Here is a 288,358-nt window from a genome sequence, read left to right on the forward strand (position 1 = left end):
TAAACACTTGTGGTTTTCAGCAATGCAGTTAACAATATTTAGATGTCCATTTTCACTAGTCTGCCTAAATGTCCAAAATTACGAAACTATTGGTAGCTAACACATGTGATTTTCAGTACTGCAATGAGAAAGATTTGTTTGCATATTCTGACTATAGTTTCAAAGAGTTTCGCCAATGTTGCATCGTTCAAGCCGTCTCAAATGTAGACTGCACTTCGAAAGTACAGCTGACATCGCCACCTTTACTAATCTGCTCAAATGCCCATAATTCAGAAACTATTACATGTAAACACTCGCGGTTTTCAGCAGCGCAATTAGCAATATTTTGATGTCCATTTTGACTATAGTATTAATGATTTTCGCCAATAATGCAACGTTTTGAAAGTACGACCGGTATCACCATCTTCACCACTCATAAACACCTTTGATATTCAATGCAATCAGCCAGATTTAGATGTCCATTTTGACTATAATATTACTGATTTTCGCCAGTTTTTGAACGTTCAAGGTATCTCAAAAGTGGGCTGCATTTTGAAAGTTCGGCAGGTATCGTCATCTTCCCTAGTCCGCTTGAATGTCCATAATCTCGATACTATTAGTCGTAAACACTTTCGGTTTTCAGCATTTCAATCATCAAGATTTTGTTGTCCATTTTTACTGCAGTATGAATGATTATCGCCAATTTTGCACCATTCAAGCTGTCTCACAAGTAGGCTGCATATTGAAAGTTCGGGTGGCATCGCCACCTTCACTAATCCGCTCAAATGTAGATAATTCCGAAACTATTAGAAGTAAGCATTTGCAGATTTCTGCAATTCAATCAGCAAAGTTTCGTTGTTCGTTTTACTATACTATTAATGATTTCCACAAGTTTTGCTTCGGTCAAGGTGTCCCACAAATGGGCTGGCTTTTGAAAGTTCGGCCACTATCGTAATCATCACGAGCCCGCTCGCATGTCCTTAATTATGAAACAAGTAGACGTAAATACCGGCGGCTTTCAGCATTGCAGTCATCGAGATTTTGTTGTATATTTTCAATATAGTATCAATGATTTTCACCAGTTTTGCAACGTCCAAGGTGTATCATAACTGAAATGCATTTTCAAAGTTCGCCCTGTATCGTCCACTAGGCCGTTCAAATTGCCATACTTCTGAAAGTATAAAACGTAAACACTTGTTGTTTTAGGCGTTGCACTCAGCAAGATCTTGTTGGCCATTTTGTACGTAGTATTAATGATTTTCACCAGTTTCGCGACGTTTAAGGTCTTTCGCAATTTGCCTGATCTTTGACAGTTGCTATTGCCATCTTCACTAATTCACACAAATGTAATTAATTCTGAAACTATTACAGAAAAACACTTGCGGTTTCCAGCATTGCAGTCAGCAAGATTCTATTGTCCATTTTGACTAGTAGCGTTGTATCCACGGACCCAACCAATCAACCAACCATCTCACCAACTCACCAACTGGCGCACGCGCGCGCTGACCGTGACATCGCTGGCCACAGTTCCTGTCGCGGCCGTCGGCGTCTCAGGGCGTTACCGCCGACGGAAGAGGTCGCGCCACGGACAGTCTATGGTCGATTGTCTATTGCTAGCCTTTCGTGGAGTTCATAGCGGAGCCATTGCAGTGTGAGATTTGCTATTGTATTCGACTAGGCTCAGTACACGGATTACTTTCGGATATTACTTAGACTTGTATTGCTGGTGCCCGTTTCGTCAGAAATAAAGATAAGTTATCTCTTCATTCTAGCTGGCGCAATTCTTGTCATTAATTATTTTTCGGCCAACAGACATAGCTACATCCTGGTCACTACCCACAATTTATAAAATTTGTGGTGGCTGCCCCAAAAGTACCGCCGAGGACCTTGGGTTTTGGAGCCGTCACAAAAGAGGCGACGAGGATTTTGGAGAAGCGATCGTACCTTGCCTTCCGACGCCGCTGTCAACCCCACTCGTCTCATCGTTAGCTTTTTCGCTTGTGCACCATTTGTAAATTGTTTCTTGCTTGCGCCTGACCACACTAACACAATTGCTTGTGGACATTTTTTGATTACAGTGTCGAGCGCTTCGCACCTTCGCTTCATTTATTGGTACATCGTTCTCAACAGTTGCATTGTACTAACATGGCTACTCCCGCGCCTCCACCCATTGCTTCTACCAATCCGGCGCAAGCGTCTGGTGCATCCACAGTCACATTTGAACAGATTTTGCTCTTGCAAACGCAGCAGATGCCACAAATCCTGTCTGGCGTGCAACAACTCATAGCAGAGCAGCACCAATCGACTTTCCCTGCTGCCGTCGGCCCAACGGACCGACCAGCCTCCACGCCACCATACAGATCCTTCAGTCAAGAGGAAGAAACTTGGCAAGAGTATATGGCCTTACTGGAATCGCACATGGCAGCACACCGACACTCATGTCAGCTAAAACTTTCTTTTCTCTTGGCCTCCGCCCGTCTTAAAGTGTACAGTTTATTGGAGAAACTTTTCCCGGCCTCCCGACCTGAACTTTGGAATATGAACACTGCATCGAGGCCTTATCGCAGTACTTTGAATCGCAAACTCTAGTTGCTGCGGCCAGATTCAGATTTTTTTTTCGTTATCGCAAACAGCAGGGTCAAACTTACAAACAGTGAATCACTGACCTTGAGGGCTTAACTCGTGACTGTCGTTTTGGGTGTGACTGTGGAAAACGTTTTGCAGATAATATGATTCGTGACGCAATAACTCAGAATGTGCAAGACATTCACGTAAGGGAACAGATTTTGCGGATCCCCGACCCCTCTCTAGACCAAGTCGTAGCTATCTTGGAGAGTGGAGATGCATGTGAAAGTGCTCAACATAGTTTTGACCTGACTACCGTTTGTCGCGTGTCGGACGGACATTGTGTACAACAGACCGACCGTCGTCGGGCTCCCAATCGGCAAGGCGGAAGTAGCTCGCGCCCCCGCCAACAGCTTTTCCGTCAAGACAGGCAGTTTGCTTGTTCGCGGGCACCTTTGAAATCGTGCGCAAAGTGTCATGTGCGTCACAAACGCGAAAACTGCCCATCGTGTATTTATTCTTGCTGCAATTGTGGACGGGTTGGAGATGTACAATCCGTGTGCGAACAGCGTAAACGGAACTCAATTGCTTCTGGTGCTTCCGGACACGCACATTCTGTTCATGGTATTAGTTCTGAAGACAATGTAGTTAATAGTGCTTTGCCGCCCTCTGTGCAACGCCGGGAGAACAAATTGTACACTGAGTTGCACATTGCTTCACATTGTGTGAAATTTCAGTTGGATACAGGCTCTTCCGTTACACTGATAAATAGCCGGGTGTATGTATTGCTAGGAACACCTAAACTTTCTCAACTTTCTGCTCCGAATACGGCATATAGTGGCGAACGTATTGTAGTACTGCGTACATGTATCATGCCAGCACAATTCCATAATGAGACCAGGACAGTTTAGTTGCATGTTGTTTTCGCACGAACGTGCGGCGACATTTTTGGACTGGACTGTTTCGATTTGTTTGGTCTCAGCATCCAAGACCATGTGTTAGCTGTTAGTGAATGTCCTACTCCTGATGCTGTTGTGCAGGTAGGAGACCCCCCAAGGGGATCATTGCCGACAAAATTTTATTAAATAAAATTTTCCATGCATAATGTTCGGCCGTAGCCGGCTTCGGCGTACTGTGGTGGAAGGTGCTGGCCGGAAGACCACGGTCGGCACATTCCTGCCACGTGCTCCTCTGTCAGACTCAAGTCCCACGGGTCGGTTGCGCTGACGGGGGTACGCTACTAGCAAGGCGCGTTGGCAGAATCAATCCTCCAATCAGAGACTAATCGTGTGATCACGAGGGGACGCGGCCGGGAGCGGCGATGGCGGCTCGGAAGCAGCTCCGCGCTCTCTTAGCTTCAGACCTCGGCCCCGAGTAGTCGCCCCTCTAGCCTCAGCCTCTCTGGTGACCAGACGGCAACCCCCCTCTTGGGGCTGCTCAGCCCTATGTAGGCACCAATGTATCAACGTTACAGGAATAAACTGGGTCCATTCCACTTCATTACTTTTCATTTTACAACGCCCTCCGCTCCTGACCTCTATCCTGACGAACAAGTGGTGTCAGAAGTGGGATGCGACCCACCTTACGGTTGTAAAATCAACTCATCAGTTGAGTATGAGTACTACGAAGGGGCCTAGGCTGAGCAAGTGAAGGAAACTAGACCGAACGTGCCAGCCGGTCGCCTGCGTTGCAGAATGTGCGTGGCCGCGCACTGGCGCGCCACAAGCGTGAAGCAGTTCGCCGCCGGACGCGAGCCGAGGAGGGTCCGCGATGCAGTCACGGCCGCCGTCCCCGCCGCCGCTGTCCGTAGCTGCCACGGGTCACCGCCTGCGCCAGGGTCCGGGGTGCGGCCCCCGCGCCGCCCCGCCGTCGCAGCTGTCCGTGCTGTCGCCCGCCGCCTGCTGCGCCCGCGCGTGATCAACGCGCCTGCCGCCGCTCGTCGACACCGCCGCCGTCCGTCGTCTGCACGCCACCGAATAATGTAAGTCGCCAGCGACGCTACGGTGGTGTAGACGCCCACACTATTGTAACATGCCGACCACCAGGCAGCAATCGGAGGCAGGAGCAGCCGGAGCGGATGAAGATCCCCTCTTGGTGCTGCAGTCCCAGTTAAATCAATTAAATTTTAAGTAACGCGGAGCTTAAGCAACAGATAGATGATCTTAAAATGGCTTCTCCGCAATCCAATGTTGCTAAGCAAGTGCTAGTGGAGGAACAGCCGAAGCAGGTGAATCCACCAGTCACTAGTGCAGAATCACCTGTGGCAGTAGCCACCTCTACTTTGGTGCAGAGCTTCCCAGCAGTAGCGTTTATTCCGCCGTTCGCTGGAAAACCGCACGAGGATATTCAAACGCTTGTCCAGAATATCCAGGACATCGGCAAGCTTTGCGGTTGGCCAGATGAATTTCTCTTAAACGTGCGAAGCGCGGAACTATGTGCAGTCGGTCGAGAGCTTGAAAAATGCCCCTACCTTCCAGTCCCTAGCAACAGGGTTGATTGAAAGGTACACAGACAAACGTGGTACTAGTTACTATCGCGACTTGCTTTCCACCCTCAAGCAAAAAACGGGTGAAGATTTAGAAGCATTCGCGGACAGGATTAGAAGCGTCGCCTGCCACACGTACGCACTAAGTGCCAGTTCTGCTCGTAACGAAGTTCTGTTGGAAGAATCAGAATGTCGTGCGATAGACGTGTTTATTCGTGGCATAAACCCTCGAATAGGGGGCGAAATCGAATTAGCTTCCCCCCGCACCTTACATGAAGCCGTGCGATTAGCACTCTTGAGAGAGGAGGCGAACCGATTTGTGGCCGTCTCCGCGCGGCAAAGTGAGCCCCGACGTGTCTTTTCGAACGATACTAAGTGTGGGCGCTGTAGTAGACAAGGACATGTGGCAGAGCAATGCCGCGTGCCACATTGTCATCAGTGCAGGAACATGGGTCACCAAAGCGTGCATTGTCCAAATAGTAGGCCACAACCGCCTGCAAATTCCAGGCGAAATGCAAACCAATCACAGAATTCGGGAAACGGCCGCGGGGCAGGAAGTGCCACCCCTCCCGGCCCCCGTTAAAAATAGTGACCCCCTAGCTTATAAGGGAATCACGCAGGTGGCAAGCGTGGTTGTCGATGGTGTTAGAGGCCGCAAACCAATACGCGTGCTAATTGACACAGGCGCACAGATCAGCTTGGCGTTTTTATCGAAGAGAGATAAAAGAACATTGCAACCGCCGCGGTACCATATCAGTGGTATTGGTCCCGGCATAGTGAAACCTGATGGCAGCTGTTGCGTTGAGTTCATGTTGGACTACACAGAATATGCTTTTACGATGGAGGTTGTACGGAACAGGCGCACGGATTACGACATCATCCTGGGAAGTGACTTTCTGCGTCATTTCCAGGGGGTTATTGACTATAGGTTAAATACCGTCCAATTCGGCGGCAACGTACACCGTTTTGGACGTGACCGGACGTTGTGGGAGAGCGGAGCTGGGAAAAAAGGATCCGTTTCCCAAGTTTCGGAGTCTCCCGTAACGATGCTAAAAGCCGATAATCCCGCGGAGGTACCAGAAGGCACAGGAAAGATCCTTTGGGTGCCTGTCGGGATACGTGAATCTGAAGAGGTTCATTTCTTGGTAGATCCACTCTGCCAGAATGAAACTCTTGACCAGATGCAGGTCCACGTAAAACGTAGCCTGTGCAAAGCGCAGCGAGTACAGAAAGAAAATTGCGTACCCGTGTGTTTCGACAATTTTAGTCATAAACAAGCTTTAATACCGCGTGCTACAGTATTAGCTAGCTTACAGCTTATCACAGAAGATGAGTTGCCAATGAGAACCCCTTCTCTGAAAAAGAAAAAGACTGCTGCCGCCTCTCAACACCTTTTGACAATCACGACACATCCAAGCTTAGTCACCTCCCATTGCATGAACAAAAGCTAATAAATGAAGTATTGAATGAGTATTCATGGTTGTGTGAAGACAGGAAATATTTACCAGATACAGATCTATTCCAACATGAGATTCCAACTGGAAATGCTAGGCCAATAGCTCAAAAAGGGTACCGAATTCCCTACCATCTTCAGTCAGTGGTAGAGGAAACTATACAACAGCAACTAGAAGCAGGAATAATACAACCCTCTTCTAGTGCGTGGTCTAGCCCAATTGTAGTCGTTCCAAAGAAATCTATAGACGGAGAAAATTCCTATCGCCTCTGTGTAAACATGCGAGCAGTAAACAAGGTTACTACTCCAGATCATTATCCATTACCCCGGATCGATGAAACACTCGATCGTCTGGGCAATTGCCGGTATTTCACAACATTAGACATGCGCAGTGGGTATCATCAAATTCCAATTGCTCCTCAAGATCGAGCTAAGACAGCTTTTGTAGTTCCTGGTGGCTTATATGAATTCTTAAGGATGCCTTTCGGGCTTCGCAATGCGCCAGCAACCTTTCAGCGATTTGCAGATCTGCTATTACGTGGGTTGAAACCTACTATGTGCCTTGTGTATCTTGATGATATAATTATATTTTCAAAATCCATTGCTGAACATGCTGAACATCTATGCAGTGTACTGTTGCGCTTGCAAAATGCTAATTTAAGCTTAAAATTAGAAAAATGTTCTTTTCCTCAATCACAAGTGCAGTATTTAGGTCATGTCATCAGTTCCAGCGGAGTCAAGCCAGATCCACGATTAACTGAAGCTGTAGACACTTTTCCTATTCCAACAAATTTAAAGGAATTACAATACTTCCTTGGCCTTTCAAATTATTACCGCCGTTTTGTTAAAGATTATGCTACTATTACCAAACCACTTACTAAATTGCTGAAAAAGGATACTCCTTTTGTTTGGACGGATGAATGTTCGACCGCCTTTCAAACAGTGAAAACTATTTTAACTAGTTCACCTCTACTTGTTTACCCAGACTTCGCTGAACCTTTTATTTTATCTTGTGAAGCATCTGATTTTGCTGTAGGATGTGTCCTAAGCCAAGTGCAAGATGGTGAGGAAAAACCTGTTGGGTATGCCTCTCGTCAACTGAATAAAGCAGAAACTAATTACAGTACTACAGAAAAGAAATTACTTGCCCTTCTTTTTGGAATTAATTATTTTAGATGTTACCTTTATGGTCGCAAGTTTACAGTTCTTACCGATCACTCTGCTCTGCAGTGGTTATTGAATCTTAAAGACCCTAGCAGCAAACTTATGCGCTGGGCCATGAAACTGTTAGAATATGATTTTGAATCTGATTTGATCCATTATAAATGGTTTTTGAAAGCCTGCGACTGTAGATACAATAGGTTTGTTTATAAATAAATAAATCTTCTGCTACCAGTCACGATTTTCTTTATTTTACTATTCGCACGACGCGTTTCGAGAATTAATTCCCATTTTCTAGTGCGTTTTTTTATTTTTTTTATTTTTTTATTTTTTTCTATTTGTGTGTGTGTGTGTGTGTGTGTGTGTGTGTGTGTGTGTGTGTGTGTGTCAAGCCTTCTTTTGATGTTGTCAATGTGTGTGAGTCTGCTTCATTTTGTTGACTTTTAGTGTAATACATAAGAAACGCGATTTTTAGTTGGGTATCGATTCTCCATTGAGGTTAGTGGCTAAAGTTTGAGAACAATTTGTACTTACAGTTTTCTAATGGCCCATTTGTGTAGAGAGTCACACACACTTAACATCACACACAACTTGTACATTTTACACATCGAAAATATCTTATATAAACAAAACAGTTACAAAGTTCTTCTTATAGGTAGTTCACAGATATAACATTATAGGTCTTCCACAGATTATTATATGCTTCTGTAAAGAGGTTAATTTATCTTTACAATTTGGATCTTGAATTACTTATACTGATTTTACAATTGTGCTTATTTCTATGTTTTACTATTTTTATTTAAGTATATTAACGAAACATCTGATGAAATTCACTGATTCACTTTCAAGGTTTTCATTTAATATTTTATCTTCATATTTTCTGTAATGTGAATATATCTCCAGTTCTTCAAGCTAATCCATTTTATGTCCTTTATTTAGTCAGTGGAGTACTTTGACATTTTGCTCTATTTTTCCAAATGGGTGTCCTGTATTATATGTGTGTGTTGCTATTGCTGATGTAGTGTGTTTGTTGTGTGTGTATGCTCTAATGTGCTCTGTGTACCTGGTGTTGATATTTCGGCCTGTTTGTCCTACGTAGAACTTGGAGCATTCCTGGCATGTTACCTTGTATATTCCAGAGTCTGAATATGGATCACGATTACACTTTATATTATGTATTAGTTTTTGGTGTAGTTTATTTAATGTAGAAAACCCAATTTTTACTCTGTGATTTTTGAAAATATTTGAAATCTTCTGTGATACATTGCCTACGTATGGAATGCTAGATATATATTTGTTTTTCTCTTTTTTTCTGTGGTGCAGTTTGTACCTGGGTTTCTCTTCACTTTGTGTAAGATTGTGTCAACCATGGAAGCATTGTAACCATTGGCAACTGCAATCTTCTTCACTGTGTTTATTTCTTGTTGCATATTTTCTTGGTTCAATGGTATTTTTATTGCCCTATGCAGCATTGACCTGTAAGCTGCCTGTTTATGAATATTTGGGTGACATGAGGTTGCAGGGATTGTGGTGTCAGTCATTGTGTTTTTCCTATAAATTTTGAATGTGCATGTGTTGTTGTGTTTTGTAATATTTAGGTCCAGAAAGTTGATACTTTTATTTTGCTCATGTTCCACTGTGAATTTGATTTTCTCATTTAGATTATTGAAATGATTAAGAATGTCTGTGATGTCTTTGGTATCTCCTTTCACTAACAGTAGTGTGTCATCTACATATCTCCTATAAAATTCTATTTTCCTTAGGCAAGGTTCTTGGCTGTCAAATAATTTTTGTTCTAAGTGATTTATGTGCATGTCAGCTATGGAACCGGAGATACATGATCCCATTGCTACGCCATCTGGTTGCTTATGAATGTTGTCATTAAAGGTAAAGTAGTTATAACTTAGCGTTAGCTGAAGGAGTTCCATAAATTCGACAATCTCTGTGTATGAAAGTTTCTTGTGTTGCATAAGGTTCTTGTGTATTACTGTTAGAGCTTCTTGTATGGGTATTTTTGAATAAAGGTTGGTGATGTCAAGTGATATAAACTGTGCATCTTGGGGGAGCTTTCTGGTTCTTAGTTCTTTGTGTGGTGTCACCGCCAGACACCACACTTGCTAGGTGGTAGCTTTAAATCGGCCGCGGTCCATTAGTACATGTCGGACCCGCGTGTCGCCACTTTCAGTGATAGCAGACCGAGCGCCACCACACGGCAGGTCTAGAGAGACGTACTAGCACTCGCCCCAGTTGTACGGACGACGTAGCTAGCGATGCACACTGACGAAGCCTCGCTCATTTGCAGAGCAGATAGTTAGAATAGCCTTCAGCTAAGTCAATGGCTACGACCTACCAAGGCGCCATTAGCCTTACATAGCTTGTATCTAAAGAGTCTCACTTGTATCGCCACAATCTCCAGATGTACCAAGGATGGATTAAAGTTAAGTATTCCAGAAGCTACGTACTTTTCTTTATAGCATTCATTACGTATCCTGTTTCAGACGTCACGCCATCCTTCGTGAGCTTATAGCGTGCATTGCGGTCCCCTCAAACCACACTGTGTCGGCACTTCTGTCGACACATCATATGGCGACGAGTCAAAAAAGGGTCTTGTTCTTTCTAATTGCTTACATTTACTTGTGTCATGGCTTCGCCAGATGTACTGCGCGAATTTTATCACTTGCAGAATCAGCAGACGCAGGCGTTATTGGATGACCTTGGACAGCTCGTCTAGGGTCAACGTGCAATGCAAACCGATACGGCAGCCGCCGCTTCACCGCCACCGCAGCCACAACACGCAGTTGCACCCCCATTTCGTCTGTATGATGCGGCGATGGAAACCTGGACGGAGTGGTCACGCCAATTTGGATTTCATCTCGCCGCCTACAGAATTCAAGGTAACGAGCGGCAGCCTCATTTATTGGCGTGTGTAGGGGTGCAAACGTACCGTGTGATAGTGAAATTATTTCCCCGGTGCGACGTAGCAACTCTGTCCTACGAAGAAATTTTGTCTGCTTTAGATGCCCATTTCAAAGAAACAGTCAATGTCGTTGCAAAAAGGTATATGTTCTTTCGTACAAAACGTACGGCCGGTCAGACTAATAGGGAGTGGGTTGCAACATTGCAAGGCCTTACTAGGGATTGTGCATTTGAGTGTGAATGTGGACTTCCTTATTCAGATACAATGGTACGTGATGCAATTGCACAGAACGTTTCTAAAGTTCGTATACGGGAACAGATTTTGAAACTAGTTAATCCCTCCCTTTAACAAGTGATGGACATATTAGATAGGCAAGACACACTTGACTTTGCACAGGAATCATTTGAACCTTCGCCAGCCGTGTGTCACATTAACCGGCCCGCCGGGCGAGCTGCACGGAACGATAAACAGCCCTCGCGCTCGTCCGCGCAGCTGCCGCCTAGCTCTCCACGTGTGCCGCCGGAAATCTCGTCAGGTCGCAAGTGCTTCTGTACCAGTATCAGTTCAAATTGCACAAGAAAGTCGCTCTTGTCGTCAGCAGGACAAACTTTTTGTAGACTTGGACTTTTAAGGCAAAGTGATCCCATTCCAGCTCAATACCGGAGCTGCAGTTTCATTGATCAATCACGACACGTACCAACAACTGGGCAAACCTCCGTTGCATGCCGCAAATGTTCAGCTCACTAGTTATACAGGACAGCCTATCCCTGTGTTAGGACAGTGCAGCCTTCTTGCCACATCCAAGGGACAAACAAAACTGGTGTCATTTTACGTTCTTCGTTCTTCTACTGCGGTAAACTTGTTTGGTTTAGATTTATTTCAATTGTTTAACTTGTCAATAGTCAGTCAGGTCCTATCAGTGAACCAGACTGTGCCTTCCGCCAGTGTTTCTCATCTATGTGAAGAATTTGCAGACATTTTTGCACCGGGCCTTGGTTGCGCTAAGAACTATAAAGCACATTTGGAACTGAAAGTCAACGCGCAACCGAAAATTTTCAGAGCACGCAATGTTCCCCACGCATTGCGTGATGAGGTAGCAAGAACATTACACGATTTGGGATCACAAGGTGTGATTGAATGTGCGCAATGCCTCTTCTCTTTCAGCTCCGCTTCATCGCTTACGCCGTAAAGGTGTTCCGTTCGTCTGGACGACGGAATGCGAACGCGCCTTTCGCCAGTTGAAATCGGCGTTGCTTTCAAATACTTGCCTTACGCCATTCGATCCCCAGAAACCCCTTTTGTTGATGGTAGATGCATCGGATTTCGGGATCGGTGCTGTGCTTGCGCACAAAGATGGATCGCATGATCGCCCAATTGCCTTTGCATCAAAATTGCTCTGGTCGGCGCAAAGAAATTATTCAGAGATCGAGAAAGAAGCTGTGGCTCTCGTATTTGGTGTTACTAAGTTCCATGATTTCTGGTATGGTCGTCACTTTACCATCATCACCGACCACAAACCTTTGACATTGCTTTTTCATCCGAACAAGCCTGTACCTCCAAGTACAGCGCAGAAATTCATTCACTGGTCTCTTTTCCTCTCACAGTACCACTACGATATCTTGTATCGGTCCACTGCTAAGCACGGAAACGCTGATGCGTTGTCCCGTTTGCCTCTTGCTGAGGATAGAGCATTCGATTCTTCCGAACTTGCTTGCATGTTCATTGATTCGGAAACCGATGACGTGGTCGAATCGTTTCGGATTGATTTTCGTCGTGTAGCTGCACCCACAGCTGCTGACCCTGTCCTTGCTACCGTTTTGCGTTTTGTTGCTACGCAATCGCCACTGTCAAAGTCGCGGATCGAGGATCCGCCGGTTCGCCGATTTTTTGCTCACAAGGAGAGACTTTTTGTACGACGTGGTGTTTTGTTGTTGCGTTCTGATAATGATCAGTCCAGGGTCGTGGTCCCACGTTCGTTACAGTCCTCTGTCTTACAGCTTCTCCACCAAGGACATTGGGGTATAGTGCGAACGAAACAACTTGCTCGTCAGCACAGTACTTGGTTCGGAATCAATGCTGGGATTACGAATATGTGCTCTTCTTGCATGGCGTGTGCCGAACAACAATCCACACAGCCGCGGAAATTCTTTGCATGGCCGAAAGCCACTTCCCCTTGGCATCGCTTGCACATCGATTTTGCTGGTCCATTCTGGAATACTCGATGGTTGGTTCTGGTCGATTCATTCAGTAATTTTCCTTTTCCTTTTGTTGTCAAGATGTCTTCCACGATGTCATCTGCCACCATCCAAGCATTATCCGCTATCTTTTGTATTGAAGGCCTTCCACAGACTATTGTTTCCGACAATGGCCCACAATTCATGTCGGCAGAATTTCAGTCATTCTGCAAGGCCAATGGTATTTAACATCTGACATCCGCGCCGTTTTCGCCTCAGTCAAAGGGTGCCGCTGAACGATTGGTCCGGACTTTCAAGTCACAGATGTTGAAGTTGAAAGAGTCGCATTCTCGGGAGGATGCGTTGTTGCTCTTTTTGTCTTCGTATCGCTCTCAGCCCCGAGATGGTCGCTCGCCGGCTGAGTTGCTCCACGGTCGTCCTCATCGAACCTTGATGTCTTTGCTGCATCCTCCGCATCAGGTTCCTGTGCAGCGGCAGCCACCTGCTTTTGCTCCAGGCGACGTTGTCCATTATCGCAACTATCGCGGTTTACAGCGTTGGCTCGCAGGGCGCATTCTTCGCTGCCTCGGCCGCGCTATGTATCTGGTTTTGGGGGCCCCTGGTGAGGTGCGTCGGCATCTCAATCAGCTGCGCCTCTGTCGTCGCCCGGGTTCTGCCGCTCCCCGTCTGCTATCAGCGACGGTGCCGTCCGGTCAGCGCCCTGGGGACCCATCTACTGGCTCGCCTCATCCCCAGTTGTTACCGACGCTGCCTTCCATTTTGCCTCATGGCGACGCGCCGCCGCCGCTGCCTGTTCTCCCGCCGGCGACGCCCGCAGTGGACGCGTCGCTGCAACCGCCTGGCGCCTACCTGGGTCACGCGCCGCCGATCGCTTCCCGTGACCAGCTGTCCTCCGCCATGAAACTTTTGCCCGCTCCGGACCAGATGTCGTCTTCGCCTGTCGGGTGCCCCGACGCAATGGAGGTCGACCCTTTGGCCCCTCCTGTCTCTCTACGGGCGCATACATCGCATGTTGACGTGCACCCTGGACTAGGTTTTCAGGCGTTTCCTAGCTCCCCTCGGACCGAATGGCCGGGTGCGGGTGGCACAGCCTCGCCTGTTGTTAGGCTCCCCACCTCATCGCATACGTCAACATGGGGTCCTCCCCACGGCGGGCGGAAGCCTTGTAACACGACCGTTCGCCGATTTGTGGGGGAGGAATGTGGTGGCACCGCCAGACACCACACTTGCTAGGTGTTAGCTTTAAATCGGCCGCGATCCATTAGCACATGTCGGACCCGCGTGTCGCCATTTTCAGTGATAGCAGACCGAGCGCCACCACACGGCAGGTCTAGAGAGACGTACTAGCACTCGCCCCAGTTGTACGGACGACGTAGCTAGCGATGCACACTGACGAAGCCTCGCTCATTTGCAGAGCAGATAGTTAGAATAGCCTTCAGCTAAGTCAATGGCTACGACCTACCAAGGCGCCATTAGCCTTACATAGCTTGTATCTAAAGAGTCTCACTTGTATCGCCACAATCTCCAGATGTACCAAGGATGGATTAAAGTTAAGTATTCCAGAAGCTACCTACTTTTCTCTATAGCATTCATTACGTATCCTGTTTCAGACCTCACGCCATCCTTCGTGTGTTTATCGCGTGCATTGCGGTCCCCTCAAACCACACTGTGTCGGCACTTCTGTCGACACATCACTTTGGCTAGAATCATGCTGTTTATTATGGAATACGTTGTTTCATATGTATAATTTTTCACCAGTATGTTATTCAGTTTTTGAGACAGTTTGTATGCACGCCAGCAACCTTTCAGTGATTTGCAGATCTGCTATTACGTGGGTTGAAACCTACTATGTGCCTTGTATGCGTGTCATTCAATCAGATGAGGTATCAATTGAAGAGTTAACAGAAGCACAGCAGGTGGACGTTCAATGTCAAAGATACGCCACCTTGCCAGAATTTGAAGCAATAGACGACCTTTTGTATCGAAGAACTCCCCATGGAAATCGTTTGGTAATACCGGAATGCTTGCAGCAACGTATAATACGGCAATGCCATGATACAATCCGAGCATGTCACAGCGGAAAACGCGCTACGAACGCTCGAATTGCGACACGTTATTGGTGGCAATACCGACAACGTGACGTGGACAGGTATGTAAGATCTTGCCTGCCGTGTGCACAACGAGCACAAAATAGGCAGCCGCGAGTGCCGCTGCAGACACTTCCTCAGGCATCTTCACCCTTCGAAATTCTTGCTTTATATTTCCAAGGTCCTTTTCCACAATCGCAACAAGGTAACAAATACATTTGGTCTGTTATTGATCACTTTTCACGTTATCTAATTTTGGTTCCCCTCCCCGACATGACAGCTGAAGCTGTGGCGAGAGAGTTTGTAAATCGTGTGCTACTACCTTTTGGAAGTCCTGATGCCATTTTAACGGATCAAGGACCCAATTTCATGTCTGCTTTATTTGTACAAGTTTGTAAATTGCTAAGAATCAAAAAATGGCGTACAAGTCCCTTCCATCCTAAAGCCAACAGTCGCGTTGAAAGCGTACACCGTACAATTTGTAAAATGTTATCCTATTATGTTGCAAAAACCCACGCTGATTGGGACAGATATGTACCGTATATTTCTTCTGCATACAACACCCGAATACATGAATCCACGGGGTATGCCCCTTACGAAGCTGTGTTTGGACGGCCGATGAATTCGCCGTTCGAAATAGACAAACTACCTCGAGGTGTAGAAATAAAGGAAGTAAAAGGTTTAGCCCGTCTGCTGAAAGCGATCTGGTATAAGGTAAAGAGGAATAATATCAAAGCTACTAATAAACAGTTGCACAGGCAGAAGAAAAATGCTGTTTTACCGACTTAACAAACAGGTGATTTAGTGTTACTACGAAACCTGGCAATCAAAAAGGGACGAACTAAAAAGTTCTCTCCCCTCTTTGAAGGCCCGTATCGGATTGTACGGTTGCCCTCACCAGTCAATGCAGAACTGTAATTAACCGATCGTACGGTGATAGTGCACTTTGACCGCCTGCAACTTACCACGGAAGGGCTGTGTCACCACAACAGGTCCCAGCCCCGGATCCGCCTGTGTGACCTCCACCTCAAGTGGAACAAAGGCGAAAGAAACAACGGAGGAGATTACCTCCACAGGGTTGTCCTAGATACCCTTTGCGGAGTCGACACCCTTATGGGTTGAGGTCGCGTGATTAATCACGCCTAATTAGAGTTTTACGCTATGTTTTATTGCAGCTTAGTTTAAGTCATTTTCTCCAGGGACTTGGAAGCAAGACGTGCCTGGCCACCACGGAGTTCCCAGCCATTCTCAATTGTCAATTTCCAGTCCTGTCATGTATTTTTGCTCATTTTCATATGTATGATTATGTTTTATGTTTTGCAAGCAATGCCACGCATTAGACGTCACGCAACTGACTTGCTTCAGATGCAACCATTACACTTGGTGTTGGCAGTACCGCGGCTGCTAACTCCGAATAATATTCTTCAATGTCCTCTATTGCCATCTATTTGGCAAACCAGTACATGTGGAGTATTTTTACTCCGAGCTTTTCTGAATACTTGTTACGTTGACGTCTAGTGTATTGTACTATATGTCGTAGTTCTGTATTTGCTGCAGCTAATCGTAAGTAATCGAAACAGATAAAGCCAGGACTTGAAATGCATACATACGCCTCGCACGCTTTGTTTACGGGACCAGCTGTTGGCGGGGCAACACATCAGCTGTCGCCTCCCCTCCCCTCTTCAGCGCTGTCCCATCTCCTCGCCAAGAACTGGCCAGCGGCCATCATTTTTTCTCAGCCAGTAACAGCGCTCCGCGCGATGACGTATCTTACCACCAAGTGCGCTGCCGCCTCCAGCGTCTCAACACGCGGCGCGTCCGAGTAGTTACAAAAACAAACCGCAAATTACTGACCTATCCTCCGTGTATGACAAGACTACAATGCACTTACCATCATTTTATATAACTAACAGGCTTTTAAAAAAACCCTTATTCTAGATAATTAGCCATTTCTAATTGGTCGTTATTTCTGGTACACGCTAAGCGCGTGATACTCGTCGCTGCAGCAGCGGCCGGTCTCCCGCGGCTACACGCCTTCTCACATAACCGCTGACGTGCCGCTGCCTACTCCGCACCTACGCGTGCGCTGCGCGCTCGCTAACAGCTCCAAGCTGGTTTCTTTCATGCAGCCGGAAGACACGGCAAACAAAATTCATTCAAGCATCCCAATAAATCTTAACATAAATATTAAGTAGGTGTGATTCATTGTTTAATTTCTTTTCCTTGTTTTGTTTCACATTAGCTGGATAAATCACACGAAGTTCTTAACGATTTACATTATTCTGCATACCTTAGTCTGCCAATCCTATAAGTGAAGTTTCACTACTGCTTTGATTCATTGTATAAGCTGAAAACTACAGCCTTGACCCTCTTACACATCGAACTATGAGGACATTTAACGTTATCTTCCTTGGACAAGGCCAGATATGGGCAAACCAATGCAATGCCACGGGTTTTTCACGCCACTGACGAGGCACAAACGACCAATCGTCCGGGCTGCCGTGTATCGGTGGGCGATTGTTCCTTGGTTGCTACGCAGTTATTTTTGCCCTCCCCATTTATTTTACTCTACCGCCGTGGTCATTGTTCTATCCTGCTTTCCTTCTTCTCTCGATGAGGAGGCCCCTACAACATGTTAGGTACCCTCTTCCGACAGTACCGGTCTTTTAATCTGACCACCCATTTACACCGAGATATTGCTCTCCCTTGTTGCAGTCTTGCCCCAAAATATCGGCCGATGGTCCATTGTGAGATACGTACTTTGCCTCTAATTAGCCGGTGATGTAAGCGCTACGGGAACTGTGCCCAGTTGTCCTTTCAGTTCAGTTTGTTATCGTCAGTTTTAAAACTAACACACACACAGCCTAGCAGCCAGCCCCAGGTGGTCAGTGTTACATGTTAACGTTGAGCGTTCCGACTACTTGCAGCGTTATTATTATACATCATTGTGTTTTTATTTTCCTGTCAATATATGTCATTGTGTTTAATTATGTCATTATGCTAGCGCTAGTGATTTATAGTTCATGATTTTCATTTTATGTAGTGTTGTGTACTGCGCGCACAAACAGTGACGCTATTTATGCATGTATGCTATTCTAACTTCAGAGCTATTTTGATTGCTTGAACAGTCGACATTTTCCTAGTACAGCAGGTCGCTAATAACTCCGCTGATACTTTTATTCCACGTATCGCAGGAGATCCGTGTGCCTACACTAATTCTTATCAAGTCAGACGGGCGCCCTTAGGCCCGCTGAACCACGGTATCGCAGATTCCTCCAATGCACTGCCCACCCCTCAATTATTAGACAGGTTGCCTTAGCACTGTCCACAGGTGGCTCCATTGCCCTGCAAATTATGTAGTCATCAAACCACGTCTGCAGATTGCACTAATGCACTGCTGAACTTAATAGTCCAGTCACTCGCAGGTAGCTCATTCGCACCGCGAACTTGTACTTAGACACGTCACCGAATCCTAGGCTCCTCGGTTGGCCACAAAACAATTCATACATCAATCACCGTGAGGCAATCTGCGCTCACACTACGCCTTTGGCACTCAACCACAAATGAACTGAGCCCCAGACGCTCTTTTATTACATTTTATACAACGCCACTTTCTTCTAGATGGCAATTCAATTGAAAATTCATCGGAATCAGCCAAAGATTCAGATACCGTTCCCCAAATGGCAGCCTTTTCCGTTGTTCCGTTGCTGAACGGATTCGTTGCTTTTCACCATCTGACAGTGCAAACTGCACTTTTAAGAACAATGTTGCTATATACACACACTGTCGGATTCTACTGACGTAGTCCCTTATGCACTTCGTCAACCGACTAAAAAACAACATCCCCTGACGGATTTCGTATCCGATTCGGAAGTTTATGTTCGGGAAATATTCCCTTTATTTTATTTCTTGTCAATTATTATTACTTCAAAGTCATGCTTTATTGTTATCAATTTATAGTTATGATTAATGTTAGTACACTTTATGGTTATACGTTATTTTTGTGTCACATTCGGTATTCCCTTTTAATTTTCATTGTTTCTCGACTGGAAGTGTCTCTGATAGCACCTATTGGCCTTCAATTCGTATCCGCCATCAGCTACCATTAGTCACACATTTACACAACACTTCATACGCCCAATAACAACTTACAACACACTCACACTGTTCATATCCACACCACCTTGGTGTAACTTGTTGATGTTACCAGACCTCTATTGTCATATACAGGGTGTTTCAAAAATGACCGGTATATTTGAAACGGCAATAAAAACTAAACGAGCAGCGATAGAAATACACCGTTTGTTGCAATATGCTTGGGACAACAGTACATTTTCAGGCGGACAAACTTTCGAAATTACAGTAGTTGCAATTTTCAACAACAGATGGCGCTGCAAGTGATGTGAAAAATATAGAAGACAACGCAGTCTGTGGGTGCGCCATTCTGTACGTCGTCTTTCTGCTGTAAGCTTGTGCTGTTCACAACGTGCAAGTGCGCTGTAGACAACATGGTTTATTCCTTAGAACAGAGGATTTTTCTGGTGTTGGAATTCCACCGCCTAGAACACAGTGTTGTTGCAACAAGACGAAGTTTTCAACGGAGGTTTAATGTAACCAAAGGACCGAAAAGCGATATAATAAAGGATCTGTTTGAAACATTTCAACGGACTGGGAACGTGACGGATGAACGTGCTGGAAAGGTAGGGCGACCGCGTACGGCAACGCGCAGCTAGTGCAGCAGGTGATCCAACAGCGGCCTCGGGTTTCCGTTCGCCGTGTTGCAGCTGCGGTCCAAATGACGCCAACGTCCACGTATCGTCTCATGCGCCAGAGTTTACACCTCTATCCATATAAAATTCAAACGTGGCAACCCCTCAGCGCCACTACCATTGCTGCACGAGAGACATTCGCTAACGATATAGTGCACAGGATTGATGACGGCGACATGCATGTGGGCAGCATTTGGTTTACTGACGAAGCTTATTTTTACCTGGACGGCTTCGTCAATAAACAGAACTGGCGCATATGGGGAACCGAAAAGCCCCATGTTGCAGTCCCATCGTCCCTGCATCCTCAAAAAGTACTGGTCTGAGCCGCCATTTCTTCCAAAGGAATCATTGGCCCATTTTTCAGATCCGAAACGATTACTGCATCACGCTATCTGGACATTCGTCGTGAATTTGTGGCGGTACAAACTGCCTTAGACGACACTGCGAACACCTCGTGGTTTAAGCAAGATGGTGCCCGGCCACATCGCACGGCCGACGTCTTTAATTTCCTGAATGAATATTTCGATGGTCGTGTGATTGCTTTGGGCTATCCGAAACATACAGGAGGCGGCGTGGATTGGCCTCCCTATTCGCCAGACATGAACCCCTGTGACTTCTTTCTGTGGGGACACTTGAAAGACCAGGTGTACCGCCAGAATCCAGAAACAATTGAACAGCTGAAGCAGTACATCTCATCTGCATGTGAAGCCATTCCGCCAGACACGTTTTCAAAGGTTTCGGGTAATTTCATTCAGAGACTACGCCATATTATTGCTACGCATGGTGGATATGTGGAAAATATCGTACTATAGAGTTTCCCAGACCGCAGCGCCATCTGTTGTTGAAAATTGTAACTACTGTAATTTCGAAAGTTTGTCTGCCTGAAAATGTACTGTTGTCCCAAGCATTTTGCAACAAACAGTGTATTTCTATCGCTGCTCGTTTAGTTTTTATTGCCGTTTCAAATATACCGGTCATTTTTGAAACACCCTGTACTAAGTACGTGAACACGGCTTTTATCGTTTATGCCCTCCGCTCTTCGGAAGGGGAAAGGGAAGTACGTACGTATGTACGTTATGTTCAGTAGCTGTTTCTTTTAATCAACAACGTAATCAATTTACCTGTTGAACACTTAAGTTGTTCTGTTAAAATGTAATCAAACATCTTTGTGACATCAGCTATTCGTTTATTATTGCTTTGCAATAAACTGCTACTTTTAAGTTTCACTTGCAATGTCTTGGTCTCGGACGCAGAGCCACTAGCGCTCTCTGACGCTGTTATCCGAGCTCAGCACTCTGCCGGCTCAGCGCTGATAAAGCTGCGCTGCGCCGCCTCCACTGCTTCACGCCCAGCCTCTGTATTCACGAGCAACAGACTCGCTCTCGCTAACATTCATTTCCGACTTCAGTACAGTTAATCTCTCTATTGACCACTTCTGTACGTAAAGATCCTATGATTATTGAGTTAACTTGAGGTGTCCTACCCTCATTCGGGTTTTCTACAGCTGAAAAACCACTCAATATTATTTCTGAAATTTATGAAGTACTTCACCTCTCTCGCCGTGTCCAGTCTTAGCGGGGTGGGTGCCCCTGCGTAGTGGCCAATGCGTGGGAGGTGCCTAGGCTGTGCGGGTTTACACCGCGATCACAGGATTCCTTCTCATTTTATTCATTAAAAAAAACACTTCCTTCGTACAAAATCTCAAATTAATTAACGACACTTGGCCTTCGTCCCATAGCCGGTTGAAAAACTTTTCCAGCGAGTTACGCTTAGTCTGCGCTGCGTAGTACTGCCTCCGCGTTCAGCGTGTTTTTTGCTGACGCATGATTGATCAGCGGATACTCTGTGTTGAATTACACCGTTGTCTTGCCGCCACGGCTGCCAAACTGTTGCCTGCCTGCCGTGATTCCACTTCGTGGCCTTCTTCATCAGTAAGCGTGATTAAACTGGTCCATCGTGGCTACTTGCCAGGCAATTGTTGCTACGACGTTGTACCCCCTCTGTCATCTCTGAGTTACTCATCAAGTAAGCCAGGAAATTTTTACTTGTAGGGTCACTAACAGTTTCTCTCGCAGTCGACCGTTATCAACATTGGAAGCTGAAAGCAACCTCCGTTCAAATGGCTGTCAATTTATCATCGGCAATGGGAAGCGTGTTAACCTCAATGGTTGTCGTCGTCGCCGTTAAGGCGCCTCCATTTCACGTCTACCCTCCCACGCCTGGCGTGCTTTTTGGCCGTCGTCATAATCTGGTGCACACTCCACGTTATGCTATTGTGTTAGCTGATGTCAACTTAACATTATTAGAAGAGGAAGACCGTGCTTTATGTGATACAGCTCAGCAATTGTCAAAATATGAAACCACCTTGACGCAGACGAAGGAACATGAGTGTCTCCGATCTTTGTGGGAAGTGACTAGAATTATTTCCACCCTTCGAAGTCAGTTGAACAGTATTAGGGAAGCAGTACCACGGCCTCGTTTCAAACGGGCCTGGTTGCCCGTTGCAGGTACATTATTAAAATTTGTCTTTGGGACTCCTGACGAAACAGACGCGAAACGCTGGGATTTGGACACACAGCAAGCGCTTTCGGAAACACAAGTTGATCACGAAGTGTTGGTACATCAACAGGTGCGTCTGACACACCTTGAGAATTACCTGTTAGCCACAACTAGACAAATACAAGTTGTAGCCTACAGATTAACACGACACTATGGTGCACTTGAACAATCCTTTAACCAAGAGTGGACTCATCTTCGCTCGGGATTACGTAATCTAACTATCACATTGGACATTATGAAGACCACGCAGATTCTTTTATTTAATATACACACAGCACAGTTACACGTGCACATGTTACACTCGGCCATACAACTCGGACTGCAAGGAAAGCTCAGTCCACATCTGTTACCCTCAGAGCCCTTCTTGCACATCCTACACAATGTGTCGTCGCAAATTCTGGCCCCTAAACAAATGCTTTATGCCGTGCGGGAAAGCAACCTCCCCTTTTACTATGCTGCGTTGGAGGTCCGAATTACCCGTAATTCGGACGGTATTCGGATGTGAATGAGGTCGCCAACCACGTGCGCAAATTGCGAACACGAGTGCTATCAGGTCCACACTTTTCCAGTCTCTTGGGCCACCCTGCACCACCATGTTGTTTGGCAGACTCAAGAATTTATAATAGTTAGTCGGGATCGACAAACCCACGCCACTCTCCCTCGCGCCGAGCTACCCAGTTGCACCCATACAACACATTACTTATGCTCCACACTAACACTGCTGAGTGCGAGGTGTCACTGTTTTTAGCTGAAACTACTACACCTCGATGTCCTCGTGTTCTAGTCTCACTTCGTCAACCAATAATTCAGCCCGTTGGCAACAGTTTTCTGTTCGCTGTTCCACAGACTGTCACCGCCACCCTGGTGTGCCACCGTTCAATGTCAGAGACCGACTCGTACCGGATAACACTGAATAATAGTGGCCTAGTGTATAATAGTTCAAGATGTGACGTATGCGATACTTCCGTGATGATATCAGCACAGTTGCACTCCACCTTTCATGTCACCATTCCCACATTTATCTTATACCTTCCTGAACTCTCTTTTAAACTCCGTCACCATGAGAAGCTACAGAATTTACCGAATACCAATGATTCAGATCTACTCCAATCGATCAATCATCTCCTTACCCAGGAACACAACCAAGTTGCTGTTGACCGAGTGGCCTCACATATTGCTGATTGGCACCAAACCAAGCCACTAACCACCGTTGTATTACCCTGCGCTGGTTCGGTAATCATCATTGTAATGATTCTGATTATAGTATCCTGGATACTCTGTAAAAGAGGGTTTTGCAAATGTTTCACTTCCTTCCGATAAGTAGTACCACCCCCACAACCTGAAGGTGAATATCACACCTGAAACTATCTGCCAACCTTGGTGCATGCGATCTGGCATGACCCCCCCCCCCCCCCCCCTTAGAATTAAGTTCCAGTCTATGTGTCAGGTCAATTACCTAATTTTGTAATGGATTTGTATTTCTATTGAAAGTCTATGGAATCACAATTTAACTGTCGAGTCTTAACCCTCATGTAAGTCATTTTGTTTTCTCTTTAAATTTTTGTCATTTTGTAATGTTCTCACTCACCCACTTGGGCAATTACCAGTATAATCCTAGATTTAAGAACTCTAGGTAATATTACGGGGAAAGACCCCTTGTGACTGTTAGGCCTGGGAGCATTCTCTCCCCCCCGCGAGGGTGGAGTGTTTCAGTGTGCTGTGCTCCGCTGCCCCTCCTCATCGCCACCACCACTCACACCGCCGACACACACTCACAGCACGGCGCCGCCCCACTGCCGTCGCACCAACTTCACAAGGTTGTTACTCCAGAGCCTTCCTTCAGGCCCTTCAGGCCACTTTGTAACTTCTGCACATATTGATATTTATACTATGTTATGGAGGTTAATTTCTGGGACCCTTCATAATGATCATATATTTTTTTAAATCAAATAATCAATTAGAATAAGGTCATTCATTTTCATCCAGAGAGCCTTCTTCGGAAGGGGAAAGGATGTGCAGGGAGGAGACCCCCCAAGAGGGATCATTGTCGACAAAATTTTATTAAATAAAATTTTCCATGCATAATGTTCGGGCATACTGTGGTGGAAGGTGCTGGCCGGAAGACCATGGTCGGCACATTCCTGCCACGTGCTCCTCGGTCAGACTCAAGTCCCACGGGTCGGTTGCGCTGGCGGGGGTACGCTACTAGCAAGGCGCGTTGGCGGAATCAATCCTCCAATCAGAGACTAGTCGTGTGATCACGTGGGGATGCGGCCGGGAGCGGCGAGGGCGGCTCGGAAACAGCTCCGCGCTCTCTTAGCTTCTGGCCTCGGCCCCGAGTAGTCGCCCCTCTAGCCTCAGCCTCTCTGGTGACCAGACGGCAACCCCCCTCTTGGGGCTGCTCAGCCCTATGTAGGCACCAATGTATCATCGTTACAGTAATAAACTGGGTCCATTCCACTTCATTACTTTTCATTTTAGAACGCCCTCCGCTCGTGACCTCTATCCTGACGAACAGTAAGAACTGATAAACGGCAAAATGTGTCAAAGGCTTTAGGACGAAGACTGTGCTGTACCTAATAACAATAAACTGCTGCCGACGAGTGTGACGTCACACCTGGTTGCATTAAGTTCAAGAAATGGCTGTGATCACTATGGGACATCTGAGGTCATCAGTCCCCTAGAGCTTAGAACTACTCCAACCTAACTAACGTAAGGATATCACACACATGCATGGTCGAGGTAGGATTCGAACCTGCGACAGTAGCAGTCGCGCGGTTCCGGACTGGAGCGCCTAGAACCGCTCGACCACAACGGCCGGCTAAATATTACACCGACGCATCCTTTTATGCGCAAAACAGCTTAGGTTCTGAAAAGATAAACTGTTTCATGCGGACCTTGTCTTCCTAGTACTTTCTGTTCACCAAATGTCCTATACTAAGTGCGTGGTTTGATGGAACCCGTTTTAAAAAAATCAAATACCTCACCAATGCAACTTTTCACACCTCATTCGCCTTCCCACCGTCTTCTCCACATGCATTAAATTTCCTACTTGGTAGTCAGATACTGCATGTGTGTAGCTTTTTATGCACAAAACAGCTAGGCCTGAGGCGGTGAGCTTGTAACGCTTAGTTTCATTAGACCAGTTTCCGCTGTCGGTTTGGTTGCGTGCTAGAGTGCATTCCAACCTCCTTGTTCACGTAGCTCGCAATACCTGTTGCAGAAATTTTTCATTTTCCCCTCAGATCAGAAAATAAGTTTTGTTTGAGGACCCCGCCTTGTGCGTTGTGCGCTTCTGATGCGTTCTTCTCGTCGTCATTTCGCTACACGGGACCAGCCGTAGTGCTTCTGGAATCTCGACACGCCGTTTTAGACCGCTGTGTAGTTTACCTCCCATCTTTTGCTGACATATTCTTGTGTAGCCGTGCGGCGGGGAGATTGTAAACGTTGTAATAACCATCTCCAGACTGTATCGAGCAGCAACTGGTCATTTTCAGAGTTCTTCTTCACTATCGCGAAATAGTGGGGGGAGTGTCACGGATACGATACCGCAGATGGGGTGGCAGAGATTAAAACAGTGGCGCTTTTCCGTGCGACAAGATGTTATCCGAAATTTCAGTCACCATCTTTCTGATCGCAATACGAAAATGTTTTGCTGCCGTGCAACACGTAGAGAAGAATCTTTTCAAAGCCTTAGTGAGTATTTCTGCAGGTTTTTTGCGACGTTGTACCAGTAAGTACAGATAGCGGAAGTGCTCTCTCCACGACAGACTTTGGTGACGTCACAACACGGACAGCCGTGAAGAATTTATCTCGAGCGATTCCGCAGCGTGACGTATACTTTAGTGAACTTGTCCTCCTGTTCTTCTCACCTATATAATGCATTTAGTACCCTGAAAGATTGACCCATTTATGACGAAACAAAGACTTTTCGGTTGTATTGTGTCTACCTTTTGTTATAATATAGTTGTGCTACACCTTGAAGAGACACAATTGACGCACATCTGTCAGACCGTTTCTTACGCTCCGGGTTAGAAGCGCCAAACGTGTACTTTTTTTCCCGCTCTGTTCCTGCCTCGACAAGCAGGCCACGTGACCTGTGCTGGCTGCAGGTCACCACTGCTGTAACGTCTTCCGTCTCCAAATTCTGCTGCAGTCTGCTCCATATTCAGGGCTTATATACAAACTATGACTTACAATGGAACAGTCCAGTAAGACATGTAAATCTACTCTGAATATTTTTTTACACGGGAAGACAACGAAAGAAATGGATTTCCAAACTTTCAGCTGCTAAGGAGCACTGCAAGTATTTTGTAAAAAAAGTTGGAGTTACGGTGCACACAGTTTTGCCCGCCGAGAGCGGCTTACGACGGCGGTTTGTGCAGCCCTGCCCGGCTAGCGCGCGACTCGCAGAATCAGACACGCAGCGCCACGCAGCGGGATTGTCCAGAGACAACAGACACCAATTCTAAGCACCTGAAGCCTGGCTTACGTTGTGTCTAGGAATCCTACATACTCGGTTCGCTAGACAAGCAGTCAAGCAACTCGTACGAATGAGTTCCATTGCGAAACACAATTAGAATTACTCATCTTTGATACGTGTCGCATGCAACGGGCGGCATTCAGAATAATCAGTCTACTTCATAAGAGACAAACTAGTCTGTAGTTCTGTGCTACGCAGAGGCCGCCGCCGCCGAAGCCGTGGTCCGTCTCCAGTCGGGGGCGGCGCCGACGCCGCCTCCACGCGGGGGCCGCTGGTGGCGCGTTGTCGTCCTGGAGGGAGGCCGTTCTCTGGTGTGCGGCTGGAACCGTCTGTACGGAGGAGAACTGCCTGTGAACGCTGTCTTACTGGTTTCTACTCTCTGGAGCTAATACTCGGCACACAGGATACAGCTCCGTCCTGCTACAGCCACAACGCGAAACTTTCCAATTCAGTGAGGATTATTTTGCGTGTCAAGGGCACTGTTCTTGACGGAGCATCCAAAATGGCGCAGGGAAGCAGGAATTTAAGTGTCTCAATTTGTACGGAAGCGTCACATGAGCGGAGATCGTGCACTTTGCAATGGAATTGCATCTCCATCTCTCGTTAGCACTGGTCCAAAATTTTCCTCGTATGTCGGCTGCCGTCTTTCCCTGGCTTCTCACTACCACTGTGGAGAAATTTATAAACGGGACGCCAATTACCGACATCGAGCATCATCTGAAGAGCGGGCGGCACAGCTAGCGTTTCCACTAGGTTTGTAACGTCTAACGGTCATATTCGTTTTTGTTCCTTCTTTTTCTCTAAAACATGAATGCTGTAGTGGCAAAGCGCCCGCTTCTTGATCCAGAGAGAGCGGGATCAAATCCCGTTCAGAGCACAACTGTTTTCATTGTGATTTTTAACCGAGCATTAACTTCCTCAGACGTTGGAGTGGCCACGAAAGACACGTAGTTGGGATTCCACGTTAAACTGCAGGTGTCCACTTTGCGATCGGGTGACAGGGGAGGGCCAGGGGAGGCGCCAGCAGCTGCAGTGCGGCCGCCAGAGAGACCTGCAAGAGGCCTGCCGGGCGGGTTCTCTGCCGCTCGTGCTCGTCAGCCCGTCTGCCGCTGTGGAAACCTGCCTTGAACTGTGCAGACAACTGTCTGAATAACTTCATACCGGCTGTTGCACTCTTGCACGTGTATCAGTGGCTAGCAGAGACAATAAAATCATGGCAGTCTCTGATGTGGCAGACGACTTCCATCAATGAGGACTTGGTGAACTGAAATATGTCTCGCAGTACCACATTTTACATTTCCTGTAGGCCATTGCTTGCAATGATGATCGATTGTTGTACATTTCACTATCAGTGAAACAGTTGTTTGTTTATTCTCTGTAGTAGTCACAAAAATGCAAAGTGTCTGTTGAGTGACAAAAACAAACTGGACAAAGGAAACATTGATGCAGCAACCACTAGTTTTATTTAGACAGAGCTCCGATGCAGTCAGAAGTGGTCCCGGGCATTGTTCTGCATATTGCGCTTCATTGCAGGCGTCACTGATGTAATTCGTAGAGTGTGGCCAAGACAACTGGCGATGGACAAATGACGGTAGCTTAAGAATACTCTTCCGCTGATAAACCTGAAACGAGAGAGAGGTATCGGAAATGATGTTGTCTGGCAATTTCCTGAAAAAAATGCTTTCCACTGTCGAAAACATCCTTTATCGAGAGATTGAATCGCACTAGTGATTCAAGGCGGAATCCACATTACATCCACAGATTTTTCGTCGCCCTTCACAAAAACAGAGGCATCGTTATGTCCAGAACATGAGTCCAACAGAAGCAATGAACTGGTTTTTGCAGCTGGTAGGAATATGTTTCGAACGACATGTTGAAAATTATTCCATCTCATTTTTACTGCTTTTTGATATATTGACCACAAGATCTTTGGCACTAGACAGTCCATTTTCTATTTTTGGTCCCTACTTTGTGTTGCGGTTCTCGCAGACAGATGTACAGCTGCAGAAACAGTAAACCGCCCGCACTTACCACCGGCATTATGGTACAAGAATGTGTCACTGCATTCACTGAGTGGGCAGCCGGCACACCTCCGCCGCTGACGGCGCACAGCCTCTCACGGCCAGTCCTCCATCTTCCCGACAGGTTTTCCACTCAGCTGGTTTGGGGCCTCCGTTTGGCTCGTATTCATTGCTTCCTGTAATTCATTTTTCCACTTCTACAGTTCACGCTCCGATTGTATGAAACGAAAACGCCTTCGCACACTGCGTAACTTCGAGCGTTTTCCCGTCCTTCGTCTAACCGATACTTCGCTGCCTTCTCTTTGTCGCTGAAAGCTGTTGCAGTACGTGTGTTGTTTCCAGACTTGGGAGGTATTCTCCTTCAAAACTGTTACTGGCACTGCAGACGCCGTCCCAACCAGAGTTCACGGAATCGTCAGTTATTTCGTACTTCTTATGACGTATCCACAGATTCAAACGAAATGTCGATATCATTCGAATGAATGTCAAGGAAGTCAACTGACAAATGACAAATATGTACGTCCTCAGCAGAAGTAGGTGACTTCGCCGGGAAGCCACGTTGTTCATGTTTCATCATTGCTGAATCGAGAACGTTAACTGGATTCCACGTTACTGTGAAACAGGAAGAAAAAAAGTCCTGTTAGTACGCATGACTTACGAAAGCGCACTAAATATTAACTCAGCTTCATCTGTATTGTCAGTAGCTCCCAATACTGCAAAATGGAACTGATAATTTGTAATACATGTTTGTTTGAGTGGCTAATTCGAGAGAATGGTAACTCTGTGCTATAGCGTCAGAGAAACTATCAAGCAACGATAACCTGAAACGTCCAATACAAATTAGAATCGGGTTGTGTCGTGTTTCCTATTCACAAATGCACCGCCGATGTCGGCTGTGTTGCGCATGCGCAGCCGCTACAGCACCAGTAGGGGTGTACATTTCTACCGCCGCCTGGCACGCAACGCATTTGCCAATTGTTCAACTATTTTTTTTAATATCTCCAGTGCCTCTTAACTGCTAATATTTTGACAGTCCATTTCTTTCCTTGCCTTCTTCCTGTGTAAAAACCTTGAGGGCTAGGTTTCGACTTGTCTTATTGGACCATCCTCTTGTCAGTTTTCTTGATCACTATGTGAAATGAATAAAAAGTTCTAATCTTTATCTCCTCTTGTAAACTGTACCACCCGCCTTATTTAAGTAGTGGACATCATAAAGTTACTCCATAAATCCGCGAGATTCTTATATCTATACCTTCTTCCAAAATCATTGCCCACTATGGGACAAGAGCATCTACTTTTCATCCAAAATTATTCGTTGTCTTGCGAAAGGCATTCCATACAGTTTCGCACGGCCGCCTGATCAACAAAATAACGAGCGTAAGGAATATGAGACCAGCTGTGTCACTGGACAGAAGAGCGCCCAGCAAACGGAACACAGCATGTCATCCTGAACGGAGAGAAGTCTTCGGACGTACGAGTAACTTAAGCGGGCATTACACGAGGATTCGCTGCGAATGGTACTGGTCAGAGAGCCTGTGTAGGGAGAGAGTGGCCAACGGGACGATACGGCGGCCCTTTTTCTGCCTAGTGGCGGGCGGGACTTTAGAATGGAAGGTAGTGGAGTAAACACTCACAGAATCAAAAGCACAAGACAATATTGCGAAATCATTCGTTAAATGCCTTTGTTTATAAGAACAATGTGTTATAATAATTTTCACACAGCCAATTTACAGGTCTGTTTTCAAATTTAACTGTGTATATTGCAAGTTGTTTTATATTTAATAAAAAGCAAAAACGACTGACTTCGCATAGATAAGAGTACTTGGTTGTTTTTCACAAGGCTCCTGTTTCATTTACGTCAGCCATGTTGACTGCGACTGCCCACTCCTTTGTATTTCTTCGTTGCGTGGAAATGCTGACATGCGAAATCCATCTTCGCCTCTATTGGAACAACCAAACGCAGCACAACCGGGCACCGTTTACGAACGTCTCCAGAACGAATTACAGATGTCAAAAACAATACTGTACAATTACTAACGTGTTTACTTCAAACATGTGGGCCTACCGACTTCATCACAAAACGCTTCACTATTTCAGCTCATATTTAAGATCGCAAACGCTAATTACGTACTAAAAACGATATACTACAAGATCCAACTTGCACGCACAACGCATAACAAGTTTCTCAATAATTCAAATACCTTTTAATCGTTTCCAAAAGTCCTCTCAACTTTAATTCAACTCAAAAGCACGGTGAACATAGGAATCGCGAGAGACGTTTGGCGCAATTTTTCTGCCAAAGTTAATCAACCAATCAGGGGCAACTTCACCTATGGCCACTCTCTCTGCATACAGGCTCTCTAGTAATGAAATGGAGCAAAGAGGCATTAAGCGTCTTAAATCAGGCATACAGCGTCGAAAGGTGATTTATGACCCACTGTATCATGCTACATCGGATGACCCACTGTATCATAATAAGCTACATCTGAGGGGTGCAATGAAGGAGCCTGCCCGAAGACTGCGACAGCAAGACACAAACGAGAACCACAATCGGGCCACGTCGATCTATCAGCGGCTAATCCGTCAACAACCGGAACGGACTTCTGAGAAAATGAAGACCAGTGAGACCCTACCCAAACGGTCTTTTCTAAGGCCACTTGTGAGGATGTCGATAAACATTGAAGGAATATCGAGAGACAAAGAAGTTTTATTATCTTACTTGCGTAAAGAATATCAATGTGACTTCCTCCTGATTCGAGAAACTCATCGGGGCAGTACAAGACCCACACCCAAAATAGATGGAATGAAGATGATCTTGGAGAGACCACATGAACGGTACGGTAGTGCCATCTTCGCCAGGCCAGGAACTAGAGCCACTTCCGCATCACTGACTGACAGGAAAGACATTGAGATATTAACCGTTCGAAGTCAGCAGTATAACTTTACCTCTGTGTACAAACTCCCAGAATCAGTTTTTGTCTTCACTGAGCCTGGCGATTTCAGTTACCAAGACTTTAATTTTGTATTGGGCGATTTCAACTGTCAGAGCACTACATGGGGCTCTAAAGAAACTAACAGCAGCGGAGTGGAACTAGAGACCTGGGCTGAGGTACACGATCTGCTGCTCATACATGACCCGGAACTGCCAAGCTCCTTTAATAGTGGTAGATGGAAGAAAGGGCACAATCCCGATGACATCTTTGTTACCAAGAAAGTCGCTCGCCAATGTCGAAAACTGATTGGGGAGCCAATTCCCCATACGCAGCATCGGCCAATAATTTGCACGGTCAACGTGAGATGTACGACTCTTTTGTGAAACTCGTTCAGAAGGTGTCTAGGAAAACAATACCGCAGAACACAGTATATTACGGGAATGTCTGAGGACGCAAAGCCACTACTGGAAAGATACCAGAAGCTCTTCGATAACGACCCATTTGATGACGAGACACTTCTAGCAGGCAATGAACTCGTGTCAGTCATAGCTGAGAACCGCAAAGCCAAATGGTGTGACCTCGTGGAGAACCTGGACATGAAAGCGAACAGTAGGCGGGCTTGGAAACTGGTAAAGAACCTTAACCGTGACGCCACAAAGCCAAATGATAAATTTACTAACTACACGGCAGGCCAAGTCGCCACTACACTCCTTATGAATGGCAAAACCCACGGCAGAAAGTAGCAGGAACCATCAGCACGTGATCCGGCAGAGGAAAGTCATCACCTCGAGGCACCATTTAATATGTCACAACTTACTGCAGCCATTTCCAGCTTGAACACTAACAGAGCTCCTGGTATCGATGAACTCAGAGTCGAGCAAATTAAAAACTTTGGTAGTAATACCGTACAGTGGCTGCTAGATTTGATAAACGCATGTGTAGAGAGGCTCCATATTCCAAAGATGTGGACGAAAGCCCGAGTGGTTGGACTTCTGAAACCAGGAAAGGACTCTGATGATCGAAAAAACTTGCGACCTGTGTCTCTTCTATGTCACTGTTTTAAGATCTTGGACAGCCTGACGCTAAGTCGCATAGAAAGCGTCATGGAACAACAGATCATTTCCACAGCAGGCAGGTTTCCAACCAGGCAAATCGTGCTGCGTTCAAGTCCTGAACCTGACCCAACGTATCGAGGATGGGTTTGAGAGGAAAGAGATCACGGGAGTGGCATTCATAGACCTTTCAGCTTAATACGATACTGTAAGCCATCGGAGGCTCCGTAGGAAAGTATATATTGTGACAAGAGATTACCATTTAACATCACTGATAGGTACTTTCCTGCATAATAGGAGGTTTTTGGTCTGTCTCCAGAGCAAGAAGAGCAGGTGGAGAAATCAGAGGAACGGCCTACCTCAGGGAGGCGACCTCGCCCCAGCTCTGTATAGTATATATACAAGTGACCAACCAGTGCCAAACATCACGCGCCAATTTATGTATGCCGGCGACACTGCAGTTGCAGCCCAAGGTAACAATTTCATGGATGTAGAGGAGAAATTAGCCAGTACCTTGGAAGCTCTCTCCCAGTGTTATGAGGCAAACCACCTAAGGCCGAACGCTTCCGAGATGTAGGTCTGTGCATTCCATTTAAAGAACAGGGAGACAAATCGTGAATTAAATGTAATACGGAGAGGTGATCGTCTCGAGCATTGTAAACGCCCAAACATCTTGGTGTCACGTTGGATCGCACACTGACCTATAAACATCGTTGTGATGCCACAAGGGAAAAAGTCTCAACTAGAAAGAACATCATCAGGAAACTAACCGGCGGATCTTGGAGTGCAAACCGAAAAGTCCTGAGAACTTCAGCCCTTGCGCTCAGTGTGTCAGCCGCGGAATACGCCGCTCCAGTATGGTGTGCATCAACACACGCGAGAAAAGTCGATGCCGCGGTGAATGAAATGGCACGGATTGTTGCCGGATGCTTGAGACCAACCCCAGTGCACAAGATGTGTTTAATCATGGGGATCGCACCGCCCAACATACGACGTGACATCGCTGCCGAAGCCGAAAGAACCAAGCAAGAAAAGGACATGCGTCACCAGCCTACTGACCGACGGATTTGTTCGAGGAAGAGTTTCCTGTCACATACCCGAGCCGTGGAAGGGTCGCCTGCAGAGAATCGCTTGAAAAGGCGGGAAATCGACCCGAGAAACCCCCATAAAGACGTAAAAGAAGAACTGGCGCCTGGTGGAGTCCTGCGACACACAGTCTGGAGAACCCTAAACCGTACGAGGGTAGAAGTGCCAAAGTGCAAGTCAAACCGGCAGCAATGGGGTTTCCTAAAAGAGAACGAGAACACTGTCTGTCTGTGTGCTTCTGTCCAGGATCCTCAACACCTGCTGATCTGTCCATATTCAGACCAGCCCTGCACAGTGAATGACTTATGGGAGGCAAATGACAAGGCCATATTGGCTGCTGATTTTTGCAAGTTTGAAGTCTAGTTCCGGACATGGAAAGTAAGTAAGTAAGCTACATGGGAAAACGTTTCTTTCTGAGTAATATGCATATAACGTTATACGGCGGTTTATGATTTGTATCGCAATTAAATAGTTTAGGAAAGTTCCAGTTTCATTTGATTGCATCTCTTGCTCGATTTCAGCATGCCAGAAAAGAGAAACTGGCAGTGAAAGGGAGAGAGTCGTTGCAGTTTGGCCCAGAGCGACAGACGAGGACTGTAAAACTCTTGACTAGCCCCCCCCCCCCTATATATATATATATATATATATATATATATATATATATATATAGTCCTATAGTCCAAACTTGGAAATATAACACAAGTACACCTTTAAGTAGTGGTCCTTTCAAGTACTGCAAATTGCAGTGCGTACACCCACACCTAGTTTTGAAATGGTGGGCTGTGGTATTATGTGGTTAACAGCCAGACTCTTGAAAGATTCCCCAGTCAGCAGGAAACGTAGTGTTTCATCCAGCCTGCATCGTAACAGAGCATTTACCGGTATTTTATTGGTGATGTAGGCTGGTATAATCACCAAATATATAAACATATGATTTTATTCTTAGTTTCAAGAATGTGAGATTGCCTTCGTCATGACTGTGTCACACTTGTTAATTCGATCTTCTGTCATAGACAGCAGCTTCTCGAAACAGGCCATGTCCATCCTCAGGAAGTTCCAAAATTGTTTAGGATCTTTGGCCCTCATTTCTTTCATAAGCAATACAATCGTCTGCCTTGGTTCCTGCTTCTCAGCCTGGGTCGAACTCAACAACGTCTGGCTTTTCATTTTCGTCGTCGAAGATTTGCGTCACTGTCAGGGCAATAGCTCCAAAAAAAAGTGGGTCCTCCATGTACAAAATGTAAATTTTGCTATAGATAGACCTGTGTAACCAAGTGTCGTAATGTAAAACTAGCTGTTGAGTCTGTAATTCAGAACAATAGTAACCTACATAAGAAATTAACAACTACTTGATAAATAATGATAAACAGTTTCTTATGAAAGAGGAACCTTGAGTGACATGAATAATTAGAATGGATGACGTTCCAATACGTCACACGGTCCCCCTCGTGTTTCGCGCGGAAGAATGAACGACTCGACGACAGATCAGACAGTTCTGTTTGCTTTCCGCGCGTTACCACTGTCTACTGCGCATGCGCGCCAGGTATGTCCCGCGTGGATGGCGTAACAGATCTACGTGAACCAGCCTGTAGTTACAGATCTGCACAGTTGGGTCGCTGGTGCACAGGTCTACGGTTTAGGGGCATAAGTGTAATATTGGCTTTTAGGGTGTGCCCCCAAGGGAGTACTACAGGACCGTTGCTTTTCGGTATATATGTATGACGTAGTAGATGACGTCATGAGTTACTTCATGCTTTTGCTGCTGTACACAGAGGAGTCGCGACGGTGGAAAACTGCAGCGGAGTACAGGAGGACCTGCAGGGCGAGCAGGCTTTGGTGCAGGGAGTCGCAGCGGACCCTCAACACGAACAGGCGTAACGTAGTGCGAGTACCTACGCAGGAAGATCATTCACTGTAAGATTACAAAGTAACAGAACAATCACTGGACAAATGGTTGCAGTAAGTATCAGCTCTTAACTTCTCGAATTTTCTCGCTGTGGCCATTTCGCGAGATGTGTGAGAGGGAGAGGTAGTGTGTAGTGCGACTCTTAGCGGAAAATGCTCTCTCGCAATGTCAGCAGCAGACCTCTCCCTGATGCACAACGCCTCACTTGCAGCGTCTGCCGCTCGACTTTGTTGGCCGTCTCTGTGACGCTCTCGCGCAGACCAAAAGGCCCCGTGACGAAACGCGCCGCTCTTCTTTGGATCTCCCCTGTCTCTTCCTCCAGTCCCACCTGGTGAGCGTCCCAGACTGACAAACAGCACTCTAGAATCGGTCGCACAACCGCCTTGTGAGCCACATGTCTCGTGGATGGTTTACGTTTCCTTAAGATTCTCCCTACGAATGTGTGTGGCACCGCTTTTGCTACTAATTGGTTTCGATGGTCATTCCACATAGGTTAGCTCTGGATAACTACTCACAGATTTACGATACGTAACTTCCTGCTTCCAGAAATTTGTCATCAGGTATGCAGTTTTAGAGCAGTGGATTTCTTTTGCTATGTTTACAATATGTTACATTTATTTACGTTCAGCGTCAACTGCGAGAGCCTGCAGCGTTCATTAATCCTCTGCAGGTGGTTCATCAAATCTGCACCGCCTTCTGGCGTCGCTGCTTCCTTACAGACGACCGCGTCATCCACCAACAGCGTCAGAGACCTTCCAGCTGTAACACTGTCACAGCAGGGGCTACAGAACCACTTGTTCAGAATGTAGTCTACCACTACTAGCCACACATCCACGGACAGGGATGCCAAGTCTAACTCTACGACAGCAGACAGGGGAATCGATGTTCGATATGTCGTCTGCCAGAATACGTACACGGGGATGCACAGAGATGTTACGTGTGATTTAGATATGCAAGTCCAGTGCGTCCTCTGCACAATTCTCGTCCTTTTTGATTACCTCCCACCTCACAGCTGTTGTCCCAATAAATTTCTTCCCCGTCGTTCGGGAGCTGTAACGCTTCTACTGTAAACACTGCTTAATAATGTGATGACTACGTACGTTTTAATGCTCAGCATAACAATAAACTTAAGATGGTAGGATGCCAACCATTTTTGTTTTATTTCACCAATGGCAAAATCAGTAAGACGATTTCTACAGCCAGTCTGTCGTTAATATTAGTAACAAAATTCCCAGTCACTATTCAGTAGTTCCCGAGCCCTCCTAACGTCTCAAAAATGCTTCACACGGTCTTGGAGTCAACTTGATACCGCACAAACACGTTTGCCGAGACAGCTGTAACAATTAACTCTGTCTTTAGGCGGAGCTGCACTTCACACACCAGGTCGGCTGTTGCCACTTTGGAAACCTATGGTAGACTAGTCGTGAGCTATCGTAACAGTCTGAGTTCGGCGCCTAAGCCTTGGTGCGTGCCTTCCATCAATGAGCACTGAAGGTAAGTGGAACTTCTACTTAGCATTCCCTGATGGACAGACAGATAGTGAAATTATTACTGACAAGTTCTCACTGCAAGTAGCGTCATCAGCACGGCCCGAGCTGTATGTTAGTGTTTCAACGGTGAATATAAAAGAGGAGAGACGCGCTCTGTGAGTCCCCACTGAGGCGGCCGTCTGCCATCTGGCGCGCCGCCCCATGAGTCCGCCCCGTGACCCTACCCGCTCGCCAGCCTGCCGCAGCAAAACCTTCCCACACTGCGCATCCAAACGTAGCAGCAAAAGGCAATGCGTAAGCGTGGGCGGGGTAGTGACGTAAACGCCACACGAAGCTTTCTACTGCATCATTTCCACACCTAGTAAACACCAACAGATTATGACAGTTCCTTGGAGTACTGCGGAAGTTGCCGTCCGCATCTGTCGGTTTTGTTGCGTTAAGAGCGGCGTGTCGAGTTCTGGCTGTAAGCGAGTCTGCTGCCTGTGCCGCACCTCGCCGCCCATGTCTCGCGGAGGAACAGGCCGGGCTGGGGTCCGTGTTCATTTTTGTAGAGCAAAGCTTCGTTCTGCGAGGACCTCGTAATGCGCAACCACAAAACGTGTCCCATAACTGTACAAGAGACCGACGTCAACGATATAGGCGCATAACTATGTGCCTCTGTCCTGCGGTCCTTCTCCAAAACGGAAACGACCCGCGCTTTTCTCCTGTCGCTAGGTACCCTCCCTTGCTCCGGCGATTCGCCGTGAACTGCTACGGAGGGGACGAGGCAGATGGCAGAGAGGTCCATTCTGAGAATCTTCGGAAAATGTAGTCCACCAACAGAGAAAGTGGCTTACAAAACACTCGTTCGACCACTACTTGAATACTGCTCGTCAGTATGGGATCCGTACCAGATAGGACTGATACAGGAAACAGAGGAGGTCCAGAGGAGAGCAGCGCGTTTCGTCACAGGTTCGTTTAGCGAGCGCCAAAGCGTCTCGCACCTCCTCAGCCGTCTCCTGCGGCAGGCGCTGCAAGAGGGGCGTTCCGCGTCACGCCGTGGTCCACTGCTCAAGTTCCGAGAGCCAACACCGCTACAGCAGTCGGCCGGTGCGTCGCTGCCCCTATGTGCGTATCGCGAAAAGTCCGCGAAGGTGAAATCAAAGAGGCTTCCCAGCAATGACTCTCCCCGCAAACCATACGCGACTGGAACAGGGAGAGGGGGGGGGGGGGGAGCGGCACCGGTTCACAAAACTACCCTCCGCCACACACCGTCACGTGGCTTACGGAGTACAGATGGAGACGCAGAGCCACAGGACTTGTGATTTTCTTTAAACTGTGGGTTGTCTCTCTTCACTTCTTATCAGCATTTCGCCGTTTTGTTTTACGAAGCGAACTGAAATGACGTGAAAGTGAGACAGTTTTATTTGAAACCGAGTGCGTTGTGCTGTTTTCTTTAGTGACTGTTGTGGGAAATGGCGGCATCTCACCTGTTGGCATTCTTCCTATCCTAGGTCGCCGGTCATGGTGTTTATCTTGTCTTGAAACTGTTGTTCATTGTTAATAACAAACTTGAGGAGGAGTTAAACGTAACGTCACGCTATTGTCAGCCTGTGCAACGCTTCGGGGAGCTGCCTCTCTTTACGCCAGATCTTGCAGAAAAGTGTGATCAACATCTGCACATCAACTATGCTATACTGTATCCCTATAGGGTTCTGTACGAATACAATAATTGGTTTCCTCAAAAACATTCAAAGATGTAAGTACTTTCATTTCCGTAAACAAAAAAATTTAAATTTTACCTCAGTTACCTCATACGGTATCTCTACCGTTTTACAATCGGACGGTACGTTACGAGACTCCCACCTAAAGTCACCTCCCGCGTCAGTCTCTGGCTACAGTCTCTGTGGATGCTGTCGCACATTTAAGCCAGAAAATTTCTACACTTTGCTCACCTACATATCTCTTGGAATGAGGAGTGTTTAAGCGACAAAAGGCAAAAGAAGTGACACACCTCAGCTCTGGAAACGACACGGGAGCTGGAGGCGCACGCGACTGGCCTGCTGGAAAGCCGCTTTCCTCCAGAATGCAATCCGCCCGTCCCACCAGCTGAGTGGCTCAGTTTCCACCCACGGGCTCACATTAGCGCCAGCGTCAGCTCTTGGTGCTCTACATCACAAAGAGCAATCCATAAAGGGGGTCCAAAACTGGACGGAAAATGCTATTACGATTGGAAACACAATTTCTTAATGTATTTTTAAAACATATAAATCGCGTACATCTAAGCGATCGCTTGAAACACGGCTGCTTACAAGCGTCGAACGTAGAAATTTCCATCGCTTGTTTCCTGCCTCTACAATTGAACTGTGAAACGTCTGCTGTCTAAATGTTTACGTTGTAGTTGCTTCTTCCTCCGCTAAGTAGCGCTGCGACATCTTGCGCACTCTGCAGAACCGTAGAAGCCTCGGAGGCGTCACAGGAGGGGCTCGCCATCAGAGTCCGCTCCTACCTGATGCGGCGTCCACTCTCCCACAAGTTAAAACACAGGCTGTCTCAGAAGCTGCGCTACGAGTTCACTGTCGTATAACTCGACATGAAATTACCTTACAGGGAAAAAGTAAAGTCTGCGTGAGGCAGCAACTCAAAAAGTTCATTCTAATTCTTCAATCAAGTTCTACCTGCGGTCTACTTCTGGCAAACACGCTTTCGGAATGTCGATGCATTGTCGCACGACCAATTCGCCGTTCTTTTCATGCCTTAAGAAGAGACTTATGTTGGGAATGATGGAAAAACCTGCAGAATTGTGTCTCCGTATTTTCGTCATTCCTCTTTCAGCTGCCTGTATGGTGCTTCAGATGGACGCTCGCTGTTTGCAACAAGTTCCCGGGCATTTTCTTATGGATAACCGAAGTGGGTGGGGGTTTTCCGTACCGCGTTCCAAAGTATGTCTCATGTCGGGTGTCAGTGTTTTAATAAATCAGTGTGCCCACCATTCTGCGACTCGTTTGTGCTTCGAACCACGCTGCACCAAGACAGAGAGGTTTTTTTTTTTTTTTATTTTTTTTTTTTTTTTTTTTGTCACCGGGAAAGGCAAAACATTTGTTCACTGCCTCACTTAGGATTGCATCAGACAAGCCTTAAGTTTCTTCTCTACGTTAATTACAGGTCGAGTTATATCATTACGACGTTGTACCACACCTTTTGGGACAGCCTCCAGACCATACTACCAGACTGTACCAGGAACTGGCAGGAAAGGTATGTACTCATCCCAGCGTACACATCTGGCACGACAGAATTACTGTGTACTCTCCCGTCAGCACACTAAACTTTAACAAGAAATCGTTTCTAGTACTCCGACCACATCTATGAATGACGAATACTCAAGAACGACTCTTTTGTTTCGTCCAGACAGGTGCTTCGACATGAAAATCTGAATTTGCACCGATGATTAAAGTTTTCTACTTCATACACGCACAGTTCTGGAGACAATATTTAGCGGCTTCAAGATTACTCACTATTGGTACCTAATGGAGTTACTTTATGTTCTGGTCATTACAAAATCGTATGACCTAAGTGTTGGACAGATTTTGTTCACACACTTCCTTCACACACACCATCACGTGACACACACTATTTTATCTCGTCCAGCAGGTGTATATCGAGACTGTGAAGGAAAGTGCGCCTTATAGCACAGTATTTGTGTACGACACTCGGATCTCGCTGCATGCACTGGCTGATTCAGGAGCTAAGACTGCATCTCCAGTCAGCGACGGCAGCAGACTTGTAATGACGGCTGAAACGCGGCCTGCCTGCCAGAGAGGCTGTCGAATGGGTCCGCCATTACTGACGACGCGAGAGAGCTGTCTGACCACCTCGTTCAAACGGTGTACTTGTAACGCGTTACGAATAGACTTGGAGTGCACAGTGGTTCACTTAGAGATTGGCTGACCCGTTGTTACCTGTGCATGCAGTTTCATTTCGCTGCACTGAAAGCTGTGACGGGCTGCGTATGGGACAGCCTTCAGTTACAGCTCGCATTTACCGAGTAGAGCACCTGGGCTGATAAAGTGAGCGTGTGGGTTCTACTCCGTCGTTCTGTGCAACTTATTAATCTGAGATGTACCCTTTACCCTGTGGCTCCTGCAAGATGCAATTTCCACCCCCACACTGCTACAGAAGTAAGACAGACGCTCCTATCGTTATAAAGAGAAATGCCTGAAAAACTTTCAGCAATAAATATCTTCTTGAGTCGTCCGCTGTAAGAAAATGACACAAAAATTCACAAAATTTCTTACGTAACTAGTGGGATACTTGGGTACTGGAGTAGTGCTAAATATTGTAAGAAAAACATGAAACTAACGAAAGTTATTATTTATTTTGCTAAAATTCTAAGAAATCACACTGGCACCTTTAGTTATGATCTGAACAAGTTATTTCGAGGTTCTTTTCGGAATGTGAAGTTACCTCTGAAGGGTAGAATTCGTTAATGAAATTTCTATACAAAGTTTAAGATTGTTATTGAATTGGCAGAATGGCTCAGAGCCGCGCCTACTGAACTTGAATAATTATCCGTTAGAATGTTGCTAGCTAAGGTCGAGGCTGTCGCGTGTGAAATCCAGTGAAGTGTACTGTTGGGGAGGAAATATCGGCCCCGCAGGAGCTGTAGCGGACAATACCGTAAGCTGCGATGACTGCTGTCTGCGCCGCTCGCTGCTGAAAAATAAGATAACTCTCGTTCCATCCGCATTGACCTTCGCCAGTCAAACTCTACCTGCGCCTTGATGAAGTCGAGGACTCCTATTCTCCACTAGTCGAACTATTGGCGTGGTACACCGGTCAGATAACCAGTCCACCGCGATGCCACTCAAAAGTCCACTCACACGCATTTAACTGTAACTCTGTCCGTTCACACCGCACAATAAGTGTGGCGGCCAACACAGTTAACAACGCTTAATCACAAGGACTCAATATAGAGTCACACTCCGATTCGCTCTCGACTTTCCAGTACCGATTAATGTGACTGTACGAAATATAAGCCGACAGACTATGTAAAGAACACTCCGGAATATCTTCAATCGGATCTAAGAAGAAAACTGTTTATCGCAGAGTGATGCAGTTTGCAGCAATCGACAGAGCATAAAATTGCACCTCATTTTATATATAATAAGTAGATGTTTGCGAAAGATCTTTTTTATTGCAAAAAAACCTCAAACTGGGGGGTATCGACATTTTTTCAAATATCGACTTTTCTTAGATCTACGTTTTTATGCATGCATCGTATGGATCTCATCATTTAGATATGCACCAATGTGATAATCGTTACATTTCTTTAATTTAAATAATATTTTTAGGATTTTAAAGTCAACAAGAATTGAATTTTTGCGTATTCGATTGCGTGTAGCAAATGAACCAATCGTCACAGAGGGCTGCGGTTTGCAGCAATCGACAGAGTATAACCTAACGTTTCGTTTGAGGTATAATAAGCGGGGGTTAGCGAAAAAACGTTTTTCCGAAAATTTGCAAATTTCAATAATGCTTAATTGCTTTTCATACATGCGTACTGTAAACACTAATGCATCTAGGAAGTCAGGATGGTTACTAAACTGTAGTATGATTATTTACTAATCGGGAAATGTCTATTTTGACCCTATGGTAGCGATTAGTTAAAATGGAACATAACTTCGAACACTACATTTTCCGTCCTAGAATTTACGGATGATTGAACTTGAGGTCACGTACTGTACAAACTATGGTACCTAAAAGCTCACGATTCTCTCTAACTTATAGAAGGATTATTTAAGAATCGAAAAATGTCTAATTTGACTTTCTAGTACCTAATAATGCGACTGTACGAACTATAAGCCGACAGCCTATGTAAAGAACACTCCGGAACATCTTCAATCGGATCTAACAAGAAAAGTGTTTATCGCAGAGTGATTTGGCTTGCAGCAATCGAAAGAGCATAAAATCGCGCTTAATTTGATCTATAATTAGTAGATAATTGCGAAAAAAAATTTTGTTTCAAAAAATCTCGAACGCAGGGGGGGGATTGACATTTTCTCAAAAATTGGCTTTTCTTAGATCTTCATTTTTATGCATTCATCTTATAGATCTCATCATATGGATATGCACCAATGTGAAAATCGTTACATTTCTTTAATTTAAATATAATTTTTAGGATTTTAAAGCCAATAAGTATTGAATTTTTGCGTATACTGTTGCGTGTAGCAAAGGAACCGATTGTCACAGAGGGCTGTGGTTTGCAGCAATCGACAGAGTATAACCTATCGTTTCGTTTGAGGTATAATAAGTGCGGGTTACGGAAAAAACGTTTGTCCCGAAAATTTGCAAATTACAATTATAATTAGTGGCTTTTCATACATGCATACTGTAAACATTATGGCATCTAGGAAGTCACAATGCTTACTAAACCGTAGTATGATTATTTACTAATCGGAAAATGTCTATTTTGACCCTCTGGTAGCGATTAGTTTGATAAAATGGAACATAATTTCGAACACTACATTTTGCGTCTTGGAAATCACGGCTGATTGTACTTTGAGCTCGCGTACTGTACAAAATATGGTACCTAAAAGCTCACGATGGACTCTATCTCATAGAAGAATTATTTAAGAATCGAAAAATGTCTCTTTTGACTTTCTAGTACATATTAATGTGACTGTACGAAATCCAAGCCGGTAGACTATGTAAAGAACACTCCGGAACATCTTCAATCGCATCGAACAAGAAAACTGTTTATCGCAGAGTGATGCGGTTTGCAGCAATCGAAATAGCAAAAAATTGCGCTTTATTTGATTTATAATAAGTAGATGTTTTCGAAAGTTCTTTGCCAAAGAACCTCGACGGGGTATTGACATTTTCTCAAATTTCGACTTTTCCTAGATCTTCGTTTTTATGCATGCATCTTTTATATAGATTTCATCATTCAAATATGCACCAATGTGAAAATAGTTACATTTTTTTAATTTAAATATTATTTTTAGGATTTTAAAGTCAATGAGTACTGAATTTTTGCGTATTCGATTGCGTGTAGCAAATGAACCAATCGTCACAGAGGGCTGCAGTTTGCAGCAATCGACAGAGTATAACCTAACGTTTCGTTTGAGGCATTATAAGGAGGGGTTACGGAAAAAACGTTTTTCCCGAAAATTTGCAAATTACAATTATAATTAATTGCTTTTCATACATGCTTACTGTAAACATTATGGCATCTAGGAAGTCAAGTTGGTTACTATACTGTAGTATGATTATTTACTAATCGGAAAATGTCTATTTTGACCCTCTGGTAGCTATTAGTTTTATAAAATGGAACATAATTTTGAACACTACATTTTGCGTCTTGGAAATTACGGATGATTGTATTTTGAGGTCGCATACTGTACAAACTATGGTACCTATATGCTCACGATGGACTCTAACTTGTAGAAGGATTATTTAAGAATCGAGATATGTAAATTTTTACTTTCCAATACCTATTATTGTGACTGTACGAAATATAAACCAACAGACTATGTAAAGAACACTCTGGAACATCTTCAATCGGATCTAAGAAGAAAACTGTTTATCGCAGAGTGACGCGGTTTGCAGCAATCGACAGAGAACAAAATTGCGCTTCATTTGATTTATAATAAGTAGATGTTGAAGTAAGCTTTTTTTTTGCCAAAACAACTGATACGGAGGTTTCGAAATTTTTTCAAAAATCGACTTTTCTCAGGTCTTTGTTTTTATGCATGCATCTTATAGATCTCATCATTTAGATATGCATTAATGTGATAATCGTTACATTTCTGTAATTTAAATATTATTTTTAGGATTTTAAAGTCAATAAGTATTGAATCTTTCCGCATTCGATTGCGTGTAGCAAAGGAACCAATTGTCACAGAGGGCTGCGGTTTGCAGCAATCGACAGAGTATAACCTAATGTTTCGTTTGAGGCGTAATAAGTGGGGGTTAGAGAAAAAACTCTAGTATGATTGTTACTAATCGGAAAATGTCTATTTTGACCCTCTGGTAGCGATTAGTTGATGTGGAACATAATATCGATCACTACATTTTCCGTCTTAGAAATTACGGATGATTGAATTTTAAGGTCACGTACTGTATAAACTATGGTACCTAAAAGCTTACGATGGTCTGTAACTTATAGAAGGATTACTCCGGAACATCTTCAATCTGATCTGACAAGTAAACATTTTATCGCAGAGTGATGTGGTTTGCAGCAATCGACAGAGCATAAAATTGCGCTTCATTTGATATATAATAAGTAGATGTTTGCGAAAGTTGTTTCTTTTTGCCAAAAAACCTCGAAGGGATTTCCTCAAAAATCAACTTTTCTTAGATTTTCGTTTTTATGAATGCATCTTATAGATCTCATCATTTAGATATGCACCAATGTGAAATCGTTACATTTCTTTAATTTAAATATTATTTTTAGGATTTTAAAGCCAATAAGTATTGAATTTTTGCGTATTCGATTACGTGTAGCAAAGGAACCAATTGTCACAGAGGGCTGCGGTTTGCAGCAATCGACAGAGTATAACCTAACGTTTCGGTTGAGGTATAATAAGTGGGGGTTAACGAAAAAACGTTTTTCCGAAAATTTCCAAATTTCTATCATACTTAATTGCTTTTCATACACGCGTACTGTAATCACTAATGCATCTAGGAAGTCACGATGGTTACTAAACTGTAGTATGACTATTTACTAATCGGGAAATGTTCTTTTTTGACCCTCTGGTAGCGATTAGTTAAAATGGGACATAATTTCGAACACTACATTTTCCGTTTTAGAAATTACCGATGATTGAACTTTGAGGTCGCGTTCTGTACAAACTATGGTACCTAAAAGCTCACGATGGACTCTAACTTATAGAAGGATTATTTAAGAATCGAGAAATGTCTATTTTGTCTTTCGAGTACCTATTAATGTCACTGTACGAAATATAAGCCGGTAGACTATGTAAAGAACACTCCACAACATATTCCATCGGATCTAACAAGTAAACTGTTTATCGCAGGGTGATGCGGTTTACAGAAATCGACAGAGCATAAAATTGTGCTTCATTTGATATATAACAAGTAGATGTTTGCGAAAGTTATTTCTTTTGGACAAAAAACCTAAAAAATCGACTTTTCTTAGATCGACGTTTATATGCGTGCCTCTTATATATAGATCTCATCATTTAGATATGTACCAATGTGGAAATCGTTACATTTCTTTGACTGAAATATAATTTTTAGGATTTTAAAGTCAATAAGTATTGAATATTTGCGTATACGATTGCGTGTAGAAAAGGAACCAATTGTCAAACAGGGCTGGTGTTTGCAACAATCGACAGAGTATAACGTAACGTTTCGATTGAGGTATAAAAAGTGGGGGTTAGCGAAAAAACGTTCTTCACGATAATTTGCAAATTTCAATTATACTCAATTCTTTTTCATACACAGGTAATTGAAACACTAATGCATCTAGGAAGTCACGATGGTTACTAAACTGTAGTATGATTATTTAGTAATCGGGAAATGTCTATTTCGACCTCTGGTAGCGAAGAGTTTTATAAAATGGAACATAATTTCGAACACTACATTTTGCGTCTTGGAAATTACGGAACATTGTACTTTGAGGTCGCGTACTGTACAGACTATGCTACCTGAAAGCTCACGATGGACTCTAACTTATAGAAGCATTATTTAAGAATCAAAAAATGTCTATTTTGACTTGCCAGTACCTATTAATGTGACTGTACTAAATATAAGCCGGTAGACTATGTAAAGAACACTCCGGAAAATCATCAATCGGATCTAACAAGAATACTGTTTATTGCAGAGTGATGCTGTTTGCAGCAATTGACAGAGCATAAAATTGTGCTTCATTTGATATATAATAAGTAGATGTTTGCGAAATTTGTTTTTTTTTTTTGCCTGGTGGTGGCGATGCGATGCTCGTTCAAGGTCACCCACCTTGCTCAACATATAACGAGTAACTGAAGACAGCCATGCAGAAACACCCACCCAATTCCCACAGAGTCGGAACTCCCATGCCCATTAGAAGATACAGATGCTTCAGTAGTTAATTACTGTTATAATACAGTTAAGCAGAGAGCATAACAGAGTGATCAATGGTTGAGATCAGAGAGAATAATCGCAAAGTAGAGAGCACAGAGAACATCCCGAAGTAACCCAGGGTGGGGACCCAAGAGAGTATCCCAGAGTGCCAAAGAGAACTACAAAACTCAGAAGAATCGCTTCTCGGCTTTTAGCAAGATAATTTGTCGACATTAAGACTTACACAGTTATTTCTGCCAGGTGCTCACCGAGTTTGCATATGTATTTCGCCTGATGGCGAGCATTTGACAACCTTAAGAGAGTAATAGTTACTCCTGCAATTTGCTCCCAGTTTGAACACAGTCTAATCTTCAAGCTTTCTCGGGCCAGTTAACCACAAGCGATACGCCTTTATTGGTCGACCTTAAGCCGTTCACAGTTATTTCTGCCAGTTGCTCCTCGAGCTTGCCGAATTATTATGCCTGGTGACGAGGCATTTGGCTACTTTATGAGAGTCATAGTAACTCCTACCAGTTGCTCCCCGTTTTACCATAGTCGCATCTTCAAGTTTTATCTGGCCCATTCACCAGAAGTGATACGCCAGTGTTTGTTGACTTTCACAGTTATTTCTGCCAGGTGCTCGTCGAGTTTGCTGATGTATTTCGCCTGGTAACGAGCATTTGGCTACTTTAAGAGAGTCATATTTGCTCCTGCAAGTTGCTCCCCGTTTTATCACAGTCACATCTTCAACCTTTCTCTGGCCAGTTCACCAGAAGTGATACACTATAATTTGTAGACGTTAAGACTTTCACAGTTCCTCGTGCCAGGTGCTCCTCGAGTTTGCCGATTTATTCCGTTGGTGACGAGGCATTTGGCTACCGTAAGAGAGTCATAGTTACTCATACCAATTGCTCCTCATTTTACCATTGTCACATATCTAAGCTTTCTCTGGTCAGTTCACCAGAAGTGATACGACATTATTCGTCGAACTTAAGACTTTCGCAGTTATTTCTGCCAGGTGCTCCTCTAGTTTTCAGATGTCTTTTGCCGGGCGACAAGCATTGGCAACCTTAAGAGAGTCATAGTTACTCCTGCCACTTGGTCCCCGTTTTTCACAGTGACATCTTCAAGCTTTCTCTGGCCAGTTCACTAGAAGTGATTCATAATTATTTAGTTGTCGACCTTAAAACTTTCACAGTTATTTCTGCCAGGTGCTCCTCGAGATTTCCGATGTTTTTTGCTGGGCGACGAGCATTGGCAACCTTAAGAGAGTCACAGTTACTCCTGCAAGTTGCTCCCCGTTTTAATACAGTAAAATCTTCAGTTCAGCACAAGCAATACGCCTTTTTTTGTCGACCTTAAGACTTTCACAGTTATTTCTGCTAGGTGCTCCTCGAGTTTGCCGATTTATTCAGCCTGGTGACGAGGCATTTGGCTACCTTAAGAGAGTCATAGTTACTCCTACCAATTGCTCCCCGTTTTACCATAGTCACATATTCAAGCTTTCTCTGGCCAGTTCACCAGAAGTGATACGCTATTATTTGTCGAACTTAAGACTTTCACAGTTATTTCTGCCAGGTGGTCCTCGAATTTGCCCATGCATTTCGCCTGGTGACGAGTATTTGGCTACCTTAAGAGTGTCATAGTTACTCCTTCCTGTTGCTCCCTGTTTTATCACAGTCACGTCTTCAAGCTTTCTTTGGCCTGTTCACCAGGAGTTATATCCATTATTAGTCGACCTTAAGACTTTCACAGTTACTCCTGCCAGGTGCCCCTCGAGTTTGCCGATTTATTCCGTTGGTGACGAGCCATTTGGCTACCATACGAGAGTCATAGTTACACGTACCAGTTGCTCCCCGTTTTTCCGTAGTCACACCATCAAGTTTTATCTGGCCAGTTCACCAGAAGTGGTACACCATTATTTGTCGATCTTAAGACTTTCACAGTTACTCCTGCCAGGTGCTCCTCGACTTTGCCGATTTATTCAATTGGTGATGAGGAATTTGGCTACCTTAAGAGAGTCATAGTTACTCATACTAGTTGCTCCGGGTTTAACCATAGTCACATATTCAAGCTTTCTCTGGTCAGTTCATCAGAAGCGATACGCCATTATTTGTCGACCTTAAGACTTTCACAGTTATTTCTGCCAGGTGCTCCTCGAGTTAGCCGAATTATCCCGCCTGGTGACGAGGCATTTATCTACTTTAAGAGAGTCATAGTTACTCCTACCAGTTGTTCCCTCGTTTTACCATAGTCGCATCGTGAAATTTTATCTGGCTCATTCACCAGAAGTGATACGCAATCATTTGTCGACCTTAAGACTTTCACAGTTATTTCTGCCAAGTGCTCCTCGAGTTTGCCGATGATTTTTGCCTGCTGACGAGCATTTGGTAACCTCAAGACAGTCATAGTTTCTCCTACCAGTTGCACCCCGTTTTACCATTGTCACATCTTCAACGTAGATCTGGCCAGTTCGCCATGAGCGATACGCCATTATTTGTCGACCTTAGGACTTTCACAGTTATTTCTGCCATGTGCTCCTCGAATTTGTCGATGTATTTCGCCTGGTGACGGGCATTTGGTTACCTTAAAGACTCATAGCTACTCCTGCCTGTTGGTCCCCGTTTTATCACAGTCACTTCTTCAAGCTTTCTCTGGCCAGTTCACCAGAAGTGATACACCATTATTTGTCGACATTAAGACTTCCACAGTTATTTCTGCACAGGTGCTCGTCGACTTGGCATATGTATTGCGCCTGGTGCCGAGCATTTGGCAACCTTGAGAGGGTCATAGTTAGTCCTGCAATGTGCTCTCTGTTTGAACACAGTCTAATCTTCAAGCTTTCTCGGGCCAGTTCACCACAACCGATACGCCTTATAAGTCGACCTTAAGTCTTTCACAGTTATTGTTGCCAGTTGCTCCTCGAATTTGCCGAATTATTCCGCCTGGTGACGAGGCATTTGGGTACTTTAAGAGAGTCATAGTAACTCCTACCAGTTGCTCCCCGTTTTACCATAGTCGCATCTTCAAGTTTTATCTGGCCCATTCACCAGAAGTGATACGCCAGTGTTTGTCGACTTTCACAGTTATTTCTGCCAGGTGCTCGTCGAGTTTGCTGATGTATTTCGCCTGGTAACGAGCATTTGCCTACTTTAAGAGAGTCATATTTGCTCCTGCAAGTTGCTCCCCGTTTTATCACAGTCACATCTTCAACCTTTCTCTGGCCAGTTCACCAGAAGTGATACACTATAATTTGTAGACGTTAAGACTTTCACAGTTCCTCGTGCCAGGTGCTCCTCGAGTTTGCCGATTTATTCCGTTGGTGACGAGGCATTTGGCTACCGTAAGAGAGTCATAGTTACTCATACCAGTTGCTCCTCATTTTACCATTATCACATATCTAAGCTTTCTCTGGTCAGTTCAGCAGAAGAGATACGACATTATTCGTCGAACTTAAGACTTTCGCAGTTATTTCTGCCAGGTGCTCCTCTAGTTTTCAGATGTCTTTTGCCGGGCGACAAGCATTGGCAACCTTAAGAGAGTCATAGTTACTCCTGCCACTTGGTCCCCGTTTTTCACAGTGACATCTTCAAGCTTTCTCTGGCAGTTCACTAGAAGTGATTCATAATTATTTGTCGACATTAAGACTTTCACAGTTATTTCTGCACAGGTGCTCCTCGAGTTTGCGTATGTATTTCGCCTGGTAGCGAGCATTTGGCAACCTTAAGAGAGTCATAGTTACTCCTGCAATTTGCTCCCCCTTTTAACACAGTCTAATCATCAAACGATACGCCTTTATTTGTCGACCTTGAGGGTATCACAGTCATTTCTGCCAGTTGCTCCTCGAGTTTGCCGAACAATTCCGCCTGGTGACGCGGTATTTGGTTAATTTAAGAGAGTCATAGTTACAGTTACAGTAGCTCCCCGTTTTACCATAGTCGCATCTTCATGTTTTATCTGGCCAGTTCACCAGAAGTGATGCGCTATTATTTGTCGAACTTAGACTTTCATAGTTATTTCTGCCAGGTTCTCCTCGAATTTGCCCATGTATTTCGCCTGGTGACGAGTATTTGGCTACCTTAAGAGTGTCATTGTTACTCCTTCCTGTTGCTCACTGTTTTATCACAGTCACGTCTTCAAGCTTTCTTTGGCCTGTTCACCAGGAGTTATATCCATTATTAGTCGACCTTAAGACTTTCACAGTTACTCCTGCCAGGTGCCCCTCGAGTTTGCCGATTTATTCCGTTGAGATACGACATTAGTTGTCGACTTTAAAACTTTCACAGTTATTTCTGCCAGGTGCTCCTCGAGATTTCCGATGTTTTTTGCTGGGCGACGAGCATTGGCAACCTTAAGAGAGTCACAGTTACTCCTGCAAGTTGCTCCCCGTTTTAATACAGTAAAATCTTCAAGCTTTCTCGGGCCAGTTCAGCACAAGCGATACGCCTTTTTTTGTCGACCTTAAGACTTTCACAGTTATTTCTGCTAGGTGCTCCTCGAGTTTGCCGATTTATTCAGTCTGGTGACGAGGCATTTGGCTACCTTAAGAGAGTCATAGTTACTCCTACCAATTGCTCCCCGTTTTACCATAGTCACATATTCAAGCTTTCTCTCGCCAGTTCACCAGAAGTGATGCGCTATTATTTGTCGAACTTAGACTTTCATAGTTATTTCTGCCAGGTTCTCCTCGAATTTGCCCATGTATTTCGCCTGGTGACGAGTATTTGGCTACCTTAAGAGTGTCATTGTTACTCCTTCCTGTTGCTCACTGTTTTATCACAGTCACGTCTTCAAGCTTTCTTTGGCCTGTTCACCAGGAGTTATATCCATTATTAGTCGACCTTAAGACTTTCACAGTTACTCCTGCCAGGTGCCCCTCGAGTTTGCCGATTTATTCCGTTGGTGACGAGCCATTTGGCTACCATACGAGAGTCATAGTTACACGTACCAGTTGCTCCCCGTTTTTCCGTAGTCACACCATCAAGTTTTATCTGGCCAGTTCACCAGAAGTGGTACACCATTATTTGTCGATCTTAAGACTTTCACAGTTACTCCTGCCAGGTGCTCCTCGACTTTGCCGATTTATTCAATTGGTGATGAGGAATTTGGCTACCTTAAGAGAGTCATAGTTACTCATACTAGTTGCTCCGGGTTTAACCATAGTCACATATTCAAGCATTCTCTGGTCAGTTCATCAGAAGCCATACGCCATTATTTGTCGACCTTAAGACTTTCACAGTTATTTCTGCAAGGTGCTCCTCGAGTTAGCCGAATTATCCCGCCTGGTGACGAGGCATTTGTCTACTTTAAGAGAGTCATAGTTACTCCTAGCAGTTGCTCCCTCGTTTTACCATAGTCGCATCTTGACGTTTTATCTGGCTCATTCACCAGAAGTGATACGCAATCATTTGTCGACCTTAAGACTTTCACAGTTATTTCTGCCAAGTGCTCCTCGAGTTTGCCGATGGTTTTTGCCTGCTGACGAGCATTTGGTAACCTCAAGAGAGTCATAGTTACTCCTACCAGTTGCACCCCGTTTTACCATTGTCACATCTTCAACGTAGATCTGGCCAGTTCGCCATGAGCGATACGCCATTATTTGTCGACCTTAAGACTTTCACAGTTATTTCTGCCATTTGCTCCTCGAATTTGTCGATGTATTTCGCCTGGTGACGGGCATTTGGTAACCTTAAAGACTCATAGCTACTCCTGCCTGTTGGTCCCCGTTTTATCACAGTCACTTCTTCAAGCTTTCTCTGGCCAGTTCACCAGAAGTGATACACCATTATTTGTCGACATTAAGACTTCCACAGTTATTTCTGCACAGGTGCTCGTCGACTTGGCATATGTATTGCGCCTGGTGCCGAGCATTTGGCAACCTTGAGAGGGTCATAGTTAGTCCTGCAATGTGCTCCCTGTTTGAACACAGTCTAAGCTTCAAGCTTTCTCGGGCCAGTTCACCACAACCGATACGCCTTATAAGTCGACCTTAAGTCTTTCACAGTTATTGTTGCCAGTTGCTCCTCGAATTTGCCGAATTATTCCGCCTGGTGACGAGGCATTTGGGTACTTTAAGAGAGTCATAGTTACTCCTATCAGTTGCTCCCCGTTTTTCCATAGTCGCATCTTCAAGTTTTATGTTTCCCATTCACCAGAAGTGATACGCTATTGTTTCTCGACCTTAAAACTTTCACAGTTATTTCTGCCAGTTGCTCCTCGAGTTTGCCGAATTATTCCGCCTGGAGACGAGGCATTTGGCTACTTTCAGGGAGTCATAGTTACTAATACCAGTTGATCCACGTTTTACCATACTTGCATCTTCAAGTTTTATCCGGCCAGTTCACCAGAAGTGATACGCCATTATTTTTCAACCTTAAACCCTTCACAGTTATTTCTGCCTGGAGCTCCTCGATTTTTCCGATGATTTTTGCTGGATCTGGTCAGTTCGCCATGAGCGATACACCATTATTTGTCGCTCTTAAGACTTTCACAGTTACTCCTGCCAGGTGCTCCTCGACTTTGCCGATTTATTCAATTGGTGACGAGGCATTTGGCTACCTTAAAAGAGTCATAGTTACTCCTACCAATTGCTCCCCATTTTACCATAGTCACATATTCAAGCTTTCTCTGGCCAGTTCACCAGAAGTGATACGCTATTATTTGTCGAACTTAAGACTTTCACAGTTATTTCTGCCAGGTGCTCCTCTAATTTGCCCATGTATTTCGATTGGTGACGAGTATTTGGCTACCTTAAGAGTGTCATAGTTACTCCTTCCAGTTGCTCCCTGTTTTATCACAGTCACGTCTTCAAGCTTTCTCTGGCCTGTTCACCAGGAGTTATATCCATTATTAGTCGACCTTAAGACTTTCACAGTTACTCCTGCCAGGTGCCCCTCGAGTTTGCCGATTTATTCCGTTGGTGAAGAGGCATTTGGCTACCTTAAGAGAGTCATAGTTACTCCTACCAATTGCTCCCCGTTTTACCATAGTCACATATTCAAGCTTTCTCTGGCCAGTTCACCAGAAGTGATACGCTATTATTTGTCGAACTTAAGACTTTCACAGTTATTTCTGCCAGGTGCTCCTCGAATTTGCCCATGTATTTCGCCTGGTGACGAGTATTTGGCTACCTTAAGAGTGTCATAGTTACTCCTTCCTGTTGCTCCCTGTTTTAACACAGTCACGTCTTCAAGCTTCCTCTGGCTAGATAACCAGAAGTGATACGCCATTATTTGTCGACATAAGATTTTCACGTTACACCTACCAGGTGCTCCTCGAGTTTGCCTATTTATCCGCCTGGCCACGAGGCATTTGGCTACCATAAGAGGGTCATAGTTACTCGTACCAGTTGCTCCTCGTTTTTCCATAGTCACGTCTTGAAGTTCACAAGAAGCGATACGCCATTATTTGTCGACCCTTTCACAGTTTCTTCTGCCACGTGCTCCTCGAGTTTGCATATGTATTTCGCCTGGTGGCGAGCGTCTGTCAACACTAAGAGAGTCATATTACTCCTGCCAGTTGGTCCCCGTCCTATCACAGTTACATCTTTAAGCATTCTCTCGCCAGTTCATCATAAGTGATACCCCATTGTTTCTCGACCTTACCACTTTCACAGCTATTTCTGCCAGTTGCTCCTCGAGTTTGCCGATGTAATTCTCCTAGTGACAAGCATTTGACTACATTAAGAGAGTCATAGTTACTCATACCAGTTGCTCCCCATTTTACCATAGTCACATATTTAAGCTTTCTCTGGTCAGTTCATCAGAAGCGATACGCCATTATTTGTCGACCTTAAGACTTTCACAGTTATTTCTGCCAGGTGCTCCTCGAGTTAGCCGAATTATCCCGCCTGGTGACGAGGCATTTATCTACTTTAAGAGAGTCATAGTTACTCCTACCAGTTGTTCCCTCGTTTTACCATAGTCGCATCGTGAAATTTTATCTGGCTCATTCACCAGAAGTGATACGCAATCATTTGTCGACCTTAAGACTTTCACAGTTATTTCTGCCAAGTGCTCCTCGAGTTTGCCGATGATTTTTGCCTGCTGACGAGCATTTGGTAACCTCAAGACAGTCATAGTTTCTCCTACCAGTTGCACCCCGTTTTACCATTGTCACATCTTCAACGTAGATCTGGCCAGTTCGCCATGAGCGATACGCCATTATTTGTCGACCTTAGTACTTTCACAGTTATTTCTGCCATGTGCTCCTCGAATTTGTCGATGTATTTCGCCTGGTGACGGGCATTTGGTTACCTTAAAGACTCATAGCTACTCCTGCCTGTTGGTCCCCGTTTTATCACAGTCACTTCTTCAAGCTTTCTCTGGCCATTTCACCAGAAGTGATACACCATTATTTGTCGACATTAAGACTTCCACAGTTATTTCTGCACAGGTGCTCGTCGACTTGGCATATGTATTGCGCCTGGTACCGAGCATTTGGCAACCTTGAGAGGGTCATAGTTAGTCCTGCAATGTGCTCCCTGTTTGAACACAGTCTAATCTTCAAGCTTTCTCGGGCCAGTTCACCACAACCGATACGCCTTATAAGTCGACCTTAAGTCTTTCACAGTTATTGTTGCCAGTTGCTCCTCGAATTTGCCGAATTATTCCGCCTGGTGACGAGGCATTTGGGTACTTTAAGAGAGTCATAGTAACTCCTACCAGTTGCTCCCCGTTTTACCATAGTCGCATCTTCAAGTTTAACTGGCCCATTCACCAGAAGTGATACGCCAGTGTTTGTCGACTTTCACAGTTATTTCTGCCAGGTGCTCGTCGAGTTTGCTGATGTATTTCGCCTGGTAACGAGCATTTGGCTACTTTAAGAGAGTCATATTTGCTCCTTCAAGTTGCTCCCCGTTTTATCATAGTCACATCTTCAACCTTTCTCTGGCCAGTTCGCCAGAAGTGATACACTATAATTTGTAGACGTTAAGACTTTCACAGTTCCTCGTTCCAGGTGCTCCTCGAGTTTGCCGATTTATTCCGTTGGTGACGAGGCATTTGGCTACCGTAAGAGAGTCATAGTTACTCATACCAGTTGCTCCTCATTTTACCATTGTCACATATCTAAGCTTTCTCTGGTCAGTTCAGCAGAAGAGATACGACATTATTCGTCGAACTTAAGACTTTCGCAGTTATTTCTGCCAGGTGCTCCTCTAGTTTTCAGATGTCTTTTGCCGGGCGACAAGCATTGGCAACCTTAAGAGAGTCATAGTTACTCCTGCCACTTGGTCCCCGTTTTTCACAGTGACATCTTCAAGCTTTCTCTGGCAGTTCACTAGAAGTGATTCATAATTATTTGTCGACATTAAGACTTTCACAGTTATTTCTGCACAGGTGCTCCTCGAGTTTGCGTATGTATTTCGCCTGGTAGCGAGCATTTGGCAACCTTAAGAGAGTCATAGTTACTCCTGCAATTTGCTCCCCCTTTTAACACAGTCTAATCATCAAACGATACGCCTTTATTTGTCGACCTTGAGGGTATCACAGTCATTTCTGCCAGTTGCTCCTCGAGTTTGCCGAATAATTCCGCCTGGTGACGCGGTATTTGGTTAATTTAAGAGAGTCATAGTTACAGTTACAGTAGCTCCCCGTTTTACCATAGTCGCATCTTCATGTTTTATCTGGCCAGTTCACCAGAAGTGATACGCCATTAGTTGTCGACCTTAAAACTTTCACAGTTATTTCTGCCAGGTGCTCCTCGAGATTTCCGATGTTTTTTGCTGGGCGACGAGCATTGGCAACCTTAAGAGAGTCACAGTTACTCCTGCAAGTTGCTCCCCGTTTTAATACAGTAAAATCTTCAAGCTTTCTCGGGCCAGTTCAGCACAAGCGATACGCCTTTTTTTGTCGACCTTAAGACTTTCACAGTTATTTCTGCTAGGTGCTCCTCGAGTTTGCCGATTTATTCAGTCTGGTGACGAGGCATTTGGCTACCTTAAGAGAGTCATAGTTACTCCTACCAATTGCTCCCCGTTTTACCATAGTCACATATTCAAGCTTTCTCTCGCCAGTTCACCAGAAGTGATGCGCTATTATTTGTCGAACTTAGACTTTCATAGTTATTTCTGCCAGGTTCTCCTCGAATTTGCCCATGTATTTCGCCTGGTGACGAGTATTTGGCTACCTTAAGAGTGTCATTGTTACTCCTTCCTGTTGCTCACTGTTTTATCACAGTCACGTCTTCAAGCTTTCTTTGGCCTGTTCACCAGGAGTTATATCCATTATTAGTCGACCTTAAGACTTTCACAGTTACTCCTGCCAGGTGCCCCTCGAGTTTGCCGATTTATTCCGTTGGTGACGAGCCATTTGGCTACCATACGAGAGTCATAGTTACACGTACCAGTTGCTCCCCGTTTTTCCGTAGTCACACCATCAAGTTTTATCTGGCCAGTTCACCAGAAGTGGTACACCATTATTTGTCGATCTTAAGACTTTCACAGTTACTCCTGCCAGGTGCTCCTCGACTTTGCCGATTTATTCAATTGGTGATGAGGAATTTGGCTACCTTAAGAGAGTCATAGTTACTCATACTAGTTGCTCCGGGTTTAACCATAGTCACATATTCAAGCTTTCTCTGGTCAGTTCATCAGAAGCCATACGCCATTATTTGTCGACCTTAAGACTTTCACAGTTATTTCTGCCAGGTGCTCCTCGAGTTAGCCGAATTATCCCGCCTGGTGACGAGGCATTTGTCTACTTTAAGAGAGTCATAGTTACTCCTAGCAGTTGCTCCCTCGTTTTACCATAGTCGCATCTTGACGTTTTATCTGGCTCATTCACCAGAAGTGATACGCAATCATTTGTCGACCTTAAGACTTTCACAGTTATTTCTGCCAAGTGCTCCTCGAGTTTGCCGATGATTTTTGCCTGCTGACGAGCATTTGGTAACCTCAAGAGAGTCATAGTTACTCCTACCAGTTGCACCCCGTTTTACCATTGTCACATCTTCAACGTAGATCTGGCCAGTTCGCCATGAGCGATACGCCATTATTTGTCGACCTTAAGACTTTCACAGTTATTTCTGCCATTTGCTCCTCGAATTTGTCGATGTATTTCGCCTGGTGACGGGCATTTGGTAACCTTAAAGACTCATAGCTACTCCTGCCTGTTGGTCCCCGTTTTATCACAGTCACTTCTTCAAGCTTTCTCTGGCCAGTTCACCAGAAGTGATACACCATTATTTGTCGACATTAAGACTTCCACAGTTATTTCTGCACAGGTGCTCGTCGACTTGGCATATGTATTGCGCCTGGTGCCGAGCATTTGGCAACCTTGAGAGGGTCATAGTTAGTCCTGCAATGTGCTCCCTGTTTGAACACAGTTTAAGCTTCAAGCTTTCTCGGGCCAGTTCACCACAACCGATACGCCTTATAAGTCGACCTTAAGTCTTTCACAGTTATTGTTGCCAGTTGCTCCTCGAATTTGCCGAATTATTCCGCCTGGTGACGAGGCATTTGGGTACTTTAAGAGAGTCATAGTTACTCCTATCAGTTGCTCCCCGTTTTTCCATAGTCGCATCTTCAAGTTTTATGTTTCCCATTCACCAGAAGTGATACGCCATTATTTTTCAACCTTAAACCCTTCACAGTTATTTCTGCCTGGTGCTCCTCGAGTTTTCCGATGATTTTTGCTGGATCTGGTCAGTTCGCCATGAGCGATACACCATTATTTGTCGCTCTTAAGACTTTCACAGTTACTCCTGCCAGGTGCTCCTCGACTTTGCCGATTTATTCAATTGGTGACGAGGCATTTGGCTACCTTAAAAGAGTCATAGTTACTCCTACCAATTGCTCCCCATTTTACCATAGTCACATATTCAAGCTTTCTCTGGCCAGTTCACCAGAAGTGATACGCTATTATTTGTCGAACTTAAGACTTTCACAGTTATTTCTGCCAGGTGCTCCTCTAATTTGCCCATGTATTTCGATTGGTGACGAGTATTTGGCTACCTTAAGAGTGTCATAGTTACTCCTTCCAGTTGCTCCCTGTTTTATCACAGTCACGTCTTCAAGCTTTCTCTGGCCTGTTCACCAGGAGTTATATCCATTATTAGTCGACCTTAAGACTTTCACAGTTACTCCTGCCAGGTGCTCCTCGAGTTAGCCGAATTATTCCGCCTGGTGACGAGGCATTTGTCTACTTTAAGAGAGTCATAGTTACTCCTACCAGTTGCTCCCTCGTTTTACCATAGTCGCATCTTGAAGTTTTATCTGGCTCATTCACCAGAAGTGATACGCAATCATTTGTCGACCTTAAGACTTTCACAGTTATTTCTGCCAAGTGCTCCTCGAGTTTGCCGATGATTTTTGCCTGCTGACGAGCATTTGGTAACCTCAAGAGAGTCATAGTTACTCCTACCAGTTGCTCCCCGTTTTACCATTGTCACATCTTCAAGCTTACTCTGGCCAGTTCACCAGAAGTGATACACCATTATTTGTCGACATTAGGACTTCCACAGTTATTTCTGCACAGGTGCTCGTCGACTTGGCATATGTATTGCGCCTGGTGCCGAGCATTTGGCAACCTTGAGACGGTCATAGTTAGTCCTGCAATGTGCTCCCTGTTTGAACACAGTCTAAGCTTCAAGATTTCTCGGGCCAGTTCACCACAACCGATACGCCTTATAAATCGACCTTAAGTCTTTCACAGTTATTGTTGCCAGCTGCTCCTCGAGTTTGCCGAATTATTCCGCCTGGTGACGAGGCATTTGGGTACTTTAAGAGAGTCATAGTTACTCCTATCAGTTGCTCCCCGTTTTTCCATAGTCGCATCTTCAAGTTTTATGTTTCCCATTCACCAGAAGTGATACGCCATTGTTTGTCGACCTTAAAACTTTCACAGTTATTTCTGCCAGTTGCTCCTCGTGTTTGCCGAATTATTCCATTTTGAGACGAGGCATTTGGCTACTTCAAGGGAGTCATAGTTACTATACCAGTGTATCCAAGTTTTACCATAGTTGCATCTTCAAGTTTTATCCGACCAGTTCACCAGAAGTGATACGCCATTATTTTTCAACCTTAAAACCTTCACAGTTATTTCTGCCTGGTGCTCCTCGAGTTTTCCGATGTTTTTTGCTGGACGACGAGCAATGGCAACCTTAAGAGAGTCACAGTTACTCCTGCAAGTTGCTCCCGTTTAATACAGTAAAATCTTCAAGCTTTCTCGGGACAGTTCAGCACAAGCGATACGCCTTTAATTGTCGACCTTAAGACTTTCTCATTTATTTCTGCTAGGTGCTCCTCGAGTTTGCCGATTTAATCAGTCTGGTGACGAGGCATTTGGCTACCTTAAGAGAGTCATAGTTACTCCTAGCAATTGCTCCCCATTTTACCATAGTCACATGTTCAAGCTTTCTCTGGCCAGTTCACCAGAAGTGATACGCTATTATTTATCGAACTTAAGACTTTCACAGTTATTTCTGCCAGGTGCTCCTCTAATTTGCCCATGTATTTCGCCTGGTGATGAGTATTTGGCTACCTTAAGAGAGTCATATTTGCTCCATCCAGTTGCTCCCTGTTTTATCACAGTCATATCTTCAAGCTTCCTCTGGCTAGATAACCAGAAGTGATACGTCATTATTTGTCGACCTTAAGATTTTCACAGTTACATCTGCCAGGTGCTCCTCGAGTTTGCCTATTTATCCGCCTGGTCACGAGGCATTTGGCTACCATAAGAGAGTCATCGTTACTCGTACCAGTTGCTCCTCGTTTACCATAGTCACATCTTCAAGTTCACAAGAAGCGATAAACCATTAGTTGTCGATCTTTTCACAGTATTTTCTGCCAGGTGCTCCTCGAGTTTGCATATGTATTTCGCCTGGTGGCGAGCGTCTGTCAACACTAAGAGAGTCATATTTACTCCTGCCAGTTGGTCCCCGTCCTATCACAGTTACACCTTTAAGCTTTCTCTGGCCAGTTCATCATAAGTGATACCCCATTGTTTCTCGACCTTACCACTTTCACAGCTATTTCTGCCAGTTGCTCCTCGAGTTTGCCGATGTAATTCTCCTGGTGACAAGCATTTGACTACATGAAGAGAGTCATAGTTACTCATACCAGTTGCTCCCCATTATACCATAGTCACATATTTAAGCTTTCTATCGTCATCAGAAGCGATACGCCATTACTTGTCGACCTTAAGACTTTCACAGTTATTTCTGCCAGGTTCTCCTCGAGTTTGCCGATTTATTCAATTGGTGACGAGGAATTTGGCTACCTTAAGAGAGTCATAGTTACTCATACTAGTTGCTCTGCGTTTAACCATAGTCACATATTCAAGCTTTCTCTGGTCAGTTCACCAGAAGTGATACGCCATTATTTTTCAACCTTAAAACCTTCACAGCTATTTCTGCCAGTTGCTCCTCGAGTTTGCCGATGTAATTCTCCTGGTGACAAACATTGGACTACATTAAGAGAGTCATAGTTACTCACACCAGTTGCTCCCCATTCTACCATAGTCACATATTTAAGCTTTCTCTGGTCATCAGAAGCGATACGCCATTATTTGTCGACCTTAAGACTTTCACAGTTATTTATGCAAGGTGCTCCTCGAGTTTGCATATGTATTTCGCCTGGTGGCGAGCATTTTGCAACCTTAAGAGTGTCTTAGTTAATCCTACCAGTTGTCCCCGTTTTGTCACAGTTGCGTCTTTAAGATTTCTCGGGCCAGTTCACCACAAGCGATACGCCTTTTTTGTCGACCTTAAGACTTTCACATTTATTTCTGACAGGTGCTCCTCGAGTTTGCGTATTTATCCGCCTGGTGACGAGCATTTGGCTACCATAAGAGAGTCATAGTTACTCGTACCAGTTGCTCCCCGTTTTACCTTAGTCACACCATCAAGTTTTATCTGGCCAGTTCACCAGAAGTAATACACCATTATTTATCGACCTTAAGTCTTTCACAGTTACTCCTGCCAGGTGCTCCTCGACTTTGCCGATTTATTCAATTGGTGACGAGGAATTTGGCTACCTCAAGAGAGTCATAGTTACTCATACTAGTTGCTCCGCGTTTAACCATAGTCACATATTCAAGCTTTCTCTGGTCAGTTCATCAGAATTGATACGCAATCATTTGTCGACCTTAAGACTTTCACAGTTATTTCTGCCAAGTGCTCCTCGAGTTTGCCGATGATTTTTGCCTGCTGACGAGCATTTGGTAACCTCAAGAGAGTCATAGTTACTCCTACCAGTTGCTCCCCGTTTTACCATTGTCACATCTTCAACGTAGATCTGGCCAGTTCGCCATGAGCGATACGCCATTATTTGGCGTCCTTAAGACTTTCACAGTTATTTCTGCCATGTGCTCCTCTAATTTGTCGATGTATTTCGCCTGGTGACGGGCATTTGATTACCTTAAAGACTCGTAGCTACTCCTGCCAGTTGGTCCCCGTTTTATCACAGTCACTTCTTCAAGCTTTCTCTGGCCAGTTCACCAGAAGGGATACACCATTATTTGTCGACATTAAGACTTCCACAGTTATTTCTGCACAGGTGCTCGTCGACTTGGCATATGTATTGCGCCTGGTGCCGAGCATTTGGCAAACTTGAGAGGGTCATAGTTAGTCCTGCAATGTGCTCCCTGTTTGAACACAATCTAAGCTTCAAGCTTTCTCGGGCCAGTTCACCACAACCGATACGCCTTATAAATCGACCTTAAGTCTTTCACGGTTATTGTTGCCAGTTGCTCCTCGAGTTTGCCGAATTATTCCGCCTGGTGACGAGGCATTTGGGTACTTCAAGAGAGTCATAGTTACTCCTATCAGTTGCTCCCCGTTTTTCCATAGTCGCATCTTCAAGTTTTATGTTTGCCATTCACCAGAAGTGATACGCCATTGTTTGTCGACCTTAAAACTTTCACAGTTATTTCTGCCAGTTGCTCCTCGAGTTTGCCGAATTATTCCGCCTGGAGACGAGGCATTTGGCTACTTCAAGGGAGTCATAGTTACTATACCAGTTGATCCACGTTTTACCATAGTTGCATCTTCAAGTTTTATCCGGCCAGTTCACCAGAAGTGATACGCCATTATTTTTCAACCTTAAAACCTTCACAGTTATTTCTGCCTGATGCTCCTCGAGTTTTCCGATGTTTTTTGCTGGACGACGAGCAATGGCAACCTTAAGAGAGTCACAGTTACTCCTGCAAGTTGCTCCCGTTTAATACAGTAAAATCTTCAAGCTTTCTCGGGACAGTTCAGCACAAGCGATACGCCTTTAATTGTCGACCTTAAGACTTTCTCATTTATTTCTGCTAGGTGCTCCTCGAGTTTGCATATGTGTTTCGCCTGGTGGCGAGCGTCTGTCAACACTAAGAGTCATATTTACTCCTGCCAGTTGGTCCCCGTCCTATCACAGTTACATCTTTAAGCTTTCTCTGGCCAGTTCATCATAAGTGATACGCCATTGTTTGTCGACCTTAACACTTCCACAGCTATTTCTGCCAGTTGCTCCTCGAGTTTGCCGATGTGATTCTCCTGGTGACAAGCATTGGACTACATTAAGAGAGTCATAGTTACTCATACCAGTTGCTCCCCATTCTACCATAGTCACATATTTAAGCTTTCTCTGGTCACTTCATCAGAAGCGATACGCCATTATTTGTCGACCTTAAGACTTTCACAGTTATTTATGCCAGGTGCTCCTCGAGTTTGCATATGTATTTCGCCTGGTGGCGAGCATTTTGCAACCTTAAGAGTGTCTTAGTTAATCCTACCAGTTGTCCCCGTTTTGTCACAGTTGCGTCTTTAAGTTTTCTCGGGCCAGTTCACCACAAGCGATACGCCTTTTTTGTCGACCTTAAGTCTTTCACAGTTATTTCTGCCAAGTGCTCCTCGAGTTTGCCGATGATTTTTGCCTGCTGACGAGCATTTGGTAACCTCAAGAGAGTCATAGTTACTCCTACCAGTTGCTCCCCGTTTTACCATTGTCACATCTTCAACGTAGATCTGACCAGTTCGCCATGAGCGATACGCCATTATTTGTCGTCCTTAAGACTTTCACAGTTATTTCTGCCATGTGCTCCTCGAATTTGTCGATGTATTTCGCCTGGTGACGGGCATTTGATTACCTTAAAGACTCATAGCTACTCATGCCAGTTGGTCCCCATTTTATCACAGTCACTTCTTCAAGCTTTCTCTGGCCAGTTCACCAGAAGTGATACACCATTATTTGTCGACATTAAGACTTCCACAGTTATTTCTGCACAGGTGCTCGTCGACTTGGCATATGTATTGCGCCTGGTGCCGAGCATTTGGCAACCTTGAGAGGGTCATAGTTAGTCCTGCAATGTGCTCCCTGTTTGAACACTATCTAAGCTTCAAGCTTTCTCGGGCCAGTTCACCACAACCGATACGCCTTATAAATCTACCATAAGTCTTTCACAGTTATTGTTGCCAGTTGCTCCTCGAGTTTGCCGAATTATTCCGCCTGGAGACGAGGCATTTGGGTACTTTAAGAGAGTCATAGTTACTCCTATCAGTTGCTCCCCGTTTTTCCATAGTCGCATCTTCAAATTTTATTTTTCCCATTCACCAGAAGTGATACGCCATTGTATGTCGACCTTAAAACTTTCACAGTTATTTCTGCCAGTTGCTCCTAGAGTTTGCCGAATTATTCCGCCTGGAGACGAGGCATTTGGCTACTTTAAGGGAGTCATAGTTACTAATACCAGTTGATCCATGTTTTACCATAGTTGCATCTTCAAGTTTTATCCGGCCAGTTCACCAGAAGTGATACGCTATTATTTTTCAACCTTAAAACCTTCACAGTTATTTCTGCCTGGTGCTCCTCGAGTTTTCCGATGTTATTTGCTGGACGACGAGCAATGGCAACCTTAAGAGAGTCACAGTTTACTCCTGCAAGTTGCTCCCGTTTAATACAGTAAAATCTTCAAGCTTTCTCGGGACAGTTCAGCACAAGCGATACGCCTTTAATTGTCGACCTTAAGACTTTCTCATTTATTTCTGCTAGGTGCTCCTCGAGTTTGCCGATTTATTCAGTCTGGTGACGAGGCACTTGGCTACCTTAAGAGATTCATAGTTACTCCTACCAATTGCTCCCCATTTTACCATAGTCACATATTCAAGCTTTCTCTGTCCAGTTCACCAGAAGTGATACGCTATTATTTGTCGAACTTAAGACTTTCACAGTTATATCTGCCAGGTGCTCCTCAGGTTTGCCGATATATTTCCCCTGGTGACGAGAATTCGGATACATTAAGAGAGTCATATTTTCTCCATCCAGTTGCTCCCTGTTTTATCACAGTCACATCTTCAAGCTTCCTCTGGGTAGATAACCAAAAGTGATACGCCATTATTTGTCGACCTTAAGATTTTCGTAGTTACTCCTGCCAGGTGCTCCTCGAGTTTGCCTATTTATCCGCCTGGTCACGAGGCATTTGGTTACCATAATAGAGTCTTAGTTACTCGTACCAGTTGCTCCTCGTTTTACCATAGCCACATCTTCAAGTTCACAAGAAGCGATACGCCATTACTTGTCGACCTTTTCACAGTTTTTTCTGCCAGGTGCTCCTCGAGTTTGCATATATATTTCGCCTGGTGGCGAGCGTCTGTCAACACTAAGAGAGTCATATTTACTCCTGCCAGTTGGTCACCGTCCTAACACAGTTATATCTTTAAGCTTTCTCTGGCCAGTTCATCATAAGTGATACCCCATTGTTTGTCGACCTTAACACTTTCACAGCTATTTCTGCCAGTTGCTCCTCGAGTTTGCCGATGTAATTTTCCTGGTGACAAGCATTGGACTACATTAAGAGAGTCATAGTTACTCATACCAGTTGCTCCCCATTCTACCATAGTCACATATTTAAGCTTTCTCTGGTCAGTTCATCAGAAGCGATACGCCATTATTTGCCGACCTTAAGACTTTCACAGTTATTTATGCCAGGTGCTCCTCGAGTTTGCATATGTATTTTCCCTGGTGGCGAGCATTTTGCAACCTTAAGAGGTTCTTAGTTAATTCTACCAGTTGGTCCCAGTTTTGTCACAGTTGCGACTTTAAGTTTTCTCGGGCCAGTTCACCACAAGCGATACGCCTTTATTTGTCGACCTTAAGACTTTCACAGTTATTTCTTCCAGGTGCTCCTCGAGTTAGCCGAATTATTCCGCCTGGTGACGAGGCATTTGTCTACTTTAAGAGAGTCATAGTTACTCATACCAATTGCTCCCCGTTTCACCATAGTCACATATTCAAGCTTTCTCTGGCCAGTTCACCAGAAGTGATACGCTATTATTTGTCGAACTTAAGACTTTCACAGTTATTTCTGCCAGGTGCTCCTCGAATTTGCCCATGTATTTCGCCTGCTGACGAGTATTTGGCTACCTTAAGAGTGTCATAGTTACTTCTACCAGTTGCTCCCCGTTTTACCATTGTCACATCTTCAACGTTGATCTGGCCAGTTCGCCAGGAGCGATACGCCATTATTTGTCGACCTTAAGACTTTCACAGTTATTTCTGCCATGTGCTCCTCGAATTTGCCGAGGTATTTCGCCTAGTGACGGGCATTTGGTTACCTTAAAGACTCATAGCTACTCCTGCCAGTTGGTCCCCGTTTTATCACAGTCACTTCTTCAAGCTTTCTCTGGCCAGTTCACCAGAAGTGATACACCATTATTTGTCGACATTAAGACTTCCACAGTTATTTCTGCACAGGTGCTCGTCGACTTGGCATATGTATTGCGCCTGGTGCCGAGCATTTGGCAACCTTAAGAGGGTCATAGTTAGTCCTGCAATGTGCTTTCTGTTTGAACACAGTCTAATCTTCAAGCTTTCTCGGGCCAGTTCACCACAACCGATACGCCTTATAAGTCGTCCTTAAGTCTTTCACAGTTATTGTTGCCAGTTACTCCTCGAGTTTGCCGAATTATTCCGCCTGGTGACGAGGCATTTGGGTACTTTAAGAGAGTCATAGTTACTCCTATCAGTTGCTCCCCGTTTTTCCATAGTCGCATCTTCAAATTTTATTTTTCCCATTCACCAGAAGTGATACGCCATTGTATGTCGACCTTAAAACTTTCACTGTTATTTCTGCCAGTTGCTCCTAGAGTTTGCCGAATTATTCCGCCTGGAGACGAGGCATTTGGCTACTTTAAGGGAGTCATAGTTACTAATACCAGTTGATCCATGTTTTACCATAGTTGCATCTTCAAGTTTTATCCGGCCAGTTCACCAGAAGTGATACGCAATTATTTTTCAACCTTAAAACCTTCACAGTTATTTCTGCCAGGTGCTCCTCGAGTTTTCCGATGTTTTCTGCTGGGCGACGATCATTGGCAACCTTAAGAGAGTCACAGTAACTCGTGCAAGTTGCTCCCCGTTTTAATACAGTAAAATCTTCAAGCTTTCTCGGGCCAGTTCATCAGAAGCGATACGCCATTATTTGTCGACCTTCACAGTTATTTCTGCCAGGTGCTCCTCGAGTTATCCGATGTTTTTTGCTGGGCGACGAGCAATGGCAACCTTAAGAGAGTCACAGTTTACTCCTGCAAGTTGCTCCCGTTTAATACAGTAAAATCTTCAAGCTTTCTCGGGACAGTTCAGCACAAGCGATACGCCTTTAATTGTCGACCTTAAGACTTTCTCATTTATTTCTGCTAGGTGCTCCTCGAGTTTGCCGATTTATTCAGTCTGGTGACGAGGCACTTGGCTACCTTAAGAGAGTCATAGTTACTCCTACCAATTGCTCCCCATTTTACCATAGTCACATATTCAAGCTTTCTCTGTCCAGTTCACCAGAAGTGATACGCTATTATTTGTCGAACTTAAGACTTTCACAGTTATATCTGCCAGGTGCTCCTCAGGTTTGCCGATATATTTCCCCTGGTGACGAGAATTCGGATACATTAAGAGAGTCATATTTTCTCCATCCAGTTGCTCCCTGTTTTATCACAGTCACATCTTCAAGCTTCCTCTGGGTAGATAACCAAAAGTGATACGCCATTATTTGTCGACCTTAAGATTTTCGTAGTTACTCCTGCCAGGTGCTCCTCGAGTTTGCCTATTTATCCGCCTGGTCACGAGGCATTTGGTTACCATAATAGAGTCTTAGTTACTCGTACCAGTTGCTCCTCGTTTTACCATAGCCACATCTTCAAGTTCACAAGAAGCGATACGCTATTATTTGTCGACCTTTTCATAGTTTTTTCTGCCAGGTGCTCCTCGAGTTTGCATATATATTTCGCCTGGTGGCGAGCGTCTGTCAACACTAAGAGAGTCATATTTACTACTGCCAGTTGGTCACCATCCTAACACAGTTATATCTTTAAGCTTTCTCTGGCCAGTTCATCATAAGTGATACCCCATTGTTTGTCGACCTTAACACTTTCACAGCTATTTCTGCCAGTTGCTCCTCGAGTTTGCCGATGTAATTTTCCTGGTGACAAGCATTGGACTACATTAAGAGAGTCATAGTTACTCATACCAGTTGCTCCCCATTCTACCATAGTCACATATTTAAGCTTTCTCTGGTCAGTTCATCAGAAGCGATACGCCATTATTTGCCGACCTTAAGACTTTCACAGTTATTTATGCCAGGTGCTCCTCGAGTTTGCATATGTATTTCCCCTGGTGGCGAGCATTTTGCAACCTTAAGAGGTTCTTAGTTAATTCTACCAGTTGGTCCCAGTTTTGTCACAGTTGCGACTTTAAGTTTTCTCGGGCCAGTTCACCACAAGCGATACGCTTTTATTTGTCGACCTTAAGACTTTCACAGTTATTTCTTCCAGGTGCTCCTCGAGTTAGCCGAATTATTCCGCCTGGTGACGAGGCATTTGTCTACTTTAAGAGAGTCATAGTTACTCATACCAATTGCTCCCCGTTTCACCATAGTCACACATTCAAGCTTTCTCTGGCCAGTTCACCAGAAGTGATACGCTATTATTTGTCGAACTTAAGACTTTCACAGTTATTTCTGCCAGGTGCTCCTCGAATTTGCCCATGTATTTCGCCTGCTGACGAGTATTTGGCTACCTTAAGAGTGTCATAGTTACTTCTACCAGTTGCTCCCCGTTTTACCATTGTCACATCTTCAACGTTGATCTGGCCAGTTCGCCAGGAGCGATACGCCATTATTTGTCGACCTTAAGACTTTCACAGTTATTTCTGCCATGTGCTCCTCGAATTTGCCGAGGTATTTCGCCTAGTGACGGGCATTTGGTTACCTTAAAGACTCATAGCTACTCCTGCCAGTTGGTCCCCGTTTTATCACAGTCACTTCTTCAAGCTTTCTCTGGCCAGTTCACCAGAAGTGATACACCATTATTTGTCGACATTAAGACTTCCACAGTTATTTCTGCACAGGTGCTCGTCGACTTGGCATATGTATTGCGCCTGGTGCCAAGCATTTGGCAACCTTAAGAGGGTCATAGTTAGTCCTGCAATGTGCTTTCTGTTTGAACACAGTCTAATCTTCAAGCTTTCTCGGGCCAGTTCACCACAACCGATACGCCTTATAAGTCGTCCTTAAGTCTTTCACAGTTATTGTTGCCAGTTACTCCTCGAGTTTGCCGAATTATTCCGCCTGGTGACGAGGCATTTGGGTACTTTAAGAGAGTCATAGTTACTCCTATCAGTTGCTCCCCGTTTTTCCATAGTCGCATCTTCAAATTTTATTTTTCCCATTCACCAGAAGTGATACGCCATTGTATGTCGACCTTAAAACTTTCACAGTTATTTCTGCCAGTTGCTCCTAGAGTTTGCCGAATTATTCCGCCTGGAGACGAGGCATTTGGCTACTTTAAGGGAGTCATAGTTACTAATACCAGTTGATCCATGTTTAACCATAGTTGCATCTTCAAGTTTTATCCGGCCAGTTCACCAGAAGTGATACGCAATTATTTTTCAACCTTAAAACCTTCACAGTTATTTCTGCCAGGTGCTCCTCGAGTTTTCCGATGTTTTCTGCTGGGCGACGATCATTGGCAACCTTAAGAGAGTCACAGTAACTCGTGCAAGTTGCTCCCCGTTTTAATACAGTAAAATCTTCAAGCTTTCTCGGGCCAGTTCAGCACAAGCGATACGCCTTTAATTGTCGACCTTAAGACTTTCTCATTTATTTCTGCTAGGTGCTCCTCGAGTTTGCCGATTTATTCAGTCTGGTGACGAGTATTTGGCGACCTTAAGAGAGTCATAGTTACTTCTACCAATTGCTCCGCGTTTTACCATAGTCACATATTCAAGCTTTCTCTGGCCAGTTCACCAGAAGTGATACGCTATTATTTGTCGAACTTAAGACTTTCACAGTTATTTCTGCCAGGTGCTCCTCGAATTTGCCCATGTATTTCGCCTGGTGACGAGTATTTGGATACCTTAAGAGTGTCATAGTTACTCCTTCCTGTTGCTCCCTGTTTTATAACAGTCACGTCTTCAAGCTTTCTCTGGCCTGTTCACCAGGAGTTATATCCATTATTAGTCGACCTTAAGACTTTCACAGTTACTCCTGCCAGGTGCCCCTCGAGTTTGCCGATTTATTCCGTTGGTGACGAGGCATTTGGCTAATTTAAGAGAGACATAGTTACTTATACCAGTTGCTCCCCGTTTTACCATATTCGCATACTCAAGCTTTCTCTGGCGAGTTCATCAGAAGCGATACGCCATTATTTGTCGACCTTAAGACTTTCACAGATATTTCTGCCAGGTGCTCCTCGAGTTATCCGATGTTTTCTGCTGGGCGACGATCATTGGCAACCTTAAGAGAGTCACAGTAACTCGTGCAAGTTGCTCCCCGTTTTAATACAGTAAAATCTTCCAGCTTTCTCGGGCCAGTTCAGCACAAGCGATACGCCTTTAATTGTCGACCTTAAGACTTTCTCATTTATTTCTGCTAGGTGCTCCTCGAGTTTGCCGATTTATTCAGTCTGGTGACGTGTATTTGGCGACCTTAAGAGAGTCATAGTTACTTCTACCAATTGCTCCGCGTTTTACCATAGTCACATATTCAAGCTTTCTCTGGCCAGTTCACCAGAAGTGATACGCTATTATTTGTCGAACTTAAGACTTTCACAGTTATTTCTGCCAGGTGCTCCTCGAATTTGCCCATGTATTTCGCCTGGTGACGAGTATTTGGATACCTTAAGAGTGTCATAGTTACTCCTTCCTGTTGCTCCCTGTTTTATAACAGTCACGTCTTCAAGCTTTCTCTGGCCTGTTCACCAGGAGTTATATCCATTATTAGTCGACCTTAAGACTTTCACAGTTACTCCTGCCAGGTGCCCCTCGAGTTTGCCGATTTATTCCGTTGGTGACGAGGCATTTGGCTAATTTAAGAGAGACATAGTTACTTATACCAGTTGCTCCCCGTTTTACTATATTCGCATACTCAAGCTTTCTCTGGCGAGTTCATCAGAAGCGATACGCCATTATTTGTCGACCTTAAGATTTTCACAGTTATATCTGCCAGGTGCTCCTCGAGTTTGCCGATATATATCCCCTGGGATCGAGAATTCGGATACCTTTAGAGAGTCACATTTGCTCCTTCCTGTTGCTCCCTGTTTTATCACAGTCACGTCTTCAAGCTTTCTCTGGCCTGTTCACCAGGAGTTATATCCATTATTAGTCGACCTTAAGTCTTTCATAGTTACTCCTGCCAGGTGCCCCTCGAGTTTGCAGATTTTTTCCGTTGGTGACGAGGCATTTGGCTACCTTAAGAGAGTCATAGTTACACATACCAGTTGCTCCCCGTTTTACCATAGTCGCATACTCAAGCTTTCTCTGGCCAGTTCATCAGAAGCGATACGCCATTATTTGTCGACCTTAAGACTTTCACAGTTATTTCTGCCAGGTGCTCCTCGAGTTATCCGATGTTTTTTGCTGGGCGACGAGCAATGGCAACCTTAAGAGAGTCACAGTTTACTCCTGCAAGTTGCTCCCGTTTAATACAGTAAAATCTTCAAGCTTTCTCGGGACAGTTCAGCACAAGCGATACGCCTTTAATTGTCGACCTTAAGACTTTCTCATTTATTTCTGCTAGGTGCTCCTCGAGTTTGCCGATTTATTCAGTCTGGTGACGAGGCACTTGGCTACCTTAAGAGAGTCATAGTTACTCCTACCAATTGCTCCCCATTTTACCATAGTCACATATTCAAGCTTTCTCTGTCCAGTTCACCAGAAGTGATACGCTATTATTTGTCGAACTTAAGACTTTCACAGTTATATCTGCCAGGTGCTCCTCAGGTTTGCCGATATATTTCCCCTGGTGACGAGAATTCGGATACATTAAGAGAGTCATATTTTCTCCATCCAGTTGCTCCCTGTTTTATCACAGTCACATCTTCAAGCTTCCTCTGGGTAGATAACCAAAAGTGATACGCCATTATTTGTCGACCTTAAGATTTTCGTAGTTACTCCTGCCAGGTGCTCCTCGAGTTTGCCTATTTATCCGCCTGGTCACGAGGCATTTGGTTACCATAATAGAGTCTTAGTTACTCGTACCAGTTGCTCCTCGTTTTACCATAGCCACATCTTCAAGTTCACAAGAAGCGATACGCTATTATTTGTCGACCTTTTCACAGTTTTTTCTGCCAGGTGCTCCTCGAGTTTGCATATATATTTCGCCTGGTGGCGAGCGTCTGTCAACACTAAGAGAGTCATATTTACTACTGCCAGTTGGTCACCATCCTAACACAGTTATATCTTTAAGCTTTCTCTGGCCAGTTCATCATAAGTGATACCCCATTGTTTGTCGACCTTAACACTTTCACAGCTATTTCTGCCAGTTGCTCCTCGAGTTTGCCGATGTAATTTTCCTGGTGACAAGCATTGGACTACATTAAGAGAGTCATAGTTACTCATACCAGTTGCTCCCCATTCTACCATAGTCACATATTTAAGCTTTCTCTGGTCAGTTCATCAGAAGCGATACGCCATTATTTGCCGACCTTAAGACTTTCACAGTTATTTATGCCAGGTGCTCTTCGAGTTTGCATATGTATTTCCCCTGGTGGCGAGCATTTTGCAACCTTAAGAGGTTCTTAGTTAATTCTACCAGTTGGTCCCAGTTTTGTCACAGTTGCGACTTTAAGTTTTCTCGGGCCAGTTCACCACAAGCGATACGCTTTTATTTGTCGACCTTAAGACTTTCACAGTTATTTCTTCCAGGTGCTCCTCGAGTTAGCCGAATTATTCCGCCTGGTGACGAGGCATTTGTCTACTTTAAGAGAGTCATAGTTACTCATACCAATTGCTCCCCGTTTCACCATAGTCACACATTCAAGCTTTCTCTGGCCAGTTCACCAGAAGTGATACGCTATTATTTGTCGAACTTAAGACTTTCACAGTTATTTCTGCCAGGTGCTCCTCGAATTTGCCCATGTATTTCGCCTGCTGACGAGTATTTGGCTACCTTAAGAGTGTCATAGTTACTTCTACCAGTTGCTCCCCGTTTTACCATTGTCACATCTTCAACGTTGATCTGGCCAGTTCGCCAGGAGCGATACGCCATTATTTGTCGACCTTAAGACTTTCACAGTTATTTCTGCCATGTGCTCCTCGAATTTGCCGAGGTATTTCGCCTAGTGACGGGCATTTGGTTACCTTAAAGACTCATAGCTACTCCTGCCAGTTGGTCCCCGTTTTATCACAGTCACTTCTTCAAGCTTTCTCTGGCCAGTTCACCAGAAGTGATACACCATTATTTGTCGACATTAAGACTTCCACAGTTATTTCTGCACAGGTGCTCGTCGACTTGGCATATGTATTGCGCCTGGTGCCAAGCATTTGGCAACCTTAAGAGGGTCATAGTTAGTCCTGCAATGTGCTTTCTGTTTGAACACAGTCTAATCTTCAAGCTTTCTCGGGCCAGTTCACCACAACCGATACGCCTTATAAGTCGTCCTTAAGTCTTTCACAGTTATTGTTGCCAGTTACTCCTCGAGTTTGCCGAATTATTCCGCCTGGTGACGAGGCATTTGGGTACTTTAAGAGAGTCATAGTTACTCCTATCAGTTGCTCCCCGTTTTTCCATAGTCGCATCTTCAAATTTTATTTTTCCCATTCACCAGAAGTGATACGCCATTGTATGTCGACCTTAAAACTTTCACAGTTATTTCTGCCAGTTGCTCCTAGAGTTTGCCGAATTATTCCGCCTGGAGACGAGGCATTTGGCTACTTTAAGGGAGTCATAGTTACTAATACCAGTTGATCCATGTTTAACCATAGTTGCATCTTCAAGTTTTATCCGGCCAGTTCACCAGAAGTGATACGCAATTATTTTTCAACCTTAAAACCTTCACAGTTATTTCTGCCAGGTGCTCCTCGAGTTTTCCGATGTTTTCTGCTGGGCGACGATCATTGGCAACCTTAAGAGAGTCACAGTAACTCGTGCAAGTTGCTCCCCGTTTTAATACAGTAAAATCTTCAAGCTTTCTCGGGCCAGTTCAGCACAAGCGATACGCCTTTAATTGTCGACCTTAAGACTTTCTTATTTATTTCTGCTAGGTGCTCCTCGAGTTTGCCGATTTATTCAGTCTGGTGACGAGTATTTGGCGACCTTAAGAGAGTCATAGTTACTTCTACCAATTGCTCCGCGTTTTACCATAGTCACATATTCAAGCTTTCTCTGGCCAGTTCACCAGAAGTGATACGCTATTATTTGTCGAACTTAAGACTTTCACAGTTATTTCTGCCAGGTGCTCCTCGAATTTGCCCATGTATTTCGCCTGGTGACGAGTATTTGGATACCTTAAGAGTGTCATAGTTACTCCTTCCTGTTGCTCCCTGTTTTATAACAGTCACGTCTTCAAGCTTTCTCTGGCCTGTTCACCAGGAGTTATATCCATTATTAGTCGACCTTAAGACTTTCACAGTTACTCCTGCCAGGTGCCCCTCGAGTTTGCCGATTTATTCCGTTGGTGACGAGGCATTTGGCTAATTTAAGAGAGACATAGTTACTTATACCAGTTGCTCCCCGTTTTACCATATTCGCATACTCAAGCTTTCTCTGGCGAGTTCATCAGAAGCGATACGCCATTATTTGTCGACCTTAAGACTTTCACAGATATTTCTGCCAGGTGCTCCTCGAGTTATCCGATGTTTTCTGCTGGGCGACGATCATTGGCAACCTTAAGAGAGTCACAGTAACTCGTGCAAGTTGCTCCCCGTTTTAATACAGTAAAATCTTCAAGCTTTCTCGGGCCAGTTCAGCACAAGCGATACGCCTTTAATTGTCGACCTTAAGACTTTCTCATTTATTTCTGCTAGGTGCTCCTCGAGTTTGCCGATTTATTCAGTCTGGTGACGTGTATTTGGCGACCTTAAGAGAGTCATAGTTACTTCTACCAATTGCTCCGCGTTTTACCATAGTCACATATTCAAGCTTTCTCTGGCCAGTTCACCAGAAGTGATACGCTATTATTTGTCGAACTTAAGACTTTCACAGTTATTTCTGCCAGGTGCTCCTCGAATTTGCCCATGTATTTCGCCTGGTGACGAGTATTTGGATACCTTAAGAGTGTCATAGTTACTCCTTCCTGTTGCTCCCTGTTTTATAACAGTCACGTCTTCAAGCTTTCTCTGGCCTGTTCACCAGGAGTTATATCCATTATTAGTCGACCTTAAGACTTTCACAGTTACTCCTGCCAGGTGCCCCTCGAGTTTGCCGATTTATTCCGTTGGTGACGAGGCATTTGGCTAATTTAAGAGAGACATAGTTACTTATACCAGTTGCTCCCCGTTTTACTATATTCGCATACTCAAGCTTTCTCTGGCGAGTTCATCAGAAGCGATACGCCATTATTTGTCGACCTTAAGATTTTCACAGTTATATCTGCCAGGTGCTCCTCGAGTTTGCCGATATATATCCCCTGGGAACGAGAATTCGGATACCTTTAGAGAGTCACATTTGCTCCTTCCTGTTGCTCCCTGTTTTATCACAGTCACGTCTTCAAGCTTTCTCTGGCCTGTTCACCAGGAGTTATATCCATTATTAGTCGACCTTAAGTCTTTCATAGTTACTCCTGCCAGGTGCCCCTCGAGTTTGCAGATTTTTTCCGTTGGTGACGAGGCATTTGGCTACCTTAAGAGAGTCATAGTTACACATACCAGTTGCTCCCCGTTTTACCATAGTCGCATACTCAAGCTTTCTCTGGCCAGTTCATCAGAAGCGATACGCCATTATTTGTCGACCTTAAGACTTTCACAGTTATTTCTGCCAGGTGCTCCTCGAGTTATCCGATGTTTTTTGCTGGGCGACGAGCATTGGCAACCATAAGAGAGTCACAGTTACTCCTGCAAGTTGCTCTCCGTTTTAACACAGTAAAATCTTCAAGCTTTCTCGAGCCAGTTCAGCACAAGCGATACGCCATTATTTGTCGACCTTAAGACTTTCACAGTTATTTCTGCTAGGTGCTCCTCGAGTTTGCCGACTTTTCCGTCTGGTGACGAGGCATTTGGCTTCCTTAAGAGATTCATTGTTACTCCTACCAATTGCTCCTCGTTTTACCATAGTCACATATTCAAGCTTTCTCTGGCCAGTTCATCAGAAGCGATACGTCATTATTTGTCGACCTTAAGATTTTCACAGTTATATCTGCCAGGTGCTCCTCGAGTTTGCCGATATATATCCCCTGGGGACGAGAATTCGGATACCTTTAGAGAGTCATATTTGCTCCATCCAGTTGCTCCCTGTTTTATCACAGTCACATCTTCAAACTTCCTCTGGCTAGATCGCCAGAAGTGATACGCCATTATTCGTCGACCTTAAGATTTTCACAGTTCCTCCTGCCAGGTGCTCCTCGAATTTGCCTATTTATCCGCCTGGTCACGAGGCATTTGGCTACCATAAGAGAGTCATAGTTACTCGTACCAGTTGCTCCTCGTTTTACCATAGTCCCATCTTCAAGTTCACAAGAAGCGATACACAATTATTTGTCGACCTTTTCACAGTTTTTTCTGCCAGGTGCTCCTCGAGTTTGCATATGTATTTCGCCTGGTGGCGAGCATCTGTCAACACTAAGAGAGTCATATTTACTCCTGCCAGTTGGTCCCCGTCCTATCACAGTTACATCTTTAAGCTTTCACTGGCCAGTTCATCATATGTGATACCGCATTGTTTGTCGACCTTAACACTTTCACAGCTATTTCTGCCAGTTACTCCTCGAGTTTGCCGATGTATTTTTCCTGGTGACAAGCATTGGACTACATTAAGAGAGTCATAGTTACTCACACCAGTTGCTCCCCTTTCTACCATAGTCACATATTTAAGCTTTCTCTGGTCAGTTCATCAGAAGCGATACGCCATTATTTGTCGACCTTAAGACTTTCACAGTTATTTCTGCTAGGTGCTCCTCGAGTTTGCCGATTAATTTCGTCTGGTGACGAGGCATTTGGCTACCTTAAGAGAGTCATAGTTACTCCTCCCAATTGCTCCCCGTTTTACCACAGTCATATATTCAAGCTTTCTCTGAAGTGATACGCTATTATTTGTCGAACATAAGACTTTCACAATTATTTCTGCCAGGTGCTCCTCGAATTTGCCCATGTATTTCGCCTGGTGACGAGTATTTGGCTACCTTAAGAGTGTCATAGTCACTCCTTCCTGTTGCTCCCTGTTTTATCACAATCACGTCTTCAAGCTTTCTCTGGCCTGTTCACCAGGAGTTATATCCATTATTAGTCGACCTTAAGTCTTTCATAGTTACTCCTGCCAGGTGCCCCTCGAGTTTCCCGATTTATTCCGTTGGTGACGAGGCATTTGGCTACCTTAAGAGAGTCATAGTTACTCATACCAGTTGCTCCACGTTTTACCATAGTCACATACTCAAGCTTTCTCTGGCAAGTTCATCAGAAGCGATACGCCATTATTTGTCAACCTTAAGACTTTCACAGTTATTTCTGCCACGTTCTCCTTGAGTTTTCCGATGTTTTTTGCTCGGCGACGAGCATTGGCAACCTTAAGAGAGTCACAGTTACTCCTGCAAGTTGCTCCCCGTTTTAACACAGTAAAATCTTCAAGCTTTCTCGGGCCAATTCAGCACAAGCGACACTGCCTTTATTTGTCGACCTTAAGACTTTCACAGTTATTTCTGCTAGGTGCTCCTCGAGTTTGCCGACTTATTCCGTCTGGTGACGAGGCATTTGGCTTCCTTAAGAGATTCATTGTTACTCCTACCAATTGCTCCTCGTTTTACCATAGTCACATATTCAAGCTTTCTCTGGCCAGTTCATCAGAAGCGATACGCCATTATTTGTCGACCTTAAGATTTTCACAGTTATATCTGCCAGGTGCTCCTCGAGTTTGCCGATATATATCCCCTGGGGACGAGAATTCGGATACCTTTAGAGAGTCATATTTGCTCCATCCAGTTGCTCCCTGTTTTATCACAGTCACATCTTCAAACTTCCTCTGGCTAGATAGCCAGAAGTGATACGCCATTATTCGTCGACCTTAAGATTTTCACAGTTCCTCCTGCCAGGTGCTCCTCGAATTTGCCTATTTATCCGCCTGGTCACGAGGCATTTGGCTACCATAAGAGAGTCATAGTTACTCGTACCAGTTGCTCCTCGTTTTACCATAGTCCCATCTTCAAGTTCACAAGAAGCGATACACAATTATTTGTCGACCTTTTCACAGTTTTTTCTGCCAGGTGCTCCTCGAGTTTGCATATGTATTTCGCCTGGTGGCGAGCATCTGTCAACACTATGAGAGTCATATTTACTCCTGCCAGTTGGTCCCCGTCCTATCACAGTTACATCTTTAAGCTTTCACTGGCCAGTTCATCATAAGTGATACCGCATTGTTTGTCGACCTTAACACTTTCACAGCTATTTCTGCCAGTTGCTCCTCGAGTTTGCCGATGTATTTTTCCTGGTGACAAGCATTGGACTACATTAAGAGAGTCATAGTTACTCACACCAGTTGCTCCCCTTTCTACCATAGTCACATATTTAAGCTTTCTCTGGTCAGTTCATCAGAAGCGATACGCCATTATTTGTCGACCTTAAGACTTTCACAGTTATTTGTGCTAGGTGCTCCTCGAGTTTGCCGATTAATTTCGTCTGGTGACGAGGCATTTGGCTACCTTAAGAGAGTCATAGTTACTCCTCCCAATTGCTCCCCGTTTTACCACAGTCATATATTCAAGCTTTCTCTGGCCAGTTCACCAGAAGTGATACGCTATTATTTGTCGAACATAAGACTTTCACAATTATTTCTGCCAGGTGCTCCTCGAATTTGCCCATGTATTTCGCCTGGTGACGAGTATTTGGCTACCTTAAGAGTGTCATAGTCACTCCTTCTTGTTGCTCCCTGTTTTATCACAGTCACTTCTTCAAGCTTTCTCTGGCCTGTTCACCAGGAGTTATATCCATTATTAGTCGACCTTAAGTCTTTCATAGTTACTCCTGCCAGGTGCCCCTCGAGTTTCCCGATTTATTCCGTTGGTGACGAGGCATTTGGCTACCTTAAGAGAGTCATAGTTACTCATACCAGTTGCTCCACGTTTTACCACAGTCACATACTCAAGCTTTCTCTGGCAAGTTCATCAGAAGCGATACGCCACTATTTGTCAACCTTAAGACTTTCACAGTTATTTCTGCCACGTTCTCCTTGAGTTTTCCGATGTTTTTTGCTCGGCGAAGAGCATTGGCAACCTTAAGAGAGTCACAGTTACTCCTGCAAGTTGCTCCCCGTTTTAACACAGTAAAATCTTCAAGCTTTCTCGGGCCAATTCAGCACAAGCGACACTGCCTTTATTTGTCGACCTTAAGACTTTCACAGTTATTTCTGCTAGGTGCTCCTCGAGTTTGCCGACTTATTCCGTCTGGTGACGAGGCATTTGGCTTCCTTAAGAGATTCATTGTTACTCCTACCAATTGCTCCTCGTTTTACCATAGTCACATATTCAAGCTTTCTCTGGCCAGTTCATCAGAAGCGATACGCCATTATTTGTCGACCTTAAGATTTTCACAGTTATATCTGCCAGGTGCTCCTCGAGTTTGCCGATATATATCCCCTGGGGACGAGAATTCGGATACCTTTAGAGAGTCATATTTGCTCCATCCAGTTGCTCCCTGTTTTATCACAGTCACATCTTCAAACTTCCTCTGGCTAGATAGCCAGAAGTGATACGCCATTATTCGTCGACCTTAAGATTTTCACAGTTCCTCCTGCCAGGTGCTCCTCGAATTTGCCTATTTATCCGCCTGGTCACGAGGCATTTGGCTACCATAAGGGAGTCATAGTTACTCGTACCAGTTGCTCCTCGTTTTACCATAGTCCCATCTTCAAGTTCACAAGAAGCGATACACAATTATTTGTCGACCTTTTCACAGTTTTTTCTGCCAGGTGCTCCTCGAGTTTGCATATGTATTTCGCCTGGTGGCGAGCATCTGTCAACACTAAGAGAGTCTTATTTACTCCTGCCAGTTGGTCCCCGTCCTATCACAGTTACATCTTTAAGCTTTCACTGGCCAGTTCATCATAAGTGATACCGCATTGTTTGTCGACCTTAACACTTTCACAGCTATTTCTGCCAGTTGCTCCTCGAGTTTGCCGATGTATTTTTCCTGGTGACAAGCATTGGACTACATTAAGAGAGTCATAGTTACTCACACCAGTTGCTCCCCTTTCTACCATAGTCACATATTTAAGCTTTCTCTGGTCAGTTCATCAGAAGCGATACGCCATTATTTGTCGACCTTAAGACTTTCACAGTTATTTCTGCCAGGTGCTCCTCGAGTTATCCGATGTTTTTTGCTGGGCGACGAGCATTGGCAACCATAAGAGAGTCACAGTTACTCCTGCAAGTTGCTCTCCGTTTTAACACAGAAAAATCTTCAAGCTTTCTCGAGCCAGTTCATCAGAAGCGATACGCCATTATTTGTCGACCTTAAGATTTTCACAGTTATATCTGCCAGGTGCTCCTCGAGTTTGCCGATATATATCCCCTGGGGACGAGAATTCGGATACCTTTAGAGAGTCATATTTGCTCCATCCAGTTGCTCCCTGTTTTATCACAGTCACATCTTCAAACTTCCTCTGGCTAAATCGCCAGAAGTGATACGCCATTATTCGTCGACCTTAAGATTTTCACAGTTCCTCCTGCCAGGTGCTCCTCGAATTTGCCTATTTATCCGCCTGGTCACGAGGCATTTGGCTACCATAAGAGAGTCATAGTTACTCGTACCAGTTGCTCCTCGTTTTACCATAGTCCCATCTTCAAGTTCACAAGAAGCGATACACAATTATTTGTCGACCTTTTCACAGTTTTTTCTGCCAGGTGCTCCTCGAGTTTGCATATGTATTTCGCCTGGTGGCGAGCATCTGTCAACACTATGAGAGTCATATTTACTCCTGCCAGTTGGTCCCCGTCCTATCACAGTTACATCTTTAAGCTTTCACTGGCCAGTTCATCATAAGTGATACCGCATTGTTTGTCGACCTTAACACTTTCACAGCTATTTCTGCCAGTTGCTCCTCGAGTTTGCCGATGTATTTTTCCTGGTGACAAGCATTGGACTACATTAAGAGAGTCATAGTTACTCACACCAGTTGCTCCCCTTTCTACCATAGTCACATATTTAAGCTTTCTCTGGTCAGTTCATCAGAAGCGATACGCCATTATTTGTCGACCTTAAGACTTTCACAGTTATTTCTGCTAGGTGCTCCTCGAGTTTGCCGATTAATTTCGTCTGGTGACGAGGCATTTGGCTACCTTAAGAGAGTCATAGTTACTCCTCCCAATTGCTCCCCGTTTTACCACAGTCATATATTCAAGCTTTCTCTGAAGTGATACGCTATTATTTGTCGAACATAAGACTTTCACAATTATTTCTGCCAGGTGCTCCTCGAATTTGCCCATGTATTTCGCCTGGTGACGAGTATTTGGCTACCTTAAGAGTGTCATAGTCACTCCTTCTTGTTGCTCCCTGTTTTATCACAGTCACGTCTTCAAGCTTTCTCTGGCCTGTTCACCAGGAGTTATATCCATTATTAGTCGACCTTAAGTCTTTCATAGTTACTCCTGCCAGGTGCCCCTCGAGTTTCCCGATTTATTCCGTTGGTGACGAGGCATTTGGCTACCTTAAGAGAGTCATAGTTACTCATACCAGTTGCTCCACGTTTTACCACAGTCACATACTCAAGCTTTCTCTGGCAAGTTCATCAGAAGCGATACGCCACTATTTGTCAACCTTAAGACTTTCACAGTTATTTCTGCCACGTTCTCCTTGAGTTTTCCGATGTTTTTTGCTCGGCGAAGAGCATTGGCAACCTTAAGAGAGTCACAGTTACTCCTGCAAGTTGCTCCCCGTTTTAACACAGTAAAATCTTCAAGCTTTCTCGGGCCAATTCAGCACAAGCGACACTGCCTTTATTTGTCGACCTTAAGACTTTCACAGTTATTTCTGCTAGGTGCTCCTCGAGTTTGCCGACTTATTCCGTCTGGTGACGAGGCATTTGGCTTCCTTAAGAGATTCATTGTTACTCCTACCAATTGCTCCTCGTTTTACCATAGTCACATATTCAAGCTTTCTCTGGCCAGTTCATCAGAAGCGATACGCCATTATTTGTCGACCTTAAGATTTTCACAGTTATATCTGCCAGGTGCTCCTCGAGTTTGCCGATATATATCCCCTGGGGACGAGAATTCGGATACCTTTAGAGAGTCATATTTGCTCCATCCAGTTGCTCCCTGTTTTATCACAGTCACATCTTCAAACTTCCTCTGGCTAGATAGCCAGAAGTGATACGCCATTATTCGTCGACCTTAAGATTTTCACAGTTCCTCCTGCCAGGTGCTCCTCGAATTTGCCTATTTATCCGCCTGGTCACGAGGCATTTGGCTACCATAAGGGAGTCATAGTTACTCGTACCAGTTGCTCCTCGTTTTACCATAGTCCCATCTTCAAGTTCACAAGAAGCGATACACAATTATTTGTCGACCTTTTCACAGTTTTTTCTGCCAGGTGCTCCTCGAGTTTGCATATGTATTTCGCCTGGTGGCGAGCATCTGTCAACACTAAGAGAGTCATATTTACTCCTGCCAGTTGGTCCCCGTCCTATCACAGTTACATCTTTAAGCTTTCACTGGCCAGTTCATCATAAGTGATACCGCATTGTTTGTCGACCTTAACACTTTCACAGCTATTTCTGCCAGTTGCTCCTCGAGTTTGCCGATGTATTTTTCCTGGTGACAAGCATTGGACTACATTAAGAGAGTCATAGTTACTCACACCAGTTGCTCCCCTTTCTACCATAGTCACATATTTAAGCTTTCTCTGGTCAGTTCATCAGAAGCGATACGCCATTATTTGTCGACCTTAAGACTTTCACAGTTATTTCTGCCAGGTGCTCCTCGAGTTATCCGATGTTTTTTGCTGGGCGACGAGCATTGGCAACCATAAGAGAGTCACAGTTACTCCTGCAAGTTGCTCTCCGTTTTAACACAGAAAAATCTTCAAGCTTTCTCGAGCCAGTTCATCAGAAGCGATACGCCATTATTTGTCGACCTTAAGATTTTCACAGTTATATCTGCCAGGTGCTCCTCGAGTTTGCCGATATATATCCCCTGGGGACGAGAATTCGGATACCTTTAGAGAGTCATATTTGCTCCATCCAGTTGCTCCCTGTTTTATCACAGTCACATCTTCAAACTTCCTCTGGCTAAATCGCCAGAAGTGATACGCCATTATTCGTCGACCTTAAGATTTTCACAGTTCCTCCTGCCAGGTGCTCCTCGAATTTGCCTATTTATCCGCCTGGTCACGAGGCATTTGGCTACCATAAGAGAGTCATAGTTACTCGTACCAGTTGCTCCTCGTTTTACCATAGTCCCATCTTCAAGTTCACAAGAAGCGATACACAATTATTTGTCGACCTTTTCACAGTTTTTTCTGCCAGGTGCTCCTCGAGTTTGCATATGTATTTCGCCTGGTGGCGAGCATCTGTCAACACTATGAGAGTCATATTTACTCCTGCCAGTTGGTCCCCGTCCTATCACAGTTACATCTTTAAGCTTTCACTGGCCAGTTCATCATAAGTGATACCGCATTGTTTGTCGACCTTAACACTTTCACAGCTATTTCTGCCAGTTGCTCCTCGAGTTTGCCGATGTATTTTTCCTGGTGACAAGCATTGGACTACATTAAGAGAGTCATAGTTACTCACACCAGTTGCTCCCCTTTCTACCATAGTCACATATTTAAGCTTTCTCTGGTCAGTTCATCAGAAGCGATACGCCATTATTTGTCGACCTTAAGACTTTCACAGTTATTTCTGCTAGGTGCTCCTCGAGTTTGCCGATTAATTTCGTCTGGTGACGAGGCATTTGGCTACCTTAAGAGAGTCATAGTTACTCCTCCCAATTGCTCCCCGTTTTACCACAGTCATATATTCAAGCTTTCTCTGAAGTGATACGCTATTATTTGTCGAACATAAGACTTTCACAATTATTTCTGCCAGGTGCTCCTCGAATTTGCCCATGTATTTCGCCTGGTGACGAGTATTTGGCTACCTTAAGAGTGTCATAGTCACTCCTTCTTGTTGCTCCCTGTTTTATCACAGTCACGTCTTCAAGCTTTCTCTGGCCTGTTCACCAGGAGTTATATCCATTATTAGTCGACCTTAAGTCTTTCATAGTTACTCCTGCCAGGTGCCCCTCGAGTTTCCCGATTTATTCCGTTGGTGACGAGGCATTTGGCTACCTTAAGAGAGTCATAGTTACTCATACCAGTTGCTCCACGTTTTACCACAGTCACATACTCAAGCTTTCTCTGGCAAGTTCATCAGAAGCGATACGCCACTATTTGTCAACCTTAAGACTTTCACAGTTATTTCTGCCACGTTCTCCTTGAGTTTTCCGATGTTTTTTGCTCGGCGAAGAGCATTGGCAACCTTAAGAGAGTCACAGTTACTCCTGCAAGTTGCTCCCCGTTTTAACACAGTAAAATCTTCAAGCTTTCTCGGGCCAATTCAGCACAAGCGACACTGCCTTTATTTGTCGACCTTAAGACTTTCACAGTTATTTCTGCTAGGTGCTCCTCGAGTTTGCCGACTTATTCCGTCTGGTGACGAGGCATTTGGCTTCCTTAAGAGATTCATTGTTACTCCTACCAATTGCTCCTCGTTTTACCATAGTCACATATTCAAGCTTTCTCTGGCCAGTTCATCAGAAGCGATACGCCATTATTTGTCGACCTTAAGATTTTCACAGTTATATCTGCCAGGTGCTCCTCGAGTTTGCCGATATATATCCCCTGGGGACGAGAATTCGGATACCTTTAGAGAGTCATATTTGCTCCATCCAGTTGCTCCCTGTTTTATCACAGTCACATCTTCAAACTTCCTCTGGCTAGATAGCCAGAAGTGATACGCCATTATTCGTCGACCTTAAGATTTTCACAGTTCCTCCTGCCAGGTGCTCCTCGAATTTGCCTATTTATCCGCCTGGTCACGAGGCATTTGGCTACCATAAGAGAGTCATAGTTACTCGTACCAGTTGCTCCTCGTTTTACCATAGTCCCATCTTCAAGTTCACAAGAAGCGATACACAATTATTTGTCGACCTTTTCACAGTTTTTTCTGCCAGGTGCTCCTCGAGTTTGCATATGTATTTCGCCTGGTGGCGAGCATCTGTCAACACTAAGAGAGTCATATTTACTCCTGCCAGTTGGTCCCCGTCCTATCACAGTTACATCTTTAAGCTTTCACTGGCCAGTTCATCATAAGTGATACCGCATTGTTTGTCGACCTTAACACTTTCACAGCTATTTCTGCCAGTTGCTCCTCGAGTTTGCCGATGTATTTTTCCTGGTGACAAGCATTGGACTACATTAAGAGAGTCATAGTTACTCACACCAGTTGCTCCCCTTTCTACCATAGTCACATATTTAAGCTTTCTCTGGTCAGTTCATCAGAAGCGATACGCCATTATTTGTCGACCTTAAGACTTTCACAGTTATTTCTGCCAGGTGCTCCTCGAGTTATCCGATGTTTTTTGCTGGGCGACGAGCATTGGCAACCATAAGAGAGTCACAGTTACTCCTGCAAGTTGCTCTCCGTTTTAACACAGTAAAATCTTCAAGCTTTCTCGAGCCAGTTCATCAGAAGCGATACGCCATTATTTGTCGACCTTAAGATTTTCACAGTTATATCTGCCAGGTGCTCCTCGAGTTTGCCGATATATATCCCCTGGGGACGAGAATTCGGATACCTTTAGAGAGTCATATTTGCTCCATCCAGTTGCTCCCTGTTTTATCACAGTCACATCTTCAAACTTCCTCTGGCTAAATCGCCAGAAGTGATACGCCATTATTCGTCGACCTTAAGATTTTCACAGTTCCTCCTGCCAGGTGCTCCTCGAATTTGCCTATTTATCCGCCTGGTCACGAGGCATTTGGCTACCATAAGAGAGTCATAGTTACTCGTACCAGTTGCTCCTCGTTTTACCATAGTCCCATCTTCAAGTTCACAAGAAGCGATACACAATTATTTGTCGACCTTTTCACAGTTTTTTCTGCCAGGTGCTCCTCGAGTTTGCATATGTATTTCGCCTGGTGGCGAGCATCTGTCAACACTATGAGAGTCATATTTACTCCTGCCAGTTGGTCCCCGTCCTATCACAGTTACATCTTTAAGCTTTCACTGGCCAGTTCATCATAAGTGATACCGCATTGTTTGTCGACCTTAACACTTTCACAGCTATTTCTGCCAGTTGCTCCTCGAGTTTGCCGATGTATTTTTCCTGGTGACAAGCATTGGACTACATTAAGAGAGTCATAGTTACTCACACCAGTTGCTCCCCTTTCTACCATAGTCACATATTTAAGCTTTCTCTGGTCAGTTCATCAGAAGCGATACGCCATTATTTGTCGACCTTAAGACTTTCACAGTTATTTCTGCTAGGTGCTCCTCGAGTTTGCCGATTAATTTCGTCTGGTGACGAGGCATTTGGCTACCTTAAGAGAGTCATAGTTACTCCTCCCAATTGCTCCCCGTTTTACCACAGTCATATATTCAAGCTTTCTCTGAAGTGATACGCTATTATTTGTCGAACATAAGACTTTCACAATTATTTCTGCCAGGTGCTCCTCGAATTTGCCCATGTATTTCGCCTGGTGACGAGTATTTGGCTACCTTAAGAGTGTCATAGTCACTCCTTCCTGTTGCTCCCTGTTTTATCACAGTCACGTCTTCAAGCTTTCTCTGGCCTGTTCACCAGGAGTTATATCCATTATTAGTCGACCTTAAGTCTTTCATAGTTACTCCTGCCAGGTGCCCCTCGAGTTTCCCGATTTATTCCGTTGGTGACGAGGCATTTGGCTACCTTAAGAGAGTCATAGTTACTCATACCAGTTGCTCCACGTTTTACCATAGTCACATACTCAAGCTTTCTCTGGCAAGTTTATCAGAAGCGATACGCCATTATTTGTCAACCTTAAGACTTTCACAGTTATTTCTGCCACGTTCTCCTTGAGTTTTCCGATGTTTTTTGCTCGGCGACGAGCATTGGCAACCTTAAGAGAGTCACAGTTACTCCTGCAAGTTGCTCCCCGTTTTAACACAGTAAAATCTTCAAGCTTTCTCGGGCCAATTCAGCACAAGCGACACTGCCTTTATTTGTCGACCTTAAGACTTTCACAGTTATTTCTGCTAGGTGCTCCTCGAGTTTGCCGACTTATTCCGTCTGGTGACGAGGCATTTGGCTTCCTTAAGAGATTCATTGTTACTCCTACCAATTGCTCCTCGTTTTACCATAGTCACATATTCAAGCTTTCTCTGGCCAGTTCATCAGAAGCGATACGCCATTATTTGTCGACCTTAAGGGGAGTTGGAATGCCGGAAAATGGAAAAAATTCACATTTTCAGTTTTTAACCTTATAACTTAATTTGAAATTTTCTGCTTAAAATGGTGCAAAATTTGTTAAGAAATTCCAATTGGAAGTATTTTTATTTAATTTTTCAAAATTACATGTGCGCCCAGCAAAGTTACCCATCTTGTGATTTGTACACATTTAAATCTTCGCATTTCCGAAAACATTACATATAGAAGGCTGTGGATTTCACTCTTCAGTTGTAGAATCTTTGATCCTTCCATAGGTACCATTGTTTTTACGACTAGCTGTGTTTATTGTTCAGTTTTTGATCTGTGAGTGTTTGTTTTGAGCCTCGAGTTTAGTTTGTCGCTCATTTGGAGTTTGTTATCTGTCTTGTTTTGACTTTCAGTGGTGAGTGCGTAGTTTCTACGATGCCTAGGAGTGCATCATTATTTAAAAAGCGAAAGTTTCGCGGTAATAGATTTACAAATAACGTTTGTTCAAGTGATTCTGCTTCAGCACCTGTTGATGCTGGTGAAAGTTCTGACGTTTGTACAGCTGAGATGTGTGAAGGAGACACGCCCACCAGTGCATCAAAAAAGAAGTTATCAAACTGTGCAAGTGAAATTACAGATGAAGCTTCTAATGAACAATATGTTTTAGTCGACTTTCCTGTTTTTACTGAGTTTATGAAGAAATGTTTGTGTTGTAATCTTTGTGGAGGTTCTTTTGATATGAACATAACAAAATCTATAGGACTTTCCTGCAAAATTGCTATAGTTTGTGCCAGTTGTGAAAATGAGACCTGTTTTTGGAGCTCTAAAACATGCAGTAGCAATTTGTTTGAGAGTAATATCAGGCTAATGTATGCAATGAGAGCAATTGGTAAAGGACATACTGCTGCTCAAACATTTTGTGCCATAATGAATCTTCCACCTCCACCTGCTAAAATTGACAATTACACTGAAGTGATAGGAGATGCTGTTCAGTCTGTAGCAGATTTATCAATGAAAGCTGCTGCCAGTGAAGCAAAATATATAAATGAAGGAAACCCAGATATCCCTGTTGCTTTTGATGGAACCTGGCAGAAAAGGGGTCACACATCCAAAAATGCTGTTGCTACTGTTACTAGTGTGGACAGCGGTAAAGTTTTGGACTATGAAGTGCTCACTAAACATTGTTACCATTGTGCATCTGGTAAGATAGAAGCAGCTCACATATGTAGCAAGAATTATGAAGGTACGAGTGGAGGCATGGAGGCTGCCGCTGCTGTGAAAATGTTTAGCAGATCAGAAAAAGAACGGGGAGTATTTTACACAAAATTCCTTGGAGATGGGGACTCCAAGGCATACAAAAGTGTTACAGAATCCATGCCATATGTCAATAAGACAATAACTAAACTAGAATGTGTCGGTCATGTTCAGAAACGAATGGGCACTCGTCTAAGGAAACTGAAACAGAATCTGAAGGACAAAATTTTGTCAGATGGTAAAACCATTAGAGGTCGCCTGTCAGATAAAATTATAAATGAATTACAACAATACTATGGTATGGCAATAAGAAATAATGCAAATAATTTGCAGGAAATGAGACAAGCTGTATGGGCCACATATTTACATCGATCATCAACTGATGATAATCCTCAACATTTTGCTTGTCCAGATGGTCCTCAGTCATGGTGCAATTATAGAAAATCTCAAGCTACTGGGGATCCTTATCACCATAAAAATTATATTCCATTGGCTGTTATGGAAGTAATTAAACCAATATATAGAGACTTGGGGCATCCTGATCTTCTGCGAAAATGTCTTCATGGTTGTACCCAGAATCAAAACGAGTCGTTCAACAACCTCATTTGGACTCGTGTACCTAAGAATGTATTTGTTGGGATAAAAACATTGAAATGGGGAGTCAGTGATGCTGTTATTTCATTCAATGATGGTCATATGAGTCACAGTTACTCCTGCAAGTTGCTCTCCGTTTTAACACAGTAAAACCTTCAAGCTTTCTCGAGCCAGTTCATCAGAAGCGATACGCCATTATTTGTCGACCTTAAGATTTTCACAGTTATATCTGCCAGGTGCTCCTCGAATTTGCCCATGTATTTCGCCTGGTGACGAGTATTTGGCTACCTTAAGAGTGTCATAGTCACTCCTTCCTGTTGCTCCCTGTTTTATCACAGTCACGTCTTCAAGCTTTCTCTGGCCTGTTCACCAGGAGTTTATATCCATTATTAGTCGACCTTAAGTCTTTCATAGTTACTCCTGCCAGGTGCCCCTCGAGTTTCCCGATTTATTCCGTTGGTGACGAGGCATTTGGCTACCTTAAGAGAGTCATAGTTACTCATACCAGTTGCTCCACGTTTTACCACAGTCACATACTCAAGCTTTCTCTGGCAAGTTCATCAGAAGCGATACGCCATTATTTGTCAACCTTAAGACTTTCACAGTTATTTCTGCCACGTTCTCCTTGAGTTTTCCGATGTTTTTTGCTCGGCGACGAGCATTGGCAACCTTAAGAGAGTCACAGTTACTCCTGCAAGTTGCTCTCCGTTTTAACACAGTAAAACCTTCAAGCTTTCTCGAGCCAGTTCATCAGAAGCGATACGCCATTATTTGTCGACCTTAAGATTTTCACAGTTATATCTGCCAGGTGCTCCTCGAGTTTGCCGATATATATCCCCTGGGGACGAGAATTCGGATACCTTTAGAGAGTCATATTTGCTCCATCCAGTTGCTCCCTGTTTTATCACAGTCACATCTTCAAACTTCCTCTGGCTAGATCGCCAGAAGTGATACGCCATTATTCGTCGACCTTAAGATTTTCACAGTTCCTCCTGCCAGGTGCTCCTCGAATTTGCCTATTTATCCGCCTGGTCACGAGGCATTTGGCTACCATAAGAGAGTCATAGTTACTCGTACCAGTTGCTCCTCGTTTTACCATAGTCCCATCTTCAAGTTCACAAGAAGCGATACACAATTATTTGTCGACCTTTTCACAGTTTTTTCTGCCAGGTGCTCCTCGAGTTTGCATATGTATTTCGCCTGGTGGCGAGCATCTGTCAACACTAAGAGAGTCATATTTACTCCTGCCATTTGGTCCCCGTCCTATCACAGTTACATCTTTAAGCTTTCACTGGCCAGTTCATCATAAGTGATACCGCATTGTTTGTCGACCTTAACACTTTCACAGCTATTTCTGCCAGTTACTCCTCGAGTTTGCCGATGTATTTTTCCTGGTGACAAGCATTGGACTACATTAAGAGAGTCATAGTTACTCACACCAGTTGCTCCCCTTTCTACCATAGTCACATATTTAAGCTTTCTCTGGTCAGTTCATCAGAAGCGATACGCCATTATTTGTCGACCTTAAGACTTTCACAGTTATTTGTGCTAGGTGCTCCTCGAGTTTGCCGATTAATTTCGTCTGGTGACGAGGCATTTGGCTACCTTAAGAGAGTCATAGTTACTCCTCCCAATTGCTCCCCGTTTTACCACAGTCATATATTCAAGCTTTCTCTGAAGTGATACGCTATTATTTGTCGAACATAAGACTTTCACAATTATTTCTGCCAGGTGCTCCTCGAATTTGCCCATGTATTTCGCCTGGTGACGAGTATTTGGCTACCTTAAGAGTGTCATAGTCACTCCTTCCTGTTGCTCCCTGTTTTATCACAGTCACGTCTTCAAGCTTTCTCTGGCCTGTTCACCAGGAGTTATATCCATTATTAGTCGACCTTAAGTCTTTCATAGTTACTCCTGCCAGGTGCCCCTCGAGTTTCCCGATTTATTCCGTTGGTGACGAGGCATTTGGCTACCTTAAGAGAGTCATAGTTACTCATACCAGTTGCTCCACGTTTTACCACAGTCACATACTCAAGCTTTCTCTGGCAAGTTCATCAGAAGCGATACGCCATTATTTGTCAACCTTAAGACTTTCACAGTTATTTCTGCCACGTTCTCCTTGAGTTTTCCGATGTTTTTTGCTCGGCGACGAGCATTGGCAACCTTAAGAGAGTCACAGTTACTCCTGCAAGTTGCTCCCCGTTTTAACACAGTAAAATCTTCAAGCTTTCTCGGGCCAATTCAGCACAAGCGACACTGCCTTTATTTGTCGACCTTAAGACTTTCACAGTTATTTCTGCTAGGTGCTCCTCGAGTTTGCCGACTTATTCCGTCTGGTGACGAGGCATTTGGCTTCCTTAAGAGATTCATTGTTACTCCTACCAATTGCTCCTCGTTTTACCATAGTCACATATTCAAGCTTTCTCTGGCCAGTTCATCAGAAGCGATACGCCATTATTTGTCGACCTTAAGATTTTCACAGTTATATCTGCCAGGTGCTCCTCGAGTTTGCCGATATATATCCCCTGGGGACGAGAATTCGGATACCTTTAGAGAGTCATATTTGCTCCATCCAGTTGCTCCCTGTTTTATCACAGTCACATCTTCAAACTTCCTCTGGCTAGATAGCCAGAAGTGATACGCCATTATTCGTCGACCTTAAGATTTTCACAGTTCCTCCTGCCAGGTGCTCCTCGAATTTGCCTATTTATCCGCCTGGTCACGAGGCATTTGGCTACCATAAGAGAGTCATAGTTACTCGTACCAGTTGCTCCTCGTTTTACCATAGTCCCATCTTCAAGTTCACAAGAAGCGATACACAATTATTTGTCGACCTTTTCACAGTTTTTTCTGCCAGGTGCTCCTCGAGTTTGCATATGTATTTCGCCTGGTGGCGAGCATCTGTCAACACTAAGAGAGTCATATTTACTCCTGCCAGTTGGTCCCCGTCCTATCACAGTTACATCTTTAAGCTTTCACTGGCCAGTTCATCATAAGTGATACCGCATTGTTTGTCGACCTTAACACTTTCACAGCTATTTCTGCCAGTTGCTCCTCGAGTTTGCCGATGTATTTTTCCTGGTGACAAGCATTGGACTACATTAAGAGAGTCATAGTTACTCACACCAGTTGCTCCCCTTTCTACCATAGTCACATATTTAAGCTTTCTCTGGTCAGTTCATCAGAAGCGATACGCCATTATTTGTCGACCTTAAGACTTTCACAGTTATTTCTGCCAGGTGCTCCTCGAGTTATCCGATGTTTTTTGCTGGGCGACGAGCATTGGCAACCATAAGAGAGTCACAGTTACTCCTGCAAGTTGCTCTCCGTTTTAACACAGTAAAATCTTCAAGCTTTCTCGAGCCAGTTCATCAGAAGCGATACGCCATTATTTGTCGACCTTAAGATTTTCACAGTTATATCTGCCAGGTGCTCCTCGAGTTTGCCGATATATATCCCCTGGGGACGAGAATTCGGATACCTTTAGAGAGTCATATTTGCTCCATCCAGTTGCTCCCTGTTTTATCACAGTCACATCTTCAAACTTCCTCTGGCTAGATCGCCAGAAGTGATACGCCATTATTCGTCGACCTTAAGATTTTCACAGTTCCTCCTGCCAGGTGCTCCTCGAATTTGCCTATTTATCCGCCTGGTCACGAGGCATTTGGCTACCATAAGAGAGTCATAGTTACTCGTACCAGTTGCTCCTCGTTTTACCATAGTCCCATCTTCAAGTTCACAAGAAGCGATACACAATTATTTGTCGACCTTTTCACAGTTTTTTCTGCCAGGTGCTCCTCGAGTTTGCATATGTATTTCGCCTGGTGGCGAGCATCTGTCAACACTAAGAGAGTCATATTTACTCCTGCCATTTGGTCCCCGTCCTATCACAGTTACATCTTTAAGCTTTCACTGGCCAGTTCATCATAAGTGATACCGCATTGTTTGTCGACCTTAACACTTTCACAGCTATTTCTGCCAGTTACTCCTCGAGTTTGCCGATGTATTTTTCCTGGTGACAAGCATTGGAGTACATTAAGAGAGTCATAGTTACTCACACCAGTTGCTCCCCTTTCTACCATAGTCACATATTTAAGCTTTCTCTGGTCAGTTCATCAGAAGCGATACGCCATTATTTGTCGACCTTAAGACTTTCACAGTTATTTGTGCTAGGTGCTCCTCGAGTTTGCCGATTAATTTCGTCTGGTGACGAGGCATTTGGCTACCTTAAGAGAGTCATAGTTACTCCTCCCAATTGCTCCCCGTTTTACCACAGTCATATATTCAAGCTTTCTCTGAAGTGATACGCTATTATTTGTCGAACATAAGACTTTCACAATTATTTCTGCCAGGTGCTCCTCGAATTTGCCCATGTATTTCGCCTGGTGACGAGTATTTGGCTACCTTAAGAGTGTCATAGTCACTCCTTCCTGTTGCTCCCTGTTTTATCACAGTCACGTCTTCAAGCTTTCTCTGGCCTGTTCACCAGGAGTTATATCCATTATTAGTCGACCTTAAGTCTTTCATAGTTACTCCTGCCAGGTGCCCCTCGAGTTTCCCGATTTATTCCGTTGGTGACGAGGCATTTGGCTACCTTAAGAGAGTCATAGTTACTCATACCAGTTGCTCCACGTTTTACCACAGTCACATACTCAAGCTTTCTCTGGCAAGTTCATCAGAAGCGATACGCCATTATTTGTCAACCTTAAGACTTTCACAGTTATTTCTGCCACGTTCTCCTTGAGTTTTCCGATGTTTTTTGCTCGGCGACGAGCATTGGCAACCTTAAGAGAGTCACAGTTACTCCTGCAAGTTGCTCCCCGTTTTAACACAGTAAAATCTTCAAGCTTTCTCGGGCCAATTCAGCACAAGCGACACTGCCTTTATTTGTCGACCTTAAGACTTTCACAGTTATTTCTGCTAGGTGCTCCTCGAGTTTGCCGACTTATTCCGTCTGGTGACGAGGCATTTGGCTTCCTTAAGAGATTCATTGTTACTCCTACCAATTGCTCCTCGTTTTACCATAGTCACATATTCAAGCTTTCTCTGGCCAGTTCATCAGAAGCGATACGCCATTATTTGTCGACCTTAAGATTTTCACAGTTATATCTGCCAGGTGCTCCTCGAGTTTGCCGATATATATCCCCTGGGGACGAGAATTCGGATACCTTTAGAGAGTCATATTTGCTCCATCCAGTTGCTCCCTGTTTTATCACAGTCACATCTTCAAACTTCCTCTGGCTAGATAGCCAGAAGTGATACGCCATTATTCGTCGACCTTAAGATTTTCACAGTTCCTCCTGCCAGGTGCTCCTCGAATTTGCCTATTTATCCGCCTGGTCACGAGGCATTTGGCTACCATAAGAGAGTCATAGTTACTCGTACCAGTTGCTCCTCGTTTTACCATAGTCCCATCTTCAAGTTCACAAGAAGCGATACACAATTATTTGTCGACCTTTTCACAGTTTTTTCTGCCAGGTGCTCCTCGAGTTTGCATATGTATTTCGCCTGGTGGCGAGCATCTGTCAACACTAAGAGAGTCATATTTACTCCTGCCAGTTGGTCCCCGTCCTATCACAGTTACATCTTTAAGCTTTCACTGGCCAGTTCATCATAAGTGATACCGCATTGTTTGTCGACCTTAACACTTTCACAGCTATTTCTGCCAGTTGCTCCTCGAGTTTGCCGATGTATTTTTCCTGGTGACAAGCATTGGACTACATTAAGAGAGTCATAGTTACTCACACCAGTTGCTCCCCTTTCTACCATAGTCACATATTTAAGCTTTCTCTGGTCAGTTCATCAGAAGCGATACGCCATTATTTGTCGACCTTAAGACTTTCACAGTTATTTCTGCCAGGTGCTCCTCGAGTTATCCGATGTTTTTTGCTGGGCGACGAGCATTGGCAACCATAAGAGAGTCACAGTTACTCCTGCAAGTTGCTCTCCGTTTTAACACAGTAAAATCTTCAAGCTTTCTCGAGCCAGTTCATCAGAAGCGATACGCCATTATTTGTCGACCTTAAGATTTTCACAGTTATATCTGCCAGGTGCTCCTCGAGTTTGCCGATATATATCCCCTGGGGACGAGAATTCGGATACCTTTAGAGAGTCATATTTGCTCCATCCAGTTGCTCCCTGTTTCATCACAGTCACATCTTCAAACTTCCTCTGGCTAGATAGCCAGAAGTGATACGCCATTATTCGTCGACCTTAAGATTTTCACAGTTCCACTTGCCAGGTGCTCCTCGAATTTGCCTATTTATCCGCCTGGTCACGAGGCATTTGGCTACCATAAGAGAGTCATAGTTACTCGTACCAGTTGCTCCTCGTTTTACCATAGTCCCATCTTCAAGTTCACAAGAAGCGATACACAATTATTTGTCGACCTTTTCACAGTTTTTTCTGCCAGGTGCTCCTCGAGTTTGCATATGTATTTCGCCTGGTGGCGAGCATCTGTCAACACTAAGAGAGTCATATTTACTCCTGCCAGTTGGTCCCCGTCCTATCACAGTTACATCTTTAAGCTTTCACTGGCCAGTTCATCATAAGTGATACCGCATTGTTTGTCGACCTTAACACTTTCACAGCTATTTCTGCCAGTTACTCCTCGAGTTTGCCGATGTATTTTTCCTGGTGACAAGCATTGGACTACATTAAGAGAGTCATAGTTACTCACACCAGTTGCTCCCCTTTCTACCATAGTCACATATTTAAGCTTTCTCTGGTCAGTTCATCAGAAGCGATACGCCATTATTTGTCGACCTTAAGACTTTCACAGTTATTTGTGCTAGGTGCTCCTCGAGTTTGCCGATTAATTTCGTCTGGTGACGAGGCATTTGGCTACCTTAAGAGAGTCATAGTTACTCCTCCCAATTGCTCCCCGTTTTACCACAGTCATATATTCAAGCTTTCTCTGGCCAGTTCACCAGAAGTGATACGCTATTATTTGTCGAACATAAGACTTTCACAATTATTTCTGCCAGGTGCTCCTCGAATTTGCCCATGTATTTCGCCTGGTGACGAGTATTTGGCTACCTTAAGAGTGTCATAGTCACTCCTTCCTGTTGCTCCCTGTTTTATCACAGTCACGTCTTCAAGCTTTCTCTGGCCTGTTCACCAGGAGTTATATCCATTATTAGTCGACCTTAAGTCTTTCATAGTTACTCCTGCCAGGTGCCCCTCGAGTTTCCCGATTTATTCCGTTGGTGACGAGGCATTTGGCTACCTTAAGAGAGTCATAGTTACTCATACCAGTTGCTCCACGTTTTACCACAGTCACATACTCAAGCTTTCTCTGGCAAGTTCATCAGAAGCGACACTGCCTTTATTTGTCGACCTTAAGACTTTCACAGTTATTTCTGCTAGGTGCTCCTCGAGTTTGCCGACTTATTCCGTCTGGTGACGAGGCATTTGGCTTCCTTAAGAGATTCATTGTTACTCCTACCAATTGCTCCTCGTTTTACCATAGTCACATATTCAAGCTTTCTCTGGCCAGTTCATCAGAAGCGATACGCCATTATTTGTCGACCTTAAGATTTTCACAGTTATATCTGCCAGGTGCTCCTCGAGTTTGCCGATATATATCCCCTGGGGACGAGAATTCGGATACCTTTAGAGAGTCATATTTGCTCCATCCAGTTGCTCCCTGTTTTATCACAGTCACATCTTCAAACTTCCTCTGGCTAGATAGCCAGAAGTGATACGCCATTATTCGTCGACCTTAAGATTTTCACAGTTCCTCCTGCCAGGTGCTCCTCGAATTTGCCTATTTATCCGCCTGGTCACGAGGCATTTGGCTACCATAAGAGAGTCATAGTTACTCGTACCAGTTGCTCCTCGTTTTACCATAGTCCCATCTTCAAGTTCACAAGAAGCGATACACAATTATTTGTCGACCTTTTCACAGTTTTTTCTGCCAGGTGCTCCTCGAGTTTGCATATGTATTTCGCCTGGTGGCGAGCATCTGTCAACACTAAGAGAGTCATATTTACTCCTGCCAGTTGGTCCCCGTCCTATCACAGTTACATCTTTAAGCTTTCACTGGCCAGTTCATCATAAGTGATACCGCATTGTTTGTCGACCTTAACACTTTCACAGCTATTTCTGCCAGTTGCTCCTCGAGTTTGCCGATGTATTTTTCCTGGTGACAAGCATTGGACTACATTAAGAGAGTCATAGTTACTCACACCAGTTGCTCCCCTTTCTACCATAGTCACATATTTAAGCTTTCTCTGGTCAGTTCATCAGAAGCGATACGCCATTATTTGTCGACCTTAAGACTTTCACAGTTATTTCTGCCAGGTGCTCCTCGAGTTATCCGATGTTTCTTGCTGGGCGACGAGCATTGGCAACCATAAGAGAGTCACAGTTACTCCTGCAAGTTGCTCTCCGTTTTAACACAGTAAAATCTTCAAGCTTTCTCGAGCCAGTTCATCAGAAGCGATACGCCATTATTTGTCGACCTTAAGATTTTCACAGTTATATCTGCCAGGTGCTTCTCGAGTTTGCCGATATATATCCCCTGGGGACGAGAATTCGGATACCTTTAGAGAGTCATATTTGCTCCATCCAGTTGCTCCCTGTTTCATCACAGTCACATCTTCAAACTTCCTCTGGCTAGATAGCCAGAAGTGATACGCCATTATTCGTCGACCTTAAGATTTTCACAGTTCCTCCTGCCAGGTGCTCCTCGAATTTGCCTATTTATCCGCCTGGTCACGAGGCATTTGGCTACCATAAGAGAGTCATAGTTACTCGTACCAGTTGCTCCTCGTTTTACCATAGTCCCATCTTCAAGTTCACAAGAAGCGATACACAATTATTTGTCGACCTTTTCACAGTTTTTTCTGCCAGGTGCTCCTCGAGTTTGCATATGTATTTCGCCTGGTGGCGAGCATCTGTCAACACTAAGAGAGTCATATTTACTCCTGCCAGTTGGTCCCCGTCCTATCACAGTTACATCTTTAAGCTTTCACTGGCCAGTTCATCATAAGTGATACCGCATTGTTTGTCGACCTTAACACTTTCACAGCTATTTCTGCCAGTTACTCCTCGAGTTTGCCGATGTATTTTTCCTGGTGACAAGCATTGGACTACATTAAGAGAGTCATAGTTACTCACACCAGTTGCTCCCCTTTCTACCATAGTCACATATTTAAGCTTTCTCTGGTCAGTTCATCAGAAGCGATACGCCATTATTTGTCGACCTTAAGACTTTCACAGTTATTTGTGCTAGGTGCTCCTCGAGTTTGCCGATTAATTTCGTCTGGTGACGAGGCATTTGGCTACCTTAAGAGAGTCATAGTTACTCCTCCCAATTGCTCCCCGTTTTACCACAGTCATATATTCAAGCTTTCTCTGGCCAGTTCACCAGAAGTGATACGCTATTATTTGTCGAACATAAGACTTTCACAATTATTTCTGCCAGGTGCTCCTCGAATTTGCCCATGTATTTCGCCTGGTGACGAGTCTTTGGCTACCTTAAGAGTGTCATAGTCACTCCTTCCTGTTGCTCCCTGTTTTATCACAGTCACGTCTTCAAGCTTTCTCTGGCCTGTTCACCAGGAGTTATATCCATTATTAGTCGACCTTAAGTCTTTCATAGTTACTCCTGCCAGGTGCCCCTCGAGTTTCCCGATTTATTCCGTTGGTGACGAGGCATTTGGCTACCTTAAGAGAGTCATAGTTACTCATACCAGTTGCTCCACGTTTTACCACAGTCACATACTCAAGCTTTCTCTGGCAAGTTCATCAGAAGCGATACGCCATTATTTGTCAACCTTAAGACTTTCACAGTTATTTCTGCCACGTTCTCCTTGAGTTTTCCGATGTTTTTTGCTCGGCGACGAGCATTGGCAACCTTAAGAGAGTCACAGTTACTCCTGCAAGTTGCTCCCCGTTTTAACACAGTAAAATCTTCAAGCTTTCTCGGGCCAATTCAGCACAAGCGACACTGCCTTTATTTGTCGACCTTAAGACTTTCACAGTTATTTCTGCTAGGTGCTCCTCGAGTTTGCCGACTTATTCCGTCTGGTGACGAGGCATTTGGCTTCCTTAAGAGATTCATTGTTACTCCTACCAATTGCTCCTCGTTTTACCATAGTCACATATTCAAGCTTTCTCTGGCCAGTTCATCAGAAGCGATACGCCATTATTTGTCGACCTTAAGATTTTCACAGTTATATCTGCCAGGTGCTCCTCGAGTTTGCCGATATATATCCCCTGGGGATGAGAATTCGGATACCTTTAGAGAGTCATATTTGCTCCATCCAGTTGCTCCCTGTTTTATCACAGTCACATCTTCAAACTTCCTCTGGCTAGATAGCCAGAAGTGATACGCCATTATTCGTCGACCTTAAGATTTTCACAGTTCCTCCTGCCAGGTGCTCCTCGAATTTGCCTATTTATCCGCCTGGTCACGAGGCATTTGGCTACCATAAGAGAGTCATAGTTACTCGTACCAGTTGCTCCTCGTTTTACCATAGTCCCATCTTCAAGTTCACAAGAAGCGATACACAATTATTTGTCGACCTTTTCACAGTTTTTTCTGCCAGGTGCTCCTCGAGTTTGCATATGTATTTCGCCTGGTGGCGAGCATCTGTCAACACTAAGAGAGTCATATTTACTCCTGCCAGTTGGTCCCCGTCCTATCACAGTTACATCTTTAAGCTTTCACTGGCCAGTTCATCATAAGTGATACCGCAATGTTTGTCGACCTTAACACTTTCACAGCTATTTCTGCCAGTTGCTCCTCGAGTTTGCCGATGTATTTTTCCTGGTGACAAGCATTGGACTACATTAAGAGAGTCATAGTTACTCACACCAGTTGCTCCCCTTTCTACCATAGTCACATATTTAAGCTTTCTCTGGTCAGTTCATCAGAAGCGATACGCCATTATTTGTCGACCTTAAGACTTTCACAGTTATTTCTGCCAGGTGCTCCTCGAGTTATCCGATGTTTTTTGCTGGGCGACGAGCATTGGCAACCATAAGAGAGTCACAGTTACTCCTGCAAGTTGCTCTCCGTTTTAACACAGTAAAATCTTCAAGCTTTCTCGAGCCAGTTCAGCACAAGCGATACGCCATTATTTGTCGACCTTAAGACTTTCACAGTTATTTCTGCTAGGTGCTCCTCGAGTTTGCCGATTAATTTCGTCTGGTGACGAGGCATTTGGCTTCCTTAAGAAATTCATTGTTACTCCTACCAATTGCTCCTCGTTTTACCATAGTCACATATTCAAGCTTTCTCTGGCCAGTTCACCAGAAGTGATACGCTATTATTTGTCGAACTTAAGACTTTCGCAGTTATTTCTGCCAGGTGCTCCTCGAATTTGCCCATGTATTTCGCCTGGTGACGAGTATTTGGCTACCTTAAGAGTGTCATAGTTACTCCTCAGTTGCTCCCTGTTTTATCACAGTCACGTCTTCAAGCTTTATCAGGCCTGTTCACCAGGAGTTATATCCATTATTAGTCGACCTTAAGACTTTCATAGTTACTCCTGCCAGGTGCCCCTCGAGTTTCCCGATTTATTCCGTTGGTGACGAGGCATTTGGCTACCTTAAGAGAGTCATAGTTACTCATACCAGTTGCTCCACGTTTTACCATAGTCACATACTCAAGCTTTCTCTGGCAAGTTCATCAGAAGCGATACGCCATTATTTGTCAACCTTAAGACTTTCACAGTTATTTCTGCCACGCTCTCCTTGAGTTTTCCGAAGTTTTTTGCTCGGCGACGAGCATTGGCAACCTTAAGAGAGTCACAGTTACTCCTGCAAGTTGCTCCCCGTTTTAACACAGTAAAATCTTCAAGCTTTCTCGGGCCAATTCAGCACAAGCGACACTGCCTTTATTTGTCGACCTTAAGACTTTCACAGTTATTTCTGCTAGGTGCTCCTCGAGTTTGCCGATTTATTCCGTCTGGTGACGAGGCATTTGGCTACCTTAAGAGAGTCATACTTACTCGTACCAGTTGCTCCTCGTTTTACCATAGTCCCATCTTCAAGTTCACAAGAAGCGATACACCATTATTTGTCGACCTTTTCACAGTTTTTCCTGCCAGGTGCTCTGCATATGTATTTCGCCTGGTGGCGAGCATCTGTCAACACTAAGAGAGTCATATTTACTCCTGCCAGTTGGTCCCCGTCCTATCACAGTTACATCTTTAAGCTTTCACTGGCCAGTTCATCATAAGTGATACCGCATTGTTTGTCGACCTTAACACTTTCACAACTATTTCTTCCAGTTGCTCCTCGAGTTTGCCGATGTATTTTTCCAGGTGACAAGCATTGGTCTACATTAAGAGAGTCATAGTTACTCACACCAGTTGCTCCCCTTTCTACCATAGTCACATATTTAAGCTTTCTCTGGTCAGTTCATCAGAAGCGATACGCCATTATTTGTCGACCTTAAGACTTTCACAGTTATTTCTGCTAGGTGCTCCTCGAGTTTGCCGATTAATTTCGTCTGGTGACGAGGCATTTGGCTACCTTAAGAGAGTCATAATTACTCCTCCCAATTGCTCCCCGTTTTACCACAGTCATATATTCAAGCTTTCTCTGGCCAGTTCACCAGAAGTGATACGCTATTATTTGTCGAACTTAAGACTTTCACAGTTATTTCTGCCAGGTGCTCCTCGAATTTGCCCATGTATTTCGCCTGGTGACAAGTATTTGGCTACCTTAAAAGTGTCATAGTTACTCCTTCCTGTTGCTCCCTGTTTTATCACAGTCACGTCTTCAAGCTTTCTCTGGCCTGTTCACCAGGAGTCATATCCATTATTAGTCAACATTAAGTCTTTCACAGTCACTCCTGCCAGGTGCCCCTCGAGTTTGCAGATTATTTCCGTTGGTGACGAAGCATTTGGCTACCTTAAGAGAGTCATAGTTACACATACCAGTTGCTCCCCGTTTTACCATAGTCGCATACTCAAGCTTTCTCTGGCAAGTTCATCAGAAGCGATACGCCATTATTTGTCAACCTTAAGACTTTCACAGTTATTTCTGCCACGTTCTCCTTGAGTTTTCCGAAGTTTTTTGCTCGGCGACGAGCATTGGCAACCTTAAGAGAGTCTCAGTTACTCCTGCAAGTTGCTCCCCGTTTTAACACAGTAAAATCTTCAAGCTTTCTCGGGCCAATTCAGCACAAGCGACACTGCCTTTATTTGTCGACCTTAAGACTTTCACAGTTATTTCTGCTAGGTGCTCCTCGAGTTTGCCGATTTATTCCGTCTGGTGACGAGGCATTTGGCTACCTTAAGAGAGTCATACTTACTCGTACCAGTTGCTCCTCGTTTTACCATAGTCCCATCTTCAGGTTCACAAGAAGCGATACACCATTATTTGTCGACCTTTTCACAGTTTTTCCTGCCAGGTGCTCTGCATATGTATTTCGCCTGGTGGCGAGCATCTGTCAACACTAAGAGAGTCATATTTACTCCTGCCAGTTGGTCCCCGTCCTATCACAGTTACATCTTTAAGCTTTCACTGGCCAGTTCATCATAAGTGATACCGCATTGTTTGTCGACCTTAACACTTTCACAGCTATTTCTTCCAGTTGCTCCTCGAGTTTGCCGATGTATTTTTCCAGGTGACAAGCATTGGTCTACATTAAGAGAGTCATAGTTACTCACACCAGTTGCTCCCCTTTCTACCATAGTCACATATTTAAGCTTTCTCTGGCCAGTTCATCAGAAGCGATACGCCATTATTTGTCGACCTTAAGACTTTCACAGTTATTTCTGCCAGGTGCTCCTCGAGTTATCCGATGTTTCTTGCTGGGCGACGAGCATTGGCAACCATAAGAGAGTCACAGTTACTCCTGCAAGTTGCTCTCCGTTTTAACACAGTAAAATCTTCAAGCTTTCTCGAGCCAGTTCAGCACAAGCGATACGCCATTATTTGTCGACCTTAAGACTTTCACAGTTATTTCTGCTAGGTGCTCCTCCAGTTTGCCGATTAATTTCGTCTGGTGACGAGGCATTTGGCTACCTTAAGAGAGTCATAGTTACTCCTCCCAATTGCTCCCCGTTTTACCACAGTCATATATTCAAGCTTTCTCTGGCCAGTTCACCAGAAGTGATACGCTATTATTTGTCGAACTTAAGACTTTCACAGTTATTTCTGCCAGGTGCTCCTCGAATTTGCCCATGTATTTCGCCTGGTGACGAGTATTTGGCTACCTTAAGAGTGTCATAGTTACTCCTCAGTTGCTCCCTGTTTTATCACAGTCACGTCTTCAAGTTTTATCAGGCCTGTTCACCAGGAGTTATATCCATTATTAGCCGACCTTAAGACTTTCACAGTTACTCCTGCCAGGTGCCCCTCGAGTTTCCCGATTTATTCCGTTGGTGACGAGGCATTTGGCTACCTTAAGAGAGTCATAGTCACTCATACCAGTTGCTCCACGTTTTACCATAGTCACATACTCAAGCTTTCTCTGGCAAGTTCATCAGAAGCGATACGCCATTATTTGTCAACCTTAAGACTTTCACAGTTATTTCTGCCACGTTCTCCTTGAGTTTTCCGAAGTTTTTTGCTCGGCGACGAGCATTGGCAACCTTAAGAGAGTCACAGTTACTCCTGCAAGTTGCTCCCCGTTTTAACACAGTAAAATCTTCAAGCTTTCTCGGGCCAATTCAGCACAAGCGACACTGCCTTTATTTGTCGACCTTAAGACTTTCACAGTTATTTCTGCTAGGTGCTCCTCGAGTTTGCCGATTTATTCCGTCTGGTGACGAGGCATTTGGCTACCTTAAGAGAGTCATACTTACTCGTACCAGTTGCTCCTCGTTTTACCATAGTCCCATCTTCAAGTTCACAAGAAGCGATACACCATTATTTGTCGACCTTTTCACAGTTTTTCCTGCCAGGTGCTCTGCATATGTATTTCGCCTGGTGGCGAGCATCTGTCAACACTAAGAGAGTCATATTTACTCCTGCCAGTTGGTCCCCGTCCTATCACAGTTACATCTTTAAGCTTTCACTGGCCAGTTCATCATAAGTGATACCGCATTGTTTGTCGACCTTAACACTTTCACAGCTATTTCTTCCAGTTGCTCCTCGAGTTTGCCGATGTATTTTTCCAGGTGACAAGCATTGGTCTACATTAAGAGAGTCATAGTTACTCACACCAGTTGCTCCCCTTTCTACCATAGTCACATATTTAAGCTTTCTCTGGCCAGTTCATCAGAAGCGATACGCCATTATTTGTCGACCTTAAGACTTTCACAGTTATTTCTGCTAGGTGCTCCTCGAGTTTGCCGATTAATTTCGTCTGGTGACGAGGCATTTGGCTACCTTAAGAGAGTCATAATTACTCCTCCCAATTGCTCCCCGTTTTACCACAGTCATATATTCAAGCTTTCTCTGGCCAGTTCACCAGAAGTGATACGCTATTATTTGTCGAACTTAAGACTTTCACAGTTATTTCTGCCAGGTGCTCCTCGAATTTGCCCATGTATTTCGCCTGGTGACAAGTATTTGGCTACCTTAAAAGTGTCATAGTTACTCCTTCCTGTTGCTCCCTGTTTTATCACAGTCACGTCTTCAAGCTTTCTCTGGCCTGTTCACCAGGAGTCATATCCATTATTAGTCAACATTAAGTCTTTCACAGTCACTCCTGCCAGGTGCCCCTCGAGTTTGCAGATTATTTCCGTTGGTGACGAAGCATTTGGCTACCTTAAGAGAGTCATAGTTACACATACCAGTTGCTCCCCGTTTTACCATAGTCGCATACTCAAGCTTTCTCTGGCAAGTTCATCAGAAGCGATACGCCATTATTTGTCAACCTTAAGACTTTCACAGTTATTTCTGCCACGTTCTCCTTGAGTTTTCCGAAGTTTTTTGCTCGGCGACGAGCATTGGCAACCTTAAGAGAGTCTCAGTTACTCCTGCAAGTTGCTCCCCGTTTTAACACAGTAAAATCTTCAAGCTTTCTCGGGCCAATTCAGCACAAGCGACACTGCCTTTATTTGTCGACCTTAAGACTTTCACAGTTATTTCTGCTAGGTGCTCCTCGAGTTTGCCGATTTATTCCGTCTGGTGACGAGGCATTTGGCTACCTTAAGAGAGTCATACTTACTCGTACCAGTTGCTCCTCGTTTTACCATAGTCCCATCTTCAGGTTCACAAGAAGCGATACACCATTATTTGTCGACCTTTTCACAGTTTTTCCTGCCAGGTGCTCTGCATATGTATTTCGCCTGGTGGCGAGCATCTGTCAACACTAAGAGAGTCATATTTACTCCTGCCAGTTGGTCCCCGTCCTATCACAGTTACATCTTTAAGCTTTCACTGGCCAGTTCATCATAAGTGATACCGCATTGTTTGTCGACCTTAACACTTTCACAGCTATTTCTTCCAGTTGCTCCTCGAGTTTGCCGATGTATTTTTCCAGGTGACAAGCATTGGTCTACATTAAGAGAGTCATAGTTACTCACACCAGTTGCTCCCCTTTCTACCATAGTCACATATTTAAGCTTTCTCTGGCCAGTTCATCAGAAGCGATACGCCATTATTTGTCGACCTTAAGACTTTCACAGTTATTTCTGCCAGGTGCTCCTCGAGTTATCCGATGTTTCTTGCTGGGCGACGAGCATTGGCAACCATAAGAGAGTCACAGTTACTCCTGCAAGTTGCTCTCCGTTTTAACACAGTAAAATCTTCAAGCTTTCTCGAGCCAGTTCAGCACAAGCGATACGCCATTATTTGTCGACCTTAAGACTTTCACAGTTATTTCTGCTAGGTGCTCCTCCAGTTTGCCGATTAATTTCGTCTGGTGACGAGGCATTTGGCTACCTTAAGAGAGTCATAGTTACTCCTCCCAATTGCTCCCCGTTTTACCACAGTCATATATTCAAGCTTTCTCTGGCCAGTTCACCAGAAGTGATACGCTATTATTTGTCGAACTTAAGACTTTCACAGTTATTTCTGCCAGGTGCTCCTCGAATTTGCCCATGTATTTCGCCTGGTGACGAGTATTTGGCTACCTTAAGAGTGTCATAGTTACTCCTCAGTTGCTCCCTGTTTTATCACAGTCACGTCTTCAAGTTTTATCAGGCCTGTTCACCAGGAGTTATATCCATTATTAGCCGACCTTAAGACTTTCACAGTTACTCCTGCCAGGTGCCCCTCGAGTTTCCCGATTTATTCCGTTGGTGACGAGGCATTTGGCTACCTTAAGAGAGTCATAGTCACTCATACCAGTTGCTCCACGTTTTACCATAGTCACATACTCAAGCTTTCTCTGGCAAGTTCATCAGAAGCGATACGCCATTATTTGTCAACCTTAAGACTTTCACAGTTATTTCTGCCACGTTCTCCTTGAGTTTTCCGAAGTTTTTTGCTCGGCGACGAGCATTGGCAACCTTAAGAGAGTCACAGTTACTCCTGCAAGTTGCTCCCCGTTTTAACACAGTAAAATCTTCAAGCTTTCTCGGGCCAATTCAGCACAAGCGACACTGCCTTTATTTGTCGACCTTAAGACTTTCACAGTTATTTCTGCTAGGTGCTCCTCGAGTTTGCCGATTTATTCCGTCTGGTGACGAGGCATTTGGCTACCTTAAGAGAGTCATACTTACTCGTACCAGTTGCTCCTCGTTTTACCATAGTCCCATCTTCAAGTTCACAAGAAGCGATACACCATTATTTGTCGACCTTTTCACAGTTTTTCCTGCCAGGTGCTCTGCATATGTATTTCGCCTGGTGGCGAGCATCTGTCAACACTAAGAGAGTCATATTTACTCCTGCCAGTTGGTCCCCGTCCTATCACAGTTACATCTTTAAGCTTTCACTGGCCAGTTCATCATAAGTGATACCGCATTGTTTGTCGACCTTAACACTTTCACAGCTATTTCTTCCAGTTGCTCCTCGAGTTTGCCGATGTATTTTTCCAGGTGACAAGCATTGGTCTACATTAAGAGAGTCATAGTTACTCACACCAGTTGCTCCCCTTTCTACCATAGTCACATATTTAAGCTTTCTCTGGCCAGTTCATCAGAAGCGATACGCCATTATTTGTCGACCTTAAGACTTTCACAGTTATTTCTGCTAGGTGCTCCTCGAGTTTGCCGATTAATTTCGTCTGGTGACGAGGCATTTGGCTACCTTAAGAGAGTCATAATTACTCCTCCCAATTGCTCCCCGTTTTACCACAGTCATATATTCAAGCTTTCTCTGGCCAGTTCACCAGAAGTGATACGCTATTATTTGTCGAACTTAAGACTTTCACAGTTATTTCTGCCAGGTGCTCCTCGAATTTGCCCATGTATTTCGCCTGGTGACAAGTATTTGGCTACCTTAAAAGTGTCATAGTTACTCCTTCCTGTTGCTCCCTGTTTTATCACAGCCACGTCTTCAAGCTTTCTCTGGCCTGTTCACCAGGAGTTATATCCATTATTAGTCGACATTAAGTCTTTCACAGTCACTCCTGCCAGGTGCCCCTCGAGTTTGCAGATTATTTCCGTTGGTGACGAAGCATTTGGCTACCTTAAGAGAGTCATAGTTACACATACCAGTTGCTCCCCGTTTTACCATAGTCGCATACTCAAGCTTTCTCTGGCCAGTTCATCAGAAGCGATACGCCATTATTTGTCGACCTTAAGACTTTCACAGTTATTTCTGCCAGGTGCTCCTCGAGTTATCCGATGTTTCTTGCTGGGCGACGAGCATTGGCAACCATAAGAGAGTCACAGTTACTCCTGCAAGTTGCTCTCCGTTTTAACACAGTAAAATCTTCAAGCTTTCTCGAGCCAGTTCAGCACAAGCGATACGCCATTATTTGTCGACCTTAAGACTTTCACAGTTATTTCTGCTAGGTGCTCCTCGAGTTTGCCGATTAATTTCGTCTGGTGACGAGGCATTTGGCTACCTTAAGAGAGTCATAGTTACTCCTCCCAATTGCTCCCCGTTTTACCACAGTCATATATTCAAGCTTTCTCTGGCCAGTTCACCAGAAGTGATACGCTATTATTTGTCGAACTTAAGACTTTCACAGTTATTTCTTTCAGGTGCTCCTCGAATTTGCCCATGTATTTCGCCTGGTGACGAGTATTTGGCTACCTTAAGAGTGTCATAGTTACTCCTCAGTTGCTCCCTGTTTTATCACAGTCACGTCTTCAAGTTTTATCAGGCCTGTTCACCAGGAGTTATATCCATTATTAGCCGACCTTAAGACTTTCACAGTTACTCCTGCCAGGTGCCCCTCGAGTTTCCCGATTTATTCCGTTGGTGACGAGGCATTTGGCTACCTTAAGAGAGTCATAGTTACTCATACCAGTTGCTCCACGTTTTACCATAGTCACATACTCAAGCTTTCTGTGGCAAGTTCATCAGAAGCGATACGCCATTATTTGTCAACCTTAAGACTTTCACAGTTATTTCTGCCACGTTCTCCTTGAGTTTTCCGAAGTTTTTTGCTCGGCGACGAGCATTGGCAACCTTAAGAGAGTCACAGTTACTCCTGCAAGTTGCTCCCCGTTTTAACACAGTAAAATCTTCAAGCTTTCTCGTGCCAATTCAGCACAAGCGACACTGCCTTTATTTGTCGACCTTAAGACTTTCACAGTTATTTCTGCTAGGTGCTCCTCGAGTTTGCCGATTTATTCCGTCTGGTGACGAGGCATTTGGCTACCTTAAGAGAGTCATACTTACTCGTACCAGTTGCTCCTCGTTTTACCATAGTCCCATCTTCAAGTTCACAAGAAGCGATACACCATTATTTGTCGACCTTTTCACAGTTTTTCCTGCCAGGTGCTCTGCATATGTATTTCGCCTGGTGGCGAGCATCTGTCAACACTAAGAGAGTCATATTTACTCCTGCCAGTTGGTCCCCGTCCTATCACAGTTACATCTTTAAGCTTTCACTGGCCAGTTCATCATAAGTGATACCGCATTGTTTGTCGACCTTAACACTTTCACAGCTATTTCTTCCAGTTGCTCCTCGAGTTTGCCGATGTATTTTTCCAGGTGACAAGCATTGGTCTACATTAAGAGAGTCATAGTTACTCACACCAGTTGCTCCCCTTTCTACCATAGTCACATATTTAAGCTTTCTCTGGCCAGTTCATCAGAAGCGATACGCCATTATTTGTCGACCTTAAGACTTTCACAGTTATTTCTGCTAGGTGCTCCTCGAGTTTGCCGATTAATTTCGTCTGGTGACGAGGCATTTGGCTACCTTAAGAGAGTCATAATTACTCCTCCCAATTGCTCCCCGTTTTACCACAGTCATATATTCAAGCTTTCTCTGGCCAGTTCACCAGAAGTGATACGCTATTATTTGTCGAACTTAAGACTTTCACAGTTATTTCTGCCAGGTGCTCCTCGAATTTGCCCATGTATTTCGCCTGGTGACAAGTATTTGGCTACCTTAAAAGTGTCATAGTTACTCCTTCCTGTTGCTCCCTGTTTTATCACAGCCACGTCTTCAAGCTTTCTCTGGCCTGTTCACCAGGAGTTATATCCATTATTAGTCGACATTAAGTCTTTCACAGTCACTCCTGCCAGGTGCCCCTCGAGTTTGCAGATTATTTCCGTTGGTGACGAAGCATTTGGCTACCTTAAGAGAGTCATAGTTACACATACCAGTTGCTCCCCGTTTTACCATAGTCGCATACTCAAGCTTTCTCTGGCCAGTTCATCAGAAGCGATACGCCATTATTTGTCGACCTTAAGACTTTCACAGTTATTTCTGCCAGGTGCTCCTCGAGTTATCCGATGTTTCTTGCTGGGCGACGAGCATTGGCAACCATAAGAGAGTCACAGTTACTCCTGCAAGTTGCTCTCCGTTTTAACACAGTAAAATCTTCAAGCTTTCTCGAGCCAGTTCAGCACAAGCGATACGCCATTATTTGTCGACCTTAAGACTTTCACAGTTATTTCTGCTAGGTGCTCCTCGAGTTTGCCGATTAATTTCGTCTGGTGACGAGGCATTTGGCTATCTTAAGAGAGTCATAGTTACTCCTCCCAATTGCTCCCCGTTTTACCACAGTCATATATTCAAGCTTTCTCTGGCCAGTTCACCAGAAGTGATACGCTATTATTTGTCGAACTTAAGACTTTCACAGTTATTTCTGCCAGGTGCTCCTCGAATTTGCCCATGTATTTCGCCTGGTGACGAGTATTTGGCTACCTTAAGAGTGTCATAGTTACTCCTCAGTTGCTCCCTGTTTTATCACAGTCACGTCTTCAAGTTTTATCAGGCCTGTTCACCAGGAGTTATATCCATTATTAGCCGACCTTAAGACTTTCACAGTTACTCCTGCCAGGTGCCCCTCGAGTTTCCCGATTTATTCCGTTGGTGACGAGGCATTTGGCTACCTTAAGAGAGTCATAGTTACTCATACCAGTTGCTCCACGTTTTACCATAGTCACATACTCAAGCTTTCTCTGGCAAGTTCATCAGAAGCGATACGCCATTATTTGTCAACCTTAAGACTTTCACAGTTATTTCTGCCACGTTCTCCTTGAGTTTTCCGAAGTTTTTTGCTCGGCGACGAGCATTGGCAACCTTAAGAGAGTCACAGTTACTCCTGCAAGTTGCTCCCCGTTTTAACACAGTAAAATCTTCAAGCTTTCTCGTGCCAATTCAGCACAAGCGACACTGCCTTTATTTGTCGACCTTAAGACTTTCACAGTTATTTCTGCTAGGTGCTCCTCGAGTTTGCCGATTTATTCCGTCTGGTGACGAGGCATTTGGCTACCTTAAGAGAGTCATACTTACTCGTACCAGTTGCTCCTCGTTTTACCATAGTCCCATCTTCAAGTTCACAAGAAGCGATACACCATTATTTGTCGACCTTTTCACAGTTTTTCCTGCCAGGTGCTCTGCATATGTATTTCGCCTGGTGGCGAGCATCTGTCAACACTAAGAGAGTCATATTTACTCCTGCCAGTTGGTCCCCGTCCTATCACAGTTACATCTTTAAGCTTTCACTGGCCAGTTCATCATAAGTGATACCGCATTGTTTGTCGACCTTAACACTTTCACAGCTATTTCTTCCAGTTGCTCCTCGAGTTTGCCGATGTATTTTTCCAGGTGACAAGCATTGGTCTACATTAAGAGAGTCATAGTTACTCACACCAGTTGCTCCCCTTTCTACCATAGTCACATATTTAAGCTTTCTCTGGCCAGTTCATCAGAAGCGATACGCCATTATTTGTCGACCTTAAGACTTTCACAGTTATTTCTGCTAGGTGCTCCTCGAGTTTGCCGATTAATTTCGTCTGGTGACGAGGCATTTGGCTACCTTAAGAGAGTCATAATTACTCCTCCCAATTGCTCCCCGTTTTACCACAGTCATATATTCAAGCTTTCTCTGGCCAGTTCACCAGAAGTGATACGCTATTATTTGTCGAACTTAAGACTTTCACAGTTATTTCTGCCAGGTGCTCCTCGAATTTGCCCATGTATTTCGCCTGGTGACGAGTATTTGGCTACCTTAAGAGTGTCATAGTTACTCCTCAGTTGCTCCCTGTTTTATCACAGTCACGTCTTCAAGTTTTATCAGGCCTGTTCACCAGGAGTTATATCCATTATTAGCCGACCTTAAGACTTTCACAGTTACTCCTGCCAGGTGCCCCTCGAGTTTCCCGATTTATTCCGTTGGTGACGAGGCATTTGGCTACCTTAAGAGAGTCATAGTCACTCATACCAGTTGCTCCACGTTTTACCATAGTCACATACTCAAGCTTTCTCTGGCAAGTTCATCAGAAGCGATACGCCATTATTTGTCAACCTTAAGACTTTCACAGTTATTTCTGCCACGTTCTCCTTGAGTTTTCCGAAGTTTTTTGCTCGGCGACGAGCATTGGCAACCTTAAGAGAGTCACAGTTACTCCTGCAAGTTGCTCCCCGTTTTAACACAGTAAAATCTTCAAGCTTTCTCGGGCCAATTCAGCACAAGCGACACTGCCTTTATTTGTCGACCTTAAGACTTTCACAGTTATTTCTGCTAGGTGCTCCTCGAGTTTGCCGATTTATTCCGTCTGGTGACGAGGCATTTGGCTACCTTAAGAGAGTCATACTTACTCGTACCAGTTGCTCCTCGTTTTACCATAGTCCCATCTTCAAGTTCACAAGAAGCGATACACCATTATTTGTCGACCTTTTCACAGTTTTTCCTGCCAGGTGCTCTGCATATGTATTTCGCCTGGTGGCGAGCATCTGTCAACACTAAGAGAGTCATATTTACTCCTGCCAGTTGGTCCCCGTCCTATCACAGTTACATCTTTAAGCTTTCACTGGCCAGTTCATCATAAGTGATACCGCATTGTTTGTCGACCTTAACACTTTCACAGCTATTTCTTCCAGTTGCTCCTCGAGTTTGCCGATGTATTTTTCCAGGTGACAAGCATTGGTCTACATTAAGAGAGTCATAGTTACTCACACCAGTTGCTCCCCTTTCTACCATAGTCACATATTTAAGCTTTCTCTGGCCAGTTCATCAGAAGCGATACGCCATTATTTGTCGACCTTAAGACTTTCACAGTTATTTCTGCTAGGTGCTCCTCGAGTTTGCCGATTAATTTCGTCTGGTGACGAGGCATTTGGCTACCTTAAGAGAGTCATAATTACTCCTCCCAATTGCTCCCCGTTTTACCACAGTCATATATTCAAGCTTTCTCTGGCCAGTTCACCAGAAGTGATACGCTATTATTTGTCGAACTTAAGACTTTCACAGTTATTTCTGCCAGGTGCTCCTCGAATTTGCCCATGTATTTCGCCTGGTGACAAGTATTTGGCTACCTTAAAAGTGTCATAGTTACTCCTTCCTGTTGCTCCCTGTTTTATCACAGCCACGTCTTCAAGCTTTCTCTGGCCTGTTCACCAGGAGTTATATCCATTATTAGTCGACATTAAGTCTTTCACAGTCACTCCTGCCAGGTGCCCCTCGAGTTTGCAGATTATTTCCGTTGGTGACGAAGCATTTGGCTACCTTAAGAGAGTCATAGTTACACATACCAGTTGCTCCCCGTTTTACCATAGTCGCATACTCAAGCTTTCTCTGGCCAGTTCATCAGAAGCGATACGCCATTATTTGTCGACCTTAAGACTTTCACAGTTATTTCTGCCAGGTGCTCCTCGAGTTATCCGATGTTTCTTGCTGGGCGACGAGCATTGGCAACCATAAGAGAGTCACAGTTACTCCTGCAAGTTGCTCTCCGTTTTAACACAGTAAAATCTTCAAGCTTTCTCGAGCCAGTTCAGCACAAGCGATACGCCATTATTTGTCGACCTTAAGACTTTCACAGTTATTTCTGCTAGGTGCTCCTCGAGTTTGCCGATTAATTTCGTCTGGTGACGAGGCATTTGGCTACCTTAAGAGAGTCATAGTTACTCCTCCCAATTGCTCCCCGTTTTACCACAGTCATATATTCAAGCTTTCTCTGGCCAGTTCACCAGAAGTGATACGCTATTATTTGTCGAACTTAAGACTTTCACAGTTATTTCTTTCAGGTGCTCCTCGAATTTGCCCATGTATTTCGCCTGGTGACGAGTATTTGGCTACCTTAAGAGTGTCATAGTTACTCCTCAGTTGCTCCCTGTTTTATCACAGTCACGTCTTCAAGTTTTATCAGGCCTGTTCACCAGGAGTTATATCCATTATTAGCCGACCTTAAGACTTTCACAGTTACTCCTGCCAGGTGCCCCTCGAGTTTCCCGATTTATTCCGTTGGTGACGAGGCATTTGGCTACCTTAAGAGAGTCATAGTTACTCATACCAGTTGCTCCACGTTTTACCATAGTCACATACTCAAGCTTTCTGTGGCAAGTTCATCAGAAGCGATACGCCATTATTTGTCAACCTTAAGACTTTCACAGTTATTTCTGCCACGTTCTCCTTGAGTTTTCCGAAGTTTTTTGCTCGGCGACGAGCATTGGCAACCTTAAGAGAGTCACAGTTACTCCTGCAAGTTGCTCCCCGTTTTAACACAGTAAAATCTTCAAGCTTTCTCGTGCCAATTCAGCACAAGCGACACTGCCTTTATTTGTCGACCTTAAGACTTTCACAGTTATTTCTGCTAGGTGCTCCTCGAGTTTGCCGATTTATTCCGTCTGGTGACGAGGCATTTGGCTACCTTAAGAGAGTCATACTTACTCGTACCAGTTGCTCCTCGTTTTACCATAGTCCCATCTTCAAGTTCACAAGAAGCGATACACCATTATTTGTCGACCTTTTCACAGTTTTTCCTGCCAGGTGCTCTGCATATGTATTTCGCCTGGTGGCGAGCATCTGTCAACACTAAGAGAGTCATATTTACTCCTGCCAGTTGGTCCCCGTCCTATCACAGTTACATCTTTAAGCTTTCACTGGCCAGTTCATCATAAGTGATACCGCATTGTTTGTCGACCTTAACACTTTCACAGCTATTTCTTCCAGTTGCTCCTCGAGTTTGCCGATGTATTTTTCCAGGTGACAAGCATTGGTCTACATTAAGAGAGTCATAGTTACTCACACCAGTTGCTCCCCTTTCTACCATAGTCACATATTTAAGCTTTCTCTGGCCAGTTCATCAGAAGCGATACGCCATTATTTGTCGACCTTAAGACTTTCACAGTTATTTCTGCTAGGTGCTCCTCGAGTTTGCCGATTAATTTCGTCTGGTGACGAGGCATTTGGCTACCTTAAGAGAGTCATAATTACTCCTCCCAATTGCTCCCCGTTTTACCACAGTCATATATTCAAGCTTTCTCTGGCCAGTTCACCAGAAGTGATACGCTATTATTTGTCGAACTTAAGACTTTCACAGTTATTTCTGCCAGGTGCTCCTCGAATTTGCCCATGTATTTCGCCTGGTGACAAGTATTTGGCTACCTTAAAAGTGTCATAGTTACTCCTTCCTGTTGCTCCCTGTTTTATCACAGCCACGTCTTCAAGCTTTCTCTGGCCTGTTCACCAGGAGTTATATCCATTATTAGTCGACATTAAGTCTTTCACAGTCACTCCTGCCAGGTGCCCCTCGAGTTTGCAGATTATTTCCGTTGGTGACGAAGCATTTGGCTACCTTAAGAGAGTCATAGTTACACATACCAGTTGCTCCCCGTTTTACCATAGTCGCATACTCAAGCTTTCTCTGGCCAGTTCATCAGAAGCGATACGCCATTATTTGTCGACCTTAAGACTTTCACAGTTATTTCTGCCAGGTGCTCCTCGAGTTATCCGATGTTTCTTGCTGGGCGACGAGCATTGGCAACCATAAGAGAGTCACAGTTACTCCTGCAAGTTGCTCTCCGTTTTAACACAGTAAAATCTTCAAGCTTTCTCGAGCCAGTTCAGCACAAGCGATACACCATTATTTGTCGACCTTAAGACTTTCACAGTTATTTCTGCTAGGTGCTCCTCGAGTTTGCCGATTAATTTCGTCTGGTGACGAGGCATTTGGCTATCTTAAGAGAGTCATAGTTACTCCTCCCAATTGCTCCCCGTTTTACCACAGTCATATATTCAAGCTTTCTCTGGCCAGTTCACCAGAAGTGATACGCTATTATTTGTCGAACTTAAGACTTTCACAGTTATTTCTGCCAGGTGCTCCTCGAATTTGCCCATGTATTTCGCCTGGTGACGAGTATTTGGCTACCTTAAGAGTGTCATAGTTACTCCTCAGTTGCTCCCTGTTTTATCACAGTCACGTCTTCAAGTTTTATCAGGCCTGTTCACCAGGAGTTATATCCATTATTAGCCGACCTTAAGACTTTCACAGTTACTCCTGCCAGGTGCCCCTCGAGTTTCCCGATTTATTCCGTTGGTGACGAGGCATTTGGCTACCTTAAGAGAGTCATAGTTACTCATACCAGTTGCTCCACGTTTTACCATAGTCACATACTCAAGCTTTCTGTGGCAAGTTCATCAGAAGCGATACGCCATTATTTGTCAACCTTAAGACTTTCACAGTTATTTCTGCCACGTTATCCTTGAGTTTTCCGAAGTTTTTTGCTCGGCGACGAGCATTGGCAACCTTAAGAGAGTCACAGTTACTCCTGCAAGTTGCTCCCCGTTTTAACACAGTAAAATCTTCAAGCTTTCTCGTGCCAATTCAGCACAAGCGACACTGCCTTTATTTGTCGACCTTAAGACTTTCACAGTTATTTCTGCTAGGTGCTCCTCGAGTTTGCCGATTTATTCCGTCTGGTGACGAGGCATTTGGCTACCTTAAGAGAGTCATACTTACTCGTACCAGTTGCTCCTCGTTTTACCATAGTCCCATCTTCAAGTTCACAAGAAGCGATACACCATTATTTGTCGACCTTTTCACAGTTTTTCCTGCCAGGTGCTCTGCATATGTATTTCGCCTGGTGGCGAGCATCTGTCAACACTAAGAGAGTCATATTTACTCCTGCCAGTTGGTCCCCGTCCTATCACAGTTACATCTTTAAGCTTTCACTGGCCAGTTCATCATAAGTGATACCGCATTGTTTGTCGACCTTAACACTTTCACAGCTATTTCTGCCATTTGCTCCTCGAGTTTGCCGATGTATTTTTCCAGGTGACAAGCATTGGTCTACATTAAGAGAGTCATAGTTACTCACACCAGTTGCTCCCCTTTCTACCATAGTCACATATTTAAGCTTTCTCTGGTCAGTTCATCAGAAGCGATACGCCATTATTTGTCGACCTTAAGACTTTCACAGTTATTTCTGCTAGGTGCTCCTCGAGTTTGCCGATTAATTTCGTCTGGTGACGAGGCATTTGGCTACCTTAAGAGAGTCATAATTACTCCTCCCAATTGCTCCCCGTTTTACCACAGTCATATATTCAAGCTTTCTCTGGCCAGTTCACCAGAAGTGATACGCTATTATTTGTCGAACTTAAGACTTTCACAGTTATTTCTGCCAGGTGCTCCTCGAGTTTCCCGATTTATTCCGTTGGTGACGAGGCATTTGGCTACCTTAAGAGAGTCATAGTTACTCATACCAGTTGCTCCACGTTTTACCATAGTCACATACTCAAGCTTTCTGTGGCAAGTTCATCAGAAGCGATACGCCATTATTTGTCAACCTTAAGACTTTCACAGTTATTTCTGCCACGTTCTCCTTGAGTTTTCCGAAGTTTTTTGCTCGGCGACGAGCATTGGCAACCTTAAGAGAGTCACAGTTACTCCTGCAAGTTGCTCCCCGTTTTAACACAGTAAAATCTTCAAGCTTTCTCGTGCCAATTCAGCACAAGCGACACTGCCTTTATTTGTCGACCTTAAGACTTTCACAGTTATTTCTGCTAGGTGCTCCTCGAGTTTGCCGATTTATTCCGTCTGGTGACGAGGCATTTGGCTACCTTAAGAGAGTCATACTTACTCGTACCAGTTGCTCCTCGTTTTACCATAGTCCCATCTTCAAGTTCACAAGAAGCGATACACCATTATTTGTCGACCTTTTCACAGTTTTTCCTGCCAGGTGCTCTGCATATGTATTTCGCCTGGTGGCGAGCATCTGTCAACACTAAGAGAGTCATATTTACTCCTGCCAGTTGGTCCCCGTCCTATCACAGTTACATCTTTAAGCTTTCACTGGCCAGTTCATCATAAGTGATACCGCATTGTTTGTCGACCTTAACACTTTCACAGCTATTTCTGCCATTTGCTCCTCGAGTTTGCCGATGTATTTTTCCAGGTGACAAGCATTGGTCTACATTAAGAGAGTCATAGTTACTCACACCAGTTGCTCCCCTTTCTACCATAGTCACATATTTAAGCTTTCTCTGGTCAGTTCATCAGAAGCGATACGCCATTATTTGTCGACCTTAAGACTTTCACAGTTATTTCTGCTAGGTGCTCCTCGAGTTTGCCGATTAATTTCGTCTGGTGACGAGGCATTTGGCTACCTTAAGAGAGTCATAATTACTCCTCCCAATTGCTCCCCGTTTTACCACAGTCATATATTCAAGCTTTCTCTGGCCAGTTCACCAGAAGTGATACGCTATTATTTGTCGAACTTAAGACTTTCACAGTTATTTCTGCCAGGTGCTCCTCGAATTTGCCCATGTATTTCGCCTGGTGACAAGTATTTGGCTACCTTAAAAGTGTCATAGTTACTCCTTCCTGTTGCTCCCTGTTTTATCACAGTCACGTCTTCAAGCTTTCTCTGGCCTGTTCACCAGGAGTTATATCCATTATTAGTCGACATTAAGTCTTTCACAGTCACTCCTGCCAGGTGCCCCTCGAGTTTGCAGATTATTTCCGTTGGTGACGAAGCATTTGGCTACCTTAAGAGAGTCATAGTTACACATACCAGTTGCTCCCCGTTTTACCATAGTCGCATACTCAAGCTTTCTCTGGCCAGTTCATCAGAAGCGATACGCCATTATTTGTCGACCTTAAGACTTTCACAGTTATTTCTGCCAGGTGCTCCTCGAGTTATCCGATGTTTCTTGCTGGGCGACGAGCATTGGCAACCATAAGAGAGTCACAGTTACTCCTGCAAGTTGCTCTCCGTTTTAACACAGTAAAATCTTCAAGCTTTCTCGAGCCAGTTCAGCACAAGCGATACGCCATTATTTGTCGACCTTAAGACTTTCACAGTTATTTCTGCTAGGTGCTCCTCGAGTTTGCCGATTAACTTCGTCTGGTGACGAGGCATTTGGCTACCTTAAGAGAGTCATAGTTACTCCTCCCAATTGCTCCCCGTTTTACCACAGTCATATATTCAAGCTTTCTCTGGCCAGTTCACCAGAAGTGATACGCTATTATTTGTCGAACTTAAGACTTTCACAGTTATTTCTGCCAGGTGCTCCTCGAATTTGCCCATGTATTTCGCCTGGTGACGAGTATTTGGCTACCTTAAGAGTGTCATAGTTACTCCTCAGTTGCTCCCTGTTTTATCACAGTCACGTCTTCAAGTTTTATCAGGCCTGTTCACCAGGAGTTATATCCATTATTAGCCGACCTTAAGACTTTCACAGTTACTCCTGCCAGGTGCCCCTCGAGTTTCCCGATTTATTCCGTTGGTGACGAGGCATTTGGCTACCTTAAGAGAGTCATAGTAACTCATACCAGTTGCTCCACGTTTTACCATAGTCACATACTCAAGCTTTCTCTGGCAAGTTCATCAGAAGCGATACGCCATTATTTGTCAACCTTAAGACTTTCACAGTTATTTCTGCCACGCTCTCCTTGAGTTTTCCGAAGTTTTTTGCTCGGCGACGAGCATTGGCAACCTTAAGAGAGTCACAGTTACTCCTGCAAGTTGCTCCCCGTTTTAACACAGTAAAATCTTCAAGCTTTCTCGGGCCAATTTAGCACAAGCGACACTGCCTTTATTTGTCGACCTTAAGACTTTCACAGTTATTTCTGCTAGGTGCTCCTCGAGTTTGCCGATTTATTCCGTCTGGTGACGAGGCATTTGGCTACCTTAAGAGAGTCATACTTACTCGTACCAGTTGCTCCTCGTTTTACCATAGTCCCATCTTCAAGTTCACAAGAAGCGATACACCATTATTTGTCGACCTTTTCACAGTTTTTCCTGCCAGGTGCTCTGCATATGTATTTCGCCTGGTGGCGAGCATCTGTCAACACTAAGAGAGTCATATTTACTCCTGCCAGTTGGTCCCCGTCCTATCACAGTTACATCTTTAAGCTTTCACTGGCCAGTTCATCATAAGTGATACCGCATTGTTTGTCGACCTTAACACTTTCACAACTATTTCTTCCAGTTGCTCCTCGAGTTTGCCGATGTATTTTTCCAGGTGACAAGCATTGGTCTACATTAAGAGAGTCATAGTTACTCACACCAGTTGCTCCCCTTTCTACCATAGTCACATATTTAAGCTTTCTCTGGTCAGTTCATCAGAAGCGATACGCCATTATTTGTCGACCTTAAGACTTTCACAGTTATTTCTGCTAGGTGCTCCTCGAGTTTGCCGATTAATTTCGTCTGGTGACGAGGCATTTGGCTACCTTAAGAGAGTCATAATTACTCCTCCCAATTGCTCCCCGTTTTACCACAGTCATATATTCAAGCTTTCTCTGGCCAGTTCACCAGAAGTGATACGCTATTATTTGTCGAACTTAAGACTTTCACAGTTATTTCTGCCAGGTGCTCCTCGAATTTGCCCATGTATTTCGCCTGGTGACAAGTATTTGGCTACCTTAAAAGTGTCATAGTTACTCCTTCCTGTTGCTCCCTGTTTTATCACAGTCACGTCTTCAAGCTTTCTCTGGCCTGTTCACCAGGAGTTATATCCATTATTAGTCGACATTAAGTCTTTCACAGTCACTCCTGCCAGGTGCCCCTCGAGTTTGCAGATTATTTCCGTTGGTGACGAAGCATTTGGCTACCTTAAGAGAGTCATAGTTACACATACCAGTTGCTCCCCGTTTTACCATAGTCGCATACTCAAGCTTTCTCTGGCCAGTTCATCAGAAGCGATACGCCATTATTTGTCGACCTTAAGACTTTCACAGTTATTTCTGCCAGGTGCTCCTCGAGTTATCCGATGTTTCTTGCTGGGCGACGAGCATTGGCAACCATAAGAGAGTCACAGTTACTCCTGCAAGTTGCTCTCCGTTTTAACACAGTAAAATCTTCAAGCTTTCTCGAGCCAGTTCAGCACAAGCGATACGCCATTATTTGTCGACCTTAAGACTTTCACAGTTATTTCTGCTAGGTGCTCCTCGAGTTTGCCGATTAATTTCGTCTGGTGACGAGGCATTTGGCTACCTTAAGAGAGTCATAGTTACTCCTCCCAATTGCTCCCCGTTTTACCACAGTCATATATTCAAGCTTTCTCTGGCCAGTTCACCAGAAGTGATACGCTATTATTTGTCGAACTTAAGACTTTCACAGTTATTTCTGCCAGGTGCTCCTCGAATTTGCCCATGTATTTCGCCTGGTGACGAGTATTTGGCTACCTTAAGAGTGTCATAGTTACTCCTCAGTTGCTCCCTGTTTTATCACAGTCACGTCTTCAAGTTTTATCAGGCCTGTTTGCCAGGAGTTATATCCATTATTAGCCGACCTTAAGACTTTCACAGTTACTCCTGCCAGGTGCCCCTCGAGTTTCCCGATTTATTCCGTTGGTGACGAGGCATTTGGCTACCTTAAGAGAGTCATAGTCACTCATACCAGTTGCTCCACGTTTTACCATAGTCACATACTCAAGCTTTCTCTGGCAAGTTCATCAGAAGCGATACGCCATTATTTGTCAACCTTAAGACTTTCACAGTTATTTCTGCCACGTTCTCCTTGAGTTTTCCGAAGTTTTTTGCTCGGCGACGAGCATTGGCAACCTTAAGAGAGTCACAGTTACTCCTGCAAGTTGCTCCCCGTTTTAACACAGTAAAATCTTCAAGCTTTCTCGGGCCAATTCAGCACAAGCGACACTGCCTTTATTTGTCGACCTTAAGACTTTCACAGTTATTTCTGCTAGGTGCTCCTCGAGTTTGCCGATTTATTCCGTCTGGTGACGAGGCATTTGGCTACCTTAAGAGAGTCATACTTACTCGTACCAGTTGCTCCTCGTTTTACCATAGTCCCATCTTCAAGTTCACAAGAAGCGATACACCATTATTTGTCGACCTTTTCACAGTTTTTCCTGCCAGGTGCTCTGCATATGTATTTCGCCTGGTGGCGAGCATCTGTCAACACTAAGAGAGTCATATTTACTCCTGCCAGTTGGTCCCCGTCCTATCACAGTTACATCTTTAAGCTTTCACTGGCCAGTTCATCATAAGTGATACCGCATTGTTTGTCGACCTTAACACTTTCACAGCTATTTCTTCCAGTTGCTCCTCGAGTTTGCCGATGTATTTTTCCAGGTGACAAGCATTGGTCTACATTAAGAGAGTCATAGTTACTCACACCAGTTGCTCCCCTTTCTACCATAGTCACATATTTAAGCTTTCTCTGGCCAGTTCATCAGAAGCGATACGCCATTATTTGTCGACCTTAAGACTTTCACAGTTATTTCTGCTAGGTGCTCCTCGAGTTTGCCGATTAATTTCGTCTGGTGACGAGGCATTTGGCTACCTTAAGAGAGTCATAATTACTCCTCCCAATTGCTCCCCGTTTTACCACAGTCATATATTCAAGCTTTCTCTGGCCAGTTCACCAGAAGTGATACGCTATTATTTGTCGAACTTAAGACTTTCACAGTTATTTCTGCCAGGTGCTCCTCGAATTTGCCCATGTATTTCGCCTGGTGACAAGTATTTGGCTACCTTAAAAGTGTCATAGTTACTCCTTCCTGTTGCTCCCTGTTTTATCACAGTCACGTCTTCAAGCTTTCTCTGGCCTGTTCACCAGGAGTTATATCCATTATTAGTCGACATTAAGTCTTTCACAGTCACTCCTGCCAGGTGCCCCTCGAGTTTGCAGATTATTTCCGTTGGTGACGAAGCATTTGGCTACCTTAAGAGAGTCATAGTTACACATACCAGTTGCTCCCCGTTTTACCATAGTCGCATACTCAAGCTTTCTCTGGCCAGTTCATCAGAAGCGATACGCCATTATTTGTCGACCTTAAGACTTTCACAGTTATTTCTGCCAGGTGCTCCTCGAGTTATCCGATGTTTCTTGCTGGGCGACGAGCATTGGCAACCATAAGAGAGTCACAGTTACTCCTGCAAGTTGCTCTCCGTTTTAACACAGTAAAATCTTCAAGCTTTCTCGAGCCAGTTCAGCACAAGCGATACGCCATTATTTGTCGACCTTAAGACTTTCACAGTTATTTCTGCTAGGTGCTCCTCGAGTTTGCCGATTAATTTCGTCTGGTGACGAGGCATTTGGCTACCTTAAGAGAGTCATAGTTACTCCTCCCAATTGCTCCCCGTTTTACCACAGTCATATATTCAAGCTTTCTCTGGCCAGTTCACCAGAAGTGATACGCTATTATTTGTCGAACTTAAGACTTTCACAGTTATTTCTGCCAGGTGCTCCTCGAATTTGCCCATGTATTTCGCCTGGTGACGAGTATTTGGCTACCTTAAGAGTGTCATAGTTACTCCTCAGTTGCTCCCTGTTTTATCACAGTCACGTCTTCAAGTTTTATCAGGCCTGTTCACCAGGAGTTATATCCATTATTAGCCGACCTTAAGACTTTCACAGTTACTCCTGCCAGGTGCCCCTCGAGTTTCCCGATTTATTCCGTTGGTGACGAGGCATTTGGCTACCTTAAGAGAGTCATAGTCACTCATACCAGTTGCTCCACGTTTTACCATAGTCACATACTCAAGCTTTCTCTGGCAAGTTCATCAGAAGCGATACGCCATTATTTGTCAACCTTAAGACTTTCACAGTTATTTCTGCCACGTTCTCCTTGAGTTTTCCGAAGTTTTTTGCTCGGCGACGAGCATTGGCAACCTTAAGAGAGTCACAGTTACTCCTGCAAGTTGCTCCCCGTTTTAACACAGTAAAATCTTCAAGCTTTCTCGGGCCAATTCAGCACAAGCGACACTGCCTTTATTTGTCGACCTTAAGACTTTCACAGTTATTTCTGCTAGGTGCTCCTCGAGTTTGCCGATTTATTCCGTCTGGTGACGAGGCATTTGGCTACCTTAAGAGAGTCATACTTACTCGTACCAGTTGCTCCTCGTTTTACCATAGTCCCATCTTCAAGTTCACAAGAAGCGATACACCATTATTTGTCGACCTTTTCACAGTTTTTCCTGCCAGGTGCTCTGCATATGTATTTCGCCTGGTGGCGAGCATCTGTCAACACTAAGAGAGTCATATTTACTCCTGCCAGTTGGTCCCCGTCCTATCACAGTTACATCTTTAAGCTTTCACTGGCCAGTTCATCATAAGTGATACCGCATTGTTTGTCGACCTTAACACTTTCACAGCTATTTCTTCCAGTTGCTCCTCGAGTTTGCCGATGTATTTTTCCAGGTGACAAGCATTGGTCTACATTAAGAGAGTCATAGTTACTCACACCAGTTGCTCCCCTTTCTACCATAGTCACATATTTAAGCTTTCTCTGGCCAGTTCATCAGAAGCGATACGCCATTATTTGTCGACCTTAAGACTTTCACAGTTATTTCTGCTAGGTGCTCCTCGAGTTTGCCGATTAATTTCGTCTGGTGACGAGGCATTTGGCTACCTTAAGAGAGTCATAATTACTCCTCCCAATTGCTCCCCGTTTTACCACAGTCATATATTCAAGCTTTCTCTGGCCAGTTCACCAGAAGTGATACGCTATTATTTGTCGAACTTAAGACTTTCACAGTTATTTCTGCCAGGTGCTCCTCGAATTTGCCCATGTATTTCGCCTGGTGACAAGTATTTGGCTACCTTAAAAGTGTCATAGTTACTCCTTCCTGTTGCTCCCTGTTTTATCACAGTCACGTCTTCAAGCTTTCTCTGGCCTGTTCACCAGGAGTTATATCCATTATTAGTCGACATTAAGTCTTTCACAGTCACTCCTGCCAGGTGCCCCTCGAGTTTGCAGATTATTTCCGTTGGTGACGAAGCATTTGGCTACCTTAAGAGAGTCATAGTTACACATACCAGTTGCTCCCCGTTTTACCATAGTCGCATACTCAAGCTTTCTCTGGCCAGTTCATCAGAAGCGATACGCCATTATTTGTCGACCTTAAGACTTTCACAGTTATTTCTGCCAGGTGCTCCTCGAGTTATCCGATGTTTCTTGCTGGGCGACGAGCATTGGCAACCATAAGAGAGTCACAGTTACTCCTGCAAGTTGCTCTCCGTTTTAACACAGTAAAATCTTCAAGCTTTCTCGAGCCAGTTCAGCACAAGCGATACGCCATTATTTGTCGACCTTAAGACTTTCACAGTTATTTCTGCTAGGTGCTCCTCGAGTTTGCCGATTAATTTCGTCTGGTGACGAGGCATTTGGCTACCTTAAGAGAGTCATAGTTACTCCTCCCAATTGCTCCCCGTTTTACCACAGTCATATATTCAAGCTTTCTCTGGCCAGTTCACCAGAAGTGATACGCTATTATTTGTCGAACTTAAGACTTTCACAGTTATTTCTGCCAGGTGCTCCTCGAATTTGCCCATGTATTTCGCCTGGTGACGAGTATTTGGCTACCTTAAGAGTGTCATAGTTACTCCTCAGTTGCTCCCTGTTTTATCACAGTCACGTCTTCAAGTTTTATCAGGCCTGTTCACCAGGAGTTATATCCATTATTAGCCGACCTTAAGACTTTCACAGTTACTCCTGCCAGGTGCCCCTCGAGTTTCCCGATTTATTCCGTTGGTGACGAGGCATTTGGCTACCTTAAGAGAGTCATAGTCACTCATACCAGTTGCTCCACGTTTTACCATAGTCACATACTCAAGCTTTCTCTGGCAAGTTCATCAGAAGCGATACGCCATTATTTGTCAACCTTAAGACTTTCACAGTTATTTCTGCCACGTTCTCCTTGAGTTTTCCGAAGTTTTTTGCTCGGCGACGAGCATTGGCAACCTTAAGAGAGTCACAGTTACTCCTGCAAGTTGCTCCCCGTTTTAACACAGTAAAATCTTCAAGCTTTCTCGGGCCAATTCAGCACAAGCGACACTGCCTTTATTTGTCGACCTTAAGACTTTCACAGTTATTTCTGCTAGGTGCTCCTCGAGTTTGCCGATTTATTCCGTCTGGTGACGAGGCATTTGGCTACCTTAAGAGAGTCATACTTACTCGTACCAGTTGCTCCTCGTTTTACCATAGTCCCATCTTCAAGTTCACAAGAAGCGATACACCATTATTTGTCGACCTTTTCACAGTTTTTCCTGCCAGGTGCTCTGCATATGTATTTCGCCTGGTGGCGAGCATCTGTCAACACTAAGAGAGTCATATTTACTCCTGCCAGTTGGTCCCCGTCCTATCACAGTTACATCTTTAAGCTTTCACTGGCCAGTTCATCATAAGTGATACCGCATTGTTTGTCGACCTTAACACTTTCACAGCTATTTCTTCCAGTTGCTCCTCGAGTTTGCCGATGTATTTTTCCAGGTGACAAGCATTGGTCTACATTAAGAGAGTCATAGTTACTCACACCAGTTGCTCCCCTTTCTACCATAGTCACATATTTAAGCTTTCTCTGGCCAGTTCATCAGAAGCGATACGCCATTATTTGTCGACCTTAAGACTTTCACAGTTATTTCTGCTAGGTGCTCCTCGAGTTTGCCGATTAATTTCGTCTGGTGACGAGGCATTTGGCTACCTTAAGAGAGTCATAATTACTCCTCCCAATTGCTCCCCGTTTTACCACAGTCATATATTCAAGCTTTCTCTGGCCAGTTCACCAGAAGTGATACGCTATTATTTGTCGAACTTAAGACTTTCACAGTTATTTCTGCCAGGTGCTCCTCGAATTTGCCCATGTATTTCGCCTGGTGACAAGTATTTGGCTACCTTAAAAGTGTCATAGTTACTCCTTCCTGTTGCTCCCTGTTTTATCACAGCCACGTCTTCAAGCTTTCTCTGGCCTGTTCACCAGGAGTTATATCCATTATTAGTCGACATTAAGTCTTTCACAGTCACTCCTGCCAGGTGCCCCTCGAGTTTGCAGATTATTTCCGTTAGTGACGAAGCATTTGGCTACCTTAAGAGAGTCATAGTTACACATACCAGTTGCTCCCCGTTTTACCATAGTCGCATACTCAAGCTTTCTCTGGCCAGTTCATCAGAAGCGATACGCCATTATTTGTCGACCTTAAGACTTTCACAGTTATTTCTGCCAGGTGCTCCTCGAGTTATCCGATGTTTCTTGCTGGGCGACGAGCATTGGCAACCATAAGAGAGTCACAGTTACTCCTGCAAGTTGCTCTCCGTTTTAACACAGTAAAATCTTCAAGCTTTCTCGAGCCAGTTCAGCACAAGCGATACGCCATTATTTGTCGACCTTAAGACTTTCACAGTTATTTCTGCTAGGTGCTCCTCGAGTTTGCCGATTAATTTCGTCTGGTGACGAGGCATTTGGCTACCTTAAGAGAGTCATAGTTACTCCTCCCAATTGCTCCCCGTTTTACCACAGTCATATATTCAAGCTTTCTCTGGCCAGTTCACCAGAAGTGATACGCTATTATTTGTCGAACTTAAGACTTTCACAGTTATTTCTGCCAGGTGCTCCTCGAATTTGCCCATGTATTTCGCCTGGTGACGAGTATTTGGCTACCTTAAGAGTGTCATAGTTACTCCTCAGTTGCTCCCTGTTTTATCACAGTCATGTCTTCAAGTTTTATCAGGCCTGTTCACCAGGAGTTATATCCATTATTAGCCGACCTTAAGACTTTCACAGTTACTCCTGCCAGGTGCCCCTCGAGTTTCCCGATTTATTCCGTTGGTGACGAGGCATTTGGCTACCTTAAGAGAGTCATAGTCACTCATACCAGTTGCTCCACGTTTTACCATAGTCACATACTCAAGCTTTCTCTGGCAAGTTCATCAGAAGCGATACGCCATTATTTGTCAACCTTAAGACTTTCACAGTTATTTCTGCCACGTTCTCCTTGAGTTTTCCGAAGTTTTTTGCTCGGCGACGAGCATTGGCAACCTTAAGAGAGTCACAGTTACTCCTGCAAGTGGCTCCCCGTTTTAACACAGTAAAATCTTCAAGCTTTCTCGGGCCAATTCAGCACAAGCGACACTGCCTTTATTTGTCGACCTTAAGACTTTCACAGTTATTTCTGCTAGGTGCTCCTCGAGTTTGCCGATTTATTCCGTCTGGTGACGAGGCATTTGGCTACCTTAAGAGAGTCATACTTACTCGTACCAGTTGCTCCTCGTTTTACCATAGTCCCATCTTCAAGTTCAAAAGAAGCGATACACCATTATTTGTCGACCTTTTCACAGTTTTTCCTGCCAGGTGCTCTGCATATGTATTTCGCCTGGTGGCGAGCATCTGTCAACACTAAGAGAGTCATATTTACTCCTGCCAGTTGGTCCCCGTCCTATCACAGTTACATCTTTAAGCTTTCACTGGCCAGTTCATCATAAGTGATACCGCATTGTTTGTCGACCTTAACACTTTCACAGCTATTTCTTCCAGTTGCTCCTCGAGTTTGCCGATGTATTTTTCCAGGTGACAAGCATTGGTCTAAATTAAGAGAGTCATAGTTACTCACACCAGTTGCTCCCCTTTCTACCATAGTCACATATTTAAGCTTTCTCTGGTCAGTTCATCAGAAGCGATACGCCATTATTTGTCGACCTTAAGACTTTCACAGTTATTTCTGCTAGGTGCTCCTCGAGTTTGCCGATTAATTTCGTCTGGTGACGAGGCATTTGGCTACCTTAAGAGAGTCATAATTACTCCTCCCAATTGCTCCCCGTTTTACCACAGTCATATATTCAAGCTTTCTCTGGCCAGTTCACCAGAAGTGATACGCTATTATTTGTCGAACTTAAGACTTTCACAGTTATTTCTGCCAGGTGCTCCTCGAATTTGCCCATGTATTTCGCCTGGTGACAAGTATTTGGCTACCTTAAAAGTGTCATAGTTACTCCTTCCTGTTGCTCCCTGTTTTATCACAGCCACGTCTTCAAGCTTTCTCTGGCCTGTTCACCAGGAGTTATATCCATTATTAGTCGACATTAAGTCTTTCACAGTCACTCCTGCCAGGTGCCCCTCGAGTTTGCAGATTATTTCCGTTGGTGACGAAGCATTTGGCTACCTTAAGAGAGTCATAGTTACACATACCAGTTGCTCCCCGTTTTACCATAGTCGCATACTCAAGCTTTCTCTGGCCAGTTCATCAGAAGCGATACGCCATTATTTGTCGACCTTAAGACTTTCACAGTTATTTCTGCCAGGTGCTCCTCGAGTTATCCGATGTTTCTTGCTGGGCGACGAGCATTGGCAACCATAAGAGAGTCACAGTTACTCCTGCAAGTTGCTCTCCGTTTTAACACAGTAAAATCTTCAAGCTTTCTCGAGCCAGTTCAGCACAAGCGATACGCCATTATTTGTCGACCTTAAGACTTTCACAGTTATTTCTGCTAGGTGCTCCTCGAGTTTGCCGATTAATTTCATCTGGTGACGAGGCATTTGGCTACCTTAAGAGAGTCATAGTTACTCCTCCCAATTGCTCCCCGTTTTACCACAGTCATATATTCAAGCTTTCTCTGGCCAGTTCACCAGAAGTGATACGCTATTATTTGTCGAACTTAAGACTTTCACAGTTATTTCTTTCAGGTGATCCTCGAATTTGCCCATGTATTTCGCCTGGTGACGAGTATTTGGCTACCTTAAGAGTGTCATAGTTACTCCTCAGTTGCTCCCTGTTTTATCACAGTCACGTCTTCAAGTTTTATCAGGCCTGTTCACCAGGAGTTATATCCATTATTAGCCGACCTTAAGACTTTCACAGTTACTCCTGCCAGGTGCCCCTCGAGTTTCCCGATTTATTCCGTTGGTGACGAGGCATTTGGCTACCTTAAGAGAGTCATAGTTACTCATACCATTTGCTCCACGTTTTACCATAGTCACATACTCAAGCTTTCTGTGGCAAGTTCATCAGAAGCGATACGCCATTATTTGTCAACCTTAAGACTTTCACAGTTATTTCTGCCACGTTCTCCTTGAGTTTTCCGAAGTTTTTTGCTCGGCGACGAGCATTGGCAACCTTAAGAGAGTCACAGTTACTCCTGCAAGTTGCTCCCCGTTTTAACACAGTAAAATCTTCAAGCTTTCTCGGGCCAATTCAGCACAAGCGACACTGCCTTTATTTGTCGACCTTAAGACTTTCACAGTTATTTCTGCTAGGTGCTCCTCGAGTTTGCCGATTTATTCCGTCTGGTGACGAGGCATTTGGCTACCTTAAGAGAGTCATACTTACTCGTACCAGTTGCTCCTCGTTTTACCATAGTCCCATCTTCAAGTTCACGAGAAGCGATACACCATTATTTGTCGACCTTTTCACAGTTTTTCCTGCCAGGTGCTCTGCATATGTATTTCGCCTGGTGGCGAGCATCTGTCAACACTAAGAGAGTCATATTTACTCCTGCCAGTTGGTCCCCGTCCTATCACAGTTACATCTTTAAGCTTTCACTGGCCAGTTCATCATAAGTGATACCGCATTGTTTGTCGACCTTAACACTTTCACAGCTATTTCTGCCATTTGCTCCTCGAGTTTGCCGATGTATTTTTCCAGGTGACAAGCATTGGTCTACATTAAGAGAGTCATAGTTACTCACACCAGTTGCTCCCCTTTCTACCATAGTCACATATTTAAGCTTTCTCTGGTCAGTTCATCAGAAGCGATACGCCATTATTTGTCGACCTTAAGACTTTCACAGTTATTTCTGCTAGGTGCTCCTCGAGTTTGCCGATTAATTTCGTCTGGTGACGAGGCATTTGGCTACCTTAAGAGAGTCATAATTACTCCTCCCAATTGCTCCCCGTTTTACCACAGTCATATATTCAAGCTTTCTCTGGCCAGTTCACCAGAAGTGATACGCTATTATTTGTCGAACTTAAGACTTTCACAGTTATTTCTGCCAGGTGCTCCTCGAATTTGCCCATGTATTTCGCCTGGTGACAAGTATTTGGCTACCTTAAAAGTGTCATAGTTACTCCTTCCTGTTGCTCCCTGTTTTATCACAGCCACGTCTTCAAGCTTTCGCTGGCCTGTTCACCAGGAGTTATATCCATTATTAGTCGACATTAAGTCTTTCACAGTCACTCCTGCCAGGTGCCCCTCGAGTTTGCAGATTATTTCCGTTGGTGACGAAGCATTTGGCTACCTTAAGAGAGTCATAGTTACACATACCAGTTGCTCCCCGTTTTACCATAGTCGCATACTCAAGCTTTCTCTGGCCAGTTCATCAGAAGCGATACGCCATTATTTGTCGACCTTAAGACTTTCACAGTTATTTCTGCCAGGTGCTCCTCGAGTTATCCGATGTTTCTTGCTGGGCGACGAGCATTGGCAACCATAAGAGAGTCACAGTTACTCCTGCAAGTTGCTCTCCGTTTTAACACAGTAAAATCTTCAAACTTTCTCGAGCCAGTTCAGCACAAGCGATACGCCATTATTTGTCGACCTTAAGACTTTCACAGTTATTTCTGCTAGGTGCTCCTCGAGTTTGCCGATTAATTTCATCTGGTGACGAGGCATTTGGCTACCTTAAGAGAGTCATAGTTACTCCTCCCAATTGCTCCCCGTTTTACCACAGTCATATATTCAAGCTTTCTCTGGCCAGTTCACCAGAAGTGATACGCTATTATTTGTCGAACTTAAGACTTTCACAGTTATTTCTTTGAGGTGCTCCTCGAATTTGCCCATGTATTTCGCCTGGTGACGAGTATTTGGCTACCTTAAGAGTGTCATAGTTACTCCTCAGTTGCTCCCTGTTTTATCACAGTCACGTCTTCAAGTTTTATCAGGCCTGTTCACCAGGAGTTATATCCATTATTAGCCGACCTTAAGACTTTCACAGTTACTCCTGCCAGGTGCCCCTCGAGTTTCCCGATTTATTCCGTTGGTGACGAGGCATTTGGCTACCTTAAGAGAGTCATAGTTACTCATACCAGTTGCTCCACGTTTTACCATAGTCACATACTCAAGCTTTCTCTGGCAAGTTCATCAGAAGCGATACGCCATTATTTGTCAACCTTAAGACTTTCACAGTTATTTCTGCCACGTTCTCCTTGAGTTTTCCGAAGTTTTTTGCTCGGCGACGAGCATTGGCAACCTTAAGAGAGTCACAGTTACTCCTGCAAGTTGCTCCCCGTTTTAACACAGTAAAATCTTCAAGCTTTCTCGGGCCAATTCAGCACAAGCGACACTGCCTTTATTTGTCGACCTTAAGACTTTCACAGTTATTTCTGCTAGGTGCTCCTCGAGTTTGCCGATTTATTCCGTCTGGTGACGAGGCATTTGGCTACCTTAAGAGAGTCATACTTACTCGTACCAGTTGCTCCTCGTTTTACCATAGTCCCATCTTCAAGTTCACAAGAAGCGATACACCATTATTTGTCGACCTTTTCACAGTTTTTCCTGCCAGGTGCTCTGCATATGTATTTCGCCTGGTGGCGAGCATCTGTCAACACTAAGAGAGTCATATTTACTCCTGCCAGTTGGTCCCCGTCCTATCACAGTTACATCTTTAAGCTTTCACTGGCCAGTTCATCATAAGTGATACCGCATTGTTTGTCGACCTTAACACTTTCACAGCTATTTCTGCCATTTGCTCCTCGAGTTTGCCGATGTATTTTTCCAGGTGACAAGCATTGGTCTACATTAAGAGAGTCATAGTTACTCACACCAGTTGCTCCCCTTTCTACCATAGTCACATATTTAAGCTTTCTCTGGTCAGTTCATCAGAAGCGATACGCCATTTTTTGTCGACCTTAAGACTTTCACAGTTATTTCTGCCAGGTGCTCCTCGAGTTATCCGATGTTTCTTGCTGGGCGACGAGCATTGGCAACCATAAGAGAGTCACAGTTACTCCTGCAAGTTGCTCTCCGTTTTAACACAGTAAAATCTTCAAGCTTTCTCGAGCCAGTTCAGCACAAGCGATACGCCATTATTTGTCGACCTTAAGACTTTCACAGTTATTTCTGCTAGGTGCTCCTCGAGTTTGCCGATTAATTTCGTCTGGTGACGAGGCATTTGGCTACCTTAAGAGAGTCATAGTTACTCCTCCCAATTGCTCCCCGTTTTACCACAGTCATATATTCAAGCTTTCTCTGGCCAGTTCACCAGAAGTGATACGCTATTATTTGTCGAACTTAAGACTTTCACAGTTATTTCTTTCAGGTGCTCCTCGAATTTGCCCATGTATTTCGCCTGGTGACGAGTATTTGGCTACCTTAAGAGTGTCATAGTTACTCCTCAGTTGCTCCCTGTTTTATCACAGTCACGTCTTCAAGTTTTATCAGGCCTGTTCACCAGGAGTTATATCCATTATTAGCCGACCTTAAGACTTTCACAGTTACTCCTGCCAGGTGCCCCTCGAGTTTCCCGATTTATTCCGTTGGTGACGAGGCATTTGGCTACCTTAAGAGAGTCATAGTTACTCATACCAGTTGCTCCACGTTTTACCATAGTCACGTACTCAAGCTTTCTGTGGCAAGTTCATCAGAAGCGATACGCCATTATTTGTCAACCTTAAGACTTTCACAGTTATTTCTGCCACGTTCTCCTTGAGTTTTCCGAAGTTTTTTGCTCGGCGACGAGCATTGGCAACCTTAAGAGAGTCACAGTTACTCCTGCAAGTTGCTCCCCGTTTTAACACAGTAAAATCTTCAAGCTTTCTCGGGCCAATTCAGCACAAGCGACACTGCCTTTATTTGTCGACCTTAAGACTTTCACAGTTATTTCTGCTAGGTGCTCCTCGAGTTTGCCGATTTATTCCGTCTGGTGACGAGGCATTTGGCTACCTTAAGAGAGTCATACTTACTCGTACCAGTTGCTCCTCGTTTTACCATAGTCCCATCTTCAAGTTCACAAGAAGCGATACACCATTATTTGTCGACCTTTTCACAGTTTTTCCTGCCAGGTGCTCTGCATATGTATTTCGCCTGGTGGCGAGCATCTGTCAACACTAAGAGAGTCATATTTACTCCTGCCAGTTGGTCCCCGTCCTATCACAGTTACATCTTTAAGCTTTCACTGGCCAGTTCATCATAAGTGATACCGCATTGTTTGTCGACCTTAACACTTTCACAGCTATTTCTGCCATTTGCTCCTCGAGTTTGCCGATGTATTTTTCCAGGTGACAAGCATTGGTCTACATTAAGAGAGTCATAGTTACTCACACCAGTTGCTCCCCTTTCTACCATAGTCACATATTTAAGCTTTCTCTGGTCAGTTCATCAGAAGCGATACGCCATTATTTGTCGACCTTAAGACTTTCACAGTTATTTCTGCTAGGTGCTCCTCGAGTTTGCCGATTAATTTCGTCTGGTGACGAGGCATTTGGCTACCTTAAGAGAGTCATGATTACTCCTCCCAATTGCTCCCCGTTTTACCACAGTCATATATTCAAGCTTTCTCTGGCCAGTTCACCAGAAGTGATACGCTATTATTTGTCGAACTTAAGACTTTCACAGTTATTTCTGCCAGGTGCTCCTCGAATTTGCCCATGTATTTCGCCTGGTGACAAGTATTTGGCTACCTTAAAAGTGTCATAGTTACTCCATCCTGTTGCTCCCTGTTTTATCACAGTCACGTCTTCAAGCTTTCTCTGGCCTGTTCACCAGGAGTTATATCCATTATTAGTCGACATTAAGTCTTTCACAGTCACTCCTGCCAGGTGCCCCTCGAGTTTGCAGATTATTTCCGTTGGTGACGAAGCATTTGGCTACCTTAAGAGAGACATAGTTACACATACCAGTTGCTCCCCGTTTTACCATAGTCGCATACTCAAGCTTTCTCTGGCCAGTTCATCAGAAGCGATACGCCATTATTTGTCGACCTTAAGACTTTCACAGTTATTTCTGCCAGGTGCTCCTCGAGTTATCCGATGTTTCTTGCTGGGCGACGAGCATTGGCAACCATAAGAGAGTCACAGTTACTCCTGCAAGTTGCTCTCCGTTTTAACACAGTAAAATCTTCAAGCTTTCTCGAGCCAGTTCAGCACAAGCGATACGCCATTATTTGTCGACCTTAAGACTTTCACAGTTATTTCTGCTAGGTGCTCCTCGAGATTGCCGATTAATTTCGTCTGGTGACGAGGCATTTGGCTACCTTAAGAGAGTCATAGTTACTCCTCCCAATTGCTCCCCGTTTTACCACAGTCATATATTCAAGCTTTCTCTGGCCAGTTCACCAGAAGTGATACGCTATTATTTGTCGAACTTAAGACTTTCACAGTTATTTCTGCCAGGTGCTCCTCGAATTTGCCCATGTATTTCGCCTGGTGACGAGTATTTGGCTACCTTAAGAGTGTCATAGTTACTCCTCAGTTGCTCCCTGTTTTATCACAGTCACGTCTTCAAGTTTTATCAGGCCTGTTCACCAGGAGTTATATCCATTATTAGCCGACCTTAAGACTTTCACAGTTACTCCTGCCAGGTGCCCCTCGAGTTTCCCGATTTATTCCGTTGGTGACGAGGCATTTGGCTAACTTAAGAGAGTCATAGTTACTCATACCAGTTGCTCCACGTTTTACCATAGTCACATACTCAAGCTTTCTCTGGCAAGTTCATCAGAAGCGATACGCCATTATTTGTCAACCTTAAGACTTTCACAGTTATTTCTGCCACGTTCTCCTTGAGTTTTCCGAAGTTTTTTGCTCGGCGACGAGCATTGGCAACCTTAAGAGAGTCACAGTTACTCCTGCAAGTTGCTCCCCGTTTTAACACAGTAAAATCTTCAAGCTTTCTCGGGCCAATTCAGCACAAGCGACACTGCCTTTATTTGTCGACCTTAAGACTTTCACAGTTATTTCTGCTAGGTGCTCCTCGAGTTTGCCGATTTATTCCGTCTGGTGACGAGGCATTTGGCTACCTTAAGAGACTCATACTTACTCGTACCAGTTGCTCCTCGTTTTACCATAGTCCCATCTTCAAATTCACAAGAAGCGATACACCATTATTTGTCGACCTTTTCACAGTTTTTCCTGCCAGGTGCTCTGCATATGTATTTCGCCTGGTGGCGAGCATCTGTCAACACTAAGAGAGTCATATTTACTCCTGCCAGTTGGTCCCCGTCCTATCACAGTTACATCTTTAAGCTTTCACTGGCCAGTTCATCATAAGTGATACCGCATTGTTTGTCGACCTTAACACTTTCACAGCTATTTCTGCCATTTGCTCCTCGAGTTTGCCGATGTATTTTTCCAGGTGACAAGCATTGGTCTACATTAAGAGAGTCATAGTTACTCACACCAGTTGCTCCCCTTTCTACCATAGTCACATATTTAAGCTTTCTCTGGTCAGTTCATCAGAAGCGATACGCCATTATTTGTCGACCTTAAGACTTTCACAGTTATTTCTGCTAGGTGCTCCTCGAGTTTGCCGATTAATTTCGTCTGGTGACGAGGCATTTGGCTACCTTAAGAGAGTCATAATTACTCCTCCCAATTGCTCCCCGTTTTACCACAGTCATATATTCAAGCTTTCTCTGGCCAGTTCACCAGAAGTGATACGCTATTATTTGTCGAACTTAAGACTTTCACAGTTATTTCTGCCAGGTGCTCCTCGAATTTGCCCATGTATTTCGCCTGGTGACGAGTATTTGGCTACCTTAAGAGTGTCATAGTTACTCCTCAGTTGCTCCCTGTTTTATCACAGTCACGTCTTCAAGTTTTATCAGGCCTGTTCACCAGGAGTTATATCCATTATTAGCCGACCTTAAGACTTTCACAGTTACTCCTGCCAGGTGCCCCTCGAGTTTCCCGATTTATTCCGTTGGTGACGAGGCATTTGGCTACCTTAAGAGAGTCATAGTTACTCATACCAGTTGCTCCACGTTTTACCATAGTCACATACTCAAGCTTTCTCTGGCAAGTTCATCAGAAGCGATACGCCATTATTTGTCAACCTTAAGACTTTCACAGTTATTTCTGCCACGTTCTCCTTGAGTTTTCCGAAGTTTTTTGCTCGGCGACGAGCATTGGCAACCTTAAGAGAGTCACAGTTACTCCTGCAAGTTGCTCCCCGTTTTAACACAGTAAAATCTTCAAGCTTTCTCGGGCCAATTCAGCACAAGCGACACTGCCTTTATTTGTCGACCTTAAGACTTTCACAGTTATTTCTGCTAGGTGCTCCTCGAGTTTGCCGATTTATTCCGTCTGGTGACGAGGCATTTGGCTACCTTAAGAGAGTCATACTTACTCGTACCAGTTGCTCCTCGTTTTACCATAGTCCCATCTTCAAGTTCACAAGAAGCGATACACCATTATTTGTCGACCTTTTCACAGTTTTTCCTGCCAGGTGCTCTGCATATGTATTTCGCCTGGTGGCGAGCATCTGTCAACACTAAGAGAGTCATATTTACTCCTGCCAGTTGGTCCCCGTCCTATCACAGTTACATCTTTAAGCTTTCACTGGCCAGTTCATCATAAGTGATACCGCATTGTTTGTCGACCTTAACACTTTCACAGCTATTTCTGCCATTTGCTCCTCGAGTTTGCCGATGTATTTTTCCAGGTGACAAGCATTGGTCTACATTAAGAGAGTCATAGTTACTCACACCAGTTGCTCCCCTTTCTACCATAGTCACATATTTAAGCTTTCTCTGGTCAGTTCATCAGAAGCGATACGCCATTATTTGTCGACCTTAAGACTTTCACAGTTATTTCTGCTAGGTGCTCCTCGAGTTTGCCGATTAATTTCGTCTGGTGACGAGGCATTTGGCTACCTTAAGAGAGTCATGATTACTCCTCCCAATTGCTCCCCGTTTTACCACAGTCATATATTCAAGCTTTCTCTGGCCAGTTCACCAGAAGTGATACGCTATTATTTGTCGAACTTAAGACTTTCACAGTTATTTCTGCCAGGTGCTCCTCGAATTTGCCCATGTATTTCGCCTGGTGACAAGTATTTGGCTACCTTAAAAGTGTCATAGTTACTCCTTCCTGTTGCTCCCTGTTTTATCACAGTCACGTCTTCAAGCTTTCTCTGGCCTGTTCACCAGGAGTTATATCCATTATTAGTCGACATTAAGTCTTTCACAGTCACTCCTGCCAGGTGCCCCTCGAGTTTGCAGATTATTTCCGTTGGTGACGAAGCATTTGGCTACCTTAAGAGAGACATAGTTACACATACCAGTTGCTCCCCGTTTTACCATAGTCGCATACTCAAGCTTTCTCTGGCCAGTTCATCAGAAGCGATACGCCATTATTTGTCGACCTTAAGACTTTCACAGTTATTTCTGCCAGGTGCTCCTCGAGTTATCCGATGTTTCTTGCTGGGCGACGAGCATTGGCAACCATAAGAGAGTCACAGTTACTCCTGCAAGTTGCTCTCCGTTTTAACACAGTAAAATCTTCAAGCTTTCTCGAGCCAGTTCAGCACAAGCGATACGCCATTATTTGTCGACCTTAAGACTTTCACAGTTATTTCTGCTAGGTGCTCCTCGAGTTTGCCGATTAATTTCGTCTGGTGACGAGGCATTTGGCTACCTTAAGAGAGTCATAGTTACTCCTCCCAATTGCTCCCCGTTTTACCACAGTCATATATTCAAGCTTTCTCTGGCCAGTTCACCAGAAGTGATACGCTATTATTTGTCGAACTTAAGACTTTCACAGTTATTTCTGCCAGGTGCTCCTCGAATTTGCCCATGTATTTCGCCTGGTGACGAGTATTTGGCTACCTTAAGAGTGTCATAGTTACTCCTCAGTTGCTCCCTGTTTTATCACAGTCACGTCTTCAAGTTTTATCAGGCCTGTTCACCAGGAGTTATATCCATTATTAGCCGACCTTAAGACTTTCACAGTTACTCCTGCCAGGTGCCCCTCGAGTTTCCCGATTTATTCCGTTGGTGACGAGGCATTTGGCTACCTTAAGAGAGTCATAGTTACTCATACCAGTTGCTCCACGTTTTACCATAGTCACATACTCAATCTTTCTCTGGCAAGTTCATCAGAAGCGATACGCCATTATTTGTCAACCTTAAGACTTTCACAGTTATTTCTGCCACGTTCTCCTTGAGTTTTCCGAAGTTTTTTGCTCGGCGACGAGCATTGGCAACCTTAAGAGAGTCACAGTTACTCCTGCAAGTTGCTCCCCGTTTTAACACAGTAAAATCTTCAAGCTTTCTCGGGCCAATTCAGCACAAGCGACACTGCCTTTATTTGTCGACCTTAAGACTTTCACAGTTATTTCTGCTAGGTGCTCCTCGAGTTTGCCGATTTATTCCGTCTGGTGACGAGGCATTTGGCTACCTTAAGAGAGTCATACTTACTCGTACCAGTTGCTCCTCGTTTTACCATAGTCCCATCTTCAAGTTCACAAGAAGCGATACACCATTATTTGTCGACCTTTTCACAGTTTTTCCTGCCAGGTGCTCTGCATATGTATTTCGCCTGGTGGCGAGCATCTGTCAACACTAAGAGAGTCATATTTACTCCTGCCAGTTGGTCCCCGTCCTATCACAGTTACATCTTTAAGCTTTCACTGGCCAGTTCATCATAAGTGATACCGCATTGTTTGTCGACCTTAACACTTTCACAGCTATTTCTGCCATTTGCTCCTCGAGTTTGCCGATGTATTTTTCCAGGTGACAAGCATTGGTCTACATTAAGAGAGTCATAGTTACTCACACCAGTTGCTCCCCTTTCTACCATAGTCACATATTTAAGCTTTCTCTGGTCAGTTCATCAGAAGCGATACGCCATTATTTGTCGACCTTAAGACTTTCACAGTTATTTCTGCTAGGTGCTCCTCGAGTTTGCCGATTAATTTCGTCTGGTGACGAGGCATTTGGCTACCTTAAGAGAGTCATAATTACTCCTCCCAATTGCTCCCCGTTTTACCACAGTCATATATTCAAGCTTTCTCTGGCCAGTTCACCAGAAGTGATACGCTATTATTTGTCGAACTTAAGACTTTCACAGTTATTTCTGCCAGGTGCTCCTCGAATTTGCCCATGTATTTCGCCTGGTGACGAGTATTTGGCTACCTTAAGAGTGTCATAGTTACTCCTCAGTTGCTCCCTGTTTTATCACAGTCACGTCTTCAAGTTTTATCAGGCCTGTTCACCAGGAGTTATATCCATTATTAGCCGACCTTAAGACTTTCACAGTTACTCCTGCCAGGTGCCCCTCGAGTTTCCCGATTTATTCCGTTGGTGACGAGGCATTTGGCTACCTTAAGAGAGTCATAGTTACTCATACCAGTTGCTCCACGTTTTACCATAGTCACATACTCAAGCTTTCTCTGGCAAGTTCTTCAGAAGCGATACGCCATTATTTGTCAACCTTAAGACTTTCACAGTTATTTCTGCCACGTTCTCCTTGAGTTTTCCGAAGTTTTTTGCTCGGCGACGAGCATTGGCAACCTTAAGAGAGTCACAGTTACTCCTGCAAGTTGCTCCCCGTTTTAACACAGTAAAATCTTCAAGCTTTCTCGGGCCAATTCAGCACAAGCGACACTGCCTTTATTTGTCGACCTTAAGACTTTCACAGTTATTTCTGCTAGGTGCTCCTCGAGTTTGCCGATTTATTCCGTCTGGTGACGAGGCATTTGGCTACCTTAAGAGAGTCATACTTACTCGTACCAGTTGCTCCTCGTTTTACCATAGTCCCATCTTCAAGTTCACAAGAAGCGATACACCATTATTTGTCGACCTTTTCACAGTTTTTCCTGCCAGGTGCTCTGCATATGTATTTCGCCTGCTGGCGAGCATCTGTCAACACTAAGAGAGTCATATTTACTCCTGCCAGTTGGTCCACGTCCTATCACAGTTACATCTTTAAGCTTTCACTGGCCAGTTCATCATAAGTGATACCGCATTGTTTGTCGACCTTAACACTTTCACAGCTATTTCTGCCATTTGCTCCTCGAGTTTGCCGATGTATTTTTCCAGGTGACAAGCATTGGTCTACATTAAGAGAGTCATAGTTACTCACACCAGTTGCTCCCCTTTCTACCATAGTCACATATTTAAGCTTTCTCTGGTCAGTTCATCAGAAGCGATACGCCATTATTTGTCGACCTTAAGACTTTCACAGTTATTTCTGCTAGGTGCTCCTCGAGTTTACCGATTAATTTCGTCTGGTGACGAGGCATTTGGCTACCTTAAGAGAGTCATAATTACTCCTCCCAATTGCTCCCCGTTTTACCACAGTCATATATTCAAGCTTTCTCTGGCCAGTTCACCAGAAGTGATACGCTATTATTTGTCGAACTTAAGACTTTCACAGTTATTTCTGCCAGGTGCTCCTCGAATTTGCCCATGTATTTCGCCTGGTGACAAGTATTTGGCTACCTTAAAAGTGTCATAGTTACTCCTTCCTGTTGCTCCCTGTTTTATCACAGTCACGTCTTCAAGCTTTCTCTGGCCTGTTCACCAGGAGTTATATCCATTATTAGTCGACATTAAGTCTTTCACAGTCACTCCTGCCAGGTGCCCCTCGAGTTTGCAGATTATTTCCGTTGGTGACGAAGCATTTGGCTACCTTAAGAGAGTCATAGTTACACATACCAGTTGCTCCCCGTTTTACCATAGTCGCATACTCAAGTTTTCTCTGGCCAGTTCATCAGAACCGATACGCCATTATTTGTCGACCTTAACACTTTCACAGTTATTTCTGCCAGGTGCTCCTCGAGTTATCCGATGTTTTTTGCTGGGCGACGAGCATTGGCAACCATAAGAGAGTCACAGTTACTCCTGCAAGTTGATCTCCGTTTTAACACAGTAAAATCTTCAAGCTTTCTCGAGCCAGTTCACCAGAAGTGATACGCTATTATTTGTAGAACTTAAGACTTTCACAGTTATTTCTGCCAGGTGCTCCTCGAATTTGCCCATGTATTTCGCCTGGTGACGAGTATTTGGCTACCTTAAGAGTGTCATAGTTACTCCTTCCTGTTGCTCCCTGTTTTATCACAGTCACGTCTTCAAGCTTTCTCTGGCCTGTTCACCAGGAGTTATATCCATTATTAGTCGACCTTAAGTCTTTCACAGTTACTCCTGCCAGGTGCCCCTCGAGTTTGCAGATTTTTTCCGTTGGTGACGAGGGATTTGGCTACCTTAAGAGAGTCATAGTTACACATACCAGTTGCTCCCCGTTTTACCATAGTCGCATACTCAAGCTTTCTCTGGCCAGTTCATCAGAAGCGATACGCCATTATTTGTCGACCTTAAGACTTTCACAGTTATTTCTGCCAGGTGCTCCTCGAGTTATCCGATGTTTCTTGCTGGGCGACGAGCATTGGCAACCATAAGAGAGTCACAGTTACTCCTGCAAGTTGCTCCCCGTTTTAACACAGTAAAATCTTCAAGCTTTCTCGGGCCAATTCAGCACAAGCGACACTGCCTTTATTTGTCGACCTTAAGACTTTCACAGTTATTTCTGCTAGGTGCTCCTCGTGTTTGCCGATTTATTCCGTCTGGTGACGAGGCATTTGGCTACCTTAAGAGAGTCATACTTACTCGTACCAGTTGCTCCTCGTTTTACCATAGTCCCATCTTCAAGTTCACAAGAAGCGATACACCATTATTTGTCGACCTTTTCACAGTTTTTCCTGCCAGGTGCTCTGCATATGTATTTCGCCTGGTGGCGAGCATCTGTCAACACTAAGAGAGTCATATTTACTCCTGCCAGTTGGTCCCCGTCCTATCACAGTTACATCTTTAAGCTTTCACTGGCCAGTTCATCATAAGTGATACCGCATTGTTTGTCGACCTTAACACTTTCACAGCTATTTCTGCCATTTGCTCCTCGAGTTTGCCGATGTATTTTTCCAGGTGACAAGCATTGGTCTACATTAAGAGAGTCATAGTTACTCACACCAGTTGCTCCCCTTTCTACCATAGTCACATATTTAAGCTTTCTCTGGTCAGTTCATCAGAAGCGATACGCCATTATTTGTCGACCTTAAGACTTTCACAGTTATTTCTGCTAGGTGCTCCTCGAGTTTGCCGATTAATTTCGTCTGGTGACGAGGCATTTGGCTACCTTAAGAGAGTCATAATTACTCCTCCCAATTGCTCCCCGTTTTACCACAGTCATATATTCAAGCTTTCTCTGGCCAGTTCACCAGAAGTGATACGCTATTATTTGTCGAACTTAAGACTTTCACAGTTATTTCTGCCAGGTGCTCCTCGAATTTGCCCATGTATTTCGCCTGGTGACAAGTATTTGGCTACCTTAAAAGTGTCATAGTTACTACTTCCTGTTGCTCCCTGTTTTATCACAGTCACGTCTTCAAGCTTTCTCTGGCCTGTTCACCAGGAGTTATATCCATTATTAGTCGACATTAAGTCTTTCACAGTCACTCCTGCCAGGTGCCCCTCGAGTTTGCAGATTATTTCCGTTGGTGACGAAGCATTTGGCTACCTTAAGAGAGTCATAGTTACACATACCAGTTGCTCCCCGTTTTACCATAGTCGCATACTCAAGTTTTCTCTGGCCAGTTCATCAGAAGCGATACGCCATTATTTGTCGACCTTAAGACTTTCACAGTTATTTCTGCCAGGTGCTCCTCGAGTTATCCGATGTTTCTTGCTGGGCGACGAGCATTGGCAACCATAAGAGAGTCACAGTTACTCCTGCAAGTTGCTCTCCGTTTTAACACAGTAAAATCTTCAAGCTTTCTCGAGCCAGTTCAGCACAAGCGATACGCCATTATTTGTCGACCTTAAGACTTTCACAGTTATTTCTGCTAGGTGCTCCTCGAGTTTGCCGAACAATTTCGTCTGGTGACGAGGCATTTGGCTACCTTAAGGGAGTCATAGTTACTCCTCCCAATTGCTCCCCGTTTTACCACAGTCATATATTCAAGCTTTCTCTGGCCAGTTCACCAGAAGTGATACGCTATTATTTGTCGAACTTAAGACTTTCACAGTTATTTCTGCCAGGTGCTCCTCGAATTTGCCCATGTATTTCGCCTGGTGACGAGTATTTGGCTACCTTAAGAGTGTCATAGTTACTCCTCAGTTGCTCCCTGTTTTATCACAGTCACGTCTTCAAGTTTTATCAGGCCTGTTCACCAGGAGTTATATCCATTATTAGCCGACCTTAAGACTTTCACAGTTACTCCTGCCAGGTGCCCCTCGAGTTTCCCGATTTATTCCGTTGGTGACGAGGCATTTGGCTACCTTAAGAGAGTCATAGTTACTCATACCAGTTGCTCCACGTTTTACCATAGTCACATACTCAAGCTTTCTCTGGCAAGTTCATCAGAAGCGATACGCCATTATTTGTCAACCTTAAGACTTTCACAGTTATTTCTGCCACGTTCTCCTTGAGTTTTCCGAAGTTTTTTGCTCGGCGACGAGCATTGGCAACCTTAAGAGAGTCACAGTTACTCCTGCAAGTTGCTCCCCGTTTTAACACAGTAAAATCTTCAAGCTTTCTCGGGCCAATTCAGCACAAGCGACACTGCCTTTATTTGTCGACCTTAAGACTTTCACAGTTATTTCTGCTAGGTGCTCCTCGTGTTTGCCGATTTATTCCGTCTGGTGACGAGGCATTTGGCTACCTTAAGAGAGTCATACTTACTCGTACCAGTTGCTCCTCGTTTTACCATAGTCCCATCTTCAAGTTCACAAGAAGCGATACACCATTATTTGTCGACCTTTTCACAGTTTTTCCTGCCAGGTGCTCTGCATATGTATTTCGCCTGGTGGCGAGCATCTGTCAACACTAAGAGAGTCATATTTACTCCTGCCAGTTGGTCCCCGTCCTATCACAGTTACATCTTTAAGCTTTCACTGGCCAGTTCATCATAAGTGATACCGCATTGTTTGTCGACCTTAACACTTTCACAGCTATTTCTGCCATTTGCTCCTCGAGTTTGCCGATGTATTTTTCCAGGTGACAAGCATTGGTCTACATTAAGAGAGTCATAGTTACTCACACCAGTTGCTCCCCTTTCTACCATAGTCACATATTTAAGCTTTCTCTGGTCAGTTCATCAGAAGCGATACGCCATTATTTGTCGACCTTAAGACTTTCACAGTTATTTCTGCTAGGTGCTCCTCGAGTTTGCCGATTAATTTCGTCTGGTGACGAGGCATTTGGCTACCTTAAGAGAGTCATAATTACTCCTCCCAATTGCTCCCCGTTTTACCACAGTCATATATTCAAGCTTTCTCTGGCCAGTTCACCAGAAGTGATACGCTATTATTTGTCGAACTTAAGACTTTCACAGTTATTTCTGCCAGGTGCTCCTCGAATTTGCCCATGTATTTCGCCTGGTGACAAGTATTTGGCTACCTTAAAAGTGTCATAGTTACTACTTCCTGTTGCTCCCTGTTTTATCACAGTCACGTCTTCAAGCTTTCTCTGGCCTGTTCACCAGGAGTTATATCCATTATTAGTCGACATTAAGTCTTTCACAGTCACTCCTGCCAGGTGCCCCTCGAGTTTGCAGATTATTTCCGTTGGTGACGAAGCATTTGGCTACCTTAAGAGAGTCATAGTTACACATACCAGTTGCTCCCCGTTTTACCATAGTCGCATACTCAAGTTTTCTCTGGCCAGTTCATCAGAAGCGATACGCCATTATTTGTCGACCTTAAGACTTTCACAGTTATTTCTGCCAGGTGCTCCTCGAGTTATCCGATGTTTCTTGCTGGGCGACGAGCATTGGCAACCATAAGAGAGTCACAGTTACTCCTGCAAGTTGCTCTCCGTTTTAACACAGTAAAATCTTCAAGCTTTCTCGAGCCAGTTCAGCACAAGCGATACGCCATTATTTGTCGACCTTAAGACTTTCACAGTTATTTCTGCTAGGTGCTCCTCGAGTTTGCCGATTAATTTCGTCTGGTGACGAGGCATTTGGCTACCTTAAGGGAGTCATAGTTACTCCTCCCAATTGCTCCCCGTTTTACCACAGTCATATATTCAAGCTTTCTCTGGCCAGTTCACCAGAAGTGATACGCTATTATTTGTCGAACTTAAGACTTTCACAGTTATTTCTTTCAGGTGCTCCTCGAATTTGCCCATGTATTTCGCCTGGTGACGAGTATTTGGCTACCTTAAGAGTGTCATAGTTACTCCTCAGTTGCTCCCTGTTTTATCACAGTCACGTCTTCAAGTTTTATCAGGCCTGTTCACCAGGAGTTATATCCATTATTAGCCGACCTTAAGACTTTCACAGTTACTCCTGCCAGGTGCCCCTCGAGTTTCCCGATTTATTCCGTTGGTGACGAGGCATTTGGCTACCTTAAGAGAGTCATAGTTACTCATACCAGTTGCTCCACGTTTTACCATAGTCACATACTCAAGCTTTCTCTGGCAAGTTCATCAGAAGCGATACGCCATTATTTGTCAACCTTAAGACTTTCACAGTTATTTCTGCCACGTTCTCCTTGAGTTTTCCGAAGTTTTTTGCTCGGCGACGAGCATTGGCAACCTTAAGAGAGTCACAGTTACTCCTGCAAGTTGCTCCCCGTTTTAACACAGTAAAATCTTCAAGCTTTCTCGGGCCAATTCAGCACAAGCGACACTGCCTTTATTTGTCGACCTTAAGACTTTCACAGTTATTTCTGCTAGGTGCTCCTCGTGTTTGCCGATTTATTCCGTCTGGTGACGAGGCATTTGGCTACCTTAAGAGAGTCATACTTACTCGTACCAGTTGCTCCTCGTTTTACCATAGTCCCATCTTCAAGTTCACAAGAAGCGATACACCATTATTTGTCGACCTTTTCACAGTTTTTCCTGCCAGGTGCTCTGCATATGTATTTCGCCTGGTGGCGAGCATCTGTCAACACTAAGAGAGTCATATTTACTCCTGCCAGTTGGTCCCCGTCCTATCACAGTTACATCTTTAAGCTTTCACTGGCCAGTTCATCATAAGTGATACCGCATTGTTTGTCGACCTTAACACTTTCACAGCTATTTCTGCCATTTGCTCCTCGAGTTTGCCGATGTATTTTTCCAGGTGACAAGCATTGGTCTACATTAAGAGAGTCATAGTTACTCACACCAGTTGCTCCCCTTTCTACCATAGTCACATATTTAAGCTTTCTCTGGTCAGTTCATCAGAAGCGATACGCCATTATTTGTCGACCTTAAGACTTTCACAGTTATTTCTGCTAGGTGCTCCTCGAGTTTGCCGATTAATTTCGTCTGGTGACGAGGCATTTGGCTACCTTAAGAGAGTCATAATTACTCCTCCCAATTGCTCCCCGTTTTACCACAGTCATATATTCAAGCTTTCTCTGGCCAGTTCACCAGAAGTGATACGCTATTATTTGTCGAACTTAAGACTTTCACAGTTATTTCTGCCAGGTGCTCCTCGAATTTGCCCATGTATTTCGCCTGGTGACAAGTATTTGGCTACCTTAAAAGTGTCATAGTTACTCCTTCCTGTTGCTCCCTGTTTTATCACAGTCACGTCTTCAAGCTTTCTCTGGCCTGTTCACCAGGAGTTATATCCATTATTAGTCGACATTAAGTCTTTCACAGTCACTCCTGCCAGGTGCCCCTCGAGTTTGCAGATTATTTCCGTTGGTGACGAAGCATTTGGCTACCTTAAGAGAGTCATAGTTACACATACCAGTTGCTCCCCGTTTTACCATAGTCGCATACTCAAGCTTTCTCTGGCCAGTTCATCAGAAGCGATACGCCATTATTTGTCGACCTTAAGACTTTCACAGTTATTTCTGCCAGGTGCTCCTCGAGTTATCCGATGTTTCTTGCTGGGCGACGAGCATTGGCAACCATAAGAGAGTCACAGTTACTCCTGCAAGTTGCTCTCCGTTTTAACACAGTAAAATCTTCAAGCTTTCTCGAGCCAGTTCAGCACAAGCGATACGCCATTATTTGTCGACCTTAAGACTTTCACAGTTATTTCTGCTAGGTGCTCCTCGAGTTTGCCGATTAATTTCGTCTGGTGACGAGGCATTTGGCTACCTTAAGAGAGTCATAGTTACTCCTCCCAATTGCTCCCCGTTTTACCACAGTCATATATTCAAGCTTTCTCTGGCCAGTTCACCAGAAGTGATACGCTATTATTTGTCGAACTTAAGACTTTCACAGTTATTTCTGCCAGGTGCTCCTCGAATTTGCCCATGTATTTCGCCTGGTGACGAGTATTTGGCTACCTTAAGAGTGTCATAGTTACTCCTCAGTTGCTCCCTGTTTTATCACAGTCACGTCTTCAAGTTTTATCAGGCCTGTTCACCAGGAGTTATATCCATTATTAGCCGACCTTAAGACTTTCACAGTTACTCCTGCCAGGTGCCCCTCGAGTTTCCCGATTTATTCCGTTGGTGACGAGGCATTTGGCTACCTTAAGAGAGTCATAGTTACTCATACCAGTTGCTCCACGTTTTACCATAGTCACATACTCAAGCTTTCTCTGGCAAGTTCATCAGAAGCGATACGCCATTATTTGTCAACCTTAAGACTTTCACAGTTATTTCTGCCACGTTCTCCTTGAGTTTTCCGAAGTTTTTTGCTCGGCGACGAGCATTGGCAACCTTAAGAGAGTCACAGTTACTCCTGCAAGTTGCTCCCCGTTTTAACACAGTAAAATCTTCAAGCTTTCTCGGGCCAATTCAGCACAAGCGACACTGCCTTTATTTGTCGACCTTAAGACTTTCACAGTTATTTCTGCTAGGTGCTCCTCGAGTTTGCCGATTTATTCCGTCTGGTGACGAGGCATTTGGCTACCTTAAGAGAGTCATACTTACTCGTACCAGTTGCTCCTCGTTTTACCATAGTCCCATCTTCAAGTTCACAAGAAGCGATACACCATTATTTGTCGACCTTTTCACAGTTTTTCCTGCCAGGTGCTCTGCATATGTATTTCGCCTGGTGGCGAGCATCTGTCAACACTAAGAGAGTCATATTTACTCCTGCCAGTTGGTCCCCGTCCTATCACAGTTACATCTTTAAGCTTTCACTGGCCAGTTCATCATAAGTGATACCGCATTGTTTGTCGACCTTAACACTTTCACAGCTATTTCTGCCATTTGCTCCTCGAGTTTGCCGATGTATTTTTCCAGGTGACAAGCATTGGTCTACATTAAGAGAGTCATAGTTACTCACACCAGTTGCTCCCCTTTCTACCATAGTCACATATTTAAGCTTTCTCTGGTCAGTTCATCAGAAGCGATACGCCATTATTTGTCGACCTTAAGACTTTCACAGTTATTTCTGCTAGGTGCTCCTCGAGTTTGCCGATTAATTTCGTCTGGTGACGAGGCATTTGGCTACCTTAAGAGAGTCATAATTACTCCTCCCAATTGCTCCCCGTTTTACCACAGTCATATATTCAAGCTTTCTCTGGCCAGTTCACCAGAAGTGATACGCTATTATTTGTCGAACTTAAGACTTTCACAGTTATTTCTGCCAGGTGCTCCTCGAATTTGCCCATGTATTTCGCCTGGTGACAAGTATTTGGCTACCTTAAAAGTGTCATAGTTACTCCTTCCTGTTGCTCCCTGTTTTATCACAGTCACGTCTTCAAGCTTTCTCTGGCCTGTTCACCAGGAGTTATATCCATTATTAGTCGACATTAAGTCTTTCACAGTCACTCCTGCCAGGTGCCCCTCGAGTTTGCAGATTATTTCCGTTGGTGACGAAGCATTTGGCTACCTTAAGAGAGTCATAGTTACACATACCAGTTGCTCCCCGTTTTACCATAGTCGCATACTCAAGTTTTCTCTGGCCAGTTCATCAGAAGCGATACGCCATTATTTGTCGACCTTAAGACTTTCACAGTTATTTCTGCCAGGTGCTCCTCGAGTTATCCGATGTTTCTTGCTGGGCGACGAGCATTGGCAACCATAAGAGAGTCACAGTTACTCCTGCAAGTTGCTCTCCGTTTTAACACAGTAAAATCTTCAAGCTTTCTCGAGCCAGTTCAGCACAAGCGATACGCCATTATTTGTCGACCTTAAGACTTTCACAGTTATTTCTGCTAGGTGCTCCTCGAGTTTGCCGATTAATTTCGTCTGGTGACGAGGCATTTGGCTACCTTAAGGGAGTCATAGTTACTCCTCCCAATTGCTCCCCGTTTTACCACAGTCATATATTCAAGCTTTCTCTGGCCAGTTCACCAGAAGTGATACGCTATTATTTGTCGAACTTAAGACTTTCACAGTTATTTCTTTCAGGTGCTCCTCGAATTTGCCCATGTATTTCGCCTGGTGACGAGTATTTGGCTACCTTAAGAGTGTCATAGTTACTCCTCAGTTGCTCCCTGTTTTATCACAGTCACGTCTTCAAGTTTTATCAGGCCTGTTCACCAGGAGTTATATCCATTATTAGCCGACCTTAAGACTTTCACAGTTACTCCTGCCAGGTGCCCCTCGAGTTTCCCGATTTATTCCGTTGGTGACGAGGCATTTGGCTACCTTAAGAGAGTCATAGTTACTCATACCAGTTGCTCCACGTTTTACCATAGTCACATACTCAAGCTTTCTCTGGCAAGTTCATCAGAAGCGATACGCCATTATTTGTCAACCTTAAGACTTTCACAGTTATTTCTGCCACGTTCTCCTTGAGTTTTCCGAAGTTTTTTGCTCGGCGACGAGCATTGGCAACCTTAAGAGAGTCACAGTTACTCCTGCAAGTTGCTCCCCGTTTTAACACAGTAAAATCTTCAAGCTTTCTCGGGCCAATTCAGCACAAGCGACACTGCCTTTATTTGTCGACCTTAAGACTTTCACAGTTATTTCTGCTAGGTGCTCCTCGTGTTTGCCGATTTATTCCGTCTGGTGACGAGGCATTTGGCTACCTTAAGAGAGTCATACTTACTCGTACCAGTTGCTCCTCGTTTTACCATAGTCCCATCTTCAAGTTCACAAGAAGCGATACACCATTATTTGTCGACCTTTTCACAGTTTTTCCTGCCAGGTGCTCTGCATATGTATTTCGCCTGGTGGCGAGCATCTGTCAACACTAAGAGAGTCATATTTACTCCTGCCAGTTGGTCCCCGTCCTATCACAGTTACATCTTTAAGCTTTCACTGGCCAGTTCATCATAAGTGATACCGCATTGTTTGTCGACCTTAACACTTTCACAGCTATTTCTGCCATTTGCTCCTCGAGTTTGCCGATGTATTTTTCCAGGTGACAAGCATTGGTCTACATTAAGAGAGTCATAGTTACTCACACCAGTTGCTCCCCTTTCTACCATAGTCACATATTTAAGCTTTCTCTGGTCAGTTCATCAGAAGCGATACGCCATTATTTGTCGACCTTAAGACTTTCACAGTTATTTCTGCTAGGTGCTCCTCGAGTTTGCCGATTAATTTCGTCTGGTGACGAGGCATTTGGCTACCTTAAGAGAGTCATAATTACTCCTCCCAATTGCTCCCCGTTTTACCACAGTCATATATTCAAGCTTTCTCTGGCCAGTTCACCAGAAGTGATACGCTATTATTTGTCGAACTTAAGACTTTCACAGTTATTTCTGCCAGGTGCTCCTCGAATTTGCCCATGTATTTCGCCTGGTGACAAGTATTTGGCTACCTTAAAAGTGTCATAGTTACTCCTTCCTGTTGCTCCCTGTTTTATCACAGTCACGTCTTCAAGCTTTCTCTGGCCTGTTCACCAGGAGTTATATCCATTATTAGTCGACATTAAGTCTTTCACAGTCACTCCTGCCAGGTGCCCCTCGAGTTTGCAGATTATTTCCGTTGGTGACGAAGCATTTGGCTACCTTAAGAGAGTCATAGTTACACATACCAGTTGCTCCCCGTTTTACCATAGTCGCATACTCAAGCTTTCTCTGGCCAGTTCATCAGAAGCGATACGCCATTATTTGTCGACCTTAAGACTTTCACAGTTATTTCTGCCAGGTGCTCCTCGAGTTATCCGATGTTTCTTGCTGGGCGACGAGCATTGGCAACCATAAGAGAGTCACAGTTACTCCTGCAAGTTGCTCTCCGTTTTAACACAGTAAAATCTTCAAGCTTTCTCGAGCCAGTTCAGCACAAGCGATACGCCATTATTTGTCGACCTTAAGACTTTCACAGTTATTTCTGCTAGGTGCTCCTCGAGTTTGCCGATTAATTTCGTCTGGTGACGAGGCATTTGGCTACCTTAAGAGAGTCATAGTTACTCCTCCCAATTGCTCCCCGTTTTACCACAGTCATATATTCAAGCTTTCTCTGGCCAGTTCACCAGAAGTGATACGCTATTATTTGTCGAACTTAAGACTTTCACAGTTATTTCTGCCAGGTGCTCCTCGAATTTGCCCATGTATTTCGCCTGGTGACGAGTATTTGGCTACCTTAAGAGTGTCATAGTTACTCCTCAGTTGCTCCCTGTTTTATCACAGTCACGTCTTCAAGTTTTATCAGGCCTGTTCACCAGGAGTTATATCCATTATTAGCCGACCTTAAGACTTTCACAGTTACTCCTGCCAGGTGCCCCTCGAGTTTCCCGATTTATTCCGTTGGTGACGAGGCATTTGGCTACCTTAAGAGAGTCATAGTTACTCATACCAGTTGCTCCACGTTTTACCATAGTCACATACTCAAGCTTTCTCTGGCAAGTTCATCAGAAGCGATACGCCATTATTTGTCAACCTTAAGACTTTCACAGTTATTTCTGCCACGTTCTCCTTGAGTTTTCCGAAGTTTTTTGCTCGGCGACGAGCATTGGCAACCTTAAGAGAGTCACAGTTACTCCTGCAAGTTGCTCCCCGTTTTAACACAGTAAAATCTTCAAGCTTTCTCGGGCCAATTCAGCACAAGCGACACTGCCTTTATTTGTCGACCTTAAGACTTTCACAGTTATTTCTGCTAGGTGCTCCTCGAGTTTGCCGATTTATTCCGTCTGGTGACGAGGCATTTGGCTACCTTAAGAGAGTCATACTTACTCGTACCAGTTGCTCCTCGTTTTACCATAGTCCCATCTTCAAGTTCACAAGAAGCGATACACCATTATTTGTCGACCTTTTCACAGTTTTTCCTGCCAGGTGCTCTGCATATGTATTTCGCCTGGTGGCGAGCATCTGTCAACACTAAGAGAGTCATATTTACTCCTGCCAGTTGGTCCCCGTCCTATCACAGTTACATCTTTAAGCTTTCACTGGCCAGTTCATCATAAGTGATACCGCATTGTTTGTCGACCTTAACACTTTCACAGCTATTTCTGCCATTTGCTCCTCGAGTTTGCCGATGTATTTTTCCAGGTGACAAGCATTGGTCTACATTAAGAGAGTCATAGTTACTCACACCAGTTGCTCCCCTTTCTACCATAGTCACATATTTAAGCTTTCTCTGGTCAGTTCATCAGAAGCGATACGCCATTATTTGTCGACCTTAAGACTTTCACAGTTATTTCTGCTAGGTGCTCCTCGAGTTTGCCGATTAATTTCGTCTGGTGACGAGGCATTTGGCTACCTTAAGAGAGTCATAATTACTCCTCCCAATTGCTCCCCGTTTTACCACAGTCATATATTCAAGCTTTCTCTGGCCAGTTCACCAGAAGTGATACGCTATTATTTGTCGAACTTAAGACTTTCACAGTTATTTCTGCCAGGTGCTCCTCGAATTTGCCCATGTATTTCGCCTGGTGACAAGTATTTGGCTACCTTAAAAGTGTCATAGTTACTCCTTCCTGTTGCTCCCTGTTTTATCACAGTCACGTCTTCAAGCTTTCTCTGGCCTGTTCACCAGGAGTTATATCCATTATTAGTCGACATTAAGTCTTTCACAGTCACTCCTGCCAGGTGCCCCTCGAGTTTGCAGATTATTTCCGTTGGTGACGAAGCATTTGGCTACCTTAAGAGAGTCATAGTTACACATACCAGTTGCTCCCCGTTTTACCATAGTCGCATACTCAAGCTTTCTCTGGCCAGTTCATCAGAAGCGATACGCCATTATTTGTCGACCTTAAGACTTTCACAGTTATTTCTGCCAGGTGCTCCTCGAGTTATCCGATGTTTCTTGCTGGGCGACGAGCATTGGCAACCATAAGAGAGTCACAGTTACTCCTGCAAGTTGCTCTCCGTTTTAACACAGTAAAATCTTCAAGCTTTCTCGAGCCAGTTCAGCACAAGCGATACGCCATTATTTGTCGACCTTAAGACTTTCACAGTTATTTCTGCTAGGTGCTCCTCGAGTTTGCCGATTAATTTCGTCTGGTGACGAGGCATTTGGCTACCTTAAGAGAGTCATAGTTACTCCTCCCAATTGCTCCCCGTTTTACCACAGTCATATATTCAAGCTTTCTCTGGCCAGTTCACCAGAAGTGATACGCTATTATTTGTCGAACTTAAGACTTTCACAGTTATTTCTGCCAGGTGCTCCTCGAATTTGCCCATGTATTTCGCCTGGTGACGAGTATTTGGCTACCTTAAGAGTGTCATAGTTACTCCTCAGTTGCTCCCTGTTTTATCACAGTCACGTCTTCAAGTTTTATCAGGCCTGTTCACCAGGAGTTATATCCATTATTAGCCGACCTTAAGACTTTCACAGTTACTCCTGCCAGGTGCCCCTCGAGTTTCCCGATTTATTCCGTTGGTGACGAGGCATTTGGCTACCTTAAGAGAGTCATAGTTACTCATACCAGTTGCTCCACGTTTTACCATAGTCACATACTCAAGCTTTCTCTGGCAAGTTCATCAGAAGCGATACGCCATTATTTGTCAACCTTAAGACTTTCACAGTTATTTCTGCCACGTTCTCCTTGAGTTTTCCGAAGTTTTTTGCTCGGCGACGAGCATTGGCAACCTTAAGAGAGTCACAGTTACTCCTGCAAGTTGCTCCCCGTTTTAACACAGTAAAATCTTCAAGCTTTCTCGGGCCAATTCAGCACAAGCGACACTGCCTTTATTTGTCGACCTTAAGACTTTCACAGTTATTTCTGCTAGGTGCTCCTCGAGTTTGCCGATTTATTCCGTCTGGTGACGAGGCATTTGGCTACCTTAAGAGAGTCATACTTACTCGTACCAGTTGCTCCTCGTTTTACCATAGTCCCATCTTCAAGTTCACAAGAAGCGATACACCATTATTTGTCGACCTTTTCACAGTTTTTCCTGCCAGGTGCTCTGCATATGTATTTCGCCTGGTGGCGAGCATCTGTCAACACTAAGAGAGTCATATTTACTCCTGCCAGTTGGTCCCCGTCCTATCACAGTTACATCTTTAAGCTTTCACTGGCCAGTTCATCATAAGTGATACCGCATTGTTTGTCGACCTTAACACTTTCACAGCTATTTCTGCCATTTGCTCCTCGAGTTTGCCGATGTATTTTTCCAGGTGACAAGCATTGGTCTACATTAAGAGAGTCATAGTTACTCACACCAGTTGCTCCCCTTTCTACCATAGTCACATATTTAAGCTTTCTCTGGTCAGTTCATCAGAAGCGATACGCCATTATTTGTCGACCTTAAGACTTTCACAGTTATTTCTGCTAGGTGCTCCTCGAGTTTGCCGATTAATTTCGTCTGGTGACGAGGCATTTGGCTACCTTAAGAGAGTCATAATTACTCCTCCCAATTGCTCCCCGTTTTACCACAGTCATATATTCAAGCTTTCTCTGGCCAGTTCACCAGAAGTGATACGCTATTATTTGTCGAACTTAAGACTTTCACAGTTATTTCTGCCAGGTGCTCCTCGAATTTGCCCATGTATTTCGCCTGGTGACAAGTATTTGGCTACCTTAAAAGTGTCATAGTTACTCCTTCCTGTTGCTCCCTGTTTTATCACAGTCACGTCTTCAAGCTTTCTCTGGCCTGTTCACCAGGAGTTATATCCATTATTAGTCGACATTAAGTCTTTCACAGTCACTCCTGCCAGGTGCCCCTCGAGTTTGCAGATTATTTCCGTTGGTGACGAAGCATTTGGCTACCTTAAGAGAGTCATAGTTACACATACCAGTTGCTCCCCGTTTTACCATAGTCGCATACTCAAGCTTTCTCTGGCCAGTTCATCAGAAGCGATACGCCATTATTTGTCGACCTTAAGACTTTCACAGTTATTTCTGCCAGGTGCTCCTCGAGTTATCCGATGTTTCTTGCTGGGCGACGAGCATTGGCAACCATAAGAGAGTCACAGTTACTCCTGCAAGTTGCTCTCCGTTTTAACACAGTAAAATCTTCAAGCTTTCTCGAGCCAGTTCAGCACAAGCGATACGCCATTATTTGTCGACCTTAAGACTTTCACAGTTATTTCTGCTAGGTGCTCCTCGAGTTTGCCGATTAATTTCGTCTGGTGACGAGGCATTTGGCTACCTTAAGAGAGTCATAGTTACTCCTCCCAATTGCTCCCCGTTTTACCACAGTCATATATTCAAGCTTTCTCTGGCCAGTTCACCAGAAGTGATACGCTATTATTTGTCGAACTTAAGACTTTCACAGTTATTTCTGCCAGGTGCTCCTCGAATTTGCCCATGTATTTCGCCTGGTGACGAGTATTTGGCTACCTTAAGAGTGTCATAGTTACTCCTCAGTTGCTCCCTGTTTTATCACAGTCACGTCTTCAAGTTTTATCAGGCCTGTTCACCAGGAGTTATATCCATTATTAGCCGACCTTAAGACTTTCACAGTTACTCCTGCCAGGTGCCCCTCGAGTTTCCCGATTTATTCCGTTGGTGACGAGGCATTTGGCTACCTTAAGAGAGTCATAGTTACTCATACCAGTTGCTCCACGTTTTACCATAGTCACATACTCAAGCTTTCTCTGGCAAGTTCATCAGAAGCGATACGCCATTATTTGTCAACCTTAAGACTTTCACAGTTATTTCTGCCACGTTCTCCTTGAGTTTTCCGAAGTTTTTTGCTCGGCGACGAGCATTGGCAACCTTAAGAGAGTCACAGTTACTCCTGCAAGTTGCTCCCCGTTTTAACACAGTAAAATCTTCAAGCTTTCTCGGGCCAATTCAGCACAAGCGACACTGCCTTTATTTGTCGACCTTAAGACTTTCACAGTTATTTCTGCTAGGTGCTCCTCGAGTTTGCCGATTTATTCCGTCTGGTGACGAGGCATTTGGCTACCTTAAGAGAGTCATACTTACTCGTACCAGTTGCTCCTCGTTTTACCATAGTCCCATCTTCAAGTTCACAAGAAGCGATACACCATTATTTGTCGACCTTTTCACAGTTTTTCCTGCCAGGTGCTCTGCATATGTATTTCGCCTGGTGGCGAGCATCTGTCAACACTAAGAGAGTCATATTTACTCCTGCCAGTTGGTCCCCGTCCTATCACAGTTACATCTTTAAGCTTTCACTGGCCAGTTCATCATAAGTGATACCGCATTGTTTGTCGACCTTAACACTTTCACAGCTATTTCTGCCATTTGCTCCTCGAGTTTGCCGATGTATTTTTCCAGGTGACAAGCATTGGTCTACATTAAGAGAGTCATAGTTACTCACACCAGTTGCTCCCCTTTCTACCATAGTCACATATTTAAGCTTTCTCTGGTCAGTTCATCAGAAGCGATACGCCATTATTTGTCGACCTTAAGACTTTCACAGTTATTTCTGCTAGGTGCTCCTCGAGTTTGCCGATTAATTTCGTCTGGTGACGAGGCATTTGGCTACCTTAAGAGAGTCATAATTACTCCTCCCAATTGCTCCCCGTTTTACCACAGTCATATATTCAAGCTTTCTCTGGCCAGTTCACCAGAAGTGATACGCTATTATTTGTCGAACTTAAGACTTTCACAGTTATTTCTGCCAGGTGCTCCTCGAATTTGCCCATGTATTTCGCCTGGTGACAAGTATTTGGCTACCTTAAAAGTGTCATAGTTACTCCTTCCTGTTGCTCCCTGTTTTATCACAGTCACGTCTTCAAGCTTTCTCTGGCCTGTTCACCAGGAGTTATATCCATTATTAGTCGACATTAAGTCTTTCACAGTCACTCCTGCCAGGTGCCCCTCGAGTTTGCAGATTATTTCCGTTGGTGACGAAGCATTTGGCTACCTTAAGAGAGTCATAGTTACACATACCAGTTGCTCCCCGTTTTACCATAGTCGCATACTCAAGCTTTCTCTGGCCAGTTCATCAGAAGCGATACGCCATTATTTGTCGACCTTAAGACTTTCACAGTTATTTCTGCCAGGTGCTCCTCGAGTTATCCGATGTTTCTTGCTGGGCGACGAGCATTGGCAACCATAAGAGAGTCACAGTTACTCCTGCAAGTTGCTCTCCGTTTTAACACAGTAAAATCTTCAAGCTTTCTCGAGCCAGTTCAGCACAAGCGATACGCCATTATTTGTCGACCTTAAGACTTTCACAGTTATTTCTGCTAGGTGCTCCTCGAGTTTGCCGATTAATTTCGTCTGGTGACGAGGCATTTGGCTACCTTAAGAGAGTCATAGTTACTCCTCCCAATTGCTCCCCGTTTTACCACAGTCATATATTCAAGCTTTCTCTGGCCAGTTCACCAGAAGTGATACGCTATTATTTGTCGAACTTAAGACTTTCACAGTTATTTCTGCCAGGTGCTCCTCGAATTTGCCCATGTATTTCGCCTGGTGACGAGTATTTGGCTACCTTAAGAGTGTCATAGTTACTCCTCAGTTGCTCCCTGTTTTATCACAGTCACGTCTTCAAGTTTTATCAGGCCTGTTCACCAGGAGTTATATCCATTATTAGCCGACCTTAAGACTTTCACAGTTACTCCTGCCAGGTGCCCCTCGAGTTTCCCGATTTATTCCGTTGGTGACGAGGCATTTGGCTACCTTAAGAGAGTCATAGTTACTCATACCAGTTGCTCCACGTTTTACCATAGTCACATACTCAAGCTTTCTGTGGCAAGTTCATCAGAAGCGATACGCCATTATTTGTCAACCTTAAGACTTTCACAGTTATTTCTGCCACGTTCTCCTTGAGTTTTCCGAAGTTTTTTGCTCGGCGACGAGCATTGGCAACCTTAAGAGAGTCACAGTTACTCCTGCAAGTTGCTCCCCGTTTTAACACAGTAAAATCTTCAAGCTTTCTCGGGCCAATTCAGCACAAGCGACACTGCCTTTATTTGTCGACCTTAAGACTTTCACAGTTATTTCTGCTAGGTGCTCCTCGAGTTTGCCGATTTATTCCGTCTGGTGACGAGGCATTTGGCTACCTTAAGAGAGTCATACTTACTCGTACCAGTTGCTCCTCGTTTTACCATAGTCCCATCTTCAAGTTCACAAGAAGCGATACACCATTATTTGTCGACCTTTTCACAGTTTTTCCTGCCAGGTGCTCTGCATATGTATTTCGCCTGGTGGCGAGCATCTGTCAACACTAAGAGAGTCATATTTACTCCTGCCAGTTGGTCCCCGTCCTATCACAGTTACATCTTTAAGCTTTCACTGGCCAGTTCATCATAAGTGATACCGCATTGTTTGTCGACCTTAACACTTTCACAGCTATTTCTGCCATTTGCTCCTCGAGTTTGCCGATGTATTTTTCCAGGTGACAAGCATTGGTCTACATTAAGAGAGTCATAGTTACTCACACCAGTTGCTCCCCTTTCTACCATAGTCACATATTTAAGCTTTCTCTGGTCAGTTCATCAGAAGCGATACGCCATTATTTGTCGACCTTAAGACTTTCACAGTTATTTCTGCTAGGTGCTCCTCGAGTTTGCCGATTAATTTCGTCTGGTGACGAGGCATTTGGCTACCTTAAGAGAGTCATAATTACTCCTCCCAATTGCTCCCCGTTTTACCACAGTCATATATTCAAGCTTTCTCTGGCCAGTTCACCAGAAGTGATACGCTATTATTTGTCGAACTTAAGACTTTCACAGTTATTTCTGCCAGGTGCTCCTCGAATTTGCCCATGTATTTCGCCTGGTGACAAGTATTTGGCTACCTTAAAAGTGTCATAGTTACTCCTTCCTGTTGCTCCCTGTTTTATCACAGTCACGTCTTCAAGCTTTCTCTGGCCTGTTCACCAGGAGTTATATCCATTATTAGTCGACATTAAGTCTTTCACAGTCACTCCTGCCAGGTGCCCCTCGAGTTTGCAGATTATTTCCGTTGGTGACGAAGCATTTGGCTACCTTAAGAGAGTCATAGTTACACATACCAGTTGCTCCCCGTTTTACCATAGTCGCATACTCAAGCTTTCTCTGGCCAGTTCATCAGAAGCGATACGCCATTATTTGTCGACCTTAAGACTTTCACAGTTATTTCTGCCAGGTGCTCCTCGAGTTATCCGATGTTTCTTGCTGGGCGACGAGCATTGGCAACCATAAGAGAGTCACAGTTACTCCTGCAAGTTGCTCTCCGTTTTAACACAGTAAAATCTTCAAGCTTTCTCGAGCCAGTTCAGCACAAGCGATACGCCATTATTTGTCGACCTTAAGACTTTCACAGTTATTTCTGCTAGGTGCTCCTCGAGTTTGCCGATTAATTTCGTCTGGTGACGAGGCATTTGGCTACCTTAAGAGAGTCATAGTTACTCCTCCCAATTGCTCCCCGTTTTACCACAGTCATATATTCAAGCTTTCTCTGGCCAGTTCACCAGAAGTGATACGCTATTATTTGTCGAACTTAAGACTTTCACAGTTATTTCTGCCAGGTGCTCCTCGAATTTGCCCATGTATTTCGCCTGGTGACGAGTATTTGGCTACCTTAAGAGTGTCATAGTTACTCCTCAGTTGCTCCCTGTTTTATCACAGTCACGTCTTCAAGTTTTATCAGGCCTGTTCACCAGGAGTTATATCCATTATTAGCCGACCTTAAGACTTTCACAGTTACTCCTGCCAGGTGCCCCTCGAGTTTCCCGATTTATTCCGTTGGTGACGAGGCATTTGGCTACCTTAAGAGAGTCATAGTTACTCATACCAGTTGCTCCACGTTTTACCATAGTCACATACTCAAGCTTTCTGTGGCAAGTTCATCAGAAGCGATACGCCATTATTTGTCAACCTTAAGACTTTCACAGTTATTTCTGCCACGTTCTCCTTGAGTTTTCCGAAGTTTTTTGCTCGGCGACGAGCATTGGCAACCTTAAGAGAGTCACAGTTACTCCTGCAAGTTGCTCCCCGTTTTAACACAGTAAAATCTTCAAGCTTTCTCGGGCCAATTCAGCACAAGCGACACTGCCTTTATTTGTCGACCTTAAGACTTTCACAGTTATTTCTGCTAGGTGCTCCTCGAGTTTGCCGATTTATTCCGTCTGGTGACGAGGCATTTGGCTACCTTAAGAGAGTCATACTTACTCGTACCAGTTGCTCCTCGTTTTACCATAGTCCCATCTTCAAGTTCACAAGAAGCGATACACCATTATTTGTCGACCTTTTCACAGTTTTTCCTGCCAGGTGCTCTGCATATGTATTTCGCCTGGTGGCGAGCATCTGTCAACACTAAGAGAGTCATATTTACTCCTGCCAGTTGGTCCCCGTCCTATCACAGTTACATCTTTAAGCTTTCACTGGCCAGTTCATCATAAGTGATACCGCATTGTTTGTCGACCTTAACACTTTCACAGCTATTTCTGCCATTTGCTCCTCGAGTTTGCCGATGTATTTTTCCAGGTGACAAGCATTGGTCTACATTAAGAGAGTCATAGTTACTCACACCAGTTGCTCCCCTTTCTACCATAGTCACATATTTAAGCTTTCTCTGGTCAGTTCATCAGAAGCGATACGCCATTATTTGTCGACCTTAAGACTTTCACAGTTATTTCTGCTAGGTGCTCCTCGAGTTTGCCGATTAATTTCGTCTGGTGACGAGGCATTTGGCTACCTTAAGAGAGTCATAATTACTCCTCCCAATTGCTCCCCGTTTTACCACAGTCATATATTCAAGCTTTCTCTGGCCAGTTCACCAGAAGTGATACGCTATTATTTGTCGAACTTAAGACTTTCACAGTTATTTCTGCCAGGTGCTCCTCGAATTTGCCCATGTATTTCGCCTGGTGACAAGTATTTGGCTACCTTAAAAGTGTCATAGTTACTCCTTCCTGTTGCTCCCTGTTTTATCACAGTCACGTCTTCAAGCTTTCTCTGGCCTGTTCACCAGGAGTTATATCCATTATTAGTCGACATTAAGTCTTTCACAGTCACTCCTGCCAGGTGCCCCTCGAGTTTGCAGATTATTTCCGTTGGTGACGAAGCATTTGGCTACCTTAAGAGAGTCATAGTTACACATACCAGTTGCTCCCCGTTTTACCATAGTCGCATACTCAAGCTTTCTCTGGCCAGTTCATCAGAAGCGATACGCCATTATTTGTCGACCTTAAGACTTTCACAGTTATTTCTGCCAGGTGCTCCTCGAGTTATCCGATGTTTCTTGCTGGGCGACGAGCATTGGCAACCATAAGAGAGTCACAGTTACTCCTGCAAGTTGCTCTCCGTTTTAACACAGTAAAATCTTCAAGCTTTCTCGAGCCAGTTCAGCACAAGCGATACGCCATTATTTGTCGACCTTAAGACTTTCACAGTTATTTCTGCTAGGTGCTCCTCGAGTTTGCCGATTAATTTCGTCTGGTGACGAGGCATTTGGCTACCTTAAGAGAGTCATAGTTACTCCTCCCAATTGCTCCCCGTTTTACCACAGTCATATATTCAAGCTTTCTCTGGCCAGTTCACCAGAAGTGATACGCTATTATTTGTCGAACTTAAGACTTTCACAGTTATTTCTGCCAGGTGCTCCTCGAATTTGCCCATGTATTTCGCCTGGTGACGAGTATTTGGCTACCTTAAGAGTGTCATAGTTACTCCTCAGTTGCTCCCTGTTTTATCACAGTCACGTCTTCAAGTTTTATCAGGCCTGTTCACCAGGAGTTATATCCATTATTAGCCGACCTTAAGACTTTCACAGTTACTCCTGCCAGGTGCCCCTCGAGTTTCCCGATTTATTCCGTTGGTGACGAGGCATTTGGCTACCTTAAGAGAGTCATAGTTACTCATACCAGTTGCTCCACGTTTTACCATAGTCACATACTCAAGCTTTCTCTGGCAAGTTCATCAGAAGCGATACGCCATTATTTGTCAACCTTAAGACTTTCACAGTTATTTCTGCCACGTTCTCCTTGAGTTTTCCGAAGCTTTTTTGCTCGGCGACGAGCATTGGCAACCTTAAGAGAGTCACAGTTACTCCTGCAAGTTGCTCCCCGTTTTAACACAGTAAAATCTTCAAGCTTTCTCGGGCCAATTCAGCACAAGCGACACTGCCTTTATTTGTCGACCTTAAGACTTTCACAGTTATTTCTGCTAGGTGCTCCTCGAGTTTGCCGATTTATTCCGTCTGGTGACGAGGCATTTGGCTACCTTAAGAGAGTCATACTTACTCGTACCAGTTGCTCCTCGTTTTACCATAGTCCCATCTTCAAGTTCACAAGAAGCGATACACCATTATTTGTCGACCTTTTCACAGTTTTTCCTGCCAGGTGCTCTGCATATGTATTTCGCCTGGTGGCGAGCATCTGTCAACACTAAGAGAGTCATATTTACTCCTGCCAGTTGGTCCCCGTCCTATCACAGTTACATCTTTAAGCTTTCACTGGCCAGTTCATCATAAGTGATACCGCATTGTTTGTCGACCTTAACACTTTCACAGCTATTTCTGCCATTTGCTCCTCGAGTTTGCCGATGTATTTTTCCAGGTGACAAGCATTGGTCTACATTAAGAGAGTCATAGTTACTCACACCAGTTGCTCCCCTTTCTACCATAGTCACATATTTAAGCTTTCTCTGGTCAGTTCATCAGAAGCGATACGCCATTATTTGTCGACCTTAAGACTTTCACAGTTATTTCTGCTAGGTGCTCCTCGAGTTTGCCGATTAATTTCGTCTGGTGACGAGGCATTTGGCTACCTTAAGAGAGTCATAATTACTCCTCCCAATTGCTCCCCGTTTTACCACAGTCATATATTCAAGCTTTCTCTGGCCAGTTCACCAGAAGTGATACGCTATTATTTGTCGAACTTAAGACTTTCACAGTTATTTCTGCCAGGTGCTCCTCGAATTTGCCCATGTATTTCGCCTGGTGACAAGTATTTGGCTACCTTAAAAGTGTCATAGTTACTCCTTCCTGTTGCTCCCTGTTTTATCACAGTCACGTCTTCAAGCTTTCTCTAGCCTGTTCACCAGGAGTTATATCCATTATTAGTCGACATTAAGTCTTTCACAGTCACTCCTGCCAAGTGCCCCTCGAGTTTGCAGATTATTTCCGTTGGTGACGAAGCATTTGGCTACCTTAAGAGAGTCATAGTTACACATACCAGTTGCTCCCCGTTTTACCATAGTCGCATACTCAAGCTTTCTCTGGCCAGTTCATCAGAAGCGATACGCCATTATTTGTCGACCTTAAGACTTTCACAGTTATTTCTGCCAGGTGCTCCTCGAGTTATCCGATGTTTCTTGCTGGGCGACGAGCATTGGCAACCATAAGAGAGTCACAGTTACTCCTGCAAGTTGCTCTCCGTTTTAACACAGTAAAATCTTCAAGCTTTCTCGAGCCAGTTCAGCACAAGCGATACGCCATTATTTGTCGACCTTAAGACTTTCACAGTTATTTCTGCTAGGTGCTCCTCGAGTTTGCCGATTAATTTCGTCTGGTGACGAGGCATTTGGCTACCTTAAGAGAGTCATAGTTACTCCTCCCAATTGCTCCCCGTTTTACCACAGTCATATATTCAAGCTTTCTCTGGCCAGTTCACCAGAAGTGATACGCTATTATTTGTCGAACTTAAGACTTTCACAGTTATTTCTGCCAGGTGCTCCTCGAATTTGCCCATGTATTTCGCCTGGTGACGAGTATTTGGCTACCTTAAGAGTGTCATAGTTACTCCTCAGTTGCTCCCTGTTTTATCACAGTCACGTCTTCAAGTTTTATCAGGCCTGTTCACCAGGAGTTATATCCATTATTAGCCGACCTTAAGACTTTCACAGTTACTCCTGCCAGGTGCCCCTCGAGTTTCCCGATTTATTCCGTTGGTGACGAGGCATTTGGCTACCTTAAGAGAGTCATAGTTACTCATACCAGTTGCTCCACGTTTTACCATAGTCACATACTCAAGCTTTCTCTGGCAAGTTCATCAGAAGCGATACGCCATTATTTGTCAACCTTAAGACTTTCACAGTTATTTCTGCCACGTTCTCCTTGAGTTTTCCGAAGTTTTTTGCTCGGCGACGAGCATTGGCAACCTTAAGAGAGTCACAGTTACTCCTGCAAGTTGCTCCCCGTTTTAACACAGTAAAATCTTCAAGCTTTCTCGGGCCAATTCAGCACAAGCGACACTGCCTTTATTTGTCGACCTTAAGACTTTCACAGTTATTTCTGCTAGGTGCTCCTCGAGTTTGCCGATTTATTCCGTCTGGTGACGAGGCATTTGGCTACCTTAAGAGAGTCATACTTACTCGTACCAGTTGCTCCTCGTTTTACCATAGTCCCATCTTCAAGTTCACAAGAAGCGATACACCATTATTTGTCGACCTTTTCACAGTTTTTCCTGCCAGGTGCTCTGCATATGTATTTCGCCTGGTGGCGAGCATCTGTCAACACTAAGAGAGTCATATTTACTCCTGCCAGTTGGTCCCCGTCCTATCACAGTTACATCTTTAAGCTTTCACTGGCCAGTTCATCATAAGTGATACCGCATTGTTTGTCGACCTTAACACTTTCACAGCTATTTCTGCCATTTGCTCCTCGAGTTTGCCGATGTATTTTTCCAGGTGACAAGCATTGGTCTACATTAAGAGAGTCATAGTTACTCACACCAGTTGCTCCCCTTTCTACCATAGTCACATATTTAAGCTTTCTCTGGTCAGTTCATCAGAAGCGATACGCCATTATTTGTCGACCTTAAGACTTTCACAGTTATTTCTGCTAGGTGCTCCTCGAGTTTGCCGATTAATTTCGTCTGGTGACGAGGCATTTGGCTACCTTAAGAGAGTCATAATTACTCCTCCCAATTGCTCCCCGTTTTACCACAGTCATATATTCAAGCTTTCTCTGGCCAGTTCACCAGAAGTGATACGCTATTATTTGTCGAACTTAAGACTTTCACAGTTATTTCTGCCAGGTGCTCCTCGAATTTGCCCATGTATTTCGCCTGGTGACAAGTATTTGGCTACCTTAAAAGTGTCATAGTTACTCCTTCCTGTTGCTCCCTGTTTTATCACAGTCACGTCTTCAAGCTTTCTCTGGCCTGTTCACCAGGAGTTATATCCATTATTAGTCGACATTAAGTCTTTCACAGTCACTCCTGCCAGGTGCCCCTCGAGTTTGCAGATTATTTCCGTTGGTGACGAAGCATTTGGCTACCTTAAGAGAGTCATAGTTACACATACCAGTTGCTCCCCGTTTTACCATAGTCGCATACTCAAGCTTTCTCTGGCAAGTTCATCAGAAGCGATACGCCATTATTTGTCAACCTTAAGACTTTCACAGTTATTTCTGCTAGGTGCTCCTCGAGTTTGCCGATTAATTTCGTCTGGTGACGAGGCATTTGGCTACCTTAAGAGAGTCATAGTTACTCCTCCCAATTGCTCCCCGTTTTACCACAGTCATATATTCAAGCTTTCTCTGGCCAGTTCACCAGAAGTGATACGCTATTATTTGTCGAACTTAAGACTTTCACAGTTATTTCTGCCAGGTGCTCCTCGAATTTGCCCATGTATTTCGCCTGGTGACGAGTATTTGGCTACCTTAAGAGTGTCATAGTTACTCCTCAGTTGCTCCCTGTTTTATCACAGTCACGTCTTCAAGTTTTATCAGGCCTGTTCACCAGGAGTTATATCCATTATTAGCCGACCTTAAGACTTTCACAGTTACTCCTGCCAGGTGCCCCTCGAGTTTCCCGATTTATTCCGTTGGTGACGAGGCATTTGGCTACCTTAAGAGAGTCATAGTTACTCATACCAGTTGCTCCACGTTTTACCATAGTCACATACTCAAGCTTTCTCTGGCAAGTTCATCAGAAGCGATACGCCATTATTTGTCAACCTTAAGACTTTCACAGTTATTTCTGCCACGTTCTCCTTGAGTTTTCCGAAGTTTTTTGCTCGGCGACGAGCATTGGCAACCTTAAGAGAGTCACAGTTACTCCTGCAAGTTGCTCCCCGTTTTAACACAGTAAAATCTTCAAGCTTTCTCGGGCCAATTCAGCACAAGCGACACTGCCTTTATTTGTCGACCTTAAGACTTTCACAGTTATTTCTGCTAGGTGCTCCTCGAGTTTGCCGATTTATTCCGTCTGGTGACGAGGCATTTGGCTACCTTAAGAGAGTCATACTTACTCGTACCAGTTGCTCCTCGTTTTACCATAGTCCCATCTTCAAGTTCACAAGAAGCGATACACCATTATTTGTCGACCTTTTCACAGTTTTTCCTGCCAGGTGCTCTGCATATGTATTTCGCCTGGTGGCGAGCATCTGTCAACACTAAGAGAGTCATATTTACTCCTGCCAGTTGGTCCCCGTCCTATCACAGTTACATCTTTAAGCTTTCACTGGCCAGTTCATCATAAGTGATACCGCATTGTTTGTCGACCTTAACACTTTCACAGCTATTTCTGCCATTTGCTCCTCGAGTTTGCCGATGTATTTTTCCAGGTGACAAGCATTGGTCTACATTAAGAGAGTCATAGTTACTCACACCAGTTGCTCCCCTTTCTACCATAGTCACATATTTAAGCTTTCTCTGGTCAGTTCATCAGAAGCGATACGCCATTATTTGTCGACCTTAAGACTTTCACAGTTATTTCTGCTAGGTGCTCCTCGAGTTTGCCGATTAATTTCGTCTGGTGACGAGGCATTTGGCTACCTTAAGAGAGTCATAATTACTCCTCCCAATTGCTCCCCGTTTTACCACAGTCATATATTCAAGCTTTCTCTGGCCAGTTCACCAGAAGTGATACGCTATTATTTGTCGAACTTAAGACTTTCACAGTTATTTCTGCCAGGTGCTCCTCGAATTTGCCCATGTATTTCGCCTGGTGACAAGTATTTGGCTACCTTAAAAGTGTCATAGTTACTCCTTCCTGTTGCTCCCTGTTTTATCACAGTCACGTCTTCAAGCTTTCTCTGGCCTGTTCACCAGGAGTTATATCCATTATTAGTCGACATTAAGTCTTTCACAGTCACTCCTGCCAGGTGCCCCTCGAGTTTGCAGATTATTTCCGTTGGTGACGAAGCATTTGGCTACCTTAAGAGAGTCATAGTTACACATACCAGTTGCTCCCCGTTTTACCATAGTCGCATACTCAAGCTTTCTCTGGCAAGTTCATCAGAAGCGATACGCCATTATTTGTCAACCTTAAGACTTTCACAGTTATTTCTGCTAGGTGCTCCTCGAGTTTGCCGATTAATTTCGTCTGGTGACGAGGCATTTGGCTACCTTAAGAGAGTCATAGTTACTCCTCCCAATTGCTCCCCGTTTTACCACAGTCATATATTCAAGCTTTCTCTGGCCAGTTCACCAGAAGTGATACGCTATTATTTGTCGAACTTAAGACTTTCACAGTTATTTCTGCCAGGTGCTCCTCGAATTTGCCCATGTATTTCGCCTGGTGACGAGTATTTGGCTACCTTAAGAGTGTCATAGTTACTCCTCAGTTGCTCCCTGTTTTATCACAGTCACGTCTTCAAGTTTTATCAGGCCTGTTCACCAGGAGTTATATCCATTATTAGCCGACCTTAAGACTTTCACAGTTACTCCTGCCAGGTGCCCCTCGAGTTTCCCGATTTATTCCGTTGGTGACGAGGCATTTGGCTACCTTAAGAGAGTCATAGTTACTCATACCAGTTGCTCCACGTTTTACCATAGTCACATACTCAAGCTTTCTCTGGCAAGTTCATCAGAAGCGATACGCCATTATTTGTCAACCTTAAGACTTTCACAGTTATTTCTGCCACGTTCTCCTTGAGTTTTCCGAAGTTTTTTGCTCGGCGACGAGCATTGGCAACCTTAAGAGAGTCACAGTTACTCCTGCAAGTTGCTCCCCGTTTTAACACAGTAAAATCTTCAAGCTTTCTCGGGCCAATTCAGCACAAGCGACACTGCCTTTATTTGTCGACCTTAAGACTTTCACAGTTATTTCTGCTAGGTGCTCCTCGAGTTTGCCGATTTATTCCGTCTGGTGACGAGGCATTTGGCTACCTTAAGAGAGTCATACTTACTCGTACCAGTTGCTCCTCGTTTTACCATAGTCCCATCTTCAAGTTCACAAGAAGCGATACACCATTATTTGTCGACCTTTTCACAGTTTTTCCTGCCAGGTGCTCTGCATATGTATTTCGCCTGGTGGCGAGCATCTGTCAACACTAAGAGAGTCATATTTACTCCTGCCAGTTGGTCCCCGTCCTATCACAGTTACATCTTTAAGCTTTCACTGGCCAGTTCATCATAAGTGATACCGCATTGTTTGTCGACCTTAACACTTTCACAGCTATTTCTGCCATTTGCTCCTCGAGTTTGCCGATGTATTTTTCCAGGTGACAAGCATTGGTCTACATTAAGAGAGTCATAGTTACTCACACCAGTTGCTCCCCTTTCTACCATTGTCACATATTTAAGCTTTCTCTGGTCAGTTCATCAGAAGCGATACGCCATTATTTGTCGACCTTAAGACTTTCACAGTTATTTCTGCTAGGTGCTCCTCGAGTTTGCCGATTAATTTCGTCTGGTGACGAGGCATTTGGCTACCTTAAGAGAGTCATAGTTACTCCTCCCAATTGCTCCCCGTTTTACCACAGTCATATATTCAAGCTTTCTCTGGCCAGTTCACCAGAAGTGATACGCTATTATTTGTCGAACTTAAGACTTTCACAGTTATTTCTGCCAGGTGCTCCTCGAATTTGCCCATGTATTTCGCCTGGTGACGAGTATTTGGCTACCTTAAGAGTGTCATAGTTACTCCTCAGTTGCTCCCTGTTTTATCACAGTCACGTCTTCAAGTTTTATCAGGCCTGTTCACCAGGAGTTATATCCATTATTAGCCGACCTTAAGACTTTCACAGTTACTCCTGCCAGGTGCCCCTCGAGTTTCCCGATTTATTCCGTTGGTGACGAGGCATTTGGCTACCTTAAGAGAGTCATAGTTACTCATACCAGTTGCTCCACGTTTTACCATAGTCACATACTCAAGCTTTCTCTGGCAAGTTCATCAGAAGCGATACGCCATTATTTGTCAACCTTAAGACTTTCACAGTTATTTCTGCCACGTTCTCCTTGAGTTTTCCGAAGTTTTTTGCTCGGCGACGAGCATTGGCAACCTTAAGAGAGTCACAGTTACTCCTGCAAGTTGCTCCCCGTTTTAACACAGTAAAATCTTCAAGCTTTCTCGGGCCAATTCAGCACAAGCGACACTGCCTTTATTTGTCGACCTTAAGACTTTCACAGTTATTTCTGCTAGGTGCTCCTCGAGTTTGCCGATTTATTCCGTCTGGTGACGAGGCATTTGGCTACCTTAAGAGAGTCATACTTACTCGTACCAGTTGCTCCTCGTTTTACCATAGTCCCATCTTCAAGTTCACAAGAAGCGATACACCATTATTTGTCGACCTTTTCACAGTTTTTCCTGCCAGGTGCTCTGCATATGTATTTCGCCTGGTGGCGAGCATCTGTCAACACTAAGAGAGTCATATTTACTCCTGCCAGTTGGTCCCCGTCCTATCACAGTTACATCTTTAAGCTTTCACTGGCCAGTTCATCATAAGTGATACCGCATTGTTTGTCGACCTTAACACTTTCACAGCTATTTCTGCCATTTGCTCCTCGAGTTTGCCGATGTATTTTTCCAGGTGACAAGCATTGGTCTACATTAAGAGAGTCATAGTTACTCACACCAGTTGCTCCCCTTTCTACCATTGTCACATATTTAAGCTTTCTCTGGTCAGTTCATCAGAAGCGATACGCCATTATTTGTCGACCTTAAGACTTTCACAGTTATTTCTGCTAGGTGCTCCTCGAGTTTGCCGATTAATTTCGTCTGGTGACGAGGCATTTGGCTACCTTAAGAGAGTCATAATTACTCCTCCCAATTGCTCCCCGTTTTACCACAGTCATATATTCAAGCTTTCTCTGGCCAGTTCACCAGAAGTGATACGCTATTATTTGTCGAACTTAAGACTTTCACAGTTATTTCTGCCAGGTGCTCCTCGAATTTGCCCATGTATTTCGCCTGGTGACAAGTATTTGGCTACCTTAAAAGTGTCATAGTTACTCCTTCCTGTTGCTCCCTGTTTTATCACAGTCACGTCTTCAAGCTTTCTCTGGCCTGTTCACCAGGAGTTATATCCATTATTAGTCGACATTAAGTCTTTCACAGTCACTCCTGCCAGGTGCCCCTCGAGTTTGCAGATTATTTCCGTTGGTGACGAAGCATTTGGCTACCTTAAGAGAGTCATAGTTACACATACCAGTTGCTCCCCGTTTTACCATAGTCGCATACTCAAGCTTTCTCTGGCCAGTTCATCAGAAGCGATACGCCATTATTTGTCGACCTTAAGACTTTCACAGTTATTTCTGCCAGGTGCTCCTCGAGTTATCCGATGTTTCTTGCTGGGCGACGAGCATTGGCAACCATAAGAGAGTCACAGTTACTCCTGCAAGTTGCTCTCCGTTTTAACACAGTAAAATCTTCAAGCTTTCTCGAGCCAGTTCAGCACAAGCGATACGCCATTATTTGTCGACCTTAAGACTTTCACAGTTATTTCTGCTAGGTGCTCCTCGAGTTTGCCGATTAATTTCGTCTGGTGACGAGGCATTTGGCTACCTTAAGAGAGTCATAGTTACTCCTCCCAATTGCTCCCCGTTTTACCACAGTCATATATTCAAGCTTTCTCTGGCCAGTTCACCAGAAGTGATACGCTATTATTTGTCGAACTTAAGACTTTCACAGTTATTTCTGCCAGGTGCTCCTCGAATTTGCCCATGTATTTCGCCTGGTGACGAGTATTTGGCTACCTTAAGAGTGTCATAGTTACTCCTCAGTTGCTCCCTGTTTTATCACAGTCACGTCTTTAAGTTTTATCAGGCCTGTTCACCAGGAGTTATATCCATTATTAGCCGACCTTAAGACTTTCACAGTTACTCCTGCCAGGTGCCCCTCGAGTTTCCCGATTTATTCCGTTGGTGACGAGGCATTTGGCTACCTTAAGAGAGTCATAGTTACTCATACCAGTTGCTCCACGTTTTACCATAGTCACATACTCAAGCTTTCTCTGGCAAGTTCATCAGAAGCGATACGCCATTATTTGTCAACCTTAAGACTTTCACAGTTATTTCTGCCACGTTCTCCTTGAGTTTTCCGAAGTTTTTTGCTCGGCGACGAGCATTGGCAACCTTAAGAGAGTCACAGTTACTCCTGCAAGTTGCTCCCCGTTTTAACACAGTAAAATCTTCAAGCTTTCTCGGGCCAATTCAGCACAAGCGACACTGCCTTTATTTGTCGACCTTAAGACTTTCACAGTTATTTCTGCTAGGTGCTCCTCGAGTTTGCCGATTTATTCCGTCTGGTGACGAGGCATTTGGCTACCTTAAGAGAGTCATACTTACTCGTACCAGTTGCTCCTCGTTTTACCATAGTCCCATCTTCAAGTTCACAAGAAGCGATACACCATTATTTGTCGACCTTTTCACAGTTTTTCCTGCCAGGTGCTCTGCATATGTATTTCGCCTGGTGGCGAGCATCTGTCAACACTAAGAGAGTCATATTTACTCCTGCCAGTTGGTCCCCGTCCTATCACAGTTACATCTTTAAGCTTTCACTGGCCAGTTCATCATAAGTGATACCGCATTGTTTGTCGACCTTAACACTTTCACAGCTATTTCTGCCATTTGCTCCTCGAGTTTGCCGATGTATTTTTCCAGGTGACAAGCATTGGTCTACATTAAGAGAGTCATAGTTACTCACACCAGTTGCTCCCCTTTCTACCATTGTCACATATTTAAGCTTTCTCTGGTCAGTTCATCAGAAGCGATACGCCATTATTTGTCGACCTTAAGACTTTCACAGTTATTTCTGCTAGGTGCTCCTCGAGTTTGCCGATTAATTTCGTCTGGTGACGAGGCATTTGGCTACCTTAAGAGAGTCATAATTACTCCTCCCAATTGCTCCCCGTTTTACCACAGTCATATATTCAAGCTTTCTCTGGCCAGTTCACCAGAAGTGATACGCTATTATTTGTCGAACTTAAGACTTTCACAGTTATTTCTGCCAGGTGCTCCTCGAATTTGCCCATGTATTTCGCCTGGTGACAAGTATTTGGCTACCTTAAAAGTGTCATAGTTACTCCTTCCTGTTGCTCCCTGTTTTATCACAGTCACGTCTTCAAGCTTTCTCTGGCCTGTTCACCAGGAGTTATATCCATTATTAGTCGACATTAAGTCTTTCACAGTCACTCCTGCCAGGTGCCCCTCGAGTTTGCAGATTATTTCCGTTGGTGACGAAGCATTTGGCTACCTTAAGAGAGTCATAGTTACACATACCAGTTGCTCCCCGTTTTACCATAGTCGCATACTCAAGCTTTCTCTGGCCAGTTCATCAGAAGCGATACGCCATTATTTGTCGACCTTAAGACTTTCACAGTTATTTCTGCCAGGTGCTCCTCGAGTTATCCGATGTTTCTTGCTGGGCGACGAGCATTGGCAACCATAAGAGAGTCACAGTTACTCCTGCAAGTTGCTCTCCGTTTTAACACAGTAAAATCTTCAAGCTTTCTCGAGCCAGTTCAGCACAAGCGATACGCCATTATTTGTCGACCTTAAGACTTTCACAGTTATTTCTGCTAGGTGCTCCTCGAGTTTGCCGATTAATTTCGTCTGGTGACGAGGCATTTGGCTACCTTAAGAGAGTCATAGTTACTCCTCCCAATTGCTCCCCGTTTTACCACAGTCATATATTCAAGCTTTCTCTGGCCAGTTCACCAGAAGTGATACGCTATTATTTGTCGAACTTAAGACTTTCACAGTTATTTCTGCCAGGTGCTCCTCGAATTTGCCCATGTATTTCGCCTGGTGACGAGTATTTGGCTACCTTAAGAGTGTCATAGTTACTCCTCAGTTGCTCCCTGTTTTATCACAGTCACGTCTTTAAGTTTTATCAGGCCTGTTCACCAGGAGTTATATCCATTATTAGCCGACCTTAAGACTTTCACAGTTACTCCTGCCAGGTGCCCCTCGAGTTTCCCGATTTATTCCGTTGGTGACGAGGCATTTGGCTACCTTAAGAGAGTCATAGTTACTCATACCAGTTGCTCCACGTTTTACCATAGTCACATACTCAAGCTTTCTCTGGCAAGTTCATCAGAAGCGATACGCCATTATTTGTCAACCTTAAGACTTTCACAGTTATTTCTGCCACGTTCTCCTTGAGTTTTCCGAAGTTTTTTGCTCGGCGACGAGCATTGGCAACCTTAAGAGAGTCACAGTTACTCCTGCAAGTTGCTCCCCGTTTTAACACAGTAAAATCTTCAAGCTTTCTCGGGCCAATTCAGCACAAGCGACACTGCCTTTATTTGTCGACCTTAAGACTTTCACAGTTATTTCTGCTAGGTGCTCCTCGAGTTTGCCGATTTATTCCGTCTGGTGACGAGGCATTTGGCTACCTTAAGAGAGTCATACTTACTCGTACCAGTTGCTCCTCGTTTTACCATAGTCCCATCTTCAAGTTCACAAGAAGCGATACACCATTATTTGTCGACCTTTTCACAGTTTTTCCTGCCAGGTGCTCTGCATATGTATTTCGCCTGGTGGCGAGCATCTGTCAACACTAAGAGAGTCATATTTACTCCTGCCAGTTGGTCCCCGTCCTATCACAGTTACATCTTTAAGCTTTCACTGGCCAGTTCATCATAAGTGATACCGCATTGTTTGTCGACCTTAACACTTTCACAGCTATTTCTGCCATTTGCTCCTCGAGTTTGCCGATGTATTTTTCCAGGTGACAAGCATTGGTCTACATTAAGAGAGTCATAGTTACTCACACCAGTTGCTCCCCTTTCTACCATTGTCACATATTTAAGCTTTCTCTGGTCAGTTCATCAGAAGCGATACGCCATTATTTGTCGACCTTAAGACTTTCACAGTTATTTCTGCTAGGTGCTCCTCGAGTTTGCCGATTAATTTCGTCTGGTGACGAGGCATTTGGCTACCTTAAGAGAGTCATAATTACTCCTCCCAATTGCTCCCCGTTTTACCACAGTCATATATTCAAGCTTTCTCTGGCCAGTTCACCAGAAGTGATACGCTATTATTTGTCGAACTTAAGACTTTCACAGTTATTTCTGCCAGGTGCTCCTCGAATTTGCCCATGTATTTCGCCTGGTGACAAGTATTTGGCTACCTTAAAAGTGTCATAGTTACTCCTTCCTGTTGCTCCCTGTTTTATCACAGTCACGTCTTCAAGCTTTCTCTGGCCTGTTCACCAGGAGTTATATCCATTATTAGTCGACATTAAGTCTTTCACAGTCACTCCTGCCAGGTGCCCCTCGAGTTTGCAGATTATTTCCGTTGGTGACGAAGCATTTGGCTACCTTAAGAGAGTCATAGTTACACATACCAGTTGCTCCCCGTTTTACCATAGTCGCATACTCAAGCTTTCTCTGGCCAGTTCATCAGAAGCGATACGCCATTATTTGTCGACCTTAAGACTTTCACAGTTATTTCTGCCAGGTGCTCCTCGAGTTATCCGATGTTTCTTGCTGGGCGACGAGCATTGGCAACCATAAGAGAGTCACAGTTACTCCTGCAAGTTGCTCTCCGTTTTAACACAGTAAAATCTTCAAGCTTTCTCGAGCCAGTTCAGCACAAGCGATACGCCATTATTTGTCGACCTTAAGACTTTCACAGTTATTTCTGCTAGGTGCTCCTCGAGTTTGCCGATTAATTTCGTCTGGTGACGAGGCATTTGGCTACCTTAAGAGAGTCATAGTTACTCCTCCCAATTGCTCCCCGTTTTACCACAGTCATATATTCAAGCTTTCTCTGGCCAGTTCACCAGAAGTGATACGCTATTATTTGTCGAACTTAAGACTTTCACAGTTATTTCTGCCAGGTGCTCCTCGAATTTGCCCATGTATTTCGCCTGGTGACGAGTATTTGGCTACCTTAAGAGTGTCATAGTTACTCCTCAGTTGCTCCCTGTTTTATCACAGTCACGTCTTCAAGTTTTATCAGGCCTGTTCACCAGGAGTTATATCCATTATTAGCCGACCTTAAGACTTTCACAGTTACTCCTGCCAGGTGCCCCTCGAGTTTCCCGATTTATTCCGTTGGTGACGAGGCATTTGGCTACCTTAAGAGAGTCATAGTTACTCATACCAGTTGCTCCACGTTTTACCATAGTCACATACTCAAGCTTTCTCTGGCAAGTTCATCAGAAGCGATACGCCATTATTTGTCAACCTTAAGACTTTCACAGTTATTTCTGCCACGTTCTCCTTGAGTTTTCCGAAGTTTTTTGCTCGGCGACGAGCATTGGCAACCTTAAGAGAGTCACAGTTACTCCTGCAAGTTGCTCCCCGTTTTAACACAGTAAAATCTTCAAGCTTTCTCGGGCCAATTCAGCACAAGCGACACTGCCTTTATTTGTCGACCTTAAGACTTTCACAGTTATTTCTGCTAGGTGCTCCTCGAGTTTGCCGATTTATTCCGTCTGGTGACGAGGCATTTGGCTACCTTAAGAGAGTCATACTTACTCGTACCAGTTGCTCCTCGTTTTACCATAGTCCCATCTTCAAGTTCACAAGAAGCGATACACCATTATTTGTCGACCTTTTCACAGTTTTTCCTGCCAGGTGCTCTGCATATGTATTTCGCCTGGTGGCGAGCATCTGTCAACACTAAGAGAGTCATATTTACTCCTGCCAGTTGGTCCCCGTCCTATCACAGTTACATCTTTAAGCTTTCACTGGCCAGTTCATCATAAGTGATACCGCATTGTTTGTCGACCTTAACACTTTCACAGCTATTTCTGCCATTTGCTCCTCGAGTTTGCCGATGTATTTTTCCAGGTGACAAGCATTGGTCTACATTAAGAGAGTCATAGTTACTCACACCAGTTGCTCCCCTTTCTACCATAGTCACATATTTAAGCTTTCTCTGGTCAGTTCATCAGAAGCGATACGCCATTATTTGTCGACCTTAAGACTTTCACAGTTATTTCTGCTAGGTGCTCCTCGAGTTTGCCGATTAATTTCGTCTGGTGACGAGGCATTTGGCTACCTTAAGAGAGTCATAATTACTCCTCCCAATTGCTCCCCGTTTTACCACAGTCATATATTCAAGCTTTCTCTGGCCAGTTCACCAGAAGTGATACGCTATTATTTGTCGAACTTAAGACTTTCACAGTTATTTCTGCCAGGTGCTCCTCGAATTTGCCCATGTATTTCGCCTGGTGACAAGTATTTGGCTACCTTAAAAGTGTCATAGTTACTCCTTCCTGTTGCTCCCTGTTTTATCACAGTCACGTCTTCAAGCTTTCTCTGGCCTGTTCACCAGGAGTTATATCCATTATTAGTCGACATTAAGTCTTTCACAGTCACTCCTGCCAGGTGCCCCTCGAGTTTGCAGATTATTTCCGTTGGTGACGAAGCATTTGGCTACCTTAAGAGAGTCATAGTTACACATACCAGTTGCTCCCCGTTTTACCATAGTCGCATACTCAAGCTTTCTCTGGCCAGTTCATCAGAAGCGATACGCCATTATTTGTCGACCTTAAGACTTTCACAGTTATTTCTGCCAGGTGCTCCTCGAGTTATCCGATGTTTCTTGCTGGGCGACGAGCATTGGCAACCATAAGAGAGTCACAGTTACTCCTGCAAGTTGCTCTCCGTTTTAACACAGTAAAATCTTCAAGCTTTCTCGAGCCAGTTCAGCACAAGCGATACGCCATTATTTGTCGACCTTAAGACTTTCACAGTTATTTCTGCTAGGTGCTCCTCGAGTTTGCCGATTAATTTCGTCTGGTGACGAGGCATTTGGCTACCTTAAGAGAGTCATAGTTACTCCTCCCAATTGCTCCCCGTTTTACCACAGTCATATATTCAAGCTTTCTCTGGCCAGTTCACCAGAAGTGATACGCTATTATTTGTCGAACTTAAGACTTTCACAGTTATTTCTGCCAGGTGCTCCTCGAATTTGCCCATGTATTTCGCCTGGTGACGAGTATTTGGCTACCTTAAGAGTGTCATAGTTACTCCTCAGTTGCTCCCTGTTTTATCACAGTCACGTCTTCAAGTTTTATCAGGCCTGTTCACCAGGAGTTATATCCATTATTAGCCGACCTTAAGACTTTCACAGTTACTCCTGCCAGGTGCCCCTCGAGTTTCCCGATTTATTCCGTTGGTGACGAGGCATTTGGCTACCTTAAGAGAGTCATAGTTACTCATACCAGTTGCTCCACGTTTTACCATAGTCACATACTCAAGCTTTCTCTGGCAAGTTCATCAGAAGCGATACGCCATTATTTGTCAACCTTAAGACTTTCACAGTTATTTCTGCCACGTTCTCCTTGAGTTTTCCGAAGTTTTTTGCTCGGCGACGAGCATTGGCAACCTTAAGAGAGTCACAGTTACTCCTGCAAGTTGCTCCCCGTTTTAACACAGTAAAATCTTCAAGCTTTCTCGGGCCAATTCAGCACAAGCGACACTGCCTTTATTTGTCGACCTTAAGACTTTCACAGTTATTTCTGCTAGGTGCTCCTCGAGTTTGCCGATTTATTCCGTCTGGTGACGAGGCATTTGGCTACCTTAAGAGAGTCATACTTACTCGTACCAGTTGCTCCTCGTTTTACCATAGTCCCATCTTCAAGTTCACAAGAAGCGATACACCATTATTTGTCGACCTTTTCACAGTTTTTCCTGCCAGGTGCTCTGCATATGTATTTCGCCTGGTGGCGAGCATCTGTCAACACTAAGAGAGTCATATTTACTCCTGCCAGTTGGTCCCCGTCCTATCACAGTTACATCTTTAAGCTTTCACTGGCCAGTTCATCATAAGTGATACCGCATTGTTTGTCGACCTTAACACTTTCACAGCTATTTCTGCCATTTGCTCCTCGAGTTTGCCGATGTATTTTTCCAGGTGACAAGCATTGGTCTACATTAAGAGAGTCATAGTTACTCACACCAGTTGCTCCCCTTTCTACCATAGTCACATATTTAAGCTTTCTCTGGTCAGTTCATCAGAAGCGATACGCCATTATTTGTCGACCTTAAGACTTTCACAGTTATTTCTGCTAGGTGCTCCTCGAGTTTGCCGATTAATTTCGTCTGGTGACGAGGCATTTGGCTACCTTAAGAGAGTCATAATTACTCCTCCCAATTGCTCCCCGTTTTACCACAGTCATATATTCAAGCTTTCTCTGGCCAGTTCACCAGAAGTGATACGCTATTATTTGTCGAACTTAAGACTTTCACAGTTATTTCTGCCAGGTGCTCCTCGAATTTGCCCATGTATTTCGCCTGGTGACAAGTATTTGGCTACCTTAAAAGTGTCATAGTTACTCCTTCCTGTTGCTCCCTGTTTTATCACAGTCACGTCTTCAAGCTTTCTCTGGCCTGTTCACCAGGAGTTATATCCATTATTAGTCGACATTAAGTCTTTCACAGTCACTCCTGCCAGGTGCCCCTCGAGTTTGCAGATTATTTCCGTTGGTGACGAAGCATTTGGCTACCTTAAGAGAGTCATAGTTACACATACCAGTTGCTCCCCGTTTTACCATAGTCGCATACTCAAGCTTTCTCTGGCCAGTTCATCAGAAGCGATACGCCATTATTTGTCGACCTTAAGACTTTCACAGTTATTTCTGCCAGGTGCTCCTCGAGTTATCCGATGTTTCTTGCTGGGCGACGAGCATTGGCAACCATAAGAGAGTCACAGTTACTCCTGCAAGTTGCTCTCCGTTTTAACACAGTAAAATCTTCAAGCTTTCTCGAGCCAGTTCAGCACAAGCGATACGCCATTATTTGTCGACCTTAAGACTTTCACAGTTATTTCTGCTAGGTGCTCCTCGAGTTTGCCGATTAATTTCGTCTGGTGACGAGGCATTTGGCTACCTTAAGAGAGTCATAGTTACTCCTCCCAATTGCTCCCCGTTTTACCACAGTCATATATTCAAGCTTTCTCTGGCCAGTTCACCAGAAGTGATACGCTATTATTTGTCGAACTTAAGACTTTCACAGTTATTTCTGCCAGGTGCTCCTCGAATTTGCCCATGTATTTCGCCTGGTGACGAGTATTTGGCTACCTTAAGAGTGTCATAGTTACTCCTCAGTTGCTCCCTGTTTTATCACAGTCACGTCTTTAAGTTTTATCAGGCCTGTTCACCAGGAGTTATATCCATTATTAGCCGACCTTAAGACTTTCACAGTTACTCCTGCCAGGTGCCCCTCGAGTTTCCCGATTTATTCCGTTGGTGACGAGGCATTTGGCTACCTTAAGAGAGTCATAGTTACTCATACCAGTTGCTCCACGTTTTACCATAGTCACATACTCAAGCTTTCTCTGGCAAGTTCATCAGAAGCGATACGCCATTATTTGTCAACCTTAAGACTTTCACAGTTATTTCTGCCACGTTCTCCTTGAGTTTTCCGAAGTTTTTTGCTCGGCGACGAGCATTGGCAACCTTAAGAGAGTCACAGTTACTCCTGCAAGTTGCTCCCCGTTTTAACACAGTAAAATCTTCAAGCTTTCTCGGGCCAATTCAGCACAAGCGACACTGCCTTTATTTGTCGACCTTAAGACTTTCACAGTTATTTCTGCTAGGTGCTCCTCGAGTTTGCCGATTTATTCCGTCTGGTGACGAGGCATTTGGCTACCTTAAGAGAGTCATACTTACTCGTACCAGTTGCTCCTCGTTTTACCATAGTCCCATCTTCAAGTTCACAAGAAGCGATACACCATTATTTGTCGACCTTTTCACAGTTTTTCCTGCCAGGTGCTCTGCATATGTATTTCGCCTGGTGGCGAGCATCTGTCAACACTAAGAGAGTCATATTTACTCCTGCCAGTTGGTCCCCGTCCTATCACAGTTACATCTTTAAGCTTTCACTGGCCAGTTCATCATAAGTGATACCGCATTGTTTGTCGACCTTAACACTTTCACAGCTATTTCTGCCATTTGCTCCTCGAGTTTGCCGATGTATTTTTCCAGGTGACAAGCATTGGTCTACATTAAGAGAGTCATAGTTACTCACACCAGTTGCTCCCCTTTCTACCATAGTCACATATTTAAGCTTTCTCTGGTCAGTTCATCAGAAGCGATACGCCATTATTTGTCGACCGTAAGACTTTCACAGTTATTTCTGCTAGGTGCTCCTCGAGTTTGCCGATTAATTTCGTCTGGTGACGAGGCATTTGGCTACCTTAAGAGAGTCATAATTACTCCTCCCAATTGCTCCCCGTTTTACCACAGTCATATATTCAAGCTTTCTCTGGCCAGTTCACCAGAAGTGATACGCTATTATTTGTCGAACTTAAGACTTTCACAGTTATTTCTGCCAGGTGCTCCTCGAATTTGCCCATGTATTTCGCCTGGTGACAAGTATTTGGCTACCTTAAAAGTGTCATAGTTACTCCTTCCTGTTGCTCCCTGTTTTATCACAGTCACGTCTTCAAGCTTTCTCTGGCCTGTTCACCAGGAGTTATATCCATTATTAGTCGACATTAAGTCTTTCACAGTCACTCCTGCCAGGTGCCCCTCGAGTTTGCAGATTATTTCCGTTGGTGACGAAGCATTTGGCTACCTTAAGAGAGTCATAGTTACACATACCAGTTGCTCCCCGTTTTACCATAGTCGCATACTCAAGCTTTCTCTGGCCAGTTCATCAGAAGCGATACGCCATTATTTGTCGACCTTAAGACTTTCACAGTTATTTCTGCCAGGTGCTCCTCGAGTTATCCGATGTTTCTTGCTGGGCGACGAGCATTGGCAACCATAAGAGAGTCACAGTTACTCCTGCAAGTTGCTCTCCGTTTTAACACAGTAAAATCTTCAAGCTTTCTCGAGCCAGTTCAGCACAAGCGATACGCCATTATTTGTCGACCTTAAGACTTTCACAGTTATTTCTGCTAGGTGCTCCTCGAGTTTGCCGATTAATTTCGTCTGGTGACGAGGCATTTGGCTACCTTAAGAGAGTCATAGTTACTCCTCCCAATTGCTCCCCGTTTTACCACAGTCATATATTCAAGCTTTCTCTGGCCAGTTCACCAGAAGTGATACGCTATTATTTGTCGAACTTAAGACTTTCACAGTTATTTCTGCCAGGTGCTCCTCGAATTTGCCCATGTATTTCGCCTGGTGACGAGTATTTGGCTACCTTAAGAGTGTCATAGTTACTCCTCAGTTGCTCCCTGTTTTATCACAGTCACGTCTTCAAGTTTTATCAGGCCTGTTCACCAGGAGTTATATCCATTATTAGCCGACCTTAAGACTTTCACAGTTACTCCTGCCAGGTGCCCCTCGAGTTTCCCGATTTATTCCGTTGGTGACGAGGCATTTGGCTACCTTAAGAGAGTCATAGTTACTCATACCAGTTGCTCCACGTTTTACCATAGTCACATACTCAAGCTTTCTCTGGCAAGTTCATCAGAAGCGATACGCCATTATTTGTCAACCTTAAGACTTTCACAGTTATTTCTGCCACGTTCTCCTTGAGTTTTCCGAAGTTTTTTGCTCGGCGACGAGCATTGGCAACCTTAAGAGAGTCACAGTTACTCCTGCAAGTTGCTCCCCGTTTTAACACAGTAAAATCTTCAAGCTTTCTCGGGCCAATTCAGCACAAGCGACACTGCCTTTATTTGTCGACCTTAAGACTTTCACAGTTATTTCTGCTAGGTGCTCCTCGAGTTTGCCGATTTATTCCGTCTGGTGACGAGGCATTTGGCTACCTTAAGAGAGTCATACTTACTCGTACCAGTTGCTCCTCGTTTTACCATAGTCCCATCTTCAAGTTCACAAGAAGCGATACACCATTATTTGTCGACCTTTTCACAGTTTTTCCTGCCAGGTGCTCTGCATATGTATTTCGCCTGGTGGCGAGCATCTGTCAACACTAAGAGAGTCATATTTACTCCTGCCAGTTGGTCCCCGTCCTATCACAGTTACATCTTTAAGCTTTCACTGGCCAGTTCATCATAAGTGATACCGCATTGTTTGTCGACCTTAACACTTTCACAGCTATTTCTGCCATTTGCTCCTCGAGTTTGCCGATGTATTTTTCCAGGTGACAAGCATTGGTCTACATTAAGAGAGTCATAGTTACTCACACCAGTTGCTCCCCTTTCTACCATAGTCACATATTTAAGCTTTCTCTGGTCAGTTCATCAGAAGCGATACGCCATTATTTGTCGACCTTAAGACTTTCACAGTTATTTCTGCTAGGTGCTCCTCGAGTTTGCCGATTAATTTCGTCTGGTGACGAGGCATTTGGCTACCTTAAGAGAGTCATAATTACTCCTCCCAATTGCTCCCCGTTTTACCACAGTCATATATTCAAGCTTTCTCTGGCCAGTTCACCAGAAGTGATACGCTATTATTTGTCGAACTTAAGACTTTCACAGTTATTTCTGCCAGGTGCTCCTCGAATTTGCCCATGTATTTCGCCTGGTGACAAGTATTTGGCTACCTTAAAAGTGTCATAGTTACTCCTTCCTGTTGCTCCCTGTTTTATCACAGTCACGTCTTCAAGCTTTCTCTGGCCTGTTCACCAGGAGTTATATCCATTATTAGTCGACATTAAGTCTTTCACAGTCACTCCTGCCAGGTGCCCCTCGAGTTTGCAGATTATTTCCGTTGGTGACGAAGCATTTGGCTACCTTAAGAGAGTCATAGTTACACATACCAGTTGCTCCCCGTTTTACCATAGTCGCATACTCAAGCTTTCTCTGGCCAGTTCATCAGAAGCGATACGCCATTATTTGTCGACCTTAAGACTTTCACAGTTATTTCTGCCAGGTGCTCCTCGAGTTATCCGATGTTTCTTGCTGGGCGACGAGCATTGGCAACCATAAGAGAGTCACAGTTACTCCTGCAAGTTGCTCTCCGTTTTAACACAGTAAAATCTTCAAGCTTTCTCGAGCCAGTTCAGCACAAGCGATACGCCATTATTTGTCGACCTTAAGACTTTCACAGTTATTTCTGCTAGGTGCTCCTCGAGTTTGCCGATTAATTTCGTCTGGTGACGAGGCATTTGGCTACCTTAAGAGAGTCATAGTTACTCCTCCCAATTGCTCCCCGTTTTACCACAGTCATATATTCAAGCTTTCTCTGGCCAGTTCACCAGAAGTGATACGCTATTATTTGTCGAACTTAAGACTTTCACAGTTATTTCTGCCAGGTGCTCCTCGAATTTGCCCATGTATTTCGCCTGGTGACGAGTATTTGGCTACCTTAAGAGTGTCATAGTTACTCCTCAGTTGCTCCCTGTTTTATCACAGTCACGTCTTCAAGTTTTATCAGGCCTGTTCACCAGGAGTTATATCCATTATTAGCCGACCTTAAGACTTTCACAGTTACTCCTGCCAGGTGCCCCTCGAGTTTCCCGATTTATTCCGTTGGTGACGAGGCATTTGGCTACCTTAAGAGAGTCATAGTTACTCATACCAGTTGCTCCACGTTTTACCATAGTCACATACTCAAGCTTTCTCTGGCAAGTTCATCAGAAGCGATACGCCATTATTTGTCAACCTTAAGACTTTCACAGTTATTTCTGCCACGTTCTCCTTGAGTTTTCCGAAGTTTTTTGCTCGGCGACGAGCATTGGCAACCTTAAGAGAGTCACAGTTACTCCTGCAAGTTGCTCCCCGTTTTAACACAGTAAAATCTTCAAGCTTTCTCGGGCCAATTCAGCACAAGCGACACTGCCTTTATTTGTCGACCTTAAGACTTTCACAGTTATTTCTGCTAGGTGCTCCTCGAGTTTGCCGATTTATTCCGTCTGGTGACGAGGCATTTGGCTACCTTAAGAGAGTCATACTTACTCGTACCAGTTGCTCCTCGTTTTACCATAGTCCCATCTTCAAGTTCACAAGAAGCGATACACCATTATTTGTCGACCTTTTCACATTTTTTCCTGCCAGGTGCTCTGCATATGTATTTCGCCTGGTGGCGAGCATCTGTCAACACTAAGAGAGTCATATTTACTCCTGCCAGTTGGTCCCCGTCCTATCACAGTTACATCTTTAAGCTTTCACTGGCCAGTTCATCATAAGTGATACCGCATTGTTTGTCGACCTTAACACTTTCACAGCTATTTCTGCCATTTGCTCCTCGAGTTTGCCGATATATTTTTCCAGGTGACAAGCATTGGTCTACATTAAGAGAGTCATAGTTACTCACACCAGTTGCTCCCCTTTCTACCATAGTCACATATTTAAGCTTTCTCTGGTCAGTTCATCAGAAGCGATACGCCATTATTTGTCGACCTTAAGACTTTCACAGTTATTTCTGCTAGGTGCTCCTCGAGTTTGCCGATTAATTTCGTCTGGTGACGAGGCATTTGGCTACCTTAAGAGAGTCATAATTACTCCTCCCAATTGCTCCCCGTTTTACCACAGTCATATATTCAAGCTTTCTCTGGCCAGTTCACCAGAAGTGATACGCTATTATTTGTCGAACTTAAGACTTTCACAGTTATTTCTGCCAGGTGCTCCTCGAATTTGCCCATGTATTTCGCCTGGTGACAAGTATTTGGCTACCTTAAAAGTGTCATAGTTACTCCTTCCTGTTGCTCCCTGTTTTATCACAGTCACGTCTTCAAGCTTTCTCTGGCCTGTTCACCAGGAGTTATATCCATTATTAGTCGACATTAAGTCTTTCACAGTCACTCCTGCCAGGTGCCCCTCGAGTTTGCAGATTATTTCCGTTGGTGACGAAGCATTTGGCTACCTTAAGAGAGTCATAGTTACACATACCAGTTGCTCCCCGTTTTACCATAGTCGCATACTCAAGCTTTCTCTGGCCAGTTCATCAGAAGCGATACGCCATTATTTGTCGACCTTAAGACTTTCACAGTTATTTCTGCCAGGTGCTCCTCGAGTTATCCGATGTTTCTTGCTGGGCGACGAGCATTGGCAACCATAAGAGAGTCACAGTTACTCCTGCAAGTTGCTCTCCGTTTTAACACAGTAAAATCTTCAAGCTTTCTCGAGCCAGTTCAGCACAAGCGATACGCCATTATTTGTCGACCTTAAGACTTTCACAGTTATTTCTGCTAGGTGCTCCTCGAGTTTGCCGATTAATTTCGTCTGGTGACGAGGCATTTGGCTACCTTAAGAGAGTCATAGTTACTCCTCCCAATTGCTCCCCGTTTTACCACAGTCATATATTCAAGCTTTCTCTGGCCAGTTCACCAGAAGTGATACGCTATTATTTGTCGAACTTAAGACTTTCACAGTTATTTCTGCCAGGTGCTCCTCGAATTTGCCCATGTATTTCACCTGGTGACGAGTATTTGGCTACCTTAAGAGTGTCATAGTTACTCCTCAGTTGCTCCCTGTTTTATCACAGTCACGTCTTCAAGTTTTATCAGGCCTGTTCACCAGGAGTTATATCCATTATTAGCCGACCTTAAGACTTTCATAGTTACTCCTGCCAGGTGCCCCTCGAGTTTCCCGATTTATTCCGTTGGTGACGAGGCATTTGGCTACCTTAAGAGAGTCATAGTTACTCATACCAGTTGCTCCACGTTTTACCATAGTCACATACTCAAGCTTTCTCTGGCAAGTTCATCAGAAGCGATACGCCATTATTTGTCAACCTTAAGACTTTCACAGTTATTTCTGCCACGTTCTCCTTGAGTTTTCCGAAGTTTTTTGCTCGGCGACGAGCATTGGCAACCTTAAGAGAGTCACAGTTACTCCTGCAAGTTGCTCCCCGTTTTAACACAGTAAAATCTTCAAGCTTTCCCGGGCCAATTCAGCACAAGCGACACTGCCTTTATTTGTCGACCTTAAGACTTTCACAGTTATTTCTGCTAGGTGCTCCTCGAGTTTGCCGATTTATTCCGTCTGGTGACGAGGCATTTGGCTACCTTAAGAGAGTCATACTTACTCGTACCAGTTGCTCCTCGTTTTACCATAGTCCCATCTTCAAGTTCACAAGAAGCGATACACCATTATTTGTCGACCTTTTCACAGTTTTTCCTGCCAGGTGCTCTGCATATGTATTTCGCCTGGTGGCGAGCATCTGTCAACACTAAGAGAGTCATATTTACTCCTGCCAGTTGGTCCCCGTCCTATCACAGTTACATCTTTAAGCTTTCACTGGCCAGTTCATCATAAGTGATACCGCATTGTTTGTCGACCTTAACACTTTCACAGCTATTTCTTCCAGTTGCTCCTCGAGTTTGCCGATGTATTTTTCCAGGTGACAAGCATTGGTCTACATTAAGAGAGTCATAGTTACTCACACCAGTTGCTCCCCTTTCTACCATAGTCACATATTTAAGCTTTCTCTGGTCAGTTCATCAGAAGCGATACGCCATTATTTGTCGACCTTAAGACTTTCACAGTTATTTGTGCTAGGTGCTCCTCGAGTTTGCCGATTAATTTCGTCTGGTGACGAGGCATTTGGCTACCTTAAGAGAGTCATAATTACTCCTCCCAATTGCTCCCCGTTTTACCACAGTCATATATTCAAGCTTTCTCTGGCCAGTTCACCAGAAGTGATACGCTATTATTTGTCGAACTTAAGACTTTCACAGTTATTTCTGCCAGGTGCTCCTCGAATTTGCCCATGTATTTCGCCTGGTGACAAGTATTTGGCTACCTTAAAAGTGTCATAGTTACTCCTTCCTGTTGCTCCCTGTTTTATCACAGCCACGTCTTCAAGCTTTCTCTGGCCTGTTCACCAGGAGTTATATCCATTATTAGTCGACATTAAGTCTTTCACAGTCACTCCTGCCAGGTGCCCCTCGAGTTTGCAGATTATTTCCGTTGGTGACGAAGCATTTGGCTACCTTAAGAGAGTCATAGTTACACATACCAGTTGCTCCCCGTTTTACCATAGTCGCATACTCAAGCTTTCTCTGGCCAGTTCATCAGAAGCGATACGCCATTATTTGTCGACCTTAAGACTTTCACAGTTATTTCTGCCAGGTGCTCCTCGAGTTATCCGATGTTTCTTGCTGGGCGACGAGCATTGGCAACCATAAGAGAGTCACAGTTACTCCTGCAAGTTGCTCTCCGTTTTAACACAGTAAAATCTTCAAGCTTTCTCGAGCCAGTTCAGCACAAGCGATACGCCATTATTTGTCGACCTTAAGACTTTCACAGTTATTTCTGCTAGGTGCTCCTCGAGTTTGCCGATTAATTTCGTCTGGTGACGAGGCATTTGGCTACCTTAAGAGAGTCATAGTTACTCCTCCCAATTGCTCCCCGTTTTACCACAGTCATATATTCAAGCTTTCTCTGGCCAGTTCACCAGAAGTGATACGCTATTATTTGTCGAACTTAAGACTTTCACAGTTATTTCTGCCAGGTGCTCCTCGAATTTGCCCATGTATTTCGCCTGGTGACGAGTATTTGGCTACCTTAAGAGTGTCATAGTTACTCCTCAGTTGCTCCCTGTTTTATCACAGTCACGTCTTCAAGTTTTATCAGGCCTGTTCACCAGGAGTTATATCCATTATTAGCCGACCTTAAGACTTTCACAGTTACTCCTGCCAGGTGCCCCTCGAGTTTCCCGATTTATTCCGTTGGTGACGAGGCATTTGGCTACCTTAAGAGAGTCATAGTTACTCATACCAGTTGCTCCACGTTTTACCATAGTCACATACTCAAGCTTTCTCTGGCAAGTTCATCAGAAGCGATACGCCATTATTTGTCAACCTTAAGACTTTCACAGTTATTTCTGCCACGTTCTCCTTGAGTTTTCCGAAGTTTTTTGCTCGGCGACGAGCATTGGCAACCTTAAGAGAGTCACAGTTACTCCTGCAAGTTGCTCCCCGTTTTAACACAGTAAAATCTTCAAGCTTTCTCGGGCCAATTCAGCACAAGCGACACTGCCTTTATTTGTCGACCTTAAGACTTTCACAGTTATTTCTGCTAGGTGCTCCTCGAGTTTGCCGATTTATTCCGTCTGGTGACGAGGCATTTGGCTACCTTAAGAGAGTCATACTTACTCGTACCAGTTGCTCCTCGTTTTACCATAGTCCCATCTTCAAGTTCACAAGAAGCGATACACCATTATTTGTCGACCTTTTCACAGTTTTTCCTGCCAGGTGCTCTGCATATGTATTTCGCCTGGTGGCGAGCATCTGTCAACACTAAGAGAGTCATATTTACTCCTGCCAGTTGGTCCCCGTCCTATCACAGTTACATCTTTAAGCTTTCACTGGCCAGTTCATCATAAGTGATACCGCATTGTTTGTCGACCTTAACACTTTCACAGCTATTTCTGCCATTTGCTCCTCGAGTTTGCCGATGTATTTTTCCAGGTGACAAGCATTGGTCTACATTAAGAGAGTCATAGTTACTCACACCAGTTGCTCCCCTTTCTACCATAGTCACATATTTAAGCTTTCTCTGGTCAGTTCATCAGAAGCGATACGCCATTATTTGTCGACCTTAAGACTTTCACAGTTATTTCTGCTAGGTGCTCCTCGAGTTTGCCGATTAATTTCGTCTGGTGACGAGGCATTTGGCTACCTTAAGAGAGTCATAATTACTCCTCCCAATTGCTCCCCGTTTTACCACAGTCATATATTCAAGCTTTCTCTGGCCAGTTCACCAGAAGTGATACGCTATTATTTGTCGAACTTAAGACTTTCACAGTTATTTCTGCCAGGTGCTCCTCGAATTTGCCCATGTATTTCGCCTGGTGACAAGTATTTGGCTACCTTAAAAGTGTCATAGTTACTCCTTCCTGTTGCTCCCTGTTTTATCACAGTCACGTCTTCAAGCTTTCTCTGGCCTGTTCACCAGGAGTTATATCCATTATTAGTCGACATTAAGTCTTTCACAGTCACTCCTGCCAGGTGCCCCTCGAGTTTGCAGATTATTTCCGTTGGTGACGAAGCATTTGGCTACCTTAAGAGAGTCATAGTTACACATACCAGTTGCTCCCCGTTTTACCATAGTCGCATACTCAAGCTTTCTCTGGCCAGTTCATCAGAAGCGATACGCCATTATTTGTCGACCTTAAGACTTTCACAGTTATTTCTGCCAGGTGCTCCTCGAGTTATCCGATGTTTCTTGCTGGGCGACGAGCATTGGCAACCATAAGAGAGTCACAGTTACTCCTGCAAGTTGCTCTCCGTTTTAACACAGTAAAATCTTCAAGCTTTCTCGAGCCAGTTCAGCACAAGCGATACGCCATTATTTGTCGACCTTAAGACTTTCACAGTTATTTCTGCTAGGTGCTCCTCGAGTTTGCCGATTAATTTCGTCTGGTGACGAGGCATTTGGCTACCTTAAGAGAGTCATAGTTACTCCTCCCAATTGCTCCCCGTTTTACCACAGTCATATATTCAAGCTTTCTCTGGCCAGTTCACCAGAAGTGATACGCTATTATTTGTCGAACTTAAGACTTTCACAGTTATTTCTGCCAGGTGCTCCTCGAATTTGCCCATGTATTTCGCCTGGTGACGAGTATTTGGCTACCTTAAGAGTGTCATAGTTACTCCTCAGTTGCTCCCTGTTTTATCACAGTCACGTCTTCAAGTTTTATCAGGCCTGTTCACCAGGAGTTATATCCATTATTAGCCGACCTTAAGACTTTCACAGTTACTCCTGCCAGGTGCCCCTCGAGTTTCCCGATTTATTCCGTTGGTGACGAGGCATTTGGCTACCTTAAGAGAGTCATAGTTACTCATACCAGTTGCTCCACGTTTTACCATAGTCACATACTCAAGCTTTCTCTGGCAAGTTCATCAGAAGCGATACGCCATTATTTGTCAACCTTAAGACTTTCACAGTTATTTCTGCCACGTTCTCCTTGAGTTTTCCGAAGTTTTTTGCTCGGCGACGAGCATTGGCAACCTTAAGAGAGTCACAGTTACTCCTGCAAGTTGCTCCCCGTTTTAACACAGTAAAATCTTCAAGCTTTCTCGGGCCAATTCAGCACAAGCGACACTGCCTTTATTTGTCGACCTTAAGACTTTCACAGTTATTTCTGCTAGGTGCTCCTCGAGTTTGCCGATTTATTCCGTCTGGTGACGAGGCATTTGGCTACCTTAAGAGAGTCATACTTACTCGTACCAGTTGCTCCTCGTTTTACCATAGTCCCATCTTCAAGTTCACAAGAAGCGATACACCATTATTTGTCGACCTTTTCACATTTTTTCCTGCCAGGTGCTCTGCATATGTATTTCGCCTGGTGGCGAGCATCTGTCAACACTAAGAGAGTCATATTTACTCCTGCCAGTTGGTCCCCGTCCTATCACAGTTACATCTTTAAGCTTTCACTGGCCAGTTCATCATAAGTGATACCGCATTGTTTGTCGACCTTAACACTTTCACAGCTATTTCTGCCATTTGCTCCTCGAGTTTGCCGATATATTTTTCCAGGTGACAAGCATTGGTCTACATTAAGAGAGTCATAGTTACTCACACCAGTTGCTCCCCTTTCTACCATAGTCACATATTTAAGCTTTCTCTGGTCAGTTCATCAGAAGCGATACGCCATTATTTGTCGACCTTAAGACTTTCACAGTTATTTCTGCTAGGTGCTCCTCGAGTTTGCCGATTAATTTCGTCTGGTGACGAGGCATTTGGCTACCTTAAGAGAGTCATAATTACTCCTCCCAATTGCTCCCCGTTTTACCACAGTCATATATTCAAGCTTTCTCTGGCCAGTTCACCAGAAGTGATACGCTATTATTTGTCGAACTTAAGACTTTCACAGTTATTTCTGCCAGGTGCTCCTCGAATTTGCCCATGTATTTCGCCTGGTGACAAGTATTTGGCTACCTTAAAAGTGTCATAGTTACTCCTTCCTGTTGCTCCCTGTTTTATCACAGTCACGTCTTCAAGCTTTCTCTGGCCTGTTCACCAGGAGTTATATCCATTATTAGTCGACATTAAGTCTTTCACAGTCACTCCTGCCAGGTGCCCCTCGAGTTTGCAGATTATTTCCGTTGGTGACGAAGCATTTGGCTACCTTAAGAGAGTCATAGTTACACATACCAGTTGCTCCCCGTTTTACCATAGTCGCATACTCAAGCTTTCTCTGGCCAGTTCATCAGAAGCGATACGCCATTATTTGTCGACCTTAAGACTTTCACAGTTATTTCTGCCAGGTGCTCCTCGAGTTATCCGATGTTTCTTGCTGGGCGACGAGCATTGGCAACCATAAGAGAGTCACAGTTACTCCTGCAAGTTGCTCTCCGTTTTAACACAGTAAAATCTTCAAGCTTTCTCGAGCCAGTTCAGCACAAGCGATACGCCATTATTTGTCGACCTTAAGACTTTCACAGTTATTTCTGCTAGGTGCTCCTCGAGTTTGCCGATTAATTTCGTCTGGTGACGAGGCATTTGGCTACCTTAAGAGAGTCATAGTTACTCCTCCCAATTGCTCCCCGTTTTACCACAGTCATATATTCAAGCTTTCTCTGGCCAGTTCACCAGAAGTGATACGCTATTATTTGTCGAACTTAAGACTTTCACAGTTATTTCTGCCAGGTGCTCCTCGAATTTGCCCATGTATTTCGCCTGGTGACGAGTATTTGGCTACCTTAAGAGTGTCATAGTTACTCCTCAGTTGCTCCCTGTTTTATCACAGTCACGTCTTCAAGTTTTATCAGGCCTGTTCACCAGGAGTTATATCCATTATTAGCCGACCTTAAGACTTTCACAGTTACTCCTGCCAGGTGCCCCTCGAGTTTCCCGATTTATTCCGTTGGTGACGAGGCATTTGGCTACCTTAAGAGAGTCATAGTTACTCATACCAGTTGCTCCACGTTTTACCATAGTCACATACTCAAGCTTTCTCTGGCAAGTTCATCAGAAGCGATACGCCATTATTTGTCAACCTTAAGACTTTCACAGTTATTTCTGCCACGTTCTCCTTGAGTTTTCCGAAGTTTTTTGCTCGGCGACGAGCATTGGCAACCTTAAGAGAGTCACAGTTACTCCTGCAAGTTGCTCCCCGTTTTAACACAGTAAAATCTTCAAGCTTTCCCGGGCCAATTCAGCACAAGCGACACTGCCTTTATTTGTCGACCTTAAGACTTTCACAGTTATTTCTGCTAGGTGCTCCTCGAGTTTGCCGATTTATTCCGTCTGGTGACGAGGCATTTGGCTACCTTAAGAGAGTCATACTTACTCGTACCAGTTGCTCCTCGTTTTACCATAGTCCCATCTTCAAGTTCACAAGAAGCGATACACCATTATTTGTCGACCTTTTCACAGTTTTTCCTGCCAGGTGCTCTGCATATGTATTTCGCCTGGTGGCGAGCATCTGTCAACACTAAGAGAGTCATATTTACTCCTGCCAGTTGGTCCCCGTCCTATCACAGTTACATCTTTAAGCTTTCACTGGCCAGTTCATCATAAGTGATACCGCATTGTTTGTCGACCTTAACACTTTCACAGCTATTTCTGCCATTTGCTCCTCGAGTTTGCCGATGTATTTTTCCAGGTGACAAGCATTGGTCTACATTAAGAGAGTCATAGTTACTCACACCAGTTGCTCCCCTTTCTACCATAGTCACATATTTAAGCTTTCTCTGGTCAGTTCATCAGAAGCGATACGCCATTATTTGTCGACCTTAAGACTTTCACAGTTATTTGTGCTAGGTGCTCCTCGAGTTTGCCGATTAATTTCGTCTGGTGACGAGGCATTTGGCTACCTTAAGAGAGTCATAATTACTCCTCCCAATTGCTCCCCGTTTTACCACAGTCATATATTCAAGCTTTCTCTGGCCAGTTCATCAGAAGCGATACGCCATTATTTGTCGACCTTAAGACTTTCACAGTTATTTCTGCCAGGTGCTCCTCGAGTTATCCGATGTTTCTTGCTGGGCGACGAGCATTGGCAACCATAAGAGAGTCACAGTTACTCCTGCAAGTTGCTCTCCGTTTTAACACAGTAAAATCTTCAAGCTTTCTCGAGCCAGTTCAGCACAAGCGATACGCCATTATTTGTCGACCTTAAGACTTTCACAGTTATTTCTGCTAGGTGCTCCTCGAGTTTGCCGATTAATTTCGTCTGGTGACGAGGCATTTGGCTACCTTAAGAGAGTCATAGTTACTCCTCCCAATTGCTCCCCGTTTTACCACAGTCATATATTCAAGCTTTCTCTGGCCAGTTCACCAGAAGTGATACGCTATTATTTGTCGAACTTAAGACTTTCACAGTTATTTCTGCCAGGTGCTCCTCGAATTTGCCCATGTATTTCGCCTGGTGACGAGTATTTGGCTACCTTAAGAGTGTCATAGTTACTCCTCAGTTGCTCCCTGTTTTATCACAGTCACGTCTTCAAGTTTTATCAGGCCTGTTCACCAGGAGTTATATCCATTATTAGCCGACCTTAAGACTTTCACAGTTACTCCTGCCAGGTGCCCCTCGAGTTTCCCGATTTATTCCGTTGGTGACGAGGCATTTGGCTACCTTAAGAGAGTCATAGTTACTCATACCAGTTGCTCCACGTTTTACCATAGTCACATACTCAAGCTTTCTCTGGCAAGTTCATCAGAAGCGATACGCCATTATTTGTCAACCTTAAGACTTTCACAGTTATTTCTGCCACGTTCTCCTTGAGTTTTCCGAAGTTTTTTGCTCGGCGACGAGCATTGGCAACCTTAAGAGAGTCACAGTTACTCCTGCAAGTTGCTCCCCGTTTTAACACAGTAAAATCTTCAAGCTTTCTCGGGCCAATTCAGCACAAGCGACACTGCCTTTATTTGTCGACCTTAAGACTTTCACAGTTATTTCTGCTAGGTGCTCCTCGAGTTTGCCGATTTATTCCGTCTGGTGACGAGGCATTTGGCTACCTTAAGAGAGTCATACTTACTCGTACCAGTCGCTCCTCGTTTTACCATAGTCCCATCTTCAAGTTCACAAGAAGCGATACACCATTATTTGTCGACCTTTTCACAGTTTTTCCTGCCAGGTGCTCTGCATATGTATTTCGCCTGGTGGCGAGCATCTGTCAACACTAAGAGAGTCATATTTACTCCTGCCAGTTGGTCCCCGTCCTATCACAGTTACATCTTTAAGCTTTCACTGGCCAGTTCATCATAAGTGATACCGCATTGTTTGTCGACCTTAACACTTTCACAGCTATTTCTGCCATTTGCTCCTCGAGTTTGCCGATGTATTTTTCCAGGTGACAAGCATTGGTCTACATTAAGAGAGTCATAGTTACTCACACCAGTTGCTCCCCTTTCTACCATAGTCACATATTTAAGCTTTCTCTGGTCAGTTCATCAGAAGCGATACGCCATTATTTGTCGACCTTAAGACTTTCACAGTTATTTCTGCTAGGTGCTCCTCGAGTTTGCCGATTAATTTCGTCTGGTGACGAGGCATTTGGCTACCTTAAGAGAGTCATAATTACTCCTCCCAATTGCTCCCCGTTTTACCACAGTCATATATTCAAGCTTTCTCTGGCCAGTTCACCAGAAGTGATACGCTATTATTTGTCGAACTTAAGACTTTCACAGTTATTTCTGCCAGGTGCTCCTCGAATTTGCCCATGTATTTCGCCTGGTGACAAGTATTTGGCTACCTTAAAAGTGTCATAGTTACTCCTTCCTGTTGCTCCCTTTTTTATCACAGTCACGTCTTCAAGCTTTCTCTGGCCTGTTCACCAGGAGTTATATCCATTATTAGTCGACATTAAGTCTTTCACAGTCACTCCTGCCAGGTGCCCCTCGAGTTTGCAGATTATTTCCGTTGGTGACGAAGCATTTGGCTACCTTAAGAGAGTCATAGTTACACATACCAGTTGCTCCCCGTTTTACCATAGTCGCATACTCAAGCTTTCTCTGGCCAGTTCATCAGAAGCGATACGCCATTATTTGTCGACCTTAAGACTTTCACAGTTATTTCTGCCAGGTGCTCCTCGAGTTATCCGATGTTTCTTGCTGGGCGACGAGCATTGGCAACCATAAGAGAGTCACAGTTACTCCTGCAAGTTGCTCTCCGTTTTAACACAGTAAAATCTTCAAGCTTTCTCGAGCCAGTTCAGCACAAGCGATACGCCATTATTTGTCGACCTTAAGACTTTCACAGTTATTTCTGCTAGGTGCTCCTCGAGTTTGCCGATTAATTTCGTCTGGTGACGAGGCATTTGGCTACCTTAAGAGAGTCATAGTTACTCCTCCCAATTGCTCCCCGTTTTACCACAGTCATATATTCAAGCTTTCTCTGGCCAGTTCACCAGAAGTGATACGCTATTATTTGTCGAACTTAAGACTTTCACAGTTATTTCTGCCAGGTGCTCCTCGAATTTGCCCATGTATTTCGCCTGGTGACGAGTATTTGGCTACCTTAAGAGTGTCATAGTTACTCCTCAGTTGCTCCCTGTTTTATCACAGTCACGTCTTTAAGTTTTATCAGGCCTGTTCACCAGGAGTTATATCCATTATTAGCCGACCTTAAGACTTTCACAGTTACTCCTGCCAGGTGCCCCTCGAGTTTCCCGATTTATTCCGTTGGTGACGAGGCATTTGGCTACCTTAAGAGAGTCATAGTTACTCATACCAGTTGCTCCACGTTTTACCATAGTCACATACTCAAGCTTTCTCTGGCAAGTTCATCAGAAGCGATACGCCATTATTTGTCAACCTTAAGACTTTCACAGTTATTTCTGCCACGTTCTCCTTGAGTTTTCCGAAGTTTTTTGCTCGGCGACGAGCATTGGCAACCTTAAGAGAGTCACAGTTACTCCTGCAAGTTGCTCCCCGTTTTAACACAGTAAAATCTTCAAGCTTTCTCGGGCCAATTCAGCACAAGCGACACTGCCTTTATTTGTCGACCTTAAGACTTTCACAGTTATTTCTGCTAGGTGCTCCTCGAGTTTGCCGATTTATTCCGTCTGGTGACGAGGCATTTGGCTACCTTAAGAGAGTCATACTTACTCGTACCAGTTGCTCCTCGTTTTACCATAGTCCCATCTTCAAGTTCACAAGAAGCGATACACCATTATTTGTCGACCTTTTCACAGTTTTTCCTGCCAGGTGCTCTGCATATGTATTTCGCCTGGTGGCGAGCATCTGTCAACACTAAGAGAGTCATATTTACTCCTGCCAGTTGGTCCCCGTCCTATCACAGTTACATCTTTAAGCTTTCACTGGCCAGTTCATCATAAGTGATACCGCATTGTTTGTCGACCTTAACACTTTCACAGCTATTTCTGCCATTTGCTCCTCGAGTTTGCCGATGTATTTTTCCAGGTGACAAGCATTGGTCTACATTAAGAGAGTCATAGTTACTCACACCAGTTGCTCCCCTTTCTACCATAGTCACATATTTAAGCTTTCTCTGGTCAGTTCATCAGAAGCGATACGCCATTATTTGTCGACCGTAAGACTTTCACAGTTATTTCTGCTAGGTGCTCCTCGAGTTTGCCGATTAATTTCGTCTGGTGACGAGGCATTTGGCTACCTTAAGAGAGTCATAATTACTCCTCCCAATTGCTCCCCGTTTTACCACAGTCATATATTCAAGCTTTCTCTGGCCAGTTCACCAGAAGTGATACGCTATTATTTGTCGAACTTAAGACTTTCACAGTTATTTCTGCCAGGTGCTCCTCGAATTTGCCCATGTATTTCGCCTGGTGACAAGTATTTGGCTACCTTAAAAGTGTCATAGTTACTCCTTCCTGTTGCTCCCTGTTTTATCACAGTCACGTCTTCAAGCTTTCTCTGGCCTGTTCACCAGGAGTTATATCCATTATTAGTCGACATTAAGTCTTTCACAGTCACTCCTGCCAGGTGCCCCTCGAGTTTGCAGATTATTTCCGTTGGTGACGAAGCATTTGGCTACCTTAAGAGAGTCATAGTTACACATACCAGTTGCTCCCCGTTTTACCATAGTCGCATACTCAAGCTTTCTCTGGCCAGTTCATCAGAAGCGATACGCCATTATTTGTCGACCTTAAGACTTTCACAGTTATTTCTGCCAGGTGCTCCTCGAGTTATCCGATGTTTCTTGCTGGGCGACGAGCATTGGCAACCATAAGAGAGTCACAGTTACTCCTGCAAGTTGCTCTCCGTTTTAACACAGTAAAATCTTCAAGCTTTCTCGAGCCAGTTCATCAGAAGCGATACGCCATTATTTGTCGACCTTAAGACTTTCACAGTTATTTCTGCTAGGTGCTCCTCGAGTTTGCCGATTAATTTCGTCTGGTGACGAGGCATTTGGCTACCTTAAGAGAGTCATAATTACTCCTCCCAATTGCTCCCCGTTTTACCACAGTCATATATTCAAGCTTTCTCTGGCCAGTTCACCAGAAGTGATACGCTATTATTTGTCGAACTTAAGACTTTCACAGTTATTTCTGCCAGGTGCTCCTCGAATTTGCCCATGTATTTCGCCTGGTGACAAGTATTTGGCTACCTTAAAAGTGTCATAGTTACTCCTTCCTGTTGCTCCCTGTTTTATCACAGTCACGTCTTCAAGCTTTCTCTGGCCTGTTCACCAGGAGTTATATCCATTATTAGTCGACATTAAGTCTTTCACAGTCACTCCTGCCAGGTGCCCCTCGAGTTTGCAGATTATTTCCGTTGGTGACGAAGCATTTGGCTACCTTAAGAGAGTCATAGTTACACATACCAGTTGCTCCCCGTTTTACCATAGTCGCATACTCAAGCTTTCTCTGGCCAGTTCATCAGAAGCGATACGCCATTATTTGTCGACCTTAAGACTTTCACAGTTATTTCTGCCAGGTGCTCCTCGAGTTATCCGATGTTTCTTGCTGGGCGACGAGCATTGGCAACCATAAGAGAGTCACAGTTACTCCTGCAAGTTGCTCTCCGTTTTAACACAGTAAAATCTTCAAGCTTTCTCGAGCCAGTTCAGCACAAGCGATACGCCATTATTTGTCGACCTTAAGACTTTCACAGTTATTTCTGCTAGGTGCTCCTCGAGTTTGCCGATTAATTTCGTCTGGTGACGAGGCATTTGGCTACCTTAAGAGAGTCATAGTTACTCCTCCCAATTGCTCCCCGTTTTACCACAGTCATATATTCAAGCTTTCTCTGGCCAGTTCACCAGAAGTGATACGCTATTATTTGTCGAACTTAAGACTTTCACAGTTATTTCTGCCAGGTGCTCCTCGAATTTGCCCATGTATTTCGCCTGGTGACGAGTATTTGGCTACCTTAAGAGTGTCATAGTTACTCCTCAGTTGCTCCCTGTTTTATCACAGTCACGTCTTCAAGTTTTATCAGGCCTGTTCACCAGGAGTTATATCCATTATTAGCCGACCTTAAGACTTTCACAGTTACTCCTGCCAGGTGCCCCTCGAGTTTCCCGATTTATTCCGTTGGTGACGAGGCATTTGGCTACCTTAAGAGAGTCATAGTTACTCATACCAGTTGCTCCACGTTTTACCATAGTCACATACTCAAGCTTTCTCTGGCAAGTTCATCAGAAGCGATACGCCATTATTTGTCAACCTTAAGACTTTCACAGTTATTTCTGCCACGTTCTCCTTGAGTTTTCCGAAGTTTTTTGCTCGGCGACGAGCATTGGCAACCTTAAGAGAGTCACAGTTACTCCTGCAAGTTGCTCCCCGTTTTAACACAGTAAAATCTTCAAGCTTTCTCGGGCCAATTCAGCACAAGCGACACTGCCTTTATTTGTCGACCTTAAGACTTTCACAGTTATTTCTGCTAGGTGCTCCTCGAGTTTGCCGATTTATTCCGTCTGGTGACGAGGCATTTGGCTACCTTAAGAGAGTCATACTTACTCGTACCAGTTGCTCCTCGTTTTACCATAGTCCCATCTTCAAGTTCACAAGAAGCGATACACCATTATTTGTCGACCTTTTCACATTTTTTCCTGCCAGGTGCTCTGCATATGTATTTCGCCTGGTGGCGAGCATCTGTCAACACTAAGAGAGTCATATTTACTCCTGCCAGTTGGTCCCCGTCCTATCACAGTTACATCTTTAAGCTTTCACTGGCCAGTTCATCATAAGTGATACCGCATTGTTTGTCGACCTTAACACTTTCACAGCTATTTCTGCCATTTGCTCCTCGAGTTTGCCGATATATTTTTCCAGGTGACAAGCATTGGTCTACATTAAGAGAGTCATAGTTACTCACACCAGTTGCTCCCCTTTCTACCATAGTCACATATTTAAGCTTTCTCTGGTCAGTTCATCAGAAGCGATACGCCATTATTTGTCGACCTTAAGACTTTCACAGTTATTTCTGCTAGGTGCTCCTCGAGTTTGCCGATTAATTTCGTCTGGTGACGAGGCATTTGGCTACCTTAAGAGAGTCATAATTACTCCTCCCAATTGCTCCCCGTTTTACCACAGTCATATATTCAAGCTTTCTCTGGCCAGTTCACCAGAAGTGATACGCTATTATTTGTCGAACTTAAGACTTTCACAGTTATTTCTGCCAGGTGCTCCTCGAATTTGCCCATGTATTTCGCCTGGTGACAAGTATTTGGCTACCTTAAAAGTGTCATAGTTACTCCTTCCTGTTGCTCCCTGTTTTATCACAGTCACGTCTTCAAGCTTTCTCTGGCCTGTTCACCAGGAGTTATATCCATTATTAGTCGACATTAAGTCTTTCACAGTCACTCCTGCCAGGTGCCCCTCGAGTTTGCAGATTATTTCCGTTGGTGACGAAGCATTTGGCTACCTTAAGAGAGTCATAGTTACACATACCAGTTGCTCCCCGTTTTACCATAGTCGCATACTCAAGCTTTCTCTGGCCAGTTCATCAGAAGCGATACGCCATTATTTGTCGACCTTAAGACTTTCACAGTTATTTCTGCCAGGTGCTCCTCGAGTTATCCGATGTTTCTTGCTGGGCGACGAGCATTGGCAACCATAAGAGAGTCACAGTTACTCCTGCAAGTTGCTCTCCGTTTTAACACAGTAAAATCTTCAAGCTTTCTCGAGCCAGTTCAGCACAAGCGATACGCCATTATTTGTCGACCTTAAGACTTTCACAGTTATTTCTGCTAGGTGCTCCTCGAGTTTGCCGATTAATTTCGTCTGGTGACGAGGCATTTGGCTACCTTAAGAGAGTCATAGTTACTCCTCCCAATTGCTCCCCGTTTTACCACAGTCATATATTCAAGCTTTCTCTGGCCAGTTCACCAGAAGTGATACGCTATTATTTGTCGAACTTAAGACTTTCACAGTTATTTCTGCCAGGTGCTCCTCGAATTTGCCCATGTATTTCGCCTGGTGACGAGTATTTGGCTACCTTAAGAGTGTCATAGTTACTCCTCAGTTGCTCCCTGTTTTATCACAGTCACGTCTTCAAGTTTTATCAGGCCTGTTCACCAGGAGTTATATCCATTATTAGCCGACCTTAAGACTTTCACAGTTACTCCTGCCAGGTGCCCCTCGAGTTTCCCGATTTATTCCGTTGGTGACGAGGCATTTGGCTACCTTAAGAGAGTCATAGTTACTCATACCAGTTGCTCCACGTTTTACCATAGTCACATACTCAAGCTTTCTCTGGCAAGTTCATCAGAAGCGATACGCCATTATTTGTCAACCTTAAGACTTTCACAGTTATTTCTGCCACGTTCTCCTTGAGTTTTCCGAAGTTTTTTGCTCGGCGACGAGCATTGGCAACCTTAAGAGAGTCACAGTTACTCCTGCAAGTTGCTCCCCGTTTTAACACAGTAAAATCTTCAAGCTTTCCCGGGCCAATTCAGCACAAGCGACACTGCCTTTATTTGTCGACCTTAAGACTTTCACAGTTATTTCTGCTAGGTGCTCCTCGAGTTTGCCGATTTATTCCGTCTGGTGACGAGGCATTTGGCTACCTTAAGAGAGTCATACTTACTCGTACCAGTTGCTCCTCGTTTTACCATAGTCCCATCTTCAAGTTCACAAGAAGCGATACACCATTATTTGTCGACCTTTTCACAGTTTTTCCTGCCAGGTGCTCTGCATATGTATTTCGCCTGGTGGCGAGCATCTGTCAACACTAAGAGAGTCATATTTACTCCTGCCAGTTGGTCCCCGTCCTATCACAGTTACATCTTTAAGCTTTCACTGGCCAGTTCATCATAAGTGATACCGCATTGTTTGTCGACCTTAACACTTTCACAGCTATTTCTGCCATTTGCTCCTCGAGTTTGCCGATGTATTTTTCCAGGTGACAAGCATTGGTCTACATTAAGAGAGTCATAGTTACTCACACCAGTTGCTCCCCTTTCTACCATAGTCACATATTTAAGCTTTCTCTGGTCAGTTCATCAGAAGCGATACGCCATTATTTGTCGACCTTAAGACTTTCACAGTTATTTGTGCTAGGTGCTCCTCGAGTTTGCCGATTAATTTCGTCTGGTGACGAGGCATTTGGCTACCTTAAGAGAGTCATAATTACTCCTCCCAATTGCTCCCCGTTTTACCACAGTCATATATTCAAGCTTTCTCTGGCCAGTTCATCAGAAGCGATACGCCATTATTTGTCGACCTTAAGACTTTCACAGTTATTTCTGCCAGGTGCTCCTCGAGTTATCCGATGTTTCTTGCTGGGCGACGAGCATTGGCAACCATAAGAGAGTCACAGTTACTCCTGCAAGTTGCTCTCCGTTTTAACACAGTAAAATCTTCAAGCTTTCTCGAGCCAGTTCAGCACAAGCGATACGCCATTATTTGTCGACCTTAAGACTTTCACAGTTATTTCTGCTAGGTGCTCCTCGAGTTTGCCGATTAATTTCGTCTGGTGACGAGGCATTTGGCTACCTTAAGAGAGTCATAGTTACTCCTCCCAATTGCTCCCCGTTTTACCACAGTCATATATTCAAGCTTTCTCTGGCCAGTTCACCAGAAGTGATACGCTATTATTTGTCGAACTTAAGACTTTCACAGTTATTTCTGCCAGGTGCTCCTCGAATTTGCCCATGTATTTCGCCTGGTGACGAGTATTTGGCTACCTTAAGAGTGTCATAGTTACTCCTCAGTTGCTCCCTGTTTTATCACAGTCACGTCTTCAAGTTTTATCAGGCCTGTTCACCAGGAGTTATATCCATTATTAGCCGACCTTAAGACTTTCACAGTTACTCCTGCCAGGTGCCCCTCGAGTTTCCCGATTTATTCCGTTGGTGACGAGGCATTTGGCTACCTTAAGAGAGTCATAGTTACTCATACCAGTTGCTCCACGTTTTACCATAGTCACATACTCAAGCTTTCTCTGGCAAGTTCATCAGAAGCGATACGCCATTATTTGTCAACCTTAAGACTTTCACAGTTATTTCTGCCACGTTCTCCTTGAGTTTTCCGAAGTTTTTTGCTCGGCGACGAGCATTGGCAACCTTAAGAGAGTCACAGTTACTCCTGCAAGTTGCTCCCCGTTTTAACACAGTAAAATCTTCAAGCTTTCTCGGGCCAATTCAGCACAAGCGACACTGCCTTTATTTGTCGACCTTAAGACTTTCACAGTTATTTCTGCTAGGTGCTCCTCGAGTTTGCCGATTTATTCCGTCTGGTGACGAGGCATTTGGCTACCTTAAGAGAGTCATACTTACTCGTACCAGTCGCTCCTCGTTTTACCATAGTCCCATCTTCAAGTTCACAAGAAGCGATACACCATTATTTGTCGACCTTTTCACAGTTTTTCCTGCCAGGTGCTCTGCATATGTATTTCGCCTGGTGGCGAGCATCTGTCAACACTAAGAGAGTCATATTTACTCCTGCCAGTTGGTCCCCGTCCTATCACAGTTACATCTTTAAGCTTTCACTGGCCAGTTCATCATAAGTGATACCGCATTGTTTGTCGACCTTAACACTTTCACAGCTATTTCTGCCATTTGCTCCTCGAGTTTGCCGATGTATTTTTCCAGGTGACAAGCATTGGTCTACATTAAGAGAGTCATAGTTACTCACACCAGTTGCTCCCCTTTCTACCATAGTCACATATTTAAGCTTTCTCTGGTCAGTTCATCAGAAGCGATACGCCATTATTTGTCGACCTTAAGACTTTCACAGTTATTTCTGCTAGGTGCTCCTCGAGTTTGCCGATTAATTTCGTCTGGTGACGAGGCATTTGGCTACCTTAAGAGAGTCATAATTACTCCTCCCAATTGCTCCCCGTTTTACCACAGTCATATATTCAAGCTTTCTCTGGCCAGTTCACCAGAAGTGATACGCTATTATTTGTCGAACTTAAGACTTTCACAGTTATTTCTGCCAGGTGCTCCTCGAATTTGCCCATGTATTTCGCCTGGTGACAAGTATTTGGCTACCTTAAAAGTGTCATAGTTACTCCTTCCTGTTGCTCCCTGTTTTATCACAGTCACGTCTTCAAGCTTTCTCTGGCCTGTTCACCAGGAGTTATATCCATTATTAGTCGACATTAAGTCTTTCACAGTCACTCCTGCCAGGTGCCCCTCGAGTTTGCAGATTATTTCCGTTGGTGACGAAGCATTTGGCTACCTTAAGAGAGTCATAGTTACACATACCAGTTGCTCCCCGTTTTACCATAGTCGCATACTCAAGCTTTCTCTGGCCAGTTCATCAGAAGCGATACGCCATTATTTGTCGACCTTAAGACTTTCACAGTTATTTCTGCCAGGTGCTCCTCGAGTTATCCGATGTTTCTTGCTGGGCGACGAGCATTGGCAACCATAAGAGAGTCACAGTTACTCCTGCAAGTTGCTCTCCGTTTTAACACAGTAAAATCTTCAAGCTTTCTCGAGCCAGTTCAGCACAAGCGATACGCCATTATTTGTCGACCTTAAGACTTTCACAGTTATTTCTGCTAGGTGCTCCTCGAGTTTGCCGATTAATTTCGTCTGGTGACGAGGCATTTGGCTACCTTAAGAGAGTCATAGTTACTCCTCCCAATTGCTCCCCGTTTTACCACAGTCATATATTCAAGCTTTCTCTGGCCAGTTCACCAGAAGTGATACGCTATTATTTGTCGAACTTAAGACTTTCACAGTTATTTCTGCCAGGTGCTCCTCGAATTTGCCCATGTATTTCGCCTGGTGACGAGTATTTGGCTACCTTAAGAGTGTCATAGTTACTCCTCAGTTGCTCCCTGTTTTATCACAGTCACGTCTTTAAGTTTTATCAGGCCTGTTCACCAGGAGTTATATCCATTATTAGCCGACCTTAAGACTTTCACAGTTACTCCTGCCAGGTGCCCCTCGAGTTTCCCGATTTATTCCGTTGGTGACGAGGCATTTGGCTACCTTAAGAGAGTCATAGTTACTCATACCAGTTGCTCCACGTTTTACCATAGTCACATACTCAAGCTTTCTCTGGCAAGTTCATCAGAAGCGATACGCCATTATTTGTCAACCTTAAGACTTTCACAGTTATTTCTGCCACGTTCTCCTTGAGTTTTCCGAAGTTTTTTGCTCGGCGACGAGCATTGGCAACCTTAAGAGAGTCACAGTTACTCCTGCAAGTTGCTCCCCGTTTTAACACAGTAAAATCTTCAAGCTTTCTCGGGCCAATTCAGCACAAGCGACACTGCCTTTATTTGTCGACCTTAAGACTTTCACAGTTATTTCTGCTAGGTGCTCCTCGAGTTTGCCGATTTATTCCGTCTGGTGACGAGGCATTTGGCTACCTTAAGAGAGTCATACTTACTCGTACCAGTTGCTCCTCGTTTTACCATAGTCCCATCTTCAAGTTCACAAGAAGCGATACACCATTATTTGTCGACCTTTTCACAGTTTTTCCTGCCAGGTGCTCTGCATATGTATTTCGCCTGGTGGCGAGCATCTGTCAACACTAAGAGAGTCATATTTACTCCTGCCAGTTGGTCCCCGTCCTATCACAGTTACATCTTTAAGCTTTCACTGGCCAGTTCATCATAAGTGATACCGCATTGTTTGTCGACCTTAACACTTTCACAGCTATTTCTGCCATTTGCTCCTCGAGTTTGCCGATGTATTTTTCCAGGTGACAAGCATTGGTCTACATTAAGAGAGTCATAGTTACTCACACCAGTTGCTCCCCTTTCTACCATAGTCACATATTTAAGCTTTCTCTGGTCAGTTCATCAGAAGCGATACGCCATTATTTGTCGACCGTAAGACTTTCACAGTTATTTCTGCTAGGTGCTCCTCGAGTTTGCCGATTAATTTCGTCTGGTGACGAGGCATTTGGCTACCTTAAGAGAGTCATAATTACTCCTCCCAATTGCTCCCCGTTTTACCACAGTCATATATTCAAGCTTTCTCTGGCCAGTTCACCAGAAGTGATACGCTATTATTTGTCGAACTTAAGACTTTCACAGTTATTTCTGCCAGGTGCTCCTCGAATTTGCCCATGTATTTCGCCTGGTGACAAGTATTTGGCTACCTTAAAAGTGTCATAGTTACTCCTTCCTGTTGCTCCCTGTTTTATCACAGTCACGTCTTCAAGCTTTCTCTGGCCTGTTCACCAGGAGTTATATCCATTATTAGTCGACATTAAGTCTTTCACAGTCACTCCTGCCAGGTGCCCCTCGAGTTTGCAGATTATTTCCGTTGGTGACGAAGCATTTGGCTACCTTAAGAGAGTCATAGTTACACATACCAGTTGCTCCCCGTTTTACCATAGTCGCATACTCAAGCTTTCTCTGGCCAGTTCATCAGAAGCGATACGCCATTATTTGTCGACCTTAAGACTTTCACAGTTATTTCTGCCAGGTGCTCCTCGAGTTATCCGATGTTTCTTGCTGGGCGACGAGCATTGGCAACCATAAGAGAGTCACAGTTACTCCTGCAAGTTGCTCTCCGTTTTAACACAGTAAAATCTTCAAGCTTTCTCGAGCCAGTTCAGCACAAGCGATACGCCATTATTTGTCGACCTTAAGACTTTCACAGTTATTTCTGCTAGGTGCTCCTCGAGTTTGCCGATTAATTTCGTCTGGTGACGAGGCATTTGGCTACCTTAAGAGAGTCATAGTTACTCCTCCCAATTGCTCCCCGTTTTACCACAGTCATATATTCAAGCTTTCTCTGGCCAGTTCACCAGAAGTGATACGCTATTATTTGTCGAACTTAAGACTTTCACAGTTATTTCTGCCAGGTGCTCCTCGAATTTGCCCATGTATTTCGCCTGGTGACGAGTATTTGGCTACCTTAAGAGTGTCATAGTTACTCCTCAGTTGCTCCCTGTTTTATCACAGTCACGTCTTCAAGTTTTATCAGGCCTGTTCACCAGGAGTTATATCCATTATTAGCCGACCTTAAGACTTTCACAGTTACTCCTGCCAGGTGCCCCTCGAGTTTCCCGATTTATTCCGTTGGTGACGAGGCATTTGGCTACCTTAAGAGAGTCATAGTTACTCATACCAGTTGCTCCACGTTTTACCATAGTCACATACTCAAGCTTTCTCTGGCAAGTTCATCAGAAGCGATACGCCATTATTTGTCAACCTTAAGACTTTCACAGTTATTTCTGCCACGTTCTCCTTGAGTTTTCCGAAGTTTTTTGCTCGGCGACGAGCATTGGCAACCTTAAGAGAGTCACAGTTACTCCTGCAAGTTGCTCCCCGTTTTAACACAGTAAAATCTTCAAGCTTTCTCGGGCCAATTCAGCACAAGCGACACTGCCTTTATTTGTCGACCTTAAGACTTTCACAGTTATTTCTGCTAGGTGCTCCTCGAGTTTGCCGATTTATTCCGTCTGGTGACGAGGCATTTGGCTACCTTAAGAGAGTCATACTTACTCGTACCAGTTGCTCCTCGTTTTACCATAGTCCCATCTTCAAGTTCACAAGAAGCGATACACCATTATTTGTCGACCTTTTCACAGTTTTTCCTGCCAGGTGCTCTGCATATGTATTTCGCCTGGTGGCGAGCATCTGTCAACACTAAGAGAGTCATATTTACTCCTGCCAGTTGGTCCCCGTCCTATCACAGTTACATCTTTAAGCTTTCACTGGCCAGTTCATCATAAGTGATACCGCATTGTTTGTCGACCTTAACACTTTCACAGCTATTTCTGCCATTTGCTCCTCGAGTTTGCCGATGTATTTTTCCAGGTGACAAGCATTGGTCTACATTAAGAGAGTCATAGTTACTCACACCAGTTGCTCCCCTTTCTACCATAGTCACATATTTAAGCTTTCTCTGGTCAGTTCATCAGAAGCGATACGCCATTATTTGTCGACCTTAAGACTTTCACAGTTATTTCTGCTAGGTGCTCCTCGAGTTTGCCGATTAATTTCGTCTGGTGACGAGGCATTTGGCTACCTTAAGAGAGTCATAATTACTCCTCCCAATTGCTCCCCGTTTTACCACAGTCATATATTCAAGCTTTCTCTGGCCAGTTCACCAGAAGTGATACGCTATTATTTGTCGAACTTAAGACTTTCACAGTTATTTCTGCCAGGTGCTCCTCGAATTTGCCCATGTATTTCGCCTGGTGACAAGTATTTGGCTACCTTAAAAGTGTCATAGTTACTCCTTCCTGTTGCTCCCTGTTTTATCACAGTCACGTCTTCAAGCTTTCTCTGGCCTGTTCACCAGGAGTTATATCCATTATTAGTCGACATTAAGTCTTTCACAGTCACTCCTGCCAGGTGCCCCTCGAGTTTGCAGATTATTTCCGTTGGTGACGAAGCATTTGGCTACCTTAAGAGAGTCATAGTTACACATACCAGTTGCTCCCCGTTTTACCATAGTCGCATACTCAAGCTTTCTCTGGCCAGTTCATCAGAAGCGATACGCCATTATTTGTCGACCTTAAGACTTTCACAGTTATTTCTGCCAGGTGCTCCTCGAGTTATCCGATGTTTCTTGCTGGGCGACGAGCATTGGCAACCATAAGAGAGTCACAGTTACTCCTGCAAGTTGCTCTCCGTTTTAACACAGTAAAATCTTCAAGCTTTCTCGAGCCAGTTCAGCACAAGCGATACGCCATTATTTGTCGACCTTAAGACTTTCACAGTTATTTCTGCTAGGTGCTCCTCGAGTTTGCCGATTAATTTCGTCTGGTGACGAGGCATTTGGCTACCTTAAGAGAGTCATAGTTACTCCTCCCAATTGCTCCCCGTTTTACCACAGTCATATATTCAAGCTTTCTCTGGCCAGTTCACCAGAAGTGATACGCTATTATTTGTCGAACTTAAGACTTTCACAGTTATTTCTGCCAGGTGCTCCTCGAATTTGCCCATGTATTTCGCCTGGTGACGAGTATTTGGCTACCTTAAGAGTGTCATAGTTACTCCTCAGTTGCTCCCTGTTTTATCACAGTCACGTCTTCAAGTTTTATCAGGCCTGTTCACCAGGAGTTATATCCATTATTAGCCGACCTTAAGACTTTCACAGTTACTCCTGCCAGGTGCCCCTCGAGTTTCCCGATTTATTCCGTTGGTGACGAGGCATTTGGCTACCTTAAGAGAGTCATAGTTACTCATACCAGTTGCTCCACGTTTTACCATAGTCACATACTCAAGCTTTCTCTGGCAAGTTCATCAGAAGCGATACGCCATTATTTGTCAACCTTAAGACTTTCACAGTTATTTCTGCCACGTTCTCCTTGAGTTTTCCGAAGTTTTTTGCTCGGCGACGAGCATTGGCAACCTTAAGAGAGTCACAGTTACTCCTGCAAGTTGCTCCCCGTTTTAACACAGTAAAATCTTCAAGCTTTCTCGGGCCAATTCAGCACAAGCGACACTGCCTTTATTTGTCGACCTTAAGACTTTCACAGTTATTTCTGCTAGGTGCTCCTCGAGTTTGCCGATTTATTCCGTCTGGTGACGAGGCATTTGGCTACCTTAAGAGAGTCATACTTACTCGTACCAGTTGCTCCTCGTTTTACCATAGTCCCATCTTCAAGTTCACAAGAAGCGATACACCATTATTTGTCGACCTTTTCACAGTTTTTCCTGCCAGGTGCTCTGCATATGTATTTCGCCTGGTGGCGAGCATCTGTCAACACTAAGAGAGTCATATTTACTCCTGCCAGTTGGTCCCCGTCCTATCACAGTTACATCTTTAAGCTTTCACTGGCCAGTTCATCATAAGTGATACCGCATTGTTTGTCGACCTTAACACTTTCACAGCTATTTCTGCCATTTGCTCCTCGAGTTTGCCGATGTATTTTTCCAGGTGACAAGCATTGGTCTACATTAAGAGAGTCATAGTTACTCACACCAGTTGCTCCCCTTTCTACCATAGTCACATATTTAAGCTTTCTCTGGTCAGTTCATCAGAAGCGATACGCCATTATTTGTCGACCTTAAGACTTTCACAGTTATTTGTGCTAGGTGCTCCTCGAGTTTGCCGATTAATTTCGTCTGGTGACGAGGCATTTGGCTACCTTAAGAGAGTCATAATTACTCCTCCCAATTGCTCCCCGTTTTACCACAGTCATATATTCAAGCTTTCTCTGGCCAGTTCATCAGAAGCGATACGCCATTATTTGTCGACCTTAAGACTTTCACAGTTATTTCTGCCAGGTGCTCCTCGAGTTATCCGATGTTTCTTGCTGGGCGACGAGCATTGGCAACCATAAGAGAGTCACAGTTACTCCTGCAAGTTGCTCTCCGTTTTAACACAGTAAAATCTTCAAGCTTTCTCGAGCCAGTTCAGCACAAGCGATACGCCATTATTTGTCGACCTTAAGACTTTCACAGTTATTTCTGCTAGGTGCTCCTCGAGTTTGCCGATTAATTTCGTCTGGTGACGAGGCATTTGGCTACCTTAAGAGAGTCATAGTTACTCCTCCCAATTGCTCCCCGTTTTACCACAGTCATATATTCAAGCTTTCTCTGGCCAGTTCACCAGAAGTGATACGCTATTATTTGTCGAACTTAAGACTTTCACAGTTATTTCTGCCAGGTGCTCCTCGAATTTGCCCATGTATTTCGCCTGGTGACGAGTATTTGGCTACCTTAAGAGTGTCATAGTTACTCCTCAGTTGCTCCCTGTTTTATCACAGTCACGTCTTCAAGTTTTATCAGGCCTGTTCACCAGGAGTTATATCCATTATTAGCCGACCTTAAGACTTTCACAGTTACTCCTGCCAGGTGCCCCTCGAGTTTCCCGATTTATTCCGTTGGTGACGAGGCATTTGGCTACCTTAAGAGAGTCATAGTTACTCATACCAGTTGCTCCACGTTTTACCATAGTCACATACTCAAGCTTTCTCTGGCAAGTTCATCAGAAGCGATACGCCATTATTTGTCAACCTTAAGACTTTCACAGTTATTTCTGCCACGTTCTCCTTGAGTTTTCCGAAGTTTTTTGCTCGGCGACGAGCATTGGCAACCTTAAGAGAGTCACAGTTACTCCTGCAAGTTGCTCCCCGTTTTAACACAGTAAAATCTTCAAGCTTTCTCGGGCCAATTCAGCACAAGCGACACTGCCTTTATTTGTCGACCTTAAGACTTTCACAGTTATTTCTGCTAGGTGCTCCTCGAGTTTGCCGATTTATTCCGTCTGGTGACGAGGCATTTGGCTACCTTAAGAGAGTCATACTTACTCGTACCAGTCGCTCCTCGTTTTACCATAGTCCCATCTTCAAGTTCACAAGAAGCGATACACCATTATTTGTCGACCTTTTCACAGTTTTTCCTGCCAGGTGCTCTGCATATGTATTTCGCCTGGTGGCGAGCATCTGTCAACACTAAGAGAGTCATATTTACTCCTGCCAGTTGGTCCCCGTCCTATCACAGTTACATCTTTAAGCTTTCACTGGCCAGTTCATCATAAGTGATACCGCATTGTTTGTCGACCTTAACACTTTCACAGCTATTTCTGCCATTTGCTCCTCGAGTTTGCCGATGTATTTTTCCAGGTGACAAGCATTGGTCTACATTAAGAGAGTCATAGTTACTCACACCAGTTGCTCCCCTTTCTACCATAGTCACATATTTAAGCTTTCTCTGGTCAGTTCATCAGAAGCGATACGCCATTATTTGTCGACCTTAAGACTTTCACAGTTATTTCTGCTAGGTGCTCCTCGAGTTTGCCGATTAATTTCGTCTGGTGACGAGGCATTTGGCTACCTTAAGAGAGTCATAATTACTCCTCCCAATTGCTCCCCGTTTTACCACAGTCATATATTCAAGCTTTCTCTGGCCAGTTCACCAGAAGTGATACGCTATTATTTGTCGAACTTAAGACTTTCACAGTTATTTCTGCCAGGTGCTCCTCGAATTTGCCCATGTATTTCGCCTGGTGACAAGTATTTGGCTACCTTAAAAGTGTCATAGTTACTCCTTCCTGTTGCTCCCTGTTTTATCACAGTCACGTCTTCAAGCTTTCTCTGGCCTGTTCACCAGGAGTTATATCCATTATTAGTCGACATTAAGTCTTTCACAGTCACTCCTGCCAGGTGCCCCTCGAGTTTGCAGATTATTTCCGTTGGTGACGAAGCATTTGGCTACCTTAAGAGAGTCATAGTTACACATACCAGTTGCTCCCCGTTTTACCATAGTCGCATACTCAAGCTTTCTCTGGCCAGTTCATCAGAAGCGATACGCCATTATTTGTCGACCTTAAGACTTTCACAGTTATTTCTGCCAGGTGCTCCTCGAGTTATCCGATGTTTCTTGCTGGGCGACGAGCATTGGCAACCATAAGAGAGTCACAGTTACTCCTGCAAGTTGCTCTCCGTTTTAACACAGTAAAATCTTCAAGCTTTCTCGAGCCAGTTCAGCACAAGCGATACGCCATTATTTGTCGACCTTAAGACTTTCACAGTTATTTCTGCTAGGTGCTCCTCGAGTTTGCCGATTAATTTCGTCTGGTGACGAGGCATTTGGCTACCTTAAGAGAGTCATAGTTACTCCTCCCAATTGCTCCCCGTTTTACCACAGTCATATATTCAAGCTTTCTCTGGCCAGTTCACCAGAAGTGATACGCTATTATTTGTCGAACTTAAGACTTTCACAGTTATTTCTGCCAGGTGCTCCTCGAATTTGCCCATGTATTTCGCCTGGTGACGAGTATTTGGCTACCTTAAGAGTGTCATAGTTACTCCTCAGTTGCTCCCTGTTTTATCACAGTCACGTCTTTAAGTTTTATCAGGCCTGTTCACCAGGAGTTATATCCATTATTAGCCGACCTTAAGACTTTCACAGTTACTCCTGCCAGGTGCCCCTCGAGTTTCCCGATTTATTCCGTTGGTGACGAGGCATTTGGCTACCTTAAGAGAGTCATAGTTACTCATACCAGTTGCTCCACGTTTTACCATAGTCACATACTCAAGCTTTCTCTGGCAAGTTCATCAGAAGCGATACGCCATTATTTGTCAACCTTAAGACTTTCACAGTTATTTCTGCCACGTTCTCCTTGAGTTTTCCGAAGTTTTTTGCTCGGCGACGAGCATTGGCAACCTTAAGAGAGTCACAGTTACTCCTGCAAGTTGCTCCCCGTTTTAACACAGTAAAATCTTCAAGCTTTCTCGGGCCAATTCAGCACAAGCGACACTGCCTTTATTTGTCGACCTTAAGACTTTCACAGTTATTTCTGCTAGGTGCTCCTCGAGTTTGCCGATTTATTCCGTCTGGTGACGAGGCATTTGGCTACCTTAAGAGAGTCATACTTACTCGTACCAGTTGCTCCTCGTTTTACCATAGTCCCATCTTCAAGTTCACAAGAAGCGATACACCATTATTTGTCGACCTTTTCACAGTTTTTCCTGCCAGGTGCTCTGCATATGTATTTCGCCTGGTGGCGAGCATCTGTCAACACTAAGAGAGTCATATTTACTCCTGCCAGTTGGTCCCCGTCCTATCACAGTTACATCTTTAAGCTTTCACTGGCCAGTTCATCATAAGTGATACCGCATTGTTTGTCGACCTTAACACTTTCACAGCTATTTCTGCCATTTGCTCCTCGAGTTTGCCGATGTATTTTTCCAGGTGACAAGCATTGGTCTACATTAAGAGAGTCATAGTTACTCACACCAGTTGCTCCCCTTTCTACCATAGTCACATATTTAAGCTTTCTCTGGTCAGTTCATCAGAAGCGATACGCCATTATTTGTCGACCGTAAGACTTTCACAGTTATTTCTGCTAGGTGCTCCTCGAGTTTGCCGATTAATTTCGTCTGGTGACGAGGCATTTGGCTACCTTAAGAGAGTCATAATTACTCCTCCCAATTGCTCCCCGTTTTACCACAGTCATATATTCAAGCTTTCTCTGGCCAGTTCACCAGAAGTGATACGCTATTATTTGTCGAACTTAAGACTTTCACAGTTATTTCTGCCAGGTGCTCCTCGAATTTGCCCATGTATTTCGCCTGGTGACAAGTATTTGGCTACCTTAAAAGTGTCATAGTTACTCCTTCCTGTTGCTCCCTGTTTTATCACAGTCACGTCTTCAAGCTTTCTCTGGCCTGTTCACCAGGAGTTATATCCATTATTAGTCGACATTAAGTCTTTCACAGTCACTCCTGCCAGGTGCCCCTCGAGTTTGCAGATTATTTCCGTTGGTGACGAAGCATTTGGCTACCTTAAGAGAGTCATAGTTACACATACCAGTTGCTCCCCGTTTTACCATAGTCGCATACTCAAGCTTTCTCTGGCCAGTTCATCAGAAGCGATACGCCATTATTTGTCGACCTTAAGACTTTCACAGTTATTTCTGCCAGGTGCTCCTCGAGTTATCCGATGTTTCTTGCTGGGCGACGAGCATTGGCAACCATAAGAGAGTCACAGTTACTCCTGCAAGTTGCTCTCCGTTTTAACACAGTAAAATCTTCAAGCTTTCTCGAGCCAGTTCAGCACAAGCGATACGCCATTATTTGTCGACCTTAAGACTTTCACAGTTATTTCTGCTAGGTGCTCCTCGAGTTTGCCGATTAATTTCGTCTGGTGACGAGGCATTTGGCTACCTTAAGAGAGTCATAGTTACTCCTCCCAATTGCTCCCCGTTTTACCACAGTCATATATTCAAGCTTTCTCTGGCCAGTTCACCAGAAGTGATACGCTATTATTTGTCGAACTTAAGACTTTCACAGTTATTTCTGCCAGGTGCTCCTCGAATTTGCCCATGTATTTCGCCTGGTGACGAGTATTTGGCTACCTTAAGAGTGTCATAGTTACTCCTCAGTTGCTCCCTGTTTTATCACAGTCACGTCTTCAAGTTTTATCAGGCCTGTTCACCAGGAGTTATATCCATTATTAGCCGACCTTAAGACTTTCACAGTTACTCCTGCCAGGTGCCCCTCGAGTTTCCCGATTTATTCCGTTGGTGACGAGGCATTTGGCTACCTTAAGAGAGTCATAGTTACTCATACCAGTTGCTCCACGTTTTACCATAGTCACATACTCAAGCTTTCTCTGGCAAGTTCATCAGAAGCGATACGCCATTATTTGTCAACCTTAAGACTTTCACAGTTATTTCTGCCACGTTCTCCTTGAGTTTTCCGAAGTTTTTTGCTCGGCGACGAGCATTGGCAACCTTAAGAGAGTCACAGTTACTCCTGCAAGTTGCTCCCCGTTTTAACACAGTAAAATCTTCAAGCTTTCTCGGGCCAATTCAGCACAAGCGACACTGCCTTTATTTGTCGACCTTAAGACTTTCACAGTTATTTCTGCTAGGTGCTCCTCGAGTTTGCCGATTTATTCCGTCTGGTGACGAGGCATTTGGCTACCTTAAGAGAGTCATACTTACTCGTACCAGTTGCTCCTCGTTTTACCATAGTCCCATCTTCAAGTTCACAAGAAGCGATACACCATTATTTGTCGACCTTTTCACAGTTTTTCCTGCCAGGTGCTCTGCATATGTATTTCGCCTGGTGGCGAGCATCTGTCAACACTAAGAGAGTCATATTTACTCCTGCCAGTTGGTCCCCGTCCTATCACAGTTACATCTTTAAGCTTTCACTGGCCAGTTCATCATAAGTGATACCGCATTGTTTGTCGACCTTAACACTTTCACAGCTATTTCTGCCATTTGCTCCTCGAGTTTGCCGATGTATTTTTCCAGGTGACAAGCATTGGTCTACATTAAGAGAGTCATAGTTACTCACACCAGTTGCTCCCCTTTCTACCATAGTCACATATTTAAGCTTTCTCTGGTCAGTTCATCAGAAGCGATACGCCATTATTTGTCGACCTTAAGACTTTCACAGTTATTTCTGCTAGGTGCTCCTCGAGTTTGCCGATTAATTTCGTCTGGTGACGAGGCATTTGGCTACCTTAAGAGAGTCATAATTACTCCTCCCAATTGCTCCCCGTTTTACCACAGTCATATATTCAAGCTTTCTCTGGCCAGTTCACCAGAAGTGATACGCTATTATTTGTCGAACTTAAGACTTTCACAGTTATTTCTGCCAGGTGCTCCTCGAATTTGCCCATGTATTTCGCCTGGTGACAAGTATTTGGCTACCTTAAAAGTGTCATAGTTACTCCTTCCTGTTGCTCCCTGTTTTATCACAGTCACGTCTTCAAGCTTTCTCTGGCCTGTTCACCAGGAGTTATATCCATTATTAGTCGACATTAAGTCTTTCACAGTCACTCCTGCCAGGTGCCCCTCGAGTTTGCAGATTATTTCCGTTGGTGACGAAGCATTTGGCTACCTTAAGAGAGTCATAGTTACACATACCAGTTGCTCCCCGTTTTACCATAGTCGCATACTCAAGCTTTCTCTGGCCAGTTCATCAGAAGCGATACGCCATTATTTGTCGACCTTAAGACTTTCACAGTTATTTCTGCCAGGTGCTCCTCGAGTTATCCGATGTTTCTTGCTGGGCGACGAGCATTGGCAACCATAAGAGAGTCACAGTTACTCCTGCAAGTTGCTCTCCGTTTTAACACAGTAAAATCTTCAAGCTTTCTCGAGCCAGTTCAGCACAAGCGATACGCCATTATTTGTCGACCTTAAGACTTTCACAGTTATTTCTGCTAGGTGCTCCTCGAGTTTGCCGATTAATTTCGTCTGGTGACGAGGCATTTGGCTACCTTAAGAGAGTCATAGTTACTCCTCCCAATTGCTCCCCGTTTTACCACAGTCATATATTCAAGCTTTCTCTGGCCAGTTCACCAGAAGTGATACGCTATTATTTGTCGAACTTAAGACTTTCACAGTTATTTCTGCCAGGTGCTCCTCGAATTTGCCCATGTATTTCGCCTGGTGACGAGTATTTGGCTACCTTAAGAGTGTCATAGTTACTCCTCAGTTGCTCCCTGTTTTATCACAGTCACGTCTTCAAGTTTTATCAGGCCTGTTCACCAGGAGTTATATCCATTATTAGCCGACCTTAAGACTTTCACAGTTACTCCTGCCAGGTGCCCCTCGAGTTTCCCGATTTATTCCGTTGGTGACGAGGCATTTGGCTACCTTAAGAGAGTCATAGTTACTCATACCAGTTGCTCCACGTTTTACCATAGTCACATACTCAAGCTTTCTCTGGCAAGTTCATCAGAAGCGATACGCCATTATTTGTCAACCTTAAGACTTTCACAGTTATTTCTGCCACGTTCTCCTTGAGTTTTCCGAAGTTTTTTGCTCGGCGACGAGCATTGGCAACCTTAAGAGAGTCACAGTTACTCCTGCAAGTTGCTCCCCGTTTTAACACAGTAAAATCTTCAAGCTTTCTCGGGCCAATTCAGCACAAGCGACACTGCCTTTATTTGTCGACCTTAAGACTTTCACAGTTATTTCTGCTAGGTGCTCCTCGAGTTTGCCGATTTATTCCGTCTGGTGACGAGGCATTTGGCTACCTTAAGAGAGTCATACTTACTCGTACCAGTTGCTCCTCGTTTTACCATAGTCCCATCTTCAAGTTCACAAGAAGCGATACACCATTATTTGTCGACCTTTTCACATTTTTTCCTGCCAGGTGCTCTGCATATGTATTTCGCCTGGTGGCGAGCATCTGTCAACACTAAGAGAGTCATATTTACTCCTGCCAGTTGGTCCCCGTCCTATCACAGTTACATCTTTAAGCTTTCACTGGCCAGTTCATCATAAGTGATACCGCATTGTTTGTCGACCTTAACACTTTCACAGCTATTTCTGCCATTTGCTCCTCGAGTTTGCCGATATATTTTTCCAGGTGACAAGCATTGGTCTACATTAAGAGAGTCATAGTTACTCACACCAGTTGCTCCCCTTTCTACCATAGTCACATATTTAAGCTTTCTCTGGTCAGTTCATCAGAAGCGATACGCCATTATTTGTCGACCTTAAGACTTTCACAGTTATTTCTGCTAGGTGCTCCTCGAGTTTGCCGATTAATTTCGTCTGGTGACGAGGCATTTGGCTACCTTAAGAGAGTCATAATTACTCCTCCCAATTGCTCCCCGTTTTACCACAGTCATATATTCAAGCTTTCTCTGGCCAGTTCACCAGAAGTGATACGCTATTATTTGTCGAACTTAAGACTTTCACAGTTATTTCTGCCAGGTGCTCCTCGAATTTGCCCATGTATTTCGCCTGGTGACAAGTATTTGGCTACCTTAAAAGTGTCATAGTTACTCCTTCCTGTTGCTCCCTGTTTTATCACAGTCACGTCTTCAAGCTTTCTCTGGCCTGTTCACCAGGAGTTATATCCATTATTAGTCGACATTAAGTCTTTCACAGTCACTCCTGCCAGGTGCCCCTCGAGTTTGCAGATTATTTCCGTTGGTGACGAAGCATTTGGCTACCTTAAGAGAGTCATAGTTACACATACCAGTTGCTCCCCGTTTTACCATAGTCGCATACTCAAGCTTTCTCTGGCCAGTTCATCAGAAGCGATACGCCATTATTTGTCGACCTTAAGACTTTCACAGTTATTTCTGCCAGGTGCTCCTCGAGTTATCCGATGTTTCTTGCTGGGCGACGAGCATTGGCAACCATAAGAGAGTCACAGTTACTCCTGCAAGTTGCTCTCCGTTTTAACACAGTAAAATCTTCAAGCTTTCTCGAGCCAGTTCAGCACAAGCGATACGCCATTATTTGTCGACCTTAAGACTTTCACAGTTATTTCTGCTAGGTGCTCCTCGAGTTTGCCGATTAATTTCGTCTGGTGACGAGGCATTTGGCTACCTTAAGAGAGTCATAGTTACTCCTCCCAATTGCTCCCCGTTTTACCACAGTCATATATTCAAGCTTTCTCTGGCCAGTTCACCAGAAGTGATACGCTATTATTTGTCGAACTTAAGACTTTCACAGTTATTTCTGCCAGGTGCTCCTCGAATTTGCCCATGTATTTCACCTGGTGACGAGTATTTGGCTACCTTAAGAGTGTCATAGTTACTCCTCAGTTGCTCCCTGTTTTATCACAGTCACGTCTTCAAGTTTTATCAGGCCTGTTCACCAGGAGTTATATCCATTATTAGCCGACCTTAAGACTTTCATAGTTACTCCTGCCAGGTGCCCCTCGAGTTTCCCGATTTATTCCGTTGGTGACGAGGCATTTGGCTACCTTAAGAGAGTCATAGTTACTCATACCAGTTGCTCCACGTTTTACCATAGTCACATACTCAAGCTTTCTCTGGCAAGTTCATCAGAAGCGATACGCCATTATTTGTCAACCTTAAGACTTTCACAGTTATTTCTGCCACGTTCTCCTTGAGTTTTCCGAAGTTTTTTGCTCGGCGACGAGCATTGGCAACCTTAAGAGAGTCACAGTTACTCCTGCAAGTTGCTCCCCGTTTTAACACAGTAAAATCTTCAAGCTTTCCCGGGCCAATTCAGCACAAGCGACACTGCCTTTATTTGTCGACCTTAAGACTTTCACAGTTATTTCTGCTAGGTGCTCCTCGAGTTTGCCGATTTATTCCGTCTGGTGACGAGGCATTTGGCTACCTTAAGAGAGTCATACTTACTCGTACCAGTTGCTCCTCGTTTTACCATAGTCCCATCTTCAAGTTCACAAGAAGCGATACACCATTATTTGTCGACCTTTTCACAGTTTTTCCTGCCAGGTGCTCTGCATATGTATTTCGCCTGGTGGCGAGCATCTGTCAACACTAAGAGAGTCATATTTACTCCTGCCAGTTGGTCCCCGTCCTATCACAGTTACATCTTTAAGCTTTCACTGGCCAGTTCATCATAAGTGATACCGCATTGTTTGTCGACCTTAACACTTTCACAGCTATTTCTTCCAGTTGCTCCTCGAGTTTGCCGATGTATTTTTCCAGGTGACAAGCATTGGTCTACATTAAGAGAGTCATAGTTACTCACACCAGTTGCTCCCCTTTCTACCATAGTCACATATTTAAGCTTTCTCTGGTCAGTTCATCAGAAGCGATACGCCATTATTTGTCGACCTTAAGACTTTCACAGTTATTTGTGCTAGGTGCTCCTCGAGTTTGCCGATTAATTTCGTCTGGTGACGAGGCATTTGGCTACCTTAAGAGAGTCATAATTACTCCTCCCAATTGCTCCCCGTTTTACCACAGTCATATATTCAAGCTTTCTCTGGCCAGTTCACCAGAAGTGATACGCTATTATTTGTCGAACTTAAGACTTTCACAGTTATTTCTGCCAGGTGCTCCTCGAATTTGCCCATGTATTTCGCCTGGTGACAAGTATTTGGCTACCTTAAAAGTGTCATAGTTACTCCTTCCTGTTGCTCCCTGTTTTATCACAGCCACGTCTTCAAGCTTTCTCTGGCCTGTTCACCAGGAGTTATATCCATTATTAGTCGACATTAAGTCTTTCACAGTCACTCCTGCCAGGTGCCCCTCGAGTTTGCAGATTATTTCCGTTGGTGACGAAGCATTTGGCTACCTTAAGAGAGTCATAGTTACACATACCAGTTGCTCCCCGTTTTACCATAGTCGCATACTCAAGCTTTCTCTGGCCAGTTCATCAGAAGCGATACGCCATTATTTGTCGACCTTAAGACTTTCACAGTTATTTCTGCCAGGTGCTCCTCGAGTTATCCGATGTTTCTTGCTGGGCGACGAGCATTGGCAACCATAAGAGAGTCACAGTTACTCCTGCAAGTTGCTCTCCGTTTTAACACAGTAAAATCTTCAAGCTTTCTCGAGCCAGTTCAGCACAAGCGATACGCCATTATTTGTCGACCTTAAGACTTTCACAGTTATTTCTGCTAGGTGCTCCTCGAGTTTGCCGATTAATTTCGTCTGGTGACGAGGCATTTGGCTACCTTAAGAGAGTCATAGTTACTCCTCCCAATTGCTCCCCGTTTTACCACAGTCATATATTCAAGCTTTCTCTGGCCAGTTCACCAGAAGTGATACGCTATTATTTGTCGAACTTAAGACTTTCACAGTTATTTCTGCCAGGTGCTCCTCGAATTTGCCCATGTATTTCGCCTGGTGACGAGTATTTGGCTACCTTAAGAGTGTCATAGTTACTCCTCAGTTGCTCCCTGTTTTATCACAGTCACGTCTTCAAGTTTTATCAGGCCTGTTCACCAGGAGTTATATCCATTATTAGCCGACCTTAAGACTTTCACAGTTACTCCTGCCAGGTGCCCCTCGAGTTTCCCGATTTATTCCGTTGGTGACGAGGCATTTGGCTACCTTAAGAGAGTCATAGTTACTCATACCAGTTGCTCCACGTTTTACCATAGTCACATACTCAAGCTTTCTCTGGCAAGTTCATCAGAAGCGATACGCCATTATTTGTCAACCTTAAGACTTTCACAGTTATTTCTGCCACGTTCTCCTTGAGTTTTCCGAAGTTTTTTGCTCGGCGACGAGCATTGGCAACCTTAAGAGAGTCACAGTTACTCCTGCAAGTTGCTCCCCGTTTTAACACAGTAAAATCTTCAAGCTTTCTCGGGCCAATTCAGCACAAGCGACACTGCCTTTATTTGTCGACCTTAAGACTTTCACAGTTATTTCTGCTAGGTGCTCCTCGAGTTTGCCGATTTATTCCGTCTGGTGACGAGGCATTTGGCTACCTTAAGAGAGTCATACTTACTCGTACCAGTTGCTCCTCGTTTTACCATAGTCCCATCTTCAAGTTCACAAGAAGCGATACACCATTATTTGTCGACCTTTTCACAGTTTTTCCTGCCAGGTGCTCTGCATATGTATTTCGCCTGGTGGCGAGCATCTGTCAACACTAAGAGAGTCATATTTACTCCTGCCAGTTGGTCCCCGTCCTATCACAGTTACATCTTTAAGCTTTCACTGGCCAGTTCATCATAAGTGATACCGCATTGTTTGTCGACCTTAACACTTTCACAGCTATTTCTGCCATTTGCTCCTCGAGTTTGCCGATGTATTTTTCCAGGTGACAAGCATTGGTCTACATTAAGAGAGTCATAGTTACTCACACCAGTTGCTCCCCTTTCTACCATAGTCACATATTTAAGCTTTCTCTGGTCAGTTCATCAGAAGCGATACGCCATTATTTGTCGACCTTAAGACTTTCACAGTTATTTCTGCTAGGTGCTCCTCGAGTTTGCCGATTAATTTCGTCTGGTGACGAGGCATTTGGCTACCTTAAGAGAGTCATAATTACTCCTCCCAATTGCTCCCCGTTTTACCACAGTCATATATTCAAGCTTTCTCTGGCCAGTTCACCAGAAGTGATACGCTATTATTTGTCGAACTTAAGACTTTCACAGTTATTTCTGCCAGGTGCTCCTCGAATTTGCCCATGTATTTCGCCTGGTGACAAGTATTTGGCTACCTTAAAAGTGTCATAGTTACTCCTTCCTGTTGCTCCCTGTTTTATCACAGTCACGTCTTCAAGCTTTCTCTGGCCTGTTCACCAGGAGTTATATCCATTATTAGTCGACATTAAGTCTTTCACAGTCACTCCTGCCAGGTGCCCCTCGAGTTTGCAGATTATTTCCGTTGGTGACGAAGCATTTGGCTACCTTAAGAGAGTCATAGTTACACATACCAGTTGCTCCCCGTTTTACCATAGTCGCATACTCAAGCTTTCTCTGGCCAGTTCATCAGAAGCGATACGCCATTATTTGTCGACCTTAAGACTTTCACAGTTATTTCTGCCAGGTGCTCCTCGAGTTATCCGATGTTTCTTGCTGGGCGACGAGCATTGGCAACCATAAGAGAGTCACAGTTACTCCTGCAAGTTGCTCTCCGTTTTAACACAGTAAAATCTTCAAGCTTTCTCGAGCCAGTTCAGCACAAGCGATACGCCATTATTTGTCGACCTTAAGACTTTCACAGTTATTTCTGCTAGGTGCTCCTCGAGTTTGCCGATTAATTTCGTCTGGTGACGAGGCATTTGGCTACCTTAAGAGAGTCATAGTTACTCCTCCCAATTGCTCCCCGTTTTACCACAGTCATATATTCAAGCTTTCTCTGGCCAGTTCACCAGAAGTGATACGCTATTATTTGTCGAACTTAAGACTTTCACAGTTATTTCTGCCAGGTGCTCCTCGAATTTGCCCATGTATTTCGCCTGGTGACGAGTATTTGGCTACCTTAAGAGTGTCATAGTTACTCCTCAGTTGCTCCCTGTTTTATCACAGTCACGTCTTCAAGTTTTATCAGGCCTGTTCACCAGGAGTTATATCCATTATTAGCCGACCTTAAGACTTTCACAGTTACTCCTGCCAGGTGCCCCTCGAGTTTCCCGATTTATTCCGTTGGTGACGAGGCATTTGGCTACCTTAAGAGAGTCATAGTTACTCATACCAGTTGCTCCACGTTTTACCATAGTCACATACTCAAGCTTTCTCTGGCAAGTTCATCAGAAGCGATACGCCATTATTTGTCAACCTTAAGACTTTCACAGTTATTTCTGCCACGTTCTCCTTGAGTTTTCCGAAGTTTTTTGCTCGGCGACGAGCATTGGCAACCTTAAGAGAGTCACAGTTACTCCTGCAAGTTGCTCCCCGTTTTAACACAGTAAAATCTTCAAGCTTTCTCGGGCCAATTCAGCACAAGCGACACTGCCTTTATTTGTCGACCTTAAGACTTTCACAGTTATTTCTGCTAGGTGCTCCTCGAGTTTGCCGATTTATTCCGTCTGGTGACGAGGCATTTGGCTACCTTAAGAGAGTCATACTTACTCGTACCAGTTGCTCCTCGTTTTACCATAGTCCCATCTTCAAGTTCACAAGAAGCGATACACCATTATTTGTCGACCTTTTCACAGTTTTTCCTGCCAGGTGCTCTGCATATGTATTTCGCCTGGTGGCGAGCATCTGTCAACACTAAGAGAGTCATATTTACTCCTGCCAGTTGGTCCCCGTCCTATCACAGTTACATCTTTAAGCTTTCACTGGCCAGTTCATCATAAGTGATACCGCATTGTTTGTCGACCTTAACACTTTCACAGCTATTTCTGCCATTTGCTCCTCGAGTTTGCCGATGTATTTTTCCAGGTGACAAGCATTGGTCTACATTAAGAGAGTCATAGTTACTCACACCAGTTGCTCCCCTTTCTACCATAGTCACATATTTAAGCTTTCTCTGGTCAGTTCATCAGAAGCGATACGCCATTATTTGTCGACCTTAAGACTTTCACAGTTATTTCTGCTAGGTGCTCCTCGAGTTTGCCGATTAATTTCGTCTGGTGACGAGGCATTTGGCTACCTTAAGAGAGTCATAATTACTCCTCCCAATTGCTCCCCGTTTTACCACAGTCATATATTCAAGCTTTCTCTGGCCAGTTCACCAGAAGTGATACGCTATTATTTGTCGAACTTAAGACTTTCACAGTTATTTCTGCCAGGTGCTCCTCGAATTTGCCCATGTATTTCGCCTGGTGACAAGTATTTGGCTACCTTAAAAGTGTCATAGTTACTCCTTCCTGTTGCTCCCTGTTTTATCACAGTCACGTCTTCAAGCTTTCTCTGGCCTGTTCACCAGGAGTTATATCCATTATTAGTCGACATTAAGTCTTTCACAGTCACTCCTGCCAGGTGCCCCTCGAGTTTGCAGATTATTTCCGTTGGTGACGAAGCATTTGGCTACCTTAAGAGAGTCATAGTTACACATACCAGTTGCTCCCCGTTTTACCATAGTCGCATACTCAAGCTTTCTCTGGCCAGTTCATCAGAAGCGATACGCCATTATTTGTCGACCTTAAGACTTTCACAGTTATTTCTGCCAGGTGCTCCTCGAGTTATCCGATGTTTCTTGCTGGGCGACGAGCATTGGCAACCATAAGAGAGTCACAGTTACTCCTGCAAGTTGCTCTCCGTTTTAACACAGTAAAATCTTCAAGCTTTCTCGAGCCAGTTCAGCACAAGCGATACGCCATTATTTGTCGACCTTAAGACTTTCACAGTTATTTCTGCTAGGTGCTCCTCGAGTTTGCCGATTAATTTCGTCTGGTGACGAGGCATTTGGCTACCTTAAGAGAGTCATAGTTACTCCTCCCAATTGCTCCCCGTTTTACCACAGTCATATATTCAAGCTTTCTCTGGCCAGTTCACCAGAAGTGATACGCTATTATTTGTCGAACTTAAGACTTTCACAGTTATTTCTGCCAGGTGCTCCTCGAATTTGCCCATGTATTTCGCCTGGTGACGAGTATTTGGCTACCTTAAGAGTGTCATAGTTACTCCTCAGTTGCTCCCTGTTTTATCACAGTCACGTCTTCAAGTTTTATCAGGCCTGTTCACCAGGAGTTATATCCATTATTAGCCGACCTTAAGACTTTCACAGTTACTCCTGCCAGGTGCCCCTCGAGTTTCCCGATTTATTCCGTTGGTGACGAGGCATTTGGCTACCTTAAGAGAGTCATAGTTACTCATACCAGTTGCTCCACGTTTTACCATAGTCACATACTCAAGCTTTCTCTGGCAAGTTCATCAGAAGCGATACGCCATTATTTGTCAACCTTAAGACTTTCACAGTTATTTCTGCCACGTTCTCCTTGAGTTTTCCGAAGTTTTTTGCTCGGCGACGAGCATTGGCAACCTTAAGAGAGTCACAGTTACTCCTGCAAGTTGCTCCCCGTTTTAACACAGTAAAATCTTCAAGCTTTCTCGGGCCAATTCAGCACAAGCGACACTGCCTTTATTTGTCGACCTTAAGACTTTCACAGTTATTTCTGCTAGGTGCTCCTCGAGTTTGCCGATTTATTCCGTCTGGTGACGAGGCATTTGGCTACCTTAAGAGAGTCATACTTACTCGTACCAGTTGCTCCTCGTTTTACCATAGTCCCATCTTCAAGTTCACAAGAAGCGATACACCATTATTTGTCGACCTTTTCACATTTTTTCCTGCCAGGTGCTCTGCATATGTATTTCGCCTGGTGGCGAGCATCTGTCAACACTAAGAGAGTCATATTTACTCCTGCCAGTTGGTCCCCGTCCTATCACAGTTACATCTTTAAGCTTTCACTGGCCAGTTCATCATAAGTGATACCGCATTGTTTGTCGACCTTAACACTTTCACAGCTATTTCTGCCATTTGCTCCTCGAGTTTGCCGATATATTTTTCCAGGTGACAAGCATTGGTCTACATTAAGAGAGTCATAGTTACTCACACCAGTTGCTCCCCTTTCTACCATAGTCACATATTTAAGCTTTCTCTGGTCAGTTCATCAGAAGCGATACGCCATTATTTGTCGACCTTAAGACTTTCACAGTTATTTCTGCTAGGTGCTCCTCGAGTTTGCCGATTAATTTCGTCTGGTGACGAGGCATTTGGCTACCTTAAGAGAGTCATAATTACTCCTCCCAATTGCTCCCCGTTTTACCACAGTCATATATTCAAGCTTTCTCTGGCCAGTTCACCAGAAGTGATACGCTATTATTTGTCGAACTTAAGACTTTCACAGTTATTTCTGCCAGGTGCTCCTCGAATTTGCCCATGTATTTCGCCTGGTGACAAGTATTTGGCTACCTTAAAAGTGTCATAGTTACTCCTTCCTGTTGCTCCCTGTTTTATCACAGTCACGTCTTCAAGCTTTCTCTGGCCTGTTCACCAGGAGTTATATCCATTATTAGTCGACATTAAGTCTTTCACAGTCACTCCTGCCAGGTGCCCCTCGAGTTTGCAGATTATTTCCGTTGGTGACGAAGCATTTGGCTACCTTAAGAGAGTCATAGTTACACATACCAGTTGCTCCCCGTTTTACCATAGTCGCATACTCAAGCTTTCTCTGGCCAGTTCATCAGAAGCGATACGCCATTATTTGTCGACCTTAAGACTTTCACAGTTATTTCTGCCAGGTGCTCCTCGAGTTATCCGATGTTTCTTGCTGGGCGACGAGCATTGGCAACCATAAGAGAGTCACAGTTACTCCTGCAAGTTGCTCTCCGTTTTAACACAGTAAAATCTTCAAGCTTTCTCGAGCCAGTTCAGCACAAGCGATACGCCATTATTTGTCGACCTTAAGACTTTCACAGTTATTTCTGCTAGGTGCTCCTCGAGTTTGCCGATTAATTTCGTCTGGTGACGAGGCATTTGGCTACCTTAAGAGAGTCATAGTTACTCCTCCCAATTGCTCCCCGTTTTACCACAGTCATATATTCAAGCTTTCTCTGGCCAGTTCACCAGAAGTGATACGCTATTATTTGTCGAACTTAAGACTTTCACAGTTATTTCTGCCAGGTGCTCCTCGAATTTGCCCATGTATTTCGCCTGGTGACGAGTATTTGGCTACCTTAAGAGTGTCATAGTTACTCCTCAGTTGCTCCCTGTTTTATCACAGTCACGTCTTCAAGTTTTATCAGGCCTGTTCACCAGGAGTTATATCCATTATTAGCCGACCTTAAGACTTTCACAGTTACTCCTGCCAGGTGCCCCTCGAGTTTCCCGATTTATTCCGTTGGTGACGAGGCATTTGGCTACCTTAAGAGAGTCATAGTTACTCATACCAGTTGCTCCACGTTTTACCATAGTCACATACTCAAGCTTTCTCTGGCAAGTTCATCAGAAGCGATACGCCATTATTTGTCAACCTTAAGACTTTCACAGTTATTTCTGCCACGTTCTCCTTGAGTTTTCCGAAGTTTTTTGCTCGGCGACGAGCATTGGCAACCTTAAGAGAGTCACAGTTACTCCTGCAAGTTGCTCCCCGTTTTAACACAGTAAAATCTTCAAGCTTTCCCGGGCCAATTCAGCACAAGCGACACTGCCTTTATTTGTCGACCTTAAGACTTTCACAGTTATTTCTGCTAGGTGCTCCTCGAGTTTGCCGATTTATTCCGTCTGGTGACGAGGCATTTGGCTACCTTAAGAGAGTCATACTTACTCGTACCAGTTGCTCCTCGTTTTACCATAGTCCCATCTTCAAGTTCACAAGAAGCGATACACCATTATTTGTCGACCTTTTCACAGTTTTTCCTGCCAGGTGCTCTGCATATGTATTTCGCCTGGTGGCGAGCATCTGTCAACACTAAGAGAGTCATATTTACTCCTGCCAGTTGGTCCCCGTCCTATCACAGTTACATCTTTAAGCTTTCACTGGCCAGTTCATCATAAGTGATACCGCATTGTTTGTCGACCTTAACACTTTCACAGCTATTTCTGCCATTTGCTCCTCGAGTTTGCCGATGTATTTTTCCAGGTGACAAGCATTGGTCTACATTAAGAGAGTCATAGTTACTCACACCAGTTGCTCCCCTTTCTACCATAGTCACATATTTAAGCTTTCTCTGGTCAGTTCATCAGAAGCGATACGCCATTATTTGTCGACCTTAAGACTTTCACAGTTATTTGTGCTAGGTGCTCCTCGAGTTTGCCGATTAATTTCGTCTGGTGACGAGGCATTTGGCTACCTTAAGAGAGTCATAATTACTCCTCCCAATTGCTCCCCGTTTTACCACAGTCATATATTCAAGCTTTCTCTGGCCAGTTCATCAGAAGCGATACGCCATTATTTGTCGACCTTAAGACTTTCACAGTTATTTCTGCCAGGTGCTCCTCGAGTTATCCGATGTTTCTTGCTGGGCGACGAGCATTGGCAACCATAAGAGAGTCACAGTTACTCCTGCAAGTTGCTCTCCGTTTTAACACAGTAAAATCTTCAAGCTTTCTCGAGCCAGTTCAGCACAAGCGATACGCCATTATTTGTCGACCTTAAGACTTTCACAGTTATTTCTGCTAGGTGCTCCTCGAGTTTGCCGATTAATTTCGTCTGGTGACGAGGCATTTGGCTACCTTAAGAGAGTCATAGTTACTCCTCCCAATTGCTCCCCGTTTTACCACAGTCATATATTCAAGCTTTCTCTGGCCAGTTCACCAGAAGTGATACGCTATTATTTGTCGAACTTAAGACTTTCACAGTTATTTCTGCCAGGTGCTCCTCGAATTTGCCCATGTATTTCGCCTGGTGACGAGTATTTGGCTACCTTAAGAGTGTCATAGTTACTCCTCAGTTGCTCCCTGTTTTATCACAGTCACGTCTTCAAGTTTTATCAGGCCTGTTCACCAGGAGTTATATCCATTATTAGCCGACCTTAAGACTTTCACAGTTACTCCTGCCAGGTGCCCCTCGAGTTTCCCGATTTATTCCGTTGGTGACGAGGCATTTGGCTACCTTAAGAGAGTCATAGTTACTCATACCAGTTGCTCCACGTTTTACCATAGTCACATACTCAAGCTTTCTCTGGCAAGTTCATCAGAAGCGATACGCCATTATTTGTCAACCTTAAGACTTTCACAGTTATTTCTGCCACGTTCTCCTTGAGTTTTCCGAAGTTTTTTGCTCGGCGACGAGCATTGGCAACCTTAAGAGAGTCACAGTTACTCCTGCAAGTTGCTCCCCGTTTTAACACAGTAAAATCTTCAAGCTTTCTCGGGCCAATTCAGCACAAGCGACACTGCCTTTATTTGTCGACCTTAAGACTTTCACAGTTATTTCTGCTAGGTGCTCCTCGAGTTTGCCGATTTATTCCGTCTGGTGACGAGGCATTTGGCTACCTTAAGAGAGTCATACTTACTCGTACCAGTCGCTCCTCGTTTTACCATAGTCCCATCTTCAAGTTCACAAGAAGCGATACACCATTATTTGTCGACCTTTTCACAGTTTTTCCTGCCAGGTGCTCTGCATATGTATTTCGCCTGGTGGCGAGCATCTGTCAACACTAAGAGAGTCATATTTACTCCTGCCAGTTGGTCCCCGTCCTATCACAGTTACATCTTTAAGCTTTCACTGGCCAGTTCATCATAAGTGATACCGCATTGTTTGTCGACCTTAACACTTTCACAGCTATTTCTGCCATTTGCTCCTCGAGTTTGCCGATGTATTTTTCCAGGTGACAAGCATTGGTCTACATTAAGAGAGTCATAGTTACTCACACCAGTTGCTCCCCTTTCTACCATAGTCACATATTTAAGCTTTCTCTGGTCAGTTCATCAGAAGCGATACGCCATTATTTGTCGACCTTAAGACTTTCACAGTTATTTCTGCTAGGTGCTCCTCGAGTTTGCCGATTAATTTCGTCTGGTGACGAGGCATTTGGCTACCTTAAGAGAGTCATAATTACTCCTCCCAATTGCTCCCCGTTTTACCACAGTCATATATTCAAGCTTTCTCTGGCCAGTTCACCAGAAGTGATACGCTATTATTTGTCGAACTTAAGACTTTCACAGTTATTTCTGCCAGGTGCTCCTCGAATTTGCCCATGTATTTCGCCTGGTGACAAGTATTTGGCTACCTTAAAAGTGTCATAGTTACTCCTTCCTGTTGCTCCCTGTTTTATCACAGTCACGTCTTCAAGCTTTCTCTGGCCTGTTCACCAGGAGTTATATCCATTATTAGTCGACATTAAGTCTTTCACAGTCACTCCTGCCAGGTGCCCCTCGAGTTTGCAGATTATTTCCGTTGGTGACGAAGCATTTGGCTACCTTAAGAGAGTCATAGTTACACATACCAGTTGCTCCCCGTTTTACCATAGTCGCATACTCAAGCTTTCTCTGGCCAGTTCATCAGAAGCGATACGCCATTATTTGTCGACCTTAAGACTTTCACAGTTATTTCTGCCAGGTGCTCCTCGAGTTATCCGATGTTTCTTGCTGGGCGACGAGCATTGGCAACCATAAGAGAGTCACAGTTACTCCTGCAAGTTGCTCTCCGTTTTAACACAGTAAAATCTTCAAGCTTTCTCGAGCCAGTTCAGCACAAGCGATACGCCATTATTTGTCGACCTTAAGACTTTCACAGTTATTTCTGCTAGGTGCTCCTCGAGTTTGCCGATTAATTTCGTCTGGTGACGAGGCATTTGGCTACCTTAAGAGAGTCATAGTTACTCCTCCCAATTGCTCCCCGTTTTACCACAGTCATATATTCAAGCTTTCTCTGGCCAGTTCACCAGAAGTGATACGCTATTATTTGTCGAACTTAAGACTTTCACAGTTATTTCTGCCAGGTGCTCCTCGAATTTGCCCATGTATTTCGCCTGGTGACGAGTATTTGGCTACCTTAAGAGTGTCATAGTTACTCCTCAGTTGCACCCTGTTTTATCACAGTCACGTCTTCAAGTTTTATCAGGCCTGTTCACCAGGAGTTATATCCATTATTAGCCGACCTTAAGACTTTCACAGTTACTCCTGCCAGGTGCCCCTCGAGTTTCCCGATTTATTCCGTTGGTGACGAGGCATTTGGCTACCTTAAGAGAGTCATAGTTACTCATACCAGTTGCTCCACGTTTTACCATAGTCACATACTCAAGCTTTCTCTGGCAAGTTCATCAGAAGCGATACGCCATTATTTGTCAACCTTAAGACTTTCACAGTTATTTCTGCCACGTTCTCCTTGAGTTTTCCGAAGTTTTTTGCTCGGCGACGAGCATTGGCAACCTTAAGAGAGTCACAGTTACTCCTGCAAGTTGCTCCCCGTTTTAACACAGTAAAATCTTCAAGCTTTCTCGGGCCAATTCAGCACAAGCGACACTGCCTTTATTTGTCGACCTTAAGACTTTCACAGTTATTTCTGCTAGGTGCTCCTCGAGTTTGCCGATTTATTCCGTCTGGTGACGAGGCATTTGGCTACCTTAAGAGAGTCATACTTACTCGTACCAGTCGCTCCTCGTTTTACCATAGTCCCATCTTCAAGTTCACAAGAAGCGATACACCATTATTTGTCGACCTTTTCACAGTTTTTCCTGCCAGGTGCTCTGCATATGTATTTCGCCTGGTGGCGAGCATCTGTCAACACTAAGAGAGTCATATTTACTCCTGCCAGTTGGTCCCCGTCCTATCACAGTTACATCTTTAAGCTTTCACTGGCCAGTTCATCATAAGTGATACCGCATTGTTTGTCGACCTTAACACTTTCACAGCTATTTCTGCCATTTGCTCCTCGAGTTTGCCGATGTATTTTTCCAGGTGACAAGCATTGGTCTACATTAAGAGAGTCATAGTTACTCACACCAGTTGCTCCCCTTTCTACCATAGTCACATATTTAAGCTTTCTCTGGTCAGTTCATCAGAAGCGATACGCCATTATTTGTCGACCTTAAGACTTTCACAGTTATTTCTGCTAGGTGCTCCTCGAGTTTGCCGATTAATTTCGTCTGGTGACGAGGCATTTGGCTACCTTAAGAGAGTCATAATTACTCCTCCCAATTGCTCCCCGTTTTACCACAGTCATATATTCAAGCTTTCTCTGGCCAGTTCACCAGAAGTGATACGCTATTATTTGTCGAACTTAAGACTTTCACAGTTATTTCTGCCAGGTGCTCCTCGAATTTGCCCATGTATTTCGCCTGGTGACAAGTATTTGGCTACCTTAAAAGTGTCATAGTTACTCCTTCCTGTTGCTCCCTGTTTTATCACAGTCACGTCTTCAAGCTTTCTCTGGCCTGTTCACCAGGAGTTATATCCATTATTAGTCGACATTAAGTCTTTCACAGTCACTCCTGCCAGGTGCCCCTCGAGTTTGCAGATTATTTCCGTTGGTGACGAAGCATTTGGCTACCTTAAGAGAGTCATAGTTACACATACCAGTTGCTCCCCGTTTTACCATAGTCGCATACTCAAGCTTTCTCTGGCCAGTTCATCAGAAGCGATACGCCATTATTTGTCGACCTTAAGACTTTCACAGTTATTTCTGCCAGGTGCTCCTCGAGTTATCCGATGTTTCTTGCTGGGCGACGAGCATTGGCAACCATAAGAGAGTCACAGTTACTCCTGCAAGTTGCTCTCCGTTTTAACACAGTAAAATCTTCAAGCTTTCTCGAGCCAGTTCAGCACAAGCGATACGCCATTATTTGTCGACCTTAAGACTTTCACAGTTATTTCTGCTAGGTGCTCCTCGAGTTTGCCGATTAATTTCGTCTGGTGACGAGGCATTTGGCTACCTTAAGAGAGTCATAGTTACTCCTCCCAATTGCTCCCCGTTTTACCACAGTCATATATTCAAGCTTTCTCTGGCCAGTTCACCAGAAGTGATACGCTATTATTTGTCGAACTTAAGACTTTCACAGTTATTTCTGCCAGGTGCTCCTCGAATTTGCCCATGTATTTCGCCTGGTGACGAGTATTTGGCTACCTTAAGAGTGTCATAGTTACTCCTCAGTTGCTCCCTGTTTTATCACAGTCACGTCTTCAAGTTTTATCAGGCCTGTTCACCAGGAGTTATATCCATTATTAGCCGACCTTAAGACTTTCACAGTTACTCCTGCCAGGTGCCCCTCGAGTTTCCCGATTTATTCCGTTGGTGACGAGGCATTTGGCTACCTTAAGAGAGTCATAGTTACTCATACCAGTTGCTCCACGTTTTACCATAGTCACATACTCAAGCTTTCTCTGGCAAGTTCATCAGAAGCGATACGCCATTATTTGTCAACCTTAAGACTTTCACAGTTATTTCTGCCACGTTCTCCTTGAGTTTTCCGAAGTTTTTTCCTCGGCGACGAGCATTGGCAACCTTAAGAGAGTCACAGTTACTCCTGCAAGTTGCTCCCCGTTTTAACACAGTAAAATCTTCAAGCTTTCTCGGGCCAATTCAGCACAAGCGACACTGCCTTTATTTGTCGACCTTAAGACTTTCACAGTTATTTCTGCTAGGTGCTCCTCGAGTTTGCCGATTTATTCCGTCTGGTGACGAGGCATTTGGCTACCTTAAGAGAGTCATACTTACTCGTACCAGTTGCTCCTCGTTTTACCATAGTCCCATCTTCTAGTTCACAAGAAGCGATACACCATTATTTGTCGACCTTTTCACAGTTTTTCCTGCCAGGTGCTCTGCATATGTATTTCGCCTGGTGGCGAGCATCTGTCAACACTAAGAGAGTCATATTTACTCCTGCCAGTTGGTCCCCGTCCTATCACAGTTACATCTTTAAGCTTTCACTGGCCAGTTCATCATAAGTGATACCGCATTGTTTGTCGACCTTAACACTTTCACAGCTATTTCTGCCATTTGCTCCTCGAGTTTGCCGATGTATTTTTCCAGGTGACAAGCATTGGTCTACATTAAGAGAGTCATAGTTACTCACACCAGTTGCTCCCCTTTCTACCATAGTCACATATTTAAGCTTTCTCTGGTCAGTTCATCAGAAGCGATACGCCATTATTTGTCGACCTTAAGACTTTCACAGTTATTTCTGCTAGGTGCTCCTCGAGTTTGCCGATTAATTTCGTCTGGTGACGAGGCATTTGGCTACCTTAAGAGAGTCATAATTACTCCTCCCAATTGCTCCCCGTTTTACCACAGTCATATATTCAAGCTTTCTCTGGCCAGTTCACCAGAAGTGATACGCTATTATTTGTCGAACTTAAGACTTTCACAGTTATTTCTGCCAGGTGCTCCTCGAATTTGCCCATGTATTTCGCCTGGTGACAAGTATTTGGCTACCTTAAAAGTGTCATAGTTACTCCTTCCTGTTGCTCCCTGTTTTATCACAGTCACGTCTTCAAGCTTTCTCTGGCCTGTTCACCAGGAGTTATATCCATTATTAGTCGACATTAAGTCTTTCACAGTCACTCCTGCCAGGTGCCCCTCGAGTTTGCAGATTATTTCCGTTGGTGACGAAGCATTTGGCTACCTTAAGAGAGTCATAGTTACACATACCAGTTGCTCCCCGTTTTACCATAGTCGCATACTCAAGCTTTCTCTGGCCAGTTCATCAGAAGCGATACGCCATTATTTGTCGACCTTAAGACTTTCACAGTTATTTCTGCCAGGTGCTCCTCGAGTTATCCGATGTTTCTTGCTGGGCGACGAGCATTGGCAACCATAAGAGAGTCACAGTTACTCCTGCAAGTTGCTCTCCGTTTTAACACAGTAAAATCTTCAAGCTTTCTCGAGCCAGTTCAGCACAAGCGATACGCCATTATTTGTCGACCTTAAGACTTTCACAGTTATTTCTGCTAGGTGCTCCTCGAGTTTGCCGATTAATTTCGTCTGGTGACGAGGCATTTGGCTACCTTAAGAGAGTCATAGTTACTCCTCCCAATTGCTCCCCGTTTTACCACAGTCATATATTCAAGCTTTCTCTGGCCAGTTCACCAGAAGTGATACGCTATTATTTGTCGAACTTAAGACTTTCACAGTTATTTCTGCCAGGTGCTCCACGAATTTGCCCATGTATTTCGCCTGGTGACGAGTATTTGGCTACCTTAAGAGTGTCATAGTTACTCCTCAGTTGCTCCCTGTTTTATCACAGTCACGTCTTCAAGTTTTATCAGGCCTGTTCACCAGGAGTTATATCCATTATTAGCCGACCTTAAGACTTTCATAGTTACTCCTGCCAGGTGCCCCTCGAGTTTCCCGATTTATTCCGTTGGTGACGAGGCATTTGGCTACCTTAAGAGAGTCATAGTTACTCATACCAGTTGCTCCACGTTTTACCATAGTCACATACTCAAGCTTTCTCTGGCAAGTTCATCAGAAGCGATACGCCATTATTTGTCAACCTTAAGACTTTCACAGTTATTTCTGCCACGTTCTCCTTGAGTTTTCCGAAGTTTTTTGCTCGGCGACGAGCATTGGCAACCTTAAGAGAGTCACAGTTACTCCTGCAAGTTGCTCCCCGTTTTAACACAGTAAAATCTTCAAGCTTTCTCGGGCCAATTCAGCACAAGCGACACTGCCTTTATTTGTCGACCTTAAGACTTTCACAGTTATTTCTGCTAGGTGCTCCTCGAGTTTGCCGATTTATTCCGTCTGGTGACGAGGCATTTGGCTACCTTAAGAGAGTCATACTTACTCGTACCAGTTGCTCCTCGTTTTACCATAGTCCCATCTTCAAGTTCACAAGAAGCGATACACCATTATTTGTCGACCTTTTCACAGTTTTTCCTGCCAGGTGCTCTGCATATGTATTTCGCCTGGTGGCGAGCATCTGTCAACACTAAGAGAGTCATATTTACTCCTGCCAGTTGGTCCCCGTCCTATCACAGTTACATCTTTAAGCTTTCACTGGCCAGTTCATCATAAGTGATACCGCATTGTTTGTCGACCTTAACACTTTCACAGCTATTTCTTCCAGTTGCTCCTCGAGTTTGCCGATGTATTTTTCCAGGTGACAAGCATTGGTCTACATTAAGAGAGTCATAGTTACTCACACCAGTTGCTCCCCTTTCTACCATAGTCACATATTTAAGCTTTCTCTGGTCAGTTCATCAGAAGCGATACGCCATTATTTGTCGACCTTAAGACTTTCACAGTTATTTGTGCTAGGTGCTCCTCGAGTTTGCCGATTAATTTCGTCTGGTGACGAGGCATTTGGCTACCTTAAGAGAGTCATAATTACTCCTCCCAATTGCTCCCCGTTTTACCACAGTCATATATTCAAGCTTTCTCTGGCCAGTTCACCAGAAGTGATACGCTATTATTTGTCGAACTTAAGACTTTCACAGTTATTTCTGCCAGGTGCTCCTCGAATTTGCCCATGTATTTCGCCTGGTGACAAGTATTTGGCTACCTTAAAAGTGTCATAGTTACTCCTTCCTGTTGCTCCCTGTTTTATCACAGCCACGTCTTCAAGCTTTCTCTGGCCTGTTCACCAGGAGTTATATCCATTATTAGTCGACATTAAGTCTTTCACAGTCACTCCTGCCAGGTGCCCCTCGAGTTTGCAGATTATTTCCGTTGGTGACGAAGCATTTGGCTACCTTAAGAGAGTCATAGTTACACATACCAGTTGCTCCCCGTTTTACCATAGTCGCATACTCAAGCTTTCTCTGGCCAGTTCATCAGAAGCGATACGCCATTATTTGTCGACCTTAAGACTTTCACAGTTATTTCTGCCAGGTGCTCCTCGAGTTATCCGATGTTTCTTGCTGGGCGACGAGCATTGGCAACCATAAGAGAGTCACAGTTACTCCTGCAAGTTGCTCTCCGTTTTAACACAGTAAAATCTTCAAGCTTTCTCGAGCCAGTTCAGCACAAGCGATACGCCATTATTTGTCGACCTTAAGACTTTCACAGTTATTTCTGCTAGGTGCTCCTCGAGTTTGCCGATTAATTTCGTCTGGTGACGAGGCATTTGGCTACCTTAAGAGAGTCATAGTTACTCCTCCCAATTGCTCCCCGTTTTACCACAGTCATATATTCAAGCTTTCTCTGGCCAGTTCACCAGAAGTGATACGCTATTATTTGTCGAACTTAAGACTTTCACAGTTATTTCTGCCAGGTGCTCCTCGAATTTGCCCATGTATTTCGCCTGGTGACGAGTATTTGGCTACCTTAAGAGTGTCATAGTTACTCCTCAGTTGCTCCCTGTTTTATCACAGTCACGTCTTCAAGTTTTATCAGGCCTGTTCACCAGGAGTTATATCCATTATTAGCCGACCTTAAGACTTTCATAGTTACTCCTGCCAGGTGCCCCTCGAGTTTCCCGATTTATTCCGTTGGTGACGAGGCATTTGGCTACCTTAAGAGAGTCATAGTTACTCATACCAGTTGCTCCACGTTTTACCATAGTCACATACTCAAGCTTTCTCTGGCAAGTTCATCAGAAGCGATACGCCATTATTTGTCAACCTTAAGACTTTCACAGTTATTTCTGCCACGTTCTCCTTGAGTTTTCCGAAGTTTTTTGCTCGGCGACGAGCATTGGCAACCTTAAGAGAGTCACAGTTACTCCTGCAAGTTGCTCCCCGTTTTAACACAGTAAAATCTTCAAGCTTTCTCGGGCCAATTCAGCACAAGCGACACTGCCTTTATTTGTCGACCTTAAGACTTTCACAGTTATTTCTGCTAGGTGCTCCTCGAGTTTGCCGATTTATTCCGTCTGGTGACGAGGCATTTGGCTACCTTAAGAGAGTCATACTTACTCGTACCAGTTGCTCCTCGTTTTACCATAGTCCCATCTTCAAGTTCACAAGAAGCGATACACCATTATTTGTCGACCTTTTCACAGTTTTTCCTGCCAGGTGCTCTGCATATGTATTTCGCCTGGTGGCGAGCATCTGTCAACACTAAGAGAGTCATATTTACTCCTGCCAGTTGGTCCCCGTCCTATCACAGTTACATCTTTAAGCTTTCACTGGCCAGTTCATCATAAGTGATACCGCATTGTTTGTCGACCTTAACACTTTCACAGCTATTTCTTCCAGTTGCTCCTCGAGTTTGCCGATGTATTTTTCCAGGTGACAAGCATTGGTCTACATTAAGAGAGTCATAGTTACTCACACCAGTTGCTCCCCTTTCTACCATAGTCACATATTTAAGCTTTCTCTGGTCAGTTCATCAGAAGCGATACGCCATTATTTGTCGACCTTAAGACTTTCACAGTTATTTGTGCTAGGTGCTCCTCGAGTTTGCCGATTAATTTCGTCTGGTGACGAGGCATTTGGCTACCTTAAGAGAGGCATAATTACTCCTCCCAATTGCTCCCCGTTTTACCACAGTCATATATTCAAGCTTTCTCTGGCCAGTTCACCAGAAGTGATACGCTATTATTTGTCGAACTTAAGACTTTCACAGTTATTTCTGCCAGGTGCTCCTCGAATTTGCCCATGTATTTCGCCTGGTGACGAGTATTTGGCTACCTTAAGAGTGTCATAGTTACTCCTCAGTTGCTCCCTGTTTTATCACAGTCACGTCTTCAAGTTTTATCAGGCCTGTTCACCAGGAGTTATATCCATTATTAGCCGACCTTAAGACTTTCACAGTTACTCCTGCCAGGTGCCCCTCGAGTTTCCCGATTTATTCCGTTGGTGACGAGGCATTTGGCTACCTTAAGAGAGTCATAGTTACTCATACCAGTTGCTCCACGTTTTACCATAGTCACATACTCAAGCTTTCTCTGGCAAGTTCATCAGAAGCGATACGCCATTATTTGTCAACCTTAAGACTTTCACAGTTATTTCTGCCACGTTCTCCTTGAGTTTTCCGAAGTTTTTTGCTCGGCGACGAGCATTGGCAACCTTAAGAGAGTCACAGTTACTCCTGCAAGTTGCTCCCCGTTTTAACACAGTAAAATCTTCAAGCTTTCTCGGGCCAATTCAGCACAAGCGACACTGCCTTTATTTGTCGACCTTAAGACTTTCACAGTTATTTCTGCTAGGTGCTCCTCGAGTTTGCCGATTTATTCCGTCTGGTGACGAGGCATTTGGCTACCTTAAGAGAGTCATACTTACTCGTACCAGTTGCTCCTCGTTTTACCATAGTCCCATCTTCAAGTTCACAAGAAGCGATACACCATTATTTGTCGACCTTTTCACAGTTTTTCCTGCCAGGTGCTCTGCATATGTATTTCGCCTGGTGGCGAGCATCTGTCAACACTAAGAGAGTCATATTTACTCCTGCCAGTTGGTCCCCGTCCTATCACAGTTACATCTTTAAGCTTTCACTGGCCAGTTCATCATAAGTGATACCGCATTGTTTGTCGACCTTAACACTTTCACAGCTATTTCTGCCATTTGCTCCTCGAGTTTGCCGATGTATTTTTCCAGGTGACAAGCATTGGTCTACATTAAGAGAGTCATAGTTACTCACACCAGTTGCTCCCCTTTCTACCATAGTCACATATTTAAGCTTTCTCTGGTCAGTTCATCAGAAGCGATACGCCATTATTTGTCGACCTTAAGACTTTCACAGTTATTTCTGCTAGGTGCTCCTCGAGTTTGCCGATTAATTTCGTCTGGTGACGAGGCATTTGGCTACCTTAAGAGAGTCATAATTACTCCTCCCAATTGCTCCCCGTTTTACCACAGTCATATATTCAAGCTTTCTCTGGCCAGTTCACCAGAAGTGATACGCTATTATTTGTCGAACTTAAGACTTTCACAGTTATTTCTGCCAGGTGCTCCTCGAATTTGCCCATGTATTTCGCCTGGTGACAAGTATTTGGCTACCTTAAAAGTGTCATAGTTACTCCTTCCTGTTGCTCCCTGTTTTATCACAGTCACGTCTTCAAGCTTTCTCTGGCCTGTTCACCAGGAGTTATATCCATTATTAGTCGACATTAAGTCTTTCACAGTCACTCCTGCCAGGTGCCCCTCGAGTTTGCAGATTATTTCCGTTGGTGACGAAGCATTTGGCTACCTTAAGAGAGTCATAGTTACACATACCAGTTGCTCCCCGTTTTACCATAGTCGCATACTCAAGCTTTCTCTGGCCAGTTCATCAGAAGCGATACGCCATTATTTGTCGACCTTAAGACTTTCACAGTTATTTCTGCCAGGTGCTCCTCGAGTTATCCGATGTTTCTTGCTGGGCGACGAGCATTGGCAACCATAAGAGAGTCACAGTTACTCCTGCAAGTTGCTCTCCGTTTTAACACAGTAAAATCTTCAAGCTTTCTCGAGCCAGTTCAGCACAAGCGATACGCCATTATTTGTCGACCTTAAGACTTTCACAGTTATTTCTGCTAGGTGCTCCTCGAGTTTGCCGATTAATTTCGTCTGGTGACGAGGCATTTGGCTACCTTAAGAGAGTCATAGTTACTCCTCCCAATTGCTCCCCGTTTTACCACAGTCATATATTCAAGCTTTCTCTGGCCAGTTCACCAGAAGTGATACGCTATTATTTGTCGAACTTAAGACTTTCACAGTTATTTCTGCCAGGTGCTCCTCGAATTTGCCCATGTATTTCGCCTGGTGACGAGTATTTGGCTACCTTAAGAGTGTCATAGTTACTCCTCAGTTGCTCCCTGTTTTATCACAGTCACGTCTTCAAGTTTTATCAGGCCTGTTCACCAGGAGTTATATCCATTATTAGCCGACTTTAAGACTTTCATAGTTACTCCTGCCAGGTGCCCCTCGAGTTTCCCGATTTATTCCGTTGGTGACGAGGCATTTGGCTACCTTAAGAGAGTCATAGTTACTCATACCAGTTGCTCCACGTTTTACCATAGTCACATACTCAAGCTTTCTCTGGCAAGTTCATCAGAAGCGATACGCCATTATTTGTCAACCTTAAGACTTTCACAGTTATTTCTGCCACGTTCTCCTTGAGTTTTCCGAAGTTTTTTGCTCGGCGACGAGCATTGGCAACCTTAAGAGAGTCACAGTTACTCCTGCAAGTTGCTCCCCGTTTTAACACAGTAAAATCTTCAAGCTTTCTCGGGCCAATTCAGCACAAGCGACACTGCCTTTATTTGTCGACCTTAAGACTTTCACAGTTATTTCTGCTAGGTGCTCCTCGAGTTTGCCGATTTATTCCGTCTGGTGACGAGGCATTTGGCTACCTTAAGAGAGTCATACTTACTCGTACCAGTTGCTCCTCGTTTTACCATAGTCCCATCTTCAAGTTCACAAGAAGCGATACACCATTATTTGTCGACCTTTTCACAGTTTTTCCTGCCAGGTGCTCTGCATATGTATTTCGCCTGGTGGCGAGCATCTGTCAACACTAAGAGAGTCATATTTACTCCTGCCAGTTGGTCCCCGTCCTATCACAGTTACATCTTTAAGCTTTCACTGGCCAGTTCATCATAAGTGATACCGCATTGTTTGTCGACCTTAACACTTTCACAGCTATTTCTTCCAGTTGCTCCTCGAGTTTGCCGATGTATTTTTCCAGGTGACAAGCATTGGTCTACATTAAGAGAGTCATAGTTACTCACACCAGTTGCTCCCCTTTCTACCATAGTCACATATTTAAGCTTTCTCTGGTCAGTTCATCAGAAGCGATACGCCATTATTTGTCGACCTTAAGACTTTCACAGTTATTTGTGCTAGGTGCTCCTCGAGTTTGCCGATTAATTTCGTCTGGTGACGAGGCATTTGGCTACCTTAAGAGAGTCATAATTACTCCTCCCAATTGCTCCCCGTTTTACCACAGTCATATATTCAAGCTTTCTCTGGCCAGTTCACCAGAAGTGATACGCTATTATTTGTCGAACTTAAGACTTTCACAGTTATTTCTGCCAGGTGCTCCTCGAATTTGCCCATGTATTTCGCCTGGTGACAAGTATTTGGCTACCTTAAAAGTGTCATAGTTACTCCTTCCTGTTGCTCCCTGTTTTATCACAGCCACGTCTTCAAGCTTTCTCTGGCCTGTTCACCAGGAGTTATATCCATTATTAGTCGACATTAAGTCTTTCACAGTCACTCCTGCCAGGTGCCCCTCGAGTTTGCAGATTATTTCCGTTGGTGACGAAGCATTTGGCTACCTTAAGAGAGTCATAGTTACACATACCAGTTGCTCCCCGTTTTACCATAGTCGCATACTCAAGCTTTCTCTGGCCAGTTCATCAGAAGCGATACGCCATTATTTGTCGACCTTAAGACTTTCACAGTTATTTCTGCCAGGTGCTCCTCGAGTTATCCGATGTTTCTTGCTGGGCGACGAGCATTGGCAACCATAAGAGAGTCACAGTTACTCCTGCAAGTTGCTCTCCGTTTTAACACAGTAAAATCTTCAAGCTTTCTCGAGCCAGTTCAGCACAAGCGATACGCCATTATTTGTCGACCTTAAGACTTTCACAGTTATTTCTGCTAGGTGCTCCTCGAGTTTGCCGATTAATTTCGTCTGGTGACGAGGCATTTGGCTACCTTAAGAGAGTCATAGTTACTCCTCCCAATTGCTCCCCGTTTTACCACAGTCATATATTCAAGCTTTCTCTGGCCAGTTCACCAGAAGTGATACGCTATTATTTGTCGAACTTAAGACTTTCACAGTTATTTCTGCCAGGTGCTCCTCGAATTTGCCCATGTATTTCGCCTGGTGACGAGTATTTGGCTACCTTAAGAGTGTCATAGTTACTCCTCAGTTGCTCCCTGTTTTATCACAGTCACGTCTTCAAGTTTTATCAGGCCTGTTCACCAGGAGTTATATCCATTATTAGCCGACCTTAAGACTTTCATAGTTACTCCTGCCAGGTGCCCCTCGAGTTTCCCGATTTATTCCGTTGGTGACGAGGCATTTGGCTACCTTAAGAGAGTCATAGTTACTCATACCAGTTGCTCCACGTTTTACCATAGTCACATACTCAAGCTTTCTCTGGCAAGTTCATCAGAAGCGATACGCCATTATTTGTCAACCTTAAGACTTTCACAGTTATTTCTGCCACGTTCTCCTTGAGTTTTCCGAAGTTTTTTGCTCGGCGACGAGCATTGGCAACCTTAAGAGAGTCACAGTTACTCCTGCAAGTTGCTCCCCGTTTTAACACAGTAAAATCTTCAAGCTTTCTCGGGCCAATTCAGCACAAGCGACACTGCCTTTATTTGTCGACCTTAAGACTTTCACAGTTATTTCTGCTAGGTGCTCCTCGAGTTTGCCGATTTATTCCGTCTGGTGACGAGGCATTTGGCTACCTTAAGAGAGTCATACTTACTCGTACCAGTTGCTCCTCGTTTTACCATAGTCCCATCTTCAAGTTCACAAGAAGCGATACACCATTATTTGTCGACCTTTTCACAGTTTTTCCTGCCAGGTGCTCTGCATATGTATTTCGCCTGGTGGCGAGCATCTGTCAACACTAAGAGAGTCATATTTACTCCTGCCAGTTGGTCCCCGTCCTATCACAGTTACATCTTTAAGCTTTCACTGGCCAGTTCATCATAAGTGATACCGCATTGTTTGTCGACCTTAACACTTTCACAGCTATTTCTGCCATTTGCTCCTCGAGTTTGCCGATGTATTTTTCCAGGTGACAAGCATTGGTCTACATTAAGAGAGTCATAGTTACTCACACCAGTTGCTCCCCTTTCTACCATAGTCACATATTTAAGCTTTCTCTGGTCAGTTCATCAGAAGCGATACGCCATTATTTGTCGACCTTAAGACTTTCACAGTTATTTCTGCTAGGTGCTCCTCGAGTTTGCCGATTAATTTCGTCTGGTGACGAGGCATTTGGCTACCTTAAGAGAGTCATAATTACTCCTCCCAATTGCTCCCCGTTTTACCACAGTCATATATTCAAGCTTTCTCTGGCCAGTTCACCAGAAGTGATACGCTATTATTTGTCGAACTTAAGACTTTCACAGTTATTTCTGCCAGGTGCTCCTCGAATTTGCCCATGTATTTCGCCTGGTGACAAGTATTTGGCTACCTTAAAAGTGTCATAGTTACTCCTTCCTGTTGCTCCCTGTTTTATCACAGCCACGTCTTCAAGCTTTCTCTGGCCTGTTCACCAGGAGTTATATCCATTATTAGTCGACATTAAGTCTTTCACAGTCACTCCTGCAGGTGCCCCTCGAGTTTGCAGATTATTTCCGTTGGTGACGAAGCATTTGGCTACCTTAAGAGAGTCATAGTTACACATACCAGTTGCTCCCCGTTTTACCATAGTCGCATACTCAAGCTTTCTCTGGCCAGTTCATCAGAAGCGATACGCCATTATTTGTCGACCTTAAGACTTTCACAGTTATTTCTGCCAGGTGCTCCTCGAGTTATCCGATGTTTCTTGCTGGGCGACGAGCATTGGCAACCATAAGAGAGTCACAGTTACTCCTGCAAGTTGCTCTCCGTTTTAACACAGTAAAATCTTCAAGCTTTCTCGAGCCAGTTCAGCACAAGCGATACGCCATTATTTGTCGACCTTAAGACTTTCACAGTTATTTCTGCTAGGTGCTCCTCGAGTTTGCCGATTAATTTCGTCTGGTGACGAGGCATTTGGCTACCTTAAGAGAGTCATAGTTACTCCTCCCAATTGCTCCCCGTTTTACCACAGTCATATATTCAAGCTTTCTCTGGCCAGTTCACCAGAAGTGATACGCTATTATTTGTCGAACTTAAGACTTTCACAGTTATTTCTGCCAGGTGCTCCTCGAATTTGCCCATGTATTTCGCCTGGTGACGAGTATTTGGCTACCTTAAGAGTGTCATAGTTACTCCTCAGTTGCTCCCTGTTTTATCACAGTCACGTCTTCAAGTTTTATCAGGCCTGTTCACCAGGAGTTATATCCATTATTAGACGACCTTAAGACTTTCACAGTTACTCCTGCCAGGTGCCCCTCGAGTTTCCCGATTTATTCCGTTGGTGACGAGGCATTTGGCTACCTTAAGAGAGTCATAGTTACTCATACCAGTTGCTCCACGTTTTACCATAGTCACATACTCAAGCTTTCTCTGGCAAGTTCATCAGAAGCGATACGCCATTATTTGTCAACCTTAAGACTTTCACAGTTATTTCTGCCACGTTCTCCTTGAGTTTTCCGAAGTTTTTTGCTCGGCGACGAGCATTGGCAACCTTAAGAGAGTCACAGTTACTCCCGCAAGTTGCTCCCCGTTTTAACACAGTAAAATCTTCAAGCTTTCTCGGGCCAATTCAGCACAAGCGACACTGCCTTTATTTGTCGACCTTAAGACTTTCACAGTTATTTCTGCTAGGTGCTCCTCGAGTTTGCCGATTTATTCCGTCTGGTGACGAGGCATTTGGCTACCTTAAGAGAGTCATACTTACTCGTACCAGTTGCTCCTCGTTTTACCATAGTCCCATCTTCAAGTTCACAAGAAGCGATACACCATTATTTGTCGACCTTTTCACAGTTTTTCCTGCCAGGTGCTCTGCATATGTATTTCGCCTGGTGGCGAGCATCTGTCAACACTAAGAGAGTCATATTTACTCCTGCCAGTTGGTCCCCGTCCTATCACAGTTACATCTTTAAGCTTTCACTGGCCAGTTCATCATAAGTGATACCGCATTGTTTGTCGACCTTAACACTTTCACAGCTATTTCTGCCATTTGCTCCTCGAGTTTGCCGATGTATTTTTCCAGGTGACAAGCATTGGTCTACATTAAGAGAGTCATAGTTACTCACACCAGTTGCTCCCCTTTCTACCATAGTCACATATTTAAGCTTTCTCTGGTCAGTTCATCAGAAGCGATACGCCATTATTTGTCGACCTTAAGACTTTCACAGTTATTTCTGCTAGGTGCTCCTCGAGTTTGCCGATTAATTTCGTCTGGTGACGAGGCATTTGGCTACCTTAAGAGAGTCATAATTACTCCTCCCAATTGCTCCCCGTTTTACCACAGTCATATATTCAAGCTTTCTCTGGCCAGTTCACCAGAAGTGATACGCTATTATTTGTCGAACTTAAGACTTTCACAGTTATTTCTGCCAGGTGCTCCTCGAATTTGCCCATGTATTTCGCCTGGTGACAAGTATTTGGCTACCTTAAAAGTGTCATAGTTACTCCTTCCTGTTGCTCCCTGTTTTATCACAGTCACGTCTTCAAGCTTTCTCTGGCCTGTTCACCAGGAGTTATATCCATTATTAGTCGACATTAAGTCTTTCACAGTCACTCCTGCCAGGTGCCCCTCGAGTTTGCAGATTATTTCCGTTGGTGACGAAGCATTTGGCTACCTTAAGAGAGTCATAGTTACACATACCAGTTGCTCCCCGTTTTACCATAGTCGCATACTCAAGCTTTCTCTGGCCAGTTCATCAGAAGCGATACGCCATTATTTGTCGACCTTAAGACTTTCACAGTTATTTCTGCCAGGTGCTCCTCGAGTTATCCGATGTTTCTTGCTGGGCGACGAGCATTGGCAACCATAAGAGAGTCACAGTTACTCCTGCAAGTTGCTCTCCGTTTTAACACAGTAAAATCTTCAAGCTTTCTCGAGCCAGTTCAGCACAAGCGATACGCCATTATTTGTCGACCTTAAGACTTTCACAGTTATTTCTGCTAGGTGCTCCTCGAGTTTGCCGATTAATTTCGTCTGGTGACGAGGCATTTGGCTACCTTAAGAGAGTCATAGTTACTCCTCCCAATTGCTCCCCGTTTTACCACAGTCATATATTCAAGCTTTCTCTGGCCAGTTCACCAGAAGTGATACGCTATTATTTGTCGAACTTAAGACTTTCACAGTTATTTCTGCCAGGTGCTCCTCGAATTTGCCCATGTATTTCGCCTGGTGACGAGTATTTGGCTACCTTAAGAGTGTCATAGTTACTCCTCAGTTGCTCCCTGTTTTATCACAGTCACGTCTTCAAGTTTTATCAGGCCTGTTCACCAGGAGTTATATCCATTATTAGACGACCTTAAGACTTTCACAGTTACTCCTGCCAGGTGCCCCTCGAGTTTCCCGATTTATTCCGTTGGTGACGAGGCATTTGGCTACCTTAAGAGAGTCATAGTTACTCATACCAGTTGCTCCACGTTTTACCATAGTCACATACTCAAGCTTTCTCTGGCAAGTTCATCAGAAGCGATACGCCATTATTTGTCAACCTTAAGACTTTCACAGTTATTTCTGCCACGTTCTCCTTGAGTTTTCCGAAGTTTTTTGCTCGGCGACGAGCATTGGCAACCTTAAGAGAGTCACAGTTACTCCTGCAAGTTGCTCCCCGTTTTAACACAGTAAAATCTTCAAGCTTTCTCGGGCCAATTCAGCACAAGCGACACTGCCTTTATTTGTCGACCTTAAGACTTTCACAGTTATTTCTGCTAGGTGCTCCTCGAGTTTGCCGATTTATTCCGTCTGGTGACGAGGCATTTGGCTACCTTAAGAGAGTCATACTTACTCGTACCAGTTGCTCCTCGTTTTACCATAGTCCCATCTTCAAGTTCACAAGAAGCGATACACCATTATTTGTCGACCTTTTCACAGTTTTTCCTGCCAGGTGCTCTGCATATGTATTTCGCCTGGTGGCGAGCATCTGTCAACACTAAGAGAGTCATATTTACTCCTGCCAGTTGGTCCCCGTCCTATCACAGTTACATCTTTAAGCTTTCACTGGCCAGTTCATCATAAGTGATACCGCATTGTTTGTCGACCTTAACACTTTCACAGCTATTTCTGCCATTTGCTCCTCGAGTTTGCCGATGTATTTTTCCAGGTGACAAGCATTGGTCTACATTAAGAGAGTCATAGTTACTCACACCAGTTGCTCCCCTTTCTACCATAGTCACATATTTAAGCTTTCTCTGGTCAGTTCATCAGAAGCGATACGCCATTATTTGTCGACCTTAAGACTTTCACAGTTATTTCTGCTAGGTGCTCCTCGAGTTTGCCGATTAATTTCGTCTGGTGACGAGGCATTTGGCTACCTTAAGAGAGTCATAATTACTCCTCCCAATTGCTCCCCGTTTTACCACAGTCATATATTCAAGCTTTCTCTGGCCAGTTCACCAGAAGTGATACGCTATTATTTGTCGAACTTAAGACTTTCACAGTTATTTCTGCCAGGTGCTCCTCGAATTTGCCCATGTATTTCGCCTGGTGACAAGTATTTGGCTACCTTAAAAGTGTCATAGTTACTCCTTCCTGTTGCTCCCTGTTTTATCACAGTCACGTCTTCAAGCTTTCTCTGGCCTGTTCACCAGGAGTTATATCCATTATTAGTCGACATTAAGTCTTTCACAGTCACTCCTGCCAGGTGCCCCTCGAGTTTGCAGATTATTTCCGTTGGTGACGAAGCATTTGGCTACCTTAAGAGAGTCATAGTTACACATACCAGTTGCTCCCCGTTTTACCATAGTCGCATACTCAAGCTTTCTCTGGCCAGTTCATCAGAAGCGATACGCCATTATTTGTCGACCTTAAGACTTTCACAGTTATTTCTGCCAGGTGCTCCTCGAGTTATCCGATGTTTCTTGCTGGGCGACGAGCATTGGCAACCATAAGAGAGTCACAGTTACTCCTGCAAGTTGCTCTCCGTTTTAACACAGTAAAATCTTCAAGCTTTCTCGAGCCAGTTCAGCACAAGCGATACGCCATTATTTGTCGACCTTAAGACTTTCACAGTTATTTCTGCTAGGTGCTCCTCGAGTTTGCCGATTAATTTCGTCTGGTGACGAGGCATTTGGCTACCTTAAGAGAGTCATAGTTACTCCTCCCAATTGCTCCCCGTTTTACCACAGTCATATATTCAAGCTTTCTCTGGCCAGTTCACCAGAAGTGATACGCTATTATTTGTCGAACTTAAGACTTTCACAGTTATTTCTGCCAGGTGCTCCTCGAATTTGCCCATGTATTTCGCCTGGTGACGAGTATTTGGCTACCTTAAGAGTGTCATAGTTACTCCTCAGTTGCTCCCTGTTTTATCACAGTCACGTCTTCAAGTTTTATCAGGCCTGTTCACCAGGAGTTATATCCATTATTAGCCGACCTTAAGACTTTCACAGTTACTCCTGCCAGGTGCCCCTCGAGTTTCCCGATTTATTCCGTTGGTGACGAGGCATTTGGCTACCTTAAGAGAGTCATAGTTACTCATACCAGTTGCTCCACGTTTTACCATAGTCACATACTCAAGCTTTCTCTGGCAAGTTCATCAGAAGCGATACGCCATTATTTGTCAACCTTAAGACTTTCACAGTTATTTCTGCCACGTTCTCCTTGAGTTTTCCGAAGTTTTTTGCTCGGCGACGAGCATTGGCAACCTTAAGAGAGTCACAGTTACTCCTGCAAGTTGCTCCCCGTTTTAACACAGTAAAATCTTCAAGCTTTCTCGGGCCAATTCAGCACAAGCGACACTGCCTTTATTTGTCGACCTTAAGACTTTCACAGTTATTTCTGCTAGGTGCTCCTCGAGTTTGCCGATTTATTCCGTCTGGTGACGAGGCATTTGGCTACCTTAAGAGAGTCATACTTACTCGTACCAGTTGCTCCTCGTTTTACCATAGTCCCATCTTCAAGTTCACAAGAAGCGATACACCATTATTTGTCGACCTTTTCACAGTTTTTCCTGCCAGGTGCTCTGCATATGTATTTCGCCTGGTGGCGAGCATCTGTCAACACTAAGAGAGTCATATTTACTCCTGCCAGTTGGTCCCCGTCCTATCACAGTTACATCTTTAAGCTTTCACTGGCCAGTTCATCATAAGTGATACCGCATTGTTTGTCGACCTTAACACTTTCACAGCTATTTCTGCCATTTGCTCCTCGAGTTTGCCGATGTATTTTTCCAGGTGACAAGCATTGGTCTACATTAAGAGAGTCATAGTTACTCACACCAGTTGCTCCCCTTTCTACCATAGTCACATATTTAAGCTTTCTCTGGTCAGTTCATCAGAAGCGATACGCCATTATTTGTCGACCTTAAGACTTTCACAGTTATTTCTGCTAGGTGCTCCTCGAGTTTGCCGATTAATTTCGTCTGGTGACGAGGCATTTGGCTACCTTAAGAGAGTCATAATTACTCCTCCCAATTGCTCCCCGTTTTACCACAGTCATATATTCAAGCTTTCTCTGGCCAGTTCACCAGAAGTGATACGCTATTATTTGTCGAACTTAAGACTTTCACAGTTATTTCTGCCAGGTGCTCCTCGAATTTGCCCATGTATTTCGCCTGGTGACAAGTATTTGGCTACCTTAAAAGTGTCATAGTTACTCCTTCCTGTTGCTCCCTGTTTTATCACAGTCACGTCTTCAAGCTTTCTCTGGCCTGTTCACCAGGAGTTATATCCATTATTAGTCGACATTAAGTCTTTCACAGTCACTCCTGCCAGGTGCCCCTCGAGTTTGCAGATTATTTCCGTTGGTGACGAAGCATTTGGCTACCTTAAGAGAGTCATAGTTACACATACCAGTTGCTCCCCGTTTTACCATAGTCGCATACTCAAGCTTTCTCTGGCCAGTTCATCAGAAGCGATACGCCATTATTTGTCGACCTTAAGACTTTCACAGTTATTTCTGCCAGGTGCTCCTCGAGTTATCCGATGTTTCTTGCTGGGCGACGAGCATTGGCAACCATAAGAGAGTCACAGTTACTCCTGCAAGTTGCTCTCCGTTTTAACACAGTAAAATCTTCAAGCTTTCTCGAGCCAGTTCAGCACAAGCGATACGCCATTATTTGTCGACCTTAAGACTTTCACAGTTATTTCTGCTAGGTGCTCCTCGAGTTTGCCGATTAATTTCGTCTGGTGACGAGGCATTTGGCTACCATAAGAGAGTCATAGTTACTCCTCCCAATTGCTCCCCGTTTTACCACAGTCATATATTCAAGCTTTCTCTGGCCAGTTCACCAGAAGTGATACGCTATTATTTGTCGAACTTAAGACTTTCACAGTTATTTCTGCCAGGTGCTCCTCGAATTTGCCCATGTATTTCGCCTGGTGACGAGTATTTGGCTACCTTAAGAGTGTCATAGTTACTCCTCAGTTGCTCCCTGTTTTATCACAGTCACGTCTTCAAGTTTTATCAGGCCTGTTCACCAGGAGTTATATCCATTATTAGCCGACCTTAAGACTTTCACAGTTACTCCTGCGAGGTGCCCCTCGAGTTTCCCGATTTATTCCGTTGGTGACGAGGCATTTGGCTACCTTAAGAGAGTCATAGTTACTCATACCAGTTGCTCCACGTTTTACCATAGTCACATACTCAAGCTTTCTCTGGCAAGTTCATCAGAAGCGATACGCCATTATTTGTCAACCTTAAGACTTTCACAGTTATTTCTGCCACGTTCTCCTTGAGTTTTCCGAAGTTTTTTGCTCGGCGACGAGCATTGGCAACCTTAAGAGAGTCACAGTTACTCCTGCAAGTTGCTCCCCGTTTTAACACAGTAAAATCTTCAAGCTTTCTCGGGCCAATTCAGCACAAGCGACACTGCCTTTATTTGTCGACCTTAAGACTTTCACAGTTATTTCTGCTAGGTGCTCCTCGAGTTTGCCGATTTATTCCGTCTGGTGACGAGGCATTTGGCTACCTTAAGAGAGTCATACTTACTCGTACCAGTTGCTCCTCGTTTTACCATAGTCCCATCTTCAAGTTCACAAGAAGCGATACACCATTATTTGTCGACCTTTCCACAGTTTTTCCTGCCAGGTGCTCTGCATATGTATTTCGCCTGGTGGCGAGCATCTGTCAACACTAAGAGAGTCATATTTACTCCTGCCAGTTGGTCCCCGTCCTATCACAGTTACATCTTTAAGCTTTCACTGGCCAGTTCATCATAAGTGATACCGCATTGTTTGTCGACCTTAACACTTTCACAGCTATTTCTGCCATTTGCTCCTCGAGTTTGCCGATGTATTTTTCCAGGTGACAAGCATTGGTCTACATTAAGAGAGTCATAGTTACTCACACCAGTTGCTCCCCTTTCTACCATAGTCACATATTTAAGCTTTCTCTGGTCAGTTCATCAGAAGCGATACGCCATTATTTGTCGACCTTAAGACTTTCACAGTTATTTCTGCTAGGTGCTCCTCGAGTTTGCCGATTAATTTCGTCTGGTGACGAGGCATTTGGCTACCTTAAGAGAGTCATAATTACTCCTCCCAATTGCTCCCCGTTTTACCACAGTCATATATTCAAGCTTTCTCTGGCCAGTTCACCAGAAGTGATACGCTATTATTTGTCGAACTTAAGACTTTCACAGTTATTTCTGCCAGGTGCTCCTCGAATTTGCCCATGTATTTCGCCTGGTGACAAGTATTTGGCTACCTTAAAAGTGTCATAGTTACTCCTTCCTGTTGCTCCCTGTTTTATCACAGTCACGTCTTCAAGCTTTCTCTGGCCTGTTCACCAGGAGTTATATCCATTATTAGTCGACATTAAGTCTTTCACAGTCACTCCTGCCAGGTGCCCCTCGAGTTTGCAGATTATTTCCGTTGGTGACGAAGCATTTGGCTACCTTAAGAGAGTCATAGTTACACATACCAGTTGCTCCCCGTTTTACCATAGTCGCATACTCAAGCTTTCTCTGGCCAGTTCATCAGAAGCGATACGCCATTATTTGTCGACCTTAAGACTTTCACAGTTATTTCTGCCAGGTGCTCCTCGAGTTATCCGATGTTTCTTGCTGGGCGACGAGCATTGGCAACCATAAGAGAGTCACAGTTACTCCTGCAAGTTGCTCTCCGTTTTAACACAGTAAAATCTTCAAGCTTTCTCGAGCCAGTTCAGCACAAGCGATACGCCATTATTTGTCGACCTTAAGACTTTCACAGTTATTTCTGCTAGGTGCTCCTCGAGTTTGCCGATTAATTTCGTCTGGTGACGAGGCATTTGGCTACCTTAAGAGAGTCATAGTTACTCCTCCCAATTGCTCCCCGTTTTACCACAGTCATATATTCAAGCTTTCTCTGGCCAGTTCACCAGAAGTGATACGCTATTATTTGTCGAACTTAAGACTTTCACAGTTATTTCTGCCAGGTGCTCCTCGAATTTGCCCATGTATTTCGCCTGGTGACGAGTATTTGGCTACCTTAAGAGTGTCATAGTTACTCCTCAGTTGCTCCCTGTTTTATCACAGTCACGTCTTCAAGTTTTATCAGGCCTGTTCACCAGGAGTTATATCCATTATTAGCCGACCTTAAGACTTTCACAGTTACTCCTGCCAGGTGCCCCTCGAGTTTCCCGATTTATTCCGTTGGTGACGAGGCATTTGGCTACCTTAAGAGAGTCATAGTTACTCATACCAGTTGCTCCACGTTTTACCATAGTCACATACTCAAGCTTTCTCTGGCAAGTTCATCAGAAGCGATACGCCATTATTTGTCAACCTTAAGACTTTCACAGTTATTTCTGCCACGTTCTCCTTGAGTTTTCCGAAGTTTTTTGCTCGGCGACGAGCATTGGCAACCTTAAGAGAGTCACAGTTACTCCTGCAAGTTGCTCCCCGTTTTAACACAGTAAAATCTTCAAGCTTTCTCGGGCCAATTCAGCACAAGCGACACTGCCTTTATTTGTCGACCTTAAGACTTTCACAGTTATTTCTGCTAGGTGCTCCTCGAGTTTGCCGATTTATTCCGTCTGGTGACGAGGCATTTGGCTACCTTAAGAGAGTCATACTTACTCGTACCAGTTGCTCCTCGTTTTACCATAGTCCCATCTTCAAGTTCACAAGAAGCGATACACCATTATTTGTCGACCTTTTCACAGTTTTTCCTGCCAGGTGCTCTGCATATGTATTTCGCCTGGTGGCGAGCATCTGTCAACACTAAGAGAGTCATATTTACTCCTGCCAGTTGGTCCCCGTCCTATCACAGTTACATCTTTAAGCTTTCACTGGCCAGTTCATCATAAGTGATACCGCATTGTTTGTCGACCTTAACACTTTCACAGCTATTTCTGCCATTTGCTCCTCGAGTTTGCCGATGTATTTTTCCAGGTGACAAGCATTGGTCTACATTAAGAGAGTCATAGTTACTCACACCAGTTGCTCCCCTTTCTACCATAGTCACATATTTAAGCTTTCTCTGGTCAGTTCATCAGAAGCGATACGCCATTATTTGTCGACCTTAAGACTTTCACAGTTATTTCTGCTAGGTGCTCCTCGAGTTTGCCGATTAATTTCGTCTGGTGACGAGGCATTTGGCTACCTTAAGAGAGTCATAATTACTCCTCCCAATTGCTCCCCGTTTTACCACAGTCATATATTCAAGCTTTCTCTGGCCAGTTCACCAGAAGTGATACGCTATTATTTGTCGAACTTAAGACTTTCACAGTTATTTCTGCCAGGTGCTCCTCGAATTTGCCCATGTATTTCGCCTGGTGACAAGTATTTGGCTACCTTAAAAGTGTCATAGTTACTCCTTCCTGTTGCTCCCTGTTTTATCACAGCCACGTCTTCAAGCTTTCTCTGGCCTGTTCACCAGGAGTTATATCCATTATTAGTCGACATTAAGTCTTTCACAGTCACTCCTGCCAGGTGCCCCTCGAGTTTGCAGATTATTTCCGTTGGTGACGAAGCATTTGGCTACCTTAAGAGAGTCATAGTTACACATACCAGTTGCTCCCCGTTTTACCATAGTCGCATACTCAAGCTTTCTCTGGCCAGTTCATCAGAAGCGATACGCCATTATTTGTCGACCTTAAGACTTTCACAGTTATTTCTGCCAGGTGCTCCTCGAGTTATCCGATGTTTCTTGCTGGGCGACGAGCATTGGCAACCATAAGAGAGTCACAGTTACTCCTGCAAGTTGCTCTCCGTTTTAACACAGTAAAATCTTCAAGCTTTCTCGAGCCAGTTCAGCACAAGCGATACGCCATTATTTGTCGACCTTAAGACTTTCACAGTTATTTCTGCTAGGTGCTCCTCGAGTTTGCCGATTAATTTCGTCTGGTGACGAGGCATTTGGCTACCTTAAGAGAGTCATAGTTACTCCTCCCAATTGCTCCCCGTTTTACCACAGTCATATATTCAAGCTTTCTCTGGCCAGTTCACCAGAAGTGATACGCTATTATTTGTCGAACTTAAGACTTTCACAGTTATTTCTGCCAGGTGCTCCTCGAAATTGCCCATGTATTTCGCCTGGTGACGAGTATTTGGCTACCTTAAGAGTGTCATAGTTACTCCTCAGTTGCTCCCTGTTTTATCACAGTCACGTCTTCAAGTTTTATCAGGCCTGTTCACCAGGAGTTATATCCATTATTAGACGACCTTAAGACTTTCACAGTTACTCCTGCCAGGTGCCCCTCGAGTTTCCCGATTTATTCCGTTGGTGACGAGGCATTTGGCTACCTTAAGAGAGTCATAGTTACTCATACCAGTTGCTCCACGTTTTACCATAGTCACATACTCAAGCTTTCTCTGGCAAGTTCATCAGAAGCGATACGCCATTATTTGTCAACCTTAAGACTTTCACAGTTATTTCTGCCACGTTCTCCTTGAGTTTTCCGAAGTTTTTTGCTCGGCGACGAGCATTGGCAACCTTAAGAGAGTCACAGTTACTCCTGCAAGTTGCTCCCCGTTTTAACACAGTAAAATCTTCAAGCTTTCTCGGGCCAATTCAGCACAAGCGACACTGCCTTTATTTGTCGACCTTAAGACTTTCACAGTTATTTCTGCTAGGTGCTCCTCGAGTTTGCCGATTTATTCCGTCTGGTGACGAGGCATTTGGCTACCTTAAGAGAGTCATACTTACTCGTACCAGTTGCTCCTCGTTTTACCATAGTCCCATCTTCAAGTTCACAAGAAGCGATACACCATTATTTGTCGACCTTTTCACAGTTTTTCCTGCCAGGTGCTCTGCATATGTATTTCGCCTGGTGGCGAGCATCTGTCAACACTAAGAGAGTCATATTTACTCCTGCCAGTTGGTCCCCGTCCTATCACAGTTACATCTTTAAGCTTTCACTGGCCAGTTCATCATAAGTGATACCGCATTGTTTGTCGACCTTAACACTTTCACAGCTATTTCTGCCATTTGCTCCTCGAGTTTGCCGATGTATTTTTCCAGGTGACAAGCATTGGTCTACATTAAGAGAGTCATAGTTACTCACACCAGTTGCTCCCCTTTCTACCATAGTCACATATTTAAGCTTTCTCTGGTCAGTTCATCAGAAGCGATACGCCATTATTTGTCGACCTTAAGACTTTCACAGTTATTTCTGCTAGGTGCTCCTCGAGTTTGCCGATTAATTTCGTCTGGTGACGAGGCATTTGGCTACCTTAAGAGAGTCATAATTACTCCTCCCAATTGCTCCCCGTTTTACCACAGTCATATATTCAAGCTTTCTCTGGCCAGTTCACCAGAAGTGATACGCTATTATTTGTCGAACTTAAGACTTTCACAGTTATTTCTGCCAGGTGCTCCTCGAATTTGCCCATGTATTTCGCCTGGTGACAAGTATTTGGCTACCTTAAAAGTGTCATAGTTACTCCTTCCTGTTGCTCCCTGTTTTATCACAGCCACGTCTTCAAGCTTTCTCTGGCCTGTTCACCAGGAGTTATATCCATTATTAGTCGACATTAAGTCTTTCACAGTCACTCCTGCCAGGTGCCCCTCGAGTTTGCAGATTATTTCCGTTGGTGACGAAGCATTTGGCTACCTTAAGAGAGTCATAGTTACACATACCAGTTGCTCCCCGTTTTACCATAGTCGCATACTCAAGCTTTCTCTGGCCAGTTCATCAGAAGCGATACGCCATTATTTGTCGACCTTAAGACTTTCACAGTTATTTCTGCCAGGTGCTCCTCGAGTTATCCGATGTTTCTTGCTGGGCGACGAGCATTGGCAACCATAAGAGAGTCACAGTTACTCCTGCAAGTTGCTCTCCGTTTTAACACAGTAAAATCTTCAAGCTTTCTCGAGCCAGTTCAGCACAAGCGATACGCCATTATTTGTCGACCTTAAGACTTTCACAGTTATTTCTGCTAGGTGCTCCTCGAGTTTGCCGATTAATTTCGTCTGGTGACGAGGCATTTGGCTACCTTAAGAGAGTCATAGTTACTCCTCCCAATTGCTCCCCGTTTTACCACAGTCATATATTCAAGCTTTCTCTGGCCAGTTCACCAGAAGTGATACGCTATTATTTGTCGAACTTAAGACTTTCACAGTTATTTCTGCCAGGTGCTCCTCGAATTTGCCCATGTATTTCGCCTGGTGACGAGTATTTGGCTACCTTAAGAGTGTCATAGTTACTCCTCAGTTGCTCCCTGTTTTATCACAGTCACGTCTTCAAGTTTTATCAGGCCTGTTCACCAGGAGTTATATCCATTATTAGACGACCTTAAGACTTTCACAGTTACTCCTGCCAGGTGCCCCTCGAGTTTCCCGATTTATTCCGTTGGTGACGAGGCATTTGGCTACCTTAAGAGAGTCATAGTTACTCATACCAGTTGCTCCACGTTTTACCATAGTCACATACTCAAGCTTTCTCTGGCAAGTTCATCAGAAGCGATACGCCATTATTTGTCAACCTTAAGACTTTCACAGTTATTTCTGCCACGTTCTCCTTGAGTTTTCCGAAGTTTTTTGCTCGGCGACGAGCATTGGCAACCTTAAGAGAGTCACAGTTACTCCTGCAAGTTGCTCCCCGTTTTAACACAGTAAAATCTTCAAGCTTTCTCGGGCCAATTCAGCACAAGCGACACTGCCTTTATTTGTCGACCTTAAGACTTTCACAGTTATTTCTGCTAGGTGCTCCTCGAGTTTGCCGATTTATTCCGTCTGGTGACGAGGCATTTGGCTACCTTAAGAGAGTCATACTTACTCGTACCAGTTGCTCCTCGTTTTACCATAGTCCCATCTTCAAGTTCACAAGAAGCGATACACCATTATTTGTCGACCTTTCCACAGTTTTTCCTGCCAGGTGCTCTGCATATGTATTTCGCCTGGTGGCGAGCATCTGTCAACACTAAGAGAGTCATATTTACTCCTGCCAGTTGGTCCCCGTCCTATCACAGTTACATCTTTAAGCTTTCACTGGCCAGTTCATCATAAGTGATACCGCATTGTTTGTCGACCTTAACACTTTCACAGCTATTTCTGCCATTTGCTCCTCGAGTTTGCCGATGTATTTTTCCAGGTGACAAGCATTGGTCTACATTAAGAGAGTCATAGTTACTCACACCAGTTGCTCCCCTTTCTACCATAGTCACATATTTAAGCTTTCTCTGGTCAGTTCATCAGAAGCGATACGCCATTATTTGTCGACCTTAAGACTTTCACAGTTATTTCTGCCAGGTGCTCCTCGAGTTATCCGATGTTTCTTGCTGGGCGACGAGCATTGGCAACCATAAGAGAGTCACAGTTACTCCTGCAAGTTGCTCTCCGTTTTAACACAGTAAAATCTTCAAGCTTTCTCGAGCCAGTTCAGCACAAGCGATACGCCATTATTTGTCGACCTTAAGACTTTCACAGTTATTTCTGCTAGGTGCTCCTCGAGTTTGCCGATTAATTTCGTCTGGTGACGAGGCATTTGGCTACCTTAAGAGAGTCATAGTTACTCCTCCCAATTGCTCCCCGTTTTACCACAGTCATATATTCAAGCTTTCTCTGGCCAGTTCACCAGAAGTGATACGCTATTATTTGTCGAACTTAAGACTTTCACAGTTATTTCTGCCAGGTGCTCCTCGAATTTGCCCATGTATTTCGCCTGGTGACGAGTATTTGGCTACCTTAAGAGTGTCATAGTTACTCCTCAGTTGCTCCCTGTTTTATCACAGTCACGTCTTCAAGTTTTATCAGGCCTGTTCACCAGGAGTTATATCCATTATTAGCCGACCTTAAGACTTTCACAGTTACTCCTGCCAGGTGCCCCTCGAGTTTCCCGATTTATTCCGTTGGTGACGAGGCATTTGGCTACCTTAAGAGAGTCATAGTTACTCATACCAGTTGCTCCACGTTTTACCATAGTCACATACTCAAGCTTTCTCTGGCAAGTTCATCAGAAGCGATACGCCATTATTTGTCAACCTTAAGACTTTCACAGTTATTTCTGCCACGTTCTCCTTGAGTTTTCCGAAGTTTTTTGCTCGGCGACGAGCATTGGCAACCTTAAGAGAGTCACAGTTACTCCTGCAAGTTGCTCCCCGTTTTAACACAGTAAAATCTTCAAGCTTTCTCGGGCCAATTCAGCACAAGCGACACTGCCTTTATTTGTCGACCTTAAGACTTTCACAGTTATTTCTGCTAGGTGCTCCTCGAGTTTGCCGATTTATTCCGTCTGGTGACGAGGCATTTGGCTACCTTAAGAGAGTCATACTTACTCGTACCAGTTGCTCCTCGTTTTACCATAGTCCCATCTTCAAGTTCACAAGAAGCGATACACCATTATTTGTCGACCTTTTCACAGTTTTTCCTGCCAGGTGCTCTGCATATGTATTTCGCCTGGTGGCGAGCATCTGTCAACACTAAGAGAGTCATATTTACTCCTGCCAGTTGGTCCCCGTCCTATCACAGTTACATCTTTAAGCTTTCACTGGCCAGTTCATCATAAGTGATACCGCATTGTTTGTCGACCTTAACACTTTCACAGCTATTTCTGCCATTTGCTCCTCGAGTTTGCCGATGTATTTTTCCAGGTGACAAGCATTGGTCTACATTAAGAGAGTCATAGTTACTCACACCAGTTGCTCCCCTTTCTACCATAGTCACATATTTAAGCTTTCTCTGGTCAGTTCATCAGAAGCGATACGCCATTATTTGTCGACCTTAAGACTTTCACAGTTATTTGTGCTAGGTGCTCCTCGAGTTTGCCGATTAATTTCGTCTGGTGACGAGGCATTTGGCTACCTTAAGAGAGTCATAATTACTCCTCCCAATTGCTCCCCGTTTTACCACAGTCATATATTCAAGCTTTCTCTGGCCAGTTCACCAGAAGTGATACGCTATTATTTGTCGAACTTAAGACTTTCACAGTTATTTCTGCCAGGTGCTCCTCGAATTTGCCCATGTATTTCGCCTGGTGACAAGTATTTGGCTACCTTAAAAGTGTCATAGTTACTCCTTCCTGTTGCTCCCTGTTTTATCACAGCCACGTCTTCAAGCTTTCTCTGGCCTGTTCACCAGGAGTTATATCCATTATTAGTCGACATTAAGTCTTTCACAGTCACTCCTGCCAGGTGCCCCTCGAGTTTGCAGATTATTTCCGTTGGTGACGAAGCATTTGGCTACCTTAAGAGAGCCATAGTTACACATACCAGTTGCTCCCCGTTTTACCATAGTCGCATACTCAAGCTTTCTCTGGCCAGTTCATCAGAAGCGATACGCCATTATTTGTCGACCTTAAGACTTTCACAGTTATTTCTGCCAGGTGCTCCTCGAGTTATCCGATGTTTCTTGCTGGGCGACGAGCATTGGCAACCATAAGAGAGTCACAGTTACTCCTGCAAGTTGCTCTCCGTTTTAACACAGTAAAATCTTCAAGCTTTCTCGAGCCAGTTCAGCACAAGCGATACGCCATTATTTGTCGACCTTAAGACTTTCACAGTTATTTCTGCTAGGTGCTCCTCGAGTTTGCCGATTAATTTCGTCTGGTGACGAGGCATTTGGCTACCTTAAGAGAGTCATAGTTACTCCTCCCAATTGCTCCCCGTTTTACCACAGTCATATATTCAAGCTTTCTCTGGCCAGTTCACCAGAAGTGATACGCTATTATTTGTCGAACTTAAGACTTTCACAGTTATTTCTGCCAGGTGCTCCTCGAAATTGCCCATGTATTTCGCCTGGTGACGAGTATTTGGCTACCTTAAGAGTGTCATAGTTACTCCTCAGTTGCTCCCTGTTTTATCACAGTCACGTCTTCAAGTTTTATCAGGCCTGTTCACCAGGAGTTATATCCATTATTAGACGACCTTAAGACTTTCACAGTTACTCCTGCCAGGTGCCCCTCGAGTTTCCCGATTTATTCCGTTGGTGACGAGGCATTTGGCTACCTTAAGAGAGTCATAGTTACTCATACCAGTTGCTCCACGTTTTACCATAGTCACATACTCAAGCTTTCTCTGGCAAGTTCATCAGAAGCGATACGCCATTATTTGTCAACCTTAAGACTTTCACAGTTATTTCTGCCACGTTCTCCTTGAGTTTTCCGAAGTTTTTTGCTCGGCGACGAGCATTGGCAACCTTAAGAGAGTCACAGTTACTCCTGCAAGTTGCTCCCCGTTTTAACACAGTAAAATCTTCAAGCTTTCTCGGGCCAATTCAGCACAAGCGATACGCCATTATTTGTCGACCTTAAGACTTTCACAGTTATTTCTGCTAGGTGCTCCTCGAGTTTGCCGATTAATTTCGTCTGGTGACGAGGCATTTGGCTACCTTAAGAGAGTCATAGTTACTCCTCCCAATTGCTCCCCGTTTTACCACAGTCATATATTCAAGCTTTCTCTGGCCAGTTCACCAGAAGTGATACGCTATTATTTGTCGAACTTAAGACTTTCACAGTTATTTCTGCCAGGTGCTCCTCGAAATTGCCCATGTATTTCGCCTGGTGACGAGTATTTGGCTACCTTAAGAGTGTCATAGTTACTCCTCAGTTGCTCCCTGTTTTATCACAGTCACGTCTTCAAGTTTTATCAGGCCTGTTCACCAGGAGTTATATCCATTATTAGACGACCTTAAGACTTTCACAGTTACTCCTGCCAGGTGCCCCTCGAGTTTCCCGATTTATTCCGTTGGTGACGAGGCATTTGGCTACCTTAAGAGAGTCATAGTTACTCATACCAGTTGCTCCACGTTTTACCATAGTCACATACTCAAGCTTTCTCTGGCAAGTTCATCAGAAGCGATACGCCATTATTTGTCAACCTTAAGACTTTCACAGTTATTTCTGCCACGTTCTCCTTGAGTTTTCCGAAGTTTTTTGCTCGGCGACGAGCATTGGCAACCTTAAGAGAGTCACAGTTACTCCTGCAAGTTGCTCCCCGTTTTAACACAGTAAAATCTTCAAGCTTTCTCGGGCCAATTCAGCACAAGCGACACTGCCTTTATTTGTCGACCTTAAGACTTTCACAGTTATTTCTGCTAGGTGCTCCTCGAGTTTGCCGATTTATTCCGTCTGGTGACGAGGCATTTGGCTACCTTAAGAGAGTCATACTTACTCGTACCAGTTGCTCCTCGTTTTACCATAGTCCCATCTTCAAGTTCACAAGAAGCGATACACCATTATTTGTCGACCTTTCCACAGTTTTTCCTGCCAGGTGCTCTGCATATGTATTTCGCCTGGTGGCGAGCATCTGTCAACACTAAGAGAGTCATATTTACTCCTGCCAGTTGGTCCCCGTCCTATCACAGTTACATCTTTAAGCTTTCACTGGCCAGTTCATCATAAGTGATACCGCATTGTTTGTCGACCTTAACACTTTCACAGCTATTTCTGCCATTTGCTCCTCGAGTTTGCCGATGTATTTTTCCAGGTGACAAGCATTGGTCTACATTAAGAGAGTCATAGTTACTCACACCAGTTGCTCCCCTTTCTACCATAGTCACATATTTAAGCTTTCTCTGGTCAGTTCATCAGAAGCGATACGCCATTATTTGTCGACCTTAAGACTTTCACAGTTATTTCTGCCAGGTGCTCCTCGAGTTATCCGATGTTTCTTGCTGGGCGACGAGCATTGGCAACCATAAGAGAGTCACAGTTACTCCTGCAAGTTGCTCTCCGTTTTAACACAGTAAAATCTTCAAGCTTTCTCGAGCCAGTTCAGCACAAGCGATACGCCATTATTTGTCGACCTTAAGACTTTCACAGTTATTTCTGCTAGGTGCTCCTCGAGTTTGCCGATTAATTTCGTCTGGTGACGAGGCATTTGGCTACCTTAAGAGAGTCATAGTTACTCCTCCCAATTGCTCCCCGTTTTACCACAGTCATATATTCAAGCTTTCTCTGGCCAGTTCACCAGAAGTGATACGCTATTATTTGTCGAACTTAAGACTTTCACAGTTATTTCTGCCAGGTGCTCCTCGAATTTGCCCATGTATTTCGCCTGGTGACGAGTATTTGGCTACCTTAAGAGTGTCATAGTTACTCCTCAGTTGCTCCCTGTTTTATCACAGTCACGTCTTCAAGTTTTATCAGGCCTGTTCACCAGGAGTTATATCCATTATTAGCCGACCTTAAGACTTTCACAGTTACTCCTGCCAGGTGCCCCTCGAGTTTCCCGATTTATTCCGTTGGTGACGAGGCATTTGGCTACCTTAAGAGAGTCATAGTTACTCATACCAGTTGCTCCACGTTTTACCATAGTCACATACTCAAGCTTTCTCTGGCAAGTTCATCAGAAGCGATACGCCATTATTTGTCAACCTTAAGACTTTCACAGTTATTTCTGCCACGTTCTCCTTGAGTTTTCCGAAGTTTTTTGCTCGGCGACGAGCATTGGCAACCTTAAGAGAGTCACAGTTACTCCTGCAAGTTGCTCCCCGTTTTAACACAGTAAAATCTTCAAGCTTTCTCGGGCCAATTCAGCACAAGCGACACTGCCTTTATTTGTCGACCTTAAGACTTTCACAGTTATTTCTGCTAGGTGCTCCTCGAGTTTGCCGATTTATTCCGTCTGGTGACGAGGCATTTGGCTACCTTAAGAGAGTCATACTTACTCGTACCAGTTGCTCCTCGTTTTACCATAGTCCCATCTTCAAGTTCACAAGAAGCGATACACCATTATTTGTCGACCTTTTCACAGTTTTTCCTGCCAGGTGCTCTGCATATGTATTTCGCCTGGTGGCGAGCATCTGTCAACACTAAGAGAGTCATATTTACTCCTGCCAGTTGGTCCCCGTCCTATCACAGTTACATCTTTAAGCTTTCACTGGCCAGTTCATCATAAGTGATACCGCATTGTTTGTCGACCTTAACACTTTCACAGCTATTTCTGCCATTTGCTCCTCGAGTTTGCCGATGTATTTTTCCAGGTGACAAGCATTGGTCTACATTAAGAGAGTCATAGTTACTCACACCAGTTGCTCCCCTTTCTACCATAGTCACATATTTAAGCTTTCTCTGGTCAGTTCATCAGAAGCGATACGCCATTATTTGTCGACCTTAAGACTTTCACAGTTATTTGTGCTAGGTGCTCCTCGAGTTTGCCGATTAATTTCGTCTGGTGACGAGGCATTTGGCTACCTTAAGAGAGTCATAATTACTCCTCCCAATTGCTCCCCGTTTTACCACAGTCATATATTCAAGCTTTCTCTGGCCAGTTCACCAGAAGTGATACGCTATTATTTGTCGAACTTAAGACTTTCACAGTTATTTCTGCCAGGTGCTCCTCGAATTTGCCCATGTATTTCGCCTGGTGACAAGTATTTGGCTACCTTAAAAGTGTCATAGTTACTCCTTCCTGTTGCTCCCTGTTTTATCACAGCCACGTCTTCAAGCTTTCTCTGGCCTGTTCACCAGGAGTTATATCCATTATTAGTCGACATTAAGTCTTTCACAGTCACTCCTGCCAGGTGCCCCTCGAGTTTGCAGATTATTTCCGTTGGTGACGAAGCATTTGGCTACCTTAAGAGAGCCATAGTTACACATACCAGTTGCTCCCCGTTTTACCATAGTCGCATACTCAAGCTTTCTCTGGCCAGTTCATCAGAAGCGATACGCCATTATTTGTCGACCTTAAGACTTTCACAGTTATTTCTGCCAGGTGCTCCTCGAGTTATCCGATGTTTCTTGCTGGGCGACGAGCATTGGCAACCATAAGAGAGTCACAGTTACTCCTGCAAGTTGCTCTCCGTTTTAACACAGTAAAATCTTCAAGCTTTCTCGAGCCAGTTCAGCACAAGCGATACGCCATTATTTGTCGACCTTAAGACTTTCACAGTTATTTCTGCTAGGTGCTCCTCGAGTTTGCCGATTAATTTCGTCTGGTGACGAGGCATTTGGCTACCTTAAGAGAGTCATAGTTACTCCTCCCAATTGCTCCCCGTTTTACCACAGTCATATATTCAAGCTTTCTCTGGCCAGTTCACCAGAAGTGATACGCTATTATTTGTCGAACTTAAGACTTTCACAGTTATTTCTGCCAGGTGCTCCTCGAAATTGCCCATGTATTTCGCCTGGTGACGAGTATTTGGCTACCTTAAGAGTGTCATAGTTACTCCTCAGTTGCTCCCTGTTTTATCACAGTCACGTCTTCAAGTTTTATCAGGCCTGTTCACCAGGAGTTATATCCATTATTAGACGACCTTAAGACTTTCACAGTTACTCCTGCCAGGTGCCCCTCGAGTTTCCCGATTTATTCCGTTGGTGACGAGGCATTTGGCTACCTTAAGAGAGTCATAGTTACTCATACCAGTTGCTCCACGTTTTACCATAGTCACATACTCAAGCTTTCTCTGGCAAGTTCATCAGAAGCGATACGCCATTATTTGTCAACCTTAAGACTTTCACAGTTATTTCTGCCACGTTCTCCTTGAGTTTTCCGAAGTTTTTTGCTCGGCGACGAGCATTGGCAACCTTAAGAGAGTCACAGTTACTCCTGCAAGTTGCTCCCCGTTTTAACACAGTAAAATCTTCAAGCTTTCTCGGGCCAATTCAGCACAAGCGATACGCCATTATTTGTCGACCTTAAGACTTTCACAGTTATTTCTGCTAGGTGCTCCTCGAGTTTGCCGATTAATTTCGTCTGGTGACGAGGCATTTGGCTACCTTAAGAGAGTCATAGTTACTCCTCCCAATTGCTCCCCGTTTTACCACAGTCATATATTCAAGCTTTCTCTGGCCAGTTCACCAGAAGTGATACGCTATTATTTGTCGAACTTAAGACTTTCACAGTTATTTCTGCCAGGTGCTCCTCGAAATTGCCCATGTATTTCGCCTGGTGACGAGTATTTGGCTACCTTAAGAGTGTCATAGTTACTCCTCAGTTGCTCCCTGTTTTATCACAGTCACGTCTTCAAGTTTTATCAGGCCTGTTCACCAGGAGTTATATCCATTATTAGACGACCTTAAGACTTTCACAGTTACTCCTGCCAGGTGCCCCTCGAGTTTCCCGATTTATTCCGTTGGTGACGAGGCATTTGGCTACCTTAAGAGAGTCATAGTTACTCATACCAGTTGCTCCACGTTTTACCATAGTCACATACTCAAGCTTTCTCTGGCAAGTTCATCAGAAGCGATACGCCATTATTTGTCAACCTTAAGACTTTCACAGTTATTTCTGCCACGTTCTCCTTGAGTTTTCCGAAGTTTTTTGCTCGGCGACGAGCATTGGCAACCTTAAGAGAGTCACAGTTACTCCTGCAAGTTGCTCCCCGTTTTAACACAGTAAAATCTTCAAGCTTTCTCGGGCCAATTCAGCACAAGCGACACTGCCTTTATTTGTCGACCTTAAGACTTTCACAGTTATTTCTGCTAGGTGCTCCTCGAGTTTGCCGATTTATTCCGTCTGGTGACGAGGCATTTGGCTACCTTAAGAGAGTCATACTTACTCGTACCAGTTGCTCCTCGTTTTACCATAGTCCCATCTTCAAGTTCACAAGAAGCGATACACCATTATTTGTCGACCTTTTCACAGTTTTTCCTGCCAGGTGCTCTGCATATGTATTTCGCCTGGTGGCGAGCATCTGTCAACACTAAGAGAGTCATATTTACTCCTGCCAGTTGGTCCCCGTCCTATCACAGTTACATCTTTAAGCTTTCACTGGCCAGTTCATCATAAGTGATACCGCATTGTTTGTCGACCTTAACACTTTCACAGCTATTTCTGCCATTTGCTCCTCGAGTTTGCCGATGTATTTTTCCAGGTGACAAGCATTGGTCTACATTAAGAGAGTCATAGTTACTCACACCAGTTGCTCCCCTTTCTACCATAGTCACATATTTAAGCTTTCTCTGGTCAGTTCATCAGAAGCGATACGCCATTATTTGTCGACCTTAAGACTTTCACAGTTATTTCTGCTAGGTGCTCCTCGAGTTTGCCGATTAATTTCGTCTGGTGACGAGGCATTTGGCTACCTTAAGAGAGTCATAATTACTCCTCCCAATTGCTCAACGTTTTACCACAGTCATATATTCAAGCTTTCTCTGGCCAGTTCACCAGAAGTGATACGCTATTATTTGTCGAACTTAAGACTTTCACAGTTATTTCTGCCAGGTGCTCCTCGAATTTGCCCATGTATTTCGCCTGGTGACAAGTATTTGGCTACCTTAAAAGTGTCATAGTTACTCCTTCCTGTTGCTCCCTGTTTTATCACAGTCACGTCTTCAAGCTTTCTCTGGCCTGTTCACCAGGAGTTATATCCATTATTAGTCGACATTAAGTCTTTCACAGTCACTCCTGCCAGGTGCCCCTCGAGTTTGCAGATTATTTCCGTTGGTGACGAAGCATTTGGCTACCTTAAGAGAGTCATAGTTACACATACCAGTTGCTCCCCGTTTTACCATAGTCGCATACTCAAGCTTTCTCTGGCCAGTTCATCAGAAGCGATACGCCATTATTTGTCGACCTTAAGACTTTCACAGTTATTTCTGCCAGGTGCTCCTCGAGTTATCCGATGTTTCTTGCTGGGCGACGAGCATTGGCAACCATAAGAGAGTCACAGTTACTCCTGCAAGTTGCTCTCCGTTTTAACACAGTAAAATCTTCAAGCTTTCTCGAGCCAGTTCAGCACAAGCGATACGCCATTATTTGTCGACCTTAAGACTTTCACAGTTATTTCTGCTAGGTGCTCCTCGAGTTTGCCGATTAATTTCGTCTGGTGACGAGGCATTTGGCTACCTTAAGAGAGTCATAGTTACTCCTCCCAATTGCTCCCCGTTTTACCACAGTCATATATTCAAGCTTTCTCTGGCCAGTTCACCAGAAGTGATACGCTATTATTTGTCGAACTTAAGACTTTCACAGTTATTTCTTTCAGGTGCTCCTCGAATTTGCCCATGTATTTCGCCTGGTGACGAGTATTTGGCTACCTTAAGAGTGTCATAGTTACTCCTCAGTTGCTCCCTGTTTTATCACAGTCACGTCTTCAAGTTTTATCAGGCCTGTTCACCAGGAGTTATATCCATTATTAGCCGACCTTAAGACTTTCACAGTTACTCCTGCCAGGTGCCCCTCGAGTTTCCCGATTTATTCCGTTGGTGACGAGGCATTTGGCTACCTTAAGAGAGTCATAGTTACTCATACCAGTTGCTCCACGTTATACCATAGTCACATACTCAAGCTTTCTCTGGCAAGTTCATCAGAAGCGATACGCCATTATTTGTCAACCTTAAGACTTTCACAGTTATTTCTGCCACGTTCTCCTTGAGTTTTCCGAAGTTTTTTGCTCGGCGACGAGCATTGGCAACCTTAAGAGAGTCACAGTTACTCCTGCAAGTTGCTCCCCGTTTTAACACAGTAAAATCTTCAAGCTTTCTCGGGCCAATTCAGCACAAGCGACACTGCCTTTATTTGTCGACCTTAAGACTTTCACAGTTATTTCTGCTAGGTGCTCCTCGAGTTTGCCGATTTATTCCGTCTGGTGACGAGGCATTTGGCTACCTTAAGAGAGTCATACTTACTCGTACCAGTTGCTCCTCGTTTTACCATAGTCCCATCTTCAAGTTCACAAGAAGCGATACACCATTATTTGTCGACCTTTTCACAGTTTTTCCTGCCAGGTGCTCTGCATATGTATTTCGCCTGGTGGCGAGCATCTGTCAACACTAAGAGAGTCATATTTACTCCTGCCAGTTGGTCCCCGTCCTATCACAGTTACATCTTTAAGCTTTCACTGGCCAGTTCATCATAAGTGATACCGCATTGTTTGTCGACCTTAACACTTTCACAGCTATTTCTGCCATTTGCTCCTCGAGTTTGCCGATGTATTTTTCCAGGTGACAAGCATTGGTCTACATTAAGAGAGTCATAGTTACTCACACCAGTTGCTCCCCTTTCTACCATAGTCACATATTTAAGCTTTCTCTGGTCAGTTCATCAGAAGCGATACGCCATTATTTGTCGACCTTAAGACTTTCACAGTTATTTCTGCTAGGTGCTCCTCGAGTTTGCCGATTAATTTCGTCTGGTGACGAGGCATTTGGCTACCTTAAGAGAGTCATAATTACTCCTCCCAATTGCTCCCCGTTTTACCACAGTCATATATTCAAGCTTTCTCTGGCCAGTTCACCAGAAGTGATACGCTATTATTTGTCGAACTTAAGACTTTCACAGTTATTTCTGCCAGGTGCTCCTCGAATTTGCCCATGTATTTCGCCTGGTGACAAGTATTTGGCTACCTTAAAAGTGTCATAGTTACTCCTTCCTGTTGCTCCCTGTTTTATCACAGTCACGTCTTCAAGCTTTCTCTGGCCTGTTCACCAGGAGTTATATCCATTATTAGTCGACATTAAGTCTTTCACAGTCACTCCTGCCAGGTGCCCCTCGAGTTTGCAGATTATTTCCGTTGGTGACGAAGCATTTGGCTACCTTAAGAGAGTCATAGTTACACATACCAGTTGCTCCCCGTTTTACCATAGTCGCATACTCAAGCTTTCTCTGGCCAGTTCATCAGAAGCGATACGCCATTATTTGTCGACCTTAAGACTTTCACAGTTATTTCTGCCAGGTGCTCCTCGAGTTATCCGATGTTTCTTGCTGGGCGACGAGCATTGGCAACCATAAGAGAGTCACAGTTACTCCTGCAAGTTGCTCTCCGTTTTAACACAGTAAAATCTTCAAGCTTTCTCGAGCCAGTTCAGCACAAGCGATACGCCATTATTTGTCGACCTTAAGACTTTCACAGTTATTTCTGCTAGGTGCTCCTCGAGTTTGCCGATTAATTTCGTCTGGTGACGAGGCATTTGGCTACCTTAAGAGAGTCATAGTTACTCCTCCCAATTGCTCCCCGTTTTACCACAGTCATATATTCAAGCTTTCTCTGGCCAGTTCACCAGAAGTGATACGCTATTATTTGTCGAACTTAAGACTTTCACAGTTATTTCTGCCAGGTGCTCCTCGAATTTGCCCATGTATTTCGCCTGGTGACGAGTATTTGGCTACCTTAAGAGTGTCATAGTTACTCCTCAGTTGCTCCCTGTTTTATCACAGTCACGTCTTCAAGTTTTATCAGGCCTGTTCACCAGGAGTTATATCCATTATTAGCCGACCTTAAGACTTTCACAGTTACTCCTGCCAGGTGCCCCTCGAGTTTCCCGATTTATTCCGTTGGTGACGAGGCATTTGGCTACCTTAAGAGAGTCATAGTTACTCATACCAGTTGCTCCACGTTTTACCATAGTCACATACTCAAGCTTTCTCTGGCAAGTTCATCAGAAGCGATACGCCATTATTTGTCAACCTTAAGACTTTCACAGTTATTTCTGCCACGTTCTCCTTGAGTTTTCCGAAGTTTTTTGCTCGGCGACGAGCATTGGCAACCTTAAGAGAGTCACAGTTACTCCTGCAAGTTGCTCCCCGTTTTAACACAGTAAAATCTTCAAGCTTTCTCGGGCCAATTCAGCACAAGCGACACTGCCTTTATTTGTCGACCTTAAGACTTTCACAGTTATTTCTGCTAGGTGCTCCTCGAGTTTGCCGATTTATTCCGTCTGGTGACGAGGCATTTGGCTACCTTAAGAGAGTCATACTTACTCGTACCAGTTGCTCCTCGTTTTACCATAGTCCCATCTTCAAGTTCACAAGAAGCGATACACCATTATTTGTCGACCTTTTCACAGTTTTTCCTGCCAGGTGCTCTGCATATGTATTTCGCCTGGTGGCGAGCATCTGTCAACACTAAGAGAGTCATATTTACTCCTGCCAGTTGGTCCCCGTCCTATCACAGTTACATCTTTAAGCTTTCACTGGCCAGTTCATCATAAGTGATACCGCATTGTTTGTCGACCTTAACACTTTCACAGCTATTTCTGCCATTTGCTCCTCGAGTTTGCCGATGTATTTTTCCAGGTGACAAGCATTGGTCTACATTAAGAGAGTCATAGTTACTCACACCAGTTGCTCCCCTTTCTACCATAGTCACATATTTAAGCTTTCTCTGGTCAGTTCATCAGAAGCGATACGCCATTATTTGTCGACCTTAAGACTTTCACAGTTATTTCTGCTAGGTGCTCCTCGAGTTTGCCGATTAATTTCGTCTGGTGACGAGGCATTTGGCTACCTTAAGAGAGTCATAATTACTCCTCCCAATTGCTCCCCGTTTTACCACAGTCATATATTCAAGCTTTCTCTGGCCAGTTCACCAGAAGTGATACGCTATTATTTGTCGAACTTAAGACTTTCACAGTTATTTCTGCCAGGTGCTCCTCGAATTTGCCCATGTATTTCGCCTGGTGACAAGTATTTGGCTACCTTAAAAGTGTCATAGTTACTCCTTCCTGTTGCTCCCTGTTTTATCACAGTCACGTCTCCAAGCTTTCTCTGGCCTGTTCACCAGGAGTTATATCCATTATTAGTCGACATTAAGTCTTTCACAGTCACTCCTGCCAGGTGCCCCGCGAGTTTGCAGATTATTTCCGTTGGTGACGAAGCATTTGGCTACCTTAAGAGAGTCATAGTTACACATACCAGTTGCTCCCCGTTTTACCATAGTCGCATACTCAAGCTTTCTCTGACCAGTTCATCAGAAGCGATACGCCATTATTTGTCGACCTTAAGACTTTCACAGTTATTTCTGCCAGGTGCTCCTCGAGTTATCCGATGTTTCTTGCTGGGCGACGAGCATTGGCAACCATAAGAGAGTCACAGTTACTCCTGCAAGTTGCTCTCCGTTTTAACACAGTAAAATCTTCAAGCTTTCTCGAGCCAGTTCAGCACAAGCGATACGCCATTATTTGTCGACCTTAAGACTTTCACAGTTATTTCTGCTAGGTGCTCCTCGAGTTTGCCGATTAATTTCGTCTGGTGACGAGGCATTTGGCTACCTTAAGAGAGTCATAGTTACTCCTCCCAATTGCTCCCCGTTTTACCACAGTCATATATTCAAGCTTTCTCTGGCCAGTTCACCAGAAGTGATACGCTATTATTTGTCGAACTTAAGACTTTCACAGTTATTTCTTTCAGGTGCTCCTCGAATTTGCCCATGTATTTCGCCTGGTGACGAGTATTTGGCTACCTTAAGAGTGTCATAGTTACTCCTCAGTTGCTCCCTGTTTTATCACAGTCACGTCTTCAAGTTTTATCAGGCCTGTTCACCAGGAGTTATATCCATTATTAGCCGACCTTAAGACTTTCACAGTTACTCCTGCCAGGTGCCCCTCGAGTTTCCCGATTTATTCCGTTGGTGACGAGGCATTTGGCTACCTTAAGAGAGTCATAGTTACTCATACCAGTTGCTCCACGTTTTACCATAGTCACATACTCAAGCTTTCTCTGGCAAGTTCATCAGAAGCGATACGCCATTATTTGTCAACCTTAAGACTTTCACAGTTATTTCTGCCACGTTCTCCTTGAGTTTTCCGAAGTTTTTTGCTCGGCGACGAGCATTGGCAACCTTAAGAGAGTCACAGTTACTCCTGCAAGTTGCTCCCCGTTTTAACACAGTAAAATCTTCAAGCTTTCTCGGGCCAATTCAGCACAAGCGACACTGCCTTTATTTGTCGACCTTAAGACTTTCACAGTTATTTCTGCTAGGTGCTCCTCGAGTTTGCCGATTTATTCCGTCTGGTGACGAGGCATTTGGCTACCTTAAGAGAGTCATACTTACTCGTACCAGTTGCTCCTCGTTTTACCATAGTCCCATCTTCAAGTTCACAAGAAGCGATACACCATTATTTGTCGACCTTTTCACAGTTTTTCCTGCCAGGTGCTCTGCATATGTATTTCGCCTGGTGGCGAGCATCTGTCAACACTAAGAGAGTCATATTTACTCCTGCCAGTTGGTCCCCGTCCTATCACAGTTACATCTTTAAGCTTTCACTGGCCAGTTCATCATAAGTGATACCGCATTGTTTGTCGACCTTAACACTTTCACAGCTATTTCTGCCATTTGCTCCTCGAGTTTGCCGATGTATTTTTCCAGGTGACAAGCATTGGTCTACATTAAGAGAGTCATAGTTACTCACACCAGTTGCTCCCCTTTCTACCATAGTCACATATTTAAGCTTTCTCTGGTCAGTTCATCAGAAGCGATACGCCATTATTTGTCGACCTTAAGACTTTCACAGTTATTTCTGCTAGGTGCTCCTCGAGTTTGCCGATTAATTTCGTCTGGTGACGAGGCATTTGGCTACCTTAAGAGAGTCATAATTACTCCTCCCAATTGCTCCCCGTTTTACCACAGTCATATATTCAAGCTTTCTCTGGCCAGTTCACCAGAAGTGATACGCTATTATTTGTCGAACTTAAGACTTTCACAGTTATTTCTGCCAGGTGCTCCTCGAATTTGCCCATGTATTTCGCCTGGTGACAAGTATTTGGCTACCTTAAAAGTGTCATAGTTACTCCTTCCTGTTGCTCCCTGTTTTATCACAGTCACGTCTTCAAGCTTTCTCTGGCCTGTTCACCAGGAGTTATATCCATTATTAGTCGACATTAAGTCTTTCACAGTCACTCCTGCCAGGTGCCCCTCGAGTTTGCAGATTATTTCCGTTGGTGACGAAGCATTTGGCTACCTTAAGAGAGTCATAGTTACACATACCAGTTGCTCCCCGTTTTACCATAGTCGCATACTCAAGCTTTCTCTGGCCAGTTCATCAGAAGCGATACGCCATTATTTGTCGACCTTAAGACTTTCACAGTTATTTCTGCCAGGTGCTCCTCGAGTTATCCGATGTTTCTTGCTGGGCGACGAGCATTGGCAACCATAAGAGAGTCACAGTTACTCCTGCAAGTTGCTCTCCGTTTTAACACAGTAAAATCTTCAAGCTTTCTCGAGCCAGTTCAGCACAAGCGATACGCCATTATTTGTCGACCTTAAGACTTTCACAGTTATTTCTGCTAGGTGCTCCTCGAGTTTGCCGATTAATTTCGTCTGGTGACGAGGCATTTGGCTACCTTAAGAGAGTCATAGTTACTCCTCCCAATTGCTCCCCGTTTTACCACAGTCATATATTCAAGCTTTCTCTGGCCAGTTCACCAGAAGTGATACGCTATTATTTGTCGAACTTAAGACTTTCACAGTTATTTCTGCCAGGTGCTCCTCGAATTTGCCCATGTATTTCGCCTGGTGACGAGTATTTGGCTACCTTAAGAGTGTCATAGTTACTCCTCAGTTGCTCCCTGTTTTATCACAGTCACGTCTTCAAGTTTTATCAGGCCTGTTCACCAGGAGTTATATCCATTATTAGCCGACCTTAAGACTTTCACAGTTACTCCTGCCAGGTGCCCCTCGAGTTTCCCGATTTATTCCGTTGGTGACGAGGCATTTGGCTACCTTAAGAGAGTCATAGTTACTCATACCAGTTGCTCCACGTTTTACCATAGTCACATACTCAAGCTTTCTCTGGCAAGTTCATCAGAAGCGATACGCCATTATTTGTCAACCTTAAGACTTTCACAGTTATTTCTGCCACGTTCTCCTTGAGTTTTCCGAAGTTTTTTGCTCGGCGACGAGCATTGGCAACCTTAAGAGAGTCACAGTTACTCCTGCAAGTTGCTCCCCGTTTTAACACAGTAAAATCTTCAAGCTTTCTCGGGCCAATTCAGCACAAGCGACACTGCCTTTATTTGTCGACCTTAAGACTTTCACAGTTATTTCTGCTAGGTGCTCCTCGAGTTTGCCGATTTATTCCGTCTGGTGACGAGGCATTTGGCTACCTTAAGAGAGTCATACTTACTCGTACCAGTTGCTCCTCGTTTTACCATAGTCCCATCTTCAAGTTCACAAGAAGCGATACACCATTATTTGTCGACCTTTTCACAGTTTTTCCTGCCAGGTGCTCTGCATATGTATTTCGCCTGGTGGCGAGCATCTGTCAACACTAAGAGAGTCATATTTACTCCTGCCAGTTGGTCCCCGTCCTATCACAGTTACATCTTTAAGCTTTCACTGGCCAGTTCATCATAAGTGATACCGCATTGTTTGTCGACCTTAACACTTTCACAGCTATTTCTGCCATTTGCTCCTCGAGTTTGCCGATGTATTTTTCCAGGTGACAAGCATTGGTCTACATTAAGAGAGTCATAGTTACTCACACCAGTTGCTCCCCTTTCTACCATAGTCACATATTTAAGCTTTCTCTGGTCAGTTCATCAGAAGCGATACGCCATTATTTGTCGACCTTAAGACTTTCACAGTTATTTCTGCTAGGTGCTCCTCGAGTTTGCCGATTAATTTCGTCTGGTGACGAGGCATTTGGCTACCTTAAGAGAGTCATAATTACTCCTCCCAATTGCTCCCCGTTTTACCACAGTCATATATTCAAGCTTTCTCTGGCCAGTTCACCAGAAGTGATACGCTATTATTTGTCGAACTTAAGACTTTCACAGTTATTTCTGCCAGGTGCTCCTCGAATTTGCCCATGTATTTCGCCTGGTGACAAGTATTTGGCTACCTTAAAAGTGTCATAGTTACTCCTTCCTGTTGCTCCCTGTTTTATCACAGTCACGTCTCCAAGCTTTCTCTGGCCTGTTCACCAGGAGTTATATCCATTATTAGTCGACATTAAGTCTTTCACAGTCACTCCTGCCAGGTGCCCCGCGAGTTTGCAGATTATTTCCGTTGGTGACGAAGCATTTGGCTACCTTAAGAGAGTCATAGTTACACATACCAGTTGCTCCCCGTTTTACCATAGTCGCATACTCAAGCTTTCTCTGACCAGTTCATCAGAAGCGATACGCCATTATTTGTCGACCTTAAGACTTTCACAGTTATTTCTGCCAGGTGCTCCTCGAGTTATCCGATGTTTCTTGCTGGGCGACGAGCATTGGCAACCATAAGAGAGTCACAGTTACTCCTGCAAGTTGCTCTCCGTTTTAACACAGTAAAATCTTCAAGCTTTCTCGAGCCAGTTCAGCACAAGCGATACGCCATTATTTGTCGACCTTAAGACTTTCACAGTTATTTCTGCTAGGTGCTCCTCGAGTTTGCCGATTAATTTCGTCTGGTGACGAGGCATTTGGCTACCTTAAGAGAGTCATAGTTACTCCTCCCAATTGCTCCCCGTTTTACCACAGTCATATATTCAAGCTTTCTCTGGCCAGTTCACCAGAAGTGATACGCTATTATTTGTCGAACTTAAGACTTTCACAGTTATTTCTTTCAGGTGCTCCTCGAATTTGCCCATGTATTTCGCCTGGTGACGAGTATTTGGCTACCTTAAGAGTGTCATAGTTACTCCTCAGTTGCTCCCTGTTTTATCACAGTCACGTCTTCAAGTTTTATCAGGCCTGTTCACCAGGAGTTATATCCATTATTAGCCGACCTTAAGACTTTCACAGTTACTCCTGCCAGGTGCCCCTCGAGTTTCCCGATTTATTCCGTTGGTGACGAGGCATTTGGCTACCTTAAGAGAGTCATAGTTACTCATACCAGTTGCTCCACGTTTTACCATAGTCACATACTCAAGCTTTCTCTGGCAAGTTCATCAGAAGCGATACGCCATTATTTGTCAACCTTAAGACTTTCACAGTTATTTCTGCCACGTTCTCCTTGAGTTTTCCGAAGTTTTTTGCTCGGCGACGAGCATTGGCAACCTTAAGAGAGTCACAGTTACTCCTGCAAGTTGCTCCCCGTTTTAACACAGTAAAATCTTCAAGCTTTCTCGGGCCAATTCAGCACAAGCGACACTGCCTTTATTTGTCGACCTTAAGACTTTCACAGTTATTTCTGCTAGGTGCTCCTCGAGTTTGCCGATTTATTCCGTCTGGTGACGAGGCATTTGGCTACCTTAAGAGAGTCATACTTACTCGTACCAGTTGCTCCTCGTTTTACCATAGTCCCATCTTCAAGTTCACAAGAAGCGATACACCATTATTTGTCGACCTTTTCACAGTTTTTCCTGCCAGGTGCTCTGCATATGTATTTCGCCTGGTGGCGAGCATCTGTCAACACTAAGAGAGTCATATTTACTCCTGCCAGTTGGTCCCCGTCCTATCACAGTTACATCTTTAAGCTTTCACTGGCCAGTTCATCATAAGTGATACCGCATTGTTTGTCGACCTTAACACTTTCACAGCTATTTCTGCCATTTGCTCCTCGAGTTTGCCGATGTATTTTTCCAGGTGACAAGCATTGGTCTACATTAAGAGAGTCATAGTTACTCACACCAGTTGCTCCCCTTTCTACCATAGTCACATATTTAAGCTTTCTCTGGTCAGTTCATCAGAAGCGATACGCCATTATTTGTCGACCTTAAGACTTTCACAGTTATTTCTGCCAGGTGCTCCTCGAGTTATCCGATGTTTCTTGCTGGGCGACGAGCATTGGCAACCATAAGAGAGTCACAGTTACTCCTGCAAGTTGCTCTCCGTTTTAACACAGTAAAATCTTCAAGCTTTCTCGAGCCAGTTCAGCACAAGCGATACGCCATTATTTGTCGACCTTAAGACTTTCACAGTTATTTCTGCTAGGTGCTCCTCGAGTTTGCCGATTAATTTCGTCTGGTGACGAGGCATTTGGCTACCTTAAGAGAGTCATAGTTACTCCTCCCAATTGCTCCCCGTTTTACCACAGTCATATATTCAAGCTTTCTCTGGCCAGTTCACCAGAAGTGATACGCTATTATTTGTCGAACTTAAGACTTTCACAGTTATTTCTGCCAGGTGCTCCTCGAATTTGCCCATGTATTTCGCCTGGTGACGAGTATTTGGCTACCTTAAGAGTGTCATAGTTACTCCTCAGTTGCTCCCTGTTTTATCACAGTCACGTCTTCAAGTTTTATCAGGCCTGTTCACCAGGAGTTATATCCATTATTAGCCGACCTTAAGACTTTCACAGTTACTCCTGCCAGGTGCCCCTCGAGTTTCCCGATTTATTCCGTTGGTGACGAGGCATTTGGCTACCTTAAGAGAGTCATAGTTACTCATACCAGTTGCTCCACGTTTTACCATAGTCACATACTCAAGCTTTCTCTGGCAAGTTCATCAGAAGCGATACGCCATTATTTGTCAACCTTAAGACTTTCACAGTTATTTCTGCCACGTTCTCCTTGAGTTTTCCGAAGTTTTTTGCTCGGCGACGAGCATTGGCAACCTTAAGAGAGTCACAGTTACTCCTGCAAGTTGCTCCCCGTTTTAACACAGTAAAATCTTCAAGCTTTCTCGGGCCAATTCAGCACAAGCGACACTGCCTTTATTTGTCGACCTTAAGACTTTCACAGTTATTTCTGCTAGGTGCTCCTCGAGTTTGCCGATTTATTCCGTCTGGTGACGAGGCATTTGGCTACCTTAAGAGAGTCATACTTACTCGTACCAGTTGCTCCTCGTTTTACCATAGTCCCATCTTCAAGTTCACAAGAAGCGATACACCATTATTTGTCGACCTTTTCACAGTTTTTCCTGCCAGGTGCTCTGCATATGTATTTCGCCTGGTGGCGAGCATCTGTCAACACTAAGAGAGTCATATTTACTCCTGCCAGTTGGTCCCCGTCCTATCACAGTTACATCTTTAAGCTTTCACTGGCCAGTTCATCATAAGTGATACCGCATTGTTTGTCGACCTTAACACTTTCACAGCTATTTCTGCCATTTGCTCCTCGAGTTTGCCGATGTATTTTTCCAGGTGACAAGCATTGGTCTACATTAAGAGAGTCATAGTTACTCACACCAGTTGCTCCCCTTTCTACCATAGTCACATATTTAAGCTTTCTCTGGTCAGTTCATCAGAAGCGATACGCCATTATTTGTCGACCTTAAGACTTTCACAGTTATTTCTGCTAGGTGCTCCTCGAGTTTGCCGATTAATTTCGTCTGGTGACGAGGCATTTGGCTACCTTAAGAGAGTCATAATTACTCCTCCCAATTGCTCCCCGTTTTACCACAGTCATATATTCAAGCTTTCTCTGGCCAGTTCACCAGAAGTGATACGCTATTATTTGTCGAACTTAAGACTTTCACAGTTATTTCTGCCAGGTGCTCCTCGAATTTGCCCATGTATTTCGCCTGGTGACAAGTATTTGGCTACCTTAAAAGTGTCATAGTTACTCCTTCCTGTTGCTCCCTGTTTTATCACAGTCACGTCTCCAAGCTTTCTCTGGCCTGTTCACCAGGAGTTATATCCATTATTAGTCGACATTAAGTCTTTCACAGTCACTCCTGCCAGGTGCCCCGCGAGTTTGCAGATTATTTCCGTTGGTGACGAAGCATTTGGCTACCTTAAGAGAGTCATAGTTACACATACCAGTTGCTCCCCGTTTTACCATAGTCGCATACTCAAGCTTTCTCTGACCAGTTCATCAGAAGCGATACGCCATTATTTGTCGACCTTAAGACTTTCACAGTTATTTCTGCCAGGTGCTCCTCGAGTTATCCGATGTTTCTTGCTGGGCGACGAGCATTGGCAACCATAAGAGAGTCACAGTTACTCCTGCAAGTTGCTCTCCGTTTTAACACAGTAAAATCTTCAAGCTTTCTCGAGCCAGTTCAGCACAAGCGATACGCCATTATTTGTCGACCTTAAGACTTTCACAGTTATTTCTGCTAGGTGCTCCTCGAGTTTGCCGATTAATTTCGTCTGGTGACGAGGCATTTGGCTACCTTAAGAGAGTCATAGTTACTCCTCCCAATTGCTCCCCGTTTTACCACAGTCATATATTCAAGCTTTCTCTGGCCAGTTCACCAGAAGTGATACGCTATTATTTGTCGAACTTAAGACTTTCACAGTTATTTCTTTCAGGTGCTCCTCGAATTTGCCCATGTATTTCGCCTGGTGACGAGTATTTGGCTACCTTAAGAGTGTCATAGTTACTCCTCAGTTGCTCCCTGTTTTATCACAGTCACGTCTTCAAGTTTTATCAGGCCTGTTCACCAGGAGTTATATCCATTATTAGCCGACCTTAAGACTTTCACAGTTACTCCTGCCAGGTGCCCCTCGAGTTTCCCGATTTATTCCGTTGGTGACGAGGCATTTGGCTACCTTAAGAGAGTCATAGTTACTCATACCAGTTGCTCCACGTTTTACCATAGTCACATACTCAAGCTTTCTCTGGCAAGTTCATCAGAAGCGATACGCCATTATTTGTCAACCTTAAGACTTTCACTGTTATTTCTGCCACGTTCTCCTTGAGTTTTCCGAAGTTTTTTGCTCGGCGACGAGCATTGGCAACCTTAAGAGAGTCACAGTTACTCCTGCAAGTTGCTCCCCGTTTTAACACAGTAAAATCTTCAAGCTTTCTCGGGCCAATTCAGCACAAGCGACACTGCCTTTATTTGTCGACCTTAAGACTTTCACAGTTATTTCTGCTAGGTGCTCCTCGAGTTTGCCGATTTATTCCGTCTGGTGACGAGGCATTTGGCTACCTTAAGAGAGTCATACTTACTCGTACCAGTTGCTCCTCGTTTTACCATAGTCCCATCTTCAAGTTCACAAGAAGCGATACACCATTATTTGTCGACCTTTTCACAGTTTTTCCTGCCAGGTGCTCTGCATATGTATTTCGCCTGGTGGCGAGCATCTGTCAACACTAAGAGAGTCATATTTACTCCTGCCAGTTGGTCCCCGTCCTATCACAGTTACATCTTTAAGCTTTCACTGGCCAGTTCATCATAAGTGATACCGCATTGTTTGTCGACCTTAACACTTTCACAGCTATTTCTGCCATTTGCTCCTCGAGTTTGCCGATGTATTTTTCCAGGTGACAAGCATTGGTCTACATTAAGAGAGTCATAGTTACTCACACCAGTTGCTCCCCTTTCTACCATAGTCACATATTTAAGCTTTCTCTGGTCAGTTCATCAGAAGCGATACGCCATTATTTGTCGACCTTAAGACTTTCACAGTTATTTCTGCTAGGTGCTCCTCGAGTTTGCCGATTAATTTCGTCTGGTGACGAGGCATTTGGCTACCTTAAGAGAGTCATAATTACTCCTCCCAATTGCTCCCCGTTTTACCACAGTCATATATTCAAGCTTTCTCTGGCCAGTTCACCAGAAGTGATACGCTATTATTTGTCGAACTTAAGACTTTCACAGTTATTTCTGCCAGGTGCTCCTCGAATTTGCCCATGTATTTCGCCTGGTGACAAGTATTTGGCTACCTTAAAAGTGTCATAGTTACTCCTTCCTGTTGCTCCCTGTTTTATCACAGTCACGTCTTCAAGCTTTCTCTGGCCTGTTCACCAGGAGTTATATCCATTATTAGTCGACATTAAGTCTTTCACAGTCACTCCTGCCAGGTGCCCCTCGAGTTTGCAGATTATTTCCGTTGGTGACGAAGCATTTGGCTACCTTAAGAGAGTCATAGTTACACATACCAGTTGCTCCCCGTTTTACCATAGTCGCATACTCAAGCTTTCTCTGGCCAGTTCATCAGAAGCGATACGCCATTATTTGTCGACCTTAAGACTTTCACAGTTATTTCTGCCAGGTGCTCCTCGAGTTATCCGATGTTTCTTGCTGGGCGACGAGCATTGGCAACCATAAGAGAGTCACAGTTACTCCTGCAAGTTGCTCTCCGTTTTAACACAGTAAAATCTTCAAGCTTTCTCGAGCCAGTTCAGCACAAGCGATACGCCATTATTTGTCGACCTTAAGACTTTCACAGTTATTTCTGCTAGGTGCTCCTCGAGTTTGCCGATTAATTTCGTCTGGTGACGAGGCATTTGGCTACCTTAAGAGAGTCATAGTTACTCCTCCCAATTGCTCCCCGTTTTACCACAGTCATATATTCAAGCTTTCTCTGGCCAGTTCACCAGAAGTGATACGCTATTATTTGTCGAACTTAAGACTTTCACAGTTATTTCTGCCAGGTGCTCCTCGAATTTGCCCATGTATTTCGCCTGGTGACGAGTATTTGGCTACCTTAAGAGTGTCATAGTTACTCCTCAGTTGCTCCCTGTTTTATCACAGTCACGTCTTCAAGTTTTATCAGGCCTGTTCACCAGGAGTTATATCCATTATTAGCCGACCTTAAGACTTTCACAGTTACTCCTGCCAGGTGCCCCTCGAGTTTCCCGATTTATTCCGTTGGTGACGAGGCATTTGGCTACCTTAAGAGAGTCATAGTTACTCATACCAGTTGCTCCACGTTTTACCATAGTCACATACTCAAGCTTTCTCTGGCAAGTTCATCAGAAGCGATACGCCATTATTTGTCAACCTTAAGACTTTCACAGTTATTTCTGCCACGTTCTCCTTGAGTTTTCCGAAGTTTTTTGCTCGGCGACGAGCATTGGCAACCTTAAGAGAGTCACAGTTACTCCTGCAAGTTGCTCCCCGTTTTAACACAGTAAAATCTTCAAGCTTTCTCGGGCCAATTCAGCACAAGCGACACTGCCTTTATTTGTCGACCTTAAGACTTTCACAGTTATTTCTGCTAGGTGCTCCTCGAGTTTGCCGATTTATTCCGTCTGGTGACGAGGCATTTGGCTACCTTAAGAGAGTCATACTTACTCGTACCAGTTGCTCCTCGTTTTACCATAGTCCCATCTTCAAGTTCACAAGAAGCGATACACCATTATTTGTCGACCTTTTCACAGTTTTTCCTGCCAGGTGCTCTGCATATGTATTTCGCCTGGTGGCGAGCATCTGTCAACACTAAGAGAGTCATATTTACTCCTGCCAGTTGGTCCCCGTCCTATCACAGTTACATCTTTAAGCTTTCACTGGCCAGTTCATCATAAGTGATACCGCATTGTTTGTCGACCTTAACACTTTCACAGCTATTTCTGCCATTTGCTCCTCGAGTTTGCCGATGTATTTTTCCAGGTGACAAGCATTGGTCTACATTAAGAGAGTCATAGTTACTCACACCAGTTGCTCCCCTTTCTACCATAGTCACATATTTAAGCTTTCTCTGGTCAGTTCATCAGAAGCGATACGCCATTATTTGTCGACCTTAAGACTTTCACAGTTATTTCTGCTAGGTGCTCCTCGAGTTTGCCGATTAATTTCGTCTGGTGACGAGGCATTTGGCTACCTTAAGAGAGTCATAATTACTCCTCCCAATTGCTCCCCGTTTTACCACAGTCATATATTCAAGCTTTCTCTGGCCAGTTCACCAGAAGTGATACGCTATTATTTGTCGAACTTAAGACTTTCACAGTTATTTCTGCCAGGTGCTCCTCGAATTTGCCCATGTATTTCGCCTGGTGACAAGTATTTGGCTACCTTAAAAGTGTCATAGTTACTCCTTCCTGTTGCTCCCTGTTTTATCACAGTCACGTCTTCAAGCTTTCTCTGGCCTGTTCACCAGGAGTTATATCCATTATTAGTCGACATTAAGTCTTTCACAGTCACTCCTGCCAGGTGCCCCTCGAGTTTGCAGATTATTTCCGTTGGTGACGAAGCATTTGGCTACCTTAAGAGAGTCATAGTTACACATACCAGTTGCTCCCCGTTTTACCATAGTCGCATACTCAAGCTTTCTCTGGCCAGTTCATCAGAAGCGATACGCCATTATTTGTCGACCTTAAGACTTTCACAGTTATTTCTGCCAGGTGCTCCTCGAGTTATCCGATGTTTCTTGCTGGGCGACGAGCATTGGCAACCATAAGAGAGTCACAGTTACTCCTGCAAGTTGCTCTCCGTTTTAACACAGTAAAATCTTCAAGCTTTCTCGAGCCAGTTCAGCACAAGCGATACGCCATTATTTGTCGACCTTAAGACTTTCACAGTTATTTCTGCTAGGTGCTCCTCGAGTTTGCCGATTAATTTCGTCTGGTGACGAGGCATTTGGCTACCTTAAGAGAGTCATAGTTACTCCTCCCAATTGCTCCCCGTTTTACCACAGTCATATATTCAAGCTTTCTCTGGCCAGTTCACCAGAAGTGATACGCTATTATTTGTCGAACTTAAGACTTTCACAGTTATTTCTGCCAGGTGCTCCTCGAATTTGCCCATGTATTTCGCCTGGTGACGAGTATTTGGCTACCTTAAGAGTGTCATAGTTACTCCTCAGTTGCTCCCTGTTTTATCACAGTCACGTCTTCAAGTTTTATCAGGCCTGTTCACCAGGAGTTATATCCATTATTAGCCGACCTTAAGACTTTCACAGTTACTCCTGCCAGGTGCCCCTCGAGTTTCCCGATTTATTCCGTTGGTGACGAGGCATTTGGCTACCTTAAGAGAGTCATAGTTACTCATACCAGTTGCTCCACGTTTTACCATAGTCACATACTCAAGCTTTCTCTGGCAAGTTCATCAGAAGCGATACGCCATTATTTGTCAACCTTAAGACTTTCACAGTTATTTCTGCCACGTTCTCCTTGAGTTTTCCGAAGTTTTTTGCTCGGCGACGAGCATTGGCAACCTTAAGAGAGTCACAGTTACTCCTGCAAGTTGCTCCCCGTTTTAACACAGTAAAATCTTCAAGCTTTCTCGGGCCAATTCAGCACAAGCGACACTGCCTTTATTTGTCGACCTTAAGACTTTCACAGTTATTTCTGCTAGGTGCTCCTCGAGTTTGCCGATTTATTCCGTCTGGTGACGAGGCATTTGGCTACCTTAAGAGAGTCATACTTACTCGTACCAGTTGCTCCTCGTTTTACCATAGTCCCATCTTCAAGTTCACAAGAAGCGATACACCATTATTTGTCGACCTTTTCACAGTTTTTCCTGCCAGGTGCTCTGCATATGTATTTCGCCTGGTGGCGAGCATCTGTCAACACTAAGAGAGTCATATTTACTCCTGCCAGTTGGTCCCCGTCCTATCACAGTTACATCTTTAAGCTTTCACTGGCCAGTTCATCATAAGTGATACCGCATTGTTTGTCGACCTTAACACTTTCACAGCTATTTCTGCCATTTGCTCCTCGAGTTTGCCGATGTATTTTTCCAGGTGACAAGCATTGGTCTACATTAAGAGAGTCATAGTTACTCACACCAGTTGCTCCCCTTTCTACCATAGTCACATATTTAAGCTTTCTCTGGTCAGTTCATCAGAAGCGATACGCCATTATTTGTCGACCTTAAGACTTTCACAGTTATTTCTGCTAGGTGCTCCTCGAGTTTGCCGATTAATTTCGTCTGGTGACGAGGCATTTGGCTACCTTAAGAGAGTCATAATTACTCCTCCCAATTGCTCCCCGTTTTACCACAGTCATATATTCAAGCTTTCTCTGGCCAGTTCACCAGAAGTGATACGCTATTATTTGTCGAACTTAAGACTTTCACAGTTATTTCTGCCAGGTGCTCCTCGAATTTGCCCATGTATTTCGCCTGGTGACAAGTATTTGGCTACCTTAAAAGTGTCATAGTTACTCCTTCCTGTTGCTCCCTGTTTTATCACAGTCACGTCTCCAAGCTTTCTCTGGCCTGTTCACCAGGAGTTATATCCATTATTAGTCGACATTAAGTCTTTCACAGTCACTCCTGCCAGGTGCCCCGCGAGTTTGCAGATTATTTCCGTTGGTGACGAAGCATTTGGCTACCTTAAGAGAGTCATAGTTACACATACCAGTTGCTCCCCGTTTTACCATAGTCGCATACTCAAGCTTTCTCTGACCAGTTCATCAGAAGCGATACGCCATTATTTGTCGACCTTAAGACTTTCACAGTTATTTCTGCCAGGTGCTCCTCGAGTTATCCGATGTTTCTTGCTGGGCGACGAGCATTGGCAACCATAAGAGAGTCACAGTTACTCCTGCAAGTTGCTCTCCGTTTTAACACAGTAAAATCTTCAAGCTTTCTCGAGCCAGTTCAGCACAAGCGATACGCCATTATTTGTCGACCTTAAGACTTTCACAGTTATTTCTGCTAGGTGCTCCTCGAGTTTGCCGATTAATTTCGTCTGGTGACGAGGCATTTGGCTACCTTAAGAGAGTCATAGTTACTCCTCCCAATTGCTCCCCGTTTTACCACAGTCATATATTCAAGCTTTCTCTGGCCAGTTCACCAGAAGTGATACGCTATTATTTGTCGAACTTAAGACTTTCACAGTTATTTCTTTCAGGTGCTCCTCGAATTTGCCCATGTATTTCGCCTGGTGACGAGTATTTGGCTACCTTAAGAGTGTCATAGTTACTCCTCAGTTGCTCCCTGTTTTATCACAGTCACGTCTTCAAGTTTTATCAGGCCTGTTCACCAGGAGTTATATCCATTATTAGCCGACCTTAAGACTTTCACAGTTACTCCTGCCAGGTGCCCCTCGAGTTTCCCGATTTATTCCGTTGGTGACGAGGCATTTGGCTACCTTAAGAGAGTCATAGTTACTCATACCAGTTGCTCCACGTTTTACCATAGTCACATACTCAAGCTTTCTCTGGCAAGTTCATCAGAAGCGATACGCCATTATTTGTCAACCTTAAGACTTTCACAGTTATTTCTGCCACGTTCTCCTTGAGTTTTCCGAAGTTTTTTGCTCGGCGACGAGCATTGGCAACCTTAAGAGAGTCACAGTTACTCCTGCAAGTTGCTCCCCGTTTTAACACAGTAAAATCTTCAAGCTTTCTCGGGCCAATTCAGCACAAGCGACACTGCCTTTATTTGTCGACCTTAAGACTTTCACAGTTATTTCTGCTAGGTGCTCCTCGAGTTTGCCGATTTATTCCGTCTGGTGACGAGGCATTTGGCTACCTTAAGAGAGTCATACTTACTCGTACCAGTTGCTCCTCGTTTTACCATAGTCCCATCTTCAAGTTCACAAGAAGCGATACACCATTATTTGTCGACCTTTTCACAGTTTTTCCTGCCAGGTGCTCTGCATATGTATTTCGCCTGGTGGCGAGCATCTGTCAACACTAAGAGAGTCATATTTACTCCTGCCAGTTGGTCCCCGTCCTATCACAGTTACATCTTTAAGCTTTCACTGGCCAGTTCATCATAAGTGATACCGCATTGTTTGTCGACCTTAACACTTTCACAGCTATTTCTGCCATTTGCTCCTCGAGTTTGCCGATGTATTTTTCCAGGTGACAAGCATTGGTCTACATTAAGAGAGTCATAGTTACTCACACCAGTTGCTCCCCTTTCTACCATAGTCACATATTTAAGCTTTCTCTGGTCAGTTCATCAGAAGCGATACGCCATTATTTGTCGACCTTAAGACTTTCACAGTTATTTCTGCCAGGTGCTCCTCGAGTTATCCGATGTTTCTTGCTGGGCGACGAGCATTGGCAACCATAAGAGAGTCACAGTTACTCCTGCAAGTTGCTCTCCGTTTTAACACAGTAAAATCTTCAAGCTTTCTCGAGCCAGTTCAGCACAAGCGATACGCCATTATTTGTCGACCTTAAGACTTTCACAGTTATTTCTGCTAGGTGCTCCTCGAGTTTGCCGATTAATTTCGTCTGGTGACGAGGCATTTGGCTACCTTAAGAGAGTCATAGTTACTCCTCCCAATTGCTCCCCGTTTTACCACAGTCATATATTCAAGCTTTCTCTGGCCAGTTCACCAGAAGTGATACGCTATTATTTGTCGAACTTAAGACTTTCACAGTTATTTCTGCCAGGTGCTCCTCGAATTTGCCCATGTATTTCGCCTGGTGACGAGTATTTGGCTACCTTAAGAGTGTCATAGTTACTCCTCAGTTGCTCCCTGTTTTATCACAGTCACGTCTTCAAGTTTTATCAGGCCTGTTCACCAGGAGTTATATCCATTATTAGACGACCTTAAGACTTTCACAGTTACTCCTGCCAGGTGCCCCTCGAGTTTCCCGATTTATTCCGTTGGTGACGAGGCATTTGGCTACCTTAAGAGAGTCATAGTTACTCATACCAGTTGCTCCACGTTTTACCATAGTCACATACTCAAGCTTTCTCTGGCAAGTTCATCAGAAGCGATACGCCATTATTTGTCAACCTTAAGACTTTCACAGTTATTTCTGCCACGTTCTCCTTGAGTTTTCCGAAGTTTTTTGCTCGGCGACGAGCATTGGCAACCTTAAGAGAGTCACAGTTACTCCTGCAAGTTGCTCCCCGTTTTAACACAGTAAAATCTTCAAGCTTTCTCGGGCCAATTCAGCACAAGCGACACTGCCTTTATTTGTCGACCTTAAGACTTTCACAGTTATTTCTGCTAGGTGCTCCTCGAGTTTGCCGATTTATTCCGTCTGGTGA

This window comes from Schistocerca serialis, chromosome 11 (assembly GCF_023864345.2).
Source record: "Schistocerca serialis cubense isolate TAMUIC-IGC-003099 chromosome 11, iqSchSeri2.2, whole genome shotgun sequence".
NCBI classification, from domain to species: Eukaryota; Metazoa; Arthropoda; class Insecta; order Orthoptera; family Acrididae; genus Schistocerca; species Schistocerca serialis.